General features: G+C 34.3%; 19 protein-coding genes and 3 pseudogenes across 38 annotated transcripts; 14 read left to right on the top strand and 8 right to left on the bottom strand.

Moving 5' to 3' along the window:
- Window positions 1-4,012: 4,012 nt before the first annotated feature.
- Window positions 4,013-9,194, bottom strand: DGD2 (digalactosyl diacylglycerol deficient 2). Of its 2 annotated transcripts, none has more exons than XM_088219675.1 (5): window positions 8,989-9,194; window positions 8,096-8,452; window positions 7,426-7,692; window positions 5,597-5,946; window positions 4,013-4,790 (listed from the first exon to the last, which is right to left on the bottom strand). In XM_088219675.1, the coding sequence occupies exons 2-5, from the start codon at window positions 8,375-8,377 to the stop codon at window positions 4,289-4,291; spliced, it is 1,401 nt and encodes a 466-aa protein (XP_088075801.1). In that variant the 5' UTR covers window positions 8,378-8,452; window positions 8,989-9,194; the 3' UTR covers window positions 4,013-4,288. The 2 variants fall into 2 exon arrangements, with proteins under 2 accessions (XP_088075801.1, XP_088075802.1); XM_088219676.1 differs by having other exon boundaries at window positions 8,096-8,402.
- Window positions 9,195-12,602: 3,408 nt separating this feature from the next.
- Window positions 12,603-14,370, bottom strand: LOC110819507 ((+)-neomenthol dehydrogenase-like). Its single transcript, XM_022048733.2, has 5 exons — window positions 14,214-14,370; window positions 13,862-14,108; window positions 13,682-13,750; window positions 13,295-13,474; window positions 12,603-13,103 (listed from the first exon to the last, which is right to left on the bottom strand). Exons 1-5 carry the CDS (start codon window positions 14,234-14,236, stop codon window positions 12,726-12,728), a joined length of 897 nt encoding a protein of 298 aa, XP_021904425.2. The 5' UTR covers window positions 14,237-14,370; the 3' UTR covers window positions 12,603-12,725.
- Window positions 14,371-24,460: 10,090 nt separating this feature from the next.
- On the bottom strand, window positions 24,461-30,161 carry LOC110824928 ((+)-neomenthol dehydrogenase-like; annotated as a pseudogene).
- Window positions 30,162-36,737: 6,576 nt separating this feature from the next.
- LOC110811180 (short-chain dehydrogenase/reductase 1-like) lies at window positions 36,738-38,906 on the bottom strand. The gene is made up of 5 exons (XM_022037597.2): window positions 38,772-38,906; window positions 38,398-38,641; window positions 38,241-38,321; window positions 37,939-38,118; window positions 36,738-37,334 (listed from the first exon to the last, which is right to left on the bottom strand). Exons 1-5 carry the CDS (start codon window positions 38,807-38,809, stop codon window positions 36,957-36,959), a joined length of 921 nt encoding a protein of 306 aa, XP_021893289.2. The 5' UTR covers window positions 38,810-38,906; the 3' UTR covers window positions 36,738-36,956.
- A 41,252-nt stretch (window positions 38,907-80,158) lies between these two features.
- On the top strand, window positions 80,159-81,761 carry LOC110825460 (uncharacterized). Its single transcript, XM_022055918.2, has 3 exons — window positions 80,159-80,570; window positions 80,667-80,743; window positions 81,054-81,761. Exons 1-3 carry the CDS (start codon window positions 80,159-80,161, stop codon window positions 81,759-81,761), a joined length of 1,197 nt encoding a protein of 398 aa, XP_021911610.1.
- Window positions 81,762-82,635: 874 nt separating this feature from the next.
- Window positions 82,636-86,252, top strand: LOC110825459 (uncharacterized). Its single transcript, XM_088220010.1, has 6 exons — window positions 82,636-82,888; window positions 83,031-83,180; window positions 83,290-83,383; window positions 83,641-83,739; window positions 84,340-84,701; window positions 85,854-86,252. The coding sequence occupies exons 1-5, from the start codon at window positions 82,665-82,667 to the stop codon at window positions 84,355-84,357; spliced, it is 585 nt and encodes a 194-aa protein (XP_088076136.1). The 5' UTR covers window positions 82,636-82,664; the 3' UTR covers window positions 84,358-84,701; window positions 85,854-86,252.
- On the top strand, window positions 84,436-93,123 carry LOC110818637 (flap endonuclease GEN-like 1; annotated as a pseudogene). The gene is made up of 8 exons (XR_015819083.1): window positions 84,436-84,597; window positions 85,854-86,024; window positions 91,132-91,314; window positions 91,430-91,610; window positions 91,671-91,684; window positions 91,770-91,905; window positions 92,447-92,769; window positions 92,909-93,123. The product of XR_015819083.1 is annotated as a flap endonuclease GEN-like 1 (transcript).
- Window positions 93,124-120,675: 27,552 nt separating this feature from the next.
- On the top strand, window positions 120,676-142,555 carry LOC110809605 (ribosomal RNA small subunit methyltransferase, chloroplastic-like). Of its 4 annotated transcripts, none has more exons than XR_015819001.1 (11): window positions 120,676-120,937; window positions 121,081-121,230; window positions 121,378-121,431; window positions 121,684-121,782; window positions 123,424-123,519; window positions 126,851-126,935; window positions 127,280-127,332; window positions 127,695-127,778; window positions 128,068-128,178; window positions 128,591-128,706; window positions 142,452-142,555. XR_015819001.1 is itself a non-coding variant. In XM_088219510.1 (10 exons), exons 1-10 carry the CDS (start codon window positions 120,704-120,706, stop codon window positions 128,654-128,656), a joined length of 1,032 nt encoding a protein of 343 aa, XP_088075636.1. In that variant the 5' UTR covers window positions 120,676-120,703; the 3' UTR covers window positions 128,657-128,900. The 4 variants fall into 4 exon arrangements, 1 of the variants encoding a protein (XP_088075636.1); XR_015819000.1 differs by lacking the exon at window positions 142,452-142,555 and adding an exon at window positions 131,077-131,212; XR_015818998.1 differs by lacking the exon at window positions 142,452-142,555 and adding an exon at window positions 129,003-129,878.
- On the bottom strand, window positions 128,806-129,557 carry LOC110819436 (AP2-like ethylene-responsive transcription factor SNZ). The gene has a single exon (XM_022048620.2). The coding sequence runs from the start codon at window positions 129,555-129,557 to the stop codon at window positions 128,979-128,981; it is 579 nt and encodes a 192-aa protein (XP_021904312.1). The 3' UTR covers window positions 128,806-128,978.
- On the bottom strand, window positions 131,034-134,435 carry LOC110819567 (Protein kinase superfamily protein). Of its 2 annotated transcripts, XM_088219511.1 has the most exons (9): window positions 134,199-134,434; window positions 133,464-133,617; window positions 133,255-133,345; window positions 132,869-132,943; window positions 132,703-132,791; window positions 132,425-132,543; window positions 131,969-132,109; window positions 131,508-131,584; window positions 131,034-131,286 (listed from the first exon to the last, which is right to left on the bottom strand). In XM_088219511.1, exons 1-9 carry the CDS (start codon window positions 134,293-134,295, stop codon window positions 131,140-131,142), a joined length of 990 nt encoding a protein of 329 aa, XP_088075637.1. In that variant the 5' UTR covers window positions 134,296-134,434; the 3' UTR covers window positions 131,034-131,139. The 2 variants fall into 2 exon arrangements, with proteins under 2 accessions (XP_088075637.1, XP_088075638.1); XM_088219512.1 differs by lacking the exon at window positions 131,969-132,109 and having other exon boundaries at window positions 134,199-134,435.
- On the top strand, window positions 135,201-135,679 carry LOC148253703 (putative xyloglucan endotransglucosylase/hydrolase protein 32). Its single transcript, XM_088219855.1, has 2 exons — window positions 135,201-135,336; window positions 135,456-135,679. Exons 1-2 carry the CDS (start codon window positions 135,201-135,203, stop codon window positions 135,677-135,679), a joined length of 360 nt encoding a protein of 119 aa, XP_088075981.1.
- A 1,959-nt stretch (window positions 142,556-144,514) lies between the features above and the next one.
- Window positions 144,515-147,343, top strand: LOC110819484 (putative RING-H2 finger protein ATL12). The gene is made up of 3 exons (XM_022048699.2): window positions 144,515-145,058; window positions 146,125-146,222; window positions 146,671-147,343. Exons 1-3 carry the CDS (start codon window positions 144,900-144,902, stop codon window positions 147,017-147,019), a joined length of 606 nt encoding a protein of 201 aa, XP_021904391.1. The 5' UTR covers window positions 144,515-144,899; the 3' UTR covers window positions 147,020-147,343.
- A 2,273-nt stretch (window positions 147,344-149,616) lies between these two features.
- Window positions 149,617-150,963, top strand: LOC110819566 (uncharacterized). Its single transcript, XM_022048809.2, has one exon. The coding sequence runs from the start codon at window positions 149,638-149,640 to the stop codon at window positions 150,643-150,645; it is 1,008 nt and encodes a 335-aa protein (XP_021904501.2). The 5' UTR covers window positions 149,617-149,637; the 3' UTR covers window positions 150,646-150,963.
- Window positions 150,964-154,086: 3,123 nt separating this feature from the next.
- LOC110819459 (uncharacterized) lies at window positions 154,087-157,770 on the top strand. 9 transcript variants are annotated; one of them, XM_022048666.2, is made up of 5 exons: window positions 154,087-154,247; window positions 154,528-154,761; window positions 155,026-155,064; window positions 155,234-155,378; window positions 155,883-157,770. In XM_022048666.2, the coding sequence occupies exon 5, from the start codon at window positions 155,924-155,926 to the stop codon at window positions 157,607-157,609; it is 1,686 nt and encodes a 561-aa protein (XP_021904358.2). In that variant the 5' UTR covers window positions 154,087-154,247; window positions 154,528-154,761; window positions 155,026-155,064; window positions 155,234-155,378; window positions 155,883-155,923; the 3' UTR covers window positions 157,610-157,770. The 9 variants fall into 9 exon arrangements, with proteins under 9 accessions (XP_021904358.2, XP_021904354.2, XP_021904355.2 ...); XM_022048662.2 differs by having other exon boundaries at window positions 154,977-155,064; XM_022048663.2 differs by having other exon boundaries at window positions 154,977-155,064; window positions 155,863-157,770.
- Window positions 157,771-159,201: 1,431 nt separating this feature from the next.
- On the top strand, window positions 159,202-162,262 carry PEX11C (peroxin 11c). The gene is made up of 8 exons (XM_022048831.2): window positions 159,202-159,382; window positions 160,350-160,554; window positions 160,849-160,923; window positions 161,017-161,091; window positions 161,196-161,276; window positions 161,396-161,470; window positions 161,580-161,753; window positions 162,011-162,262. The coding sequence occupies exons 2-8, from the start codon at window positions 160,363-160,365 to the stop codon at window positions 162,044-162,046; spliced, it is 708 nt and encodes a 235-aa protein (XP_021904523.1). The 5' UTR covers window positions 159,202-159,382; window positions 160,350-160,362; the 3' UTR covers window positions 162,047-162,262.
- A 915-nt stretch (window positions 162,263-163,177) lies between these two features.
- On the bottom strand, window positions 163,178-167,562 carry LOC110819605 (F-box family protein). 2 transcript variants are annotated; one of them, XM_022048855.1, is made up of 6 exons: window positions 167,391-167,562; window positions 166,585-166,760; window positions 165,339-165,755; window positions 165,088-165,251; window positions 164,534-164,652; window positions 163,178-163,741 (listed from the first exon to the last, which is right to left on the bottom strand). In XM_022048855.1, exons 2-6 carry the CDS (start codon window positions 166,718-166,720, stop codon window positions 163,636-163,638), a joined length of 942 nt encoding a protein of 313 aa, XP_021904547.1. In that variant the 5' UTR covers window positions 166,721-166,760; window positions 167,391-167,562; the 3' UTR covers window positions 163,178-163,635. The 2 variants fall into 2 exon arrangements, with proteins under 2 accessions (XP_021904547.1, XP_021904548.1); XM_022048856.2 differs by having other exon boundaries at window positions 166,585-166,757; window positions 167,391-167,531.
- A 5,841-nt stretch (window positions 167,563-173,403) lies between these two features.
- Window positions 173,404-174,927, top strand: LOC148253702 (uncharacterized). Its single transcript, XM_088219854.1, has 2 exons — window positions 173,404-173,595; window positions 174,490-174,927. The coding sequence occupies exons 1-2, from the start codon at window positions 173,404-173,406 to the stop codon at window positions 174,925-174,927; spliced, it is 630 nt and encodes a 209-aa protein (XP_088075980.1).
- Window positions 174,928-179,118: 4,191 nt separating this feature from the next.
- LOC110825357 (uncharacterized) lies at window positions 179,119-189,460 on the top strand. Its single transcript, XM_088219666.1, has 3 exons — window positions 179,119-179,256; window positions 179,427-179,657; window positions 189,146-189,460. The coding sequence occupies exons 2-3, from the start codon at window positions 179,475-179,477 to the stop codon at window positions 189,218-189,220; spliced, it is 258 nt and encodes an 85-aa protein (XP_088075792.1). The 5' UTR covers window positions 179,119-179,256; window positions 179,427-179,474; the 3' UTR covers window positions 189,221-189,460.
- Window positions 189,461-190,545: 1,085 nt separating this feature from the next.
- LOC110819506 (ALBINO3-like protein 2, chloroplastic) lies at window positions 190,546-220,690 on the bottom strand. Of its 2 annotated transcripts, XM_088220222.1 has the most exons (15): window positions 220,410-220,690; window positions 219,348-219,840; window positions 218,696-218,802; window positions 217,623-217,750; window positions 210,258-210,329; window positions 202,379-202,480; window positions 200,532-200,591; window positions 200,278-200,343; window positions 197,638-197,685; window positions 196,458-196,634; window positions 196,312-196,367; window positions 196,101-196,218; window positions 194,737-194,826; window positions 191,302-191,411; window positions 190,546-190,961 (listed from the first exon to the last, which is right to left on the bottom strand). In XM_088220222.1, exons 2-15 carry the CDS (start codon window positions 219,749-219,751, stop codon window positions 190,805-190,807), a joined length of 1,695 nt encoding a protein of 564 aa, XP_088076348.1. In that variant the 5' UTR covers window positions 219,752-219,840; window positions 220,410-220,690; the 3' UTR covers window positions 190,546-190,804. The 2 variants fall into 2 exon arrangements, with proteins under 2 accessions (XP_088076348.1, XP_088076349.1); XM_088220223.1 differs by lacking the exon at window positions 210,258-210,329.
- A 10,106-nt stretch (window positions 220,691-230,796) lies between these two features.
- Window positions 230,797-240,766, top strand: NAD-ME2 (NAD-dependent malic enzyme 2). Of its 2 annotated transcripts, XM_022048622.2 has the most exons (19): window positions 230,798-231,388; window positions 231,810-231,906; window positions 232,837-232,955; window positions 233,042-233,209; window positions 233,970-234,098; window positions 234,448-234,508; window positions 234,649-234,752; window positions 234,838-234,921; window positions 235,027-235,133; window positions 235,270-235,372; window positions 235,738-235,845; window positions 235,985-236,050; window positions 236,473-236,545; window positions 236,670-236,756; window positions 236,936-236,990; window positions 237,083-237,154; window positions 237,949-238,011; window positions 239,460-239,574; window positions 240,249-240,766. In XM_022048622.2, the coding sequence occupies exons 1-19, from the start codon at window positions 231,260-231,262 to the stop codon at window positions 240,318-240,320; spliced, it is 1,812 nt and encodes a 603-aa protein (XP_021904314.2). In that variant the 5' UTR covers window positions 230,798-231,259; the 3' UTR covers window positions 240,321-240,766. The 2 variants fall into 2 exon arrangements, with proteins under 2 accessions (XP_021904315.2, XP_021904314.2); XM_022048623.2 differs by lacking the exon at window positions 231,810-231,906 and having other exon boundaries at window positions 230,797-231,388.
- On the top strand, window positions 240,657-243,332 carry LOC110819565 ((+)-neomenthol dehydrogenase-like; annotated as a pseudogene). Its single transcript, XR_015819082.1, has 5 exons — window positions 240,657-240,695; window positions 241,856-242,132; window positions 242,285-242,348; window positions 242,679-242,803; window positions 242,973-243,332. The product of XR_015819082.1 is annotated as a (+)-neomenthol dehydrogenase-like (transcript).
- A 22,599-nt stretch (window positions 243,333-265,931) lies between these two features.
- LOC110807697 ((+)-neomenthol dehydrogenase-like) lies at window positions 265,932-268,082 on the top strand. 2 transcript variants are annotated; one of them, XM_088221142.1, is made up of 5 exons: window positions 265,932-266,103; window positions 266,204-266,450; window positions 266,822-266,890; window positions 267,106-267,285; window positions 267,564-268,082. In XM_088221142.1, the coding sequence occupies exons 1-5, from the start codon at window positions 266,081-266,083 to the stop codon at window positions 267,969-267,971; spliced, it is 927 nt and encodes a 308-aa protein (XP_088077268.1). In that variant the 5' UTR covers window positions 265,932-266,080; the 3' UTR covers window positions 267,972-268,082. The 2 variants fall into 2 exon arrangements, with proteins under 2 accessions (XP_088077268.1, XP_088077269.1); XM_088221143.1 differs by having other exon boundaries at window positions 265,939-266,103; window positions 267,594-268,082.
- The last annotated feature ends 20,276 nt before the right edge of the window (window positions 268,083-288,358 follow it).

Raw genomic sequence — 288,358 nt, 5'->3', positions numbered from 1 at the left:
TGCACATCGGGCATTTTACCAATGCCTACAAGAGAAATTCAGCGTTGTTTAGTTTCTAGAGAACTGTTTTTAATTTTCAATTTCTAAATCCATATATGGTTTTTTACAAAAAGGTAGTAAACTAAAAATACGATTTGGAGAATGATAGTAAAAATATGACATGGTTCACAAAAAAATTTTTGTTCTTTTCAATCTCATGCTATATTTTCCAAATCTTGTTTCCATTTTTTATAAACTACTTGATGTTTGGTACAAAACAAAATGTCAATTTGAAAAATAAAAGACTTCGATAAGTAAACATGATTCTTCTTTGAATAAACAACGAAACAGGATCTTGGCATTTCAAACAGCAAATCTTTCTAGCGCACATATCAAAGTTTTGTTGATTTAAGCCAGAGCAAGAATTTAAAGTCACTCTCACTTAAAAGTCATGCCCCCAAATACATTACTACCAAAGGTTAACAAGATGCAAGATGCAAATCACAATTAAAAGCATATAACGGAAATTGTCGGGGTAAGATGGTCTATAAAGAGAATCGAATCAGCTATATCAGTTTGCTACCAAACATTAATTAAGGGCAAGAGATCAAATTTCCTAGATCAATCTGCCAACAAAATACTAAATCTATTAGGTAGATATTAAATTAATGTAGGCAAAGATCTGAGAGAAGTGACTCCTCCACATGTATCCCATCTTTGACGAAAGAAACCTAAAGAAAACAAATAGGCCGATAAACAAAGAATATGTGCTTAATTACCGTAAGTTTTGACCCGTCTGGCTGGCGTTCAGTGACCAATTCCCAGCGCTCAGGGATTGGAGCTGATTTCTTTCGACCTGCCATACCAGACAATGGTAATTTTCTTCACTGCGGCGAAGATGTTTAGACCTAGGTTTTGTTAATAACAAACGTGTATAAAGGAAATGCATAAAGAAAACAACGCCCCTATGGCCACGTGTTCGAATAACCACCAAATGTCACAATTATATACCTTAAACGTGCCAAAAAGGTTGACGAATTCATTCCTCCTACCTCAAAGTATTTTTTTATATATATTTTAATTTTTCTGAGACAATGGTAGAGTAGAGAAATAATTTTTTTTTAAAACAAGTATAATTTGGCAAGATGATAGAGGCAGCTCAGCTTTCCCATGAGTAGCTCATTAGCCTTCCCAGAGAAAATTACTGAGTACAGTTTAATTTAAATCCTTATTATGATGGACTATACAAGCAAATATGGGAAATTGTTAAATTGAAGGGCAAGAACAAAGAACCAAACTGGAAAACCCAAACTAATTCACCCACAAAAATATTTAAGACTACCATTTAATACTATTATTTATTTCAGGCAATATCAACTCTTTTAGGCATTGTCATCCTCTTATTACGCCTTCTTAGAACAATATACCTGACATTCTCTTCTTTGGAGAGAAGAGAATAGGCAGGATAAATTGACAATTTTTCTTTTCTTTTTTCAATCATATAATTGACCTTCAAAGAAATGCAAATCCTTAACTCAATTGGTAGTGACCCCTTTGGCTATAGGGAACTACGACACTCATTCGCAGAGTTAATCAATTAAACCAGATATGCTTTTAAATTAAATTAGTCATTCCCTAACAGTCAAGAGAACTTGTCAGCTAATCAGTCATCTTGATGTTCCTGGAGACTGGCACACAGAAGAAACAGAACACGAAAGCCCATCCACAAATAAACACTGACACATATGTAATCATAAGGGTCTTTTTCTTTTGAGTAGAGAACAAAGAAGTTTATAAAGGCCGGGTACAAGTTATAATGAGAAACCTTTTGCACAGACATAATATGCCATTTACAAAAAGGTAATAGACCTAAAGACATAGAAGCCACACTACATTGAACTCTTTGAAATGTATAATCATTCACCCATCTGTCCAGATTGTATATTATTGAAAGCCATTTCGAATATTAAAAAATTGCTTATGGTAAGTGATACATTTATCAGTTTATCAAAGTAGTGATTCTTATCATAAAATCCAACTTTTTTGTCCAATTGATCCATTATCACTTCCTTGGACCAAAAATCATAAAGCCTAGTCGAAAGATTGAAAGATAAATACCTTCTTCCCGGGAATTTAGTGCCAAAAAACATGCTACTCAAGAATGCTTGTCAGTGGAAACTCCCCGTGCCTCAATAGGCCAACTGCTGTAACTAAATTGTAAGACACAAACATATGAGATATCATGAAATATTTCCGCATATCGACCAACCTACCTCACCTACCAACCAAATGACGGCTTATTATACCTCTATTTTCATTCTAGATAGCATAAGAGAAATAATAAGAAACTCATTCAAGATCAATTAGGGCATTTCTCTATAGTTAATCATTTTCAATGTTCTTGTCAGGATTCTCTATAGAGGAGGCCCAAAAAATAAAACCGGTTCCATAATCTCGACTTGTTCTTTGTGCATCCATAGAATATATAGTTCTTCCATTCCACAATGTCCTATAAAGGTTTCCATGGATGCTAAAAAGATAAAACAAATTAAGTTTTTATTAAAATAATCTGTCTGATAAATTTTTATGAAACAAAGCACCAAACATAAAGGAACTATAATAAAAATGATTTGTTGTAGGATCATTATTTTTTAACCTTTTGCTAGTTTGGTGAAAAGGCACTTCTTTAAACATCTTGTCTCTAGCTTGAAAACACGATGCCTTCATTATCTAGGAGCCTTTGCTTCTTCTAATTTCAGTATGTAAGTTAATCTAAGCATATTATAGTGCAAACCAGTAAGACTCATTGAATTCTTCATGTTGCTAATAAAAAAGTGTATCGGAAGTACAAACTTGGGGAAAACTTTGGCGATTAGAAACTAAAATCCTTTAATATTTCATATACTGGTAGCTTGCATATCCTATCAATCAAAAACAACAACATAACACTATTTCCAGAAAATTGTACTGGAACATAAATGAAATTCCATTTCGTACCAGATTCTTGTTTTAACTCCAATAATTAGTACACGAGAAAATATTATCAATTACAGTGCCAAACCCAATAGTGCCATTTTTAGGAAATAGCAAGTAACGAATCAAAAAGAAAGAAACTACAGCATAAATAGAGACATGATTATCCTAAATAGGTTTTTATGCCAATAAATAAACTAAATAAAACAAATATGGATGTCAACAGTAAAATTCGGGACTCTATAAACCCTAGCATATTCGGTATCCAGCCACACAATAACTTGTTTAAAGATCTAAAGCAACAGGGAAAGAACTCAAGGGGAACACAGGGAAGAAATTCCAGCTTATATCTCAAATATATGCAAATGAAGACAGGAACTACGACGTCTTTCAATCTAGGCAGATATCTCTTTGACCAATCGTCAGCGATGGAAACAGTAATAAGCAGAGAAAAAATAATAATAGAACCAATTTTCCTTTCCACCGTTTTCTCGGCAACCAAACTAAGAAGTGAGACTGTGAGAGAGGTAGAGCTCAGAAACGCCGGGGGTTCATTTCTCGTCGATCGGTGGATGATTGAAGGCTTGCAGAAGTAGCTACGAGTAAATATTTATAAAATTTAACACGGAAACCGGCAGAGAGAGAGAGAGTAATTAAGTTCCATTTTTTTTGGATTTTGGTGTTTTCTTAATCGGCTGACGGATGAACAGATGACAATTTGGTTGCATTACTAATAATAGAAATGGATAATATATAAATAGTAACAAATAATTATAATGTCTTGGGCGCCGCAGAATTTTTTAAGATTATATTATTATTATTTCCTGTCATAAAAATATTCTTTATCAATTAATAATTACATTGAATTTTTTAAAATTATTGACAGACCAGTAGTACATAACACATCATAAATAAAATACCAATTGAAATAAAAACCGTACCTTCGTTTCAAATTGAGTATATTTATTATCATTTTTTAATAAATAAAAATATAAATTTTAATTTTATAATTGCAAAATTGAAGATATAAATAGAAATTTAATTATGCATCAAATGGATATAATATGAATAATTTTCGTATATCAAATAACTAACTTTTAACACTTAATGTAAATGGAATATGTTTAAACGAAATGCAAAATCTTTTATTTATTTACATTTGTTTAAACACCATTTCTCCCATTTTCACTTCCTTTTTTTTCAGCCTTCTTCCCAATGTACAACTGGGAGATGTTTCCACGAATTATTTCAGATTTGAAACACCAGTTTTTATCATCAAAGGCAACCTCAGGATCTATAGGAAGTATTCTCACAGTAAATACATGGATCGATTTCTTTACAACCGTCTCTTTGAAGAGGCAGCCAACCCGAGCTCCTTACACTGCTCTTCGTCTGGTTGCAAGCTCCTTGGAATTGCACCAAATAATCTTCTTGATGTCTCAAATCCTGAAGCCACATAATGCATGTATGCTGATGCATTTTCCAAATTCTTTCTCAGGTTCAACGAAGAAGATGCAAAGTTATCCGAAGGACTCTTTTCCTGTTTCCTTGCAAATGCTTGGTCCAGATCACTAGCCCTTAGAAATCGCTCTGTGGCGGATTCCCATGAGAGCTCATGCCTCTGGGCATCACTCAGTTGAGCCGGCAATTCATTGAGTGCCGTGAGTGTGGCTCTAACGAATCCATTCCCATCATTGTATGTTCGACAATTTGGGAACTGCTTGAAGAAGTCATTTGAGGGATGGTTGGCACATACGACGATTTTACCCATTGCCAATGCTTCCGCAGTTGTAGTGCAAACCACATCTGTAGTGCTAGGATTCAGGAACACTTTATAACTGAAATATGCAAAAAAAGGAGAATGATTTGATTTGAAATCTAAGGGCTTAGCAAAGTTCAAGGAATCCAGAAAGACTTGTCAACAAATAAGCCAATCTTTTACCGTACTGTCCAATTCGAGCAGAATATCAATAAAGAGGCACACTTTTGTTAGAAGAGAACCAGCTAAAGTGTATGCAGTATGCCTGAACAATACTAAAGGTATCATCTCACAGAGAGGCATATCCACCACGCCTTTTACCCGTCCATAAATTATTAAATGATGGATAAGAGCTCATTAGATGAAAATAGTTTCTAGTTTTTTATTTTCTCAAGTTTATATCTAGTTTATAAATAAAATCTGAAAGTAATTAACAATGAGAACCATGACAACTATAATGATTTTAAGTCTGAAAATTTTAAAATGTTACTTTCATTTATACTTGATTACTTCATAAACATATCATTTATATATATTTTCACGAACAAATATATGCATAAGCACATTCAGATATAAGAACTGAAAACTACATTAAGTTTCATGTACCAAATAATTCCTAGTGTTGCAGGTACTAATATCTAGCAGTTCCTATAATTATTTCATAAATAGTGGTCAAGGAATCCTAGCACATCCTCTTCTACCTAAACCCCAAATCCTCACCCCTCAAGAAGTAAAAAAAAAATTCAAACTAGTGCATGGTGTGGTTCAGTGAAACTTTCACTCAATATTCATTCTTGCTAAAATCAACAATCAAGATTATGTCACAAAGTCTTGCTGGGGAAAATTAATATCATAAGAATATATAGATTGTAGTATGGTGCTTACTCGTGGAATATAGGGTCAGCATGATCTCTACCAGGGTAAACTCTAACCACGATTTCCAACTTTTTAGCAGCCTCCTTAACTTGATCTGAGTCCTCCCCAGTACCATATAAATCCACCTCAAGCCAACCTAGGTCCTTTTGGTGATCACGAAAAAGTTTAAGAAGCTCTTTGTAGCCTTTGCTCCACACCATTTTCCCAATGTAGTACGCACCTTTAGTGAACGGTTGGCTCCCCTGTTTTTGTTGTTCTAACTTTTTCTCACCAATCTCAAGAAACCTAGGATTGACTCCATGAACATTACAGATAATTGATCTAGGATAATCCTGGGTGGCAGCAGATAACCTGATTACCTGCAATTATGTCACAAATATAATCTTTTCCACAACTGATTCTCCTATATCGATGACAGAAAAAAAATGTAAGAACAAGCAAATTTATTATTCTACATGACAATTATGGTTCCTGTTTTGACTTTCTCAACTACGTCTAAAACACTATTGTTGGAGTAACGCTGTAATGGGGACATCTGAAAATTTCCATATCCCTTTCAAGGGCATAAAGACCAATAAATCCATTAGTTTAAACTCAAAACTGATCAATTTCACTTTTGTATACAATGACTCTTTCAAAGAGGATATGTAAGCTTCTAGTGCCATTACAGCAACCTTCACCAGAACATACTTTTTCTTAAAAAATATTTCAAATAATGCAAGTGGATAGCTACAAATTTTTTTTCTGATTGTTCCAAATTTAATGGAACTACAATACCAAAACCTTCTATGATAGACTACCACTTTCAAGCAACATGATTAATATTTCGTAAGAGATCCCCTGGATCTTAATTGTCCACTGTTTCTATAGTTTTCATTGACTGCATGTTTTTAGTATTTGAAAAAGACAAAATATTCATATTATGGAACCAAGAAATGCCATGAAGACCATTTAAAATGTGAGGGAACTAACAGATTCATTAATTGATGGACACACTTCCATCAATTGATATAACACACCCATGAAAAGTCATCTCCAAACTATTCACAGTTTCTCCATGTATTATTACCTGCCTATGCAGATCTTTATGATGTTAGCATCTGATCAAGGGTACAGCCACCACATGATACACAATGTTTGACAGACATTTTCTTCTTACATCTCAAATAAATTTCTAGCACTTAGGAAGCTTATCATTGAGAAAAGAAAGTAGTAACATCTATCTAAAACGTATATTTTTAATGGGTCCAAATCTTCATCACAAGAAAGAGGGTGTCATAGCATGTGAATACCCCCAGCAAGCACTTCATCAGAAGATTACACTCTCAAAAGAAAAATAGTAAGTGCTCGAGTTGATAAAGGATAAAAAAAACTATCTTTTGATGAAAAGCCAGTAAAAGAAGAAATATTAAGATAGTAGCAATGGGTGTAGGCCAGATAGTAGGCCCCTACTTGCCTTGCATGTTCTAGGACTATCATGATAAAGCTTGTTAGTCTAAAACCTGTTTCAGACACTTCATTACTAACTAAAAGTCATGACATGCTGACAACAAATTGCCACATACCCGTCTATACAACCAATGCATTCCCCAATTCATGAGTAAGTTTATTATGCCATGCCCTTCAAGGGATACGCTTGAACATGCCGTGGATATGCGAAATATAGTTAATTTATCTATATCAATCTGAGATACGGTGCCACGACTCCAGCATTAACTACTCAATGCAACAAATGCATGTAACATTGTGCAGAGGAAATATTGAACTTCATAAAAATAAGGAAATTGAGAATTGTAAACTAGAAAACTATTTCGGAAAGGTAATTAGATGAACCATACCTTGTGGCAATAGATACCGACAACCCAATTATTTACATATTTAAGAAGAAATGCTTGTAATTTCCCATTTTTCTCCCTCCTCACGTACTCCAAGTAATTTGTGTGTACAATTCCTATAACAAGGCAGAATTTCTCCTTCCATTGCTTTCCATGATGGAACCATGTAAGATGCTCAGGCTCTTCAAGGACAGCAACATCCGCCTGTTCATCTGGAACGACATCTGAAATATCCCCTACAGGGAGAATGCTTCTTTTGTCTACAGCAAACTGCATGATTAGTGAATCCATGAATGAACATCAAACGTAGCTCTCAGAAGCAAGGATTCTGAGGCAGCACTACAACAAATGATGCACAAATGAAGATAGCATAGCCTAAATTGCAGTCAGGTTGACTTGAATGAAAATTCTAACACTGAAAATTAGAAATATTTCACCAAAAAAAATACATGAATTAACCTATATTTGATAATCAGAGTATGATAAATTTTGTAAATATAGTGTAAAAAATTGTTTTTGTCAAACTGCTCTTGAATCAAAAAACGGAAACTCCGAGAAACAACAAAACTTTTGTTTATACTTTTGGATGAAATTAACAATCTCCAGGTACAAGCAAGAGTTTTTTTATGAGCAAATTCAAGAGGGCTTATCTAGCAAGTCACATCCATATTACCTTTCCAGGATAAAAAGATATACTGAAATTTGAACGAAAAGAAATCCTCTCCTCAAGCCACTGACGCACGTAAGCCTCCTGCTCTGAAGGTGAACTGAAGGTTATGTCGTTGGGATAAACTAGTTTCTGATGTTTAAGAGATAACCAAGGAATCACCAAAGTGACCATTCTTTCTCCATCTTTTGCAAGAAAGGCAGCACGAAATAGAGGATTGACAGCGGTTCCGGTCATCCATGGAAGACTAGCAGTGGTAAAAATTGCAATATGCTGATTTTCCTCCATTTGCTCATCAGTTTCAAGCACTAAACTGACAATGTATGAACAACTTTAAACAGTATGTCGAACAGATACCATCAACTGCATTACAAATTAAGACGTGTTCCATATGGTTCAAAACAGTATAAATACCAACATGACTCAACATCAAAACTTGTATCCAGATAACGCATGAATCAACATCAAAACTTCTACCCAGATAATCAATGAAATAGCCTATAAATATCTGTAAAAATAATTATACCCAAACTAAGGGGAAACACGCCTAGGACTAAAAATCCTGAAATAGTAAAATTAGTATATTGAAATGCTACAGCCTTAGATCCTGCTGCTGCAAGATTGCTTTACGATTGAACCCTTCTCCATTTTCTTGCCTGAAGCCTTTCATTACTGAATCTCAAGTTTGAGTGCAATGTTTTCTTAGGGAAAAGGATATTAACTAAAATTGTCTATTCGTTAGCTGTTCTGTAAAGCAAAGTCGAGCCTAGACCAAAAATTCCCTCAATCATCCCCTTCAACGCTAAGAATACCATGGATTAACCGAATTAAGTAATGTAAAAGAGAAAAAGTTTCAAAGTCCAGCGAAGCCGTAGATAATTTAACCGGAAATATTTTACCTCTAATTTCCTGTTTCTCCAGAAAACGTCATATAAAAATCTCTGTAGCTTCAAGGAGCTGGAAAGAGTGAGAAATTTGAATGGTGTTTGGGAAATGGAAAGATGCGATTGCCAGCATGAATCTGGTCCCCGGCAAAGTTGGTTTTTCACGCTTCCCTGCAACTTGGGGCGCAGGAGTATTTTGATTTTTGCGGTTGAAAACAATTACGACGTCGTATCGTCAACTTATTGATGATAATTAAAAAAACATTAAATATATATATATATATATACGTATATGAGAAAGTGTTTACCTCTAACTTGCCCATCACTGAAGAAACATTAACAGTCCTGGGTGAACTTGATAATTCAAGCAGAGGAATAAACGCTTCACACATTTTCTTTGCACCACAATAGTTTGTTTGAATACAGTCTTCCGCTAATTCATAAGTGTGATCAACAATTACTTCTTCAAAATTAATTTTTGACAATTCCTGCGTTTGTATACGTATAAGCATTTTCATTTAGAAATCTGTAACTGTGAATATTTCATTAAAACACTCAGGCTATATGTGTGTATGTGTGTGTGTATATATATATATATATTTTCTATTTTAACACAACATACTTTTAGATCAAACACAGATCACCTCTACTAACTAAGATTGATATGGTATACATTTTATATCATAAACATTTACATACACACGTATATATATACACAGATGATGACTACGCACCTTGCCAAGTGCTGCAGCTCTTAGAAATTCACCATCCACCAGGGCTGCAGCAATCCCTGCATTGTTCACATACAAGTTCAACCACATCCCATTCCATCATTTCTGCAATTTGTTATGTAAGTTTTCATTTTTCCTCATATAATCTACCCTAAGAAAATAAAAAATAAAAAAATACGATATTTTATTTATTATATAAAATAAAATAAAAGGATATATATATATATATATATATATATATACGTATACCAAGATGTCAAGCTTTCCAAACTGGGTTCGGACAGAATCGGCAAGAGAAAAAAATACTAGTTTGATCAGTGACATCAAGTGCATCATGAAAAACCATGTTATCAGAAAGACCACTCTTGCAGTCAAAATAACTGTAATTCCATTTGATGCTAATTGTTTACAGATCTCGAATCCAATTCCTTTATTTCCTCCTGTAACCACTGTATATCTGATCCAAGAAGAAATAGCGTATTAAGTTTTATTAATACTCTGAGAAGAGTGATAAACAGTTTTAGAAACTAAAAAAAGATTAAGCAAGAGTTTACTTGTTTGTTGTCTCTACAGCCATGGATGACGGAGAAGATACAGGAAATTAGGAGAATGTATTGTTACGTAAGATGAAACTGAACAAGATGAAAGCAAATAAGGAGAGAAGGTTTGGAAGGAGATTATATACGAACAAGAAGAATACATAAAATTTGAACCATAAAAATAAATAGTAATAAAAATTAAAGATCATGTGAATCATGAAAGATTAGATCATAAAGATCAAAATTATTTTATAGGAAATATTTATATATAATTAAACAGACACCAAGTGTACCAAGACAGAGAAAATTACACAAAGCAGGCCCGGCAGCTGAAAAACATCCCTTTAGATTAATATTAGTGTAGTGTTCACGCGGCCATGTGATCGTTATAATTTGATTAACTACATGTTTTGAACGGTGAAGTACCTTAAAACTCTTGTATAATTTGAATTTTTTTAGATAAGCTTATTTAGTGTTGTTTGGCTGTTAGCTTTTGAATATCAAAAATATTTTCAGTCCAGACGAAAATCTGTTTTTGATAAGCCTAAACATAGATGGTAAAAATATTAAATTTTGAAAAATGGTTTCAGCTGTTGATTTTTTTATTTATTTTTTTCATCAAAATTACTTCAATTAATTTAAAAAATTATACATACTCATTACTTTCACTTTGTTAAATTATATCATTGTTGTTCATAGTCACTAGTTATTGTCAGTCGTCCTCTGTACCCAACTAGGTGGGCTGTTAGTCAGTCGTCTTTTATCTAAAGTTCGTTGCTAGCTAGCTAGCAACTGACCACCGCCATCTGCTGCGACAAACTATCAATTGGTGGTCCTTCCTGGCCGATCGTCCTCCACCACCAGTCATCCTTTGTTGCTAGCCAAATGTCATTGACTTCCCTCCATCTGCAGCTACCTGCCCTCCAGGGACCACTACACATCGTCCACCATTCAACAGTCATTGCATGCTATAGGCCCCTCCGTCGCGGCCCTCTTCCACTTGCCAATCACCTGACCACCTATTACCTGCCTTCCATCGTCCTTTGCCCACCTTCCTTTGTGCTTTGCAACCCACCGCCCACCATTTGGAGTTCGCCACACATCACTCGTCCTTTACTATCTGTCAGTCACCCTTTACTACCTACCTGTGTTGCCTACTAATCGACCTAATTATTTACCATCTGCCCCTCGTCATCCCTGAGCACCTTCCACCATCTCTTCTCCCTGTCGCCTGCCTGCCAATCACTATTTGCCGTTTGCCATTCCCCACATGCTACTATTTGCCACCCGCAAATCACCTGTGTCTACCCCCAGCGGCCTTTCACTGTGAACTCTCGTCAGCTGCCACCTCCTAATAGGTAGTTGTTATCGATGTTAGAAATTTAAACACTATAATTATTATAAAAATAATAATATAAATTAAAGTATGAGCAAGCGACTCAATAGGTAATAGTTTTAAGAAAATCCATCAAAATTGTCCGTATACTTTTGTGCTTGTGCGGACGCATCTTCGAGTTCAAGTCAAAAGGGAGAAAAGATACCAAATTGTCGCGTCCATATTTTGAGTTATTTTTATATTTGAATATTATTTTAAAAAATGAAAAGTTGATGGCTGCAGCTTTCTGGTTTTATTTTTAAATATTTAAATATATATATATATATAATAGATTAATTCAAGATTAAATTTTTTTAGTAATTTTCATATATATTTAAACTATTATTACAATTTGATATCATCAATTTCATGAATTAAGATGAAGATTTAAATGAATCATTTTTTTGTTAAATATTTAGCATTTTTATATTTCCATATGAGACTGTGAATTCAAATTAGATTATATTTTATATATGTTTTATTATTATTAAATTATATTATTATTAATTATGTTATTATTAAAATATATAATTTATGTTAAAAAATATAAATATAAATATATGACATGATTATGAAAAAGGCGAATTTGATTAGCAAATAAGTATATTATCTATCTGAATTTAATTTTTATTAATAATACTTTAAAAATAAAATTCTAAATTCAATAACTATTTCTTATAAAATAAGAAAATTTCTTTTTTTTTTTAAATTTCTTGGAAATTAATATTGTTGTTTAGCGTTAAGAATTGAAAAAAAAAAAAAATTCTAAAAAGCAATTGTTACAAGCATTTTCTTTTCATGTTATAAGGTTAGCTTTGGTTTCTTCACTTTCTTGTCATGTATTTTTGTGTTAATAAAGAGTTTCTTAATTTTCAAAGAAAAAGTAGATAATGTAAAAAACAAAATCAGTAGATTTATGATGAAAGTAATTATGCTATAATTGCTAATTTACCATTGGCATTACAAGAAGACAATGAACTTAAATTATAAAATCAAATATTCTAAGACAAATTTTATTGATTATTACGTAATAATAAATAAATAAATAACACATACATCGCATTCTAGTTCATTGTGTAAGAAATTCTTGATTAAATTACTAATAAATTAAAATGATGACTCTTCTTTACGAATGAAAAAGAGACCAGAAGGACCACCATCAGACAATAATGCTAGTTTTACAGGACTTTCGGCGCCTTCTTTCGGAGATAAGATGCCGATATTATTACTAATATCTGTTTTGACAAATCCAGGACAAACACTATTAACACAAAATGACGGATATTTCTTTGATAAAATCCTCGTATATGCATTCATTGTTACTTTTGACATTATATATGGAGCAGAAAAAGAAGGCCAACCTTTAAATTTTAACGATTCTTCTTTAAAATCTTTTAGAAACGCATTCAATACTTCATCAATTCTTTCTTCTATAAGATTTTCTGCATCACTTAACATTTCTTTTGCCCATTTATTTGATAGATTCTGCAAGAAAATTATAAACAAAAAAGAAAACTACCAAAAATTAATGGTTGAATTCTATATAGAAAAAAGTAAAGTTTATGTGAAAACAATATTTGCATCAATTACTTGATTATATATATATGTATATTGAAAGAGATTATATATGTAGTTAGGGTTGAGTAAAATCAAGAAAGGTTGAAGAAAGTGTTTACCTCTAACTTGCCTATCGTTGAAGAAACATTAACAATTCTGGGTGAATTTGATAATTCAAGCAGAGGAATAAATGCTTCACACATTCTCTTTGCACCGTAATAGTTTGTTTGAATACATTCTTCCGTTAATTCATAAGTATAAACAGCCCTTACTTCTCCAAAATTAATTTCTGAGAATTCCTGCAACAATCAGAATATATATATATATATATATATATGTATGAGCATTTGTAATTGTAAATATTTCATCAAAACACTTAGGCTATATGTAGATATCTAGGTGATGGGCACTAACTATGAATAAAATGATATATATTTTACATCATAAGCACTTATCTATATATATATATATATAGATATATACCCAAATAGATAATGACTACGCACCTTGCCAAGCGTTGCAGCTCTTAGAGATTCACCATCCACCAGGGCTCCAGCAATCCCTGCATTATTCACCTACAGGTTCAACCGCATTCCATTCCATCATTTCTGCAATTTCGTATATAAGTTTTCACAAACAAGATAATCCACAAAGATGTCAAGCTAACATAATATGTATATATATACCAAGATGTCAAGCTTTCTAAACTGGGTTCGGACAAAATCGGCAAGAGAGGAAATAGTAGTTTGATCAGTGACATCAAGTGGATGAAAAACTATATTATCAGAGAGACCGCATTCTTTCAATTTCTCCACAGCTTGGAGTCCCTTCTTCTCGTCTCTTGCAGTCAAAATCACTGTAATTCCATTTGATGCTAATTGTTTACAGATCTCAAATCCAATTCCTTTATTTCCTCCTGTAACAACTGCATATCTGATCCAGTAAGAAGAAACAACAATGACGTGTTAAGCTTTATTAATGCTCTAAGCGGAGTGATAAACAGTTTCGGAAAGTAAAGATAATTCAGCAAGAGTTTACTTCTTTGTTGTCTCTGCAGCCATGGACGACGAAGAAGATATAGGAAATTAGGAGAATGTATTATTATGCAATAGGAAACTGAATAAGGAGAAACTAAATAAGGAGGGAAGGTTTAGAAGGAGATGATATAAGAAAAAGAATACAGATAACTTATATATATAAGTTAAAAAAATGGATTGAAAATAATACATAAACAACAATCTAATAAATTATGAGAAAGGATATTTAACTAAAAAATATATATCAGACAAAATAACACATAAAATTATTTCATACAAAATATTTATATATCTATATAAAACTAACATATTTATATATAAAATTAAATAGACCCAAAAGTATACCAAGACAAATAAAACCACGTCGAGCATCACAAGAAAAAACGGAGAAAAAAATACACGAAGCAGGCCCAGCAACCAAAAAAAAAAAAAAACAAAAAAGGAAAGAAGGCATCGCCGGCACATGTTAGTGTATTATCAAACTATTCATTCATTATAATTTAAAATAATTGTCCGGCTAACTATATATTGTGGATGATGAACTCCCTTGAAACTCTTGTACATGTAACACTCAACATTTTATTTATTTTTATTTTTATTTTTTTATATAAATATAATGATTATTTAATTAAATTGAATTTAATTTAATGTATTTTAATTTGATTTAATAAAAATAATAATAAAAAGGGTGAAAAAAATAATTAAGGATTTAATTGAAAACAATTTTGGTCAAAATGGATAAAGATTTGGGTTCTGGGGGTATTTTTGAAAGAAAAATAAGAAATCGGAGGTCAAAACGTAATTTAGAAAAGTTACGTCACGTCAGCAGCCCCGACCAACCAGGACGTGTCAGGTGGCAGAGGTGCTGACGCAGGAGGCCACGCGGGGGGAGCCACGTGGGCGATCCGCGTGCGCGCGATCGAACGGTTGAGATCCGTTTCCGCGCGCACGGACGACCCAGATCGAAAACCCGCACGGATGGCCCAGATTGCAATGCGTACGGATGATTCAGATTGAATTGCACACGGACAGCCCAGATTGAATCGCGATAAACGACCCAGATTCATTCCCTATTTAATCGCGATCGGACGGTACAAATCAAAAGCATGGATGGTCTAGATCAAAAGCGGATGGGTATAAATAACCCCATCCGCACCCAAACTCTAACCCTAGCCGCCAGAGCCCCTCGCCGGAGAAGACAACCCAGCCGCCGGGGAGCCGACTGCTGCCACCTGCTGCCGTACCAAAGAGCCCCACCACAGGTGAGTTTTGGTTTTCTACGTTTTTTTGGCCCATCGAGTGCCCTAAGTGTTTTTTCTCGTAGGAACCAATGCAAATTTGGTTGAATTCGGTTGAAAACGATCGAAAACAGCCAATCCGAGGTGGGTCGCTGCCGTAGGCAGCGGTGCCGTCACCGGAGCACGGGGGAGCTGCCATGCCGAATTTTTGAAATTGGCTGAGTAGGCCCTGAGGCTGATTTTTGGGTTTATTTGGGACACTTGTAGGTACCGTAAGCGCGTTTAAGTTCCTGAAGAAAAATTCACGGAACCCAGGGACTGCCCGTAGGCGCAGTAACCATCTAGTTTTCGGCGTCGAATCAAGTAAGGACCCCTTACCCTATTTTCTATCATGGAATTAAAGTTCAAATAAATAATAATACGGTCCTTTGTATAAATTAAATAGATGTGCTTGATTAATTACGGATTGCTAATGGAGCCCAAATCAGAAATTATTTTCTATCGATTTCTGTTGATTTATTTTACAGTGTAAAAGGATGATGTTATTGGGTTTATATATTGTATGGTTTAAATGCATGTATTACTGCCTTACTTAACCATTGTTTGATTTTGAGAATCTATGATATGATTGCATTGTCGGATGCATGTTTACTTGTTTATGTATTTATGTTTGATTGGTAATGGAGACTAAGAAAAAACAGAAAAGAAGTGTGATATGATAAATGGATAAGATGACAATCTCACTAGATATCTTGAGAGATGGTAGACAGACCGATTTCATAGGGAACCCTACCGTGAATGTTGTTTCATACCGAACGAGGTATGAGGACGACCCACTTCACCCATACCCAACAGGATATTGAGATTTAATGTCTTTGTGCTCATACCAGACAGGGTATGAGATCGGTTATGTAATTAAGACTGTTAAGAAAAATGGTTCACATGTAGCGGAGACATCCCTATGGATTTCAATGGATACTAGTAGACTGGTGAAACGAGAAACAGTGATGATTAGTTATTGTTAATGAATATGAATTTATGATATGTTCAATGTTACTGACTATGCATGAAATTGTGATCTGTATGATATTATTGCTTCTATAATTTGTTTCCATAAAATCCCCAATGGTAAGAAAAAGGGTAAATAGTTTTATTTTAAATAAATATATTGGTTTAAATCTACTGCTCCATTGGTTATTTTGATTTTCTACCAACCTTTGCTTCTGTGACGGTGATATAGTGTGATGTCCTTACTGGGCTAGTGTAGCTTATTTCTTATTTAACCATTTCAGATCAGGAGGACCTGGTTCCCGAGCCCGATCCACAAGAAAATTGCGAGTAGATGCTAGATGCTTTATAGTTTCCTTTATTTTTCTCATTTCTAGTATTTCTTTCATAGAACTTATTCTGTGATGTTTGTTTAGTACTTTTAAGTTATTGCGTAAGGGATGTTAACCTTAACTTTTTATTTCACTTCCGCACTCAAATTATTATATGTATTTCCTTTTGAATTTCCGGAACCGTTACAGTTGGTATTAGAGCCGCGTTCCTCGGACTGATCCCTTACACAATAATACTTAGAGAAACACTAAACAATGAATTATCACTCAACCTTTTCTTGTGAAATGCAGGTACAGGGAGATGAGAAGAGGAAGACCCCCACTAAACTGAGCAGCCCGTGATGGTTCGCTTAGGGAAGACGTGGATAGGATATTTGAGATGTTAGAGAGACTCATTGTGGCCTAGCAAGGCTAAGAGGAGATGAGGGAACTACTTGACCCTCCCCCGCTGCCACAGGTTGAGCCACCACTACAGCGAGAGGATCTTGAGCCACCTTAGTATGACCCTGTTCTTCCACAGTACCACCCGGCACCGCTACAGTATAATCCGGTGCCCCCATCGTATCAACAAGTACCACCATAGGGCCCCTCAATCTACCATCAGCCTGGCCCAGTCTTTTTTTCACGGGACCCAGTTCCTCCCACGATTGACTACATAGAGAGGTACAAGAGACTAGACCCATCCATTTTTATTGGGGGATCCTCTTTTGAAGATGCTGAGTTCTGGTTGACAGAGATAGAGAAGGCCTTCAAGACCTTGGGGGTGACTTTTGAGCAAAAGGTCATCCTTGCTACCTACATGCTAGTGGGAGAAGCAGATCGCTGGTGGAAACTCAAGCAGACCACCTTGCCCGTTCCAGTTACTTGGGAACAGTTCCTAGTAGCCTTTCATGCAGAGTACTTCCCAAAGCATCTCCGACATCTGAAGGAGATGGAGTTCGTCTACTTTGTCCAGGGGAACATGAATGTGTCAGAATATGCTCGTAGGTTCCTGGAGTTGGGTCGATACTCCCCTGAGACGCTGTTGGATGAGGGCAGGAAGGCTAGGAGATTCGAGTGGGGCCTCCACCTAGAGATCAGACTGCATTTGTTCGTGCTGGAGCTCAAGACCTATTCAGCCGTTCTGGCCAAGGCACAATTGGTGGAGAGGAGCTTCCACACCCTCCATCAGGCAGCAGGGAACACCAGACCCTCAGCTCCACCCCGCAGACCAGCACCTACTGTGTCTGTCCAACAGAACAAGAGGCCTAGGTCGGTGATCCAGGCTCCCCCTCAGACTCCAGTGGTAGGATGTGGTAAGATTTGTCAGCATTGCGGTAGGGATTACGGGGATCGAACCTACTACTGCCTCAACAACACCTGTCGCATATGTGGTAGTGCCCAACATTATGTAAGAGAGTGCCCAAGGAACTAGAATCAGGGCAGACCTCCTATTCAGGATAGAGCTTACAACTTCACTCAGCAGGATGCCGAAGCCGATCCAGACGTGGTACAGAGTACGTACACTATCTGTAACCATCTTGTTCATGTTTTGATTGACACTGGTGCATCACATTCATTTGTTTCACCTGTTTTTGCATCAAAATTTAATGTATTACCTCATAAACTTGATTCAATATTATCTGTATCTACTGCTGGGAGTATAACAATATTGGGAGAAGTTGTCTACAAGGCTTGTGCCATAGAGATAACAAATAGGAAACTGAGTGTAGACCTAATAGAATTAGACACGGAGGATTTTAATATAATTTTAGGGATGAATTGGCTAGCAGCATATCACGCCACCGTAGATTATTTTAGCAAGAAAGTTGTATTCAATCATCCTAATGAGGAGTCATTTACAAATTACTAAAATTATTTAGTACTTATTTCTTGACGGCAAATTTTCGTATTTGTTGAGTACCTTAACTTTACTGTTTTCTCTAGTTAGGCAAACCTAAGAAAGAGAATTGTGTTCAAAAGATTCCAGTAGTCTGAGACTTTCCAAATGTATTTCTGGATGAACTACCCAGACTGCCAGTGGACAGGAAAGTCGAGTTCACCATAGATCTACAGCCAGACACCTAGCCTATTTCCGTTGCTCCTTACCGCATGAGCTGTGTTGAAATAGAGGAGCTGAGGAAACAGATTACTGAATTACAAGACTGTGGTTTTATCAGACATAGTATGTCCCCTTGGAGTGCCGGAGTCACTTTTGTCAGAAAGGAAGATGGAACGTTGAGACTATGTATTGATTATAGAGGATTGAACTGGATCACAATCAAGAACAAGTATCCCCTTCCCAAGATTGATGACCTCTTCGATCAATTGTAGGGTGCGCATGTCTTCTCCAAAATAGACTTGTGATCAGGTTACCATCAGGTGAAAATAAGGACAGAAGACATCCCCAAGATGACTTTTTGAACCGGGTACGGACACTATGAGTTCCTGGTCATGCCATTTGGGCTAACCAATGCCCCAACCATCTTCATGGATTTGATGAACAGGGTCTTCAGACAATTCTTAGATCAATTTGTTATCATGTTCATCGATGACATTCTGGTCTATTCAAAAAGTAGAGAGGAACATGCTTACCATCTAGATCAAGTTTTGCAGGTTCTCAGAAGAAAGAAACTGTATGCAAAGTTGAGTAAGTGTGGATTTTGGCTTGAGCAGACCACCTTCCTAGGACACATCATATCAAAGGATGGAGTATCAGTGAATCCTGAAAAGGTTGAAGTGGTGCTTGGCTGGGAGACATTGACATTAGTTAAAGAAATCTGTAGCTTTCTGGGAATGGCGGGCTATTAGTGCAGGTTTGTTGAAGGATTTTCTAGTCTAACTCCTCCCCTAACCCGACTCACAAAGAAGAATGCCAAGTTTGAGTGGAATGAGCACTGTGAAAGAAGTTTTTCAGAACTAAAGAAGCGGCTGACTACTGCACCTGTGCTGGCCTTACCGAGTGGATCGGGGGGATATACAGTTTACAGTGATGCCTCATATCTAGGCCTGGGTTGTGTTCTAATATAGCATGGGAAGGTCATAGCCTATGGGTCTAGACAGTTAAAGAGTCATGAGAAAAATTATCCCACCCATGACTTAGAGCTTGCTGCAATCATACACGCCTTGAAGACTTGGCGCCATTATTTATATGGAGAGACCTTTCAGATCTATATCGATCACAAGAGTTTGAAACACATATTCACTCAAAAGGATCTCAACATGCATTAGAGAAAGTGGATAGAACTTCTTAAAGACTATGATTGTGACATCTTGTACCATCCGGATAAGGGCAACGTGGTAGCCGATGCACTTAGCAGAAAAGGTGCAGGTATATATTAGCCAATTTGATGGTTTTAGAATGCAGGCAAATTGTGGCCACACAACAGGTTCGACTTCAGGACTTGAGGAGAGTCACATGTTTGGGTCATCTGACCGTCCAGCTTGAGTTAATCTAAAGAATAAGAAAAACTCAGTCAGCTGATCCCGCCTTAGTAGCCCTCAAGAACGATGCAGAACAGGGAGTTAACTCAGAATTTCGAGTATCCGCCAATGGGTTACTCCGATTCCAGGACAGGGTGTGTGTTGCAGGTGACAGTGAGTTAAAGAGAGACATCATGACAGAGGCGCATACCTCAAAATTTTCCAGGCATCCCGGAAGCACTAAAATGTACCAAAGTATGCGACTCCAGTTTCGGTAGAACGGGATGAAAAGAGACATAGCTGACTTTGTATCTAAATACTTGGTATGTCAGCAAGTCAAGGTAGAACATCAGCGCTCAAGTGGGTTATTTCAACCATTACCGATCCCAGAGTAGAAGTAAGAACATATTACCATAGACTTTGTGATAGGGTTACCTAAGGTACGCTCAGGACATGATGTCATCTGGGTAATTGTTGACCGACTTACCAAGTCTTCCCACTTCTTGGCCATCAGGATGACTGATCCATTGGACAAATTAGCAAGAATGTATATCCAAAAAATAGTCAGATTGCATGGAGTCCCAGTGACAGTGGTGTCCAACAGGGACCCCAAGTTCACTTCTCGATTTTAGAGTAGCTTTCAGTAAGCTATGAGAACGAAGTTGTCCCTCAGTACTGCCTTCCACCCTCAAACTGATGGACAGTCAGAAAGGACAATCCGTACACTTAAGGATATGCTCTGAGCTTGTGTTCTTGATTCCGGGGGCCATTTGGACGACCATCTACCTCTGATAGAGTTCGCCTACAACAACAGCTACCAAGCGAGTATTGGCATGGTTCCGTGTGAGGCATTATATGGGCGCCCATGCAGATTGCCGATTTGTTAAGAAGAAGTGGGCGATAGAAAATTGTTCGGCCCGGAGTTGGTAGAGGAGATTACATCCAAAATAGTTAAGATCAAGAAGAACATTCAGATGGTTCAGAGCAGGCAGAAGAGTTATGCGGACACCCGAAGGAGAAATTTAGCGTTTGAGGAACGCGACCGGGTATTCCTTAAGGTCACTTCTTTCAAGAAAATCAGTAGATTCGGTAAGAGAGGAAAATTGAATCTCCGATTGATTAGACCATTAGAAGTCTTATACAGGATTGGTACCGCCGTCTACAGACTAGCACTACCTTCAGAACTTTCTAAGGTCCACAATATGTTTCATGTGTCCATTTTACACAAGTACAACTCGGACCCCTCTCGTGTCTTGGCCCACGAACCTCTTGGCCCATAAAGTTAATGATTATTAAACCTTAATTTACCATAATGGAGAAAAATGTGAGAGATTCTTTCATTGGATTGGTGTTTGAAATATCATTCTTTTCACTACGCCTTCTGACGGTTCCTGGGTTTCTTGAATTTTTTTTATAAAAATAAAAAATACAGGTCACTTATCCAAAAATACCCCAAAAAGGTCAAAATACGTGTTTTTGAACTTTTTCGGCTGATTTAAGATTCTGACATGGTGGCGCCGCCATGCTTCGATGTCGGCTCCGGCACCCACGGCGGTGGTTCCTTTTGGCCTTACTGTTTTCGGCCGATTTAGACCGATTGACCGGTTTTACATGGAAATCTACAAAAAATAAAGTTAGGGAGCCTATATCGGCCTGAAAAGGAGCAAACCGAGAATCTACTAGCGGATAGGTCTCTCGGTGTGGTGGCTCCGTCGTTCCTCCTTTGCAATAAGGGTTTTTCTTCAGCTAACCTACACCATAAAAAAATGAGGAACATGATGGTCAAAAAATCGAAAAAAATAAAAAACAGGAAGGAGGTCATCAGAGAGGTTTTCAGGTTGTGGCTGCGGCAGCTTAGCCGAGCTTTGCTCATATTTTTCGGCTCATCCGTTGTCCTTTTTGTTATGATAGGGTGTGGGGAGGTTCAGAATTCGATTTTGAGCGGAAGCAGAAAAATTCTACCTTTTTTGGCGTCGGTAGTACTTCTGTGCGACAGCGACGGTATCCCTCTAGCGGTTGAGCTTCCCTCTGACCGCCCTTCTTCTTCTTCTCTAATCAGGAGTATTGGCTAGGGTTTTGAGAGTCGGCTGAAGAGAGGTTACTTCCCCTAATCTTGGCCGTTTACTCGTGTCGACATAGAGTAAGGAGGGTCGTCCGATTCGAAGCCCATTTAAGCCTTCCGTATCCAAATGTGAGCCGTCCATCGCGATCAAATCTACTAGTCCGATCGCGTCTGAAGAGGAAATGAATCTGAGTTGTCTGTGCATGCGGGATGTGATTTAAGCCATTGGATCGCCCAGGCACGCGGATTGCCTACGTGGCTCCCGTATGGAGTCGGTACCAGTGTGTCTGTCACGTGGCGTGTTCTAACTCGTCGTTGCTACTGAAGTGACCGTTCCACGTGGTCTGTGTTCTTTTATTTACGATTTGACCCCTTATTTTAAATTTCTCTTTCAAATACACTCTTTTTTTTTTTATAGTTTTACCTTGTTTTTTCAAAATAAATTTCAATCTCATCCCAAATCTATATTTCTTCAAAATTAACAAAAATTATAAAATAATTAAAAAAATTAAATCGTTTTGATTTATTATTTTGTCGATATTAAATTATCCTGAGTCAAATTTTTTAGTTCGGGTATTACAAACTAACTTACCATCTCCTCAGTTTCCTCACAAGCGAGTGGCCTACTTCTACATGGATCATCATTCCCGTGCCTTAAGCTAAAGTCAATAGTTTGTTATAAAGACTTATTTAAAAGATTTTAAAAAGTACATTATTATATTGAACTTATTTAAAAAATATTAGCTTATTTAAAAAATAAAAGTTGTAACGAACTTCTAATATATTCTGTCAATCAGAATGTATAAATAGTCTAATAATATTTTAAATTTTGGTGTCTGTTCTACTAATGAGTACATTATTATCCATATAAACATTTGTCTATCAGTATTAAATGCTTTGTTAGCTATAAAGACTTTATTTAAAAGTTTTTTAAAGTAGAGATTTTGTTTCAAGACCAAATTATTACAATGGTCAATATGAGCATTGTGAAAAAGTAGAAAATTTTTGAAGTATATATTTCTTTTTTTAGTACATATTCATATATTTCAAAAATTAAGAAGTAATTTTGCATATTAATAACAACACAACTAGTAATACAATAAACTTTTATCAAGTACACAGAAATTATACCGTCCAACTTAAACACACACTTTCGAATAGATGTATGAAAGTACACCTAGTCGGCAACATTAAAGATGATTAGTACAGATATTATTAGTTAACCTAGATCAAGAATGTTGATAGATATAGATCCATGCATTATCCGTTGAGCTTAGCTTCGAATAAAAAGTGTGTCTACTCTAACATTTTAAAGAAGCTAGAAGGACGTCCATGAGATTGTAAATTCAAATTAGATTATATTTTATATATGTTTCATTATTATTAAATTATATTATTATTAATTATGTTATTATTAATTATGTTATTATTAAAATATATAATTTATGTTAAAAAATAAGTATATTATCTATCTGAATTTAACTTTTATTAATAATACTTTAAAAATAAAATTTTAGATTCAATAACTATTTCTTATAAAATAAGAAAATTTCTTTTTTTTTTTAAATTTCTTGGAAATTAATATTGTTGTTTTAGCGTTAAGAATTGAAAAAAAAAAAATTCTAAAAAGCAATTGTTACAAGCATTTTCTTTTCATGTTGTAAGGTTAGCTTTGGTTTCTTCACTTTCTTGTCATGTATTATTGTGTTAATAAAGAGTTTCTTAATTTTCAAAGAAAAAGTAGATAATGTAAAAAACAAAATCAGTAGATTTATGATGAAAGTAATTATGCTATAATTGTTAATTTATCATTGGCATTACAAGAATACAATGACCTTAAATTATAAAATAAAAAATTCTAAGACAAATTTCGTTGATTATTACATAATAATAATAAAAAAGATATACAAATTTAGACACACGTCGCATTTAAATTTATTATGTAAGAAATACTTAATTAAATTACTACTGATTTTGATTACTAATAAATCAAAATCAGTAGATTTATGATGAAAGTAATTATGCTATAATTGTTAATTTATCATTGGCATTACAAGAATACAATGACCTTAAATTATAAAATAAAAAATTCTAAGACAAATTTCGTTGATTATTACATAATAATAATAAAAAAGATATACAAATTTAGACACACGTCGCATTTAAATTTATTATGTAAGAAATACTTAATTAAATTACTAATAAATTAAAATGATGACTCTTTTTTACGAATGAAAAAGAGACCAGAAGGACCATACCATCAGACAATAATGCTAGTTTTACAAGACTTTCGGCGCCTTCTTCCGGATATAAGATGCCGATATTATTACTAATATTTGTTTTGACAAATTCAGGACAAACAGTATTAACACAAAATGACGGATATTTCTTTGATAGAATCCTCGTATATGCATTCATTGTTACTTTTGACATTATATATGGAGAAGAAAAAGAAGGCCGACCTTTAGATTTTAACGATTCTTCTTTAAAATCTTTTAGAAACGCATTCAATACTTCATCAATTTTTTCTTCTGTAAGATTTTCTGCGTCACTTAACATTTCTTTTGCCCATTTATTTGATAGATTCTGCAAGGAAATTATAAACAAAAAAGAAAACTGCCAAAAATTAATGGTTGAATTCTATATAGAAAAAAGTAAAGTTTATATGAAAACAATATTTGCATCAATTACTTGATTATATATATATATATATGTATATTGAAAGAGATAATATATGTACTTAGGGTTGAGTAAAATCGTGAAAGATATATATATATATATATATATATATATATATATATATATATATATAAGGAAGGTTGAAGAATGGGTTTACCTCTAACTTGTCTATCATTGAAGAAACATTAACAATCCCGGGTGAATTTGATAATTCAAGCAGAGGAATAAATGCTTCACACATTCTCTTTGCACCGTAATAGTTTGTTTGAGAACATTCTTCCGCTAATTCATAAGTATAATCAGCATTACTTCTTCAAAATTAATTTCTGACAATTCATGCAACAATCAGAATATATATATATATGTATGTATAAGAATTTGCGTTTAGCAAATGGTAATTGTAAATATTTCATCAAAACACTTAGGCATTTATGTATATATATTTTCCATTTTAACATAAGTTACCTCAGATCGAACTTAGATCACCTCTATTTAGATCGGTGGCAGTAATTAAGAATAATATGATATATATTTTAGATCATAAACATTTACATATATGTACATATGTATACATATACATACATGCATATTTTATGTATACAGATGATGACTACGCACCTTGCCAAGTGCTGCAGCTCTTAGAGATTCATTGTCCACTAGGGCTCCGGAAATCCCTGCATTATTCACCTACAAGTTCAACCACATCCCATTCCATCATTTCTGCAATTGTGTATGTAAGTTTTCATTCTTCCTCATATAATCCATGAAATAGCCCAAAATTTTATAGAATAGAAATGTTAACTAGAAGCAATTGAGAATTTAGGGTTTATATTTCTTGAACAATAAATTAAGATGCGTAATAAAATGACGAGAATGTCCCTTAAAAGAAATTAAAATAATAGAAATAGAAATGTAATTAAAATTTTATAGGGTCAAACTCCGTAGGACAACTTTGATGAGATGCGGGAGGCAACATTTAGACGCTAAGTTTTTTACTGTTCAGAATTCGGATTTTGATATGAAATTGTTAAATAAAGAGAATAAGCTACATTACCCCAGTAAAAATATCAATACTTAACAACTGATGCAGAAAACCAAAGGTTGGTAAAAATAACAAAACAACCAATGAAACCATTTTTCTTTTTAGGTAAATTCATTTAATTTTAAAAACGTAGTTCATACTCACATTTTGGGTTTTCAAATACTACTTATGAAGACAATATTCAAAATAATAATTTATTATATATTTGAAGGAACAATAATAATCAAACTTTACTTTTTTACTTATTTACCGGCACCTCTGGGGGTCCATAGAAATTCTCCCTACACGTAAACCCAATATGTAACACCCAACCCTTATTTTTTTTTTATTAATTATTATTGTATGAATATAATTATTACTTTCATTTAAGGGGATTCGACATTTGAAGGGAAGTATGTAATTTTATATTGAATTTAATTTAGTTTAATTTATTTTAATAAAATAATAATAATAATAATAAAAGGAGTAAAAATTATTTTCAATTAAATTCCGAAAACAGCCAACCCGAGACGGATTGCCACCGCGAGCGGCGGCGCCATCACCGGAGCACGGCAGAGCCGCCGTGCCGGAATTCTAAAATTGGCCGAGTAAGGCCCTGAGTATGATTTTTAGGTTATTTGGGGCATGTGTAGGTACCGTAAGCGCATTTGAGTTCTCGAGAAAAAATTTAGGGAACCCAGGGACCGCCCGTAGGCGCAGTGCAATCTAGTTTTCGACGTCAAATCAAGCAAGGACCCCTAATCCTATTTCCTATCATGGAATTGAAGCTTGAATAAATGATAATACTATATTTTGTGCAAATTAAATAGATATGCATAATTAATTATGGTTGCTAATGGAGCCCGAACCAGACATTGTTATCTGTCGATTCCTATTTGATTTATTTTACAGTTTAAATGCATTATGGTATCTGATTTATCTATTATATGGTTTTAAATGCATGTATCACTGCTTACTTCACTACTGTTTGATATTGGGAATTTAAGATATGATTGCTTTATTGGATGCACGTTACTTGTTTATGTATACATGTTTGAGTTAGTAACGGAGACTAAAGATAAATAGGAATGGGATGTGATTTGATAAATGGATAAGATGACAACCTCACTAGATATCTTGGGAGATGGTGGACGGACCGGGTTCATAGAGAACCCTACCGTGAATGTTGTCTCATACCGGACGGGGTATGGAGACTTGGTCATTTGGTGCTCATACCAGACGGGGTATGGAGACTTGGTCATTTGGTACTCATACCAGATGGGGTATGAGGATGGTCCGCTTCACCTTCATACCGGATGGAGTATTGAGATTTATTATTTTGGCGCTCATACCGGACGGGGTATGGGGACGGTCTTAGAATTAAGATTGTTAAGAGAAATGGTTCACGTGCGGCGGGGACCCCTATGGATCACCATGGATACTAGTAGGCTGGTAAAAATGAGAAACGGTGATAATAAATTATTGTTAATGAATACGGATTTTTGATGTGTTTTATGTTACTGATTATGCATGAAATTGTGATCTGTATGATGTTATTATCTTTATAGGTTGTTTTCACAGGTTTTCCAATGGTAAGAAAAAGGGTAAGTTGTTTTATTTTAAATAATTGTATTGGTTTAAAATTTGTGCTCCATTGGTTGTTTTCGGTTTTCTACAAACATTTGCTTCTATGATAGTGATATAGTGTGATGTCCTTACTGGATTAGTGTAGCTCATTCCTTATTTAACCATTTCAGATCAGGAGGACCTGGTTCCCGAGCCTGATCCACAAGAAGACGGTGAGTAGATGCTAGATACTTTATAGTTTCCTTTATTTTTCTCATTTCTCGTATTTCTTTTAGAGAACTCATTCCGTGATATTGTTTAGTACTTTTAAGTTATTGTGTGAGGGATGTTAACCTTAATCTTTTATTTTGCTTCCGCACTCATATTATTATATGTGTTTCCTTTTGAATTTACGGGGTAGTTACACAATATCCAATCTATCAATTTATCGGTCAGTAATGGGCACTAAATGTACCACCGCCTTAATATTCCATCCAATATGAGGGTGAACAAATACTTTCCAACCCCTTCCAGTATGAGACTTCTCAGTCGTCCACGGTAGGATTTGCCATATCTACTGAGTCTGTACATCCTTTCCTATGATATCCAATAAGCCTTTTACATGCATGTTCACATCATCAATTAGCCATCAATTACACACAACCATTTCATTCCATATTTACAGAACAATAGAGCGACAATTAGACAAACAGTATAAATTAATACTTTAACAACTAAGAAAAACGTGATCAAAACATTTATTTCAAACTAATCAATAGATAGGGTTAAGCGGTTAAGTAAATTAATAATCGAGAAGGAAAATAAACCTATGAATTAAAGTGCATGCGGTAAGCAAACAATAATAGTCTTGCAATAAATGAAACAATTTCATACTGATCAGTTAATGGTTCCACTGATGACTTGTATTTAATTAATTATGGGTTTTTAATATTCACAAATTACACTATCATTATTTATTAAACTTTAATAAACTGTAACAAGATAAAAGGGCGAGATATTCTTATCCTGGATCGGTGTTTAAAACACTGCCTTTTTTACTGCACTTCCCGGTGGTTCTCGGATTTCTTGAATTTTTATGCGAAAACTGAAAATATGCATCACATATTTCAAAATACCGAAAAAAAGCCAGAAATAAGGGTTTTAAAATTTTTCAGCCGGTTTAGGATTCCGGCAACGCAGCACTGCCGTACTCTGGCGCTGGCTTTGCCGCCTACAGCAGTGTTTCCTCTTAATTTGGTTGGTTTCGACCAGTTTCGTGCAAAAACCTGTAAAATTCGAGGTTAGGTGGCTTTTGTTGGCTGGAAAAAAGGAAAAACTGAAGCTTAGTAGTAGGGTAGTTTTCTGGTGCGATGGCTTCACTGTTCCTCTCTCCCGGCTGGGGATTTTCTTTGGTCGTCTTGCACAGAAAATTGTTAAGAATTCAATGGTCAAAAAATGAAAGACAACGAAAAAGGGGATCGGACTCACTGAAGCAGTGTTGGGTCGTGGGTGTGGCGGCTCGGTCGAGCTCCACTCTCATTTTCGACTTCCTTTTTTGCTTTTCAGCGTTGATATGGGTGTGGGGATGCTTAGAATTGAATTTCAAAGTGAAATGGAAAAAAAAACTCACCTTCCCAATGTCGGCAGCAGCTCCGGTACGGTGGTGACGGTGGTCGGTTCTCCTTCTAGCTGCCCTTCTTCTTTTTCTCCGGCAGGGTTAGATGTGGCTAGGGTTAGGGTTTTTGGGAAGCGAGGTTTAAATACCCTCTATGCATTGATTTGGGTCATCCGTACAGAGATACATGGAGTGTCGAGAATCGTTCGATTGCGCCTGAAAGAGAAATTAATCTGAACCGTCTGATTCATGACATGCGAGCCGTCCGATTGAGCCTATTCGGAGAATCGATCTCGACCGTCCACGTGCACGAGAGGAGATCTGGGCCGTCAGATCCGTTGGGATGCAGATCACCTATGTGTCTGCCACGCGGCCCACGGCGATTGGCTGCACTACTGACGTGGTGGTCCACGTGGCCTTTTTTATGCTATTTTGACTTTTGCCATAGTTTTTTAGATTTTTTTCAAATAAGTTTTTTCTTATTTCTACTTTGTTTTTTATTTTTGAAAATATTTTCAAATATTGGGAGGTCTAATTTCCGGAATCATGTGTTACAATCCACCATAAGAAAATAATCTATCATTAGAAAATAAAAAAAAAATCCGATATTTTATTTATTATATAAAATAAAATAAAAGGATATATACATATACACACACAAAGATGTCAAGCTCTCCAAACTGGGTTTGGACAAAATCAGCAGATAAGAAATAGTAGTTTGATTAGTGACATCAAGTGTGTGAAAAACTATATTATCATGGGACACATTCTTTCAATTTCTCCATAGCTTGGAGTCTCTTCTTCTCGTCTCTTGCAGTCAAAATGACTGTAATTCCATTTGATGCTAATTGTTTACAGATCTCAAATCCAATTCCTTTATTTCCTCATGTAACCACTGCAGATCCAAGAAGAAACAACAACAATGGCGTACTAACCTTTATTAATGCTCTGAGAAGAGTGATTAACAGTTTCGGAAAGTAAAGATAATTAAGCAAGAGTTTACTTCTTTGTTGTCTCTGCAGCCATGGATGACGACGAAGATATAAGAAACTAGGAGACTGTATTATTATGTAACAGGAAGCTGAAGAAGAAGAAACTAAATAAGGAGGGAAGGTTTGGAAGGAGATTATATAGGATCAAGAACAGATAATTTGAACCATAAAAATAAATAATAACAAAAATTAAAAATTAAGATTAAGTTTATAAGTTTTTTAAAAATTAGTGAGTAATTTATTTAATTTAGAGTATTTTTATTTTATTTACAAACTATAAATAAAGATGCCTGTGATAAAAAGTTTTTGTACATTTATATGTTAAAAAATAAATTGAAAATGATATATAAACAAGAATGTAATAAATTATAATAAACGATATTTAGCTAAAAGTACATATAAAAGAAAAATTATTTTATTTAAAGTATTTTTATATGTTTATATAAAACTAACATATTTATATATAAAATTAAATAGAGCATTCCGGACAAAGCACAAGAGAAAATACATTTTTGACTAATAATTAATACTCGGGTATCGCTTTTCACCCCTTAGAAAGGCACATATTAGTGTATTATCAAACAATAATTTAGATTAAAATTTTCGTTTTTCAATTAACTTTTTTAATTACATATATACACAAATCTAGATATATATACACAGGTGTTATATATTGTAAAGATCCAAAATTCGGAAATTAATAAAATAAAAATTGAGTTTTTCATTTCTATTAATTATGCAATTAAAACCATAAACATCGAATAATCATAAGAAATTAATTAAACCAAGAAAAATTAGTGTAAGGGTAAAAACTTAAAACACCTTAAAGAATAAGGAGAAATGGTAATTAGGAAGGAATGGGATGAAAAAAGATTTTCAATTTTGCAGTAAAATTGTAAATACCATAAGTTGAGACACCTTAGCATCTGAGGTGTTTCAGAGGACCAATCAGACAATGCCATGCATCACCATCATGTTAGTACGTGTTGGCTGATAACGATCGGATCAGATTGTGCCATGTAAGTCGAACAGATCGAACGATCCTAGTTTAAATCTCAATTCTCGTACACATGAATGACTCAGATGCATTCTCTCATTAGGTGCGATTGGACAGATGAGATCAATCACGATGAATAGCAAAGATTCATCCACGCAATTAGCCTAAATAGGCAACGATCAAATAGCTCTTTTTGCTTTATTTTGACGCGAATGGACGGCCCAGATCGACGCAAGATAAGTATAAAAATATCGTATCCCAATGAAACCTTAACCCTATCTGCACCTGCCCTTACTGGAGAAGAAGGACCAGCCATCGGGGAAAGAGACCGACCCCCGGCTGCTGCCGCACTGGAGCCACCGTAGACTACCAAAAAAGTAAAATTCTTCCATACCCATTCAAAACTTGATTCTGAGTCTCCCTGTGGTCATATAAGAGCAAAAGAGACGACGGGTGAGTTAGAAACTGCGGGTAAAGCCCGGCAGAGCCACCACGACCGAAACCCTAAAACCTCTCCCATGAGCCCCTTCCCATTTCTCATTTCACGTGATTTTTTGACCATTGTGTTCATCATCATTTTCTATGCAGGTTAGCCAAAGAAGAAACCCTAGCCGTGAAAGAGAACTAGTGGAGCTGTCGCATATGGAGAACCCCCCATCGATAGGTTCAGTTTTTTGTGATTTTTTTGGCCAACCGAGGTTTTCTAACATATTTTTTCACAGGAATACGTATAAAACCAGACAAAACTGACAAAAAATTGGTTAAAACTGGTCAGACTAAGGTGAAATGCCGCTGTGGGTGGCTGAGTCAGCACTAGAGCACGGTGGCGTCGCCGTGCCGAAACTCTAAAATTAGCCAGAAAGGGGTTTTCGACACCGATTTGGAACTTTAGAGTATTTTTAGTTTCATGACAAGTATTTTAAATTTATGCAGGAAAATTTAGGAAGCTCAGGACCCGTTAGGAGGCGTAGTAAATAGCGCGACATCTTAAGACACCAACCGCAGTAAAGATCTCTCACCCTATTCTCATTTATGGTAAATTGAGGATTAATAATCGATAATTATATTTTTTGTGAAAAATTAGAAAAATTCTAAAAATATTATAGGCGACTAGTAGAGACAGAACTGGTTAGTTCACATTTATCTCAATTTCTTATTTATTTTCCTGTACTGTTTATATTTTCTTACTATTATATTGTGTATAATTGAATTGATGGTTTTTATGATCTCATCGATTATTTGGTTATTTGGTTCCTCTAGCATTGTTAATTTGGTATTCTGATTATTTGATTATTCGGTCATACTAAGCTGTATCGCTTGTTTAAGTGCCATTTGAATTAATCTGTGAATATAAAATGAGATATTGGTATGCTTTAGTGGTTGCTTGGATGATGAGAATCTAAATAAATGAAAGCTTACTAGGCATCGTGGGAAAGGATGAACGGACCGGGTATGTAGAGAATCTTACCGTGGATATTATCTTAGTCGGACGAGATTGAGAAGTCCCATACCAGATGAATTTTAGGAGATATAGTTCACTCTCATATCGAACGGGGTATCGAGACAATAGTATTTTTGGCGCTCTTTACCAGACGGGGTATGTGAATGATCGAGTTAATTGTCAAATCATGATACTAGGTTTACGAGTAGAGGGATATCCCTATGGACTCCCAAGGGTCCTAGTAAGTAGGATAAAAAGGAAGGATTACTGATTTTATGCATGAAATTAAAATGTCATTTGGTTAATTTTCTTTATAAGTTGATTTTAGAAAAAAATCGTAACGGTAAGTATCGAATAAAAAGTTTTAAAATTAAATGTAGTTACTTAAAGCAATGGTTCAATTAGTTATTTTCTTATTTTTACCAACCTTCGATTTTTCGTATCAGTTAATTAGTATGATATTCTTAATAGCTTAGTGTAACTCACCATTTCATCAATCATTTTAGATTAAGAAAACTAAGATCTATATCTCGATCAGTAAGAGAGTTGTGAGTAATCTACCTATCGAACTCCCTTAGTGAATGTTGCCCTAGAATACTCATTTATTCATTTTTTTTAATTATCTTTTGTCTTTTATAAACCACGTAGAAGGGACATTCCTGTAACCCTATTGGAGAATTTAATTTATTGTGTATTAAATGTAAATCTTAACATTATTATTCACTTCCGCACTTAAATTATAAATTAATTTTCTTTAGTGTTTCAGGCTCTTATACATTTGAAGCCTATTATATGCACAAATGTAGCTATTAATATGACCACTTTTTATATTTACATAGGGTTTTTTTTTATCTATTTGAAGAATGGAGAGAAAAATATTTCCTACTGATTCTTGTTGGATAGAACAAAAGACATAAAAGAAGAAAAAAAAAGGAGGAATAAGATGTGAGATTAGTATAAAAACATTAACGTTGAAATGATTAAATACACTATTATAGTTAACACAGTTGCAAGATTTTCATTTTAACTAAGAATAAAGTGCAGAAAATGAGAGAAAGTTTAGTGTATGGAGAGAATGGAAATGGGAAAAGTGAGAGAAAGTTTTGAAAGGAATAAAGAAAGAGAAAAGGAATTATTCAATATTTATGCCTTTTATTTTTGAATAATTTAAATAATTTTTTTAAATATAATATTGTATATTACGTATCACATGACAACTATTTATGTATATTTTAACGAGTTTTAAATAGTAATTGGTTGTAAAGACTTATTTAAAAAATTTAAAAATACATTATCAATATATATAGAGTTAATATATTTACTTATTTAAACAACGTAAATTATAACAAACTTCTAATATATTTTGTCCTTTTGAATATATAGATACTTCGAGAACCGTTTAGAACTCTGATGTTCATATAATATCCGGACCATAAATAAAATAAAAAGGGATATGTAAATAAATAATTAAATTAGGATTTAAGGTCTAAATGAAAGAAATATTAAAAATTAAGGTTTTTTTTTTAATTAATTTCAAGGACCTAAATAAAAACAGGTAAGAAAAATGTGGGTAAAAACATAATTAAATAGAAGTGAAAGGGGGCAAAAAGAAATCAGGAGATGGACAGTCTTGATCGAATCGTCTGAGGGATCTAACGGCTGGGATTCTATTTAGATTAAACGGTCTATATCGAGCCTTACAAGATCCAACGGCCTAGGGAGAGGGGTATATAAGGAAAAATTTATGGTTTCTTCTTCATTTTGAAAGGAGAATATGAAAATGAGAGAAAAAGGGAGTTAACTACTCGAGTGAGAGGGAGGAGGCCGGAGAAAAGGAAAGGAGAGAAGGAGCGTGCGTAGCCGAGTGAGAGAGTAAGGGGAAGAGCCGAGAACAGCTGCCACAAGGGAATAAAAGAAGAAAAAATAGCAGATGCGAGAGTGTCGTGGAAGTCGGATCCGAAAAGAAGGGGAAGAAAGGGAAATCGAACTGAGGAGCACCGTGTGATGGAAGAATTTGAAACAAAATAAGGTAAATCTTGTCATTTTCATCCTTTGCATCTACTTTTCCTTCAATCCCTTTTTCTATTTCGCACTAACCAGTATGTAGGTGTGAAATCCATCATTTAAACTTCGATGCAAATAAGGGGAGTTGCGGGGAACTGAGAAGACCATCCGGAGTTAAACGCGAGCCCAAATCGCACCATACCAATGTAGATAAGCCTTTTTTGTGATTGTTTTGGCTATAAGGGATGAGGGCAGGCGGTTGGTGTCGAGCTGGCTGTGCGAGCTCAGCCTAGTCACTCGCCCACTCAGAAACTGAGAAGTCTTCCTCGGGTATGGGAACTCAATACACCTAGGTTTGGGAATACAGACTATTGGGGAGTAGATTGCTCACCCTTACGTGGTGAGCCGAGCATCCTATCGAGTTGTCATTGGAAACCGTGATTTCAGTCGAATTTAGCCTATGTTTAATATTTAAATAACATTAATTAATTTGTGTCGTGTGTGTACCAGGAAATAGGACGTTCGAGCAGATCTAGAAAGGTTGTTATGCAAAGGAGTTGTAAGTATTTTCGATTATGAAACTATATTAGGATTTTTAAATTTATGCATGTATATTATTAATTTTGTGTATATTTTAAACGTAGAACATATACTAACCCAATTTTTGATGAAGAACGGAACCCAAACCTATGACGAATGAACCCTAACTTGTTTAAATTTTATGAGGAGATGGAGACCAGAAAAATCAAGGACTAAGGAATATCTGAATTGATGATAAAATATAAAATTTAAATTTAATAGAAATCACCAATAAAGCAGAAGGTTGAGAAAAAGAAAAGAAAATAACGAAAAAACTGAATAAAAATAGAAGAAAAATATGTATGGTTATGAAACGATTAATTTAAGTAAAGTTTAAGAGAAAAATGGAATAAGAGATAAGTAAATAAGAATTTAGAAAAGAGAGTATGTGAGTGAATATGGTATGGACTTTAAATACCTTCTCGATTAGTTTAAATCGAGGAGGGGAGTGTGCGGGTGTAGTTGAAGTTCAGCGGACATGGTGAACTTGCACGAGGATAGAGTTTGAAACTTAATCCAGACTTGGATAAGTATTTGTGAGTGTGGGTCACCTAACAAATGTAACTGTTGTGACCATTATGAGATTTTGTGTGTGTGTTATCCATACGATGGGGGGGGATCCATTTCACCTCTCCACGATGACGACATAAACAACATCACACGATGAAATCTAAAATATAACCTTTCGAGTGCATATATGTTCTTTTGAGTGTATGTTGTTATACTTCAAAATTGCAAATAATATTCAAGTGTATATATATTTTTTCGAGTGTATGTGGTTATACTTCAAGGTTACAAATGATATTCGAGTGTATATTTATTCTTTCGAGTGTATGTAGTAATACTTTGAGGTTATAAATAATATTCGAGTGTAATTGAGGAATTCGATTGGAAAAATATAAAATTAGAATGTTCGAACAATTGTATTTAATAAGTAATTTCTGGTTTAGAAAATGATAAAAACTGCAAATAAATTTTGCATTGAAAATATTAGTATTGCATTTGTCCTATATTATGTGTTCTTGTATGAGATCTTATCTGGGTTTGGAAGAACATAAATACTTATTGAGTTGATAAAACTCATTAAATTTTACCATGATATTTTTTAGAGGAGAAAAAAGAGCCAGAATCGTTGTCGGACGAGTAGAACTTGTGAAAATGTTCATATTCATGTATATTTTGTGCATATTAAAGAAATTTTCGTTTTGTTTTATTAAACTCTAAATTTTAATCTCATGTCCTGTATATATAACTACTGTATATATCGCATGAGATGTTAGGTTGTATGTAAAGAGCTATGCATATATTTATTTTGTGAGCCCATTGTATGAAAATAACATGAGTAAGATTGCGCCTCATATCGAATTTAGAGTATTACAGTCAACTTGATTAGTGGGCACATTATTTCCACATAGACATCTATCTAGTAGTATTAGATAAGTTATTTATTATAGAAACTTTATTCATAAAGTTTTCAAAATATAAGTTTTGATTCAATAGAAATTACTGAAATAATCAATATATACATTTTGAGACCGTACAAAATTTTTAAATTTTTTAATATAAATTCATATATTTTAATAGTAATATTTTATATCAATAACAACATACTAATAATATAATAATTTTTTAAAAAACATACATATAAGATGACTAATTCAACTCAAGTGCACACTCCCATAAAAATATACAAAAATATAAATTATTCGGTAAAATTAAAGATAATTAGAATAGATATTACTAAATAACTTAAATTAAGAAGGTTGATAGATGGAGATCCATGATGATCCATTAAGCTTAGCTCCAAATCAAAAGCATGTCTGCTCTAACTTCTTAAAGAAGCAGCCAGAAGGACTTCCACTTGGCAGCAGAGCCAACCTCACGGCAAACTCAGCTCCTTCAGCAGCCGTTAACGAGGCAAGTCCGCCATTTATGTCGGTCTTGACGAAACCAGGACTAACAGAATTTACGCAAATGCTTGTATATTGTTTGGCAAGAATCCTTGTGTAGGCGTTCATGGCTGCTTTTGACAGCTGATAAGCAGAACGTGGCCACCCATTGGCTTCTAGCTTGTCTTCTTTGCAATCTCTTAAGAACTCATTTATTAAATTATCCATTTTCTCCATTGTAATCTCCTCAACATCGTCACAACCAAACACTGCTTTAACTCTTTCACTTTCTATGTTCTGAAATTGCAATTTAATCATTAATTGATGTACTTATAACCAGCTTTTTTGTAGATAATTAATATTTTGGTAAAAATATAATTAATATTTTACTTTAACTTTTTTGTATTTTTAGATATATATGCCTTCTTGTCATATTTTTAAAAATAACAGTTTAGTCTTTTTATTATTTCACAGTTATAAATTTTTTTAAAAAAATTTACTGTTAAGTAGATTGGCAACGGCAGTTTTGTTATTTTTATATTTTTTCATTATATTAGTTAAAATAATTAGTTTATTTTATGTTTTTTAAATAACATTTACTATTAAGTAATATTTAATATTTATAATGTGAATCGACAACAACAAATTAATAGGTATTTCAGTAAATGAAGATGGCATTGTTACCTTTTAAATTTGATTACTTAATTTTTAATAAAATTTTAAAATAAAGTCAAATCTAGCTACCAACTTATATACACTCTAATGATACTCAAATGACTCTAACCTTGAGTTTTTACATAATAATTATAAATTATTTAAAAAATAGTTAAAATATACCCGAACTTGCAAAACTTTTTAAGTACATATGTAGTGCAGTTTACTACATATATATAAAAGATACCTGCAATAATCCCAACAAAGATGAAACATTGACAATGTTTGCAGATTGAGATAAGCAGAGGAGGGGAAGAAGAGCTTCAGTGGTCCTTTTGGTACCATAGTAGTTGGTTTTCAGGCACGCTTCTTCCAGTTCATAACTCCGGATAGCCATTTTACTCCAATCCACATGCTTCCCAGCCGGCTTCATTTACGTATAATATACATCACCAACCAATTAAACTACTTTCTTAAAAATGAAACACATACCTACTAGCTAGACATATCATATACATACACACACACAAGCACCCACACATAACTCACCCATCCGCCGCCGGCAGCTTCACTAGCTTTTGCCAGCGCATTGTAGTCTAAACTGATTCCACTGATCCCTGCATTGTTCACCTGCAAAATAAAGGATATTTTTCATGTTATATATATGTGTAGGTATGTATATATATATATATATGTATGTATGTACCAAGATATCAAGTTTTCCAAACTGGGTTTTGATGAAAAGAGCGAGAGAAGCTATGCTGGAGGGATCAGTGACATCAAGCTGGTGAAAAGTAATATCATTATCATGGTCTGATCTGATTTTGTCAACAGCTTCAAGGCCCTTCTTCTCATCTCTGGAGGTTAGAACCACGGTTATCCCTTTAGAAGCCAACTGTTTACATATCTCAAAACCAATGCCCTTGTTTCCTCCTGTCACCACTGCATGCCTGCACCAAATCACACATATATAACTATATCATCTATATACATATATATGTGTGTCTGTATATATATACATATAGATGTTATACGTATGGCCTATCGAAATTTTTTTTTATGTAATTAGATATTCAGTACCTTTTGGTTGAAAGGTTATTCTTAGATGCTTGCTCCATTTTGCTTGCCTTAGGGGGAATCTAGTGAGTAGTGTTGGAGAATTTAGGAAACTAAAAAAGAACAGAGGAGAACGTATTTCACAGTTTGCTGCCTGTTTGGATGAAGAAATCGAGGAATTAGATGGAACATATATAGGGCTTCAATGTTGGCTAGATCAAAATATTTATGACAATATTTAAGTTTAAAGAATTTAATGTGTCTATTTATGAAGTATGGATCATCGGTTCACTGTTTGTGAAATAATAATAAAATATTTTAAAAATATTTAATATATATATTTTTAACTAATCATGTTGGCTGTCATTTAATAATATTTTTATGTTTTAACTAACTCCTCTAACACATAATAAATACTATTCATAATTTTTGAAATGAAAATATATTTTTAATTTTAAAAAATAATAATCTGCATATAATGTGTATAAAGATACGTTTTTTTAAAAAATAAAACGTTATTTTTAAGATAAAATGAGGTATCATTTAACACTTAACCTTCTCCAACATACATGAAACTCAAAATATATGAGTTGAAAGATTAGATTGCGCTTATAATATTTGAGCTGAAAGATTAGATTGCTCTTATAAGTATAAGATATTATCATGGATATCATTTGTCTTTCTAATCAAAACATTTGCCATTTGTTTACAATTTTTAGATATATATGTATCTATATTATAATAAAGTGATGTTATTATATATATTAACTACATTCATTAAAATTTTTAGTATGTTTATATCTTACAAAAATTATCTTATTATTTTGAAATCTTGTTAAACAGAATTATTTTATTGTATGTTGGGGGATATAAGTGTTATGCTCACGATCTAATTCTTCATGTAATATATTGAATACATTATTATCATTTGGCAAATTATTTTAATATATGATAATAGTATTTTTATTATTATATCTATTATTTTATCGTTTAATTTATGTGATAAAGTTTGTAACGATCCCGGAAATCCAAAAGGAAATATATAATAATTTAAGTGCGGAAGCGAAATAAAAAGTTAAGGTTTACATTTCTTACACAATAATTTAAAAATATTAAACAGTATTACGAAATTAATCTCTGAAAGAAATACGAGAAATAAGAAAAATAATAGAAAATAGAAAATATCTAGCATCTACTCGCAATCTTCTTACGAATCGAGCTCTGGAATCAGGTTCTCTTGATATGAAATGATTAAATAAATGGTGAACTATATTAGCTCAGTAAGGATATTACACTATATCATCGGCACAGAAGTAAGGTTGGTATAAAATCAAAACAATTACTAGAGCACTAAATTTAACAAATTCATTTATCAATCATAAAATTATTTACCGTTCACTTACCATAGTGAAATTTATAAAAACAACTTATAGAGATAATAATACCATATAAATCATAACTTCATGAATAATTAGCAATATAGAACATATCATAAATTCATATCCATTAACAATAAACCAAATCATAACTGTTTCTCACTTCACCAGTCTATTAGTATCCATGAAAATTCGTAGGGGTGTCCACGCTACACGTGAACCCTTTCTCTTAACAATCTCAATTACAGGGTTGTCCCTATACTCCGTCCGGTATGAGCACTAAGATATTAAACTTCAATACCCCGTCTGGTATAAGGGTGAAGCGGGTCGTCCCCATACCCCGTCCGGTATGAGCGCCAAATTACTAAGTTTTCATACCCCGTCCGGTATGAGACAACGTTCACGGTAGGATTTTCTATGTACTCGATCCGTCCACTATCTCCTAGAATATCTAGTAAGGCTACCGTTCCATCTATTTATTTAATCACATCACCTTCCTGTTTTCCTTTAGTCTCCATTACCAAATCAAACATAATTATATAAACAAATAAACATGTATCAGGTAAGGCAGCAATACATGCATTTAAACCATAAAATAGATAAATCAGATACTATCATGCTTTTAGACTGTAAAATAAACCAACAGAAAACAATGTCCGGCTCGGGCTCCATTAGCAATTCGTAATTAATTATGCACATCTATTTAATTTGTACAAAATACAGTATTATTATTTATTTAAACTTTAATTTTATGATAGAAAATAGGGTGATGGGTCCTTACTTGATTTGACGTTGAAGAGCTAAACGATTTACTGCGTTTATGATCGGTTCCTGAGTTTCTTGAATTTTTCTCCGGGAACTGAAACGTGCTTATAGTATCTACAAATGTTCCAAATAAACCCAAAATCAGTCCCAGGATCCAGTCGACCAATTTTGAAAATCCGACACGTGGCTCCGCCGTGCTCCGGCGACAACACCGTCGCCCGCAGAGGTGGTATGCCTCGGATCTGCCATTTTCGACCGTTTTTGGCCGAATTTAGCTAATTTTGCATCGATTCTTGTGAATAAATACGTTAAAGAGTCTCAATTGGCCGAAAAAATATAAAAAGTCGAAACTCACTGGCGACGGATCTCTCCGGTACGACGACTCCTCCGGCTCACGTTGCGGGTTGGTGTTTCGCTTCGATCAACTTGTAGACAAGCAAACGGTGATCACAACGGTGAAAAAATTATGCCAAACGGGAATCGGAAAGGGCCTCACTGGAGGCAGTTTGTGAAATTCTCCGCAACGGCAGTGTCGGGCTTCATCGGTGTTTTCTGGCCAATTGGCCACTCTTTTCACTCTGATTTGGCCATGAGTAAACCTAAAATTGAATTTCGTGCAAAAAAAAAAGTTTTTACCTTTTTTGGCGGTCAGCTCCCCGGCATCTGGGTCGTCTTCTTTGGCGAGGGATTCTGACGACTAGGGTTAGGGTTTGATGCAAATGGAGGTTATTAATACCTATCTGCTTTTGATATGGGCTGTCCATCGCAATTCACTCTGGACCATCCAATCGCTTTTAATCTGGTCGTCTGATTGCGTTTGGGAGGGAGCGCATCCAAATTGTCCGTGTGCGCAGGAACGAACCCAGCCGTTCGATCGTGCGCACGCGGATCGCCTACTAGGCCCTCCCGCGTCAGCACCTCTGCCACTTGGTACGTCTTGGTTGGTCGAGGTTGCTGACTGGGCATCTGAAGTGACAAATTTTTTTTAAATTACGTTTTGACCACCAGTTCTGATTTTTCTTTCAAAAATACCTTCAGAACCCAAATTTTCACCAATTTTTCCAAAATTATTTATAATTTAATGCTCCATCAATTTTACTCCATTTTTACATTAAATTAAAATAAAATAAAGTACAATAAAATAAAATAAATAAAAAATTATATTTATTAATAATAATAAAAGATTTTGGTGGGTGTTAGAAAGTTCTTGATTAAATTTGTAGATTTTACATCAAGATGAGAATCTTGATAATGAGAGTAAAATTTTTTATGATTTAATTTAAAATATTTTTAGTCATTGGATCATCAAAACAGAACATTAATAATCTGGTAAAACTAATATATATGTGATAGTCTCTATAAGATAAAGATTAGTTGATCTCATTAACTAAATCACATATATAGATGATGCATATGAAGATATGATCGTTGAATCGACTCAATTGAAAATTTCTAATGATTAATATTATCTTAAACTATCAATAGAATATTCTTTTATTTTGATGAGATATAAGAATTTCTTTAAACCTGAAATCATCATGGTAATTGATAAGTCATTTATTATACTTTGATTCTAAACATGTATAGTCATAAAACTGCAGTTGAAAGAATATGATTAAATATTTGTAGAATTAATGATTGATCAAGACAGAATCTGTCAACTTTGATAATAAGTTTAAATTTTATGTTATTATTTATTATAATGACTAAATTAAGACATGACCATGACATTTGAATTAAAAAAAAAAAATTTTTATGTCATTCATTAATAAATTATAATTGACATGGAATATAATTAGTTATCTATTGAGATTTGATAGTTAAACCATATTTTAGGGTTAACCTAGAGCAATAATGACAGAAAAAATATTACATCTTTTTTTAGCAGGTTCTTAAGAATAATTGTACATTTTATGTTATCCGTCGTTGAGGAATGTTGTTAAACACCAACTTTAATTAGTAAATTAGTTTGACTAATTTGCTACCAATTTAGTATTGAACCTATGAGCTCGTACACTAATGAGTGTTCTAACTTTTACTAAATAGATTAATTATTTTAATTATTTAAGAATTAAATTAAAAAATTTAATTTAATCAAATAAATAAATTTTTTAGTTTAAATATAATATTATTATATTTTTTACTAGCACAAATTATATAATTAATATTGGAGATAAATTAAATTTTTTTATTTTTAAAATAAAAAATTAATATTTATGTTTTTGGGTTATTATATTATTAGTGTAATAATATAATATGTGTGATTATTATAATAATTAAAATTATTATAAAATTTAATTTGAAATTAAATTAATTTATAAAATTATTTTATTAAATAATAATAATTAAAATAGGAAAACATATATATATATATGAGATATATATATAAATATTTGGGTGCTAAAAAGAAAAAAAAAAGAAGTAGATGAGTTCAAATATATTTAAACGTCTATAGAAAAAGTCCAAGGAATTTCACCACCCATGCCACCTATATATATATATATATATATGATATAAAAATGTTGAGAGGTGAGCTGAAAAAATTAGCCGCACAAAAAAAAAAAAGAGAGTTTTTCTATTAAATTTTTTTTAACATATTTATTATTCAATTTATTTGTGTATTTTGTTGATCAAAGAGTTAAATAATCAAAATTGATTTTGGTATAGATACGCATAAAATGTTCATGTTTTCGAATATTTTTAATTTAAAAACACGCTATCAAATATGTTTTAGATTTAATTTTTAATATATAATATAATTTTTAAGCGTAAATAAATTAGATTAGATTATTTTTTTATCTTTCACTGCCCGTTATGTAAATATTACAATCCTGAATTGTATTGGAAATTAGCTTATTATGTTCATATGATTCTTAATCTCTCTCTCTCAATATATATATATATATCACTATTTTTCTTTTTTGGCTTGTTTTCTACTTTTGATTTTAGTTTCTCCATTCCTAGTGCTCCATCCCTCTTTTAGATCTAAATAGTAATTAGACATCCAATTAACTGTATGGTGAATATTTTCATTCTTCTATATATAAAGATGTGGATTCAAGTTGTAGGCTATGCATTTTGTATAGAGATTCAAGTTCTGAATTATGTGTATCGTATATTATTATTAAAATACTGTGTTTTGATAAGTTATATTATTACTAATATGCATGGATATTTGATAAATAAAATATTAAATTTTTATTTAAAAATAATTATTAAAGGCACTCCGTGGAGTCTCCTTCTCTCCCCCTCAACTGTTTGTGTCTTCCTTAATTTACTTGTTTAATCTCCCAACTACACCATCCATCAACTCATTAAATGTGAAAAAATAAATATAAATCCCAAAGAAGTTTGTAGATAGTTAAATAAAAGAAGCACGTGAAGAAATAATATTAATGTATTGGATAGAGTTTGCAGATGGCAAAAGTTAAAAATATTAATGTCTTGGATGAAATGAGGTGTTATGCAAAACTAATTTATTGCAATAAATAATAATATCTCAAAATTTTGTCACTATGTAATTAAGATATATTATTATAGTCCGTATTATTATATTATTTCTACTTTTTATTTCAAATATAAAAAAAAAAAAACATATCATAAGACATATCTAGATATTTTTTGCATATATTGTTGAAATTTTTCTAGATGAAGAAAACCTAAATTTTCATTGATACCGAATTTAAATTCTTTAAAAATAATATACTATAATTTAAAAGATAAATATTAACTAAATCTTTTAAAAGATAAATTCTCATTAATAATATGATATTTAAAAAATAAAAATATTTTAAATCTAGTTAAAAATAAATTATATTTGAATTCAAACTAATAAATAAAATAAATTATAATTTATATATTAATCTTCAATACTCTCATTTAATGCAAAAATTATAATCACTAAATTTATTTTATTGAAACACTTTTTTCTAATATTTCTTGTTTAATTTTTATATTTTGAACCACTTCTCTTCAATTGTTAATGCACTTCTCACCAATCTCCGATTATTGATACACTTATTAATTTTTAATTATTTGATGTACTTCTCATCAAAATTCTTTAGAGCACTTCTCTTAAATTTTTAAAAGAGAAATTCTTCTTCTTCAGCAACATTTGCTTGCTCACTCTTTAACTTGTAATTTTTTTCATATATGTCACATCCCATAAATAAAAAAATTATATATATGTTTGTATTTTCACTGCCCATAATTGATAATTTTTTCTTGTAAAAATTGAAGGTAAATCTAATTGAAAAATGTTTGAGGTCATATTTGATGTATAGAACTCATTTATTGTTTCTCTATATGTAATATCTGGTCCTCAATGGAAAGTTTGTGTAAATAAGTAAATAAATAAAAGAATTTTAATTTTGTGATAAAATAATTTAAATTAGAACTTAGGGTATAAATGAAAGAATTTTGGAAAAAATGGGGTCAAATAATAAATTAGGAAATGGAGGGTCATGATCGCACAGTCTGAGAGATCTGATGGCTTTAAATTGCATCCAATTGAACGACCCAGTTCTAATCTTGCAAGATCGGGTGACTAGGAAAATTAACATTTAAAGGAGCAAATTAGGGTTCCTCATTCAGCAAAGTGAGAGCCGAAAATGAGAGAAGAAGAGAGCTGAGTTTGAGCGGGTGAGAGAGGAGGCCGAATTAAGTGAGGGTCGAGCTAAGAGGGAGAAGAGAACATCGCAAGAGAGAGAGACGAGAAAGAAAACCAGAAGGAGAGAAGGAAACGCGATCGAAGAGGAAGAAGGAGGTTTCATGGAGGCAGAAGACTGGAGGAAAGAAATAAAAAAGGGAGTTGCGACTGAGAAACGCCGCGTTGCTGGCGAATTCTAAAGTTGTGTTGGACGCGATGCTAATGTTCAGAAAATATGTGAGTTTTCATCCTTTTCCACTTCGCTGAGTTCCCCTTTTTGTTTCTCACTCGAGCAAATATGCAGGTGTGAAGCCGAGTCATTCAAACTATTGCAGCAAGTGAGGAGTTTCCTCTTGGGGAATCGGGAAAATCATTTTCCAGAGGCAAGGAATCGAAACCCAAAACAATTCGGGTATTCACGGCACCCAACCCGAATCTAGTAATCATATTTTCCTTTTCTATCAAGGTTTTCAATGAGAGCATGTGTTGACACATGTGTGCGTGTGTGTGATGAATCCAAAAGGTAGAACGCTCACGTCGACGTAGTTCGGTGGTTCGGTGGGTATCGGAGAATCTAGTTGTGCGTCAGGATTTTTGGCTATTAAGCGAACCTAGAAGACGATATGTGTGAAGGAATTTGGTAAGTATTTCCTCATTCCAAACACGGTTTAAGATTTTACGGGTTATTGCATGTGTATTCTAAATTTTTATGTGTGTTTGAGTCCAGTATATAACAGTCCAGAACTTAAAAGGAAATAAAGACATGAATTGAATTCAGAAGCAAAATAATAGAGTTAGGATTTATATTTCTTACACAATAGCTACAGAAATGTCCATTCTAAAAGAATAAACGAAAATCAATGAAATAAACGAAAAGTAAACAACTGAGCATCTTAGGACGACCTTCACTAGCTTTTGAAGGAGTTCAGGTAGTGAACTATTCACAACCCTCTTGTTGATCAGGATGTGGGTTTGGTTCTCTTGATTTGAAGTAGTTAATGAAAGGGTAAGTTACGCTAGCCCAGCAAGAATATCACATTACTCACCGATACAGAAACTAAAGGTTGGTAAAAATCATAAAAATAACTAATGAAACTCTTGATTTAAGTAAATTCATTTATTATAAGAAAAACCATTTATTGCATATATTTAACGTTGCGAAATTTTCAAAATCGATCTGTAGAGACAGTAACTCAAATAAATTCCAATCTTATATTCAAGTGAGCAAGAATAGTAACTTTTCTTCTTTATTTATCTATTAGTATCTCTAGGGGCCCATAGGGATGTCCCACTATGCGTGAACCATTATTAAACATTGTCAACTAACTGGCCGTCCCCATACCCCGTCTGTTATTAGCACTAAGAATACCATCCCTCAATACCCTGCTCGGTGTAAGGGTGAAACAGGCCATCCCCATACCCCGTCCGGTATGAGTTTCAAAAATACCAATCCTCGATATCCCGTCCAGTATGAGGCGACGTTCACGGTAGGGTTTCCTATGTACCCGTACCAATTCTAGTATATTATCATGCATTTAAAGCTATAAAATTAAATAATCAGTTAAATAGGACAAACAATAATAAATAACCAATTCTGACTCCATTAGTAACCCGTAATTAATTCTCAAAGTTTTCTAAATTATGTAAAATACTGTATTATTGATAATTAAAATTCAATTCTATAACAGGGAATAAGGTGAAGGATTCTTACTCGAATCGGTGTACGAAACACTGAACTTTTTACTACGCCTACTGGCAGTCTCCGAATTTTCTGAATTTTTATACGTAGATTAAAACATGCTTCACGTACCTAAAAATACCCTAAAATATCTAAAATCGGTGTTAAAAATCCTTTTTGGCCAATTTCAGAATTCTGGCATGGCGGCATCGTCGTGCTCTAGTGGAGGCACCGGCGCCCGCAACCGCGGTTTTGCCTTGGCCTGGCTGTTTTTGGCCAGTTTTTCTCGACTTTATACCCATCCTTGCGAGAAAACAAGTTAGGGAACCTTGGTTGACCCAAAAAAGTAAAAAAAAATAGAAACCTATCAGTGGCATGATTTTTCGGTGCGGTGACTCCATTGGCTCACCTTCACGGCTGGACGTTTTTTTTTTATCAGCCTGTAGAAAACAGAACTATGAACACAATTATAGAAAAATTGTACGAAACAGGAAACAAGAAGGGGCTCATCATAGGCATTTTCAGGTTTTGCCTGCGGTTTTCGGCTCATATGTCGTTCTTTTACTCTGATTTGGCTATGAAGGTGTTTGGAATCAAATTCCGAGTGAACAAAAGAATTTGTACCTTTTTTTGGCGGTCGACTCCCTTCTCCGACGACTGGTTCTTTTTTTTCGGTAGGAGATTAGTAGCTAGCGTTTAGGTTCGTTGTGATGCAAGATATTTATATCCGTCTCCCTTAAATCTAAACCATTAATCGCGTTTGATCTCGACCGTTCGATCACATTTAAAGAAGAAATGAATCTGAACCATTTATCGCGATTTGGTCTCGACCATACGATCTCATTTAAAGAGAAATTGAATTTAGACAGTTCATCGTATTAAGTCACGACTGTTTTATCGCGCCTGAGGAGGGAACGGATTCGAACCGTTCATGTGCGCGGGAACGTTTTTGGGTCGTCCATACGATCGCGGGTACGCGGATTGCCAGTGTGGCCTCCCGCGTGAGACCAAGTCAGCGTGCCTTATCACGCGGTGCACTCCGGCTCGTCAGGGCTGCTGACTGGGCGGTACTACGTAGCACAATTTTTTTAATTGCGTTTTGACCCCCAATTTTTAATTTTTCTTTCAAAAACACAATCTAAACTCAAATTTTCACTCATTTTTCCTAAAATTATTTTTAATTTCATCATCAACATATTTTTTCCTAATTTTACATAAATAAAAATTTATAAATTTTAAAATCATATTTTTATATATATTTTTTAATTTTTTAAAATTAATTCCGACCTAAATTTTGTTACCGAATATTTGAACTCTCTCCCCCTTAAGAGAATTTGGTCCTTCAAATTTATCTCTCTCTCACTCAACCCAATAGTTGGGAATATTGGACTCTGAAGTCTAATTCTAGCTCTCATGTGGTCTCTCTCTATGTGTGATTCTGCCATAGGATCGTAACAAAGGAAATTTTTCGATTGCGGAGTACTCTACTCTTTCAGTCCACAATACCCACTGATACCTCCTCATAGGACAGATCTTCCTGGAGTGAAAGGGGCTCATGGGCTAAGATGTGAGAGGAGTCCGGTTTGTACTTGAGTAGCATGGACATATGAAATACATTATGGACCCTGAATAGTTCTGGAGGTAGTGTCAGTCTGTAGGCGGCGGTACCAATTCTGTCTAAGATGTCAAATGGCCCAATAAACTAGGGATTTAGTTTCTCTCTCTTACTAAATCTACTGATTCCCTTGAAAGGAATGTACTTAAGGAACACTCGATCACCTTTCTTAAATCCCAAATCCCTCATCTGAGTGTCTGCATAACTCTTCTGTCTGCTCTGAGTTATCTGGATGTTCTTCTTGATCTTAACTATTTTGGCTGTAGTTTTCTCCATAAGATCTGGGCCGAACAATTTTCTATCACCAACCTTTTCTCAAAAAATCGGTGATCTACATGAGCGGCCATATAATGTATCGTACAGAACCATACGGATACTTGTTTGGTAGCTGTTATTGTAGGCGAACTCTATTAAGGATAAATGATCATCCCAATGACCCCCGAACTTAAAAACACAAGCTCGAAACATATCCTCCAGTGTGTGGATATATATTCTTGCTAGCTTATCCAAGGGATCGGTCATCTTGATGGCCAAGAAGTGGAAAGACTTAGTGGGTCGGTCAACAATTACCCAAATGACATCATGTCCTGAGTGTGCACTAGGCAATCCTATCACAAAATCTATTATGATGTGTTCTCACTTCTACTCCGGAATTGGTAATGGCTGAAGTAGTCCGCCTGGGTGTTGATGCTCTACCTTGACTTGTTGACACACCAGACACTTGGAAACAAAGTCGGTTACCTCTCTTTTCATCCCGTTCTACCAAAATTGGGGTCACATACTTTGATACATTTTAGTACTTCTATGATGTATGACAAACTTTGAGCTATGAGCCTTTATTATGATGTCTCTTTTTAGCTCACTGTCACATGGAACACACACCTTGTCCTGAAATCTGAGCAACCCATCAACAAAGACTCAAAATTTTGAATTTACTTCCTATTCTGCATCTTTCTTGAGGGCTGCTAGGGTGGAATCGGCGGATTGGACTTCCTTTATTCTCTGGATCAACTCAGGTTGAATAATTAGGTGGGCCAAGCATGTAACTCTCTTCAGGTTCTGAGGTCGTACCTGTTGTGCGACCCCTATTACCCTGCATTCTGAAACCATTAGGTGAGCTAATATACCTGCATTTTTTTTACTAAGTGCGTCGGCTACCACGTTTTCCTTATCCGAGTAATACAAGATGTTGCAATCGTAGTCCTTAAAGAGTTCTATCCATCGTCTCTGACGCATGTTGAGATCCTTTTGAGTGAATATGTGTTTCAATTTCTTATAACCGGTATAGATCTTAAAATTCTCCCCATACAAGTAATGGCGTCAAGTCTTCAAGGCGTGGATAATCGCGGCAAGTTCTAAGTCATGGGTGGGGTATTTTTTCTCATGACTCTTCAACTGCCTAAACCCATAGGCTATGACCTTCCCGTGCTGCATCAGAACATAACCCAACCCCAGGTAGGAGACATCACTATAAACTATATATCCACATGTCCTGCTTGGCAATACCAACACAGGTGCAATAGTCAACCCCTTCTTTAGTTCTGAAAAGTTCCTTTCACAGTTCTCGTTCCACTTAAACTTAACATTTTTCTTTGTGAGTCGAGTCAAAGGAGCAGTTATGCTAGAAAATCCTTCGACAAACCTACGGTAATAACCTGCTATCCCTAGAAAAGTACGAATCTCCTTGAATAAGGTCAATTTTTCTCAGCTGAGAACTGCCTCAACTTTTTTTGGCTTCATTGACACTCCATCCTTTGATATAATGTGCCCTAGTAAGGTAGTCTGCTCGAACCAGAAGCTATACTTACTCAACTTTGCATACAACTTCTTTTCTCTGAGAACCTACAAAACCCAAGTCATATGACAAGTGTGTTCCTTTATGCTTTTTGAATAGATCAGGATATCATCGATAAATACGATGATGAACTGATTCAGGAATTATCTAAAAACAATGTTCATCAAATATATGAAGATGGCTGGTGTGTTGGTTAGTCTAAATGGCATGACCAGGAACTCATAGTATCCGTACCTGGTTCAAAAAACTATTTTGGAAATGTCTTCTGCCTTGATCTTTACCTGATGGTAACCTAAATGCATGTCTATTTTAAAGAAGACTTGGGCACCCTGCAACTGATCTGAAAGATCATCGATCTTGGAGAGGGGGTACTTATTTTTGATAGACCCTGTTCAGTCTTCTGTAGTCAATACATAACCTTAATGTCCCATCTCCTTTTCTTGCAAATGTGACTCCAACACCCCAAGGGGACACACTATATCAGATGAATCAATTATCATGTAATTTATTGATCTATTTTATCAGCTCTTCCATCTCAACACGACTCATACGGCAAGGGATAACCGAAATAGGCTGGGTGCTTGGCTGAAGATCTATGGTGAATTTAACTTCTCTGTCCATTGGCAGTCAGGATAGTTTATCTGGGAATACATCTAGAAAGTCTCGGACTACTGAAATCTCTCGAATACAATTTTATTTCTTAGGTTTATCTAGTTAGAGAAAACAGCAGAGCTAAAACACTTAGTAATAAAAAAATTGACATGAGAGAATAATGTTTAAAGAGTTTCATTAATATGTAAATGACTCTTCCTTAGGAGGATTAAATAGAAGTTTCTTGTGAAAATAATCTACGGTGGTGTGATATATTGCTAGCCAGTTCATTCATAGGATTACATCAAAGTCCTCCGTGTCAATCTCTATTAGGTCCACACTCAATTTTTAATCGGCTATATCTATGATACAGGCTCTGTATATAACCTCTCCTAGTAGTGTCCTACTCCCAAGAGTAAACACAAATAACACAGAATCAAGTCTTTCAGGTGAAACATTCAAGTTTGATGTAAAAACATGTGAAGCAAATGAATGTGAGACACTAATATCAATCACAACATGTGCAAGATAATTAGAGATAGTGTACGTACGTTGTATCACATTTAGGTTGGCTTCTACATCTTACTGAATGAGGTTGCAAGCCCTGTCCTGGATAGGAGGTCTGGTTTGGTTCTTATTCCTCAGGCACTCTCTCGCGTAATGTTGGGCACTCACACATATACGGCAAGTATTGTTGAGGTGATAGTAGGGTCAGTCCCCATGATCCTTGCCATAGTGTTGGCAAGTCCTACTGTGTCATGTTGCCAAAATCTGAGGAGGAGCCTAAGTCATTGGCGTCGGTCTCTTGTTTTGCTGAACATGTACAGTGGGTGCTAGTCTATGGTATGAAACCAAGTGCCTGAGGTTCCCTACTGCTGGAGGAAAAATGCGAAGGTTCCTCTCCACTAGTTATGCCTTGGCCAGAACGGCTAAGTACTGACTTCGAACACATACAACTATTGTCTAATCTTAGGATGGAGGCCCCATTCGAACTTCCTTACCTTTCTGCCTTCATCCATCTTGCTCTCAGGGGAATATCGGTCTAACTTTAAGAACTTTTGGGCATATTATGACATAGTCATATCACCCTAGACCAGGTGTACAAGCTCCATTTTCTTCATATGTCGGAGATGCTCTAGAAGGTACTCTGCATTGAAGGCAATCAAGAACTGTTCCTAAGTGATTGGAACGAGTAGGGTGGCCTGCTTGAGTTACCACCAGTGGCCTGCCTCTCCCACCAGTATATAGATGGCAAGTATGACTATCTGTTCAGAAATCACATCAAAAGTCGTGAAGGCCTTCTCTGTCTCAGCTAACCAGTACTCAACTTCTTCTAAGGAGGATGCCCTGCAAAAGTAGATGAGTTTAGTATTTTATATCTCTCAATTTAGCCTGAGTCCATCATGGGAGGAACTAGGTCCTGTGGAAGAGGGACTGGATTATGCTGGGGATAGACCGGATGGCCCTGTGGTGGTACTGGATGATACGGTGGAGGCACCAAATTGTATTGTGGTGGTGTTAGGTGATGCGGTTGGGGCACTGAGCCATACTGTGGCGGTGCCGGATGGTACTATGGAGGAGCAGGGTCGTATCGAGGTGGCTCAGGATCCTCCTATTACAAGGGTGGCTCAAACTGTGGCAGTAGGGAGGGTCATGTAGCTCCCTCCTTTCCTCTTGGGCTTACTGAGCAGTGATAAGTCTCTCCAGTATTTCAAATATTCGGTCAACATCCTCTCGAAACGAACCCTCCCGGGCTACTCGGTTTAGTGGGGGTCTCCTCTCCTCATCTATCTGTATCTGCATTTCGCAAGAAATAGTTGAGTGATAATTCATTGTTTTTGGTGTTTTCTAAGGTTTTTGTATAAAGAATAGTTACGAGGAACCCGGTTATGATACCAACTATAACAGCCCAGAACTTAAAAGAAAATAAAGACATAAATTGAATGCAGAAACAGAATAATAAAGTTAAGATTTACATTCCTTACATAATAATTTAAAATACCCAATAAGATTACGAGAATGTCCCTTATAAAATAACAAACTAAAATTAACGAAATAAACGAAAAGTAAACAATTGAGCATTTTCGAACGACCTTCACTAGCTTTTAAAGGAGTCCGGGTGGTGAACTATTCACAACCCTCTTGGTGATCGAGATATGGGTCTTGGTCATCTTGATATGAAATAGTTAATAAAAGGGTGAGGTACACTATCCCAATAAGAATATCATACTACTCACCGATACAGAAATTGAAGGTTGGTAAAAATTATAAAAACATCCAATGGAGGTCTTAATTTAAGTAAATTCATTTATCATAAAGAAAATCATTTATTACATATATTTATAGTTGCGAGATTTCTAAAATCGACCTATAGAGACAATAACTCAAATAACATTCCAATCTTATATTCAAGTAAGCAAAAACAGTAATTTTCCCTCTTTATTGTCCGATATGAGCGTCAAGAATACCATCCCTCAATACCCCATCTGATATGAGGTTGAAACGGGCTATGTCGATACTGCAATAACCAACATTTATTTTCATTTTTATTTTTATTTTTTTAAATATAGTTGTTTATTTATTTAATTTAATTTAATAAAGAAAGGGGTAAAAATTTGTTAAGGATTAAATTGAAAAAATTTTTGGAAAAAAGGGTGAAAATTTGGGTTCTAGGGGTATTTTTGAAAGAAAAATCAGAAACTGGAGGTTAGAACGTAATTTAGAATAATTACGCTACGTGAGACGCCCGGTCAGCAGCCCCGACCAACCAGGATGCGCCAAGTGGAAGAGGCGCTGATGCGGGAGGCCACACAGGGAGGAGCCACGTGGGCCATCCCTGTGCACGATCGAACGGCTGAGGTCCATTCCCGCGCACATGGATGGCCCAGATTGAATCACACACAGACGGCCTAGATTGAATCACGATGAACGGTCTAGATTCATTCCCTATTTAATTGCGATCAGACGGTTCAGATCAAAAGTGATGGACGACCCAGATCAAAAGTAGATGGGGTTATTCTGCACCCAAACCCTAACCCTAGCCACCAGAACCTCTTGCCAGAGAAGACAACCCAGCTGCCGGGGAGTCGACCGCCGCCACCCACCACTGCCTCGGAACCTTTTTCGACCGCCAAAAAAGGTAAAAATTTCCTCTTTTGCACAAAATTCAATTTTAAACCCATTCATGGCCAAATTGGAGTGAAAGATTTGGCCAATTGGCTGAAAAATACAAATGAAGCTCGGCGCCACCGCTGCGGGAAATTTCACAAACTTCCTCAGATAAGGCCCTTCTTGATTTCCATTTCGTGTAAATTTTTCAATGTTGATATCACCGTTTTTCACTCTACAGGTTTACCAAAACGAAACACCCAGCCGCAGCGTGAGCCGGAGGATCCACCGCGCCGGAGAGCCCTGTTGCCGGTGAATTTCAGTTTTTCGTATCTTTTTCAGCCCACCGAGGCCGTTTAGCGTGTGTGCTCACAGGAATCGACATAAAATCGACCGAATTCAGCTAAAAACAACCAAAAACAGTCGACCCAAGGCGGACCACCGCCGTGCCAACTTTCTGAAATTGGCCAAGTAGGCTCTGGGACTGATTTTTGGGTTATTTTGGACATTTGTAAGTACCGTAAGCGCGTTTCAGTTCCTAAAAAAAGATTTAGGGAACCTAAGGATCGCCTGTATATGCAGTAAATCATTTAGCTTTTCAGCGTCAAATTAAGTAAGGATACCTCACCCTATTTCCTATCATAGATTTGAAGTTCGAATAAATAATAATACGGTCTTTTGTACAAATTAAATAGATGTGTATAATTAATTATAGATTGCTAATGGAGCCCGAATCGGACATTGTTCTCTGTTGATTCCTGTTGATTGATTTTGTAGTCTAAAAGCATGATGGTCTCTAATTTATCTATTTTATAGTTTAAATGCATGTATGATTGCCTTACTTGACCACTGTTTGATTTTGGGATCTAAGATATGATTGTATTACTGGATGCATGTTAATTTGTTTATGTAATTATGTTTGATTTGGTAACGGAGACTAAGGAAAAACAAGAAAAGGATGTGATCTAATAAACAGATAAGATGATAGTCTCACTAGATATCTTGGGAGATAGTGGACGGACCAGGTTCAGGGGGAGCCCTACCGTGAATGTTGTCTCATACCGGACGGGGTATGAAGACTTGGTCATTTAGCACTCATACCAGACAGGGTATGGGGACGGCTCGCTTCAACTTCATACTGAATGGGGTATTGAGGTTTAATGTCTTGGCGCTAATGCCGAATGAGGTATGGGGACGACTTAAGGGAAAGGGTTCACGTGTAGCAGGGATACCCCTATGGATCCCCATGGATACTAGTAGGCTGGTGAAACGAGAGACGATTATGATTTAGTTTATTGTTAATGAATGTGAATTTATTATATGTTTTATGTTACTGATCATGCATGAAGTTATGATCTGTATGATATTATTGCTTCTATAATTTATTTTCATAAATTCCCCAAAGGTAAGTGAAGGGTAAATGATTTTATTTTTAATAAATATATTGGTTTAAATTTAGTACTCCATTAGTTGTTTTAATTTTCTACCAACCTTCGCTTTTGTGTTGGTGATATAGTGTGATGTCCTTACTGGACTAGTGTAGCTCATCCTTTATTTAACCATTTCAGATCAAGAGAACCTGGTTCCCGAGCCTGATCCGCAAGAAGATTGCAAGTAGATGTTAGATACTTTATATTTTCTTTTATTTTTCTCATTTCTTGTGTTTCTTTCAGAGAATTCATTCCGTGATGTTTGTTTAGTACTTTTAAGTTTTTGTGTAAGGGATGTAATCCTTAACCTTTTATTTTACTTCCGCACTTAAATTATTATATATTTCCTTTTGAATTTTTGGGATCATTACATATATCCCGTCTGATATGAGTGCTAAAAATAACAATCATCGATACAACGTCCAGTATGAGGGTCGGTTCATGGTAGAGTTCCCTATTTATCCGGTCTGTCCATCATCTCTCAGGATATCCAGTAAAGCTACCATTCATTCATTCACTTAACCAATCAATTTTTCGTTTATATTTAATTTTTAGTTTCACAATTTAATTGTAAATCAATGCAAGACAAACAATACATGCATCAAGGAAACACAACTGAATCATTTTACTAATTTCAATATATTATCATAAATTTATAGCTGTAAAATCAAACAATCGGTTAAACATGACAAACAATAATAAATAACTGATTCTGCCTCCATCAATAACCTATAATTAATTCTCAAAATTTTTTAAATTATGCAAAATACCATATTATTGATATTAAACTTCAATTCCATAATAAGGAATAAAGTGAGGGATTCTTACCTGAATCGATATCCGAAATACTAAATTTTTTATTGCACCTACTGACGGTCCCAAGGTTTTCTGAATTTTTTTGCGGAGATTAAAGCACGCTTTACGTACCTAAAAATACCCCAAAAAATTTAAAATCGAAGTTAAAAACCTTTTTTTGGCCAATTTTGAAATTTCAACACAGCGGCATCGCCGTGCTCCAGTGATGGTACCATTGCTCGCGGTGGTATTTTGGCCAGTTTCAACCAGTTTTATATTAATTCCTGTGAGAAAATGCGTTAGGGGGTCTTGGTTAGCCGAAAAAGTCAAAAAATAAAAACCTACCAGCGGCAGAATTTTTCAGCGCGGCGGCTTCGCCGGCTCACCTTCACGGCTGGGAGTTTTTCTTCGGTCAACTTGTAGAAAACAGAACGGTGAACATAATGGTAGAAAAATTGCATGAAACGGAAAATGGAAAGGGGCTTATCAGAGACATTTTTGGGTTTTGCCTGTCGCGGCGTCGCCAGGCTTTCCCCGTGATTTTCGGCTTATCCACTGTTTTTTTCTCGATTTGGCCATGGGAGTGTTCGAAATCAAATTCCAAGCGGATAAGAGAATTTTTACCTTTTTTGGCAGTCGGAGGTAACTTTGGCGCGGCGGGGGGTGGTAGTCGGCTCCCTTCTCCGGCGATTGGTTCTCCTTCTCTGACGGAAGGCTGATGGCTAGGGTTTGGGTTCGAATTGATCCAAGATATTTATACCCGTCTCTCTTAAATCTAGGTCGTTCATTACGTTTAATCTCGACCATCAGATCGTGTTTAAAGAGAAAATGAATCTGAACTATTCATTACAATTTGATCTTGGCCATATGATCGTATTTAAAGAAGGAATAAGGGTTACGATCAAAAGGAAGCTATAAACCGTTAGAAAGATAAGTTTTTTCTTAAATTTTGATGTTCAGTTTCTCTTTGATATTTAAGATTAGTTTTTGAGTATCATGTTCGATATTTTTGAGTCAAAGAAGTGACCAAAAATTATCTTGAAACTCTCTCAAATTTTTTAGAGGAAAAAATCATAAATAAAGCCGGAAGTCTACTACAATTAAGACTACGACTGCTAAGGATCTAAGATAAGTGGATCTTATGAATTCATAGCCTACGTAGTTTCGAAGTATTTTACATAGTTTCAGTATAAAAATGTGCACGTGTTTAATTTATTTTCTACATTTGCTAAGTAAGTATTTGTTAAAGTGTTACTTCGATATAAGTGTTATTTCGTTTTGTGTTTTAGAAATGTAAATTTGATATGTGTGCATCACTCATTACGAAAATGAGTTATTCTGAAAACACTTGCATTATGCTAGGCTTTAATCTGGCTGTACATAACTGTTTCATATTCGGGTGTATTGGTGAAGTAATAATTGTGTACCCATACATAACCATTATGTGTTCGGGTGTATGGAAAAACAGTCTGATCTGCGTGCCCTAACCGTTTCGTATTCGGATGATAGTAGTGTTTCAAGGTACTCTTGTATGCCATTCTGTGTTCGGGTACATGAGAAACTAGTGATAAGTATCTGTGCCTACACATAATGTATGGTAACTGATTGATCCTTCATAATAGTGATGAAGTATATAACATGAATCTATTTTTTGGTTTGTGCTTTTGTTTTCTTATTCGTATATATTTTGAAAAGATTATATGATATATGTTCTGTTGTATGAAAAGAAACTATATATTGCATTACTATGTTATGATTTCATAATATTGCTTATTGAGATATTTTATCTCACCCCCTATCACCCTTCAGATACTGAAGATACCGCTGCAAAGTGAGTGATGATACGGAAAAAATTTCTAAAGTCTAGACTCTGATATTAAAGTTATTATTTCGTACTTTTGTTTAGTAATATAAGTAAAAAAATTTAGAGTCTCGTACATATATTTATGTTTTATATTTAAGAGAAGTAACACTTTTACGACTCTTTTATTAATAATAAAGTTAAATTATTTTATTTAACTCGACTCTATATAATTTAAAAGAGTATGCTCTGATCATTACCTTATAAGACGGGATGTGGTCCGTGACACGTTTAATCTGAATCGAGGAGGGTAGGGTGCGTGTGTGATTGAAGTTCAGCGAGTATGGTGAACCAGCATATAGATAGAGTTTGAAACTTAGTTCAGACGTAGATAGCTATTTGTGAGTGTGAGTCACCTAGTAAAGATAACTGTTGTGGCCAATGTGAGATTGTGTATCTTATCCATGCAATGGGAGGATCTTTTTCATCTCTCCTCGATGACGACATAAATGGTATCGCGCAATGAAACCTTAAAGATGACATTCCAAGTGTATATATGTTACATGTTCTTTCGAATGTAGGTGGCGATACTTCGAGACTATAAATGATATTCGAGTGTAATTGAGAAATTCGATTAGAAATATGCGAATTTAGAATATCAGAAACAATTGTGTTTAATAAGTAAATTCTGGTTCAGAAAATTATGAACATTATAAATAAATTTTATATTAAAAATATTACTATTGTATTTGTCACATATTGTGTGTTTTTCTATGATATCTGATATTAATTTTGGAATAATGGGAATACTTACTGAGTTGGTTAAACTCATTAAATTTTAGTCTGATATTTTTCAGATGAGGAAGAAAAGTCAGAACTATTGTCGGACAAGTAGAACTTGTGAAAGTATTCTAGTTCATGTATATTTTGTTCATATTCTAGAAATTTATCTTTTGTTTTATTAAACTCTATATTTTAACCTCATGTTCTATATATATAAAGATTGTATATATCATATGAGATATTAGATTTTATGTTAAACCTTTGAACTGTATATATGCATGTTTTGTGGGCTCATTCTATAAAGAATAGTACGAGTAGATTTGTACCTCATTATTAGGTTTGGGGCGTTACACTATATACATATTTTTTTCTCACAGACTTGTGACCAAGAAAACTCTGATACCACTTGTTGAGATTTTTCTAAGTGAAAAAAATATAAATTTTCATTGACTTCACTTAATCCAAAATTAATAACTTCAAATTTTTTTAAATTAGCTTACAACGAATTTAAATTTTCTAAAAAGAATCTACTATAATTTAAAAGATAAATTCTCACTAATAACCTGATATTTAAAAGATAAATATGTTTCAAATCTAATTAAAGATAAATTCTATTTGAATTCAAACTAATAAATAAAATAAATTAAAATTTTTCCATTAATCTTCAGCATGTTGGGATAAATTTTCATTGATTTCACTTACTCTTAAGATACATAATATAATAAGGGATCATAAATTGTGGCATTTTATTTTTATTTTTATGAAATTTAAATAAATAACTATTATATACTTTATAGTTAATTAAAAATAAAAATTCAGTTTTATATTTAAAAAACTTAATTGATAATTACTATATATTATTACATCAATTTTATTTTTATGTTTAAAAATTATTTAATATATAATTCATAATCAATTAAAAATTAATCAAAATATAAATAAGTAATTATATATATTATCACATTAATTTTATATTACAAAATAAAAATTTAACATATAGTATTTTTTGGTTATATATATATATATAGATTAATTTTGAAGATTTGTTTTCTCAATAAGTTTTTCTCATGTATTTAAATTATTCTCTTTTCGGAAAATATGTCTTAAGGAAAGAATATTTTACAATTCATGATCAGTAAATGGTATTAACTGTATAAATTTTAAAAATAAAATAGAATTGAATTTGAAATATATTCATATTGAATAATTAATATCAGAACTATAAACAGAAGTGTACATGAATCCATAACGGAAGAAATATACACGTCCTACGATAGATCTTCCAAATCAATACGTTGATTATTTTGAGTTTTCACACTTTCTTTTTTGATGATGAGATGACATAATAGAAAAATCTTAAACGTATAATTTGGGGACCATAACCGTCTATTTATATCCTTAACTTTTTGTTATTTCTAATTTTAGTCGTTATAAAATCATAATTATATTTTTGGTCTATGCATATAAAATAAAACTTTAACTTTAATTTGATGCATTAAGGCTCAAAATATGTTTAACTGTATTAGATTACTTAAACATATTTAATTAAATTTGATAGTCTTTTATGCACAATAAACTCATATATAAACTCACACGCTTGATTAAAAAATCCAACAATCTCCTACTTAAATTATATGTGTCACTTTATAATTATGCATTAACAACTTTGTGAATACTTAGAATTTTACTATCAATACCTGAATATATCCCTAAACTATCATGTTCATCAATCATATCAACATATGATTAAAGTGATTTTTGCTACAACTGTCTCTAAACCCATCAATGGTCACGCATATTAATACAATCGAATGATATAGATAATAAACCTACGTAAACAGACCCAATCATATCAATATAGATCACTTAAACTGGTTTAATTAAATTTGATAATTTTTTATGTATAATAAACTCACAAATAAGCTCACATGGTTGATTAAAAAATCCAACACTAACTTCATATCATCTAATATCCTAATTTAACATGTTAAGATGAAGATTAAAGATCTAACAATTCTTTGAATGAATTGTTGATACTTTTAAACATCTATATGAAACTAATTATTGATTCGAATTGTATTACGTGCTCTATGTATATCTTTTAAACATCTATATAAAATCAGGAATTCAAAATAAATTTATTTGATTATTACATAGTAAAGAAAGAAAACAAAAATTTAGACACATGTCGATTCCAGTTCATTTTTTAAAAAATGCTTGATTAAGTTACTAATAAATTAAAATGGTGATATTTATTTGCGAATGAAAAAGAAATCAGAAGGACTATCATTAGGTAATAATACTAATTTTATAGGATTTTTGGCACTTTCTTGTCAGTATTGTAATTAATAGACAGTTTGACAAATTAAAAAGACAAACATTATTAATGTAAAATGATGGGTATTTTTTTGATAGAATTCTCGTAAATGCATTCATCGTTGCTTTCAATATTATATATGTAGCCGAAAAAGAAGGCCAAACTTTGGATTTTGATTATCCTTCTTTAAAATTTTTAAATACTCATTCAATATTTCATCAATTTTTTCTTCTGTAAGATTTTCTGCATCACTTAAGACTTTTTTTGCCCATCATTAAATTGGTATGCTAAAGACATAAATTATGAACTTAAAAAATAGTTTGCAGAAAATATTCAAATCTATTCCATCTATCTCATTTTCCTTACTTTACTTTTCCTTTTAAGCTTCATTGTTCCAATAGCACTCACCACCTTCATCCAAAATTCTCAGTTCCTAAAAACTCATCTTCTAAAAATTAAAAGAAAAAGTTGTAAAACTAAATAATTTCTTAGAAGATTTTTTAGATTAAGAAGACTAAAAGGTCAAGTTTTTGTTACTTATAATTTTAAAAAATATATTGCAGCGTGATAAACTTTTAACATATCTCAACATAATTATTTCTTACTTTTCAAAGTAAATGCCTAATAAGTTCTTCCGCAAAAAGATTAAATTCAAAAGTAATTTTATTTGATGTGAGTCATTTTGTACTATAATGACAACCATAAAACTAATAAAACCAATGTTCATAAGTATGTTATATAAATTAAGTAAAATATCCAATAAGTATAATAAAATCATGTCCCAAATAGCTATGAATTCTTTATTTAAGAAATCAAATTTTAACTAGCCACAATTCTTTGTTTACTTTAAATAGTTTATGATTCTTTATTTGAGTTTCATAAGTTATAGTATAAAATAAGACTTACATTTTTTATAACCTGCATAAAATAATCAACCCTATGTATTTATTCTCCTCTTACATTATAATTGTTCTTCAATAATAAGTTAGTTCTCTTGATTTATGCAAGGAAGAAGTATCTTAGAAAGTTGGTTACCATCTTTATGTATTTTATATTGTTATCATTATCGACTTATGTTTTTATATTATACTATACTTTGAGTAGGATGTTAAAAGGTATTTCAAAAATTTTACTAACAGTTAGATTTTGTTTCTAAGGTTAATTACTAACAAAACTTTATATATTAGTATCATTTGATACATTCTGCTAAGAAATTATAAACCAAAAATAATTACTAAAAGTTAATGCTTATATTCTACATAGAAAAAGCTAAGTTTATATTTAAAAAAATACTAGCATCAATTAGTCGATCATATATATATATATACATACATATAAATATATATATATATTGAAAGAGATTATATTTATAGTTAGGCTTGGAGTAAGATCATGAAAGATATATATGATAAAGGGTTGAAGAAAGTGTTTACCTCTAGCTTGCCCATCGTTGAAGAAACATTAACAATTCTGAGTGAATTTGATAATTTAAGCAGAGGAATAAACGCTTCAAACATTCTCTTTGCACCATAATAGTTTGTTTGAAGACATTCTTCCGCTAATTCATAAGTATAATCAGCAAATACTTCTTCAAAATTAATTTCTGACAATTCCTGCATACATGTACATATAAATATTTCAGAACAACACAGATGAATACATATGTATTTTAACGTAAATTACCAAATAGAGCTCGAACCCAGATCACCTCTACAGAAGTGACCAACAAATATATATATCCTAAATCTTAGATATATAACGACTACACACCTTTACTATTAATGCAGCTCTTAAAGTTGCATCATCCACCAAGGCTCCAAGAATCCCTGCATTATTCACCTACACGTTCAACCACATACTAAGCCATCATTTCTGCAATTTCATACTATAAATTTTCACAAATCTGAATTTAGAGGGAATCCCATCTTGAAATATGTAATTGTATTTTAAATACAGTTACAAAACCGTACCTCGTTGTTTAATATTTATTCAAGAACAAAAAAAATTAAACTTTTTTTTTTTAAAAAAAATTACATCAGATTTTAACTCGTTATGATTACTTCAACTAAAAGAATTTAACCGTTATAAAATATTTTTTTTTTTGTTCAGAAATGCAATACACTCACTAAAATTTATTCCAATTTACTCACCACATTTATGAAGTATTTTTTTTCATCCAGAAACATAATACACTCACTGAAATTTATTCCAATTTGCTCACCATATTACCATCAATATATTAGTGAACTAAGTTTTTTATCGCACTAAATTAAGTATTATATATATCAATAACCGCTAATGTAATAGCTCAAACTTTCATATAGAATCCTGACTGTATGCTCACAATATTATGATAAAATAATCAATAGAAATACTTCGCAAAAGATATTAAAATAATAAAAGTAGGTCTCTTGCATACTTAGCTCAAAATATTCAATATCCATGAGACATATGTAACACCCAAATTATATTTTTTTGTATTATTTTTATTTTTATTTTTTTGTATTTGAATTTTTTAGATTTTAATTTAATGAAAATAAAAATAATAATAATGATAAAATTGGGTAAAATTATTATTTGGATTTAATTGAAATTGATTTTGGAAAAAATGGGTGAAAATTTGGATTATGGGGATGTTTTTGAAAAGAAAATCGGAAACCAGAGGTCAAAACGCAATTTGGAAAAGTTGTGCCATGTCAACAGCCCGGTCAACAGCCCTGGCCAACTAGCACACGCCGCGTGGCAAGGAAACGCTGACACGGGACGGGCCACGTAGGCGATCCGCGTGCACGCGATCAGAAGGTCCAGATCCGTTCCCGTGCGATCGGACGGCCCAGATCAAAAATGCGCACGGACGGCCCAGATTTCACGTGTACGGACGGCCTAGATTCAATCAGGCACGGACGGTCCAGATTTAATCCCAAATAAATCGCGATCGGACGGTCCAGATTTAATCTTGATGGATGGTTGAGATTAAAAGGCAAAAGGTATAAATAACCCCACCCACACCTGACCACAAAACCCTAGCCGCCAGTGCCTAGCCGGAGAAGAAGAACTAGACGCTGGAGGAGCCAACCGCCGCCACCCGCCGCCGCACCTGAGAATTTTCCGACCGCCAATTCGAGGTAAATTTTCTCCCCCAGGCTCATTTTTCGATGCTGAATCCGTCTATGGCCAAACCGGAGCCAAACCATCAGCCAATCGGCCGAAAAACCCCGCCGAAGTCCAGCGTCGCCGCGGCGGCTTCCCTCTGTTTTTGCCTCCAATGAGGCCCTTCCCGGTCTATGTTTGATGCAATTTTTATACTACTGTGATTATCGTTCTTTTCTCTACAGGTTGACCGGAGCAAAACATTAAAATGCGACTCACGCCGGAGAAGCCGCTGCACCCGAGAGCACCGCCGCTGGTAAGTCTCGATTTTTTGTGATTTTTTGGCCCACCGAGGGCCCTAGGGTTGTTTTAGTGCAGGGACCAATGCAAGTTTGACCGAATTCGGCCGAAAATTGCCGAAAACGGCCAACCCGAGGCGGATCGCCGTGCCGAAATTTTGATATTGGCCGAAAGGGGCTCTAGGTCTGATTTGAAATTTTTTGGAACACGTGCTGGTATCGGTAGTGCGTTTCAGTTTTCTGACGAAAAATTCAGAGAAATTAGGGACAGCCCGTAGGCGCACTGTAGAGCCGATTTCAGACTCCGAAACAAATAAGGAGCCCTCACCCTATTTCCTATCACGGTATTAAAGCTTAATAAATAATTAAACGGTATTTTAAGACTTTATAGATGTATAATTGATTGAAGTTGCCAATGGAGCCCGAATCTGGTATATTGTTGGTCAGTTGTTGTTTGATTTATTTTTCAGTATTAAATGCAGTATGATATTGGATGTATTTATTTTATGGTCTCGTATGCATGAATCATGGTTTCTTTTATTGTGGTTTGTATTACGGTGAACCCGATACTGTGTTGTCTTGCTTGGTGTCAATTACTGATTTACATGTTGTGTATGATTGAATGATTGAGACCAAGGAAAAGGGAAAAAAGGTTGTAACGGCCCCAGAAATTTAAAATGAAATATGTGTATTAAAAATGTCCAATGCGGAAGCGAGGTCAAATTTTCGATTAACATCCCTTACACTAAAACCAAAAACGTGCTCAAAATATAAAAGATCAAACTGACTAAAAGAGAAATTCGAAAGTAAAAGCTATGAATATGACTATGGAGTCTTTAGGCATCCCCTTCGTCGTCTTCCTGCAGAACGGGCTCGGGAACAATGTCTTCCTGATTTGAAATGATTAAATAAGGAATGAACTACACTAGGCCAGTAAAGACATCACGATATCTCACCGTCACGGAGGTAAAGGTGGGTAGAAAACATAAAAAGACCAATGGAGCATGATTTACAACAAGTCCTTTTATTAATAATAAAACCTTTACCATCCACTTACCTCGGTGAAATTCATAAAATAATATACGAAAGCAATAACATTATCATCATCATGAAATCATATAAACTGTATAACATAATACTTATCACGTCTTTTGTAATTCAATCATTACACAACATATTTTTCCTCATTTACCAGCCTACTAGTATCCATTGGGATCCATAGGGGTCCCGCTACCCGTTAACCCTTAACACTTGTAATCATATTCCAGGGTCGTCCCCATACCCCGTCCGGTATGGGCACCAAAACACATAAGGTCCCCATACCCCGTCTGGTATGAGAGACCACAATCCCGGTAGGGTTCCCTACGGACCCGGTCCGTCCACCATCTCCCAGGATATCTAGTCAGGCTGACCACATTATACAATTATCAATCTACATAATCTTTCATTCTCCTTTTCCTCAGTCAGCATCATCAATTCACGTACAAACAAGCAAAACAGTAATTTATGCCAAACAAGACAACATACAGCATCAGTTTCTCAGTCACTCAATCCATAATCAATAAAACAGTAAAATATGCACACGAAACTATGAAATGAAAACATCAAACCTCATACTGCATTTAAAACTGTAAAATAGGCCAAATAACAGTTAACCGACAAACACACTAGACTCGGGCTCCATTAGCGACCTTAAGCAATTTTACACATTCGTTGATTCAAGAAATACCGTTTTATCATTATTGAACTTTAATACCATGATAGGAAATAGGGTGAAGGGTCCTTACTCGTTTCGGGGTCCGAATACAGCTTCACAGTGCGCCTACAGGCTGTCCCTAATTTTCCCTGAATTTTTCCCGGAGAACTGAAACGCACTACTGGTACCTGCACGTGTTCCAAAAAATCCCAAATTAGGCCCAGGGCCTCTTTCGGCCAATATCGCAATTCCGGCACGGCGGTTGTGAAAATTTGGATTCTGGGGGTGTTTTTGAAAAGAAAATCGAAAACCGGAGGTCAAAACACAATTTGAAAAAGTTGTGCCACGTCAGTAGCCACGTCAGCAGCCCGGTCAGCAGCCGCGGCCAACTAGGATACGTCACGTAGCAAGGAAACGCTGGACCCCTCTCCCTATTTTCTATCACGGTATTAAAGCTTAATAAATAATTAAACGGCATTTTGAGACTTTATAGATGTATAATTGATTGAAGTTGCCAATGGAGCCCGAATCTGGTACATTGTTGGTCAGTTGTTGTTTGATCCATTTTTCAGTATTAAATACAATATGATATTGGATGTATTTATTTTATGGTCTCGTATGCATGAATCATGGTTTCTTTTATTGTGGTTTGTATTACGGTGAGCCCGATACTGTGTTATCTTACTTGGTGTCAATTACTGATTTACATGTTGTGTATGATTGAATGATTGAGACCAAGGAAAAGGGCAAAAAGGTTATGTGAATTAATAAGTGGATAATGTGGACAGCCTGACTAGATATCCTGGGAGATGGTGGACGGACCAGGTCCGTAGGGAACCCTACCAGGAACATGGTCTCTCATACCGGACGGGGTGTGGAGACCTTATGTGTTTTGGCGCCCATACCGGACGGGGTATGGGGACGACTCGTTTCACCCTCATAACGGACGGGGTATTGAGGTTTATGATTTTGGTACCCATACCGGACGGGGTATGGGGACGGCCCTGGAATCAAGTTATTAATGTTAATGGTTCACGTATAGCGGGGACACCCTATGAATCCCAATGGATACTAGTAGGCTGGTAAAAGAGGAAATTTATTGTCTGATTATTGAAGTGCAAAAGTAGGACATGTGTTCTGTTACAAAGTGTATATGATTTTATGATGATTATCATGTTATTGTTTTCATATGTTATTTTCATGAATCTCACCGAGGTAAGTGGACAGTAAAGGTTTTTATGTTAATAAATGAGTTTGTTATAACTTATGCTCCATTGGTCATTTTTGTTTTCTACCGACCTTTACTTCTGTGGCAGTGAGATAGTGTGATGTCTTTACTGAGCTAGTGTAGCTCATTCCTTACTTAACCATTTCAGATCAGGAAGACGTGGTCCCCGAGCCCGTTCCGCAAGAAGACGGCGAGTTAGACGCCTAAAGACTTTATAGTTCTAATTATAGTTTTTATTTCGAGTATCTCTTTTAATTAGCTTATTCTTTCATGTTTTGAGTTCGTTTTTTGTTATTGTGTAAGGGATGTTAATTAAAATTTTTATTACGCTTCCGCATTTGAGATTTTTAATACATACATCTTCATTTTAATTCTAGGGCCGCTACACATATCTAAACTCTAAAATAAATACTTATTACAAACAAAATAATTAACAGTAAGTACTGTTCGAATTAAAATCAAAATTAACGATCTCCTATTAAGTCTTTCACTATTTAGGAGTAGAATTTTGAATATTCTAATATAAAAAAATGAATAATAAATAGGGTGAGCTTAATATGCTCGATAAACGTGTATGTACCAACAAATAATAGAGTAATCTATCCAAATTAGTAGAAAACATAACACTACCAAATGATGCAAAACACTTTTCTCTTTAATTCAGAAAATACGTGGTATCTATACCCTAATTCATTCACCAAATCTTCTAAATCAGTTTATTTATTAAATATTTAGAATTTATTATTTCAGTATCATAATTCAGGGTATAAAAAGTTCAATAAATAATATAATTCAGTATTCAGTATCACAATTTAAGCAATAAGTAGTTCAGTAGATATTAATTCAGTATTTCAGTATCGTAAATTTTACTCATGGCTTTCTATTCATTCATATTGGTTTATATCTTATTAAAAATAATTTTATCACGCGATGCTATTTTTGCTGGTATCAACGAGAGCAGTAAAGATCCCCTTTACTATGTGAATACATCACAATTCAGTTTATAGTTCACAGTTTGCAATACACGGTATATAGTTCACAATTCACAATACTTATCGTTTCGTCACATCTGACTAAAGTTGTATCCACTGGTAGGATTCACCACAGTCACACACCAAAAAGCTACACACACACCCACCCTTGGTGATACTGGTTAAATGGATTTTTACACGTATTTTAATATTTATTTATTTATTTTAACTTACTAATAAATTTTTTAATTTTATTATTTAATATTTTCTATACCTGTAACACACATATTGTAACTATTCATCATCCTAAACTCTTCTACATATTTTTAATATATTCACAATTACATAGCAACCAATATATATACGAATTCAATTACAAAACATAACAGAACAATTCATCAGCAATTTTAGAAATAAGAATAATAAAATTTAATTAGAATTCTGCACCTATTAATAATTATGAATTATTAAACGTCATAGTTTTAGTATCTTAGATAGATTAAATTATATTTGTAAGCACTTATGCACTTATTTGACTTCACCTAAATCTCTTTCGTAAAATTATCCCCAAGATACAAGATCAACTTGTTACAGTGATATCTGTATCAGGGCAGAAGTGAATTGAGTCTCTCATAATTTCAAACACATGTGTCTAGACTTATTCTTAATTCTAAACTGGATAAACAATTCATTGCATTTAAATTAATATGATTAATTAACCTTTAATCTAAATCGATAAACCATTAGGATTTTTGAACTCACCTACCCAAACTGGATTCCTAGGACTCAATGTGTGCAACCACTGGAAGTCCATGTGCCGCCACTGGACTGCCACGTGCTGCCATCGCTCGCTGTCGCTTGCCGCTACTCACCGTTGTGGATTGGCTAGAATTCACTGCAGAACGCTTCGCACTCTCAGATCCAACGCAAATCTAGTGGTATCACTCTGAAGCACTCTCAGGAATGCAAAGTCGCACTTGGCCGCCACTGCGAATTTTTTCTTCTCCGATCCCACTGTCGTGCGCAGCACCAACTTCTCCTTCTCCTTTTCTTCCTCTCCCTTCTCTCAGCTGTCGATTGGTGGTAACTGCAGCCTCTCTCTCTCACTCTTTTTCTTCTCTCTCTCTCTTCTCTCTCTCTCTCTCTCTCTCTCTCTCTCTCTCTCTCTCTCCTTGCATTGATCTCCTTCTCTCTATTCGTGCATCTCACTTTTTTTATAGGAGGAAGCGAGAGGAGTCATGCACGACCCTTCTTCCTCGGCATGCAGGTTTCCTCTTCTTCTTTTTTAGCTGGTGGCAGAGGCATACATGCCTCTGTCTCTTCATCTTCCTCGACTAGAGGTAAACACTCCTCTGGTCTTTTTTTTTAATTCTTTTTCAAAACAGCATTATTTTGGACTTTTCCAAAACGATGTCATTTTGACCCTCTAATTTTTTTTCCTTTCTTTTTTTTTCTAGATTATTATATTCTCTCTCCTTTAAAAAAATTTGGTCCCCTAAATTTATTTTATAACATTACATAATGTTAATTTAGATTACAATATGTTAAATAGATTGGACATTTGGTTGAGGATCAATGTCAAATTTTACTTCTCGATCTACGGGAAATCCAAATAAATTATCAAGAAAGACATCTAGGAATTCTTTGACAACTGGAATCTCATGGACATCAATTCCTTGACTTGTCTGACCTCACATGTATTAAAATGTTAAATTACATTTCATAAATCAAAATTAACAAATGGTTTTCTTAATGCACAGATAATAGAAAGGAAGAAAAAGAATGTTTATTAATAGAAAAAGTACATTTCATTAGGAATATTGAATATAAGTTTCTTGCTGTAACAATCCACATTAATGTGATAGGCTGCTAATTAATCCATCCCTAATATTACGTCAAAATTCCTAATATCTAATAATATTAAGTGTACCTCAAATTCTTTATCTGCAACTTCTGTAATGCATGATTTGTAGACTATATTGGTCACCATATTACCATTTGTGGGGGTATACACTACTAAAGTAAAATCAAGAGACATAGAAACAACACTTAAATATTATATAAATGCATATGAAATAAAAGAAGGGGTAGATCCAGGGTCAATTAAAACATGTGCTACGTACTTACAGATAAAATGCGTACTTTGAATCACATCGGGAGCAGCTTCAGCATCTTTATCTATGATGGCATAAACTCGGCCTAGAACTATTGGTTTGGCTTGCGGCTGAGGCTGGAGGCAATCACGGACCTAATGATTGGTACTTTCGCATATGAAACAAGCATTATTGAGTCAGTAACACAGGATATCTCCATGATTTTTGCCACAATGAATATAGCTTTGACCTTATCTAGCCGGTAGAGTATATAGTGGGGCAGGATGAGCTACTTTAGGTCTCTTATTCTAGTGGTCTTGACCTGGAACTGACTTTTCATAAGATATTAGAGGCTTGGATCTATCTATTATCTGTATGGAGCTCTAAATAGTATTTTCAATGAGTTGTGCCTTGACAAGAACCTGTTGATAGGTACAGAGCTCAAGTACTATTAGTAAGTTCTTAATCTATGGACGGAGATCCCACTGAAACCTTCAGGCTCTCTTTTCTTCATTAAACATGCTCTCGGTATACTAACAACTAAGCTCCGTGAATCTTTTGGCATAATCAACAACTGAGAGATTCTTTTAGGTGAGCTGGACAAACTCTATCTCTCTCTAATGACGAATGTGCTAAGGGAAATATTCAGCGTTGAACACCTCTAAGTATTTTTGCTAAGTGATGGGTGTAGGCATGGTAGTCTGCTTAACTTTTCACTAATGTTTTGCCTCTCCCTCAAGCATGTAGGTGGCAACGATAACCTTCTGCTCACTGCTTACCTCTAGAACTCTAAAAGTCTTTTCAGTTACCTTTAACCACTTCTCAGCCTCATCGAAAGTACATGCTCCTACAAATGGAATTATATTCAGCCTCTTGTACCTCTTAATATAACCTAGATCCATCGTTAGTGGAGTTGGGTCTTGTTGAGGTGGAGGTGGAGTATCTAGCAAGTTTCCCCTTTGCAGGGGAGGATCAGAAAGGTCCATCCTTTCTTCTCTATGCTGCTAATCAACAATGAGCCTCTCTAGTAAGTTGTACATCAACATTTTTCCGTAAAGATTCCACCTAAGAATATTTATTCATAGGATGTCTTCCTCATCTCATTTTCGTTTTCCTACATCACCAAACAAAATTTTATAGTTTATTCTTTTAATGTTATATTATTAACTATAGTGTTATCTTAAACCTCATGAGCAAATGATGGTTATGAGGAACGTGAGCTCCGATATCAATTGTAACAACCCAAACTCCTTAACAAAACTTAATTCCAGGGTCATCCCCATACCCCGTCCGGTATGAGGGCCAAAACAATAAACCTCAATACCCCGTCCGGTATGAGGGTGAAGCGGGTCGTCCCTATACCCCGTCCGGTATGGGCACCAAAAGACCAGGTCTCCATACCCCGTCCGGTATGAGACAACGTTCACGGTAGGGTTCCCTATGAACCCGGTCCGTCCACCATCTCCCAGGATATCTAGTGAAGCTGTCATCTTATCCATTTATTAAATCCCATCCCATTCCTATTTGTCCTTAGTCTCCGTTACCAACTCAAACATGAATACATAAACAAGTAACGTGCATCCAACAAAATAAGCATATCTTAAATTTTCAAAATCAACCAGTAGTGAAGTAAGCAGTGATACATGAATTCAAAACCATAAAATAAATAAATCAGATACCATAATGCATTTAAACTGTAAAATAAATCAAACAGGAATTGATAGAGAAATATATCCTGTTCGGGCTCCATTAGCAACCGTAATTAATTATGCATATCTATTTAATTTGTACAAAATACAGTATTATTATTTATTCAGACTTCAATTCCATGATAGGAAATAGAGTGAGGGGTCCTTACTTGATTTGATGCCGAAAACTAGATTGTCGCTGCCTACGGGCAGACCCTGGGTTCCCTGAATATTTTTTCGGGAACTGAAACGCGCTTACGGTACCTACATATATCCCAAATAACCCAAAAATCAGACCCAGGGCCTACTCGGCCAATTTCAAAATTCCGGCACGGCAGCTCCGCCGTGCTCCAGTGACGGCACCGCCGCTCGCGACTGCGATTCGCCTCGGGTTGGCTGTTTTCGGTAGAATTCAGCCAAACTTGCATCGGTTCCTGTGAAAAAACACACTTAGGACCCTCGGTGGGCTGAAAAAATGTGAAAATCCGAAACTCACCTTCCGTGGGGCTCTCCGGTGTGGCAGCTCCTCTGGCTCACGTCGCGGTTGGGTATTTTTCTCCGGTCAACCTGTAGAGGAGGAAACGGTGATCACAACGGCGAAAAAATACATCGAACGGGAATCGAGAAGGGGCTCATCGGAGGTAAAAACCAAGACACCTCGCGGCGGCGACGCTGAGCTTCGGCGGCGTTTTTTGGCCAATTGGCCGGTGCTTTCACTTCGATTTGGCCATAGGTGGGTTTAGAATCAAATTCTAAGCAGAAGGTAGAATATTTACCTCGTTTGGCGGCCAAAAATTGATGTGGTACAGCGACGAGTGGCGGTGGTCGGTTCCGCGGCGGCTGGGCTGTCTTCTCCGGCGAGGGGCTTTGGCGGCTAGGGTTTGGGTTTGGGTGCGGATGAGGTTATTTATACCCATCCGCTTTTGATCTGAGCTTTCCATCGCTTTTAATATGGACTGTCCGATCGTAATTAAATAAGAAATGAATCTGGACCGTTCATCGCGATTCAATCTGGACTGTTCGTGCGCGATTCAATCTGGGTCGTCCGTGCGCAATGCAATCTGGGTCGTCCGTGCGCGTGGGAACGGATCTCAGCCGTTCGATTGCGCGCACGCGGATCGCCCATGTGGCTCCCTCCCGCGTCAGTGTCTCTGCCACCTGGCACATCCTGGTTGGCCGGGGTTGCTGACCGGGCAGCTGACGTAGCACAACATTTTTAAATTGTATTTTGACCCCCGATTTCCAATTTTTCTTTCAAAAATACCCTCAAAATCCAAATTTTCACCCATTTTCTCCAAAATTATTTTCAATTAGATCTCTAAATAATTTTTACTCATTTTTATTATTATTATTGTTATTATTTTCATTAAATTAAATTAAATAAATTAAAAATATAATATAATAATAATAAAAATGAAAAGAATTTTTTTTGTGGTGTTACACAATCGGACAATTCAGATCAAATCACGATAAACGGTCCATATTCACTTCCTATTTAAGTGCGATCAGACGGTACAGATCAAACACCGATGGATGGCCCAAATTAAAAGGAGACGGATATAAATAACTCTCTTTACACCAAACTCTAACCCTAGCCGCCAGACCCCTTTCCCTCCCGCCCCCCAAACCGGAGAAGAAAGCCAATCACCAGGAAGGGAATCGACCGCTACCTGCCGCCGTGCCAAAGTTGTCTCCGACCACCAAAAGAGGTAAAAAATTTCTTGTTCGCTAAAAATTCAATTTTGAACACCCCCATAGCCAAATCGAAGCAAAAGTATTGGCGAATGAGCCGAAAACCGCAGTTAAAGCCCGGCACCGTCGTCGCAAAAAAGTAAAAATCACCTCCGATGAGGCCCTTCCCAATTCCCGTTTCATGTAATTTTTTCACCATTGTAATCACCGTTCTTTTTTCTACAGGTTGACCGAAGCAAAACACCCAACCACGAAGGTAAGCTGGCGGAACCACCACACCGGAGAACCTTGCCGTTGATAAGCTTCAATTTTTCGATTTTTTCTGGCCAACCGAGGCCTCTTAACATGTTTTCTCACAAAGATTGGTACAAAATCGACTGAAATCGGCCAAAAAAGCTGAAAACAACCAACCCAAGACAAACCACCGCCGTGGACAGCGATGCCGTCGTCGGAACACAGTAGAGCCGTTGTGCCAGAATTTCAGAATTGGCCAAAAAGGATTTCTAATACTGAATTTGGATTTTTTGGGGTATTTCTAAGTACTTAAAACACGTTTTAATCTTTAAAAGAAAATTTAGGGAACTTGGGGACCGCCAGTAGGTACAATTAAAAACTTAGCGTTCGGACACCAATTCCAGTAAGAATCTCTCACCTTATTATCTGTTATGGAATTGAAGTTTAATTTTAAATAATATGGTATTTTGTGAAACTTAAAAAATATTCGTAATTAATTACAGGTTACTAATAGAGATAGAGCCAGAACTGGTTACTTATTACTGTTTGTTATGTTTAACTGATTGTCTGATTTTACAGTTTTTGAATGCATGATAATACACTAGAATTGGTATGATGATGTGATTGTGTTTCCTTGATGCATGTATTGTTTGTTTTATGTTATTACGATTAAATTGGAAAACTAAAAATTAAAGATAAACATGAAATTATTTGATTAAGTGGATGAATGAACGACAACATTACTGGATATCCTAGGAGATGGTGGACGGACCGTGTACATAAAAAAACTCTACCGTGAACGTTACCTCATACCGGACGGGTATCGAGGATTGGTAATTTGGCACTCATACCGAACGGAGTATGGGGACAGCCTGTTATTTGAAAATATTGAATAAAGGTTCACGTGTAGTGGGAATATCCTTATGGACCCCCATGGATACCAGTAGGCTGATAAAAGAGAGGTTAGTTTTGGAAATCTCGCTACGGTAAATATACGGTAAATAATTTTATTTATGATAAACAAATTTATTTAAATTAAGAGTTTTATTAGTTGTTTTTATGATTTCTACCAAACTTCATTTCTGTATTGGTGAATAGCGTGAGATTCTTACTGTGTTAGTGTAACTCATCCTTTCATTAACCATTTCAGATTAAGAGAACCAAGATCCAGAGCCCGATCCACAAGAGGGTTGCAAGTAGGATACTTGGTTCTTTATTTTTCATTTATTTCTTTAATATCTCGTTATTTTTTTAAAATTGTCATTCTTGTAACCCTATTGGGTAATTCGAATTATTGTGTAATGAATTATTTGCTAGGCTTGCAATCCTATTTTCTCACTTCTCTATGTTGTATGTTGACTGCCTACTATTCCCTTTTCTTCTTATTTGTTCATCTTGTTCCTTTTCTCCTCTCTATGTTCTCTGTTATGTTAAATGTACGCTATTTTGAGAAAAAATTGTTTTAAGATGATGATATGGCAATTATTGTTTCTTTTGACTAATTATTTATTTCCATCCTTTGAACATCCTTCTCTTTCAGTTTTAATTATAATCCATTAGTGTTTGTTATGCACTCTTGTGAATGGTATTCAAAACTATATTGCTTTTTATAGTTGGCTCTTTACATTTGGCGTGCGTGAAAATCTCATGTCAGCAGGAACTATTTGAATGCTACCATATTCTAGATATTGAAGTTGGTCTTGGGCTGAAGAGGAAACATTTGATAGCCATCTCACTTTTGGTTGGAAATGACCATGACCTACATGGGGTGCAAGGAAGTGGGCTTGATTCAGCTCTTCAGTTTGTCCAAAATGTTAGTGAAGAGGATATATTGGATAGGTGTGCCTCTAAGCTGGATTCAGAGGTTAGTTCTTTTTTTTTGTGTAATAGTTTTCAATATGGATCTTGGGTGAATATAGTTACAACTTCTCTTAGAAAAGGAAAATTCTATGCAGATTATGTGAAATAGGCCAGGGCATTACACCAATAGGCTAGGGCCTACTTAAGTCTTTAAATGATGTCAAGCACGGTTCAGAAGAGAGCTTGCAAAATGCAAGATCTTCTCATTGTTCCTTTTGTGGGCATCCTGGCAACAAGAGAGTACATTTCAAGTTTTCTTGTGAATATTGTGGTCTTGGTATTGACGGTTGTATATAATAGAATTCTGCAGGGATATTAATCCATTATTTCTGTTTTTCTGGACAAATATGCATATGCATATGGGTTGTTTTTGTTGGATTTCTATACAGGCATTTGTTTGGTGTTCATTTAAGATTTTGGTTATTTCTTTATATGATAATAAATATTTGTTTTAGACACAGTAAAAGATGGCTGCTGTATATCATGGAAAAAGCACATAAATTTTAGTTGTTTCTTTGTATGATATCACTATTTTTGTTTAGATGGAGCAACTGATGCCGATTCTGTATTGTATATTTTTATATAATTTAGTAATTTGTGTAGATTGTATCCAGTTCAGTCTGTGTCTAACGTACAGATGTACGCAGGTAGATTTTATCAAACTCAATTTGTGTACTAAGCTGGGTATGGAAAGACTTCATAATGTCAAATCCACCCGTTTTAATCCACTTTTTCTTTTTATTAATTTTAACATGACTTGAACTGAACTTATACTTTAATAAAAAAAATCTTAATAGATTAGTTTGATTGAATTAAATTAAGTGAATTTGAGGACAATATCTTATTCCTAGTGTACAAATATATTGAGTTATAATACCCACAGTTTTATCACATGCCATATTTGCAGCTTACAGCTGGTAAAATTAATTTTACCTTTTTTATTTGACGTACCAAAAATTACTGTGTGAGACTATCAAATTAAAAATAAGTCATCGTCTAAAAGTCATGTCACCATTGATAATCACTCACTTAAAAATAAAAGTTTGATAAACTTAAATTTTATTCTTATATTTATAATAATTAAAATCAATCAATTGACAGCTGCATTTATATATCAACTAATTTTTATTTATAACCATTAAAAGAATAAATTGATAATTACATTTATATATCAATGAATAAATTACCTCCTTTAACCATACATAACAATTATTGAAGAAGGTGATTATTTAATTTAGGGAATTCTCTTATTATTAAGTTTATTTTCTATATAACAAATTTGAATGATTTATTACTTATTTTCTATTATTATTGCCTTATATTTTTTATAATATTCTGTCAGAGGGTTGTTATTATTATAATGAGTCACTAATTAAAAAATAGTAAAACTTCATATTACTTACTCTATCATATGTAAACACCATAATTTATACTATAATTAGTATGTATATATATATATGTTATATAGTAAAAATGAAATTAACCTGTGAGGGAAAAAAAAAGAAGAATCAAATAACAAGATACTGCAAATTATGACCATTCATATGTAATTTAAATGGAATAATAGTATATAATTGGTATCCTATATACATATATGGTTGTGCTAGCTTGCTGGTTACCTTTACAAATCAAACATTTATCTACATTTTTTGAAATGAATATTGATATAGGAAATGAAAATTTAATTAAAATCCTTATCTAGTAAGTAAAAGTGAAAAATAAAATAAAATACATGACAAGGATTTTGTTTTGCTGACTTTTTGGGAAGCCATTCAATGCACTCAAACCTCTCATTTGCCAAAACTGAAAATAATAATCCTTAAATGGCAACTTAATTAAAACAAAATCATGTTATTAAGATTTTACATCCTCTAAATAGGGTAACTTATTATTAATCATGTTAATTATGGAATTCATTTATGAAATTTTCAAGAGAGTAAACTTTTTACCAAAATTGTTGACCAATGACATTTTTTTTTCTTTGACCTGCATTTCTATCTGAGTATATCTCAAATACTCTCTTCCACCAATTTTTTTTATAAATACCAAATCCAATCCCTCTCTACTATTCCATCAATGACCTGCTAGCAATAATTTTTCCTCAGCAATTTTTGTGGTAAAGAAACGTACTTTCATATGTTCATTTCAAGTTCTTTTAATCTCTCCTCATGTGTTTTTTTTTTAATTAATTATACTAATTCTTTTATATGTATGTATTTATATGTATATATACTTACATATATCTACATATTTTTTTTCAGTTTAAGAGTCATATACAGTACATCATGAACCGATTCATGGCCGTTACTCCATATTCAAGTGAATATAATGGGATGAAAGTTGATAATATCAATGTTTTGTTATTGGATAATGATCCTGTATGTCTCTCAGTTGTCGCAAGAATGATGCATGAAGGTGGATATAAAGGTATATATATGTATTTATATATGTATATATTAAAGAATTTCAATAGATCTATATTTTTAGTTATGTATACATATTTTACTAATGCTTAATAATATACTTAAGTGTCACTAAATGATAGATGTAGATTAAAGTTGAAAGCATAATTTTCAAATATCGTTTAAAGCTATATTATTAATAATGAACATTAATACATAAGTTAATTTTTAGTTATACTAAATTTTTTATACATATATATGGGGAGTAATCTTTTGATTTTTATATTCTCACGTGTTTACTGATAGTTTAAATTTTTTTATATATACATATGAGAGTAATTTTTTAATCTTTATATTTTTACTTGTTTGTGGACATTTTAAAATTTTCTATGTATACAGATGAGAATAATCTTTTGATCTTTGTATTCTCGTTCGTTTGTTGACATTTTAAAATTTTTTTATCTATACACATGGAAGTAATCTTTTAATCTTTATATTGCTACGTATTTTTTAATATTTTAAAAATTTGTTATCAATATAAATAGGAATAATCTTTTGATAGTAGTTCATACATATAAATTGTTATGTTCTGTTGTATCGTGTTTAAATAAATAAAATGTTAAATTAAAATAATCTCCCAAACTAGTGATATACAATGAATTTGATAACTAATGATCTGAACTATCATTTATAGCATGTCCATTATCTATATAATGCAAGCACAATGAAATCAGACCATGTACATTTATGTGATTAACATATACAGAAAACACAATCACACTTCACATCTTAAGAAATGCATAGGCAAGACAAACACTATTTACCATTCAAGGTCAGCATAAGATTAGGTTATCTAATCTAAAATAAAATAAATAAAGACTCATAATTAATATAATATGTAGTATGTATGAGTAAAAAGTTACATACCCGGAAAAGGTAAGTGACAAGCATGAAATTAATAATATGTCTTTTTGCATTTTCTTGTCCTGTTTGTATCTATTATAAATATATGATTATATTTATAATGTTATCTTATATTTATTATTAATTATATTGCATTTTAAATATTACTTTAAATTATATTTTGTTTTCATTTAACAATTAGGATTTTCTTAATTAAGTTTTAATTGTTTTGATTAACATTAAAATTAAGAAAATTAAGTCTTGAGTAATGAGATGATGAGTTGCAGTGATCACTGCAAGACGAGCTGCTGATGCATTCTGGATATTGCGGGAGAGAGAAAGCCGACTGGATCTTGTTCTCGCAGACGCCCAGCTGCCCGACATGGACAAATATCAATTTCTTGAAACTATGGCTCGGGTTTCTCAACTCCCAGTTATTAGTCAGTATATATAGCCTTTGATTCATCTTCACACACCCACATATATACCATTATATACATACATCTATATATTTTAATTTCTTGATCATAAATAAATATATGTATATATAGTGATGTCAACGGACCCAGATGAGAATGGCATATTGGGGAGCCTGGACAATGGGGCAGAATTTCACCTGGTGAAGCCACTTACATATGACGATGTAAGAATCCTTTGGCAATTTTCTGTCCTGAGGAAAATAGAGCTCAATAGGTTGCCTTCCTCTTCTTCCTCTTCTGAAAATGGAATGAGCAGCTCTGCCGCTGAATCTCTCGATATTTTCAATAGCATCAGTCTTGAATCTGATGATGACGAGGAGTCTGATGCTAATCAAAGTGGCTCCAAAAGGAAACAGCTTGAAAACTCCTCCAGCAGAAACTCAGATGATAACTCTGATTCATCCATTGTCAAGAAGAACAGGATTGTCTGGACTGATAAGCTGCACAACAAATTCGTGCACGCCGTTGATTTTCTTGGTGCAGAAGGTTAGTACCCACTTCACGTAATTTCTTCATGTATTAATACATATATACATATATGTCTGTCAATTTCCGCCATTGACATTGCTTTCGTAATTGCAGAAGCTTTTTCGAAGAATATTCTTCAGCACATGAACGCACCTGGGTTGAGAAAGGAAGACATTTCAAGCCATTTACAGGTTTTTAATTAAGTCTCATCATATACCTATATGTTTCAAGCCAATTATATATAATAGTAGTATAACACATTCTTAAATATTCTTGAAATTTTTTCTCTTTAGTATAAATCCGTATATATATATATATATATATATATATATGTATGTATCTGAAAATTAAATATACGCATAGACACACCGCACCCATTTATATCACATGGCCTTTCAAAAAACATATACATATATATTATATGGTGCAAATATATCGACTATGTTTGAAAATGGAACAAGATGAAAAGTTGTAGTCTCACCCAATGTGGGCTTGTACCAGTTTTCTTCAAATCCGATCAACATGGGTGGAGGAGGCATTTATCAATTTCCCGGCTCGCAGAAAGGGATTGCGGTAACTTTCCATCCCGAAATCAATAACATCTTCACAGAGCATAACGTCAGTCCGGCGAACTTGGAGGCTACTACCTCCGTCGGCCAGCTCTTTGGAGCACCAGCTACAAATTTTGATGTCCGTCACTTTTCAAACATGATATCTGGTCATGCTGCTGCTCCTCTCAACTATGGCTATGCGTTGGAGAGTACGGGAAGTGATTATGACAAGAATAAGATTATGATTTACGATAATAATAATAACAATAATAGTACTGGTAGTAATTTGCAGCCTATGAAGGAGAAAGACATGGTCATCGGAGAAACCAGTTATAATAATAATAACATTGGGACCATTAGTGGAGGTTATTATTTGGATGATCAGTTGATTGATGAGTCAACTGACTGGCGAGCATTGCTTGAGAGTGTCATGGGAGAAGAACTAACCCCTGTGCCTCAGCCTCAGCCTGTGGAAGAACAAGTTGCAGCTCAGCCGGCGCCGGCTCCCCAGATTGCTCAGCCCGCAGCGGCGGAAGTGACACCACAGCCATCAAACTTTCAGTATGGGGCGGATGGGTATGGAGGAATTGAGGATCTGTTCAACATGCTGAACGTCACAAGCAATTTCTTCGATTATGATTTCAGTGATATCTTTTAGATTATCTGCAACTTTACAGTTCAAGCGTGAAGATGATGATGATGGTGGTCGGATGGTTGAGATTTATCCATACAGACAGTTATTTGAATTTGCATGTTCGTTTGTGTTTTTAAGTTATTAAGAACTTGTTTTTATCAGTCAGCTTCCAATAATGAGCCCGTTGAGGTGTGACGGGTTGAAACTTTGTTTGGTTTGTTCGAGTTGTATTTGCTTATGTTTATGAACTATTTGCTTGGAAATTTTAAGGTCTTGTTTTTATATAATCTTTTAATATTTTGTGTTATCAAATTTAATATCTGCTTACTGGGGGGTGTGTGTCAGTGTGTGTGTGTGTATATATATATATATGTGTATATAGGCACATGTATATGCGTGATCATTCTCACACTATAAAACGTTTTTGTTTTTTCAAAAAATTCTGTTGGAAAATTAAATTTTTAATTAAAAATGCATGGTAGAATGAATAAGAATTTACATTTATATTAATAAATTTTTAAGTTTATTTTTAATTTTATCAAATTAGTTAAAGTTTAATTAAGAATATAAATTTATTGTTACATATGTATATTATTATTTTATATTTATTATTAAATATTGTATTTAAGTATTAATTTATTTTATCAATTATTATTTAATTGAATTATCAATATCATTATCTGTTCAAATTGCATTATATTTTTATTTAAAATTAATTTTTATTTAATTATTATATATGTATTATCTATTTAATAAATATATTTGAAATTAATGAACTCATTTAAAAGTTTATAGAAGATTCGCCTCTGAAATGAAAAGTATCGGGAGGATTGTCATAAAAATTAGAGATATGGTAGGGGTAATTTCGGAAATTAAAAGTATCAAATAAAACATTTCCGTCTGTTTCTTGTTGCATTTACCACAAACATGACCACTGCAACACCCACACTCTTCCAATCTCTCCCGCCAATTCCACCTCCTACAAATCCGCATACCAGCCATCACCGACCTCCACTACCGGCACTTAGTCAAGTTACCGGAGGGAGAAGACGGAAGTCGTTTCCGTTTGCTCTAGAAGCCAAGATGATTATCACGCCACTATCAAGGCCCTCAATTCCAGAGGTCGCTTTCCGAGAAAATCTCTCAGCCAGGTCCTTCTCATTTCTTTTTCGTTTCCTTGTTTGGTTTCCTGGAAAATAGATTTGGAATAATTCGGACTTTATTAGCTTAGCCTCGTTCGTTGGGGATAATAGTCAAACACTAAGCATGTGTCTGGTTTCGTGTGTTTTTCAGCATTACATGTCGAATTCTGAAATTAACGAGCAGCTTTCTCTTGCGGCTAATGTTAAGCAAGGGATCTGGTGTTAGACATTGGACCTGGAACTGGATCTCTGACCAACGTCCTTATAAATGCTGGTGCTATCGTCCTTGCAATCGAAAAAGGTTGGTTTTATACCGAGGATATCGTCACATATTTTTGTACTTAACAGAATTCTTTCTAGCTAGAGATTATGTATTGTTTTTCTTGTTCTATTCTGGTGTTATTCGGTAGCTACAGAATTATGCACTCTTTGAGTTATGTGCTACGGGATCCACACATGGCTGACCTTGTGAGAGAAAGGTTTGCAGGCATAGACCAGTTCAAGGTATATTTTGTGTTTTTGGTTTGAAATTGCTTTTTGCTATGCTACTCAAGAAATTGCTTGAGCGATAGTTATTACTCAAAAGTTGGATGTGCTGAAACAACCGGTTCCTGGAAGAGAAGAAAAAAGTATTCAAAACCATGAAATATGGCTGGACAAACCTAGAATCTAATTTTGTAGCCATTTACATTTTATCTTTTCCAGATTCTCCTGTTCATTTTGTTTTTTCTTAATGTCCGTTCTCTTGTTACTAATTGTAGGTTTTGCAGGTGGACTTCGCTAAGTGTCACATTCACTCCCACATGATCTCATTGTTGGAAAGTAGAAAGTCTTTAGCTGCAAACTCAAGCCATGCAAAAGTGAGAACTTGACTTCCTTGATGTTATCTATTTTTTTCCTTTATCTTCCTGAATGTGACTAGCGGTTTTGGCCAAGAAGGGGAAACCAAAGGAGCAAGAATTTTTGAAACAATCGAAGATGGTTAATTTGGTTTTAATGGTCCCATGGTCAGTGGTGCTAAGTGCATGCTGTTTTCATATATGTTGACTACAAACCTGAATATGTGCTCAACCTAACTCAATTTTAGATGCAATGCCTTGAGTAACGGATTGCAGTATATGAAAATATTAACTAATTATAATCATGGAGTTGGTTGGTTGAAGCATTTTGTAACCATTTGATGAATGCAAGTTCGAGGGCGTACCATTTACTATATCTGTAACTCGATAAGGTTCTTTTTGTATTTGTATAGTTCAAGTCTAGGTTAACCAACTAGATTGGTATTAAGGCATACGTAAACATCTTTTAAGTGCAATTCCGTGTCGCAATTATTAACCCGAGTTCAACTTTCATACTACCTCTTTTGTCATTAATCCTGAAAATAAATTTTAGTAAATGAGATGCAAATCTAACAAGGTTATTTCATGCTTTCTTGGGATAAATATAACCTTCCTTTGCAGGAACAGCAGTTGTCTTAGCTTTTAGTTACATTGTTGAAAAAACCAGTTGGAGTGGAGAAGTAATATTCTTTTTATACATGACAGTGAGCTAATTCCATGGGGCCATTTGGTTCATTAATGCTTGTAACATTAAAAGACAGCATTCAAGTACAAATACGTGCATTTTGTTCTAAAAACCCAGCCTTTTCGAAGGAGGATGGAAAATGTGACAAAAGTTGGCTTTCAAGATATTTATATCTTGGCATTAAGAAACTGGGGGTATTAAGGCCCTTCCTTACTTGCAAATTGCCTCCACCACACCTCATCGTCAATTGATTCAGATATCTGAGTGCCACAGGAACATCTTTACTCTACTGTGACAGGTATGGCATTGCCCTCTCTTTCTCTGTCCTACTCCTTGCTTTTACTCTCTTTTCTCTGTTCATCCGTTTGCCTTGTGGGGTCGTATCCCTGTACCTTTTTAAGTTACCTAGTTGGTTGTGTAACTTAAAACAGCTGATGCTAGGGTATTAATTTAGTCTGTTTGAGTTACTTATGATTTTCAAATGAATTCTTGAAAGGATTAGATTAATACACACGAGGCGCTTTTTATATGCATATGAATAACACCCTTATTTTTTTTGTAAAGTTATGTTTATTAATGCTGCATTAGGATGATTATGAGAGTTGTCTTTTCTTTATTTGTGCTTTCATTATGACTCTCTATTCTTTATTTGTGCTTGACATTACTGTTTGTGGTTTGCATTTCCGAACCATGGAGTTATAATTATAACAGTCTTACCTTATAATTTTGCTCTGTTTAGGGATGTTGTTACTAATTTCCAAGCAATTGTGACTATTATGGTATGGTTTATTTCCTTAGGCTATGTTAACCAAATCATAACCATGCTAATGGAGGAAATGATAACTGACTTGAGTTTGATATGGTTGAGTGGCATAACCAACTTATCTTCTTCCTGAATATATCTATGTATATGTATGTATACTGGATTCTTATTGTCTCACTGAAAAAAACATTGTGTTAGTGCTTCTACTGGAAGAACTTCATATCAATGTTAGTTTCTTCTCCCATCAAGCAAAAAGAGAAAATTTTTTTGGATAATGACTATCTACTTTAAAAGAAAGAACTGGTATAAAATCTTGATAGTCAAGAGGTGTAGGTGATTGACTGTGTAAAGATTTGGTCATTTGATATTACTCAGTGTTCCTTGTTTGCCTTGCAGACTTTAAAGGTTTATTATCTTTTTAAACTTCTGTTTTTGGGGCTTTTTTCCTTTTAATGGTTCCATTTGTAATCTTAGGAAAGGATTGCTTATTTTGGTTGAAGGGTTTATGCTGTATTAAAATACTTTCCTTATCCTTGCTAGCATTTAGGAGTCCATGCGAAATAGTTCTTATCCTGCTCTTTTTCAATTATCTTTTTAATCTAATAAAGAAATACTTTCATTCACTTTTTATTTTTCCCATTTTTGTTGAAGTCCTTATTCATTTAGTGACTATTAAAAGTTTTATAGGAACTACTTGAACTACTTGGGATGCCTGTCCTGAAAGCAAAAGGGGAGGCCGAAGCGCTGTGTGCACAGTTAAATAATGATGGTCTTGTTGATGCTTGCTTTACATTTAATACTGATGCATTCCTCTTCTGAGCTGAATGTGCCATAAAATCCATCAGGCCCAATTCAAAAGCAAGACGTAATCTGTTACTTATTTCTATAAACTTGAACAATTCTTTTCTTCCTTTTTTTTTTTTTGCTTTGATGTACACATTCGTCCAAATTATTGCATTTTCTTCCATGAATATGAACATGAAAACTAATACAGCATCAACTGAAACTGAGATGATTTATTTGCTGTTAGTCAGTACTATTATGGATTCATACATGATTATAGTTATGGATATTGATGTTATGCCATTAGTCTTGCTAATGCAATATGTGAAGATGTTAAAATGGGAGAAATATAGTGATTTGAGAAATATTTTTCAATTATTATGATATCTTAATGAATGTAGATGGGTAAATTTTTTTCTTTTTTATTTTCTATCATAATTAGTTGGTACAAAAAACCTAATTTGTAGAGTTTTACATTTATATTTCTCTTTTTAATTTTGGAAGTAAATGACTACACAATTAATAGTAATAACTCCTTAAAAATTACGACAATAAATTCTAAAGATATGCAGTAATAACTTTTAAAATATGCAGTAATAAATTATAAATATATGCAATAATAATTTTAGAGATATGCAGTCAACTTCTTATTTTTTTCATATATTTCTACATACCCCTTAAGTTGGTGCATATATATTGATCATGCTCAATTTGTCAATGAAGGATTCAAACTTTGGTCTGAAATGTCTCTTAGTAAAAATATTAGTTGTTTGTTGTTTAGAAGTCACAAACAGCATACGAATAACTTCATTCTCCAGTTTTTCTTTAATAAAATATTTATCAATTTCAATGTGTTTTGTACGATCATATTAAACTGGGTTGTGTGAAATGCTTATAACTTATTTGTTGTCACAAAATAGTCTTATAGGTGCTTCTGCATCTAATCTTAGTTCTTTAACCTCACAAACTCTATTTTTCATAACTCTATACCCAGCTTATGTACTACTTCTAATGACCACACTTTACTTCTTAGTTCGCCAAGTGACTAGATTTCCACATAAGAATGTACAATAGCAAGAAATGTATCATCTATCTAAAAGTAAAATTGCCCAGTCTGCATCTGTAAAGACTTCTATACTCTTTTTATTACTTTTCTTGAACAACAACTCCCTTCTCAGTGTACTTTTTAAATATTTGAGAATCTTATATACAGCTTGCACATGTTCCTCATAAGGTGAGTGCTTATACTGACTCATGACACTAACCACAAAGGCGATATCAGGTCTCGTATGGGACAAATAAATGAGTTCTCCTACAAGATGTTGATATTTACATTTATCAACTAGAACTCCATTAGGAGCATCTCCCAACTTCTGATTAGGATCCATAGGTGTATCACTTGATTTGTAACCACTCATGCTCGTCACCTGTAATATGTCAAAAACATACTTTTTTTTTTTACACAGAAATTTTCATATTTGACCTTGCAATTTCTATATCCAAGAACTAGTGCAAATACCCCAAATCCTCAATTTCAAATTCTGAGGCAAGATGTTTCTTCAACCTATAGATCTCATCATCATCGTTCTCGGTAAATATTACATCATTCCATCACCAGTGTGTTTCACAAACATTGTATGATTAGATTGTTCTTGATTATACCCTTCTTTTTTAACAAACCTCATAAATCTCTCGAACCAAGCTCAAGAAGACTACATTAGTTCATATAATGATTTCTTCAGTTTATAAATTTTTCCTCTAAATTTTTCTTCAGAGTCAAGTGGTACATCCATATAGACTTTCTCTTCTAACTCTCTATTGAGAAATGCATTTTTTATATCCAATTGAAACAGTGGTCACTATAAATTCACAGCTATAGAGATTAACATTTGAATAGTATTCAATTTGGCAACAGGAACAAATGTCTCCTGATAATCAACTTCATATGTTTGCGTAAATTCTTTTGCTATTAACCTTGCTTTATAACGTTCTAAAGATCCATCTGAGTTGAACTTTATAATGAAAACCCACTTGCACACAACAAGCAATTTTCCTTTAGACAAATCAATCATTTCTCACGTACCATTCTTCTCTAGAGCTTTCATTTCTTCACGGACAAGCTTCTTCTATTAAGGAACCTTTAGTGTTTTCTACATAGATTTAGGTATATTCACACTTAACAATTGTGAGACAACAGTATATAAAGAAAATGATAAGTTCTCATAAGATAAAAAATTTGATAAAGGGTGTTGAGTACATGATCAGATTTTTTTTTAAGAGCAATAGGGAAGTCTAGAGGGTCATAATGCACTTATTGAATTAGAAAAAACTCAGACTTTATAGATATAGAGATTGTATCTAATTCTTCAGATCTTGATATCGAATCAGATTCTTGGTTTTGATGAGACATGGCTGTATTTTTCTTATTTCGAATTGAGTTTCTTTTAGTGTAAGTTTTTCCGAACAATATCTTATAATTGAGGCATGCGTAATCCATTTCTTTAGTGTCTTTTTTGTGTTCAGGCACTAAGGTGGACCACTTGTTTTCCCTATCTAGAATGTTAAGATTAAAAGTTCTACTTTCATTATTAGTATAAACATCAAAACTTTTTTCAATCTTTTCCTTTTCAAACACCGAGTCTTCATTTCCTTCCCCCTCTTGAAGAGGAGGACTAAAAAGATTTGGGATTCGAAGAATATAACATCCATTGTGACAAAATATTTTTTTCTGCTAGCATCAAAACATTTGTACCACTTTGTGTGGGAGAATATAGTAAAAATATATATTTTATCGTTTGTGGATATAACTTATCTCTATTATGATTATGTATATGAATGAATGCAACACATTCAAAAACCCTTAACGCTAAATCTAAGGTTAATCGAGACATTGGAAAGAAATTTTTGAAAACTGTCAGAGGGGTCTGAAACTTTAAAACTCTTGACGACATCTTATTGATCAGATATGTGGCAATAAGAATTGCTTCCCCAATAAATATTTAGGTATATTAATGGTAAACATCAAAAACCTAACTACTTCTAAAATGTATTTATCATATATTTTGCAATAAGAATTGCTTCCCCAATAAGTATTTAGGTATATTAATGGTAAACATCAAAGACCTAACAACTTCTAAAATGTACTTATTTTTTCTTTCTGCTATCTCATTTTGTTGAGAAGTGTCATTGCAAGAGTTATGATGAACAATTTTTTTTTTAATAACTTAAAATTTTATTAAAATATTTCTTTCTAATCACTCCGAACTACTCAATTTTTGTTTGAAATTGGGTTTCAGCTATACTATAAAAATTTTTGAAAACATGTTTTACTTCAAATTTTTCTTTAAGTAGATAAACTCAATTTTGGATGTGTATGATCATCAATAAATGTTATAAACTATTTTTTTCCGAAGTTGGTTAGTGTCTTGGAAGATCTCCACACTTAACTACAAATAAGAGAAAAATGCATAGATGGTTTATATGGTTGAGTAGGAAAAGATGCACGATGGTGTTTAGCTAATTAACAAATGTCACATTGAAATGATGATAAATCTTTATTATAAAATAAGTTTGGGAACAAATATTTTAAATATTGAAAGTTAGGGTGACCTAACTTATGGTGTCATACCATTATTTCATTACTACTAGAATTAAAGCATGGTCCAAAACTTGAGGATTTCGGTTGCTGACATAAAGAATTCCCGTCATCAAAGTAATAGAGACCTACATGTTCCGTAGTATTGCCAATCATCATCCCTGTATCCAGATCTTGAAATTTATAAAAGTTTGAAAGGCATTTAGCACAACACCTTAAGTTCCGAGTTATTTTACTAACAGACAAAATATTACAAGAAAAATTTTGAACGTGAAGGATATCATGAAGAACAAGAGTATTAAAGATGACAATTGACTCTTTCCAAGCAATTGCTGAAAGTGAGGTATCGACGATCTTAATTTTTTGATTGTCTACACAAAAACTATAAAAAGAAAATTATTTAGAACAATATGTCATATGATCTGTGGTACCTGAATCTATTATCCAAGAACAAATGGGAATAGTTGACACATTAAAGACAATATATTGAAGATGGTTACCTTTTTGGGATAAGGAACAAGAGAAAGGTACAAGATTAGAGAATTGTATGGACTGAAAAAATTTATACAATTGTTTTAACTATTCCTTACTGAATGAAGGTATTGAATCAGCAGTTTTTGTGTTCCCATTCTGCTCAGTGGGGGAGTGGAAGGCTTTTTTGGAACTGATGTTGCCTATCCTCATTGTTCTAGGCATGGTAGTTTGTGCATCACAAGGAAAAAAGAACTAGACATAAAAGAGAAGGAAGAAATGTATTTAAGCTAGGCCAGCTAAGCCATGACTCTGATACCATGAATGCATATAGAAAAAAGAAGATTTTTTCTTCTTCATTTTCTGTTATAATCAGTTGGTACAAAAAACTGAACTTATAGAGTTTTACTTTTCTATTTCTCTTCTTAATTTTAAGAGCAAATGATTACACGATCAATAATAATAATTTCTTAAAATTTACAGCAACAAATCCTAAAGATATACTGTAATAATTCCTAAAAATATGCAATAATAAATTGTAAAGATATGCCGTAATAATTTTAAAGATATGCGTCAACTTCTGATTCTTTTCGTATATTTCTATACTTAGTATTTTTAAATTCTTTATATTATTTAGGAATACTAGTTATATTTAGAAATTTATTATTTTATCTTTTTTAGTTTTATATTTTAATTATCAGTTGCAATTAGTGCTACATAAAGGCCCTTACCTAGAGAATAGGACCCAAAATAAATTGAGAATTATTTACTAGGCTTGTAATCCTGTTTTCTCTTCTCCTAGATTGTATGTTGACTGCCTGCTATTCCCCTTTCTTCTTACTTCTTCACCTTGTTCCTCGTCTCCTCTCTATGTTCTATCTTTTGTTAAGTGTACAATACTTTTGAGACCAAATTGTTATTAACATGATGATATGACAATTATTGTTGTTTTTTGACTAATCGTTTATTTCCATCATTTGAACATCCTTCTCTTGCAGTTTTAATTATAAACCATTGATCGATTTTTATGCACTGTTGTGAATGGTATTCAAAACCCCATTGCTTGTTATGGTTGGCTCTTTACATTTGGCAAGCGTGAGAATCTCATGTCCGCAGGAACCATTTGAATGCTACCATATGCTGGATATTGAAGTTGGTCTAGGGCTGAAGAGGAAACATTTGATAGCTATCTCACTTTTGGTTGGAAATGACCATGACCTACATGGGGTGCAATGAATTGGGCTTTGACACAGCTCTTCAGTTTGTCGAAAATTTTAGTGAAGAGGAGATATTGGATAGGTCTGCCTCTAAGCTGGATTTAAATGTCAGATTTTTTTTTTTTTCGTGTAATAGTTTTCAATATGGATCTTGGGTGAATATAGTTACAACTTCTCTTAAAAAAAATTCTATGCAGATTATGTGAAATAGGCCAGGGCATTACACCAGTAGGCCAGGGCTAATTAAGTCTTTAAATGATGTCGAGCACAGTTCAGAAGAGAGCTTGCACTATGCAAGATCTTCTCAATGTTCCTTTTGTGGGCATCCTGGCAACAAGAAAGCACATTTCAAGTTTCCTTGTGAATATTTTGGTCCTGGTATTGACGGTTGTATATAGAATTCGGCAGGGTTTAAATGTACGTGTCCCCTTTGAAAAGGTAACTTTTTCTTTGTTATTTTGGATTTTATAGTATGTTGATTTTTGGGTTTTCTGCTTCCCTACTTCAAAAAACTACAGTTATCTATTTTAATAGCAGTCTCTAGAAGAAAAGGAGCAAAATAAACATGGTAACTGCTGGATTAAAGTTTGTAACAAGATTACTGCAGAACCATGCTTTCCTAATAACCAGATTATTGAGCTCTACTTGTGTGGCAATAATGGAAAAAATACTGGTATGCTGGTTCAGTTTCTTAAGTGCCATCGATTTTAATAGGTCGATTTGAGCTTTTTATAGATTTTTATTTTGCTAGGTCTTTGCAGTGTGTTAAATTGAACATTTTATGATCAACCCAATTGGTTTCAGTTTTTCCCTTCTTCCTATTCTCTTGTTAGTGGTTCCTGCTTCCTTTTTTCATTTTCCTTTTGGGATTAATCCACTATTTCTTTTTTTTGGAGAATATGCAATGCATATGGGCTGTTTTTCTAGGATTTCTATACAGGCATTTGTTTGTGTTCATTTAAGATTCTGGTTATTTTTTTTTGTATGATAATAAATATTTGTCTTGGACACGGTAAAAGATGGCTACCGTATATCATGGAAAAGCACATAATTTTTGGTTGTTTCTTTGTATGATATAAATATTTTTGTTTGGATGGAGCAACTGATGCCCATTCTGTATTGTGGGCTAGCATGGGAAGCTCATCAGTTTCTGGTTATTATTCCTTTGTATGACGCAAATATTTATTTATTATTTTACTTATTTATATATGCAGCAACTGATGGCAATTCTATATCTTGGGGAAGCCCAAAAACTGAAATGCTGGTCGGTTTCTTGGCTTATCACCAGCTCTGGGAGCCATCTTATATTCGTCAGAGAATGCTTCCTATGTTGTCCACTATATATTTAAGAGAAATATGGCTAGAAATCCAATGAAGACCTTGTTATATGGGCAATCTGGCTTTTATTCTATCCACTGCAGAAAGATTCGGTATGGGCATCAATTTTTTGTGGTCAAATGGCAGAAAGCTACGCCCCTGTCAAGTAATGTCGTCAACACATTGCCAGTTAAGCTGCGGCCTACCAATGCTAGTTTTGGTAGTTCATTACTTCATCTTGAGAGTTCTTCAACATGCTTTATTCATTATTGATTATGTCTTACGAAAAGATATACAGAAAGAGAATACCCTTGAACAAGTTGCTTGATTATTTCTTTGTCCTTGAAATTTGGCTGCAGGAACTGGAATAATCAAAAAGAAGAAAGAATCCAAGCTTGAGATATGAAGAGTCTGTCAAAAAATCAGAATCACCAAATTCCGAAGGTATCCAACTGAATATTACCGAATTTTACCGCTCAACAAAAGTACAAGTTCAGACAAAATTAGGAGAAGGTACAAACAAGAATGCTGATTCTGGTGGCAGTACATTGAATGAGAAGAGGAAGACATCAAACTATAACCTCTCTAAGGCCACAAGACAGTCGCCTTTTGTTGGAATGGGACATGGGAGACTGATTTTGGATAGCTCAGGGAAAATGCTACTCAAGATGTGAAGTTGTGTTTTATAAATGGGATTTAGTAATTGGGTAGAAATTTTGACTTGGGAAGATGTTAGTTGAATGAAATTTGGTAATTAGATAGAAACATGAACTAATTGGAATTAGTATATTTTATGACCTTGTACAATTTAGGGTTTGCCTCTGGCCTGTCCTGAAAGAATCATACCTACATATTTAACTTATAAAAATACATTAAATATCACTTGATTCGTTATGGTTCTATAAAGATAAATGATTTTCAAACTCTCTACTTTACTAGAAAGATAAAAAGATTAGAACCGGTTTAAAATACAGAGAGATTAGAATCAAGATTTATAAAATCACTTATGGTGATGGCAAGTTTATGCCAATGGCAGAATGGGTAGCTAAAGGTTGGCTGCAATGAAGATGAAGTTAGAAATTTATAAACCAGAAAAATAAGTCAAATAATTAAAAATAAGTTTGAGTTCAAAAAATTTATAACTTATAAAATTTGTTAGGGCTAAAAATGACACAAATTTAAAGTGAAAAATATCAAACAAGGTGTACATTTTTAAATGATTTGGTAATTTGTATAAATTGTATGTAACTCAATTTGTGTTTACCGTACATATGCAAGCAGATAGGTTTTATCAAACTCAATTTGTGTGTAACAATATTGAAAATTTTAAAGAAAATAAATTATAAATTTAGTGCGTAAGCGAAATAAATAATTAGAGTTTACATTCTTTACACAATAACTGAAAGTACTAAATAGGGCTTACAAGAATAATCATTCTAAAAGAACAATTAATAATCAAAAAAATAAATTAAAAGTAAACGACTGAACGTTCTATTCGCAATTCTCTTGTGGTTTGAGCTCTAAATTCTGGTTCTCTTGATCTGAAATGGTTAATGAAAGTTACACTAATCCAGTAAAAATATCACACTACTCACCGATACATAAATAAAGGTTGATAAAAATCATAAAAATAACTAATTGAACTCTTAATTAAGCAAAATCATTTATCACAAATAAAACAATTTACCATCAATAAAACGATTTACCATCTATTTACCGTAGCGAGATTTAAAAAAAATAACGTATAGAGACAATAACAGAATAATATTATAATTTCATATGCAATCGGTTGAAAAAACAATTTTCTCTTTTATCAATTTACTAGTATCCATGGGGGTCCATAAGAATTTCCCCACAACGCGTGAATCATTTCCTTTAACATTTCCAATTAATGGGCCGTCCCCATACCCCGTTCAGTATGAGCGCCAAATTACTAAATCTCGATACCTCATCCGGTATGAGGATAAAACGGGTCGTTCTCATACTCCGTCCAATATGAGTGCAAAATTACCAAATCTCGGTACCCCGTCCGGTATGAAGCAACGTTCACGGTAGGGTTCTCTGTGTACCTGGTCCGTCCACCATCTCCCAAGATATCTAATACGACTGTTGTTTCATCCATTCACTTAATCAAACAGTTTTTCGACTTCCTTTAATTTTCAGTTTCTCAATTCAACCATAATCACATAAAACAAGTAATACATACATTCAAACTATAAGATCAATCAATCAAATATTATCATGCATTCAAACTGTAAAATAAATCAACAGAATCAACAGTAAATAATTTCTGATTCTGGTTCTATTAGTGACCTATAATTAATTATAGATATTTATTAAATTGTCCAAAATACCGTATTATTATTAATTAGACTTCAATTCCATAACAGAGAATAAAGTGAGGGATTCTTACTCAAATTGATACCCGAAATACTAAACTTGTTGGCTGCGTCTACCGGCAGTCCCCAGGTTCCTTAAATTTTTTTTCAATGATTAAAACGCTCTTCAAGTATCTAGAAATATCCTAAAAAATCCAAAATCAGTGTTAGGACCCCTTTTTGGCCAATTCCGGAATTCCGGCACGGCGGCTCTACCATGCTCCGGCGACGGCACCGCCGCTCGCGGCAGCAGTTTGCCTCGGGTCGGCTGATTTCGACTGTTTTTGGTCGAATTCGGCCAGTTTTGTATCAATTCCTACGAGAAAACATGTTTAGGGCCTCGGTTGGCCGAAAAAATCAAAAAAATTGAAACTCACCGGCAGCGGGGTTCTCCGGTACGACAACTCCGCCAACTCACCTTTGCGGTTGGGTGTTTTACTTCAATCAACCTATAGAGAAGGAAACAGAGATTATAATGGTGGAAGAATTACGCAAAACAGGAATCCAAAAGGGCACCATCGGAGGCTTTTTTGTATTTTTTCGCGGTGACGCCACGGGGCTTTACTCGCTGTTTTCGGCCAATCCGGCGGTCCTTTTGCTCTGATTTAGCTATAGGGGTATTTAAAATCGAATTTTGAGTAAATGAGAATTTTTTTTACTTCTTTTGATGGTCGGAAGTGGCTCTAGCGCGGCACCGGTGGCGATCGGCTTCCTTCCCGGCGGCTAGGGTTAGGGTTTGGTGTGAAAATGGTTATTTATATCCGTCTTCTTTTAATCTGAATCATCCAACGCGTTTAATCTGTATCTTCAGATCGCGATTAAATAGGGAGTGAATATGGATCGTTTATAGCCATTTAATCTGAACCGTCCGATCGCGTTTAAATAGAAAGTGAATCTGGACTGTCCGTGCATGCAGGAACGAATCTGGATCGTCCGATCGCGGGCACGCGGATCACCAGCGTGGCACCACACCAGCGTCTCTTGCCACGCAGCGTGCTCCGATTCGTCAAGGCTGCTGAATGGGCGTCCTACATGGCATAATTTCTTTAAATTATATTTTGACCACCGGTTTCTAATTTTTCTTTCAAAAACATCCGCAGAACCCAAATTTTCATCTCTTTTTTTCAAAATTAATTTTAATTTCATCATACAATTAATTTTCTTCATTTTTTGATTAAAATAAAATTCAAAAAAAAAACTAAATAAAAATATATTTATATATTAATTTTAATTATATTAAAATTAATTAATTTAGGGTATTCCATTGTGTGCTAAGTCGGGTGTAGAAAGAATTTATAATAACAAACCCGTTTCAACCCACTTGTCCTTTTTATTAATATAAACATGACTTGAACTGAATTTATACTTTGATAAATAAATTATAATAGATTATTTTTAACGAATTAAATTAAGTGAATTTGAGGACAATATCTTATTCTTATTATATAAATGTATTGAGGTATAATTGCCTAATATTTTGCATTTTTATTAATATACATTTATTTTCTCCTAAAAGAATATATAATTATTAATTGCATTTCAAATTTATTAAAATTTATTTTATTAATTATTAATTTACATAATTTTTTTAATTTTTAATAAATTAATCTTGGATTTTGAAGGATATTCTAACGAGATCCTATATCCATGTGTATATTAGATTTTCTTCCTATCTAAAAACAGATAAATTATTATGCAATTTCAAAATTAAATAAAATGTGATGTAAATATACTCTATACTTACCTTAGCTTCTAGAAACAACTATCTTCACCTAGCCGTAGTTTTGCCCCATTCTTATCCATAATTTTATCACATGCCATATTTGCAGTTTACAGCTGGTAAAATTAATTTTATCATTTTTTATTTGACCTACCAAAAATTACTGTGTGAGACTATCAAATTAAAAATAAATCATTGTCTAAAAGTCATGTCATCATTGATAATCGCTTACTGAAAAATAAAAGTTTGATAAAATAATTAATAAATCTTAAATTTTATTTTTATATTTATAACAATTAAATTGATTCAATTGACAGTTACATTTATATATTAATAATTTTTATTTACAACAATTAAAGGAATAAATTTACATATTAATGAATAAATTACCTCCTTTAACCGTACATAACAATAATTGAAGAAGGTAATTATTTAATTTAGGAAATTCTCTAATTAAATTTATTTTCTATATAATAAAATTAAACAATTTATTACTTATTTTTTATTATTATAATGTTATATTTTTTACTATATTCCGTGATAATAAAGGCTATTATTACAGTGAACACTAACTAAAATAGTAAAATTTCATATTACTATCATTTGTAAACACCATAGTTTATACTATAATTAGTATGTATATTTTATTTAGTAAAAATAAAATTAAACTGTGAGAAAAAAAAAAAAAAAAGGAGAAAAAGAAGACACTGCAAATGATAACCATTCATATGTGATTTAAATGGAATATTAATATATAATTGATATCCTATATACATATATGGTTTGTGCTAGCTTGCTTGTTAGCTTTACAAATCATACATTTATCTACATTTTTGGCTAAGTTCCTAAATTTTTTAAATGGCAACTTAATTAAAACAAAATCATGTGATTAAGATTTTTCATCTTTTAAATAGGATAACTTATTATTAATCATGTTAGTTACATAATTCATTTATGAAGTTTTCAAGAAGGTAAACTTTTACCAACATTATTGACCAATGATAATTTTTTTTCTTTAACTTGTATTTCTACCGAATATATCTAAAATACCATCTTCCACTAAATTTTTCTATAAATACTAGGTGCAATCCCTCTCCGCTATTCCATCAATGACTCTCTAACAAAAATGTTTCTTCAGTAATTTTTATGGTAGAAAAATTTATTTTCATCTATTCATTTTAAGTTCTTTTAATCTTCCATTTTGTATTTTTTTTAATTAATTGTACTAACTCTTTTATATGTGTGTATTTATACGTATATATATTTGTACATGTATGTACACTTTTTTTTAGTTTAAAGATCATATACAGGTACATCATGAATCGAGCCGTTGCTCCATATTTAAATGAACAAAATGGGATGAAAGTTAACAATTTTAACGTTTTGTTATTGGATGACGATCCTGTATGTCTCTCAGTTGTCTCAAAAATGATGCGTGAAAGTGGATATAAAGGTATACATTATTTATATATGTATATGTTACAAAGTTTTTAAGTAGATCTGTATTCTTAGTTATATATACATATTTTACTCATACTTAATAGTATATTTAAGTATCACTACGTGATAGATATAAATTAAAGTTGAAAATATAATTTTTGGATCTCGTTCAAAATTATATTATCAATAAGAAACATTAAAACATTAGTATTAATAAGTTAATTTCTAGTTATATTAAAAATTTCTATACATACATATGAAGTAATCTTTTGATCTTTATATTCTCACATATTTATCGATATTTTAAAATTTTCGACATATATATAGGAGTAATCTTTTGATCTTTATATCCTTATGTATCTGTGAATATTTTAAAATTTTCTATTTATCTATATATAAATAATCTTTTGATCTTTATATTTTTATTTGTATTCCTACATATTTTTTAATATTTTAAAAAAATATATCTATAAAAACGAAAGTAATCTTTTGATAATAAATCATACAAATAAATTGTTATATTAATTGTATTGTACTTAAATAAATAAAATAACATATTGAAATAATCTTCGAATGAGTAATATGCAATGAATTTGATACATTAATAATCTGAACTACTATTTATAGCACATTCATGATATATATAATTCAAGCACAATGAAATAAGATCGTGTACATTTATATAATTAACATAAACAAAAAAAGTAACCATATCTTTGCAACTTACATCTTAAGAAATTCATAAGCAAGGCAAACATATTTTACAATTAAAGATGAGCATAGGATTAGGTTACCTGTAAATTTGTCTAATTTATAATAAATAAAGACCTGTAATTAATAAAATATGTGAGTAAAAAATTATATACAAAAAATAATTGAATGTGAATTATTTATTTAATGTTATATCTTTTTGTATTTTTCTTGTCGTGCCCTTCTTTATTATAAATATTTAGTTATATTTATAATGTAATTTTATATTTATTATTAGTTATATTGCGTTTTAAATATTACTTTAAATTATATATTATTTATATCTAATACTTGGAATTTTCTTAATGAAGTTTTAATTGTTTTGATTAACATTAAAATCAAGAAAATTAACTCTGAGTACTGAGATGATGAGTTGCAGTGATCACTGCAAGACGAGCTACTGATGCTTTCTTCATATTGCGGGAGAGAGAACACCTTCTGGACCTTGTTCTCGCAGATGATCAGTTGGCCGACATGGACAAATATCAATTTCTTGAAACTATGACTCGCGTTTCTCAACTTCCAGTTATTGGTCAGTATATAGCCTTCAATTCATCTTAACACAACCCACATCTATACCAATGTATACATACATACATACACGTTTGTTTCCTGATCATAAATAAATATATGTATGTATAGTGATGTCAACGGACCAAGATGAGAATGGCATGTTGGGGAGCCTGCAATGTGGGGCAGAATTTCATCTGGTGAAGCCAATTACATGGAATGATGTAAAAAACCTTTGGCAATTTTCTGTCCTGAGGAAAATAGGGCTCAGTCGATCGGCTTCCTCTTCTTCTTCTTCTGATCAAGGAGTGAGCAGCTCTGCCGCTGAATCTCTCCATATTTTCAATAGCATCAATCTTGAATCTAATGATGATGAGGAGTATGATGCTAACCATAGCAGCTCCAAAAGGAAACAGCCTGAAAACTCCTCCAGCAGAAGCTCAGATGATAACTCTGATTCATCCATCGTCAAGAAGAACAGGATTATCTGGACTGATGAGCTGCACAACAAATTCGTGCACGCCGTTGATTTTCTCGGCGCACAAGGTTAGTACTCACTTCACGCAATTTCTTCATATATAAATACACATACGTATACATATGTATGTCAATCTCCGCCATTGACATTGCTTTCGTAATTGCGGAAGCTTTTCCGAAGAATATTCTTCAGCAAATGAACGTACCTGGGTTGAGAAAGGAACACATTTCAAGCCATTTGCAGGTTTGTAATTAAGTCTCATCATGTATATATATATATATATATGTTTCAAGCTAATTATAAATAATATTAGTAGAACATGTTCTTGAATATTCTTGAAATTATTTTACTTAAGTATAAATCCGTATATATACATATATATCTGAAAATTAAATATACGTATAGACACACTGCACCCATATATATTATATGGCCTTTCAAAAAACGTATACATATATATTTATGGTGCAGAAATATCGACTGTCTTTGAAGAGGCAACAAGCTGAAAGGTTGTATTTCTCACCCAATCTGGGCTTGTACCAGTTTTCTTCAAATCCGATCAACATGGGTAGAGGAGGCATTTATCAATTTCCCGGCCCGCAGAAAGGAATTGCACTAACTTTCCATCCCGATATCAATTACATCTTCAAAGAGCAGAACGTCAATCCTGCGAACTTGCAGGCTGCTACCTCCGTCGGCCGGCTCTTTGGAGCACCAGCTGCAAATTTTGATGTCCGTCAACTTCCAAGTTCATCACGTGCTGCAGCTAACTTTCCTCAAATGTCTTCTGTCACTCAAACCCTGGTCAACTTTTCAGACCTGATATCTGGTCCTGTTGCTGCTTCTCTCAATTATGGCTATGCGTTGGAGAATATGGGAAGTGACCATAACAAGAATAAGAATATGAATTATGATAGTAATAATAAAAATAGTAGTACTGGTAGTAATTTGCTGCCTATGAAGGAGAAGGGTCTGGTCATCGGAGAAACCAGTTATAATAATAACAACAACTGGACGATCAGTGGAGGTGATTATTTGGATTATCAGTTGATTGATGAGTCAACTGACTGGCGATTATTGCTTGAGAGTTTCACGGGAGAAGAACTAACCCATGTGCCTCAGCCACAGCCCGTGCAAGAACAAGTTGCAGCTCAACCGGCGCCAGCTCTCCAGATGCTCCACCCTGAGCCGACGCCACAAATTGCTCAGCCGGCAGCGGCGGAAGCGGCACCACAGCAGTCAAACTTTGAGTATGATATGTTTGGGGCAGATGGGTATGGAGGAGTCGATGGTCTGTTCAACATGCTGACAGTCACAAGCTCTGGATTTCAATGATTTCCTGTAGATGATCTGCAAGTTTCCAGTTAAGGCGGACAGATGATGACGATGATGGTCGGATGTTTGTATGACTTTTTCAATTATTAAGAACTTGTTTTTATCAATCAGCTTCCAATAATGAGCTCGTTGAGGTGTGACGGGCTGAAACTTTATTTGGTTTGTTTGAGTTGTATTTTGCTTATGTTTATGAGAACCCGCGTAAGTGCATGACTAATATTTGGTTTGTTTGAACTATTTGCTTAAAAATTTTAAGTTCTTGTTCTTATATAATCTTTTAATATTTCTTGTTAGAAGAGTTTATATTTGTTTATTCGTGTATATATATGTATGTATCAGTTATGTCTTATTCATCGTTCTGGAGTGAAGCCAGATATTTTTTATTCTAAACTTGTCAAATTCTGATATATGTAAGTCCTATCTTAGGACTTCAAAATGCAGTGCCTTCATTTCCTATAACCAACCCTTGTCTAACTTCTTTTAATCCTTAACCTTATGAAATCTATGTTTCATGTATCTAGTAGTGTCCTAGAAACAGTATTTTCTGATACTATCTGTAACCTCTTACACTTTTAATTTAAATATTCTATACGTCTCTTGTTGTAAATAATTCATAAGATAAGATGAGGCACTATATTTTCGGAACTTTCCATCACTTGAATCATTTGCCTACACTATCTTCAATTGATTCCTCCATCCCTGCAAAATCTAGTCTTTAACCTCATATTTCAAATTAAAATTTTTAATTAAAAAATGCATATTGAAATGAGTTTTATTACATGTATTATTAATAAATTTTTAATTTTATTTTTAATTCTATTCAAATTAATTAAATTTTAATTAAAAAAATATTTTATTGTTATATACTTACATTGTTATTTTATTAAGTATTATATTTAAATATTATTTTAAATCATATTTTATTTTATCAACTACTACTGAGTTGAATAGTTAAGTGAATTGTTAAGTACTGCAAGTTTCAAGTTCAGACATGCAAAGGTGAGAAGAACATATGTTTAAAAATGTTATCAGTATAAAATCTGAAGAACGAGACGAATGCAGGCGTAAGATGAAAAGGGAGATGAAGATTTGTTTTGTAGCAACGAACTAAATATGTAAGTATCTATAATTAAATATATTTTTACGTACAATTAAAAAATTCTTCTCCTTCTACAGTTAATAAATTACGTTTTTAATTTTTAAAATTTTATTATATTTAAAAATAATTAAAAATCAAAATATTTTTTTTCATACCTTGAATGTCATATAAGATTTAATGTAAAAATTTATTTAATACAGAAATAATTGTAATATACACTTGAGGAAAAAAAAATATAAAATAAATAAATAAAATTGAAGTTTGGATGTAAATGAAATGAATTTTTAAAATTAGAAACTTTTAATTAATTTAAGGAACCTAAATGAAAGTGGGTAAGAAAAAACATAGCAAAAACATAAATAAGGAGAAGTAGAAGGAGGCAAAGGAAATTAGGAGAATTGACGATCCAGATTGGACCGCTTAGGAGATCGGATTGAGGAGAGTTAAAAGGGAATGGACAATCCAGATCGAATCATAAAGATCCAACTGCTGAGAGAACAGGTATAATAAGGAAAAGATTAGAGTTTTCTCTTTATTTTGAAGAGTAACCGAAAAAGAGAGAGGGAGAAAAGAGAGGAGCAATCAAGAAGGGAAGGAAAAAGAGAGGGTCGTGCGGGAAAGTCGAGAGGAAGAAAGAAGGAGAGGGAAGGAAGAGGGAAGCTGGAAAGAGGAAGGGAAAGGAGAGAAAAATGAGGAAGGAGAAGAAAAGAGAGAAGGGGCCAAGTGGAAAAAAGAAGGAAAGCCGAAAATGACGCACAAGGGGAGAGGAGAGAGAGAGAATTGCGGAGGAGGAAGAAGAAAGAATCACAATCGAGGAACACCGTGTGACTGCGGAATCCGAAAAGAAATACGATAAGTTTCATCCTTTTCTTCTTTATTTTTTAAAAAATTCGTTTTCCTATTTCACACTAACTAGCATGTAGGTGTGAAACCGGGATCCAAACTGATGTCGAATCTCCCCACGCCAGAAAGGTAAAGCTTTTTCGTATTTTTTGTGGTTGTTGAACGGTTTCCTCGGGAATGGGAAAGCTGACCTATGCAGGAAGCCAAAGGGTCTTCCCCGAACGTGGAAACCCGATCCACCATTATGGATTCTGATTCACCGTTCGGAAAGCTAAAAAATCTTTCTCGAAAAATAAAAATCTGATTTGTCATCCAGGAAGCTGAAAAGTTTTTCTCGAAAAATGAAGATTCGATTTGCCGAACGGGGAGCCGAAAGGTTTTTCGGGTATAGATCCCGATAGATTCGGGTATTGCGTTGGAAGGTCATTGGAACCCGTGATTTGATTAAATTAATTTTTAGTATTTCGAAGTATTTTAATTAATTATGTTGTGTTTACAGGAAAATTTGGACATTCAAGCATATTCGAAAAGATGCGTAGAAGAGTAGGTATTTCTAAATCTCAACCGGGTTTGAATTTTAAAAAGTGCATTCATTTCATTAAATTATAAATTTTAAAATTTGAACGGACATTGTGTAATACCCTTAATTAATTTTAATGTAATTAAAATTAATGTATAAATATAATTTTTTAGATTTTAAATTTTTATTCAATGTAAAAATGAAGAAAATTAATTGGAGGATGAAATTAAACACAATTTTGGAAAAAAAGATGTGAAAATTTAGATTCTGCGGGTGTTTTTGAAAGAAAAATCAGAAACTGGACATCAAAATATAATTTAGAAAAATTGTGCCACGTATGACGCTCAGTCAGTAGCCCCAACGAACCAGAGTGCACCACGTGGCAAGGAACGCTGACGCGGTGCAATGCGGGAGGCTACGCTGGCGATCCGCGTACCCGCGATCAGACAGCCCAGATTTGTTCCCACATGCACGAACGGTCTAGATCCATTCTCTCCTCAGACGTGATCAGACGATCACGATTAAACACTATGAACGGTCCAAATTCACTTCCTATTTAAACGCGATCGGACGATTCAGATCAAATCGTGATGAACGGTCTAGATTCACTTCCTATTTAAACACGATCGGACGGTTCAGATCAAATGCGATGGACGATCCAGATTAAAAAGAGACGGATATAAATAACTTTTTTCACACCAAACCCTAATCCCCGCCCCCCCACCAGAGAAAAAAGCCAGTTGCCGGAAAGGGACTCGACCACCGCCTACCATCGTGTCGGAGCTGCCTCTGACCGTCAAAAGAGGTAAAAAAAATTTCGTTCGCTCGAAATTTAATTTTAAACACCCTTATAGTCAAATCAGAGCAAAAGGACCGATGGATGAGCCAAAAACTGCAGATAAAGCCCGACAGTGCCACCGCAGGAAAAAGCAAAAATTTCCTCTGATGAGGCCCTTTACGATTCCTATTTCATGTAATTTTTTCATTATTGTAATCACTGTTCCTTTTTCTACAGGTTGACCGAAGCAAAACACCTAACTACGAAGGTGAGCCGACGGAGCCGCCGCATCGGAGAACCCCGCTGCCGGTAAGCTTCAATTTTTTGATTTTTTTGGGCCAACCGATGCCCCTTAATATGTTTTCTTACAGGGATTGGTACAAAATTGGCTGAAACCGACCAAAAATGGCCGAAAATAGCCAACCCAAGGCAAACCGCCGCCGTGGGCGGCGGTGGCATCGCCGTGCCAGAACTTTAAAATTGGACAAAAAGGGTTTCTAACACTGATTTTAGATTTTTGGGGGTATTTCTAGGTACTTGAAGAGCATTTTAATCCCTAAAGAAAAATTTAGAAAACCTGAGGACTGCTAGTAGGCGCAGTCAAAAACTTAGCATTCGGACACCAATTTGAGTAAGAATCCTTCACCTTATTCCCTGTTATGGAATTGAAGTTTAATTTTAAATAATATGGTATTTTGTGAAACTTAAAAAATATTACTAATTAATTACATGTTACTAATAGAACCGGAACCGGTTACTTATTACTATTTGCTATATTTAACTGATTGCTTGATTTTATATTTTTTGAATGCATGATAATACACTAAAATTGGTATAATGATGTGATTGTGTTTTCTTGATGCATGTATTGCTTGTTTTATGTTATTACGATTAAATTGGAAAACTAAAAATTAAAGATAAACGTGAAATTGTTTGATTAAGTGGATAGATGAACAGTAGCCTTACTGGATATCTTGGAAGATGATGGACGGACCAGATACATAGGGAACCCTACCGTGAACGTTATCTCATACCGGACGGAGTAGCGAGAATTGGTAATTTGGCGCTCATACCGGATGAGGTATGGGGACAACCCGTTTTACCCTCATACCGGATGGGGGTATGGGGTCGGCCCGTTATTTGAAAATATTGAATAAAGATTCACGTGTAGTGAGGATATCCCTACAGACCTCCATGGATATCAGTAAGCTAATAAAAGAGAAAGGTTATTGTTCTGACTGATTGCATATGAGATTATGGTATTGTTTATATTCTTGACTCTATAGGTTGGTTTTGGAAATTTCGCTACAGTAAGTATGCGGTAAATGATTTTATTTATGATAAACGAATTTATTTAAATTAAGAACTCCATTATTTATTTTTATGATTTTTACCAACCTTAATTTATGTGTCGGTGAATAGCGTGATATTCTTACTAGGTTAGTGTAGTTCATCCTTTCATTAACTATTTTAGATCAAGAGGGTCAAGGTCCAGACTCCGATCCACAAGAGGGTTGCGAATAGGATGCTCAGTTATTTATTTTCCATTTATCTATTTGATTTCTTGTTATTTCTTTTAAAATGGTCATTCGCATAGCCCTATTGGGTAATCTTAATTATTATGTAAGAAGTGTAAACTTTAACTATTTATTTCGCTTCCGCACTAAATTTATAATTTATAATTTATCTCTTTTCGAATTCACAAGCTGTTACAGTTTGTATCATAGCTATGTTCCTCGAAACCATTCCTTACACAAAAACCTTATGAAACACCAAAAACAATAAATTACTACTTAACCATTTTTTGTGAAATACAAGTACAAATAGATGAGGAGAGGAAGACCCCCACTAAATCGAGCAGCCCAGGAAGGTTCGTTTCGAGAGGATGTTGACCAACTATTTGAAATACTGGAGAGACTCATCGCTGCCCAGCAGCTCGAGAGGAAAGGAGGGAGCTACTTGACCCTCATCCACTGCCACAGTTTGAGCCACCCCTGCAGCGAGAGGATCCTGAGCCACCCCGGTACGACCCTGCTCCTCCACAGTACCATCCGGAACCACCACAGTATGGTTCGGTACCCCAACCACATCACTCAGCACCACCACAGTATAGCCCGATACCCCAACTGCATCACCCAACATCACCATAGTATAATTCAGTGCCTCTACTGTATTATTCAGTTCACCACAAGGCCATCCGATCTCTCCCTAGCAACATCTGCCCCTCATTCCATGGGACTCAGTTTCACCCATGATGGACCTGATAGAGATTGACATGAGGGACCCTGATGTATTTTTAAGAATGAACTAATTAACGACGTATCATGCCACCGTGGATTGTTTTCATAAGAAAAAATCATATTTAAGCCTCTTAACAAAGAGTCATTTACAAGCTAATAAAAGTTTCAAATATTATTCTCTCCAAATAAATTCCTTAGTATATAGCACTTTAACTCGATTATTTCTCTACAATATATAAACTTAAGAAAGAAATTTGTATTCAAGATATCCCGGTAGTCCGAGACTTTCTTGATATATTTCTTGATGAACTTCTCGAACCATTAATGGATAGGGGAGTTAAGTTCACCATAGACCTTCAGTCTGGCATGCAGCCTATCTAAGTTTTTCCTTACCGAAAAAGTCATGTAGAAATAAAAGAGTTGAGGAAATAGACCAAGAAACTACAAGACAGTAGGTTCATCCGACACAGTGTTTCTCCTTGGAGTGCTGAAGTCCCATTTACAAGGAATGGGAGATGGGACATTAAGGTTATGTATTGACTACAAGGAACTGAACAGGATCACGATCATGAACAAGTACCCCTTCCAGGATCGATGACCTTTTTTATTAGTTATAGGGTGCCTAGATCTTTTCCAAAATTGATCTGCATTTAAATTACCATCAGGCAAAGATCAAGGCAGAAGACATTTCCAAAACAGTCTTTTGAACCAAATACGGACACTATGAGTTATTGGTCATGTCATTTGGATTAACCAATAAATCAGCCATCTTCATAGATTTGATGAACAGGATTTTTAGACAATTCCTGAATCAGTTCGTCATTGTATTCATCGATGATATCCGAGTCTATTCAAAAAGTAAAGAAGAACACGTTCACCATCTGACTTAGGTTTTGCAGATTCTCAGAGAAAAATAATTGTATACAAAGTTGAGTAAGTGTGGGTTCTGTCTCGAGCAGACTACCATTCTAGGGTACATCATATCAAATGATAGAGTATTAGTGAACCCCTAAAAGGTTGAGGCAATGCTCGGCTGGAAAAAATTGACCTCGGTCAAGGAGATCTGTAGCTTTCTAGGGATGACAAGTTATTACCGCAGGTTTGTGGAAGGATTTTCTAGCCTAACTACTCCTCTAACTCGGCTCACAAAGAAGAATGTCAAGTTTGAGTGGAACGAGAACTGTGAAAGGAGTTTTTCAGAATTAAAGAAATGGTTGACTATTGCACTTATGTTGACCTAGTCGAGTGGGTCGGGTGGATATACAGTTTATAGTGATGCCTCATAGCTAGAGTTAAGTTATGTTCTGATGCATTATGGGAAGGTCATAGTCTATGGGTCTAGGCAGTTGAAGAGTGAGAAAAACTACTCCATCCATGACTTAAAACTTGCTGCAATTAATTAAGTCTTGAAGACTTAACGCCATTACTTGTATGGAGAGACCTTCCAGATCTATACCGACCATAAGAGATTAAAATATATATTCACTCAAAATGATCTCAACATGCGTCAGAGAAGATGGATAGAACTACTCAAGGACTATGATTGCAACATCTTATATCACCTGGGTAAAGGCAATGCGGTAGCCGATACACTCAGTAAAAAAAGTACAGGTATATTAGCTCACTTGATCATTTCAGAATACAGGGTAATAGGGGTCACATAACAGGTACGACTTCAGGACCTGAAGAGAGTCACGTACTTGACCCACCTGACTGTTCAACCTGAGTTAATCTAGAGAATAAAGGAAGCTCAGTTTACCGATTCCACCCTAACAGCCCTCAAGAAAGATGCAGAACATGAAGTTAATTTAGAATTTTGAGTCTATGCCAATGGGTTGCTTAGATTTTAGGACAGGGTATGTATTACAGGTGACAGTGAGTTGATAAGGAACATCATGACAAAGGCCCATAGCTCAAAGTTTATCATACATCTTGGAAGTACTAAGATGTATCAAAGTATGCAACCTTGATTTTGGTAGAACATGATGAAAAGAGATGTGGTCGACTTTGTTTTTAAGTGTTTGATATATCAGCAGGTCAAGACAACGCCTAGGTGGGCTACTTCAGTCATTACCAATTCCGGAGTGAAAGTATGAACATATCACGATAGATTTCATGATAGGATTGTCTAAGGCATGTTCAGGATATGATGCCATCTGGGTAATTGTTAACCGGCTCACCAAGTCTTCCCACTTCTTAGCCATCAGGATGACCGACCCATTGGACAAGCTAGCAATAATGTTTATCTGGGAGATTGTTAGGTTACATGGAGTGCTAGTGATAGTAGTGTCCGACAGGGATCCCAGGTTCACTTTTCAGTTCTACTCTATTTTTCAGCAAGCCATGAGAACGAAACTGTCCCTTAATATTGCATTCCACCCTCAGACCGATGGACAGTCAGAAAGGACGATCCACATACTTGAAGATATGCTCCGAGCTTATGTTCTTGACTTCGGGGGGCCATTGGGATGATCATTTATCCCTGATAGAGTTTGTTTACAACAACAGCTACAAAACAAGTATTGGTACGGCTCCGTATGAGGCGTTGTATAGTCACCCATGCAGATCACTAATATATTGGAAAGAAGTGGGTGATAGAAAACTATTTGGCCTAGATCTCATAGAGGAGACTACAACTAAAATAGTTAAGATCAGGAAGAACATTCAGATGGCTCAGAGCAAGCAAAAGAGTTATGCAGATACGTGAAGGAGAGATTTGGAATTTGAGAAGGGTGATTGGGTATTCCTTAAGTTCACTCTTTCAAAGGAATCAATAGGTTTGGCAAGAGGGGGAAACTAAATCTCCAGTTCATTTGGCCATTTGAAATCTTAGACAGAATTGGCATCGCCGCCTACAAACTGGCACTGTCTCCAAAACTATCTAGGGGCCATAATGTATTCCATGTGTCCATGTTACGCAAGTATAACCCGGACCCCTCTCATGTCCTGGCCCACGAACTCTTTTTACTCTAAGAGGATCTGTTCTATGAGAAAGTACTGGTCGATATTGTAGACCGAAAGAGCAAAGTACTCCGCAACCGTAAAATTCTATTTGTTAAGGTCCTATAGTAGAATTACACACCGAAAGAGGGCACATAAAAACTAGAATCAGACTTCAAAGCTCAATATCCCCGACTGTTTGATTGAGTGAGAGAGATACAAATTTGAAGAACCAAATTTCTTTTAAGGGGAGAGAGTTGTAATACCCCTAATTAATTTTAATGTAATCAAAATTAATGTATAAATATAATTTTTTAGTTTTTGAATTTTTATTTGATGTAAAAGTGAAAAAAATTAATTGGAGGATGAAATTGAAAAAAGTTTTGGAAAAAATGGGTGAAAATTTTAGTTTTGGGGGTTTTTTTAAAAGAAAAATCGAAAACTGGAGTCAAAATATAATTTTAAAAAATTGTACAACGTAGGACGCCCAGTCAGTAGCTCCAAAGAATCATAGCGCACCACGTGGTAAGGCACGCTGATGCGGTGCCACGCGGGAGGCCATGTTGGCGATCCGCATGCTCGCGATCGGACGGTCCGAATTTATTCCCACGCGAATGGACGGTCCAGATCCATTCTCTCTTCAGATACGGCCGGACAGTCACGATTAAACGCGATGAATGGTTCAGATCCACTTCTTATTTAAACGCGATCGGACGATACAGATCAAATCGTGATGAACGGTCCTGATTCACTTCCTATTTAAGCGCGATCACAGATCAAACGCGATGGACAGTCCAAATTAAAAGGAGACGGATATAAATAACTCTCTTCACACCAAACTTTAACCCTAGCCGCCAGACCCCTCCCCCCCCCCCCCCCCCCGCCCCGCTGGAGAAGAAAGCCAGTCACCGGAAAGGGAATCGACCACCGCTTGACGCCGTGCCAGAGATATCTCCGACCACCAGAAGAGGTAAAAAAATTTTCGTTTGCTCAAAATTCAATTTTGAACACCCCTATGGCCAAATCGAAGCAAAAAGATCGACGGATGAGTCAAAAACTACGATTAAAGTCCGGCAACGCTGCAATAGAAAAAAGTAAAAACCACCTCCGATGAGGCCCTTTCCGATTCCCGTTTCGTGTAATTTTTTCACCATTGTAATCACCGTCCCTTTTTCTACAGGTTGACCGAAACAAAACACCCAACCACGAAGGTAAGCTGGCGGAGCCACCGCACCAGAGAACCCTGCCGCTGGTAAGCTTCAGTTTTTCAATTTTTTCCAGCTAACCGAGGCCTCTTAACGTGTTTTCTCGCAGGGATGGTACAAAATCGACTGAAATCGACCAAAAAGGCCAAAAATAGCCAACTCAAGGCAAACAACCGCCGCGAGCAACAGTGCTGTCGTCGGAGCACGGCGGAGCCGTTGTGCCAGAATTTTAGAATTGGCCAAAAAGGGTTTCTAACACTGATTTTAGATTTTTTGGGGTATTTTTAGGTACTTAAAGCGCATTTTAATCTTTAAAAGAAAATTCAGGGAACCCGAAGACCACTAGTAGACACAATTAAAAACTTAGCATTCAGACACCAATTCCAGTAAGAATCCCTCACCTTATTCTCTGTTATAGAATTGAAGTTTAATTTTAAATAATATATATTTTGTGAAACTTAAAAAATATTTGTAATTAATTACAGGTTACTAATGGAGTTAGAGCCAAAACTGGTTACTTATTACTGTTTGTTATGTTTAACTGATTGCCTGATTTTACAGTTTTTGAATGCATGATAATACACTGGAATTGGTATGATGATATGATTGTGTTTCCTTGATGCATGTATTGCTTGTTTTATGTGATTACGATTAAATTGGGAAACTAAAAATTAAAGATAAATATAAAATTATTGGATTAAGTGGATGAATGAACAACAGCATTACTAGATATCATAGAAGATGGTGGACGGACCGAGTACATAAAAAACTCTACCGTGAACATTGCCTCATACCGGATGGGTATCAAGGATTGGAAATTTGGCGCTCATATCGAACGGAGTATGGGGACGGCCTGTTATTTGAAAATGTTTAATAAAAGTTCACGTATAGTGGAAATATTCTTATGGACCCCTATGGATACCAGTAGGCTGATAAAAGAGATGTTGGTTTTGGAAATCTCGCTACGGTAAATATACGGTAAATAATTTTATTTATGATAAACGAATTTATTTAAATTAAGAGCTTTATTAGTTGTTTTTATGATTTTTACCAAACTTCATTTCTATGTTGGTGAATAGCATGATACTCTTACTGTGTTAGTGTAACTCATCCTTTCATTAACTATTTCAGATTAAGAGAACCAAGATTCAGAGTATGATTTACAAGAGGGTTACAAGTAGGATACCCAGTTGTTTATTTTTTATTTATTTCTTTAATTTCTCGTTATTTTTTTAAAATGATCATTCTCGTAACCCTATTGAGTAATCTGAATTATTATGTAATGAATGTAAACCTTAACTATTTATTTCACTTTCGCACTAAATTTATAATTTATCTCCTTTCGAGTTCACGAGGCCGTTACACATTGACTCAAATCTCGATGAAAAATAGAATCCAAATTATGATCAGTAAGCCTACACAATTGGAACCTTATGAGGAGATGAAATCAAAAAAACTGATCCAATGGACTGAGAGTTATTTAGACTGATGAAATCTGAAATTAAAATGAAAATTTCTCAATTAAAGAAAAATTAAAATAAATAAATAAAATAAAAATATAAAAATAAAAAGGAAAATAAATAATTGAGGTTAAGAAATGATCATTTAAAGAAACTGTGAATTTTGAAATGAGAGGGTATGAGTGAATAGGGTAGAGACCCCAAATACCTTCTAGTTTAGTCTGAATCGATGAGGGGAATATGTGTGTGTGGCTGAAGTTCAGCAGACATGGTGAACCTGCACATGGATAGAGTCTAATACCTAATCCAGACGTGGATAGACATTCGTGTGAGTATGGTCCACCTAGCAAATGTACCTGTTGTGGTCATTATGTAATTTGTGTGTGTTATCCATGTAATGGGAGGATCCATTTCGTCTTTCCTCGATGATGACATAAATGGCATCACGTGATGAAACCATAGCAATAACCATTTGAGTGTATTTGTAATCTTTTTTGTATGTACGATTATGTTTTGAGATTATAAACGATATTCGAGTGTATCTATGATTTTTTTTGTGTGTGATTATGTTTCGAAATAATAATTGATATTCGAATGCATTTATGACTTTCGAGAGTATGAGAATATACATTTAAAATTTATATATGATATTCGAGAGAATTCATCAGATCGATCAGGAATATGTGAAATAGTAAAAATAAAAACATGAATTTGTACTGAAATATTTTTATTGTTTTTGTTTCTTACTGTGTATTTTGCATGAAATTTTATCAATGTTGAAAGAACGAGAATATTTATTGAGTTGGTGAAGCTCATTAAATTTCACTCTGATATTTTTCAGAAAAAAATGAAGAGCCAGCTTCACTACCAGACGAGTAGAACCTATAAAAGAGTCCTTATTTTTGTATATTTTGTGCATATTCGAAAATTTTTATTTTGTTCTATTAAACTCTAAATTATTACCTCATGTTTTGTATATATAGTTACTGTACATATCACATGGATGCTATATTGTATTATATTTTTTATCCATGCATGTATATAATTTATGAGTCCACTGCATGAAATAGCTTGAGAAGGAATTGCGTCTCATATCGAGTATCAGAGCGTGACAATAATAATATATTTAACTCCCTGTTAAATATTAGTAACAATTATTTCTAATAAAAATAATAAAAGTAGTATAAATACAAATTAAATATATTTAAAAATTGTACAATTATAAAAATCAGGCAGAAAGAGACAAAAAAGATATGAAGAGAGCTGTAAGATGATGATGAATAATTACCTTCACCCATTTTCTTCACATCCAAACACACAATAACGAAAATGATTCAAGTCCTAGAATCTCATAATCTCTTGCATCGCATGCAAAAGTGACTCCCAAGTCCGTGATGACATTACAGGCGACCTCGTTTGCTAGCACTGTAGCTTCTCATAGGCTTTTGACAACTTCCAAGTTCAGCTCTAAATCGATGGTAGATGAGGAATCTAGATCCGCCATGGCTCTATAAAGAGAAAAGATTTTCGAACTCTTTGCTTAACTAAAAAAATAAAAAGATTAGAACTGGTTCCAAATGTGAAGAGATTAGAATCAAGATCTATAACATCACTGATGGTGATGACAAGTTTATGCCAATGGTGAAGATTGTAGTTAGGGATGGCTGCGATGAAGATAGAGTTTGGAATTTATAAATAAGAAAAATTGAAAACAAGTTTATAGTTTAAACTATTATAAACTTATTAAAATTCGTTAGGGCTAAAAATTTACACAAATTTAAAGTAAAAAAATCAAACAACGTGTATGTTTTGATATGATTTAATAATTTGTATAGATTGTATTCTAGCTCAATTTGAGTTTCACCGTACAAATGCAAGCAGATCAAGTACGGACAGATTTTATAATACCAAATTTGAAATCATTTAACCATTTTCTCTTTTTTCTATCAATCCAAACATGACTTAAAGTTTATGAAAACTATTTTATTAATCAGTTACATAGTTCTTTTTAATTTTAAATAAATTAATCTTGGATTTTGAAGGACATTCTAAAGAGATCCTATATCCATGTGTATATTAGATTTTCTTCCTATCTAACAACAAATAAAATCAGTATGCAAATCCAAAATTAAATAAATATGTGATATAAACATACTCTAGGCCATAGAAATAACTGCCTTCACCTAATCACAGTTTTTGCTCCATTCTTACCCACAGTTTTATTACATGCTATTTTTGCAGTTTACAGCTGGTAAAATTAATTTTACCTACTTTATTTTACTTACCAAAAGTTACTGTGCGAGACTATCTCAGCAGATTAATGTGGTAACTTATCAAATTAAAAATAAATAATCCAAAAATGTCACCATTTGATAATCACTCATTTAAAAATAAAATTTAATAAATATAATTAATAAATTTAAATTTTATTTATCATATTTGTAATAACTAAAATGAATCAATTGACAAGTGCATTTATATATTAATGAATTAATTACCTCTTTTAACTATAAATAACAATAATTAAAGGTGGTGATTATTTAATTTAAGAATTTATTTTCTATATAACAAAATCGAACCATCTATTACTCATTTTCTATTAGTATTGTGTCATATTTCTGACTATATTTCATCATAATTAGAGTTATTATTATAATTAATATTAATTAAAATAATAAAATTACCTATTACTCGTTAGCTTATATATATATATATAAACACATAGTTTATATTATAATTAGTAAAAAATAAAATTAACCCATGTGATGAAAAAGATGATAAATAATTTAATTAACGTTGGGCAAATTATAACCATTCATATGTAATTTAAATGGAATATTAATATATAATCACACATATGGTTATGCTAGATTGCTGGTTAACTTTACAAGTCAAACATTTATCTACAATTTTGGTTAAGTTCCTTATTTACTTTTTTTTTTTTTTTTCCATTTTCTGAATCAAAATCTGCAAATTTTAATCACTTTAGGAAATGAAAAGTTTATTGAAATCCTTATCTACTCAGTAAAAAGTTTTTTTTTTAAAAAAAAGAAAATAAAATCCATGACAAGGATTTTGTTATTCACTGCATTCAAACCTCTCATTTTCCAAAAGTAAAAATAATAATCCTTAAATGGCAAATTAATTATAAAAAAATCATGTGATTAAGATTTTGCATCTCCTAAATTGGTTAACTCATTATTAATCACATTAGTTATAGAATTCCTTTATGAAATTTTCAAGAGGGTTAACCTATTACCAAAATTGTTGACCAATTATTTGTCTTCTTTGACTTGTATTTTTATCAAGTATATCTCAAATATATAACATTTGAATTTACCAAAATACCCTCTTCTACCAAATTTTTTCTATAAATTCCAGGGGCAATCCCCCTCTACTACTCACATCAGTAACCTTCCAGCAATAACTTCTTCTCACTGATTTCTGTGGTAAAGAAATTTACTTTCATTTTAAGTTATTTTAATCTCTTTTTTTTTAGTTAATTATACTAATTATTTTATATGTATGTGTCTATATGTACATATGTACACTTTTTTTTAGTTTAAGGGTCATACACAATATATCATGAAGCGGTTCAGAGCCGTTGCTCCATATTCAAGCGAACGGAATGGGATGAAAGTTGACAATATTAACATTTTGCTATTGGATGACGACCCTGTATGCCTCTCAATTCTCTCAAGAATGATGCGTGAGAGTGGATATAAAGGTATATATATATTTATATGTGTATATATTACAGAGTTTCAATATATATATATATATATATATTCTTAATTATATACATGTTTTATTCATTATTAGTAGTAGATTTAAGTGTCACTAAGTGATAGATATAAATTAAAATTGAAAACGTAATTTTTGGATATCTTTTAAAGTTATATTCTTAATAATAAATATTAAAACATAAATTTTAATAAGTCAACTTTTAGTTATATTAAAATTTTCTATAAATACATATGAGAGTAATCTTTTGATTTTTATATTTTTACTTATTGACGTTTTAAAATTTTTTATACATACATATAGGAGTAATCTGTTGATCTTTATATTCTCTCACGTTTGCGGATATTTTAAAAATTTTTATTTATACGTATAAGGATAATCTTTTAATTTTTATATTCTCATTTGTTTGGCGATGTTTTAAAATTTTTTATCTATATATGAGTAATCTTTTGATTTTTATATTCTTATGTATTTTGTAATATTTTTAAAATTTTTCATCTATACAAATGGGAGTAATTTTTTAATCTTTATATTTCCATGTGTTTATCAACATTTCAAAAAATTTCTATCTTTATACATGGAAGTATTATTTTAATTTTTATATTTTGATATGTTAATACGATCAAGCCTTTGATACTTTAAAAAAAAATTAAAAACCCTAATGAAAATTTTCAATATATATAATAATATTTAATGGAAATGTTTCAACAAAACTTTTTAATATTTATATAGATGTATTAAATTATGTGTTAAATCAAAAATTAATTTACTTTACCAACAAATCTCTACTTAGATAATTAATATGTTCATATCTCTATATATCTCTATAAGAGTTTATTAGTTGGAGTAGGGTTGACATTCTTACATATATATAATAAAAAATTGTATTACAATAAATGTATTCACATAAACTAATTACATAAAGTATATATATTTTTATTAAAAAATTAATTTATATTACAAAGATTAAAAAAAACTAATGTATACTAAAATTAACAATAGATCATACAAATAAATTGTTATGTTAATTATATTGTGTTTAAATAAATGAAATAACAAATTAAAATAATCCGCAAACTAATGATATAAAATGAATTTGATACATTAAGGGTATGGAACTACCATTTATCACACATTCATTATCTATATAATCCGAGCACATTGAAATAAAATCGTGTACATTTATGTAATTAAGATAAACAGAAAATGCAATCACATTTTTGCACACTTCGCATCTTTAAGAAATGCATAGGCAAAGCAAACATTAATTACCATTAAAGATAGGTATAGGGCCAGCTTACCTGTAAATTTGTTTAATTTATGATAAATAAAGACTCGTGAAACAGAAAAGTGCTGAGCATAGATTTAATAATATATTTTTTTTGTATTTTTTTTGTCGTGTCTCTGTCTATTATAAATATATAGTTATATGTATAATGTGGTCTTATATTTACTACTAATTATATTGCATTTTAAATATTACTTTAAATTATATATTGTTTGTATCTAACACTTAGGATTTTTTTAATTAAGTATTAATTGTTTTGATTAGCATTAAAATCAAGAAAATTAAGTCTGAATACTGAGATGATGAGTTGCAGTGATCACTACAAGACGAGCTACTGATGCTTTCTTCATATTGCGGGAGAGAGAACACCTTCTGGACCTTGTTCTCGCAGATGCCCATTTGGTCGACATGGACAAATATCAATTTCTTGAAACTATGGCTCGCGTTTCTCATCTTCCAGTTGTTGGTCAGTATATGCCTTTGATTCATCTTTACACACCAACGTATATACCACATGTATATATACATATATGTTTGTTTCTTGATCATAAGTAAATATATGTATATATAGTGATGTCAACGGACCAAGATGAGAATGGCATGTTGGGGAGCCTGCAGTGTGGGGCAGAATTTCATCTGGTGAAGCCAATTACATGGAATGATGTAAAAAGCCTTTGGCAATTTTCTATCCTGAGAAAAATAGAGCTCAGTCGGTCAGCTTCCTCTTCTTCTTCTTCTTCTTCTTCTTCTTCTTCTTCTTCTTCTGATCAAGGAGTGAGCAGCTCTGCCGCTGAATCGCTCCATATTTTCAATAGCATCAGTCTTGAATTAGATGATGACGAGGAGTCTGATGCTAACCATAGTGGCTCCAAAAGGAAACAGCCTGAAAACTCCTCCAGCAGGAGCTCAGATGATAACTCTGATTCATCCATCGTCAAGAAGAACAGGTTTGTTTGGACTAATGAGCTGCACAACAAATTCGTGCACGTCGTTGATTCTCTCGGCATAGAAGGTTAGTTCCCACTTCACGTAATTTCTTCATGTATAAATACATATATATGTGTGTGTGTGTGTGTGTGTGTGTGTCAATTTCCACCATTGACATTGCTTTTGTAATTGCAGAAGCTTTTCCGAAGAATATTCTTCACCACATGAACGTACCTGGGTTAAGAAAGGAACACATTTCAAGCCATTTACAGGTTTGTAATTAATCATATACATATATGTTTCAAGCCAATTATATATAATATTAGCAGAACACGTTCTTGAATATTCTATAAATTATTTTACTTTTAGTATAAATTCATATATATATATACACACATATATATCTGAAAATTTAAATATACGTATAAACACACACCACCCATACATATTATATGGTCTTTGTAAAAATATATATATATTATATGCTGCAGAAATATCGACTATCTTTGAAAAGGGAACAAGTTGAAAGGTTGTATTTCTCAGCCAATCTGGGCTTGTGCCAGTTTTCTTCAAATCCGATCAACATGGGTGGAAGAGGCATTTATCAATTACTCGGCTCCCAGAAAGGAAAGGCACCATCTTTCCAACCCGAAATCAATAACATCTTCAAAGAGCATAACGTCAATCGGTCGAACTTGCAGGCTGCTGCCTCCGTCGGCGTGCCCTTTGGAGCTCCAGCCGCAAATTTTGATGTCTGTCAACTTCCAAGTTCATCACGTGCAGCAGCTAACTTTCCTCAAATGTCTTCTGTCACTCAAAACCTGGTCAACTTTTCAGACCTGATATCTGGTCCTGTTGCTGCTCCTCTCAACTATGGCTATGCGTTCGAGAATATGGAAAGGGACTATAACAAGTATAAGAATATGATTTATGATAGTAATAATAACAATAGTAGTACTGGTAGTAATTTGCAGCCTATGAAGGAGAAAGGTCTGGTCATCGGAGAAACCAGTTATAATAATAACAACAATTGGACGATCAGTGGAGGTGATTATTTGGATTATCAGTTGATCGATGAGTCAACTGACTGGCGAGCATTGCTTCAAAGTATCATGGAAGAAGAACTAACCCCTGTGCCTCAGCCACAGCCTGTGCAAGAAAAAGTTGCAGCTCAGCCGGGGCCGGCTCCCCAGATGCTCCACCCTGAGTCGACTCCACAGATTACTCAGCCGGCAGCGGCGGCAGTGGCATCACAGCAGTCAAACTTTGAGTATGATATGTTTGGGGCAGATAGGTATGGAGGAGTTGATGGTCTGTTCAACATGCTGACAGTCACAAACAATTTCTTCGATCAGGATTTCAATGATCTCCTGTAGATGATCTGCAAGTTTCCAGTTCAGGCCAGCATATGATGACAATGGTGGTCGAATGTTTGTTTCCTTTTTCAATTATTAAGAACTTGTTTTTATCAATCAGCTTCCAATAATGAGCCCGTTGAGGTGTGACGGGCTGAAACTTCATTTAGTTTGTTTGAGTTGTATTTGCTTATGTTTATGAACTATATGCTTGAAAATTTTAAGATCTTGTTTTTAAATAATCTTTTAATATTTTGTCATCAAATTTGTTATCTGCTTATTGGTGTGTGTGTGTGTACATATATATATATATATGTTTATGTATATATGCACATGATGATCATTCTCACACTATGAAAGGTTTTTGTTTTTTAAAAAATTCTTTTGAAAAATTAAATTTTTTTAATTAAAAAACACATACCGAAATATGTATTATCAATAAATTTTAAATTTATTTTTAATTATATTCAAATCATTTTAATTTTCATTAAAAATATATTGGATTGTTATATATTTATATTATTATTTTATAATTATCATTAAATATTATTTTAAATTGTATTATATTTTATTAATTACTATTTAATTAAATAATCAATATGTCTATTCATTTACAAAAGATTATGCTTGAATTGTGTCATATTTTTATGTGGTTTTTAGTTGGAATTAATTTTTATATAATTAGTGTATGTGTATTTTTTATATTAAATCATGCTATATTTTTATATATATTTTTATTTAGAAGTAATTTTTATATAATTAATGTATATGTATCATTTAATTAATAAATATATAAATTTATTTTAAAAAATTATATTTTATTTTGATTAGTATTTATGATTTTTTAATAAAATTTTATTTAATTATTTAAATATTTCATAAGATTTTTTAAAAAAAAAAAAGAGTAAATAAAATAGATAACGGATAAACTTATTTTACTTGTTTAACAGGTGACGGATAAAAAAGTTTCAATGTCCATGGGATCTTCCACAACTAACTGACAGGAACACGATACTCATTTAAGAGTTTCTAGAATTATCTGGAGGATTGTCATAAAAAATGTAGTTATGGTAGGGGTAATTTCGGAAATTAAAAGTATCAAATAAAACATTTCCGTCTGTTTCTTGTTGCATTTACCACAAACATGACCACTGCAACACCCACACTCTTCCAATCTCTCCCGCCAATTCCACCTCCTACAACTCCGCGAATCAGCCATCACCGACCTCCACCACCGGCGCTCAGTCAAGTCACCGGACGGAGAAGACCGACGTCGTTTCCGTTTCGGATTGTCTGCTCTAGAAGCCAAGATGATTATCACGCCACTCTCAAGGCCCTCAATTCCAGAGGTCGCTTTCCGAGAAAATCTCTCGGCCAGGTTCCTTCTCATTTCTTTTTCGTTTCCTTGTTTGGTTCCCTGGAAAGTAGATTTGGAATAATTCGGACTGTATTAGCTTAGCCTCGTTCGTTGGGGATAATAGTCGAACACTAAGCATGTGTCTGGTTTCGTGTGTTTTTCAGCATTACATGTTGAATTCTGAAATTAATGAGCAGCTTTCTCTTGCGGCTAATGTTAAGCAAGGGGATGTGGTATTAGAGATTGGACCTGGAACTGGATCTCTGACCAACGTACTTATAAATGCTGGCGCTGTCGTCCTTGCAATCGAAAAGGTTGGTTTAATTCAAAGGATATCATCACATATTTTTGTACTTCAGGAAAATTCTTGCTAGCTAGAGAATATGTATTGTTTTTCTTGTGTCATTCTTGTTTTATTCGGCAGCTACAGAATCATGCACTCTTCTTGTTTTGTCCTACAGGATCCACACATGGCTGACCTTGTGAGAGAAAGGTTTGCAGGGGACCAGTTCAAGGTATATTTTGTGTTTTTAGTTTGAAATTGCTTTTGCTACGTGAACCAAGAGATTGTTTGAGCAATGGTTATTACTCAGAAGTTGGATGTGTTGAAATAACCAGTTCCGGGGGAAAAAAAGGTATTCAAAACCAGGAAATCTGGCTGGACAAACTTAGAATCTAATTTTGTAGCTATTTAAATTTTATCCTTTCCAGATTCTCATGTTCATTTTGTTTTTGCTTAATGTCTGTTCTCCTGTTAGTAATTGTAGGTTTTGCAAGAGGACTTCACTAAGTGTCACATTCACTCCCACATGATCTCATTGTTGGAAAGTAGAAAGTCTTTAGCTGCAAACTCAAGCTTTGCAAAGGTGAGAACATGACTTCCTGTTATCTATTTTCTTTCCCATATCTTCCTGAATGCTGAATGTGACTAGTGGTTTTTGCCAAGAAGAGGAAACCAAAGAAGAAGGAATTTTTGAAACAATGGAAGATGGTTAATTTATTTTAATCCTGGTACCATGGTCACTGGTGCTAAGTGCATGCTGGCTTCATATATGTTGACATGGCTTTAACCAACCTGAATGTTTGCTCGACCTAACTTGATTTTAGACGCAATACCTTGAGTAACAGATTGCAGTACATGAAAATAACTAATTATAATTATGGATTTGGTTGGTTGAAACATTTTTAACCATTTGAAGAATGCAAGTTCGAGGGCTCACCTTTTACTATATCTGTAACTATAGAGTTCCTTTTTTCTTTGTATAGTTGGTGTCTAGGTTAATTAACTAGTTTGGAATTGAGGCATACTTAATATCTTTTAAGTGCAATTTTGTGTCAAAATTATTGATAGTAATTAAAACCATGCCCCATGAACTCGGGTTCAACTTTCATACTACCTTTTTCGTTATTAATCCTGAAAATAAATTGTGATAAATGAGATGCAAATCTAACAAGGTTATTTCATGCTTTCTTTGAGATAAATTTAACCTTCCTTTGCAGGAATAGCAGTTTTCTTAACTTTTAGTTACGTTGTTGAAAAAACTAGTTGGAATGGAGAAGTAATATTCTTTTTATACATGATAGTGACCTAATTCCACGGGGCCATCTGGTTCACTAATGCTGGTAACATTAAAAGACAGCATCCAAGTAATTGTTTTTTACATGGTTGAACAAATAGAGAAATTACTTTGGCATGAGCTGGTGGGTAGATTTGCCTTGTATGCTGGAAATCTTAGCTATTTTGTTGGAAAATATAACACATTGCGACAGAACTATTTCAAGTGTTTTACTGTAGGCCATAAACGTCAATGGATTTCTGGTAACCTTTTAAGGTTATGCAGCAAACTAAACATGGTAATACAATATACCAGCCTTAAGGAAACCTGGTATCGTAATCTGAGATTCCTGTTTATCAAATTTCAAAAACAAAAAAAGCCAATGTTATGTTTTGGCTATTACTACTGATTGCCTAAGTGTCTAATTTCCTGGTGAAAAAGATTTACATCCTCATGTAGTGTTAATTTTGAAGAATTGTAATTTTTCCCATTAGGATAATGATAGTTCCAGAAACTAAGCAGCTGTGAAGTGGTCAACCAACACATCCCATATCCCTTGTTTTCCGTCTGCCCATTATCTCCCACTATCCCATTTTCTTTTTAATTGCCTTAGAAGTAGGAAATAGCAGTTAGTATTTTCTGTATTTAAAGCATGAACAATTAATGAAAAAGAAGATGAAGTTTATTCCAGAAAACCAGCGGTAATATTCTCACCCAAAGCAGAAAAACTCATTTGATTTCATTCTTGCTGTGACTGAGACCTATCAGATAATTCTGTTACTTTTGACGAATCCTATAGTGCTATTATGTTTGAACTATTTTTATTGATTCAATAAATGTCTCATTTCCAGGTGATAAGATTTACATCCTTCTGCAGTGCTACTTTTGAAGAATTATAATTTTTCCCATCAGGTTATTCTGCATTTAGCATCACAAATAACTTATTTGCAGGTTGTTTCGAACATACCCTTCAATATTAGCACAGAGATTGTCAAGCAACTTCTTCCAATGGGCGACATCTTTTCAGAAGTTGTTCTTTTACTCCAGGTTAGTATTTGTGTAACAGCCCCGGAAAATATTAAAAAGAAATGAGTATTTAAATATATCGAATGCGGAAGCGAGATCAAAATTTCAGTTAACATCCCTTACACGAAAAACTAAAAACGTACTTAAAATATAAAAGGTTAAACTAACTAAGAAAGAAAACTCGAAAATAAACTATGCGTATGACTACAGAGTCTCTAGGCATCCCCTTCGTCGTCCTCCTGCGGAACGGGCTCGGGAACCATGTTTTCCTGATCTGAAATGGTTAATTAAGGAGTGAGCTACACTAGCCCAGTAAGAACATCACGATATCTCACCGTCACGGAGATAAAGGTGGGTAGAAAAACACAAAAAGACCAATGGAGCATAATTTACAACAAACTCGTTTATTAACATGAAAACCTTTACCATCCACTTACCTTGGTGGAATTTATGAAAACAATATGAGAAAAACAATAACATTATCATAATCATTGAATAATCTAAGCTGTAAAACATAACACTTATCACGCCTCTTGTAATTCAATCATTGTACAACATATCTTTTTTTCTCATTTACCAGCCTACTAGTATCCGTGGGGGTCCATAGGGGTTCCGCTACCCGTTAACCTTTAACATTCATAATCAGTTTCCAGGGCCGTCCCCATACCCCGTCCGGTATGGGCGCCAAAACCATGAACCTCAATACCCCGTCCGGTATGAGGGTGAAACGGGCCGTCCCCATACCCCGTCCGGTATGGGCGCCAAAACCATAAACCTCAATACCCCGTCCGGTATGAGGGTGAAACGGGCCGTCCCCATACCCCGTCCGGTATGGGCGCCAAAACCATAAGATCTCCATACCCCGTCCGGCATGTGAGACCACAATCCCGGTAGGGTTCCCTACGGACCTGGTCCGTCCACCATCTCCCAGGATATCTAGTCAGGCTGACCCCCATAATACAATTATCAGTCTACACAATCTTTCATTTTCCTTTTCCTCAATCAGCATCATCAATTCACATTTAAACAAGCAAATCGTAATTCATACCAAACAGACAACATACAGTATCAGTTTTTCAGTCATTCAACCCATAATTAATAAAAACGTAGTACATGCACACAAATCTGTAAAATGAACACATCAAACCTCATTTTGCATTTAAAGCTGTAAACAGACCAAATAACAGTAAATCATCAATCACACTAGACTCGGGCTCCATTAGCCACCTTAAGCAATTTCACACATTCGTTAATTCAAGAAATACCGTTTTATCATTTTGAACTTTAATACCGTGATAGGAAATAGGGTGAGGGGTCCTTACTTGTTTTCGAGATCCGAATACGATTCACAGTGCGCCTGCAGGCCGTCCCTAATTTTTCTTGAATTTTTTTCCCGGAAAACTGAAACACACTAAGAGTACCTGCACGTGTTCCAAAAAAAATCCAAATTAGGCCCAGGGCCTCTTTCGGCCCAAATCGCAACTCCGGCACGGCGGCTCCGCCGTGCTCCGGCGACGGCGCCGCCGCTGGCGGCGGCGAGTCGCCTCGGGTTGGCTGTTTTCGGCCGTTTTCGGCCGAATTCGGCCACGCTCGCATTGGTCCTTGTCAGAAAACAACCCTAGGGCCCTCGGGGGGGCCAAAAAATCACGGAAAAACGGAGCTTACCGGCGGCGGCGCTCTCGGGTGCAGCGACTCTCCGGCGAGGTTCGTGTTTTGGTGATTTGGCTTCGGTCAACCTGTAGAGAAAAGAATGGTGATCACGGTGATATAAAAATTGCATCGAACGGAGGCCGGGAAGGGCCTCGTCGGAGGCAAAAACCGAGAGGGGGCGCGGCGGCGCCGCTGGGCTTCGGCCGCGTATTCCGGCCGTTTGGCCGGGATTTCGGCTTCGATTTGGCCATAGGAGGAATCAGTGGGGAAAAACGAGTCGGGGGTATGAAATTTACCTCGATCGGCGGTCGGAAATTTCCCCGGTGCGGCGGCGAGTGGCGGCGGGTGGCGGCGGTCGGCCTCTGGTTCGTCTTCTCCGGCGAGCGGCTGGCGGCTAGGGTTTGTGGTCTGGTGTGGGGGTTCTATTTATAACCCCTTGCCTTTTGATCACAGCCGTTCGTTTCGTTTTAATCTGGGCCGTTCGTTTTTGATTGAATCTGGGCCGTCCGTGCGTTTGAATCTGGACCGTCCGATCGCGCGATTGATCTGGACCGTCGGATCGCACCCACGCGGATCGCCAACGTGGCTCCTTTTGGAGTGACGCGATCTTGCCACGTGGCAGGCCCCGGTTGGCCGGGACTGCTGACCGGGCCTGCTGACGTGGCTGCTGACGTGGCCCCCCCCCCCCCTTTTTTTTTTTTTTTTTTTTTTTTTCCTCCTCCTTTCCGGGTGCTACAATTTGCACCCTTCTAATGCACTTTTTTCTAATTATATTTCACTATATCTCCTTTTTTTTCAACTTCCATATAAGAGTTCATTCTATATATTATCAGTTGAATGATCCATAAACGTAGAATAAAAGTATTACTCCAACTTTTGCTTTACCCTTCACTATAGTTGAATAAAAATTAGTAAAGGAATGGTAGAAATTAAAAAAATATATTTTTCTTGTTTAGATAATTATTTTTCAAAAAAAAAATCTTGTTTAGATAACTAAAAAGGGGAATGTAAAAGAAAGAAAATAACTGTTATAATATTTTGTTTACTTTAACTGTAATAGGGAAAGAAAACAAAATGTAAAATTATGGAAAATTTGTAATTAATTTCCGTTTAGCTTTTTCCCATTCTCTCCTTTATCTTCCCATTCAGGGAATGAGAAATTGAGGTTTTTAAAGAAAGGGAGGATTTTCACTATCCCCTGCTTTCCTTGCCATTTTTCATTTATAATTGCAACAAGTGAAAGAATGGATCGCATCTGGTTATCCTCCTTTTTTTCCCTCTCATTCTCCATAATCCAGACATAAGATTAATTTATAATATTGTTCTCTCATAGGCCCTTATCTTGATTGTATATAAACTATAAAGGTCAACTATGAAATATATTGATTGTGAAAAAAGAAAGATGAGTGCATTTTTTTAATTACACTGAATAATGAGATTAAGATAGAAAGATTAGTCCAAATACTCAACATGATAGAAGTCTGTTTAGGTGGATTAAATGTTATATGAACTTAAAGCAGAAGCTAGAAATCACCAAACTCTGGCTAATCAAGTTGGTTGAATTTATCAGTAAGATGATAAAGTTCGAAAATGATGTATACACGATACAAAGTCTCTGACTTCATTGATACCATCAAATCAGTGTGATTAATAGGAGACTAGCTACTTATTCATTATAATTGTTATATTTAAACAATATCAGGATGAGACAGCAGTGCGCTTGGTAGAACCATCTTTGCGGACATCTGAGTACCGACCCATCAATATTTTCGTCAACTTTTATTCAGGTAGCTCTGCATTTTGTTGACTTGCTTGTTTATGGCTGGTGACCCATTTGGAAAAGAAAATTAGACTTTGTCTAATTTACGACCTCCTCTATTAGTGTATCTTCTTTTTTTCTTTGGAAAAGAAAAATAGATGTTTTCTAATTATTTCAAATTGATACATTACTTGTGTTTAAAAACTTAAATATTTTAATTGAGTGAATCTACAGCTTGTTTGTTAATTTAGATTAGATAAAACAATCCCCAGATACATCTAAGTGGGATTACAGTCCTCTTTAGTGTTTTTCTACTTCTCCATGAAACTCTTTATGACTTGAAGTTTTACGCTTTTTAATTCTCTTTTCCAGAGCCAGAATACAAATTCAAAGTTCCAAGGACAAATTTTTTTCCTCAGCCTAATGTAAGTCATTAAATTCAATATAAATAAGGTTTTGTGCTTTATCATATGGTGGCGTTGTGTTTCTTTAAAAGGACCTAGGAACATTATCAAACTCCTTTACCGGAAACTTGGTCATAAAGTGCACCCTAAATTTCCTGGAAATATTCAAATCTTTTCTACTCTTTATTGTGGAATTATGTGGCTACTGCAATTATCTGGAGATGCTTCAGGTTTTAGAACCTGGGTTGAACATTGCAGATTCTTATAATAGTCATCTTTCAGAAGATTGTTGATTGATGATGTGCTCAATATATGTAGTTTGAAATGACAATTACCTTGGTGATCTTTCTTCAATGGAACCTGAACTGTTTCTGCTTCTGTAGGTTGATGCAGCTGTTGTTACGTTTAAGCTGAAGCAGGCTAGAGAATATCCTCCTGTTTCATCCACCAAAAGTTTCTTCTCAATGGTTATTTCAATTTCCATTTAACCAACTATTTTACCCTTTTGTTAATATGGATCTTTATCAGGAAAGCAAGATTCTGCATTCATGTAGATTTCTCTTTGTTAATATTTCATTTTGATGTTAGGTTTATCAGAAAAGTTAAAAACAAAATTTACTCCAATTATAGAGGATAGAAACTGTGATGCCTGGTATACCAATTAAGTACCTTCTTTTAGGTCATGTTGGGAGCATATTCAGAAATATTTTTAAGTTATTTTCATTTCATAACAAGGCTTTGTTGTTTACAATACAGGTGAATTCTGCATTCAATGGAAAACGTAAGATGTTGCGGAAATCCTTGCAGCACATATGCACATCCCTAGAGATTGAAAGCGCTCTTGGAATTGCTGGTCTTCCAGCTACTGTGAGTATATCTGAAGCAGACATAACTTCTTTGTTTCTCTTGCTATCCTCTCTCCATTCTATCCGAGGCTATGTTTGGAATAGATTTAGAAATCTTTTAGAATTTGTTTATAAAATCAAATAATGTATTTAATTTCAAATTTCAATTCAAAATAATACTAAATTTTACTTTAAATTAGAAGAATTTGTTTTAAATTTTACAAAAATATATAAAATTTATAAGATATGATTTCAATTTTACATAAAAATTTTATAAAATATTAATCTGTGACATTTTTAAAATAAAATTTATATATTCTTATAGCTGAATAAAATATATATTTACAGTAAATGTTATAAATTTCTGATCTTGTTCTAAACATAGATATACTGTAAACTTTCCAGTATCCCTAATGTCTGTTATCCTCATGCAGTCAAGACCGGAGGAGCTTACCTTGGATGATTTTGTGAAATTGCATAATATAATCGTCGACGTATAGCATGTCCAGACCCCTCTTATGAGGATACATTGACTGCAAATATCCAAGAGGTAGGCGGATAAACATATAGCATCTTCAGCTTGATTAAACTTTGAAATGATTAGATTATATGATGTGATATGAATTTGTAGTGCAACCTAAAGAATCCATTAGCATGAATACTTCAATCCTGTTTAATATAATGAGTATACAAACATAATAGATACATCCGGAAGAAAAAAAAAATTCTAGCAAATTAGCAGTACGAGAACAGCCATAATACTCTGTTACAGACTCTGCGCTGTATTTTCTTTTGGTTTTTGTAACATTGCCCTCTGGTTCTTCATCCATGAAAATGTTGGAGAAGATCGAGAGCCCGCGACCTGCGGACATACGGATCAAATACCTCAGCGCCCCTGACAAACCCATCATAAAATACCCTCCTCTCCTCCGCCACGGCGGCCGAAGACGGCGAGAGGCGGCGTTTAGTCCTCTTGTTCTTGATGAAGCAATCCCGCATCCTTTCCTCCACGCTGTCAATCATGGGCTTCGAAGCTGAATTCTCCTCAGCGTCAGCTTCCACTTGGTTATCCTCATCGTCATCGCCCATCTGCATTGGCTCGCTACCGTTGGAAGCGGTGGTGGAGGAGAGCGAGTTCCCGCCGACGGCGCACGATTGGAGAGGAAGAGGAGGGAAAGGAGTGGTGGTGGAGGAGGAGGAGAGGAAGGAGGATAATTGGAGATGAGCTTGGTGGAGGGATGAATAGATATGGAGAAGGCGAGTCGGATCAGTGGCGGTAGGGAGTTGTTTGGCCATGAGTGTTGCTTGTTCTAGTGAAACAACAAGCTCTGTCAATGGCGGCGACGGTGGGGGCGGCTGCGGCTGTGGCTGCGGCGGTTCTGTCACGTGACTTATGTTCATGTTTTTTTTTTAAAGAAAAAGTTTTTTGGAGATTCTCTGTGGGTGTGTTGTGGTGTTGATGTTTTAACCGATGGTCAGAAATGAAAGTGAAAGTGTTTGGGGGGTGCGAGGAGTTGGATGAGTGAGAACAGACATCCAAAGGCCGGAACCTAAGCTGATTCCCCTAGGCCCCAGTCCTGAGTCATTATGTTGCTTTTCTAGAAGTTTCCATCTCTCTAAGAATACAAATAGTAAATAAATTACATAAATAAATATCTAAAAGACAAACATGGTAATAATGTAATAATTTCAGTATTATCGCAACATTTTTCTGAATTTTAATATTTTTATGCAAATTGATTGACTTTTTTTTTTTAGTTAAAACGGTCAGTTTCATGGGGTTATAATAAGATAACCAGATTTTTTTAGTAAAGGCTACGTTAACCAGATTCATCTTCCTCACCAGTTGAATAATATTTTGAATAATTAAATAAATTAATTAAAAATTAACAACAAAAACAAAGGTTCCCTCTCATTCTCTCCATTTCAAATTGATAATAAAATTTACCACTCTTTCTGATACAAATTTCAAAAATCCTTTTTCATTTTATTTCTTTCTCCGCAGCGAATATAAACAATTTTTTATTTTTTATCTTGTAATTGGAAATTACACAGTTTGGGTCCAAATAATAAGTATTGGTCAGAATGTCGACTTGTTTTCTACATATAAATATTTTTAAATTTTAATGTTATTGTATAAAATTTATTCTTATAATTTTATATTTAATCATATAAAATAATTATGCATACATACCTATTATTGGATTTATGAAAAAAATAATAGTCTATTTAACTTGATAATTCGTATCAAACATTAAATAATATCACTTTTAAAAACTATGAACATTTAATCATATTTAGATATTTATCTTACAGTGTCAAAGACTTACCATAATATAAGAATGCAAAATAAAATATTATCTTTAAGATAAATATGTTAAATACTTTTTTCAAGTTGATATTTATGAAAATTAATTTTAGTAATACAAAGCTCAAAAAATAATTGTTTTCATTAGATGATTTATATTTGCCTTAAAATCCTGATTTATGAATCTCTTAGTTAGATCCGAGTAAGAAAAGAGAATTAAACTATTTCTTTAAAAGAATGATAAATGTTAATTTTTTGTATGTTTTATTGTAATTTTATAATTCAAAATATTTGTTCTTATTTAATCCCTTTAAACTCCATATCCCAAATAACAATTGAATCTACAACTCAATATGTGTTTATTTAATTGTAAATTAACATACATGCACATTAGTAATAAACACTTCTATAGAAACATGCATTACTCACAATTTTAGTTTCAGTACTTCACATACATTTTTTTAAAAAGTTGGAGATAGACCAGTCATAACTTGTTCTATGTGTACTATATGTTTCTGGCGTGGTTACTTCATATATTACTGATAGGAAAAGTCCGATAATAGAGATGATGAATAACAAGCTTGATGGATAAACTGAGGTATTATAATGCAGAATATCACTCTACATTAGAGAGAAGAGGTCAGAATATCACTCTACATTGGACTCATGAGATGCCTACACTTTCAACATTTGTAGATAATCATTTATTATTGACATGGCAGATGAGCGGTAACCAGAACCAAAGAGATTGTAATGATTCAAGTAATGATATAACATGTACAGATCTCTTCTCTTCTCAAACCCTGCTTGTTTGGGAATCAACTGCAAAACAAATGATAACAAATGAAATATATGGTTGATTTCACTTCAAGTTTTAGTTTTATGAAATATGAATAAAACAAAATGTAAATAACATAAAGATTTGAATGAGAATAATATTATAATCAGTTCCATGGTTAATTCAAATTATTCCTTTTAGTGATTGGAAATACAAACCTAATGTGTAAATTTGATGAATAAGTGGAGTTATGAAATGATGGTACCTCAAAGTATGAGCTGTAAAAGGATGCTCCAAAACCAGCACACCATGACATTCCAAATTCGGCCTCATGATGACCATCTATAAAGATAAATAATCAGTAAACAGAACACTTCCAGTTCTTTAAATTTTCATGCTTCTCATGAACACGGTAGGAACATTTACAAGTATAGCTATTTATATGTTGTTAGTTGTAATTCTTCCAAAGTTTAAGATTCTTCTCTTTGAGGACTAAATGATGTTCGGTAGCCAAATATAACTATCCTTGGCCACCTGAAGGTCCAAGGGCGGTTCTATACTTGGTAGAAGTAATAGCTGTCAAACTTGCTAATCCAATTCGACTTCTCTTCAACTGCCCCTATCCTGCCCTTGTCAAATTTATATCTAATGAACTTTTCACTAACTAAATATTCTTTGAACTGCTTTATGTTATATTTCTAGAGCAATATTCAAATACAAACTTACAGTAACATGCAGGGTCAAGGATAACAGGCTCGCCATTCTTGTCAGAACTTATATTCCCACTCCATAAGTCACCATGTAGCAAGCATGGTTCTATGACAACATTCTCAAAGAGAGGTGCCATGTTCTTTATCAATCTTTGCCCTGTTCATAGAGTTTAAATAAGTATTACTAGAAATACATTTGTTTGACCCTTTTCCTGGTAAATGCCACAATTACACGATAGAAGGATATCACGGGTTTTGATTTACAACCAGATACACTTTCTTAAGATGATGACCTATCAACACCCGTTGATGCAAGAAGTGTGAAAGCTCCATGCAAAACTTCATCACACAGAACAAGCTTAAGTTCATCAATAATCGAGTTACCATATTCCTCCTTTTCTTTTTTCTGGCAAACTTACTTAAGTCTCTCATATATATGGAGGAGTCACAGAGTTAATGAGCAAGGAGAAACCTTTTTCATAAATGGAAGAATCTCCATATTGGTCTAGCGCCAACTTTAGCTGGTAACCCAATCTATGCTCTCCATAGAACTGAATCCAATCCGAGGACCAGGTATTGATCTGTGGTGTACTACAAAGGCAATATACATGACTTTGTTGGAACTCAATTGCAGGAAATAGGATCTACTATGAGGTGATTAGCAAGGGCAAGAAACATTCCAAAAGGGATTTTGAGGGGAGAGTAGGAACGAGGCAAAGATATGTAAGAACTATAATGGCCGCACACTACCTGCCAATGGTGTTATTGACATAAAAACCAAAGCCCTTTTCTGATTTCCCAGCTTTATGCATCTCGGCTAGCTTCCTCCCCAAACTAGGCTGAAGAGTAATGACCAATTAAGAAATTCATAGGCAAGTTGGTCAGATCAATCAATTAAAAATCATGTACCCCTCACCTGGGTGCCTCTAGATGCGCCAAATTCTATAAATTCCATAATGATGTATGATCCACCAGTTGGCAAGGGTCCAACCTAAATGCTTGAAAAGAAGTTAGACTTAGGTTTAGCAGTGATAAGGACAATGAAAACACAAGCTAGAACAAGATAACTCTTAACTGAAAAGCATGCGTGTTTCAGAAAGTGTCTCCAAGGCTTCATGCATCACTAATTTTCTAACATCTGATAGTAATTTAATTATCTGTATAGTGCTCAGATAACTATAATATTAGATGATTAGTACATGATGTTACTATCAAATGCTATACAATTAACATGGAGTCATCATCCCCAAAGCACAAAAGAAACTACAGAATTGTCCACAGAAAAGGGGTGAAATTCCTTACCTTCAATGGTTTTGGTACACGGATTGTTCCTGTATCATACATTGCACTAAGACCAAGAGCCTCAGCCTCAAACATTGATGGTCCAATGCCCCTATCAAGTGGAGTATTAAGATGGTTTGAGCTTTTTCCCGGAGACAATTAAGAATTTATTGAATGAAAATCAAAAACAACAGCCAACACAATAACAAACATCACACATGACATTATACCTGTTAGTTTTCACGAAGAAAGAGCCAGCATCAGTATCATAACGACTAGCTAGGTTAATGCAGCCACCACCAACGGGACTAATTTTGGTAATTTTGGTTGCCTTTCCCTCTGATAGAATCCATTCTCGAACAGGATCATCACTCAGTGCCGCCACTATCAGGTTTTTGAAACCACAGGCAGAATAACAATGCGGAGCTCAACAAAATTGTTGAAACCAGATATTGTAAAAGCTCAAAGTATTATACTCAAATAACCCAAGATTAGCGTTTCTACTCATGCACTAACAAGAACATTGAATAAATTGTGATAGTCTCTAAAAATCCTTTAATTAAATCCACTAAGGCATGACTATTCAAAACAAAAAGCAATCAATAGTTGTTCTTCCATGGTAGTCACTGAGAGCACAAAGATGTTAATAACTAAGAACTTGATAACGAAATCTTCCATGGCGCACCATGAAAAATGAACTTCGTATCCTTTTATCAAACAGATAATGACTACTCCCTCAATCTGCATGGAGATTGAGTTAATCGTACTCCATTTTCATGGAAAACGAAAATTTGGATTCCAGAGTAGAGATAAATCACATATACAGCTACAATATGATCGGAGAAAACAATCGAACGACCAATGGTGTTCTTTCAGAAGTTGAAAGAACCAAATGCTGGTTCTGTAATAACTGGATTGTTTCCGGGAAAAGATAAAAACCAGAAGAAATGAAGACGAAAACTTACTAGCTAATGGTCTGCGTTTGGCGAAGTAGAATTGAGGAATACGAGGCCGAGAAGGGAAGTGACAACCTGCAGAGATGACTCCCACGTGTGCCACCATTATCCGATCTCCCTTAATTTTTTTTCTCGAATCTCTAAGGAACGAGCTCTCTCTGTGGCTCGTTCTTGTTGGGCGAGTTGCCACTGGCTCAGCTTTTGAATGAGCAAGGGGTTGACACGTTTGGGCTCTGTTTGGGACGAGTTGCTCAATGTCCTAATGACAGATAAGTTTATGCTCCGCGTCAATTTAACTAGTTCTGGTATTAGTTTGGGCCGTGTAAGGCCTACTTTTGTAGTAATAATTTTTTAAATTTTATATATTAAATAGTATGTACTTATTTACTAAATATATACGGAAATATATGCTTGTGGAATATAAGAATAAGCAAATATTATTTTTTAAAAATAGTAAAAGATTTTTTTTTTCAAAATTCATACTTATTTTTAATTAGTTTTTAAATAAACAAACATTTTTTTTTGTTTAAAGACTTATGTATAAAAATACTTAAATATTTAAAAAAATTTATCTACTTTATTAAATATTAAATTAACATCAGACAATTTAAGTGAATTAAATAAAAAAATTATTTTTAACACATACTAAATTAATCCTTCAAATTAGTATAGTAGATATTTCTTAAAAAAAAAAATAGCTTTCTTAATATAATATTTTAACACGAACAAAAAGTAATTAATAAATTTCTGTATATTTCTGACTGTGAAAGAAGAAAAGAAAAATGCGTATATATCGTGTCAACTCTCAAAATTTGACCAAACAAAATCAGTCTCCGCTCATTCACTGCAACTCCAACAGCAGCAATGGCGGATACGGTACTCTACCACCAGACCCAACCCATCAACTAAATCGCCATAGACTACACCCCAGAGGCCTGCACCCATTGTCCCAACTCCAACTCCATCACCCTCCCTTACGATCACCCCGGTGGATCCCGATAGCACTCCACCATGAGGTTCCTCTACGGCACTTTCAGCTCCCTCATCCAATGTCTCAAGGGCAACACCAGCGGCCTCAACTTCAACCTCTACCTCTCATCCCTCGAAGGCCACCAATCGCGAGACGAGATTGACTTTGAATTCCTCGGCAAAGACAAAACCATCGTCCAAACCAATTATTTTACTACAGGTCGTTCGTCCGTCATTTCATCTGCAATCATTTCATAATTTGTATGGTTTATGAATTTAGGGTTTGTTGTATTGCAGGAATCGAGAACAAGGAGGAGATTCATGATCATGAGTTCTACTTCTCCGATGGGTTTCACCAGTACGTGATCAAGTGGATTCCAGAATTGATCGAGTGGTTGATCGACGGGAGATCTGTAAGGAGAGTGGAGAGGAAGCCGAGGGAGAGGTTCCCAGAGAAGCCGATGTATTTGTATGTGTCGATCTGTAATACGTGCAACATCGTCCGCCCTTTCCCTAGGTAACTAGCAAGTCTTTCACATAGAGATTTTCATCAGCAAATAACCAATAAAAGTATATCAATATCTTATATCACATTCACATATCAATTAAACTACATTCATACTGATGACATATAATCAAAATAATAAGATAAGTTGATAAGACCATTGAACTACAAACTAAGAATATGTAATATATGAAATTCATGTAAGTAAAAAAACACAGAAAAATAAACAAGAAATCAAGATAATTGTGAACTAACCAATTCTATCTTCACTAGTAACTTGTAATTATTTTTAAGATTTTTTATTTTTTTATAAAAATATAAAATTATACATCGTTAAGTCACAATTTACTATAACAGAGAATATGGTGAGGGATCCTTACCTAGATATGTGTTTCGAGACGTCGTATTGTCTAACACGCCTCTTAATAGGTACCGAATTTCTTGAATTTTTTTTGTGAAATTCAAAACACTCGTCACATACCTAAAAATACTCCAAAAATCTAAAATTGGTATCTAAAACTCTTTTTGGCCAAATTTGGGATTCCAGCAAGGCGCTGCCACCGTGCTTCGGCGCTGGCTCCTTCGCCTGCTGCAGTAGTCCGCCTCGGCTAGGCCGATTTTGGCCAACTTTACACGTATCCCTGTGGAAAAACACGTTAGGGGGCCTCAATTGGACGAAAAATTACCAAAAACATCAAACCTACCGGCGGGGGGTCACTAGGTGCAGTGGCTCTGTCAATCCTCCTTTGTGGCTGGGGTTTCTTCTTCAGCTAACCTGCACAGAAAATGACGATGAACACAATGATCGAATAATTACGTGAAACGGGAATCAGAAAAGGGCTCATCGGAGGGACTTTGGAGTTTTGGCCACGGCAGCTCCGTAAGGCTTTGCCCATGATTTTTAACTCACCCGCTGTACTCTTGCTCTGATTTGACCACAAGGATACTCGGAATCAAATTTCAAGCAGGTAGGGAGAATTTTTAACTTTTTTTACAACCGGCAGTGGCTCTGGTGCGGCGACGGTCAGTCTCCTTCTCCGGTGTTTGGTTTTTCTTCTCCGACGAGAGCTGGTGGCTAGGGTTTGGGTTCTCATGCAACGTGAAGTATTTATACCCAGCCCGCATTGATCTGTACCATCTATCGCGATTGATTTCGTCTGTCTGATCACACCTAAGGAGGAAACAAATCTGGACTATCCATCGTGATTGATCTCGGCTGTCCGATCGCGCCTAAGGGAGAAACAAATTCGGGTCATCTACACACGCGGCATCGATCCTAGGTTGTCCGATCGCAGGGCATGCAGATCGCCCATGTGGCCTCCTGCGTGGCACCGACATCAGCGTGTCTTATCATGCGGCATGCTTTAGTTCATCGGGGCCATTGATTGGGTGGTTCTATATAGCTGAACTTTTTTTATTTGCACTTTAACCCTCCTGTTTCTAATTTTTCTTTCAAAAATACCATCCGAATTCAAATTTTAACCCATTTCTTCCAAAATTGTTATCAATTACATCCCTAACCTATTTTTTTCAATTAATTAATAAAATTAAGTTTAAATTGATTTAAAAATAATTTTTATTTATTTTTTAATACTAAAATTTGATCTTCGGTTCGAGCATTACACTCTTTCCCCTTAAAAAGAAATTTGGTCCCTCAAATTTCTCACTCTATTACTAATCAAATAGTTAGAGATACTGGACTCTGAAGTCTGATTCTAGCTCCCACGTGACCTCTTTCTCTGTGTGATTCTACCATAGGATCTTGACGAAAGAAATTTCCTTATTGTGGAGTAATATGCTTTTTCGGCCTACAATGTCCACTGGTACCTCCTCATAGAATAGATCTTCTTGTAATGACGGGAGCACGTGGGACAAGATATGTAAGGGGTCCGAGTTGTACTTGCGTAGCATGGACACATGAAATACATTATGAACCTTGGATAGCTCTAGAGGTAGTATCAGTCTGTAAGTGGTCGTACCAATCATGTCTAAGATCTCAAATGCCCCAATGAATTGGGGATTTAATCTCCTCCTTTTGCCAAACTTACTAATTCTCTTTAAAGGGATGACCTTGAGGAATACTCAATCACATTTCTCAAATTTCAAATCCCTCCTCCGAGTGTCCGCATAACTCTTCTGCCTGCTCTGAGCTGTCTGGATGTTTTTCTTGATCTTAATTATCTTAGCTGTAGTCTCCACCACAAAATCTGGACCAAACAATTTTCTATCACCCACATCTTCCCAATAGATAGGCGACCATACAATGCCTCGTACGGAACTATGTCAATGCTTGCTTGTTAGCTGTTATTGTAGGCGAACTCTATCAAAAGTAAGTGATCATCCCAATGACTCCCGAAATCTAGAACACAAGCTCATAGTATATCCTCTAGTGTACAAATCATCCTCTCTGATTATCCATCAGTTTGATAGTGGAATGTGGTACTAAAGGATAGTTTCGTTCCTATAGTTTGATAAAAATTAGACAAAAACTGATAAGTGAATTTGGGATCTCTGTCGAATACCACTGTCATTGGAACTCCATATAGACTGACTATCTCCCGGATATATGTTCTTGCTAGCTTGTCCAAAGGATCGGTTTTCTTAATAGGCAAGAAGTGAGAGGACTTGATGAGTCGATCGACAATCACCCAGATAGTATCATGCCTCGTGCGTGCCTTAGGCAATCCTATCACGAAGTCCATTGTGATATGCTTCTACTTTTATTTCCACACCGGGATCGGTAATGGCTGAAGTAACTTGTCTAGTTGTTGATGCTCAGCCTTAACCTGCTGACATACCAGACACTTAGAGACAAAGTCGGGTATCTATCTTTTCATCCTGCTCCACCAAAACTGAGATCACATACTTTAATATATTTTAGTACTTTCAGGATGTATGGCGAACTTGGAGTTGTGAGCCTCTATTATAATATCCCTTTTTTAGTTCAATGTCGTCTGAAACACACATCTTGTCCTGAAACTTGAGCAATCCATCGGCAGATATTTGAAATTCTTGGTGTACTACCTTTCTGCATCTTTCTTGAGAGTGGCTATGGTGGAATCGATTAATTGGACTTCTTTATTCTTTGGATCAATTCGAGTTAGACAATCAGGTGGGCCAAGTATGTAACTCTCTTCAATTCCTAAAGTCGTATCTATTGTGCGGCCCTTGTTATCCTGCATTCAGAAATTATTAGGTGAACTAACATACTTGCACTTTTTCTGCTGAGTGCGTCAACTACTACGTTGTCCTTACCCGGATGATATAAGATGTTACAATCATAATCTTTGAGGAGCTCTATCCAACATCTCTGACGCATGTTCAGATTCTTTTGAATGAATATGTGTTTCAAGCTCTTATAGTCAGTAAAAATCTCAAAAGTCTCCTCATACAAGTAGTGGCATCTGGTCTTCAAGCCGTGGATAATGGCGATAAGTTTTAAGTCACGGGTAAGGTAATTTTTCTGATGACTCTTCAACTGCTTGGACCCATAAGTTATGACATTGCCATGCTGCATCAAAACACAACCCAACCCCAAGTAGAAGGCATGATTGTAAACTGTATATCTACATGTCTCACTCGATAAGGCCAACACGGGTGTAGTAGTCAACCACTTCTTGAGTATTGTAAAACTCCTTTCGTAGTTCTCGTTCTATTCAAATTTAACGTTCTTCTTTGTGAGTCAAGTCAAAGAAGTGGTTAGGCTGTAAAATCCTTCTACAAACATGCGGTAATAATCTGTCATTCTCAAAAACCTATGAATCTCCTTGATTAAGGTCAATTTCTCCCATCCAAGTAGTGTTTTAACTTTTTCGGGGTTCACTGATACTCCATCTCTTGATATGATGTATCATAGAAAGGTAGTCTGTTTGAGACAAAACCCACACTTGCTCAATTTTACATACAATTTTTTCTCCATGAGAACCTGCAAAATCTAAGTCAGCTGGTGAACGTATTCCTCTCTACTCTTTGAATAGATCAAGATATCATCGATAAACACAATGACGAACTGATTCAGGAATTATCTGAAAATTATGTTCATCAAGTCCATAAAAATGATTGGTGCATTGGTTAGTCCAAATGGTATTAACAGAAACTCATAATATCTGTACCTGGTTCTAAAAGTTGTCTTGGAAATGTTTTCTGCCTTGATCTTTACCTGATGGTAAACCGAACACAAATCTATTTTAGAGAAAATCTGGGCACCCTACAACTGGTCAAAAAGGTCATCAATTCTGGGGAGATGGTACTTATTCTTGATTATGACTTTGTTCAATCCATTGTAGTCAATACACAATCGTAATACTCCATCTCCTTTCTTTGCAAATGCGACTCCAGCACCCCAAGAAGATACATTATGTCGAATAAACTCACTGTCCTATAATTTATTAATCTGTTTTCTCAGTTCTTCTATCTCGATACGGCTCATGTAGTAAGGGGTCACCGAGATAGGCTGGGTGTCAAGCTGAAGATCCATGGTGAACTCAACTTTTCTGTCCACCGATAGTCCGGGTAGTTTGTCAGAAAATACATCTGATAAGTCTTGAACTACCGGAATCTCTTGAATATAATTTTTTTTCTTAGGTTTGTCTAATGTAGGGAAGACGACCGAATTAAAATACTATGTAATGAGAAAATTACTATGAGAAAATAACATTTAAAATTTTCATTAACTTGTAAATGACTCTTCATTAAAAAGGTTGAATACAAGTTTTTTGTAGAAATAATCTACGGTGGTGTGGTACACCGCTAACCAGTTCATTTTTAGGATTTCATTAAAATTCTATGTGTCAATCTCTATCAGGTCCACACTCAATTCCTATCTACTATATATATTATACAAGCTTTATATATAACCTCCCCTAGTAGTGTTCGACTCCCAGGAATATACATAAATAATACAGAATCAAGTCTTTTCGGTGATACATTTAAGTTTTGTGTAAAAGTATGTCAGACAAATGAATGTAAAACACAAATATCAATTAAAACATATGCAAGGTGATCACAAATAGTGTAGTACCATGTATCATGTCCAGGTTAGCTTCAGCATCCTACTAAGTGAGGTTGTAAGCTCTGGTCTAGATAGGAGGTCTGATTTGGTTCTAATTTCGCTTGCACTTTCTAACGTAGTGTTGGGTACTCCCACATATGCGACAAATACTATTGAGATGATAGTAGGGTCGGTCCCCATGATCTTTGTCATAGTGCTGAGTAAGTCCTACTGTGTTCTATTACCGGAGCCTGAGTCACTGACTTAGGCCTCTTATTCTATTGAACCAGTGCAGTGGGTGCTAGTCTGCAGTATGAACTGGGGGTTTAGGATTCTCCACTACTTGAGGAAATATGCGAAGGTTCCTTTCCACTAGCTGTGTCTTGGCCAGAATGACTGAGTAGGTATTGAGCTCAAATACGTACATCTATTATCTAATCTCAGGGCGAAGGGCCCAATCGAACTTCCTTGTCTTTCTGCCTTCATCCATCATGCTCTTAGAGGAATATCGGTCCAACTCTAGGAACCTTCGGGCATACTCCAACACAATCATATCATCCTGGACCAGATGTGCAAACTCCATTTCCTTCAAATATCGAATGTGCTCTAGGAGATACTCTGCATTGAATGCCATCAAGAACTGTTCTCAACTGACTGGAACGGGCAGGGTGGCCTGCTTGAACTGCCACCAGCGGCCTACCTCTCTCACAAGCATGTAGGTGACAAGTACAATCTTATGTTCGGGAACCACCGCAAGAGTCGCGAAGACCTTCTCTGTCTCAGCTAATTAATACTCGGTCTCTTCAAAAGAGGATGCCCCTACAAAGGTAAATAGGTTTAGTCTTTTGTACCTTTCAATGTAACATGAGTCCATCATGGGTTGAACTGAGTTCCGTAGAAAATGAATTGGATTGTGCTGGGAAGGGACCGAATGACCCTGTAGTGGTGCCGAATGATATGGTAGAGGTAACGGTTGTACTATGGCAGTACCAGATGATGCCATAGAGGCACCAAATTATACTGTAGTGATGCTGGATGGTACGGTGGAGCAGTAGGGTTATACTGGGGTGGCTTCGGATCTTTTTGCTACAAGGGTGGGTCAAATTGTGGCAGTGGGGGAGGGTCAAGCAACTCCCTCCTTTCCTCCCGGGTCTACTGGGCAGAGATGAATTTCTCCAGCATCTTAAAGAATCGGTCAACATTTTCTCAAAGTGAGCTATCCCGGGTTGCTCGGTTTAGTGGGGGTCTTCCTCTTTTCATTTTCTTGTACCTACATTTCACAAAGAATGGTTGAGTGATAGTTTGTATTTTGTATTTTTAAGTTTTTGTGTAATGAATAGTTCTGAGGAACACGGCTCTGATACCAACTGTAAAAGCCTAGAACTTAAATAGAAATGAATTCGTCAAATTAAGTTTAAATTGATTTAAAAATATTTTTTATTTATTTTTTGATACTAAAATTTGATCCCAAGCTAAATTCTGGGTTCGGGTATTACACTGTATATGCCTTCAAAGATAAAAGTCGTAATGACTTTACGAAGTATGACACGAAAATATGAACATTTTATGATTTCTTTAATTTTTTCTATTATCTGGCATAATGTATGTTTATCTGATTATATTAACGTACTGTTTTCCTAATAAATAAATTATTTTCACAATATAAAATAGGTTTACGAAGTAGTCAAATAGTATGTATTTATGTTAGAAGAATTCACCTTTAAAACCTTACGATGTTATTTAAATATTATTTTATTTACTGAACATATAAAACTCACTCTTTCCATTACCCCCCCAGATGAGAAAGAAAATGAGAAACCGCAAGCTGACCCACCCATTAAAGTCTATGAGGATTCCGTGGATCCATAAAATTTGAGTGCATGATTATTCCCGCATTCTGATAAGTCCAATTGCATAGTGAAAGAAGTGACATTCTTTTGCAATTTGACATTATATTTTGTAATCACTTCTGCCCTCAGTTATATGTATAAAATTAGAATTTATATATATTTATAAGAGATTTTCTATTAATTTGTTCCGCTGCATAAATTTTATCATGCATTCGTTATTCTGATTCTGTATCTAACAGTCATTTGTCTTAATTAACATTTGAATGTCACAACATATACGAGATAAACAATTCGATCTGAATTCATATTCTCATAAAGAAAAATAAAAAGATAATAGGTGGCATTGGATGAATCCATACTTATTAGTAACATGACTAAAAATAAATGGGTGACAATAAGTATTGTTATTTTATCAATTCAATATTGATTTGTATTGTTGTAAATAATTTTATCAATTATTTCTAGAGAGAAAAAGCAATTTTGTCAATTCAAATTATTTCCAAGTGTTTCCACTTCTAGAGTGGATCTTGAAAGACATTTATATATAAATGGAAGTGATAAAGAGATGGTTATTTAACAAAAACAGCATAATGAAGCCAAGTGTTAGAGGATTAAAATTACAATGATTTCCTAAAAGAGTTTTCATGTCAAAAGATTAAATGATTATTTTTCAAGCACTTTGAGTCCACTAATGCTCTCTTTTCTTTTTAATTTGAAGTGAATCCATGACTTGTAAGTCACTAATGCACCTTACCCATAATTTCTTGTAACATAGTCTTTTCACCCACTAATAACTCCTTTGTTATGGGAAAGAAGTCAATTTAGAAGGCAATACATTATAAGATATTACCCAATTTTTCCATTTTAAAAAGATTGAGCACTACAACCATACATAATGACTCAAACATTATTTTAGAAAATAAAAAATAAAAAAAAATCAACCTATTAAAAGTAAAACAAAGTACATTATTTCTGACGCTTGCAAGTACTTTTTCCTTAGTTGTTGAACTAAAGGCATCACAATAAAAGAAATTCACTTTGCTTTATATTGTTTGTTAGTCAATTGTTCATTACCCACCATAAAAAAATAATGAACATGTAATTACATTAATCGAAACAAAAGTTAAAGGGGTACAATACCAATGTTTTAATCAGATATCTTCATTTTATCTAAAATTTTTGGATATATGTATATGAGTTATGCTCTTATTGTACGAGATCATATTTTATTTAAATGGTTAATTAAATTATTTATATTTTATTGAGATTATAGCAATAACTTTACTTAAAAATTAATTACTATTAAAATCAAATATTTTACATTAACCTAAATAATTATCCATTTAATTTTTATATTTTTTTTATTATTGATATTAAAAAATTACATCATTTATATGACACTAGCATTTAAAATTTTATTTTAAAAAAAATATTATCTAACGATATTTTCTTATTAACTAAATTAATCATCTCATAAAAAATATTTAATTAAATTATTTTAATAAATATTATACTCAATTTTGCACACTAAACTTAATATCTATTATAAGAATACATTATTACATAAAAAGTGATTAAAGACTAATTATATTATTTTAAATAATGTTGGACTTAATCATATCACATTAAAATTAAATTTTTTTGAATTGATTAAACTTGTATTTCCTTAGACCAAATTATTTGATTTAGTATTATAATTTCGTATTAGGGACAAATTTTATGATCTCAACCAAAATTAAATTTATAGCTTTTGTAAATTAACATGAACCATCAAAAGTTAATTCTCTTTGAATCATTGGATCATAGAATACCTTTTAGGCTCTTACCGAAAAGCAATAAGTTTGGTGTTAAAAGACCAAAATACCCTCCGATTCTCTTCGTCTAAAAAAGTAAACAATAATGTTAGACTTTTCAACAATTAAGGAATCCTAATCCTCTGTTTTTGTTTATTTCCTCTCTGGCTTTCTCTCCGTATCTTCTTCCTCCTTTTTTTTCTTTTTTACCGTTGAAGATTTTTGCCGCCAACAATGACTACCGCCTATCATCAACCTCTCTAGGTCCTTTGTTACTGTGGACCCCAGAAGATGCAAATCCCAAACAACAAGAAAACGGGGCCGTTTTTCTTTTCTTCCGCAACCCCTTTTCTTCCTATCTCCATCATCTATCCGTTTATGGCCCCCCATATTTCCTTTGTATTATCAACTTTGAGACCACCCAAACCGATTGGGATTCCATATGGGTAGTTTTTTTTATTCCCATTGAATAATTTGTCATTTCCTCAAGAATTCTCTTCTGGGTACTCGGTTTGTTCCGCTCGTCTTCTTGTTTTCTGTGCTTTTTTTAATCTTCTTTTTGGGTTGCGTTTTTGCGAGTATTGTTTGGAAATCGGGTTGGAGATGTTCGGTTCGGGGATGAACTTAATCACAACCGTGATTGGGTTTGGTATGAGCGCTACTTTTATTGTGTTTGTTTGCACGAGAATCATCTGTGGAAGGATTCGAGGGGTGGAGTCAAGGCCGATGTTCGAGACTGACTCCAGGATTGATCTTGAGCAGGTGCTGTGATTTCTCCGCCTCACCTTCCTTCTTTATATTAACAAGAAACAGCTTCCTTTTGGCGGTACTATAAAATTTATGGGTATTTGGCAATACCTACACATATGCATATATTTATATATATATATACATATATTTATATATACATACATACATATATATACTTGTCCTTGTAGTGGTTAATTCTCAGTTCTGCTCCTTAGACTTGTGGGTGAGAATCAGATTGTATATCTAAGGAATTTCTAGTTCCATATTAACAAATTTGACAATGAGTTTCTATTATCTAAATTGTGCTAATGACATTCTACAGTAATTTGGATAATTATATGTGCTCCTCAACTTCAAATAGTAGTAATCATAAATATGACAAACTAAATATATTTGTCAGCTTTATTTCAATATGTATATACATATATATATATATATATGTATGTATGTCGGCGTAAAACAAATAGGTATACATTCTTTGAGAATAGACTAGGACAATGAGAGGAGAAAAACTGTAGTTTCTTGTAATTTAAGAAATTGAAAGGTGCACCAGTTTTAAATGGGAGAGGGTTTTTTACAGTTCTTTATGTAGTGAATATTTTACAGTTAGTAGGTTAACTGGATCAAACCAAGTTGTTTTGTAGTTTTGTAGTGTTATTTTCCTTTAATTTTTGCACAAATCCCTTACACAGCGGAAAGGAAATTACCCCTTAAATTTGTTTTGTCTGATAGTTTTTACTTTTACAATTGAGCTTTGGTTTTGATTTTTACTAGTTTTACTTACCACCTACATCTACTGTCTTGACAATCTTAGAAGAGCTTACAAGATTGAACTTGTATATGTTTAACTATGTAGAAATTGAACCTTAATTTACAAGCCAGTCTTTGCGTGGATGTTTAGTTCATCATTCCCTCTGTAGGAGTTTGTGGATCTGACTGGGGTTATGCATTCCTGTGTATCTTTAGGATGAGGCTATTATGATGAGTGTGTATGTATCACTTAATTAAATGTATATATTATATATATTTCAATATGAGCTTTAATTTGGGGATTTTACAACTGTTGATTTACTGGCAGGCAGAGCAAAGAATCAGTGGTCTGGAGCCAGTTCTGGTTGCTGCAATTCCAACTATGAGGTTTAACCGTGAGGCATCCAGTTCTATAGAAGATGCACAGTAAGTACAGCCATTAAACCCATGCTTTAAGTCATTAGTGAACTGCAGTGATAACATATTATTAGCCTTGCCATTTCTTGTACCGTTTCATTACGGAGCAAAATGCTTTGGTTCTATTTGAGCTGATCGGTTTTCTAACAATGATTTTGCAATTATACTGTTCCAATTAAACCAGCATATGAACTCAAGACATAGAACTCTGATAGTTCATGAAATAACTCAGCATGATTAACTATTTCAAAGCTTGAACTGATACGAGATGTTGATATCAATTCTAATTTGTACTCACCTATACATTTTTAGCAATGAAATATATAATAATACAATAAAAACATAACCAGACTTCAAGCAAAACCAAATGAATGACTTGTATAACAATATAGATATTAGTCTTTTAAAATATTAGATAATATTGAACATGGGCGTTTCACTTGTTTTCTTGGTGCAGATGTTCAATATGTTTGGGTGAATATCAAGAGAAAGATGTGCTGCGAATCATGCCCAAATGCGGCCACAACTTTCACCTCTGTTGCATCGATACATGGTTACGAAAACACTCTACCTGTCCGGTCTGTAGATTCCCATTACAGGACTCGATCGAGATCACAAAACATGTTAGACAAGCAACATTCAACATGTCACAATCTATTGATGCTCCCAACAGTTCTCCAACTGAGCATTCTCGCCAGTGGCTGCTCCCAGGGCTTGAGCGTTCGTTAGGGAGTGCAGACAACCGAGGACATCTCAGTTCTGATGTCGAGAACTCCGGTAGTGTTGAGCTGGAAATAAGGCACTGATGAATGAAGAGACTAATTGGGTTGGTTGGTCTGCCGATGGGAAATTCTTATAAATGCTTCTGCTTGTCCCAAGCAACAATCTTCTTCATACAGGAGCAGAGTTTGGAGTTTTACAAAGGGGAGTGCACAATATGTTATTTGAAATTTTGTAAATTTGTATATATAAAGATCTTGAAAATCACTTGGAGCATTTGTTGGATATAGAGCTTATTTTAAATTGTTGTCACAGAATTACTGAGCTTAATTTCTAGATGCTCATCCATTTTATACCCTTTATAGAAAGAGCTGGAAATACTGAACCATCAAAACATTATTTATTGTTGATGTTTCGATGTCATTAAGCTAATTTAAAATTGCATAAGACTATCAGGATATAGCCGCATATTTATTAAAGATAATGTATCAAAAAAACTTTCATATTATTGGAAAAAAAAAAAATTGGTACAGTGAGAGAGAAAAACACAAGAAAATTGAAAAGAAAAATCGCTTAAATATTACACATTTTAGTTCAGAAGATTCCGATGAAATTCTCTTTAATGATATTCAATAATTTCATAGGAATGTGTTGTATGTGGTGTAGAATAGAAGACTAGTTAAAAGCTTAATTTGTCAAATAGTTCGCACACCAATTTCTTTCACCGTAGATATATTGTATTTTCACAGTTCAATTTTTCATGAACCAAATTTTGATAATCAAGACAAGATTAAAAAAATTTTAAATTAATTATTACAATATTTTTAAATTCAAATATAATTTAAATTTTTAATAAATGTCAGCCTAATAATAATATATTTATATGGATATTAAAATTTAGAAATGTTACTAATATGATAGCCATGTGGCTGCCGCATGCATTGACAACTTTTTTTCTTTTTTTAAAAAAAAAATTATTTTATTTTATCTATTTTTAAATAAATATAATATTATAAAATCAACTAGACAACATAAATCATAATATATATCTTCAATTATAGATTTACAATATTAATATTTTTATTTTTAAAAATTAGGCATATTTATATGTAAATACGTTGATTAAAAAGGTAAAAGAACTTAAAATATTTTTGTAATGGTATTATTGATTCAAATTAATTTGTTATTCCAAAATTGCAAGTCAACATATTGATACCGTCGAGGCATGGGTGTTTAAATTCGCTACCCAACATCAATTACCTGACAACCGCTTCCTATGTTGCAATGCAAATTTACAGTTCTTGAATTATAATAAATATGAGAGATATTTATTTAACTATACATAAATTTTTATATATTAAATTATTACAGACAGACAAAATTAAATGAGAATAAAATAAATTTGAGCTGAAAACTATAAGTTATTTGATAATTATTAAATTATATAACCAGTTAAGATTCTCTACAATCAACTAGTATATTTAAAAAAAAAAATTATTAAGTTAATTTTAATTTAAAAATATTTTTAAAAAATTAAAAAATACCACGTTATATATCTCACTCTTCTTTCTGTATATAAATAGATTGAATTTCTAAATAAAGTCTTGGTAATTAATTCATAAGATGGAGTAATTTATTTTAAATCTCATCGAAGTTTATGATATTTAATGTTTAAAATGCATCGTTTTAATTTTGTATTAATTTGAAATAATTAAAAAAATTATTTAATTATTCCCAAATATAGTGTAAACATATGGTGAAATTTAAAAAATTATTTATACCGAGTCTTTAGTGAATTTGGTGGGCACGTGCCAAGTGTCATTCCGTACGTGTCTTATCCACAAAAATCAGTTGCTAAAATCCAAACTTCACACTTCCAATCCCGAAGGAATGAAGGGTTGGGGAATCTATGGCCGTGTACTTTGATGACTCAGGTCCTAATCCAAGGGCCCAAATTAACACTAATTTAATTTTCTAATCATAATCAAACAAAATTAAGTGTAATTAATGCTCATTTTTAATACAAGGGCAATTCGGTCATTCAAATAAAAACAGCACAAAGGACATGACGGGCCCCGCCAATCATTCTCTCTCCAAAGCGCTACCGTCAAACGGTAGCCCCCCGCAAAGCCAACGTCGCTACGTAATTAAACTAATCATTCCCGCCGGATTTTAAAATTCGGATCCAACGTTCCAAATCCCTCATTCATTTACAAGCTGCCAAAACCTGACCGCCTTCGCGCTGTCGGCTTCTCTCTGTAATCTTCCTTCCTTAATCCTTAACCCACCCTTCTGCCTCGGCTTAATTAAGCCGTAATTAGAAGCTTTATACGATAACTTAATGAGTCTAAGCCAAAGATTGAGACAAGCCGAGGCAAGTTCCAAGCCGCCGTTTAATGTAATCATCAACTCAAAAAAATCCATTTAGCATTTTAAAAAAATCTAAATAGGAAACAAACAAACTAATCACTTTACAAGTGAATATTTCATTTTAATTATTGCATTGAATTATTATACTTTTATTATTAATTTACTAAGAATTTAAATTAATAATAAAAATCTAATACCATATGCCAATCAGCTAAATGGGGTTTTTTTTAGTTTTAAATCAATATATAGCCGATGTATATTATAATTTCTCCTGAATATTTTAGTCAGAATCACGTTACGTGTATATATACAGAATGCCAGATTAGTATTCTTTATGCCACATGCAATCAAATACCAACAATTCTCTCCAACTACAAACACACCTACATGCATACATTATAAACAAATATATATACCTCTCAAACTCTGTATACGGATACATTTAGTTTTTGTTTGTAATATAACTATGGCACGACTCGATCAAACAAAGGAAGCCACTGCAGCTAACACCACCACTACTACCACTACGACGTCGTCTGATAAACGTGCAAAGAAGCCAATAATGACCGGGGCAGCAGCTCGGAGATTCGTCGGAGTCAGGCAAAGGCCATCTGGGAGATGGGTGGCAGAGATCAAGGACTCCACTCAACGAGTCCGGCTCTGGCTTGGCACATACGACACACCAGAAGAAGCAGCCAGGGCTTACGACGAAGCTGCTCGAGCCTTGCGAGGGGAAAATGCTCGCACCAACTTTGCACCTGTCAACCAGTCTACCTCATCAGCATCCAACGGCAGCTTGGTGATGTCGTCCGGATCCGACTGTCGACACGGGCTTAGCTTCTCTTCGTTGAGAGCTAGACTGAGTAAGAACCTGCAGAACATCATGGCGAGGAGTACAGAAAGCAAGACGACGAAGAGTCGAGTCAGTGACCACTTTACTTTCGCGAGTATTTTCCATTTCAGAGGGTACCAGAACCAGAGCCCTCGGCCAGTTGATGTAAAGGGGATGGAAAAGGTTGTGCAGCCGAGCATCATCGTGCCGCATGCTGGTGGAGAGCCGCAGGAGTTGTGTTCTTGGGACAGTTCGGATAGTAGCAACGAATGCATCGGGTTAAGGCAACATGGGTTTGATTCAGAGGGATCGGATATAGGGGAATTGAATACTCTGGTGGGTGACCATCATCATCACCATAATCATTTTCATCATCATGAATGTATGATGGGTTGGATGGTTGGGGCAGAGATAATGAGTGAGAAGTATGTGGAAGGTTCGAGGAGTAAGAGATTTAAGGTTTCATCTTCTGTTGTAGTGCCTCCGACCTTCAGTGGCTCTCCGTTTTAGTTGAGACAGAACATGGACATGCATGGAGCTTTTGATTTGCTTTCCTGTTTTGTTTTCATGGCGAAGGGGGTTGGAAAGTACTGATTGAGGTCCAGAAAATTTAGAGCTGAGAAAATTGCAGAGGTACGAATGGGAATGTTTCTTGTTTGGATGGTGGGAAAGAAGATTGTAATTTAGTTCTTGAATGAAACTAAGGACAGATCTAGAAAGAGAAAGAATGTTATAATACTGAAAATGGCAACTTGCATGAAACCAAAGCACACGTGATAGTATTGTGTCTCATGGAAAATATTGTCAAGCTTAATTGCAACGCATATAATCACTTGTTATAAATATTATTATAAACTATTATTATTATTTTTTTTCATTTGATGGCAGATATCTCTATTTCTTTTCAGTAGTGATGTTGGATGGAATTGTGAGCTATGTATATTTTATATTTGAAAGAAAATTGTTTTACGTATAATTATTTTTTTTAAAAAATTATATTATGATTAATGTATAAATGAGAAATAAATAAGGAAAAACATGAATTTATTCTTTGAAAAATTTTATGTATAAGTAAACAACAATTACATACAACTTCCAATTAACCAAAACGCTTATAAAAAAATCATAATTACAAAGACCATGAATATACACACACACACAGAGTCAACCACGAGTACACTTATATGTATGTATGAAAACAAATTTGGATTTATGGTAATTGAGTGGTAGAATAGCTTTCACGTCATTATGTGAGTTATGACGTTGTAATATTTTAAAATCTAAGTTTAAGTTATCCTAATCTTTTACCTCAAACATGAGTGAAAAAATTGGTAAATATTAAAAATAAAACAGTAAATATATAAGCAAAAAAAGTTACTTTTACCTGAAAGTAACCTAGACAATAACATGTGCTAAAATTGTTATTGTTAAATCTATCAAATTACTAATCATTATTTTCTTAAGTAATTGTACATATATTTTTTTAATATTTGGATCGAGTGATGCTCATTTGAATGTATATATCAGTAGATGTATAACTTTAATTTTTTTTAAAAAAAAACAAAATTATCTTATAACTGCTATTCAAATATTGTCCCTGTAATCATTAAGGAATGAATGGTCTTACTTCGGCAAAAGGTTTAAAACTTTTTGATGGGCTTGGGTCAGTCAATTGACCCGAATTACACAATGTCTCAGGATTTCGACCCAATTGATTATTCACGTACACGTGTCATCACATTATTTAATGGTGTATAAATAAATTTGAAATAATAACTTTTACCTGATCTGACCCACTAATGGTCGTGTGGAGCCCACCTTGTCTACAAAAGATTTGGGGCCCCAATTCTTTCTCACCACATGAACGGTGTCCGAGTCAAACCACATGTTTTTTTTTTTTTTAAACGGTTACCCTTTTTTTTTTTTTTTTATCATTATCCTAAAGAGATTATATTGGAATTGGAATTGGAATTGTCAAATTTTAATTTAAATTAAATACATAATTTTGAATTGAAATGATTTACTTTGTAAATTATGCTTTATATTGCCATTAATTGCAAAAATACATAATCTAAATTCAATATTTATATAATTTATTAGGAATAGATTGTTCTTTTGATTTAACGTTTGTTATATTTATATTAATGATATTATTTTTTTATTATGTAGAATTAAAATTTGAAATATGTTAATAACCACAATATCTTTTGAATGTTTATAAAAACAATTTATAGACGAAAAATATATATACTTTTTCTTTAAAAAAAAAAAAAAAAAGAACCACATGTTTTCTTCATGAAAATTCAATTCAATAATTTTATTATTGAATTAGTTGATAGGATGTCTGGAACAAAATAATTAACCCAAATAGTATAAAGTAATAGTTGATTACATTATCATTAATTATCTTCTACTTTATTTTTTAATTAATTCATTGCAATTCGAGCAATCCTGTACATACATTACTACTTTTTTATTATTTAGATATATTAATACTTTTACTTATTTATATTTTAAATTATTTTGTACAATTATTAAATTAAAATTTCAAAATTTTGAATTCCAATCACAAATTACAACTCAATTATTCTGGATTTAACACTGTCAAATCCTCATTAAATTTCAATTATGATTTCATACTTTATAACTCCCTTAAGTCAACCTCGTTTTAGTCAACTCGATCAATCTAATAAACTTCCCCAATTTTACGGTCTAGATTCCATCCCCGCATGCCCCAGTTTTGACTTGCGTAAACTATGCAATCAAAATCTCCATAAATAATTCTTTTAAAAATTAAATATTTATATATTATTTTCCTTCTTGTCAAAGCATAAATGTAGCAGCCGACAGACAAGCGCGTGACGTTTGGAGCCAAAAAGAACTCCCCCCCACCACGCGTCTTGGTAAAGGGTGCTCTCGTTTTTATGCTGATTAAATTAATTAATTAATTAATTAACAATTAACGGGTGCTCTGGTTTTTATGCTGTTTGAATTAATTAACGATTTTTAATATATACTTTATTAATAGTACTGTATTTTAATTTTATTTTTGTTGAAAAATCAATATTAAATAAGTAATTAAAGTGAATAATATTAATTAATGTATGAAATTATATGAAATGAGTTTTGAATTTGTAGCCCCCACCACAAGAGCATAATTGAGTGCAACGTTTAGAAGATGAAATGTACCTGACTTTTTTGATTGGTAACAAATCGATAATTATGCTTTGGAGGTTTGTTATTATTACTAATATTTATTTTTTGTAATTGTGACTGAATATTAAACACATGAAAGAAAACTGATGGGAAAAAGTACGTGGAGATTTTTCAAGACTCACTTTAATCATTTCGATAAACACGTGTACTTATGTTTTTAGTATTTTTTTTAAATTAATTTTTAGGAGACATATTATAATATATAATAATCAAATTTCAATTATTAAGAAGTAAGCTTGTGATTAATTATTAAATTAAGTATTATGGTTCTGAATAACGAATGACAAATGATGATGATATGTAATTCAAAATTTGAATCTCGAGCCGTTAATTTAATGGGTTGCCTCAAAACTGACAAGTGCATTCTTTCATATATATTTCAATTATGGCAGCATTCTCAATATTATTTTATTTTTAAATAATAAATAAATTATTTTCAATATACTTATTTAAAATTTTAAATTAGAAACATTTAATATTAATTCATTTTTATGAGTCCCTTGTTGACACGTGCGACAGACTGTAACAACCGAATCGTACGGGTACGCCGGTTTCGGCTTCATGCGTGGCAAAGTGCCACGTCGGTATCTTGAAAACGTAAAAATCCGAAAAAGCACATTCAAATTTCATCCAATCCTAACGGTCGAAAGGTCTGTACGGACTGTAATCACAGCCGTAGGATCCTCAATCATGCTCGACGTTTAAGCACCTCTGTCTGAAACGAAACATAGAAGAAGCCACCTTTCTCTTTCTACATCCCCCTCTCTCTCCTAAGACCCCACTACACTGTAAAATAATGTTTCTACTGAGAAAGAATCCAAGCGACAAGAGAAGAGAGACCTGACACATCGCTTCCTACGCGAGAGAGAGAGAGAGAGAGAGAGAGGTTGAAGAAGGTTTGATTTTTGAATTTGTTTCACATCGTGATTGTTTCTGTTAAGAGCTATGTACATACACAGTTTTTTATCTGTCTTGTTCACTCCATGTTTTGAAAAATTTGAGCTGTTTTTTTCTTTTGGGAAACTGGGTCTGATACTTCTTCAGAGTTGAAGATTCTTTTGTTTGTTTTTAGGAATTTTCGACCGTTTAACCTTTCGTTTGGGTAGTAGGAAGCAAGAACAGCTTCTGGGTATTTCTGATTATAAAAAAATTGCTTCTGGTTTGCTTATTTCTCAGAGCAAGAAGCCTGAAGAAGCTGTAACCGATATCTGCTTTTGGACGGATAAGGATTTGGTTTACACAGAGAGACTAAGAAGGAGATTTGAAGGCAAAGTTATTGTTGTCTGGCGATCCTTAGAAGCATTTCTGATTCTGGGTTGCAATTGAAAGGGAGAGAGTTTTGAAGATTAAGCTAGAGCCGGTTGCTTTCTGGGGCAAAAGAGACAAGTTTCAAGTTTGGGAAACTTAAAGGTTTGTCTTTGAAGTGATGTCTATGGCTTGCTTTCTTTTTAGCCCTAACCAAAAAGGGCAAAAAATTTCTCCTTTATTTAAAAAAAAAAAATCGAAACTTTTATCTTTTCTTCTTCATTTCTAATTGGGTTTCTTTTAGTTCTTTCATACGGGCATCATTGAATTGATGTAGATTAATGCTCTGCTCATGGAGGTTTCCTTTGCTGTCTATACAGAAATTTTGCAGAGACATTTAAACAGTTTCTTGGTTGTCATTTACTGCAGAAGTACGTTGAGCCAAGCAAAATCAATGAAATTTTTTAGGTATATTTTTGGAAGTTATTGGTTTGAAGTTTATTATACTGTTGCATCGAGTACTGGTTGATTTCATTAAAGAGTTTAAATATATATGTTTGTGTGGCCAAGTTGTTGATAGCGACCCCCATCTTCTCTTCAAAGGAAAGTCTCTCACTTTCTTTCTCTCTCGAACCAGCTAGCTCTATTTATGGGGATATAATCGGCATTTACAGCTAAGATTCCACCTTACTTGGCTACTTCCCTCCTCAAATCTTGACCGTTGGATGTAGATCAAGATCAAGTTACCAGAACCTCATCTCACAATTCTTGATAGTTGAAAAGTAAAGTTCCCTGATTTTTGTTCTTTTCTTGTTTTCCTCTCCAATATACAGTGTTACTACTTTTCTTTCACATGAACTGAAAAAGGGTTATTTTGGTAATTCAAGTTAATTTCACCTTCTTAGCCGTCGGTAACTCATTTCATTTTCATCAACGTTGTTTCAAAGTTTTGTGTCGTCATGATTGCTTCTTTTTATTTTTTCTTTAAAAAATATGTTCCATGGTAGCATTTAATGATAGCTTGAGAAAGCAAAAGGAAATGACTCGTGGGAACATCATAAGGCAGTTCAATTTTGTTGGTAGGATCTTGTTTTCAGTAAACAAGCTTCTTGTGATCCTAAAAGATTCTCGAAACGACTGATGTTGACCTATTTGTTTCTTTGTTTTTGTTATTGTTTATGATTGTAACTGCTCCGCTGCTTTGATAGTTTTATATGCCGACTTCTTTTCCTTTCACAGTTGTTCTAATTTTGGGTATCTCATAAGGTTTCTTCTCCAAAATACAGCTGATACAACGGAAGTATCGGTTTGATCCTTACCTGAGATCATGGTGGAAGATACTGGAAAGAAAGTTCTGATTGATAATAACCAGTCGGCAGATGATTGGCTGTTGCAAACACAAGAGCTTGTCCCGGTTGCGTTGGAGAAGGCTAGGGAGGTTAAGGGTTTTCCAGGTAGGTGGAAGATGATCATATTGAAATTGGAGCAGATCCCTTCACGTTTGTCGGACTTGTCTAGCCATCCTTGCTTTTCCAAAAATGCACTTTGCAAGGAGCAATTGCAGGCAGTGTCAAAGACGCTGAATGAAGCAATTGAATTGGCAGATTTATGTGTGAAGGAGAAGTATGAAGGGAAGCTTAGAATGCAGAGTGATCTTGATGCTTTATCTGGGAAATTGGATTTGAACTTGCGAGATTGTGGGCTTTTGATTAAGACTGGAGTGCTTGGTGAGGTTACTTTGCCTAAATCTATTCCTGGTTCCTCAATCGAACCGGAGGTTACAATGCATAGCAATCTCAGGGAATTGCTTGCCCGTCTTCAGATCGGGCATTTGGAGGCGAAGCATAGAGCCCTTGACAGTCTTGTTGAAGTCATGAAAGAGGATGAGAAGAATGTTTTGGCTGTTTTGGGAAGGAGCAATGTTGCTGCTTTAGTTCAGTTGTTAACGGCAACATCCCCTCGTATCCGGGAAAAGACTGTGACTGTAATCTGCTCTCTTGCAGAGTCTGGAAGTTGTGAGCATTGGCTTGTTTCCGAAGGTGTTTTACCTCCATTAATAAGGCTTGTTGAGTCTGGTAGCATGGTGGGTAAAGAGAAAGCTACAATTTCACTTCAGAGATTATCAATGTCATCTGAAACAGCCAGGGCAATTGTCGGTCATGGTGGTGTTCGGCCATTGATTGAGATCTGCAGAACAGGTGACTCTGTTTCACAGGCTGCTGCTGCAAGTACTTTGATGAACATATCTTCTGTCCCCGAGGTTCGACAAACTCTGGCTGAAGAGGGTATTGTAAAGGTTATGGTCAACCTACTTGACTGTGGAATTTTGTTGGGATCTAAAGAATATGCAGCAGAATGCTTGCAGAATCTTACTGCCACTAATGAAAACTTACGGAGGTCTGTCATTTCGGAAGGTGGGATACGAAGCCTATTGGCATACCTCGATGGTCCTTTACCCCAAGAATCTGCAGTTGGGGCATTAAGAAATTTGGTCAGTTCAGCTTCTATGGAAGATTTAATTTCTCTTGGATTCCTTCCTAGGTTGGTTCATGTTCTGAAATCCGGATCACTTGGTGCTCAACAAGCTGCTGCGTCATCCATCTGCCGGGTTTGCAGCTCAACTGAAATGAAAAAACTTGTGGGTGAAGCCGGATGCATTCCTCTTCTCATCAAACTGCTGGAGGCTAAACCAAACAGTGTAAGAGAAGTGGCCAGCCAAGCGCTTGTAAGTTTATTGACACTTTCTCAGAATTGCAGAGAAGTTAAAAGGAATGACAAAACCGTACCAAATCTTGTCCAGTTGCTTGACCCAAGTCCACAAAATACTGCAAAGAAATATGCAGTTTCCTGCCTTGCGTATATCTCTTCCAGCAAGAAATGTAAGAAACTGATGATTTCATACGGAGCAATCGGATACCTCAAGAAGCTCACAGAAATGGACATCCCTGGTGCTAAAAAACTGCTCGAGCGACTGGAAAGAGGAAAATTAAGAAGTTTGTTCAGCCGGAAATAGAGTAGTAACTTAAGGCTTTTTGTATAATAATTTCCCTTCGACTAATCCCTCCAAAAACTCATCCGGGCATGATAACTGTTTCATTGTCTGTGTGAAACATTAGTGTACTAGTAAGTAAGTGATGGGAAATCAATGTTTATTTATAAGTTAATTTTCTCTTATATATCTCCACATCTTTTCTTCATTTAAAGTTTTTTCCACTTTGTTTTGCAAATGCAGGTTTCTTGGTTCTCTAACTCTTCTTATATCACATTTTTTTGTCCTTCTCAGCAACCAAACAAAAAAGAAGTATTTTGTATATATATATATATATATATATATATATATATCTGTTGTGCTGTCAAAGAACTAGTGACATCATTGCTGATATTTTTGGTTATGATTTTAAGGGGTAGGTTTTTGAATGGAAACAAAATTAAGTATCAAATCAGAGAGCTCCAATATGCGCATATCTATTAACAAACCTTATTGGACAGCGACAACCACTGAACCATTTTAACCAAACACACTCACCAACCAAAACCCACCATCCTTCCTTCCTGCTCCGATCTCTCACATAATGTCATGTGACATGAGTTACATGATTATTGTATTTTAAAAATATATATAAAATCTATTTTATTTACAGTTTAAAATGGTTTTAAGAAAATATGAATTTAATATCTCTAATTAGGACTCTTAATTACTTTATAGTATTTAGAAATTAATTACTTCATAAAACACAACATTTTTAAAATCTTCTAATTCTATGATTGTTTTTCTCACTCTCTATTGTTAATTAATTTGTGTGATTTTATAAATAACATGCATCTATATATAAAATAAAAATGTAAAAATATTTTCATATAAAAGACAATATCACAAATGAATTAATATTTTGCCTAATTGTAATTAAGTATATAATTTAAATTTTATACGAATTAATGTGGTCTTTAAGAAGTCAATTTTAATTCACTAAATTTTAATTTTAATTTTAATTTGAGCATATAAGTTTAGTTTTATATGAATTAATTAATATGGTCTTTTCAATTGGTTCATTCAAATATTAAGTTTTAATTGAGCATATTAATTAATTTAGCAATCAATGATCAAATTGTCATCAAGATAATATGATCATTACATGTTTAATTATTTATTTTAACACATAAATTAACTGAAAAAATTAGTTAAAAATTTACTCATAGCAATTAAAATATTTGAAAAGAGTAAAAATTGACGTTGGGTATTTTTTATAAGACTGGGCTCGGGCAACTTGTGATGGGCTGCCGGAGTAATATCCAACGCCGCCCATTTCTTGGAATGCGTGATAAGAGCCTGCACACCCCATCATTCAAAAAGTCATAAGGCGCAACAGAATCAGAGTGTTACGTTCAGGTACTTTCACTCTCACCGTAATAGATCCTTGGTAGATCACCACCGCTTGATTATACTACCCGTCAACTAAATCAACGGCGAAGATTATCCAATAGTCAATTTCGGGTTATTTTGAAGAGAAATTTCGGGGCTTTTCATCTCCGTTTTGTTTGTTTGTTTGGGAAGGAGATGACCAAACAAGCCCTTATCAAGAGTCTATCTCTCATTTTGTAGCAGAAAAGGAAAAAGACGCAACGTAGCTGACGCTTGACACAGCCAGCCAGGCTCCTCAATCTCTCAATCCCCCTCCTTTTCTTTTCCTTAAATTCCCAATTAGGTTTCTTTCAATTTTTGCCTTTTCGGAGAGAGAAAGTTGGGAGATCGTGAATTTCAAGACCAAATTTCTGGGCACTCTTTTCGGTACTCTCTGTCTCTTTCTTTCAAAATCTCTCTCCATACTTATTGAATTGAACATACTTCGTTTTTTGATTGGTTATTACTACTTGAATGGAGCGTAGAACAGGTTCTCTGTGTTGTTGAAAGAAAATCATTTCTTCTTCTTGTTGATTTGCTTTTAGTCTATATATCTTGTTTGTTTCCAGGAATTTATAGGTAGAGTTTGATTTCACTTTGCTGTGTACTCCATTTTGGGTTTTTAAGATTTGATAGTTGTTCTTATACTGATTGCTTTTCGCGGTGGTATGTTTGGTTTCTGGGAGAACTTCTAAATTTTTAGCTGTTTTGCAAGAATTGGAGGAGTTTGTTTCAGGTGGATAGAAATCTTAAACCTGATGATAGCTACTCTATGTATCTCCTGAAAGAACCTAATAATTTGGTTGTGAGAATTATTTGTTAGTATCACCTTCAAACGAGAATCCGTAGGTTTTCTTAGATTGGATTAAAGGGTTTATGATGTATATGTAGTATAAATGGTCACTTTACTACTACTGACGACTGGTTTTTCTAATACTGTTTAATGGTCTATGACTATGTTTTGGGGTATTTGGCAATCTGTGGATTAATTTTTATCTTTCTTGGATGCTCATGTTAGTACCATTACAACTCATGATGGATGTTTCTGTTAATATTGGTTTATGGTATTTAACTTTGTTTTTTGGTAGTTTGTCAGGCCAGTTGTAGACTTTGAACTTCGCCACAAATTCTAGTTGTTTTTCAAACATACCATGAAATCAGTTTCGTAACTTTTTCAATTCAATAACAGTTAGTTCTGTCAAATTTGTATGGTACTATCACAAAGTAGAAGCTTATAATCTTTTGCCATCATTGTTGTTGGTCATCGGATGTGTGTTTCTTCTTCTCTTGATGACTCCTTTTGACCTTTTTCTCCTCCATGTCTTGGAATTATAATAAGATCTTGACTTATCAGGTCTCAGAAAAGAATGAGTTCATTAGATGCAACTAGAGCAGAACTTGCTCTTGTTGTTTTATATTTGAATAAGGCTGAAGCCAGGGACAAGATATGCAGGGCTATACAATATGGTTCAAAATTCTTAAGTAATGGAGAGGCTGGTACAGCACAGAATGTTGACAAGTCAACTAGCCTGGCTAGGAAGGTGTTCCGACTTTTTAAGGTCAGTTGGAGTATATTATGCGACATAAGTTTTCCTGATATGACTCTTTCACCTAGCGCATGTTCTACCCTCTTAACCACAGGACTGAGTAGCATCTGTATTTGTGCACTGTTTGATTAATTGATTACTGAAAGTAAGATACAAAATATAGAACGGCCGGAAATGCTAGCCTTTGCAACATTTCTTATAAACTAAAACACTTAATCTGTGAAAGGAAACTGATCCTTTTTTGAGCTTTTTTGGTTCTGTTTTCTTATTATCATGCTTATGTGACTCCTGTTATCAAATTTGCAGTTTGTCAATGATTTACATGCTCTTATTAGCCCAGTTCCTAAAGGCACTCCCCTTCCTCTTGTGTTGCTTGGAAAGGTATAAACTGGATAGAAGAAATGTTATTTTGTCTGAGATTCTATTGGGGAGAAATATTAATATTCTTTTTTCTTGGTAACTACTTAATTTCAGTCCAAGAATGCACTTTTGTCAACTTTCTTATTCCTCGATCAAATTGTCTGGCTTGGCAGAACAGGTATCTATAAGGTGAGGGTAAATATTTATTTTAGTGTTTTATTTCCTATATTCTTCAGCCTTCATGGGATATTTTGAGAAATATTAGCAGGAATTGAAATTGTTATTTCTTGTAGAATAAAGAACGGGCAGAACTAATTGGGAGAATGTCACTTTTCTGCTGGATGGGTTCTTCAATCTGTACTACCTTGGTTGAGGTTTGTTGCACTCCTTTGTTCTAGCAGTTGGCTACTTGGTTGCTGTCTAGATTCTTTTCACTACAAAATCCTTCTGGTTGCCGATAGGTATGATATGTTCTGTTAATTTTTCTAATCAGATTGGAGAGCTTGGAAGGCTTTCTTCATCAATTAAGAAATTAGAAAAGGATCTTAAAAATAGTGACAAGAGTCAGGTACCTTTTCTGTTTATTTTCTTAATGCATTTACAATTACATTGTTTATTTATGTGTTTTTAATTTTTTCCCATGTTGCCATCTTTTTAATGGGTATCTACGCCTGTAGAATGAGCAATACCGTGCTAAACTTCAAAAGTCAAATGAAAGGTCTTTAGCCTTGATTAAGGCGGGTATGGACATAGTGGTAGCAGTTGGCCTGCTTCAATTGGCTCCTAAGAAGGTTACTCCCCGAGTTACAGGGGCATTTGGATTCGTCAGTTCTCTGATCTCATGTTATCAGGTATCTAGTTCCATCTTCTATGCTTATTGACTTTCCATTCCTTTGGGACAAATAGGAGTTACAGAAGAAATACATGTTATCATTAGCATGCAAAATTTGTGAGAATCTTTAGAATGCTTGTGATTTTGGTTGGATTTGGATATTCTTGTTCAGAATATCTGTGGCTGATCCGTTGATTGGTTTCCTTCTTTTTCTTGGACGGATCCATTTTGCCATTCAAACTTTTGCTTATGAAGTCTCTGATATCTGTGATGCAGTTGCTTCCAGCACCAGCAAAGTCGAAGGCATCCTGAGGAGAGAAGCCCTTTTTGCTCAACAAGCTTCCTTGTCATTTAAATAATGAGTTTGAAGCTTTTTAACTTAAAATCCATGTTGGTGTAAGCTTCTGAGCAACTTACTATCTCGTTTTGGGTAACCTTGAAGTCTCTCCCTCCTACATAGGGCTTTATTGTCATAGTTGATTCTGAACATTTCAAACAGTAATAATATGTCATTATTTGTTATTGTTATCACTATTAGTATTATTTAAAAATGATTAGTCAGCTCTCTAATATACACATACATTGAACAAAGTGATCATCCAGTTACTTATATGGAGTAATTGAGACTAGAATATAGTGGGTTGTTTATGATTTATCACCAGCTATAGTCACTGAGAAAATCTATACATTGACGATTGAATTGAAATTCGTTAAATTCGGTTGAAAAGTAAGCTTAAAACAAGGAAAATGAAATCTTGAATGCATTGGATTTATATTCACCTACACGACAAGGCTTTCCGGCTAAGAACTTGGTTGAGTGTTTGACTGTGTGACTTGCGTTATCCAAAGTGCTTTGCTCTGGTTTCATTTTTTCTCAAAGTTCTAATTTAAAAAATATGTAATATATGTTTTTGAATTTGATCTAATATGATATATTTATATATAATTGATCTGTAGCGAAAAGCTTGCTTGTACTGAGAGAAAGGAGAGATTGGAAGCACGAATTACATACCCCACTTGTTAGGGATGAAGCCTAGAGTTGTATGATAACCAGAATGTTAGCAAGAATACATAATTAACATATTGAAGTTTCTTTATAATTTCCTTTGGTTGAAAAGAAAAAAGAAATGGATTATTTGCTTGTATTGAGTTATTGTTGTTAAGAATATTTTACCTGATATGTATATACATGTGTTAAAATATATTTTAATTAAAATTAAATTTTAAATAAAAATATCTTAATTAATAATTATTTAAAAGAAAACCCAAATATTTTATAAATTCATCTTTATAAAATTTTTAAAGATATGTTAAATTAAAATAATTTTAAAATTTAAAAAGTAATTTTGTTCCAACAGTATATTCTAAATAATCAGCCTCCAGATGAGTAAAGAATGAATACATAATTAATAAAAAATAACCATAGAAAATTTAAGAGATGAATTTGGAAGTATTGCTAAAACTATTTTATTCCAATAGCATGTCAAAGTTATACAATCACTGCAAGAAAACAGCAAAACCAAGCGCAAAGATTTTCAACACTCTTGTTTAGAGTGGACAAGCCATAGCTCGAGGGCCCTTATGGCAGTTCATTGCGTTCCAAGCCCTGGGAGAACAGAACATGAGCAAAGCAGGACATGATTCCCCTGCAAGACAGATAATATCACAATAACTCTTCATCCATGTCTTTATCTAGCTCATACTCATCACAAAAGCTCTTCATCCATGTTTTCATCCAATTCATAATCATCTTCTTCTTCATCCTCGTCCTCATCTTCATCCCATCCATATGCTGCAACATCCAGATCCATCACATTTCCGCACAGCAAATTCACAAAATGCCCCAAAGTCTCTAACATGCCTTTGCCAATACATTCTAGACATTTCATTTGGGTGGTCCATCACATTTCATTCAGAGCCTTCAGAACGAACTTCTGGGAGGGCGCAATGATTTCAAGACCAAATGCTCCTGATAATGATCGTCCTATAACTTTTACATGCGATACACTGCAGTTGCAACAAATAAAGCACATTAAACTAAGAAACAAAATACATAATTGGACAATATTCACACAAGAAGGTAATTGATATTCTCTAAGACAAGTTATTTCTTTCTTTATTATTGTATGAACCAAGTTACTGTAGTTGTCATGTACCTTGTAATGAAAAAAAATGAAGGCCAATAATAAGACATTTCTGTAAAGGATAAATTCTCATTGCATTTCAAACGTTGATTCCTGACTCTTTCCTAGATTTCATTTTTTATTGAAAAAATCAGACTTCTTCCCCCTTCTTCAAATTAACAAAGAAAGGCAGTGAGATCCACTGTACTGATTGGCTGACAAAGTCTACCCTTCATGCCACCTCGAAGTCTATCCATACAGTCAACCAGACATGGCCACAACATTGTCAACAAATATTATTTTTCTAAATGTAATCTTTAGAACCCAACTTCTGGGTTTAAACCCAAATTACCTCCTTAGAAGTTAATTACAGGATTATGTATCATCCACAGCCTAAAGGTCATAACAAGGGGATCAGTGTGAATAATATTTCAATTCTCAACCTATTTTCCCAGAACAAGGAAAAAAGATCAAGCAATAAATTACATGTGGAGGTATTCGTAATTACTGATCATATAACAGTTGTATGAAGAAAAATATTATTCATCGTTCTATCCATTCACCAATATAGGAAGTTCCATGAGCATCAATTTAAATGGCAATCCATAAGAACATACTGATATCAAGAAAAGTAGAATAAGGTGATTGGCAAAAAAGTGAAGAGAAAGGTGCTAACCATATGTAGAACAAGCAATCTATTTCCTGTCTCTGGAACCTGCCCAGCAACTCAATCTGCAAATATCTGCCAATACAAAGAACAGGTTCTGGAAGCTCGAACTTCTGCAGGCAATTTTCCTGTTCACAAAAATCATTTTGGGGGTCAAATCTCAGGAGGTCTACACTATCTTTAGGGGTGGAAAAGCCTTCTAATAGATTCTCAAGCAAAACAATTAAGAAGATTGAAGATTGCAAATCATATGAAGTGTAGTAAAAAGCATACAGGAGTTGTTTGTTCACAAATTTGAGTTTATAATCAGGAAAAGTTTTAGGAAATAGCCTTGAGGATCTTTAGGTGAATCACAAGCCCAAACAAGTTTTTCAACGTAGTGTAATTAAGCAAACAATAAGGTCATCAATTTAGTCGGAATAGCCCATAATCATTCACTTCTCAGTCCAGAATTGCTGTCCACAAGAGTTAAATTGGTTAAATCTATCTCCAATAACACCAGTCAAATCTCTATAAAAAATAATAAAAACAAAAATACCAATCAGAAAGGCAGTGGAACTCACATGAGTCATCGGAAACTCTGGTGAAGTGTAAGTCCATACCAACTTCTCATCAAATGAGCTCTGGCCTGACTCATTGATGGAATCATTCACAGTAGACTTAGAGTGACCCATCCGAAATCGGACAAATTTTGCCGAATAGATTGGCAAACCTTCCTGAAAGAATGCTGGCCAAAACATTTATTTTTAACAAAATAGAACTAATAGAATAAGAGAAATAAAGGAGAATTCAACAACGAAAATTCAATATTAACCTTGGAAAGGCTTTATGTTGATTTCGGTAATGACACACAAATCAGAAACCAATTTATACAGTAGTGTCTCAGGCACTGCAGGATTACTTTGCCCTTTACTGGACCAGTAAGAAGCACGATCACCAATTATATCTCTTGGTTCCAGAGTATGATGGATTCTTTCCTCTGGATAATTATCTGTGCTAGAAGCAACTATTGCCTCTGAAATGCACTCTCTGAGAGGAAATGATGCACATCCTTGAGCTAAAAAGGCATATACTCTATGCTCTGTCTCCAAAGTTTCCCATTCCATATAATTGCTGGATCCAGCTTCAGTGGACCTTTTAATACTATCGCTAGATTCAGTGACATGGTCAACTCTAGACAATTGGGGAAACATGCTCAAGCACAGATGCTTACTGAGTCCATTTGCAATCACTGTAAAACATATGTAACCCCGTCAATATCTTTCAACAACAAGCAAATGTTTTCGCCGTATGAAGGACAATTCACTTGTGTCATTAAATATTGATGAACCATGTTACAGATAATGAGTGCAAGTAGCAAATAATAACGGGAAATTAACAGGTAGATAAACTAAGATGTCTGAGGTAGCAAAAAGACAATCTTCCTAGAAGGGAGGGGTGAGAGGAGATGACTAGGGCAAATTAATTTCTCCCAAAAAAGGAGGAAATAACAATATTTTCAAACAATTTTTAGAATATCCCAAGATCATATATGGGAGTTCCCATCAACCAAATGCACTCATGCTTAGAGCAAGGAAACAAACTATTGCGAGGAGAAAAAAGTTTTTTTCTTTTTTTTTTTTTTTAAAGTGAAAGTTCATCACGGTAAATTGGATTTATATCAGATAAGCCAATAGCAGCAGCCTGCAGCGGGGGAAATTGACTGAAATTAGTTGAAAAGGGCATCAATTAAATGGGCACTCTGCTGGAAACTCTCCTAAACCTCCTATGTCAAATTTTTCACTAAAGATATGAAGCTTCACTAGGGAAAAAAATCCAGGTTATATGTAACTTGCAATATAGAGGAACCATGAAGTGTTGCATCAGATACATAGAAACTCAATAAAAAACAGTACCAAGCTCTGGGTGGTTTCAACAATTCCATCAAGAATAAATTCTAAATGCTTAAAAATGTCAAGTGCGTGATCCTTTAACCATAGGCCAATAGACAAAAACATAATTGGAGTTCCCTGTAAAGTTGTCCAGACCATATATCAAAACACAAACACTAATCAGCTCACCAAAATGTCGCCACGAACGAGAGACAGAACTGGCACGGACAATATCAGATGGATCTTCCAAACACATTAGAATCTTTAACGACATGTCATACTCAAGGGTATTCACAAAATCCACACCGGATTCCATCTTAAGCATAGGAAAGGAAACCTAGCAGTCCTTGGAACCTCCACGCCTACTGAAACAAAAAAATTCCCGGTAAACTACATGATATTAGATCCAAATGCATATAACACCCAATAAACAAAGAACATTAACAAATCAAACAATAACTCAGGCTACTAAGGACCTACAAAAGAGGCATCCTCCACTCCCATGACAAGAAACCTCAATTTGTTCCAATACACTTCACTTTTACTCTCCAGAACAAAATAACGATCGAATGGATAAGACATGCAAGGCTCCTCAATCAAAACTTTCTATCTCTAATATAAGAATCATGATCATGGTAGTACTTAAAAATTACCTGTAAATTTCCACTACTCATTAACATTCTCCAAGGGGAAAAATCTAATGAGACAATTCCAAATGAAGAAAAGGGCACATGGAAATTCCATTAATAAATGAAAAAAATTCATAAAGAATCTCTATATATCACCAGAAATATATCATACAAATTCTCCATGGTTCAGAATTACGACAAAAAAAAAGATCTCTCCATTTGAAGAAATTGACCAGAAACATCGAAAGAATGAGACCCAGAAAATTTGGGGAATATAAAATGAACAGGAAAAATCTCACAAATAGAGTGGATAGGGAAAAGATGAACAACAACAAACAAAATGCAGAAAAAGTAGAAACTTTTCACCTTTCCTGGCAAATGAAAGTGAAAAAACTAAATATCTCGCAGAAACACAAGCGCCGAACAGAAACTTGTTGAGAGGAAGTGCCGATTTTTAGAGAGTCGTGGATGAAATCGCAGAAGACGAAGAGAAAGGGGGCCTAAAAGGTGAACTGAGAAAATGAAATTTGCCGGGTTCAGAAATACGAAAATATAATATAAATAAAAATATTTTTTTAATAGATAAAAATATTTGATCTTATTTTGTAATTAATTAAAAATCCTTTTTCAAACAAATCTAATTTTTCTAAAAAAATTCGATCAAAAAATCTAAAAATTTAAAAATAATTAAAAAATTACAAGAAAAAATTTTGATTTCCTATCTAAAACCCAACAAAAATTTCATACAAAATAAATTGATTATTACTAGGACTCAAAAATTTATGAGATTAAAATTTTAAACTTAAAAAAATGCAATGAAAAATTGGATAGCCTACATAAATCCTCAATAAAATCTCTTCAATATTGTAGTCTAGAAAAATTTTACACAATAAACATATTATTATTAGCACTTGATTTTAAATACAAACAAAAAATCGAAAGAAAAGAAATTTGATGGCCTACCAAAACCCACACAAAAAATTTATTTAATAATGATATTTTACAATAAGCACTTTATTAGGGCTCAAATTTCTATTAAAGTTAGTACATTAAAAGAAATATAAAAGTTAGAAATATTTAAGGATAGTAAAAAAGTATTTAGATAAATTAAAAAATAAAATAATTATCAACCATCGATAACCATAATTATTGTCAAAAATGATATTTGACTACTATACATGGTAATCTGTAATTATTTATCAAGAAATTACATCAGTTACATAGGTAACTACCTATATGGGTAATTATCTAAGTTGTACAAAACTCATATTAATATAATTTTGTGATTTTTCTTTTCACATTACAAAACTTATTTAAAATTTTTAATTTTAATATTTAAATATTCTTAATTACTAGATTGACCATCAATATAATTTTTCTCGAAAACACATGAAATTACTTGTTTATTATGAAATATAAGATCTAATTCCTACACCTAATGATAAGTTATTATTTATAATAAAAAAAAAACTATACTGATTACATGTAACTACCTATTTTTTATAAATATCAACCATAATTTGTGGTTATTCTTCATGATCTATATTTATTTTAATATTCAAATACTTTAAAACTCTAATTAATTATTATATAATTTTTTTAATAGATATATGAAGTTACTTGTTTACTATTAACTTTTAAAAAAATAGAGAACGATCAAAATAAAACATGAATATTGGTTGATTACCCAATGCCAACATATATCAACTGTCATTTTCTATAGATTGACCATATAAACTTCTAAAAAAAAATTATTAACATTATTTTGATGATGTAACTAAGAATCTAGTTATGGACAATTTGGCCATAAAACTTCAATGCCATAATGGTTAAAAATTCCTTAACTTGGGGCTATGTTAGTATACCAAAAGTTATGTAATATCTTCTCCTCTCCTTTACATTAGCATAGTGTGTCATTGTTTTTTTTTCCTTATTAGGCAAAAAACATATATAAAATATTAGAAAGATTTACTAATAATAGAAAATTATTTATCATTATAAACAATTGAAAAATAAAATAATTATCAACGATTAATAATCACAATTACTATAAAAAAATGACATTTGACTAATGCATATGATAATGTATAATTATTTGTTAAAAAGTTACATCATTTACATGGATAATTTGTGGTTCCTTTTTTCTAATTACAAAACTTATTCAAAATTATTATTTTTTATTTTAATATTTAAATATTTTTTTACTACTCGATTGACCATCACTATGACTTCTTTAAAAACCACATGAGATTACTTGTTTAGTATTAACTAAGAGATCTAATTCTTATATCTAACGACAAGTTATTATTCATTCAAAAATTATACCAATTACACGAAACTAGCTATACTTTATAAATGTCAACCATAATTTATGGTTCCTCTTCATGATATATATTTGTTTTAATAATTAAATATTCTCGAATACTTAATTGACTATTAAATAATATTTAATGAAGAATTATGTGATTATAAGATTGCTGGGCAGAGCCATCGGATACCAGCTCTTGCTTAGCCGCCTCGGAAGCCTTTGGTGTCCAACTGGAACATTCCAACTGGTGGACCTAAAAAGCAACTACTACTTAGTTAAATTCAGTGACCCTAATGACTTCACACATACCCTCACCGAGGGTCCCTGGGTTATCTATGGACACTATTTAACAGTTTAACCATAGGCTTCGTCCTTCTCTATTGATGATGATAGGATTACATCGGTGATCGCTTGGGTGCGTTTCCCTAGTTACCGATCCAATACTATCATAAAAATGTGCTTCAGACGATTGCTAAAGTTATCATAACAGTGGTGTGCATCGACTACAATATAGAAGCCTCTGAAAAGGGGAAGTTTACTTGCCTAACTATAGCCATTGACCTTACAAAACTACTAATCTCAAAGATTTTGATTGAAGGACATTTACGGAGGGTTGAATATGAAAGCCCACTGACTATTTGTTTTGATTGTGGTTACCACAACCACCTCTGATAACAATACCCCAAATTGGCCAGGTTGGAACTTGTGGAGGGATGAGGAGGGATAAACGGGAATAACAAGAAATCCTCGCTGTCGGTGATACTAGAAGAGGAATTCAGCCCCTGGATGCATGTGATCCATTGGGAAAGAAAAATTAATAAAAAGGTAACATTTATGCAAAAAAAAAAAAAAAAATCTCACGGTCAAAGGAAGAAACGACTATGGGTCAAGGTTTGATTTGATTGCGGGAATTGGGAAAACTAATCTGAAAACTAATGGTTTGATTTCATACTTGAATGTGACGAATTTAAAGGACATGGATTCGGGCGTGAAAAGGAGAGAGGATAAACATACAAATATAAAAAAACAGAATAAGGAATAAACTGGATCTTTCACTGGTGGGTCAAAGATTCCAAATAGAAACCCGCACAACAACAAAAAAAGCTCTCCCAGACTGGGCCAAAATAGTGGGCTGAAGGATAGGAATGACCTGTATCAAAACCAGGCCAACCAAGAAGCAGTCCAACTGAGTTACTGATACTAACTTGGGCCTTCCAATAAGTTACTGCCCAACAGCTACTATCTAGCAAATTAACACCCTGTTCGACTAACATTGACACTCTACTATCTGGATAGAGGAACGGGTCAAGCACAACAACAAAATCTATTAGGCAGCCACTGCGCGTTTTGATGCGACACCTTCAAGGAATAGATCCAAGAAGCCATCCAGATCCCTCAACCAATGGCTCCCCAAAATTAAGGTGAACAAAGCCTCCTGATGAGACCTCAAATTGAAGAAGCACCGTGCGAAGACAAAGATGGCCTCAAAGCTTACGACCGAATCCTTACTAGAGGGAACCCAAACCTAGAATGAGGATGACAGAGAAGTCGAATTGATCGACATTGTTATGAATAACGCCGTTTGAGCATGTCACGCGTTGCTCTCCGTATGCCACATTTTGGTTAGTTACTCTACAGTTTCGACATCCTCTCCCTAACCTTAATGTTTATGGATCTTAAACTATTCACATAGAATTACCAAGGTGCTACTAGTCCCCATTTTGAACGGGTTTTTTAGTCCTTTGCTAAGCAGCATAACCCATCAATTACGACCCTTGTGGAGCCCTATATCGTTGGGGAGAAAGCTGATAGATTACTCACAAACTGAGTTTCGATTCTTCTCACCGTGTGGAGGCTCATGGTTTCTCTAAAATGACCCCATACGTGTTGAGATCCTAGTGAACAATAGTTAATTCATCCATACTAAAATCCTATAGAATGATAGAGAGTCGAGTATTTTGTTCATTGCAGTCTATGGGAGTCTCCAAGGGTAGAAACGTTGTTACCTATGGACTCGTCTTAATCAATTTAATAGGAACATTAATGGGTCATGGTTACTTGCCGGGGATTTCAATACTATTTTGGATAGTTCAGATAAAAGAGGTGGCGCTACAAGAGGTAATAAATTATCATTTGTTTACCTAATTTATATACAATAACTCCCTTTCCCAAGTTGATTATGCGGGACCGAACTTCACCTGGAGGAGAGGCACCCTTTTACAACACCTTAACAGGGCCATCGTTAATCAATCCTGGCTTAAGTCCTAGCTTAATGTCTTCCTTAATACCTTGGTATAATATCTTCCTAAACTCCAGTCTGATCATACACCCCTTCTTATTAATACTAAGGCTGGCCATCAGCAATGTTGAAAACCCCAACTTTTTTGGTTTCTAGTGGCCTAGCACACCCACCCGAGCTTCTCTAACCTTGTCCAACATAGCTGGAATGGTGGTACTTCTTTCCATACCACCCTTGAACTTTTCAAGACATGCTAAAGGTTGGAATAATACTGTCTTTGGTCACATTTGTAAAAAAAAAACGACACTTGATGGCTTGTAGCTCCGACATCCAACAGACTTTGAAACATTCTCAATCTGAGTATCTTCTCAGGTTAAAGGTGTCCATCCCTAAAGAGTTTGAGGATATTTTAATGCAAGAAGAATTGTATTGATACAAAAATCAATGGGTGAATTTTTTTCTTTTGGGGATAAGAATATGGCCTACTTCCACACATGTACCATGGCTCACCATAGGCGAAATAAGATTGTTATGCTCGAAGATAATATGAGTAAATGGATTTTCGATGATGAACAACTTAGCAGATAGCTGCAAGTTTCTTTAATGACCTTTACTCCGAATAATGCAAAAAGGTCAGGTTTTTAAAGTATATGGTAGATTCTCGGCTCTCACCCCGAACATGTTCAACATCTTGAGTACCCTTATCACCAGAGACGACATTCGCGCTACACTTTTTGACATGAAGCCTCTCAAGGCCCTAGGTCCAAATGGCCTTCATGTGGCCTTCTTTTAATACCATTGGGATGTTGTGGGGTATTCAGTGTGCGAGATGGTTAGGAAAGCCTTTCAGGGGAGGAGCTGGAGAAAGACATCAATAGAACTTTAACTACTTTAATTCCCAAAGTGGCCAGATCTATGAATATTAGTAAATTCTACCTCATTAGCCTACTTAAAATTTGTATAAAATCATCACTAAGGTAATGCATTACTAACAAGCTTAAAAGTATAATGTCAAGTTTAATCAACGATACTCAAGTGAGTTTCGTGAAGGGACAGAATATCTTAGACAATATTATTATAGCCTAAGACGTTGTTCATTTGATGAAGCGCAAAAAAGGTATGGAAGGTTGGATGACTATCAAAGTGGATCTTAAAAAAACTTATAATAGACTTAGCTGAGACTTCATTAAAGATATTCTTTGGGATGCTGGTTTCGCACAGCCTTATCAAAACTGTTATGTACTGTATCAGCTCTTGCTTCATGTAGATCATGTAGAATAAGGAGCTTACTAATGAGTTTACCACTTCGAGAGGCATTCGCCAAGGGGATCCCCTCTCTCCTTACATCTTTGTCTTATAAATTAAGCGCTTCTCCCATTACATTGACCATTTGGTTAACCAAGATAAATGATAACCCATATCTCTAAGTAAGAGATGCCCTTAAGTTATCACACATTTTTTTCACTAACGACTTGATCCTCTTTAGCAAGACTTCGGATAATTAGGTATAGCTCATTAAGAAGGTGCTTAAGGACTTCTGTGATAGCTCTAAACATAAAATCAGCACTATGAAGACCTGAGTCTTCTTCTCTCACAATGTGGTCGCCATTGAGGCCAGCAGAATTAGTGCACACATTGGGTTTCAAGTCTCCCAGAATCTTGGCATGTATTTGGGCGTCCCCCTTATCCCTGGTAGAATTACCACGGATACTTACAGGTATATTTTGGAGAAAGTGGGGGACACGTTTTCTAGTTGGAAAGCTAGTAGCCTTTTTATGGCTGGTTGATTAACTTTGGCCAAATCGGTCATCACAGTCATCCCCACTGATGCTATGCAGACCGTTGTCCTCCCCAACTCTCTCTGCGATCAAATTGATTGGATGGTGCGTGACTTTATTTGGGGTTCCTTGAATGATGCAAAGAACCTGAGCCTGGTTAACCGAAATAAGATGTGTCACCCCACCACCCATGGGAATGAAGATGTTCTAGGTCTCAGAGACCTCAACAAAGCCTTTCTCATGAAGGTGGGCTTTGTCATTATTACCAAACCACATCTTCTTTGGGTTAGAATCTTGCATCACAAGTACAAGTGGGACCGTCGGTGCTGGAATTCTACTAACCTAAGCACATGTTCCCGTATGTAGAGGAAACTTAATAGTTTTGGGATGAATTGAGAAATGGTGTGGCTTGGCATATTGATGATGGTTCTAGGGTGAGATTTTGGGAGGATTACTGGTTAGGGAGCCTCAGACCTTTATATCTCCTTGCATTTCAACTTATTGATGATACCGACAGGTCCAAAAGAGTTAAGGATTTTATGAGTCTGACTGACCAGTGGGATTAGAGTCTTTTATAGAATATGCTTTCGGGTAGTGTTCTCCTTCACCTAGTTGCTGTCAGGACCTGCAGGACGATATGGGGGCTGATGCTCCTTATTGGGGCCTTTCATCTGATGGTAATATTTTCATTAAATCTACTTATAATATTCTCACTGATTTTTCTTCTCTTTTACAAATAACAGATGGAGCTTAAGGTGGAAATGGTCCGGTGCTAAATGTATTCGTCACTTTCTCTGGCTAGTCTTACAAAAAGGCTTGCTCACGAATGATGAACGGGTTTGTAGGCATATGGCGGATGATCCTGTGTGCAGTGTCTACAACCTTAGTGTCAAAGATCTCAACCATGTCTTGAGAAAGTGTCACTAAGTAAAGTGTCTTTGGCTGGAGATTATCCTAGAGACGGTTGGCCACAATTTCTTAAGTACCTAGTTCGATGACTGACTTGAGGCTAACTTGTAGAACAAATATAATTAGTGCTCGTCCTTCAGTGACTGAAAGACTGTGTTTGACATCACGTGTTGGTTACTCTGAAAACAACGAAATAATTTTGTGTTCGGTGGTAACCCGTCTAACTTGGAGGAGTTGAAGCAAGAGGTCTTCAGAATTCTTGAGTACACTTTTCAAGCCTCCACCATTAAGTATATCATTTTTGGCTGTCATCCCCGAAAGGATAAAAATCTCATTAGTTGGACTCTGTCGCCTCTGAACTGGATCAAGATTAACACAGATGGGGCACTTTGTGAGAGCACCGACATGGCTTGTGAGGGTGGTATCGGTAAAGACGTTAATGGCTGGTGGCTTGGGGGTCACTTCCGAAACATTGACACCTCCTCCATCCTTCAAGCTGAGCTTTGGGGGACTCTAGATGGATTAGAGTTGGCTTGGAACCTAAGTATGCGTAATGTTATCTTGGAGATGAATAGTGCACTTGCGGTCCAAATCCTGAATAAAGTTCTCAACAAAAAACTGATTACTACCAATGTTAACTCCAACATGATTCTGGCTATCAAGACGTAGCTGCTGAAAGATTGACATGTCAAGATACAACTTGTCTATTGTGAGAAAAACTGTTGTGTTGATTTTTTTGGCGAACCTGACATTCTCCTGATCCTCTAGCTCCTACTACCTATAGCACCCTCTTGCAGAGATCCTGAATATCATGATAGAGGACCTTACTAGGGTCTCCTGGCCTAAAATATATAATCGTTAGGCTTTTTCCTTGCTATTTGTGCGCGTTTGCGCTTCTCTCATTCTTTTGTAACAAAAAAAAAAACTAGAAACATACGAAGTTCTTTATTTACTATTGATTTTAAGAAACAAAGAATGATTAAAATAAAAATATGACTATTGGTTGATCACCCATTGACCAACATATATTAACTGTTAGTTTCTATCTATCGACTATGAATAACTATCCACTAAATATCAATCTTCTATCCATATATTCTCAGTTGTTATTATTTAAATTTCTAAAAAAATATATTAACATTATTTTGATAATATAACTGATAATCTTGTTGTGGACAATTTAGCCATAGAACTTCAATACTATAGTTGCTAAAAATTCCTTCCTTGGGGGCTAGTTTAGTATACAAAAAATTCTATAATATCTTGCTCTCTCCTTTGCTTCATCATAGTGTCATTCTTTTTTATTTGGCAGAAAATATACAAAAAGTTAAAAAAAATTGATAATAGTAAAAAATTATTTATCATTGTAGATAATTGAAAAATAAAATAATCATCAACAATTAATAATCCCAATTACTGACTCCTACACATGATAAATATATAATTATTTATTAAGAAGTTACATAACTTACATGGGTAATTACCTACTTGAATAATTATCTAAGTTGTATACAGCTCAGGCTACCATAATTGGTGGTTCTTTTTCACTAATACAAAACTTATTCGAAATTATTTTTTTATTTTAATATTTAAACATTTTTTATTACTATATTAACCATCTCTACAACCTCTCTCCAAAACACATGAGATCGTTTGTTTATTGTTAAATAGGAGATCTAATTTCTATACCTAACGATAGTTATTATTCATTAAAAAACTATATTAGTTACATGAAACTAGCTATATTGTATAAATATCAATCATATCAAGTTCCTCTTTATGATATATATTTGTTTTAATATTTAAACACTCTATAGCGCTAATTAACTATTAAATAACATTTTTCAAAAACATTTGGAGTCATTTGTTTACTATTAATTTTAATAAAACAGGGAATGATCAAAATAAAAACATGACTATTGGTTGATCACCTATCAACCAATATATATCAACTGTTAGTTTCTATTTGTTGACCATCAGTCACCATCCACTAATCATCAACCTTTTATCTATATATTCTCAGTTGTTATCATTTAAACTTCTAAAAATGAACTATTAATATTATTTTGATAATATAACTGAGAATCTAATTATAGATAATTTGACCATAAAACTTCAATATCATGGTGGCTAAAAATTCCTTAACTACGGCTGTGCTAACATATGAAGAGTTTTATGATATCTTGCCCTCTCCTTTGCTCTATCATAGTATCATTATTTTTTTTTTCTTATTAGGCTGAAAAGATATATAAAAATTAGAAAAATTTAATAATAGTAAAAAAATTATTTATCATTATAGACAATCGAAAAATAAAATAATTATCAACAATCAATAACCAATTATTGTAAAAAAGAATATTTAACTATTACGTATGATAATATATAATTATTTATTAAAAAGTTAGATCACTTCCATGAATAATTATCTACATGGATAATTACCTAAACTTTATATAGCTCAGACTACCATAATTTTTGGTTCATTTTTTCTAATTACAAAACTTATTAAAACTTATTTTTTACCTTAATATTCAAACATTTTTTTATTACTAGATTGACTAACATTATAACTTATCTCGACAACACATGAGATTGTTTGTTTGTTATTAAATAGGAGATATAATTCTAATGATAAGTTACTATTATTTATTAACAAACTGTACAAACATGAAACTAGCTATATTCTATAAATGTCAACCATAACTTGTGGTTCCTCTTCATGATATATGTTTGTTTAATACTTAAATACTCTCGAGCGCTAGTTGATTATTAAATAACAATTTTCAAAAACATATGAAATCACTTGTTTACTATTAATTTTAAGAAAATGGAGAATGATCAAAATGAAAAACATGACTACTGGTTGATCATCTATTAACCAAAATATATCAGCTGTCAATTTTTGTCTATCGACCATCAATCTTCTATCAACATATTTTCAGCTATTATCATTTGAACTTCTCAAAAAGCTACTAACATTATTTTGATAATGTAAGTGAGAATTTGGTCATGAACAATCTGGCCATAAAATTCTAATATCAGAGTGGCTAAAAATTTATTAACCAGTGGTTATGTTAGTATATAGAAAGTTATATCATATCCGATTACCCACTCCTTTGCTTTATCAAAGTGCCATTCTCTTTTTTTTTTTTTTTGCCTTTTTTCTTTTCAAACCTTTCTCGTTCTTTTCTTTGTCATTTCGAAAGGCCAAATAAGACAAAACAACACTTAGAATGGTGTCTTTTTGGTGCTTTAGATGGATGAGCTAAGTAAATTGAAATGGTTATGCCAAAGTTGGGTATGTGGTGGGTTTGGCTACGTGGGCTGAGATTTGGACTTTTTTTTTTTTAAATAAGGCTAAGATTTAGACTGAAAAATTATTAGATTAATAGAACGAGTTTTATTGAGTCTTGGTTCTCATGAGTTGGTAATTGAGATTAGTTAAAAGGGTTGGAGTAGAAGGAAATAAAATTGAATTCGAGGAAAAAATTAAAAATGATTAGGGTAAGAAATATAAGTTTTAAAAAAATATTAATTAACATATGAATTAATTATAATAATAATAGTAGCAGTAATAATATTTATGTTAATAAATTTACTTTTATATTCTCAAGATTAATTTAAATTAAAGTAAAATTAATTTGATGAGATTAGAATATCATAAATTACATATTTAATGCATAATTGAATCAACTTTATGTATACCTTTTAATTTCCAATTATGAATTTATATTAACATTTGCGGAGAAAGTAATTAAAATGATAAAACTGAATTGAATATAAAATCAAATTGTAATTAGGTGGAGCGTGGGGCTTAGGGCATAGTGAGATTTTAGTGGGATGACTAGATGGAGATACGTGCTTTGTGTCATCAATTTTTGAATATTTACAAAGTTGCATTTGACAGAAACGTTGCAATAAATAATTATGTAATAGGATAAGATAATAACGAGAATTTATGAATTGTATCGAGTCTAAATTTAAATAGTCAGGAAATTTCTGAGTATTTGAAACTTTTTAGAGAAGCTATCATTGTTAAGAAGGGGCAGTAGTCGACAAGTGATAGACTATGTTGAAAATTAAATATTTTGGATATTTTCTTAATGAAATTTATTATAATTGTCTTCAAATGGGTGAGCAAGAGGAGGTGAATTTTCCTACAAAACTGATTTAGAAAGTAAAAACAACATCAAGGATAACTTTTTTTCATATGGGAGGTCATCTGGGGGTGTATTCTAACTTCGGACAACCTCATTAAGTGATAAATAATTCTAGTAAATGACTACTGCTAGTGTATAAGAAAAGCTAAGTTCTACAATCACATTCTTTTAAGTGCTTGTTTGCTAATCGACTATGGTGTTTAGCTCATTGTCATTTTGGTTTATATTTGTCATTATTAAATATGTGAAAAATAAGTTATGTGCTTGAACTAGTATTTATGAAAATAAAAGATTGAGACTGATTTCGCCAGTTACATTTTGGATGATTTAGAATAGAGGAATAAAAAGATATTCAAGGATACTGAATCTAATTTTAATAATTTCACGATATGTGATTTCATACTTTGAATTTTTTTATCAAGAATCATCTATTGTATTATATTATAAATATTGGAAACCTCATAGATATTTTAATTGACTTATAAATATTGGATACGAATTGTACTCTTTTGGTGTCAATGGATATAAGTATATGTTTGAGAGAAAGTTCAACTTGCAACAATTATTTAGATTTAAAATTAGAATTTCTTATTTTTAGCATGACACCTTTTTTTTTTATAATATTTACGATTAGAATTGGAAAGTCCAACTTAATTTTTTAAAGCTTTCACCGTCCATACCAACAATTTTTTTGTTGAGAGTAGAAAGACAAAACAAGCCCTCAATGTTCCAAATTATGACAAATAGCTCTCCCCCACTCTTCCAATTCTAACGCAAACGACGCACCTGAACCGGATCTTCCTCTTCCACCAATCCCCAAGTTCTAGAGAGTACTCAGGTGAACATTTTTTGGCAACTAGATTCTTCCTTTCTCAATCCAATATACTGCAATTGTTCATACATTTATCTTGTATATATGCAAATGCATCCATATATGTTTATATATGCTTCTAATCGACTGATTAGGGTTTTGTATATGCGCCTCATTTTTCGTTCTACTCCTTGCAGTTGAAGTTAAGGATTCGTTACATCAATCGATCGATCAATTGAGAAGTCATGGGAGGAGCAGATCATGGACACGGAGGAGAGGGAGCCCATGCGGACTTTAGGAGCAAGGTGTGGAGCATGTCGGGTGGACCGTACTGCAGGCCCAAGCACTGGCGTCGCAACACTGCCATCGCCATGGCCGGGATTATCCTAATCTGTATTCCCGTCGCCATGAAGTCTGCCGAGCTCGAGGTCTTCTTACACTTTTCCCTCTTTACTTTCCTTTTTTCAGTTCCACGCAGAATGTTGGATAGGAAAGAAAAGAAATGATACTAACAATCCAATAAGACAGAGGTCTTATTTTCGTTAGTGGAGCATGGCGGCTGGCGTTTAGAAGGACGATAGTACTGTAATGCTATTCTATAAGGGCTAGGATTAGCATTATTATTCAAGTTTTGAATTGATTGATTGCGTTTTCAGAGGAAAATGATTGACAACATATCAGGCAGAGTGGGTATTGGTAGACTAGCTGCAACTATGAATAAACTCATTTGTCAGTGGTCAATTTATCTAGACGCAAGCCATCTGAGCAATGAATCAGTCACAACCTATTCTCCGGAATTTATGAAATGTGGCTTGCATAAGTGTAAATTTGGTCACATGGTCATACATGCTTTTCTTTCCCTGCAATTTAGAAGTCTCACTGTGAATTTATCCTGCAGTTTTCATTCTGAGAATTTTAAAGGTTTTACATGCAAGAGAAGTCATGAGTTAGTACCAGTTTAGTCTATATTTGATGCCTTTTTTTGCTAGAAGCATTAGTATAATGCTTGCATGTTCGATTCACGTAGTGAAAATATCTCTTTTCAACTGTACAACCCTAAAAGAACTTGTCCTGAACCTACTCAAGCAGCCTTTTAGTAACATTACTAGGCATATAGTGTGGGGCATGAAATAGATGAGATGGCTAGAACGGATTCTTTTGATCAAAGTAAGTCTAGCCCCTTTAAGAGGTAGCTTCTCCTCTATCCAGAAAGCCTCTTCTCAAGCTTGGCTATCATGGGGTCCCAAATACCCTTGTCCTTTCATTTTGTTCTAGATTGAGTATCAACTTCTGTTTGAATATTTATTTCGCACGTTTGAGTTGTCTGAAAAGAAAGTGCAGATGTTTTTTTCTTTTGAGTGTGACTTGCAAGAATTTATTACTGTTGAAATAGAGTTACAACGATCCCCAAATCTTAGAAGTGTGATGAATCCTGCACATTTCCACCACAACAATGAGGAACTAGCTTGTGAAGAGATACAACAATGAAAATTGTAAGATAAAAGGGCCAAGGATCTTTACTTCAACTATGCGGTGTTGTTCATACGTGGTTACCACAACAATTCTATTTTGGTTGGAAGTCTGTCTTTTTTTTTTTAAATAAAAGAGAAATATTATTATGGACAATAATATTAAGGGAGTACCGCCCATATATAAAATAGATTTACATATGAGTCAAATGATCGATGACCATTCTAATATCATTCCAGCCTTTCATTTCATGTCCCAGTAATATGGAACTAAAAGTATTAATTCATTTATTTCTAATTTTTACAAAGTCAGCTTCTATATTCTCAAAAAGTCTCCTATTTCTTTTCTTCCACACAATCCAAAAATTGGTTGTCTATTCTTTTTGCATATACCCGACCAAGCCCATAACTCATTGCCAACAGCATCCGCACTAACCCAATTTTACCCCAACATCCCATAGACCACAGTCCAAATATTGTAAACAACTAGGCAATTGAGTAAGAGATGATTGCATGATTTCCCAGCACATTTGCATAAATAGCATCTGTTAATCAAAACGTTGTCTTTCCTTTTCAACATATCAATAGTAAGGATACTTGCTCTAGCAGCTTCCCAAGTAAAAAAAAAAGAAATTCTGGGAGGAGCTTTTGATTTCCAAATCTGCTTATAAGGTGCTGACAGCAAATCACCATCCTCTTTATTGCTAAGAAATTGTAATATGACTTCACCGGGAAGCCCTTATGCTTGTCAAGTTTCCAAATCCTGCTGTCCCCATTTTCCATCAGCTTAATGTTGGTCAAACAACTCAACAGATTGCAATATTCTTCCACTTCTCAGTCTTTCAAGTGTCTTTTAACCCTCACTAATTTTCTTGAGTAATGGAGAAATGTTTGGAAACTTGTCCTTCAGTCTACCCTCACCCAACCGTTCATCCTGCCAAAAAAGAAACCCCCTCCCATTCCCAATCTGCCACCCGACACACTTCAAAAATCCACTGCCCCCCACTAATTTTCTTCCAAGGACTCCTCCCATGTGGTTTATATTTTCCCCTCCCCCCATCCGTTTCCCAATTCCCCCATCTCGCCTCCACCACCACCCGCCAAAGTTTTCCGTCCTCATATCCAAAACTCCACAGCCATTCGCCTTGAAGTGCATAATTCATCTTCGCAATAGATCTAAGGCCTAGACCTCCCTCCACTAAAGGCTTCTTTACCTTATTCCATCTCACCAAATGATGCCTCCTATTCCCCTCATCATCACCCCAAATGAAATTACATTGGATCCTTTCAAGTTTAGTCGCAACATTCGCTAGAATAGTTAATATAGAGAGGTAATAAATTGACAAATTTGACAATGTGCTCTTTATCAAAATAAGCCTCCCCCTTTTAGATAAAAAATTCCTCTTCTAGGCCGCTAACCTCTTCTCCAACATCTCAACAATGGGTTCCCAAATACTAGCATCTTTGTATTTAGCACCAAGTGGAAGCCCAAGATATTTTATTGGCAGTGAGTTAACCTTGTATCCCAGAACCTCCGCCAAATCCAATTATCCCTCCTATCACCAATTCTAACCATTTCCATTTTTTTTTATGTTGATTCTCAAACAGGACACCAACTCGAAACTTAAAAGAATACATCTCAAATGCAGCAGAGAGGACAAATCAGGTTCACAAAAGATAAGGGCGTCATCCGCAAAGAAAAGATGGGAAACCTTCACCATGGAGTCCTCCATACCCACTGAAATACCTCTAACAAGATTAAGTTCACCAGCCCTATCAGTCAATCTACTAAAAGATTCCATGATTGTTAGGAATAAGAGAGATGACAACGGGTCCCCTTGTCTAAGGCCACTAGATGCTTTAAAAAAAGACGAAGGCTCACCATTCACCAAAACCACAAAAGAAGTTGTTGAGATGCAAGTCATAATCCATTTCCTCCATATCTCCCCAAAACCAAGTCTTTTGAGCATATAACAAAATCCCAACAAACATGATCATAAGCCTTCTCCATGTCAATTTTACAAATGATACTCTCTTTTTTCTTCCCCAATATATCATCAACAACTTCATTAGCCACCATAACCGCATCAAGAATTGTCATCCCACAACAAAAGCATGTCATCCCACAACAAAAGCATTCTGATTCTCACCAAGCACCTTAGACATTCTTCTAGCCAACACTTTAGCAATCAACTTGTAAAGGCTACCCACAAGACTAATCGGCCTGAAATCCTTGATGTCATTGGCCCCGACTATTTTTGGGATAATCACTAAGAAAGTAGAATTTATGGACTGAACAAAAGAACCCGATCTATGGAAGTCCCGAATCACAACCGTCACCTCAACCTTAATCACCTCTCAAAACTCCTGATAGAATCTCGTGTGAAAACCATCAGGACCTTGAGTCTTTTCCCCTTTACATTCTTTCAAGCAAACTAACACCTCCTCTTCCATAAAAGGAACCTCCAAATTGACTCTGCTTGCAGCACTAATCTGCTTAAAGAAAAGATCATCCAGATGAGGCCTTTGCCAACCATCTTCCCTATAAAGATTCTGAAAATAAGCCCTGGATCTCTGTCTCAACTCCCCATTACCTCGAACCCTCTCCCCATGGATACACATCTCCTCAATATAGTTATTTTTCTTTCTGTAATTAGCCAAGCAATGAAAATATTTAGTGTTTCTATCACCCTCTTTAAGTCAGTTCTCCCTCGCCTTTTGTCTCCAAGATATAGCTTTGAGAGACATGTTGGAAGCTTAGTGAAGCTTCAACTTACCTCTTTTCTCTTTCCCAATATCATCCAGCATCCCTGCCATATCCATATAATCCAATGCAGCAAGCTCCTCAAGGTTCTCCTTAATCATCATGTCGGTCTTGCTAACCTTATCTTTGGCCCAAAGTTTAATCTCATTTTTCACAGCTTTTAATTTGGAGGCAAAAATATAGCTGGCCGTATCATTAACCTTCCTAGACTTCCACACATCCTCCACCAAATTTCTTAACTCTTCTGATCCAATCTATTTATTATCCAATCTGAACAGCCTCGAACCCCATATGATGCCATCTAGAGTAAGACAAAGGGGGAAATGATTGGAAACAGGCCGCTGCAACACCTTCTGGCTAAACCCTGCAAGCTGCATAAGTAAGGTGTTAGAGATAAAAAATCGGTCGATTCTCGACCAAGTTGGGGTATCCCTTTCATTAGACCATGTCCTACTCCCAACCAGCGGCAAATCAATCAATTCCAATTTATTCACCCACACTCCCTAAACTCTTCTATTTCCCCCTGATTTGTGTTTTCCCCGATCTCTCCCTATTATGCAACACCATGTTAAAATCTCCTCCCACCACCCATCTCCTCCCCATCTATTTTTACACTGATGAAGTTGACTCCACAGCCAGTCCTTTTCTTCTCTAGTTCCTCTACAGTACATCCCAGAAAACGCCCAAGGCTCCCTACCACCCCCCTGCTCAAATAAACAAGTCAGGGAAACTCTACCTATTTCAGTCTCCTTACAATTAAGTTTATCCCTGACCCACATAATTACCACACCCCCAGCTGCACCAACAGTCGGAAGAAACTCCCACTTCACCTTTCTATTATGCCAAAGATCATTAATAATAACCTGGTTGACCTCCTCCATTTTTGTTTCCTGAAGGCACACCACATCTGGTTTCCATCTGCATATACACCCTTTAATTACTCCCCTTTTCTTCTTGTCATTCAGACCCCTCACATTCTAGGAGATAGTTTTTCCAATCATGGATTAGAATCTTTAGACAGAACCCTCTCCCCCTTCCCATCACTCTTTTTTCCTTCATAATTAACTAAGCATTGAAGTCTTTTTAGATCTCTGCTTTCCCCCATCCCCTGCTTCTTTTTACTTTTTTTCACAGATGCCTTGCATTTTCCTTCCTCAACATACCTCATTTCAATCTCCTCTATCAAACTGAGAACTCTATCCTCCAAACCAAGAAAAGAAACCCCAAATAATTTACTGACCTTTTGGAAGTTCCTCTGAACCCACTTAAAGTACTCGTTTTGCCTGCACCAGATTCGGTCACTAGTATCATTGAGGATACCGCACTGATGAATTGGCATCACGTTCAAGACCTCTTCGGGTGGTCATCCATAATCACTATATCATACAAATTCCTTTCAATCTTCTCGTTCACTTCATCCTTCGAAACCTCTGTTTCCCTCTCTGCAAACTTCCTTTCCGTTTCCCATTGATGAATTTCCCTTCAAAAGGTCTGTCTTATTACCGGTTTCGCTCTCCTCCACACTTTCTTCGGCCTTTTCCGACTTCATTTCTCCTTCATCAATGGAGATCATCACCTTCCGAGCCCTAACTTCCACCATCTTATTTTGGTTTTCCTTAGATGTGGAAATGGGGTTTACTTTCGGGGGAATCGGGGATTTAATTTTTGGAGACCTAGTTTTTTTTGTCTCTAAAATTGAACCCTTTTCTGCCCCAGTTTCCTGCTAGGGACGGCTTGGTCCACCCATTTACCCTTTTCAACCCATAAAAGCCTCCTTTTCCCTTTCAACCCAAAAACATTAACTGGCTTAGGCCCATTTCTCACATTCCTAATAGGATCATCCTGCCAAACATCCCTCATGTGATCACCTCCGATTCTATTTTCAATTTTCAAATTGACCCGACCCACTCCAGAAAGATCTGACCTCCCCTCCTTCCTTACCCGGTTCTCCCCCTGCTCAGACCGAGCCAGGACATTAGTGAACAAAGCACCATATCGCTTTACCATTTTCGCCTCAACCACGTTCTTATAGTCCCAACATCTAAACACATTAACCAGCTGCTCCATTACTATAACTGCATCACTCTTCGAAACAAGGCTTTTCTTCATTACCCACTCAGGAGGGACCAACGTCACTCCAACCACCTCATGAAGAGCCTCCATCATTTGCCACCACCCCTCCGCCTTCTCTCCGTCAGGAATAAACACCCTATTTCCATCTCCCATAGCATCCACTTTCCTTTCCGTAAGCACCAAAAACTTGCCATTTCTATTTCTGTTAAGCATCATCAAGAGAGTTCTCCAACTATTCCTCCGGCTCTTCCACGCACCATCTTTCTTGCCCCATCTGAACTTCCTGAAGCGCTGCAGTAGCCAATCGATGTCTTCCTTCTGGTAGAAAATAGATTTCCGGAACCCCCTTCCATTCTCATAAACCCTAATACCTCTGGCTTTAGCTACCACATCAAATATCTTCCTCTCGACTGTCAAAAATCGTCGCAGACCGATGAACATGGCCTTATTGCAAAAACGTTGCCTATGTGCAATGAATCGCACACAGACAACTGGAATAGAGCTGGAAAAATATGGCGATTAGAACAGCGGCGGATGTCGATCGCAACTATTGCATGGAGAAGATCAACGGGGGTTTGAAGAGAGAGAGAGAGAGAGAGAGAGAGAGAAGATCGTCGCAGACTGACGACCATGTTAGATCCCAAAAAAAATTAAATATATATATATTATATATACATATATATATGGCTGGAAGCATGGGTGCTCGACTCTTTAGAACCGTTGCTTCACAGACCTGACTGTTCATCTTCTTCCTCCATGTGATGCGACTGATGGGATGAAAAGACTCCTCTGAATGGCAGCTTCTGGTGCATGACAATGATCAACAGTTCGAAACAATGTTTCATGTATTGTTTCATATCTATAAATATGAGATTGTAAATCAAAATCATCATTTAATCTTTTAGAAATGAATCTCAAATAAATTTATCTTTTGTTTATCCTGATCTCTATCTCTCTCTTCTCTCTCTATGTATATTTCTCTGTCTAACAGCTTCTTTCTCTCTCTCTACAGCCTATTTCTCTCTTTAAAACCAGTCTCTCTCTCTTGAAAATATTCTGTCTTTCTCATTTCAGTATTCTCTCTCTTTCTCTCTCAAACTCTCTTCTTTTCTCTTCCCCGACTTCATCTCTCTCTCCTCGACACCCTCTCTTCTTTCTTTCCAAATATCTTCTTTTTTTGTCCGAAATTCCCATTCTGCTCACATTATTTCTTTGATTCTAAATTCTGCCTTACTCTTTTAATTATGTCAAAATTACCTCAAATATTTAAATTTTCATTTCAGTCCTTACTATTTTTTAATTTTCATATTATCCCAAATTACTTGAATTTAATATTTTTCCAAGATCCAGACTTGGTGAAATAAAAATCAAAGCCAGGTCCTGACAGTCGACGACGATTAGGCTAGAGTTTTCGAATCAGAGGAATGATTACTGGAATGAGGCATAAGAGGCCAAAATTTTCATCCACACAAGAGCGAACACTCAAACCTCTCAAACAATGTAGATCAATGGCTTCTTGGAAGGGTTTTTGTGATTATCTTGATCTATTTAAGTAATACACATAATTTTTTTGCATATGGATAAAGCAAGGTGTCTAAACCTTGATTGATGGTAAGGTGGCATTTTGGGTGATCGTGAGTAATGTGGCGGTTTTTAGGAGTTTGTAGAAAGTTCTACATGCCATTGGATAATGGTTTCATTTACTTTTACTTTTTTTATTTATTCATTAATTGGTTTTGGAACAGTGCTAAGAAGTCAATTGGTTGAGAACATTAGGAGCATTACATGAGATTTTAATTTGATGAAGATGCTAGGCAATTTTCTGCTGCTTTGGCAGCAGTGATAGGGAGGCAGATACGACTATTTGCCAAGTAGTATGTTTATTTCAAGGATCTGTGAGCATTTCACCCAGGTCTTATGATCATAAAATTACCTTGGAATCTGGGATTGCACCAGTTGTAGCATGTCCATGTGCTATTCTCATCTTCGAAATGATGAAATGGGAAACTATGCTTTGAAATGCTCGAGAAAGGCATTACTCATCCCAATCAATCTCCATTTTCTTCCTTGAAGAAAAAACAAATCTCTTGACTTTGCATGGAGCTCAAAGAGATTGTCATCCCATACAATTAGAATTAATCTCATGGTTGAATAGTTAAAAAGAGAATCAAACTTGAACATGTTTTCTATGAGTCAAAGCATCAGATTCCTCTTCTAGGACAATGTCGAAAGACTTATTCCCGATCACTATTAATTTCCAAGGGGAGAGGAGAGGCATGAAGGCTGATCCATGAAAAAGTGCATAAAGAAAAGAATAGAGAGAGAATCAGAGAGAAAATGCTGTTTCCTAACTCCTTGGGTTTTTGCTTGCGAAAGTTATGCGTTGCTGTTTTAACAATCATCAAATTGCATCTTTTCTTTAATCAATATTAATGAAGACTCTTTTTTGTCTTTTTACGATCTTTATTTAATTGAATTGAATATCTTTTACCCACCAAAGAGCCCTTGCATCCCTCATTATATCATTCTCTTCTTTCTTCCCTGCTTAGACACAACACGTTGCTCACCCACCTCTGCCATTGGCATTTTTCCCCCTTCTCTCCCACTTGAAACTCTTGCTTTATTGACTGAGGTAACAACTAGGTAGACAGAAGATGAAGGAAAAATGGGTTGAAAGTTGGGAAAAATGAGCTGCAATTGAGGAAAAAGTTGCTATTTTAATTTCGAGAGGAACAGGGGAGACAGGAGAATTTTGTTTTTTTGACCTCTAGAAGAAGAGTGGGTATTTTCAGAAATATACTGTTGACTGATCTCTTGATGATTTTATCAAATGAGGAGGCAATAACAATTTAGAGCTAATCAATTTTGGGATCGGTAGTTTGTGGTATCTTCTTTGCTTGTTTGCCTTTTGATCTGAGTACATTTTATCTACATCTACCCTTTAATTTTTTCTTGTATTTGCTTTTTGTGGTGAATAAGGGAACTAGGGGGTTGGGGTTTGCTGGTAGAGTTGAAGGGAATGATAATTGATTTGTTTAACTTCTTTAGCATTAAAGGTTGGTTTTAGGTTAATGGGTTAGATAACTGTTTACATAAAAAAATATGACAACATTAGCATTTATAATTCTATTAACTTTAAGCATTCATTATCCAGAAGGTGTAATTTGATAAATGATCAAAATATTAAGACTTATTGTCATAAGTAAAAGTCCGGGGGTGTTAATTGATATAGACTCCAAAGTACGAGGTGTTTTCTTTTTTTTTTTTCCGACATTTTATGTATAAAATTATCATGTCAAGAGTTAGAGAGAATTTTGTCAGAGCACAAATCTTTTGGTAGAAGCTTTTTGTGTAGGAAGCAGATTTGACATACTCTATGCGTGTTTAGATGTCGAAATGAGCTTTTGAAATAGAGATATCGGGTGCATCTCACATGTTTGCCCCTTGAAATGCATGTGTTACCGGAGCGAAAGAGAATATGCTGTTTCCCCAACTAAAACTATTGGAGTGAATGCAACGATGGATTTGCGTAGTTTGGACGATCTTTTGTACATTAGTGTATATGTGGCTATGTTCAATTACTAAAGTATTATTGTGTTGTGTGATGCAGCAAAGGCCTCATCACCCAGTCCGACCAATTCCTTCACAGCTCTGGTGCAAGAATTTTGGCACAAAGGACTATTAAGGCTGTCCTGGCTCACCAATAAAAAGTCCTGTGCAGCGATTGAATCCCAGTGTTCTGCTTTTTGAGTATGTCTGTTCAATGCGAGAATGTGAGCAGTATTTCAGGAGTATATTTCGGTGATGTTTTCTATAATTTACTTTGAAACTCAAACAAATGGAGATAGCAAAATTGCTTTATGTTAATAATTTGGGGGCGTGCTGTTTGCTGTCTAAAAGAAAATGTTGGAAGTGGAATTTTTTATATTGATCCTGTTCATGTTTCATTTTTTGCTATTATGTACTTTTAAGATTGGACTTAGTTAAGACTGAATTGATGGGGAAAGAAATGAACGAGGAATAAACCGAGGATTTATAAAACGAAAGCATGTATCATGATACAGTGTCAAAAGAAACAAAAAAAGAAACAAACCATTTATTTATTTACTTTTTACTTTTCTTCTCATCGGATTATGGATTTACAGAAACCGGCGGTTGTAAGGTTTGAATTTAACTGTCCTGTATAAGAAGTTATCAGTGGGAAGGTCCTGCTGATCACAATACCTTGGTTTTGAATAATTTCAAATTTGAATATTTTTAATTTTAGAAAAGCTATAATATATGTTATCAATATAATATATTTACAAAATATATGCGTTTATTGGTATATTTAGTATAATGTATAAATATATGCTTTATATTTTATCTGACTAGGAAACTAATATTATCATTATTTTTTAAAAATTAATGTCATTGAAATTAATCTGGCAATGTATCTACATCTAAAATTAAAAGAGAATATAGAATAGATTTAACTTAAAAGAACATATTTTGAACAAATTTAAATATTTATTTCATTTAAAATTCAGAATTTTGTTCAACTCAGAGAATTCAAAATAAATTGTTTATGAGTAGAAAATAAATATCTAAATTTTTTTTTAGCATTTTTAAATTTATTCTAATTACATACCATAGAGGTTAGTACAAATCAACTTAAAGACTATCCCACGAATGAGAGCAACTTGATAGACTCCTTTAGCACAAGGTGCAACTTGTGCCAAATCGTTTTAGTTGGATACCTCTTTTCACTATTTCCCTCCGATATGCCTCCATTATCATATTCAAATCACACATTAGTTTCTCTTTAGTGGCAGGAAGTCTGTGATTGCCTCTGCTAGACAAGATATCACGGGTCATTTTATTACGTCCAAACTAGATTCAGCTGCAATTGAGTTTGGGAGAAGTACTTCTACCTGACCTGCACAATAAGTAATGTACCCTTTGGATAAAGGAATCATCAAAAGCTATAGTAGATAGATAACCAGTTTCTCCTGAACAAAAATAGATGAATAGTTGAAACATGGGTTTGTATAAAAACCAATATACAAAATTTTTCTTTGCACCAACATGTTTATAATCAACTTCAAATGACCAACTTGGCGCCAATTGTCATTCTGGCTGTAGACTCAATAGTATTTAACTACTTTATTGCTCAGTAGAGCCTCAAAGGTGTTTCTCGTGCCGGTATTATGCAATTAGCTCAAGTTATAATTTCAATAAGATAAATTATATCATCTAGTGAAATGCAATTCAATGACTTTAAAACTCATCAGTAGTCTGCTCTCCTGCTGCTCACAAGATCACTGACAATACTGTTATTGTCATTTTTACACTGTTCGAGTAACTCATTGTAAGCGGGATCAAAAGCAGCAGCCAAACGCAAATACTTCACTGCCTCGTCCTTGCAACCTTCATTGTATAGAGCACTGAAAACAGAATGGCAGATTCTTAGAATCCGCATTTAATAATAACTAAGCTTGGCTTTTGGTTAATTTCTTATTTACTTTTTGTTTAGTTTCTAATTTTAGTTTTTATACGAGTCTTAATATGCATAACTATCACATAACTTTTGAATTTCGACTAACACTGAACTGCCTTGAATTCTTTAATGCAGGAAATTCATTTTCCCCAGGAATGATGGATTATATGTTATTTAAACATGTATTAAAACTAAATGAGAAATAGAGCCAGTAGCTAACATAAACTAAATGAGAATTAAAACCAAACAACTGTGTAACAGTAATCATTGCTGATGTTGATTCATACCTAGCCAGCAATATCAATCCATCATAATAATGGGCTTTGCTCTTGGGTTCATGTGGCTCTTTCAAATTTCCAATTCTTCGCAGGTGTGCAAGTCCTTCTGCAATCTTCCCCTGAATTTTTTATAAGGAAAGCAACAAAGAATGAAAATGCATGTAACGAAAATCTGTTCATCTTGCTCACAGTACACAGACAACCCTATCAACTTGCAGTCAAGAAATAGAGAAAGGAGAGTGTAGCAAGAGGCTAATAGAAGGACTAAAACAAGGGGAGCAATGATGGTTTGTCAAGCTATTTAGCTGCTTGGTCCCTGCTATTTTGATTTGCGAATAAAAATCAGACTAGCTCCATCTCCATGGATAAATAAAAGAGGTGATGTTTGTGCACTTGACTGGGGAATAATAAAACAACAAACAACAATAGTTTTAGGTTATGTCTGGAACAAATCGAGAAATCTTCTAAAATCCATTACGAGTTCTCAAGTAATTTTAACTCTGATTGGATGGAATATTATTAGAGGATAACAATAAAATTTGACCTTAGATAAAAACTCTACACGGAATCATAATATATACCAGATATATGAAATCAGAATGCACTTTTCAAATTCTATGTGATATTCTATATGATGTCAACTTTTATCATTTTCTAGTTGAAGTGTGAATTTGCAAACAAATTCCGTAAGAATTTTAGATTCTATTGGATATATGAAAATATTTTCTATTTTTCATTTTCTAAAAATTGATATACATTTCATTTACAATATATCAATATTCCACTGATATATATAACTGAGGGTATATTGTTGGTGAGGGCGTGGGAGAAGTGACTCATTTATTCTTCACTGACGATATATTGTTGTCTGTGAACTGGTTGACAGACTTGTACTTACCATCAGTTGTGTTCTTTTGAGCTTCCAATTAGTATCCGGTCTTAAAATTAATCTAGCAAAGTCTGAACTACTGAGAATGGATGATGGAAGAGGTTCTAGTAGTTTGGCTAGCTAGTAGCTTGGCTAGCATTTCAGGATATAAATGTGTTAACTTTCCTAACAAATAGCTAAGGGCAAAGTATAAGGAGATCTCAATTTTTGACCCTATGGTTGTGAGATTTGAACAATGGTTGCATTAGTGGAAGAGAAATTTACTAAGGATGGTAGACTTACCTATTAAAAGCACCATTGCCAATATCCTTATTGCTGAATGTCTTTGATGACGATGCTTGTAAGTGTAGCCAACAAATTGGAAACTATTTAACACAGATTTTTATGACGTGACTCAGATAGAGAAGGAAGTAGAACCTTGAGGCTCCGGATGTAGTTAAACAGCCGGTCCAATGTGGGTTGGGGGGAGGCTTTGGGTTGATGTTAGGGTTCTTCAAGGGGAAGTGCTATAGAGGTTTATGAAGGAGCAGGACAAACTTTTATAAGAGAGTGATTTGCACCAAATTCAGCACGGAGGGAAGATAATGGTTCACGAGTTTCCTGTATAGGCCTCATGGCACTGGAATGTGGAAGAAAATTTATATGGGGAGAGAAGAGTCCCAGAATTGTATTAAGTGGAGGGTGGGATCAAGTGAAAAGGCTAGTTTGTGGCATGATGAGTGGCTGGATTGCAGGGTGCATGGTTCTTCGAGGAATGGTCTCAGTCACGAGTTTCCTGTTTGGATTGTAGGGTGCATGGCATGTTGAGTGGCTAGATTGCGGGGTGCATTCCCAGATCTATGCTATTGCTCGACACAAGAGGCCTCAGTTGAGCATTTTTTCGTGTTTCTTCAAGACATCTTGCGTGGTTCGTGGAGGTCACAAGGAATCTTAATGACTGGAATATCAATGAGTATGAGACTTTTCTTCTTGCCCTCTCCAGATGTATTCCTAATGGGCTAAGGATAACCCCATTTGGAGGCTCAATGCTAGGAGATTTTCTTCATTAAATCCTTCTATTACTACTTCGCCAAGAGAGAGGAAATGTGCACTGATTTCCCTTTTAAGCAGAATTGAGAAGTTAAAGCTTCGCTCAAAGTGGCTTTTTTTACTTAGAGAGGCAGTTAGAGAATGCAATTCACCTTTGACAAGTTGATTAGGAGGAGCAAAATTTTGGTTAATGGTTGCTGCTTTTTGTGCAAGAGAGATGCAGAATTGCATAATTATATCCTCTTGTGATGTCTGTTCGTTTATAGATTGTGGACTCTTGCTTATATTCTCCTGGGTAATAATTGCGTGATGACTAGTATACTGAGGGATGAGATTTGGCATGGAAGGGGATCAGTAAAGTGCAGAACCTTCCAAGTTTTATTCCCTAGATTACTTCTGGGCGGATTGAAAAGAAAGAAATGGAAGAGCTTTTGAGGACATAGAAGCTAATTTGGTAGTCTTAATAATACATGGTTTCAACCCCTAGTTTTTTTTATTAAGGGTGGTAATTCTCTTTATTCTTGTGAGGAACTTAGGGACCTGATTGATATTTTCCTAGATATGTAAATACCTTTATATACGAGTTTGCATCCCCTTGGTGTCTATGAATAGATATTATTTTTATTTAAAAAAAAAAAGAGGTTAAGATATCCCCCACAGAAATTAAAAAGAGAAAGATGGCACACAAAATACATTAGGGCAATAGGTTCGAACTCGAGATGTTACACAAACTCGGGCAAGGCAGCATGTCCACCATCAATGTTATGACTTTTCCATTCTACGTCTCCAGTTACCAAATTTCTTTTCAGTTCAAACCCTAAATTAAGTACTTCCCTTCCTAAAATTTGATTTCTTACAAAACTGAGAAAACAAAAATCAAACAACATATAAACATACAACTGTATCTATAAATAAATAATTTGATGAAAAGAGGCAGAACTTTGGTCAACCGGTGTTTCCTCTGCAAATGCAATGCTGAGAGCTGTAACCATATCCTTTTATGGTGCCCTTTCTCTACAAACTTATGGTCCATCATTTACAGCTTGATGGGTATAAATTGGGCAATGGCAGGTTCTATTTATAATGAGCTTTGGCATGGGAAGGTTTATTATCTTATAACAAAGCTGCTTGCCTTATTCCCCTTACTATTTTTTGAATTTTATGGAAAGAGAAAAACAATCGTACTTTTGAAAATATAGAAGATACTCTTGTAAATATTAGAGATAGATGGTATCTTATTTTGCCTCCATACTTTTGGATCGTAATTTATTATCCTTAGAAGGTATTAGGTTAGTTGTTGATATGCTCATTAATATGTAAAATCTTTTTGTAAATGGACGGTACCCCCTTAATACCTTTTTATTACTATTCTAACTTTTATTCAAAAAAAAAAATCTATAAATAAATAAAATAAAAGATGCGGAAGGAGTGCAACAAAAGCAAAGGTCTAAGGTTACTTCACAAAATCTATATGTCCATGCCTGTTCTTCTTAAGCTTAGAAATGAAAAGTAAAAGTAGGCTTCACCTGCTTATATAAGGCAACACCAGCCCATTGAGATGCCTGAATTAAAAGATCCACATCTTCAACTTCAGCCGGATGGCCAAAAAGGAATAGCTGGAAACAGCTCAGAGAACAATTTCTACTTAGTAACAAAACAAAACCATGAAGAATCACTGTCGTAAAAGGGACTACAAGAGTAACAAAGATAGAAACGTAAGATGACAGAAATGAAGAAGTCCTAAGTAGGAGAAAAGGGAGCTTGAACTCAATACCTAGGTAGAATTAACCACAAAAAAATAAGGCTAGAGATCTCAAATATCAACAATCAATCAACATCTGCATAGTATTGTATAAGAATCATAATAGTCTAAATAACAATGGAGCTATAGTATCCTAGGTAGGCACCAGACATAATCAAAATAGGAAAACTTAAGTTACCCTAGAAAATCCACTAAAATAAAAAATTAGATTGATTAATTAAAAAAATAATATAGTAAACTCGAGCTTACAATATTAATAGTAAGGATTACCTTTTTAATTGTTAGATATTGATATTTAAAGGGATAGTTTTTTCAAAATTTATAATCTAATGGTTAAAACAGTAATACTTACCTTTGTTGTTATAAGCACAAGTTTACATTAGTATTAACTACTTATTAAAGAGTTTATAATAGAGAATAACTAAATATGATCCCACTAAGTAGAAAATAATAACTCATATCATAATAATCCCATACATATTAGTTCCTAAATATGCTAAATAGCATGAATAATAAATAAATATTATATTATATAAATATCTTTTAATGTTGAAACATGTCATTTTAGAATCTTTTTGTTCTGCATCACTTATATTTTGGTGCATAAAAAGAATTCAGAGGATAAGATGATATATAGACTCATAAGATCATTAAACAACTTATCCTGCCTTCTTCCATCAGAAATCAAATTCAGTACCAGAAGAAATGCTAATCTACATGAAAGCCCTATCCTTACCTTCAAAATGAGTATTAAGGTCCACTTTTTTAGGTGAACATATTTTTAGCAATTTTCATAAAACGATGTAATACTCTGAAACTAGTGATATAAAGTACCTTGCAGGCGTAAATTAAGCTGGGAAGAGAAATGGTGGGATTTGTGGTGCCGCCACATCAATCCAAAAGCTTGAAATAAACACCATTTAGGCATAAGGTTGGATAAAGAAATATTAAGTACTTTTTTTCAGTTGTCTTCTACTATTAAGTTAAATATCCTATTTTTTATGCTCCCCATAGCTTTGGCAATCATCACAAAACCATGTTCTTGTGATAATGCAGCAAACATACTCTAGATCAAAATAGGCTGAAGACTTGGTGGCAAACAATGAGAAGTTACTAATCTTGACAAACCTTGGAAATAGCACGCTCCAAACATTCAGCAGCCTCTGCCAGTAGTCCTTGCTGGAAAAGAGTCTGTCCCATTATGACCATAGCTCTTACGCATCCAGGATCTTTGTCAAGAGCCAATCTGAACATAAATGTTGATTATTTAGTATAACAGTCATGGATAAAGCTCTTGTCTATAAGAAAATACTTATTTGAGAAATTTTAGAAAAGTTACTGTAGCAAAGGAATTGCTCTTTCTTTGTCCCCTTTTGATAAGTGTATCACTGAGAGCTGTCAACAAGACCAACTATGATGAACTCAATAAACAGAATGCATGCTTAACAAACAAGACAAGTATCCAATTGCTGCTTAGCAACTTACACCAAGCAGTTCTTTAGGGCTTAGGTCTTTTACAGGAATCCTGCGCCCCTTTGAGGGTGAACCTGAAGATCTTATTTCAGCTGTAACCACTTCTTCAGACTTCGCAGCTGCTCTTGGAGTACTATTAATTGGTAAGCCCAATTTTGCACGTACAGCAGGGTGTTTGAGAGATAATTGCTACAAAGTTAGATACCATCATGCGAGACAATGAGATGATATTTATATTTGAAGCATTTGAAAATCCTCAAGGACAAGTCTCCTTAACTAAAGTAAAAAAGTTGAAAAAATAAATAAATAACCTAACTGATATTTTCAAATTGATAACAATAAAATGGAACAGAGTAACCTTTTATTTGATTCAAAAGGTAAAACCTATTACGACTTTCATCATGAGAAAGCCCTACCCTAATGTTTATTTACTTGATTTAACTCATCATGAGAATATTTTTCTTTCAAAATTTCAATAGAGGATTTTTTCCTAACTGGGGCAAATTTGAGTCTCCTACCTATTGTTTTGCATAACTTTAGGTTCTTAACACTCAAACATTTTCTTCACTGCCAACGTACATTACAAGGGACATTTTGGTTAATGGATATATTAAGTATATTAATTCACTTGGTGGAGATTTCTATCAATGACTTATGAGATGAACAGCAGTTGGAATTCAAATGCTTCATGGGCAAGTAAAGAGTAATTTCTTGTAATGGATTCTCACCTATTTGATTATGATCTCAAAAGTTCATGTTGGAGTCAAGTTTTTTTAAGAGCGGGAGAATGATGTGGGACCATCTCATCTAGCATAGTTCTCACTATCATAGGAGCACTAAGAGAACTACTATATTTTCATATATTTTCTTTTGTTATTATATTTGGTTAATATTTTATTTCTTTTTTTTTTAATTTCTTATTTAGTTATTTTGTCATTACTTTCCTATTTAAAGATTCTAAACATATTAGGCTATATCGACATTTTATAAATAAATTCAACATTATTTTTGGACTTCTTATAATGAACCTTAGCAATACTCTTGTTTGAGTGCTCAACAACCCTGTGATTGTGATAACCTAGTCATTGTGATTATGAAACTTAAGTTATCCTTGGATTGGCAGCCAACCAAAATATAGCCATTCAAACATCCAATATAGAGGTATGAGTTTTTTCAAAGAAAAAGAATCAACCTGTATGCAACTCAATGAACTGTTTGTAATCCAGTAGACAAGACTTCCCTGCGAAAAAAAATCCAATAGAAATCTCAAGATTCCAAACAAGGAGAAACTAAGAGGAACTTTGTTGTCAAATTAAACAAAAAACTTTCGGCACAAAGGAAACAAAGGAGCAATTTGGAAAAAAGATCATTAACATGTAGATAAGAGGAAGATACTAAAAATTTCACCATAGATCTTAATGACTTTCAACAATACTTCTTCTTTTCCTATCAATAGAGAGAAAATAAAGGATAATAAATCTCATTCAATTTTGAGTTGCATAAATTACCAAAATAACTGTATGTTATCTAAATTCAAGCCCATTTAACTAAGCTTCTACCCCGTGCTTCTGCTATCAACTAACAAAAAGCTTCTAGACCAGATGCCAATAAATCCACATCAAAATAAGTGTATGTTATCCACTTTAGTTTCTTGTAACAGAACATATCAAAGTCCCATTAATTTGACGCCTCTTTAATCATAGTTCTCTCGGCAATATTGTTGATACCTCTAACATTCCAAGAGATTAATTTATTAATCGATGTTAATAGGTACAATTGCCAATTGTTAGTTGGAACTCTTCTCTTCAATCTCATTGGAATTGGTTCCCAGATCTATTTTCTCCTTACAAGTGTTACATGGAACTCATCAAGTTACAAGCCATTTGGAAAAGGGAACACCCCAAGATTGGTTTCATTGATTTATGGCCTTTTAGGGACATATTCTAAAAACCAATACCCTTAAGAAGAGAGCTAAAGTTAAATGGCCATTTTTATCAAAGGAACTAAGAACAATTTCGTAAATTTGCCTCTTCGATGCACATGAACTAGTAGATTTGGTAGATATCTATGTCTTAGAACTGAATTGAACATAGTGCTACTTGTAAATAAATCCAAGAATTGTATTTTAGGGATCATATGCTTAGTACTGGAGGCCAGCGTGTAGAGGGTTAAGACATTTTGAATTGCAATTAGCTCTATCCTCATACCATTTTACACAAACAACGGTAGCCTCCCCCCCCTCAAAAAAAAAAAAAAGAAAAAAAGAAATAGGAGGACAAAGTCTACTTGAGCTTGTCTTTCCTATAAGAAGTATAGGCCAAACCTTTCTAAACTTTGATAAGACCTGACAATTGAACCTAATGAAAAATCAAACTATCACTATATTTATTCTTTTTTCTACTTCTTCCAAGTGCAGGATAGCCCCAGGGGGTTGCAGGTTTTTTCCTACCAATTGGAGTCATCCCTTCACCACCTCCATGAGGATGGTCTATAGTGTTTATAACTACTTTCTTTACTACAGGACACTTACCTAACTAACATTTAGATGCAGCTCTACAAAATTTTTCTGGTTCACCCCAACATTCGCCACTTGTCCAACTGTTGTTGAGCAGTTTTTGGACATCAAATAGACATCTCCAGAAGATCTCTAGATATCACAATTCAGTTTCTAGCAAAGCTTTTTTCATCTTTTTCAATCAACATTCCTCTTCTACATACATGTTCTTTATCACTTCTTTTATACAGAAGAACATCCTCTCTAGGCTTAGTGTCTTTATTTGGACAGTAGTTGATCAATGCTAATAATTTGCTTTTAATATATCAGCCAAATATAGCTACTTCTCCAATAATTGTGCAATGTGCTCTCAAGCTTTAGAGGCAGATAGCCATTTGCTTCTTTAATGTAAGAAAAAAGGAAGAAACATTATTAGAGAGAAAAAAAAAGGCAAAAAAAAAAAAAAAAACAGAGATCAAGAAATCCTTAAGCCAACAAAAGGAACGAAAAATGAAAAATAACACAAAATTAAAACAAAGCCGCAGCCAGTCCTTTTGAAAATATCTGAAGAATCCATGACACTTGGCCCAGAAAGAAGCAAAGAAAACCATTTCATTCCAATTAAAAACGAAGAGAAACAGCAATCCTTGCAAAATCTAGCATTACACTTCAACAACACCCATAAACCAATGAAGAAAGCTCATCTTGGAAGTATCATAGCTTCTTTCTTAGTCCCACTCCCCTGAGAGATGAAGGGGATAACTATTTGTTTTTGCATCTAGAGGTCGCTATACAGCTATCAAATAAGCTTTCTACATTCTTTTGGGAAGTTTGTCGCGATGTGTTTCTCTCTCACTATATAAGGGGTTGTTTGAAGAATAATAAGCATAAAATGTTATGGAGGGGTCCCTTTTTTGCTGGTTGTTTTTTTTTTTTGTAATTGGAGCCAAAAGTCAAGATCTCCAAACAAGTCAATTTTACAGATTTTATTTGGGCTAGGATGATTTGCATAGTCTTTTATGCACAAAAATCAAGAGACTATTCTATATGACATCTGCCCCCTTTATTAATTCTACGTTTTTTTGTTTTTTTTCCTTGGTTGTTAGGAGGATTTGAGTATCTTCTTTTTTCCATACAAAAAATGTTGACATAATGATAACATACAACTCATTGAATATTGTTTCTGTATAAGAAGATAAATGAATTCCAATGAGAATCTCAACCCATTATTTGAAATCATTCCCGGAATGATTCTTAGTGGGAAAATTATCTAGTATGAAATAATGTAAATTAACTATGAAATTGGAGATGGGTGTGTTGGGTAGAATATTAAATAACCTGAGGAATACAGTAGCAAATGAAGATTAAAGGTAGTGTCAGAAGATCCAGATAGAATTTGTAGTACTGCAAAAAGGAAGATAATTCCAGTTACTAGAGAGAAATATGATACTATGCCAAACACAAAAGGGGAGACAAAAACTGCAGGAGGAAACAAAAACAAAAAAGTGTGCAACATCTTTACCAGTCAATGTCAATGAAACATAGTCAAGCCAATCAAAGAACTCGAACCAAATGTAAAAACAAGTACTAACCTTTGCTAATAAGCCAAAGAGACCAGTATCTTTCGGAATTGAAGATGTCCTAAAAGAAATCTGAATACAAATGCTCAAGTCAGCAGATCGATTAAATTTGAATTAGATGTCAAATACCCATTGAAAGTGAGATATGTTTAGCTAAGTTTTTAGTTGAAACACAAATTACTTCTGCAGCCAATAACTACTATGCAGAGAATTAATAGTATCACAGACATCAAATTTTAATATTACACATGTCAAATGAAATATGAGAATATTATAAAACATAAAAAGAAGATATGAAAGGGTGAGAGAGAGATTGGTGTTGATTAACAATTTTTTTCTAATTTTTAGTTTTTTAAAATTCAAAGAAAGCTATTTTGTAAAGCATCTAAAATTTGTCTACCATTTCAAGTTTCTTATGTTAGGAAATAGATAGAAACTAGACTTTTGAAACACATGCAAAACATTAGGTACCAAATTGTAACAATAAAAAAATTTGACGACCAAACTGTAATAAGTGCTAAATTTTGGGGACTAATTTAGTAAATTGCTATAATATAATTGAAACTAGCAATAGAAATGTGGGTGATGAAGGAACATTTAGTTAGTGAGTTAGAAATAAAGGAGTTAAGAAGGCAAAAGTATTTTCTAGATATTGAGGTAGCTCATTCCAAATAGAGGATCTTCATTTCCTAATAGAAATATTTTGCTGATCTCCTAAAACAAAAGGAAGACTAGCTAATAAGCTGGCTACAATTACTACAGATCCTAACATAAACTCGGTAAAGCTAGTGAAGTGCTTACTGTTGAGAGATGTACCAACATCTAGTTGAGAAACTCATTTATTTATCGAATACAAGAATAGATATAGCATATTCAATCAATGTGATAAGTTAGTTTATGCATGAACCCCATGGAAGTACAATTGCATGCAGCTTATATAATCCTGGACTATTTGAAAGGAAGCCCAGGAAAAGGGATTCTCTTGAAAAGAAGTGATAAATTAGTACTTGAAGCATATATTGATGCTGATTATGTAGGTTAACTACTTGATAAAAGGTCTACTTTGGGGTATTGTACAATTTTGGACGGTAATCTAGTAACATGGAGGAATAAGATGCAGAATGTTGTGGCTAGATCGAGCACAGAAGCAGAATTCTTATCTACGGCGCTACGGACTTTGAGTTGCTATGGTTAAAAATTGTTCTTGATGAATTGAAGATAAGACAGAGGTCCAATGAGGTTGTACTGCAGTAATAAATCAGCAATACATATCGTACATAATTCAGCACAACACAATCAGACAAAACTTATTGAGGTTGATAAACATTTTATGTTCCAACTGGAGGTCAGCTTGTATATGCTTTACAAAAGGACTAAGTAACACAAGTGTTACGGAGTACTGTTGGCAGTAGGAAAGATAGATCCATATTCACCAACTTGAAAGGAAATGTGGAGAAAGAAATTGTTGTCAGCTACATGTGGAAAAAGTAACTGTTGAAAAGCTGCATATTCAACCTAATTAGCACAAAATCTTTATTTTCCTTATTTGACGAAAATCTGTAGATTTCTTAGATCAATGGGATTCCATATTCAGGCATGTCTTAGGAAAGTCATGTTCTCCTTTTAAAATATACATGCTGTAAAAATAACTTGAATGTTGTTCATAATAAACAGAAATCTTTTCTCTCTATTTTACTCAATAATAATCAAAAGCATAATATAAAATGGCAACATAAACAGTCTACAGACTCAAAGAAATCTTTGTTTAAGTTTCTAATGCTACAAACGGTTTTAGGGGGGAGGGGAAGGAGAGTCGGAGATTTACACTTATTCTAAGAAAAGGATAGACAATCAAATACCTGAACATTAGTGTAATGCAAACAAGCAATCATCAGTGGAAAGATAGGCCCTAAAACACCATGAGGAAATTCTGTCAAATTCTGGAACCATAAAGCACCGCCCTGTAATTAATAATACAGAAATTTCAGGTTTGACTAAACTCCTCCGAGAAATTCCAAATGCAAATAAAAAGAAGAAAAATAATAATAAGAACACATCATATTGCCAAACATGTGCAACATATTAAACACCATAACATCACATTCAAACCAATCGGAACTGGAGTATTGAATAGAAGCCAGTAAATTTCCATCCCTCACTAATAACATTAGCTCAAAGCATTAAAAGTAATTAAAAATGACTCCTTTTATTATTTCTCAAATGTTTCCTTTTAAGATTATAAATGTGGTACTGTTATTCCCAATGAGTTTCACCAAAAATAAATAAATAAAAATATTTGAACCTACACTGAGAAAAGTAATAGAACAGTTGACATCATTACAAGCAAAACAAAAATCTGCATCAATGCGATCATCACATACAAAACACTTACCACCAATTTCTTAACATTCTAATTGTCAGAACTGGCCTTAGGTTAACTAACAAAAGTTGAGATTGGTATGGTTAAAAATACATCAGCATTCAAAAAAGACTGAAATTTTTTTGAGAAGTAGAGTCTCTCTCTCTCTCTCTCTCTCTCTCTCTCTCTCTCTCTCTCTCTCTCTCTCTCTCTCTCTCTCTCTCTCTTCCAGTTATTGAAAAAAAAAAGAAGACTCCTTAAGATGCAGTATGTCTGAACGTTAAAGTATCTCTGCAAATGGGCATATCAATGCAAACACTGAAATAATAATAATGACAATTGCTAAACTAGTTCTCAAAGTTTAGTACTTATTACAACTTGATCCATAATATTTTTCTTCTTGCAATTTGGGTTCTGACACTTTGCGCATGTTTCAGAAGCTCAGTTTCCATCCAAATAATAACAGAAAAAACTGAAAATGCTAATATTTTTCGCATTAAAATTTGGTTTTTGATATTTTGCACATGTTTTAAACACCCAGTTTCTGTCCAAATAATAACAGGAAAGGCTGAAAATGCTATGGCCATATTTGGAAACTTCAAAAAAATAGTTTAACACAGAAAATTTGACTAAGATACATTAATTTTGAATTTTAAAGTAATTAAAAAAGTGAAAAACTAAAAACAAAGGAAACTTTTGCAGTAATGTTCATGCATCGAAGAATCTGAAAATTGGAAAAAATGGAAAGTAAATTTTATGAAAATTAGGATTTTTCAGGGCTTAGGTCTAGAATTGTAGTCGCAAATCATGCAATCAATATCTCTAGATACTAAAGAAGGAAATAACAACTAATTAAGTGATATTCTCTCTTCCTTAAAATTAGAAATTGATCCTAATTGAATTCCACTAATCTTAGCATTTAATCGTAATCTCGTATTTTCATAATCTGAATCCCATTAATCTAGACGCTTAATCATAATCTCATATTTCCACACTCCCATTCAAGTTGGGTGGTAGATGTCTAACAGTCCCAACTTGCTCTTCATATTCTCGTAACTTGCTTTTGGAAGTGCTTTTGTCAAAATATCTGTTGTTTGGCGGCAAGATGGGGTATACATAAGTCTGATTGTTCCTCCTTCAATCTTTTCTTTGATGAGGTGGTAGTCTATCTTCACATATTTCGTTTGGTCGTGTTGAATAGGATTCTTTCCAATACTTATGGCAGCCTTATTATCATATAAAATTGTCGTAGTGGATTTAATGTAATTCCAAGTTTTTTGAGTATTCTTTGGAGCCATATTCCTTCACATATTACATGAGCCATTGCCCTGAATTCTACCTCTGCACTACTTCTTGCCACTACGAACTGCTTTTTGCTTCTCGAAGTTACCAAGTTCCCCCACATAAGAACAATATACGGTAGTTGATCTTCGATCAGTTAAGGATCTTGCCCAATCCGCATCAGTGAATACCTTAACTTCCCTATTTAAGATTTTCTTAAAGTAAAGTGCTCTACCCGAACTTTTGTTGAGATATTGTAAAATTCTGTATAAAGCCTTCATGTGTCTCTCAGTTGGATTGTTCATATAGCGACTTACCATGCTAACAGAGAAACCAATATCAGGTCTTGTGTGAGTTAAGTAGATCAACTTTCTCACTAATCTTTGATACTTGTCTTTATCAGTTGGAAAACTTTCAGTATCTTCATTAATCTTACCCATAGGGTCCATAAGCGTGTCTATTGGCTTACATCCTAGCATTCCAGTTTCTTGGAGCAGATCAAGGACATATTTCCTTTGTGTGACCACAATTCCCTATTTGGTTCGGCCAACTTTCGTGTCGAGAAAGTATATGAATTGTCTAAGGTCTTTGTTTTCAAATTCTCTTACTAGCAGTTTCTTGAGACTCTCTATCCCTTCTTCATCGTTTTCTGTTATTATAATATGATCAACATAAACATTGAATAAAGCTAATTTACCTTCCTCGAAATGCTTTATAAACAGTGTACGATCTGCTTGGCATTGGGTGAATCCATGCTTTTTTACAATTCTAATTAGTCGATCAAACCTGACCCTAGGTGACTGTTTTAGGCTGCATAGAGACTTTTTCAACTTGCACACTTTTCTTGCATTTTCTAGTGTTTCCATGCCCAGTGAAATTTTCATGTAGACTTCCTCTTCTAGTTCTCTGTTTAGGAATGCATTTTCGACATCGGTGTAGATTCCAATACAAGTTTACTGGCACTGATAATAACAGTCTGATGGAGTTGAGTTTTGTTACTGATGCAAATGTTTCTCCATAATCAATCCAATATGATTGAGTGAACTCCTTAGCTAGTAGTCATGCCTTGTACCTGTTTATGCTTCCATCCGGATAATGTTTTACGGTGAATATCCATTTGCATCCTTGTTGGTCTCTTATCCTTTGACAGTTCTAAGAATTCCCATGTCTCATTTTTTTTCCAAGGCTTGTACTTCTTCCTTGATAGTAGATTTCCGTTCAGGTTGTTGAAGTGCTTCTTGGATGTTGGATGGGATACGATCATCTTCGAGGGAAGTAATGAATGCCTGAAAATTTTGCGAAAATTTTTCATAATACACATGATTGCTGATTGGATGCATAGTGCAAGATCTTACCCATTTTCTTAAAGTAATAGGTTGATAAAGATCATCCGAGTCATTACTGGAGTCTAGATTATGAATCATGTTATCTTGTTGTGAGTCCAAGTTGCTTGAATCTCGGTCTAATTCTCAGTTTTGCTCAGGTGGTGTGTTGTCCTCTTGCTCCTTTTGAGGAGGTTTTTTGGCATTTTCTTTATATTTTCTCCTTGAATAGACCATTACCTCTTTAGTGTCTTTTATAGCTGATTCGGCAGTGATAGGATGGAAATTGTTTTTTAGGATTTTCAAAGATAGGAAGAGTAGTAGTTGTTTGTGGAGGCAGGGATAAGCTCGAAGGAGAGGTGGTGTTGGTTTCGGCTTCCCAAAAATAGAATTCATCGGTGGACTAGTTCTCCCCTTGAATTGCTTTTTTGAGATAGAAGAGTTGATTTTCGAAGAAGGTGACATCCATGGAGGCGTAAAATTTCTTAGTTGTAGGAGAGTAGCATTTGTATCCATTTTGGTTTGATAAGTAACCTAAAAAGATGCATTTGGAAGCTTTTGGATCGAGTTTACTACGTTGGGACTTATGGATGCAAACAAATGCAATACACCCGAATACCTTAACTGAGATAGATGAGATCATTCGAATAGATTGGACATATAGTGAGAAAGACTTGAGATGGAGTTTTGAATTTGAGGATTCTGGAGGCATTTGGCTGATCAAATAAGTAGTTGTAAGTACTGCTTCACCTCAAAATTGTTTTGGTACGTTTGAAGCTATCACGAGTAACCTTACCACTTCCATTAAATGTTTATTTTTCCTTTCTGCAACTCCATTTCGCTATGGAGTATCAATGCATGAGCTTTGATGTATGATACTATTTTCAAACAAATATGACCCGAGCATGTGGTGATGGTATTCTCTAGCATTGTCTATTCGAAAGACTTGAATTTTTGCCTGGAATTGCGTCTGAACCATCTTATTAAAATTTTCAAATATTTCCTTTACTTCTGATTTTTCCTTCATGAAGAATACTCAAGTCACTCATGTATGGTCATCAACAAAGGTGACAAACCACCTAAAACCGACAATGTTGTTGATTTTGGAGGCTCCCCAAACATCACTGTATACCAAAGAAAATGAATTAGATAATTTGTAAGGTTGAATGAAATACGAATTGCAAGTGTATTTGGACAACTAACATATTTCGCATTGAAATTTTCTAGAACTATTATTGAACAATGATGGATATAATTTTTCAGGATATAAGAAGTTTGGGTGGCCTAATTGATAGTGTCATAACATAACAGTACTATCTGGTTGGGTGCTAAAGCTGTCAACTAAACAAACAGTCTTTATTGGTAGTTTTTGAATCTCCTCAGCTCTCAACAGATAAAGTCCAGCACACACTTCAGCATTGCAAATCATCTTCCCAGAATTCAAGTCTTGAAATTCACATATGTGTGAAAGAAATTTAGTAACAGTTAAGATCATGCGTTAATCTTCTTATAGACAACAAGTTGCAATCCAATTTCGGTATATAGAGTACAGAGTGAAGGGTAATATCCTTGGAAATAATAATAGAGCTTGTATCAACTACCCTTTAAAGGGTTCCATCAACAATTCGAACAGAGGAATTACTACGGAAGGGTGTATATTCATGACAAACCATGAGGTTTCCAATCATGTGGTTTGACGCTCTAGAATCCCCTATCCATGTAATGTGATTTTCCTATCTAATGTTGAGGACATGAGAAAAAATACCTTTCTGGGCTACATATGCAGTACCACTGGTTGCTCCGGACGATTGCAGAATCTATTGGAACATTTTCTGCAGTGCTTCTAGTTGTTCTTTGCTAAATGGACGAGAATTTGTGCCTACTGCAGTACCACTTGAGCTGTGCTAGGTTTGTCTTCTTCGGCTATAGTGGTGTAGTCTCGATCTCCTCAGTTTTGCTATGATTGAGAAAGTTTCCAATCGGGAGGTTTACCGTGTAGATACCAACAAGTCTCCTTTGTATGTCCAGGTTTCTTGCAATGGTCACACCATGGACGATTCTTCTTAATTTGATTGTTGTTATTGTTGAAATGAGTTCCTTGTGCAGTCAGAGTTGAGTTCTCAAAATTTTTTGAAGAGTTTTATATTCTCAACATGACTTTTTGTCTGCTTTTTTCTCTGCGAATTTCAGAAAACACTTCTCTAACACTAGGTAATGACTTAATGCTTGAAATTCTTTTACGTACCTTATCCAGATTCTTATTAAGGCCAAGTAAGAATTTGTAGATACGTTCCTTTTCAATGATCTTCTTGTACAAGAGTTGATCTTCGAGACACGTCCACACCACTTCTTCATAAACATCAAGTTGTTGCCAATACCTTGTAAGGATGTTGAAATATTTAGTAACAGTTGAATCTCCTTGCCAAAGGTCATGGAGAATGTTCTTGATTTCGAATCACAGATGTATTGTCGATGTTGGAGTAGGTCTCTCCGGCTGCATCCCATATCTCCTTTGTCATGCCATAATACATAAAATTTTCTCCTATGTCATTGATCATAAAATTAATTAACCAAGATATCACCATACTATTTTCAAGTTTCCAGGTTCGGTGTCCTAGATTATCTTCTTTCGGCTGAGCAACGACTCCCATAAGGTACTCTTATTTGCCTTTACCACAGATGAATAACCGGATAGGCTGTGCCCATTGAATAAAATTCTAACCATTGAGTTTATGACCAATTATGATAAGAATGATGCCTTCTGTGATGTTAATACTGCCAGAGTGGACTGCTTCAGGTTTGGAGGTTACCTCCGGGATTGAACCTTCCGTTCTACTTGCCATGAATGAGAGAAAATTTCTTCCCTTCCTCTTTTTTTTTCCCAGTAGTTAAGATCTACAACTCTCATACCATGTAAAAATATTATTTATTTTTTGTGTAAATTTTGGATACAGAATGAAGGTATATATACAAGTTGAATTCTTATCATGCAGTTAATATCTCTAGATACTATAGAAGGAAACAACAACTAATTAAGAGATATTCTCTCTTACTTAAAATTATAAATTGATCCTAATTAAATCCCAATAATCTCGGCATTTAATCGTAATCTCATATTTTCATAATCTCATATTTTCATAATCTGAATCCCACTAATCTTGGCACTTAATCATAATCTCATATTTCCATAAATTCAATTAAAAGAATGGTCCATCAGCTTTTTAACTTTGATTGAAAATTGAAAATAAGAATGGCCTAAATCACAAGGCTCATGTTGAAGACAAGCCAAGCCAATTTCTCTTCTACACCAACAACTATGCCAATATCAAAACCCCAAATGGGAGATGACCCAAACAACATGCTTAAGGGATTGTTCTTTCTTCCCTTCGGCTTGTAAGGAGAAATAGAGCCTCCAAGCAGGAAAAGGAAAAAGAAATGGCAACAAAGATGACAGTGATATAACTACAATTTAGACACCACAATTGAAAAGGTTCAGAAATAGAGCAATGGCGGTGGCATGGAGCACAACAATCTCGAGTGATTATGATTTCGATGCGTGAGTTGATGATGATGATGGTGACGACATAAGAGCTGAAAGAAAAAGGCAAGTGGAGGTTGTGTGATATTTTCAAATTATACCTAGAGGTTAGCATCACAAATCAACTTGTCCTAGAATATTTGGTTGTGTAACTTTTGTCCACATACATCAACATCAATGAGAAAAATGAATTCTCAAATATGTTTTTGTAAGATACTCCTCAACCCAAAAGGGTTACAAATATTATCATCTCCACTAAAAATTTTTTTCTATGGATGTTACATTTGTTGAAATTAAGTCGTACAGTCAACTTTATCTTCAGGGAAAGACCATACCAGAGGATAACGACCAAGACCAATTTGTTCTTGACATAACCTTACCATCATCACCACCAGAAAACGACCATTCTCCATTACCTCAAAACTCAGAAGATGACCCTCTACCACCACCTCAAAACCCAAAAAATGATCCATCTTGAGCGGAAATATTGGAAGGTGTAACTATATATGTATGTAATCTAGTTTTAGGGTTTCCTTTGCTTATATCCAAAGCATATGTATAGTATCCAACTACTCAACAATAAAACATAACATTCTATTCTCCGAACAAGATTGCATCATCCGTGAATTGGAGGTAGGAGACCTCTGCTATTGCCAACCAAAAAGCAAATTGGTTGTTACACAAAAAAGAGCATCCGTTGAACTCTTTTTTTTTTGTTTTTTCCATGAGAAATATGTGCAATTTGTACTGATGGCAGGAATACTTAACTAACATTCTTCATACACTAACACTTTTGTCTCACTTATATATTTCCCATAATTATAATTAAGGAAGTACTCCTTTTGCAGCTCCCATCATTCTAAACCTTGGCAAGGAACAAATCTATCGGTATAAAGGTCTAAAATATTGCTGGAGGAAGCACATGCACTAATCACTGATCTTCCATACTGCAGCTGTACCCACTGCACAGCCTGTACAATGTGTTTTAAGTTTTAATTTGTAGCAGGTTTCAAGAAGAAAAAGTCCAAATCTATCACAATGAACCTAACAGTGAAAGCAATACAAGAACATCTATTTTGGAACATGTGTGGCTCTCCGCTCTTATGAGGCCTTCAACTATAATCACATACAACAATACTCAGACGTTAAGAAATAAAACCATAAACATCGTATATATCTTTCCTAGATTAAAAAAATACCTACATGTTCATGTAAGAACCTGTCTACTACAGCCTTACATTATCAAATCCAGGATGATGATCCAATGACATTCTCCGTATACTAGTCATCCACAATAGAAAGCATGGAACCTACAAGTGTGAAACCAAGCCATCATTAATAAGTTTCAAATCTTTAGAAAAATGAAAAAGTATAGTATTAGACTTCCAAAGGTTTTCTATCACAGAGTAAAAGAAAAATACTTTTCTATCCAATAACTTATTCATGCATGCAAATCTGCACATACCCAATTATACAGACAATCATATGCATATACATAGTTCATTTTCTGAACTTTTTGCGGCTCCTTTTTAATGAAAAAACTATATTATAAAAGAGGAAAAATGCACAGCCCTGGAAGATATGAAATCCTCCTAGCCAAAAATAAAAATTAAGGAACAGAAAACAAAGATAAGAACTCCCACCCAAGAGGCGCATCAAGAGGCATTCTTGTTTTATGGAAGAAGGGTCTTTTAAATGTGAGGAGGTAATGTCGGGAGAGTGTCCTATCTCATGCATGTTTGAAGACCATAGAAGTGGAAGGAAATGGATGTTTACTGGTGTCTACAACAGAGATGAAGGAAGAGTGAGAGGTTTCTTGTGGAAAGACCTAAAAGACTGTAAACAAAAATGGGACTTTCCATAGATTGTGAGAGGTGATTTTAATATGATCTTGAACAGATATGAAAAATCTGGTGAACATTTTTTGAGAATTTGCGCTGATAAATTCAAAAAGACTCTTGATAGACTTGATTTAATGAATTTTCCTATTACAGGAGGTAAATAGATTTGCTCTAACCAGAAACTCAACCTAGTGTGTTAAAGAATTGACAGGTTATTGGCATCCGTTCTTGCCAACTATAAGCAATGAGTATTTGCCAAAAGTTTTTGCAACACACAATATCTGACAACTTTCCTATCTGTCTTGTATCCAGTGGAATCGAGTGTGTCCATGTTCATTTAGATTCAATGATAAATTGTTGAAAGCTAATGGTTTCTGCAATAAGATCAATGAATGGTGGAGAAAAGCATCGGTGTTTAGTAAATCTAACTTTAAAAATTGCTCAAAAGATGAAAGCAACAAAAACCGCAATCAAGATGTGGTGCAAGGAGGAGCATAGTGATGGTATGTATTACGCAATCTTTATTTCAAGATATTGAGACAATTAATAGGATGAATGACGAGGATGCTTTGTCTACTAAAGATTTGGCTCGTAAGGAATCCTTGAAGCTTAAATTGGCTAACAGATTGCAAATTAAAGAAATATCATGAGGACAAATATCGAAAGTTAGTTGGATTAAGGAGGGAGATAAAAACATCAAATTCTTTCATAGTATAGCAAATTATCATAGGAGGACCAACTATGCGGAAGAGCTTGAGATTGATGGCCGAGTGGTGACGGGTAACGAGAGATTGAGGCAAGGGGTTAGGGAGTTCTTCTGTAGGTTGTACAATGAGGAGTTTAGTTGAAGACCTAAGTTCGACGATATCAATTTTAGAACCCTGAATGAGATTAGTCATATCTCGGTTAAAAGATAGTTTACTAAAGAGAAGTTTTTTTTTTTAAATAAATAAAGAGGCGATCTTTGAGGAACTCACACATTGTAGTAAGGATACAACCCTACTCCCAATAGCTTTAATATAGGTTTTATACAAAAATTCTGACAATATAATGAAACAAGATATTCTAGAAATGATCAAGGAATTGCATGTAGCAAAATCCTTTGTTAGAACCTTAAATTCCTCTGACTATTCTGTGGATTTTTTGAAAAGAGAGAAATATGAGAGCTTTTAAAGGGGTGGAAAGCGATATTGTTAAAATTAAAGATTGTCAGTATCATTATTTTGGTTATATTTTTTTGAGGATACGACATGTATAGGGTGCAAGATTTAGGACATGTCATAGATAGTATTACTGAAATGTAAATAATTTTTGTAAATAGATTGTACCCCCTTGGTACTTTAGCAATACTATATTGTTTATACTTTTTACTTTAAAAAAAAAACCCTTAAAGTCTTCTTTCTTAATGCTAATTGCTAAGATGGAGGAGATAGCTAATATCAAGAATTTTAGACCTATTAACTTAGCTTGGAGCATCTACAAGCTCATCATGAAGGTGTTAACCAAAAGAATGACTAAGATGATAGATAAAGTGGTAGGCGAGTGTCAACATATTTTTGTGGAAAGAAGGTATATTATGAATGTGGCACTGGTGGCTAATAAGGTTGTAGATAATTTGATATTTCCGAATAGAGAAGGAATCCTTTGCAAACTTGATATAGAGAAAGTAAATAACACGTTATTTGGAGATTTATTGAATACATGCTAAAGAGAATGGGCTTTGAAGATAAAATGGTGTAAGTGGATTAACTCCTGTATTACTACAACATCTTTTCTGGTCATGGTGAATGAGAGTCCATCTTCTTTTTTCAAGTCCTCCAGAGGTCTCACACAAGAGGATCCATTATCTCCATTATTTTCTATTGTTGTCATGGAAGTTTTGAATAAATTGTTAGGAGCCAGGGAACTAGAGCTGTTTACAGGACTAAAAGTGGACGTGGGTGAACATATATAGGAGGTAACTCACTTATTTTTTACTGATGACACTTTAGTGCTTTATGAACCAAGTGAAGGAACTCTACTCAATCTTAGATGTACTCTGTTATACTTCCAAGTGGTTTTAACCTCAATATCAACTTAACTACGTCCGAATTGGTGAGATTGAGTGGTGGGAGGAATGCTACTAGATTGGCAGAAGACTTGGAATGCAAAAGGGTGAAATTGTCGATTAAATACCAGGGCATGCCCCTGGGGGCTAATTACAAAAATATAAGGATGTGGACCTACTTGTGGCAAAGTTAAACAGGATGTTGGCGAAGTAGAAAAGAAATTTTATGTATAAAGGTAGGTCATTCACACTTATTAAAAGGACATTGGCCAACTTTCCCACTTATTACATGTTTCTTTTGACAATCCCAATGAGTATTGCTAAGACATTAGAATCAATTCAATGTAAATTCTTTCTGAAGATATGAGAAAATAGACTTGGAATAAAATTAAAAACCAATGCATCAGAGTCGGTTAGGGTTAAGATCTTTTATAGAGATAAACTCGGCGTTGTAGGGTACGTCGCTTTGGCAGTTCATAAAAGAAAACAACATTGCATGGCCGAGGGTAATAGAAGTGAAGTTTGGTACGTGGATAGAGGATGGTATTCTAGAATATTGTCAAGACCACATGGGAAGGGAATATGAGAATGAATAAATTTCAAAAATGCATCAGGTAGAGGGTTGGTAATGGAGAAAGAATCAGTTTTTGGATGAACTCTTCCTTAGAGGGGGAGCACCTAAAGATCAATTTTTCCCGCTTTTTGTTATCACATGATACAAGTATATCTCAGTCTATGAGTCTTTTAGAGACATTTGGGGAGGGGGGGCGGAAGAAAGGGCATAGTGAAGGTAAATAAAAACCACAATGATTAGAATTTTTTTTTGAAATACTCAATTATCAGAAAATTAATGAGTATGAGTTCGTTCTCATATCACTATATTTAGCTTCTTTGAACGTGAGCAATGACCAACTATCCTGAAGCCTCAACTCTACAGGGCTATTCACAATTAAATCTTTCTATAACTACATGGTCAAAAATGATTCCATAAAGACCAACTTTTCTTTTCGGCAAATCTAAAGTATGAATACTCCTTCCAGCGTTGTTTTCTTTGCTTGGGAGGCACGGGGAGGGGAGGGGAGGGAGGGGGGTATATTCTCACTATTGACATGTTAATGAGATGATAAAAAATTATAGTGAATGGTTGTTTTCTATGGAGGAGGAGGGAGGAATCTTCTAATCACATCTTGCTTTGATGCCAACTTGCATACAACTTATGGACCATCACGTATGGGTTTCTAGATATTAGTTGGGCAACGACAAGTACTATAAGGGATGAGATTTAGGCCTAAAACGATATTAATGGTGGGAAGAAACATTTGGATGTAATTCTTCTTAATATATTTTGGATGGTATGGGAAGAAAGGAACAAGAAAGCTTTTGAAAGAGTGGAAGACTGTTTCAATAAGGATAGAGATAGATGGCTCCAGAACTTGGAATTTTGGAGACCTTATTAACATCTTAATGGACTTGTAAATATTTTTGTATAGCACCCTCTTGGTGCTTCTAATTAATGATATATATCATACTTTTTATTTCAAAAAAAAAAAAAGAAATAATGATTGAATGGAATAAGAATTCAATGGGAATGAATAAGGTTATAATATAATTATGATTACATTATTAAGGTTAAACACAAAAATTAATATTACATTGTTTAAATGACACATGATTAAAATACCCATACCATACTTATTATATCAAGAATAATATATATTTCAATTGATCCTATGCTCCCCCAATTTTGTATCTGTACCACATCATCCTGTGCAACAAAGCCATCGTCAACAAACTACCTTGCACACTAGGTGTTCCCTAATAACATCCCAACTTCGACATGAGAGAAACATAGAAAAATCATTTGGACTAGGAGCTTTTTCTCTTAACCATAAGAGCTTCTTAGATCTCCTCCAGTGAGAATGGTCTCTCCAACCAAAGAGTTTCACGAGTGTCAATTTTGTCAAACTCAATCCCACCAAGATTAGGTTCTAGGTTCCCTCTTCTAGATACAACTTTTGATAGGATCCCTTGATTGCTTACCTTAGGTAATTCCCTTGTTCATATTCCACTCCACTCATTACTACCTTGGACAATAAATTAGTTTAGTAACAAAAATCTGTCATTTTGTGGAAAACCTTAGTGCTTTTGTCCCCTTTCTTCACCAGGATTCTTAATCTCTGCCCACGAGAATATATAACATATTTTCAAGTTCAAAGTTGGTTTTCTACCTTCTAACTCTTTAAATCTCTAATAAACCTCAAGGAATTTCCTTCTTGTCAAGAGCCGCAATCTTGAAAGTCGGAAAATGTTTCAAGGCAGCATCATTGCAAGGATCCTAGAGCTCTAATGCTTGACTTGAGACTCTACACGAGATATTTTCTTGGCAACTTTAAAACTAGCAAAACTGTCATGTTAGACTCTTCCCACTATGATCGAACCAAACATCAAAAACTTTCCACCTTGAACCATTTGTTTCCAAACCGATACGAAATAGGCCTCCAAATAACACCAGTCAATTAAAAGCAACCAGGATGATTATCCAAAGCCACCCTAGAAAAAACTTTCTAAAAGAGATATGGAGCCATGTCCTCAAATCAGGGAAAAACAAGAACCTATCAATACGAGATAAAGATGTGTTGTCTCTCATGTTAGATCACATTAATTGACCGTTATAAAGAGGGAGATCAATAAGGTTAGATGTTACTAAACCTTTAACTTTGGTTGTGCAAACTTTGAAGGTTGATTTGAAGAACCTTTTGAAATGAGAAAGAACCATGTTGAAGTCTCCTCCAATAACCCATGGGAGGTTTTCGTACCATACAAATATATCTTTGCACCATCCCATTTGTTATAGATTCAAGAAAAGACCAATTGCTAGAGAAACTATACTTCGAAACTCACATGAAATGCAAATAAGATCAACCTTCCTACTATAGAATTAAAAACCCCCTTGATGTCCCTATTACTAGAAGTATTTCAAAACAAAATGTCCCTATTGCTAGAAGATTAAACCACTCTACCTCTCGACATGCGAAACATTTTTTTATAGGCCCTTCATCAATGACCTCACGTTTAATTTCCTAAATGCTAATAACCTTACCAGCCCAATCAACCTTATACCTTTTTTTCTTCTGTCATAAAGATCCTCACTTTCCACAAGATGATCCTAATTATGATTCAAAAACATAAGATACAATAATTTCTCTTTGTCCCGCCTCCTGAATGGGCTCCTCTTCCAATTCTCTTGTACATGGAACATATCATTATTGTCTTACTCCTATTACTTTTTAAAAAAATAAAAAATAAAAATATGAAGTATATTAACAAGCACCAACAAGTGCCAATCTGCATACAAAAAAATTACATATCTATCAAAATGTCATCAAGGTCCCTAAAATCCTCTATTGAATACCACAGATGGCCCAAAATAATAAAATTGAGGATGTGGAACCATCTATTCCTAATCCTATTAAAGTTTCAAAAGTTCTTATATTCCTCTCCTTCCATAATACCCAGAAAATGGTCAATAAAATAAGATTAAAGCATTTCTCTCACCGACTTCTGCTCTTCCATGTCCGGATTTAATCTCTAACTGGTGCAACCATCACCCAGCTAATATCCAATAAACCATAAATCATCGACCATAATTTGTATGCTATTGGACATCACAAAAGAACATGATTACAAGTTTTTACAGCTCCTTTACACAAGTAGCACTCATTCACCATAATCATTTCCCTTCTCATCAATTTATCAATCGTCAGAATGTAACATCTATTGGCATTCCAAGCAAAGAAAGCCACCTGAGGGGCGCGTTAGCCTTCCATATTTGCTTAAAAGGAAACTTATTGTCTCCATTTTATTGCTTAATCAAATGCTTGTAAAAGGATTTGACTGTAAAAGTTCCAGATTTAGTAAGACTCCATATGGGTTGATTGTCACTACCATCCGAGACAATGGAAGATAAGGGACATAGGAGATTCTCATCTTCATTGGTCTACCAATTATTGAGGTTTCTCTGTACATCTACTTGCCACTCCTCAGCTCTTCATTCAATATCTCTGAAAGATTCACTTCCCAGAATTTCATTCTATTGAGTTATGGCGAAAAACTGTGGATACTGATCTCTTACGACTCCACCTTTCAACCACTAGTCTTGCCAAAAACTAATTTGATCACCCTTTCTAGCCTTCCAATTGATACAAGACTGATATCTGGCTCTACCCATGCAAATCTTTTTCCATAAACCTTTCCCCTGTGATTTTGTTGACATTTTGCTGCCATTACATAGAACTTACATCACATTAACAAAAGGGCCACACAAGAGTGTTACATTGACTAAGGCACCTAAATGTGTTCAGTATTGCAACAGCCACTCTCACATTATAACCAACTTCGTTGCAAATGATTAGAATATAACATGAACTGACCTGAAAACAACTTCTGTTCCCTTCCAGAGACAGTAACATGCAGCAACCACTGTACCTATATAAGCTGTATAGCATATTCTTGATTTTTAAAAATCCTAATATTTGTATTTATCCAATATAATGCGTGTAAACTTCTAGTTTTCTATTTGATAATATTTCCATCTCCACTAATAACAGGCTTGCGATTGCCTACATCTTGCATGCCACACAAAAAAATTTACCATGCCGAACTAATTAGAAGTGTTGGAAAAGAGGTCATTGCCACAGAATAGACCAGAGCATCACCTGGATGGAGAAATATGCAACAAACCATAAAAATGACGGACACCCAATTGCTCGCCTTTCTTTCCGAAAAAGAGAAAGTTGTTCAATATAACTCCTTCCTGATTGAGGTGGTGGCAATGGAGGAGGCACTAAAAAGAAAAATAGATTAACATCCAAAAAGAAAAAAACAAATCCCATGCAATCATACCATGAAAACAACAAAAACCTTCCTATTGAATTGATGTAAATGTGGTTGTAGAAGTTAATTTAACAGTCTATAAAAACATCTGTCCGTCCCAAAGTGTACAATATCGAAACCAAAGCATCAGCAACAAAAGTACTCTTAATTGTGATGGTCAAGTAGCAGTTGTGATATGCTATCTCAATTGTATCTCATTTTGTAGGATGCAAAAGCTATTCTAGCCAATAGAACATTCTCATTTTTCTCCAAAACTAGTGAGGAAATGTGCACTTTGAATTAGATTACATCTGTTTATAATTTTTATATTTTCTCATAAAGGTAGGACAATTTGGTGTGGGTCAAGGTGAGGAATTTAGGCTCCCTTTGGTACATAAATAAAAAAGTTATCTAGTTTTCGTTTTCCCAACTTATGTATTCTATTCACAAAGTCATAGAAGTTAAACAATGAAGAGATCATGATGAAAACAATGAAAAAACTAAAAGATATTAAAATGTCGTTTTAGTCTAGTCTAGAAAACTATTTTGTTTGCTTTTATTATTCCTCAAATTTGTAAGTACAACATACTTCTATGAACAAAAACATGCATAACCACATATAAATTTAGAAAAAAAAATTATAAATATTTTCACATACCAAATGAAGCCTTAACTCCCCAAGCAAGGAAAGGCATAAAAACTTTAATTCCCAAATCAACTAAAGAACGAATACCACAAATTGATAATAATTGGCAGGACAAAGCTAGGGTGGAGAAACTCAACCCATATCCACGCCATTGTCATGGTAAGCATGATAAGTAAGTAGCTAAGAACAACTTCCAGAGAAAGAAAACAAAATCCAATTACAATAGCATAAATAAACATTAAAAAAATTAATAGGATAAGATACACTTACATTTAGGAAACAATTCTGAAATTCGTTTCAATTTCTGAAGTTGCAATATAAGCATGGGCAGCAATGCAATTCTGAGAGCCACAGTGGATGAAGCTATAACAATCCACCTGGTAAGTATAAAAGCTTTAAAAGAACCACGGAACTTTCATAATCAACAAGGCATATAAACAATCTCCTTTTGTTTCTATTAGATAGTTAAAGAAATAAGATTTTTTTAAAAAGGCAATTCTTGATGCATAGCCTATAAACCACAAAGCATTACTTGCTAGAAAAGAATAAGTAAGCTAATGTGAATGCATATTGCCACAAATATCAACTAACCAAAAAAATTAATCCTCTTTGCATCTATCATCTATACTTTCATCAAGCAGTGAACAATGAAAAGGTGTAAACAAGCATGTCAAGATCAACAACAATGTTGTAGTATCATCAAAAACAGATGGGAGTGTAGATGTTGATCCAGATTATTCAGGACCCTGTTTGTTGAATCCAGAGATAAGCGTTCCAGAAAAAATGCAACAAACTCGGGAAATAAGTAATTTCAGGCTACGTTTGGTCCATTAAGCTAATTTTGTGGATTAGATATATGATATATAATAAATTCAAATAAATGATATTGGGAGACAATCAACCAAAGTAAGAGACAACTAACCAAGGCAAACCAGTGAGCCCATGGTAACCATCAAGCAACGAAATCAGCATGTAAATGGGCAAAACCGACTCTTCACCGCTAGCATTTGCAATTGCGTCACTAACCTCCGCAAACCCTACATTACCAGAATCCAAGTGGGGAATGGAGACAGCAGCTGAGTCATCACCATTACAAAGTCGCGTAAACTCAGAGCCATCTTCAGATTGAACCGAAAAAAAGCGGGAAAGAGAGAAGTAAAAGGGCTGAAGAGAATCAAGGGACGGGGGCAAGCGATGTTGATATGGTGATGAGAGAAGGTGAGAGTTAGAGAGGGCAAGAGATTGAGGCACTGGAGAGAAAGCGGAGACAGAAGATAGATGACGAGAACGACGGAGGAATGAGAGTAAAATCCTGGAGGTTGCCATTAGCGAAACATCAAAGGTTCAGGTACCATGGAATCTGATGCAATTTAACCTTTTGCAGTAGGCAATCCAGTTAGTGAGCCAACACTTCCCTGTTAACAATCCATTTAATAGCTCATAAGAAACATTAGCATCATATAACATGCAATCTTAGATAGAACGAAAATAGGGCATCAGCTTCTTTGTTTTATAAAGAGAAAACAGAATCTGTGAAGAGCCGAATAAACCTAAATCTTTGAAGCACATGAAGAGAATTATCATTGCATCATGTTTCACTTTTATTGGATTCAATTATTAGCCAATGTTTGTTGATTGGGGTGTCATTTACTGATCTTACTGGAGCGGATTAGGGCTAAATCATTTCTGTGAGCGAAAATCTGGGCCAAAATAGAACAAAATTAAAAGGCATCAAACATCCCCTCTTGGTCTAGGTTGATTAATTTCATCCCAATTTTTCCTCTATTCTCCTTCCACTTGGAACCGAGAAAGTTACACAAAAGAATAAATAAATAAACTTCCCAGCTCTAAGTTCTCTCTTTTTGTTCTGTTAATCTGCCTCCACACCCAGGAACCTTAGCCACTCCCCTTCTTCACTGAAAACTCCCCATGATTCTCGCTATTTTCAGACCCAAAGGAAACCAAGATAAACAACTATACCTACCACTCTCAAAATCCGTTCCCAAGCTCCCTAGAACATCCAATCTCCAAACTCCCTCCTCTCTGCCGCTGCTCTCTCTTCGACGCTTCTCTGCTTTCAGCTATTTATCGGGTCAACAATCCGTCCGACTTCCTTAGTTTGGCTTGCCACCGACACCTCTGCTCTTTCCTTTTCTCGGATTCAGTCTTCCACTTCTTTCTGCCTCGCATTCTATGATTTCCACTCTCGGCTTTTCTCTTTCTGTTTGCTTTCACTGCCTACTCTCCTAATTTCTTTACGATGATCACTGCCACAGACACCTCCTAATTTTTTAACCGAGGAAAAACGACACCGTATTTTTCGTTTCTGAGGTTTCACTGGGTTTTGCTCTTCGGCCCAGATTTTTAACAAGTGGGCTTAGACTGATCTGGGCTTGGAAATGCTAGTGCCGAAATCTGGTGTTGTGCTTACTATGAATTATGAATGAGAAGAACAGCGACCGTAACTTGGTGAATTTTAGAGAGGAGGAAACTTCAAAAATCATGGAGGATTGTTCTAGATATTAGGGTCATATTTAGAAGAAATTCAAAACTTTGTGTAGATTTTAATTGTAAATCTGCACTTACCAATAAGTCTCACACTAATTATGAATTTATTCTTTTTTATGATAATTATGAATTTATTTTTTACATAACTATAAATCATACACCTTATACATTATTTAATTATGTATAAATTAATATTTTCTTAAATAATAACATATAAAGTGATACAATTTTTTAAGTAATTGTAAAATATTTTTAAAATATATATATAGGCATAAACATAATATACTATGAATGTTGGATTCATCACTATTTGTTATATACCCTCTTTCAATCTTTAATTTTTTTATTATTTATTAGTGATTCAAGAATCATTGTATTTATATTGAGAAAAAAAGTTATAATTGTTTACAAAGTGCTGAAAGTTTGACTATTTTCAAAATCTTATTGAATATTATCATCTACATTTTATGTACATATGCATATATAGGTAGACACGTTAAGATAGTGTTTGGTCAGCCTTAATCTACAAATATATAAATCATAAACTTTATAATAATATATAAGATAGTATGTATTTTTTTTTTCTAAAAATAAATTGTTGAGCTATTTTAGTAATACAAATTTATTAGTTGTATTAGTATGTTTAACAAATTTATTTTTTTAATAAATATGTAATCAAGAAAAAAAATTATAATTTATTTACTTTTAATAAATACAATAAACTAAAATAAAAGGTAGGTTTTTAATAAAAAATTTCATTTATATAAAATAAGAAAAAATATTAACAAACTTTAGTATATTTTATTTTGATGCTTGATTATTTAATTTGATATTAATAACATAATTGTGATAACTTGAAAATACCTCATAATTAATTAAATATATTTAATATATTTAATTTAGCTTTACATGTGTTTGACAATATATAATAAAGTTAAGGATATAGTTTAAAGTCAAACGAAAAAAAAAAATAGATAAGGATGAAGGAACTAGAATAAGCATGAAGATGCATGAAAAAATGTAGAAATCTTTTAAATGAAGTGATATGATGAAAAGTAGTAACTATTAAATAAAATAACATAATAAAAAATAATAACTTTTAGATAAAGTAATATGTACAAATTGGTAACATTTTATATAAAGTGACATGTAAAAAGATTTTTTAGATAAAACAACATGTGAAAAGTTGTAACATTTTAGATTAAGTATCATGTAAAAAGACCTTTTAGATAAAACGACATGTGAATAGTTATAATCTTTTAAGGAAGTAAAATGATGAAATGTGACAACTTTTATATGAAATAGTAAGACGGAATGGTGGCAACATTTCCCTCATGACTCTTCACTCCTATAAATAAGATAAAAGAAGGGAGGAAGAGACATCCCAGATGAAAAAAAATAAGTGAAAAAGATAAAGGTAAATGAAGAAAATGAAGGATGAAGTGTGTGATTTTTTAGAGTATTTTGAAGTTTTAGATAAAACCTTAGGGAAACTCTACTAAATTTATGAGAGCAGAAAAAGAAGAAGAGAATAGGAATAAGGCTCACAATAAAAGGGCTAAGTTTTTTCTTAAGTTTTGAAATTCGGTTTCTTTTTTAGTTTTGAGATTAGTTTTTGAGTATTGGGTTAGATATTTTTGAGTCAAGAAAGTAACAAAAAATCAACCCGAAACTCTACCGAATTTTTTAGAGAACAAAGTCATAAATAAAGTCAGAACTCTGTCGAAATTAAGACTACGACTGCTAAGGACCTAAGGTAAGCGGATATTATGGATTCATAACCTACGTAGTTTTGAAGTATTTTATGTATTTTCAGTATAAAAATGTGCACGTGTTTTATTTGTGTTTCATATTTGCTAAGTAAGTATTTGTTAAAATTTTATTTCGATATAAGTATTATTTCACTTTGTATTTTCAAAATGTAATTTTAATATGTGTACATCACTCATTATAGAAAAAAAGTTATTTCAAAAGTACCTACATTATGGTAAGCTTCAATCTGGTCATACATTACCATTTCGTGTTCGGATGTATTAGTGAAAGGATAAGTGTGTACCTATACATAACCATTCCATGTTCGGGTGTGTGGGGAAAGAGTCTAATATGTGTGCCCTAACCGTTACGTGTTCAATGAGTAGCAGTATTTCAAGGTACTCATATATGTCGTTTCGTGTTCGGGTACATAGAAAACCAGTGATAAGTATATGTGCCTACGCATAATGTATGATAACTAATTGATCTTCCATAATAGTGATGAAGTATACAACATGAATATATTTTCTGATTTGTGCTTTCATCTTCTAGTTCGTATCTGTTTTAGAAAGATTATATGATATATATTTTGTTATGTGTAAAGAAACTATATATTGCATGTATTATGTTGTGATTTCATAATACTGTTTATTGAGATATTTTATATTACCCCCTATCACCCTCCAGATACTGAAGTTACTGCTGCTGAGTGAGCAGTGATATAGAAAAAAAATTTTGAAGTCTACACTCTGATATTAAAGTTACTGTTTCGTACTTTTGTTTAGTAATGTAAATAAAAAAATTTAGAGCCTCGTACATATGTATTATGTTTTATATTTAATGGGTGTAATGCTTATGTGACTCTTTTATTATTAATAAAGTTAAATTTTTTTACTTAATCGAGTCTATATGACTTAAAAGAGTATACTCCGGTCATTACCCTATAAGACGAGATGTAGTATGTGACAAATGGTATCAGAGCACAGTTCTAGGACATCCCTTAAATACGAGACTTAGGGTTACATAAGACTTAGATAAAATTATGAAACATAGGAAAATGTCTCTAAATTTGAATTTCATGAATGTAGGAAATGACAAGGATATCAAGAGAGTAGACACATCGAGTTTCGAAAGACCAGATCGAGTAGAGTCTAGAAAGACTCATGCGTATAGTCGAAGGTTTGGCTATGGCGGTAAGTCAACACGCAGCACATAGCCAAAGTGCTACTAACATTAATAATACTAGTACCAGTAACACCCAGCCAATGGTGAAAAATAATATAAAGCTTATTGAAAGATTTAAGAGGATGAACCCACCATCATTTACGGAAGCAACCAACCCAATATTAGCCGAACAGTGGATCATGGAGTTGGAGAAGATATTTGATGTTCTCAGCCCCACTTCAGAGCAAAAGGTACAATTAACCACATTCATGTTCAAGGGAGCTGCAGAACACTAATGGTGCCTAAAGAAGGGATAGTTGAGGACATCGATCCTTTGGAAAGTATTTAGAGCAACATTCTACGAGAAATATTTTCCTGACTTTGTTCAAGAACAAAAGCAAATGGAGTTCCTAAAATTAAAGTAAGGGAATATAAAGGTGGCAGAATATGTAGAAAAATTTACACAGCTAGCTCGGTTCGTGCCCAACTTAGTAGCATATGGAAGCTGAACGGCCAAGAAGTTTCAAAGAGGTCTGCATAAAGAGATATGGGATAAAATCTTCGTTTCGAAAATTAATGACTATCAAGAAGCACTGGAACGAGCCCAGATTACAGAAGAGGCTACAAGTCCAGTCTCACAACAGATCTAGCAGGTTTGACCATTCATACCAAACAATAAAAAGAAGGTTTATGAGCCATAATAACTCGATAAAAGGCAGAAGACATATCTCATAGTCCTAGCACAAAAGCTAGAGTAAATATGCCCTCATTGTAGAAAGAACCATGGTAACAGACCCTGTTACAAGTTGACAAATGGATGTTTCAGATGTGGTAGTACTCAACATCGGATCAAAGAGTGTCTTATCAACAAAGAGCAGACCAGAAAAACAACTCAAGAAAGAGTAAATGCCATTACAGAGTGAGATGTTCAATCCTTTCAGTATGTAATCCAACTCTCTAATACCTTGACTAAAGTTTTAATAGACCCAGGATCTACACACTTTTTTGCATAACATGAGTTTGCTTAGCATCTGAACATTGAACAATTACCTTTAGATTATGTGTTAGTAGTCTTTACCCCGACCAATAAGGACTTGACCACTAGTATAGTCTGTCGAGCACGTATTATAGAGATTACCAACAGAGAGCAATCAGTAGATCTCATACTCCTAGAAATACATGATTTTGATGTCATACTATGAATGGATTGGTTGGTAGTGTACCATGCCAATATAGATTGTCATGGAAAGAAGGTTAATTTTAATATTCCCAATGATAAGGCATTTAAATTTAAAGGGATTAGAGAGCCTCAACATTCATGTTTCGTATCTTGCATTCAAGCTCAATGATTACTTGAGAAGGGATGTGCAGGGTATTTGGCTTACGTAGTAGAGAATAAAAGTAGAAAAGTCAATCTACAACAAATATCAGTGATAAAGGAATTTTCTGATATTTTTTTCAGAAGATCTTCTAGGTTTATCTACAGACCGGGAGATTGAGTTCTTCATTGACCTAATTCTTAGTACGAGTCCTATCTCTAAGACTCTGTATCGAATGATAAAAGTTAAATTAGAGGAACTCAAGAAACAATTGTAAGAATTATTGAATAAGTATTTCATCAGACCAAGTGTATCACCATGGGGAGATCCAATACTATTTGTGAAGAAGAATGATGGTACCGTGCAACTCTGTATCGACTATAGGCAACTAAACCAAGTTACCATAAAAAAATAAGTATCCATTGCCTCGTATCGATGATTTATTCAAACAACTTCAAGGAGCCCAAGTATTTTCAAAGATTGATCTATATTCTTGATATCATCAACTAAAAATTAAAAAGAGGATGTTCTTAAGACTGGCTTCAGGATCAGGTACGACCATCACGAATTCATAGTCATGTCTTTTAGTATAATAAATGCTCCTATAACATTTATGAATTTGATGAATAAAGTCTTCTAGCCATTCTTGGATAAGTTTGTCATCGTCTTCATTGATGATATACAGGTTTATTCACAGAGCGAAGCTGAATATGCAGAGCATTTGACAATAGTGCTTGGAATACTTTGGAAAGGGAAGTTGTATACCAAGTTTAAAAAGTGTGAATTTTGGTTGAAGGAGGTTGTCTTCCTCGGACATAGAGTTTCAAAGGACGAAATATCAGTAAATCTAGTTAAAGTAGAAACAGTAGTAAACTAGAAAAAATCTATAACGGTAATTGAAGTCTGAAGTTTCCTCGGTCTAGTTGGATATTACAGAAAGTTTATTGAAATTTTTTTAAAAATTGCTACTCCATTAACTCAGCTAACTAAAAAAGATACAAAGTTTGAGTAGAATGATAAGTGTGAATAAAATTTTCAAGAACTGAAGAAGTGATTGACAACAGTTCCAGTATTGACTATTCCTAACGGTACTGGTGGATTTTCTATCTATAGTGATGCTTTAAAGCAATGATTGGAATGTGTACTAATGCAATACGAAAAAGTGATAGCTTATGAATCTAGACAATTAAAGAATCATGAGCAGAATTATCTTATCCATGACTTAGAACTAGCCGCTATAATTTTTACCTTAAATATCTAGCGTTATTATCTATATAGTGAAAGTTTCGAGATTCGCACAGATCATAAAAGGTTGAAGTATTTGTTCTTGTAAAAAGAACTTAAGATCCTATACCATCCAAGAAAAGACAATATGGTTACAGATACACTAAGTAGGAAGAGTACTTGCACTCTTGCCTATATAATGGCCTCAGAGTGGAGACTCATAAAGGAGTTACAGAAATTGAATCTGAATGCCGACATAAGAGATCAGGAGAATACCTAGCTAATATAAAAGTGCAACCTATTTTGATGCAGAAAATTAGAAAAGCTCAGTGGTCTGTTCTTATCTTAAAGTCAATTATAGAAGATGTTAGTAAGGAACTTAGGCTAGAATTCAGACTATCGGAAGATGAAGTATTGAGGTTTAAAAACAGAGTATGTGTACCGAATAATAATAGTCTAAAAAATGAGATATTAGAAAGAGTGCACTGCTCTAGATTTGTTATGCACCCTGACAATACTAAGATATATTAGAACTTGATGACCAAATATCGATGGAGTGGGATGAAGAAGGACATAACATAGTTCGTCTCTAAATGTCTGATATGCCAACAAGTGAAAACTGAACGTTAGAGACCAATAGGACTACTTCAACCCTTGCCGGTAGCAAAGTAAAAGTGGGAATATATTATATGGATTTCGTGGTGGGTCTACCTGAAACAAGATCCCAACATGATGCTATTTGAGTTATCGTTGATAGATTAACCAAATTTGCTCATTTTTTGGCTATCAGAGTAAATGACCCACTAGATAAGTTGGTCAGGCTCTATATCAAGAAGATTATGAGATTGCATAGAATTCCAATCACAATCGTCTCTGATCGAGATTTCTAGTTTACTTCAAGATTTTGGACCAGTCTACAAAATGCTATGGGGATTAAACTATCCTTTAGTACAATTTTCCATCATCAAACAGATGGTTAATCAGAACAGACAATCTAAACTCTAGAAGATATGTTACGAGCATGTGTCATTGAGTTATGAGGTAACTAGGATGACTATTTACCTCTGATTGAGTTTGTATATAGTAATAATAATCCAACATTCAAATGGCACCCTATGAGACTTTATATAGAAGACCCTACAGATCACCTATTTGTTAGGAAGAAGTTGGAGAACGAAAACTGGCTGGATCTGATTAGTGGAAGAAACAACAGAAAAAGTAAAATTAATCAAGAAATATTTTCTGACAACTCAAAATAGGCAGAAAAGTTATGCCGACAATCGAAGAAGAGATTTAGAATTTGAAGTAGGAGACTATATATTTATGAAAATTTCACCAATTGAAGAGATTATGAGATTTGGGAAGAAAAGAAAACTCAATCCTTGATTTATTGGACCTTTTGAGATAATGGATAGAATGGGAGCTGTCATCTACCGTTTAACATTGCCACCAGAGTTAGCCAACATACGCAATGTCTTTCATGTGTCGATGTTGAAGAAATATCACCCAGATCCATCGTATGTACTCAGATATGAACCCCTTGCACTTCAAGATAATCTATCATATATTTGAGCTTTTTGTACAGATAGTGGATAACAAAGAAAGGATATTATGATCCAATGTAATCTCTTTAGTAAAGGTACTATGGCAGCACCATTCGACTGAAAAAGCCACATGAGAGCCAGAAGAAGAAATGAAAGCCAAATACCCACATTTATTTATGATTATTAGTAAGTCCAATTTGGAGGACGAAATTTCTTTTTAAGGGAGAGAAGATGTGATAGCTTAAAAATATTTCTGAGTTAATTTCTTATATTTGATATATTTAATTTAGCTTTGCATATGTTTAAAAATATATAATAAGGTTAAAGACATAGTTTAGAGTTAAACAAAAAAATGATGGATAAAGATGAAGGAGTTAGAATAAGCGTGAAGATGCGTAAGAAAAGGTGAGAATCTTTTAAATGAAGTGGTATAATGAAAAGTGGTAACTATTAGATAAAATGATATAACAAAAAATGATAACTTTTAGATGAAGTGACATATAAAAAGTTGTAACTTTTTAGATGAATTGATATGTGAAAAAGTCTTTTAAATAAAACGGCATGTGAAAAGTGATAACCTTTTAAATAAAGTACTATGTAAAAAGACATTTTAGATAAAACGGTATGTGAATAGTGGTAACCTTTTAAGTGAAGTAGCATGATGAAATGTGACAACTTTTAGATGAAATAGTAAGACAAAATGGTGATAACCTTTCTCTTGTGGCTCCCCATTCCTATAATAGGGGATAAAAGAAGGGAGGAAAAGACATTCCAGATGAAAGAAAAATAGTGAAAAACATAGAGGTAAAGAAAGAAAAAAAAAGTACGAAATGTGTGATTTTTGAAAGTATTTTGAAATTTTAAATAAAATTTTGGAGAAATTCTACTAAATTTGTGAGAGCAGAGAAAGAAGAATATAAAAGAAATAAAGCTCACGATCAAAATAGGTAAGCTTTTTCTTAAGTTTTGAAGTTTGGTTTCTCTTTGATTTTTGGGATTAATTTTTAAATATTGTGTAAGATATTTTTGAGTCAAGAAGGTGACCAAAAATCATCTCGAAACTCTGCTGAATATTTTAGAAAATAAAATCATAAATAAAGCCAGAACTTTATCGGAATTAAGACTACGACTGCTAAAAATGTGTACATGTTTTATTTGTCTTCCGTATTTGTTAAGTAAATATTTATTAAAGTTTTACTTCGATACAAGTATTATTTCACTTTATATTTTTGAAATGTGATTTTGATATGTGTATATCACTCATTATAAAAAAAAGTTATTCTGAAAGCACTTGCATTATGCTAGACTTCAATCTGGCTGTACATAATCGTTCCATGTTTGAGTGTATTGACAAAGTGATAAGTGTGTATCCATACATAATTATTCCATGTTCGGGTATATAAGGAAAGAGTCTGATCTACTGCCCTAATCGTTATGTGTTCGGGGTTAGTAGTGTTTCAAGGTACTATGTATGTCGTTTCATGTTCGGATATATGGAGAATCAATGATAAGCATTTGTACCTACATATAATATATGATAACTGATTGATCTTCCATAATAGTGATGAAGTATACAATATGAATATGTTTTCTAATTTGTGTTTTCGTTTTCTGATTCATATATGTTTTAGAAATATTATATGATATATATTTTTTTTTTTGTAAAGAAATTATATATTACATGTATTATGCTGTGATTTCATAATATTGCTTATTGAGATATTTTATCTCACTCCCTTATTACTCTCAAGATATTGAAGATATCGCTGCAGAGTGAGCGGTGATATGGAGAAATTTTTTGAAGTCTATACTCTGATATTAATGTTACTATTTTGTACTTTTATTTAGTAATGTAAATAAGAAAATTTAAAGTCTTATACATATATGTTATGTTTAATATTTAAGGAATGTAACGTTTTTACAACTTTTTTTTATTATTAATAAATTTAAGTTATTTTACTTAATTCGAGTTTATATGACTTAAGAAAGTATTATAAAGAAATATACTCCGGTCATTACCATATAAGACGGGATGTGGTATGTGACAATAATAATTAATCAACATGTATTTTTTGATAAAAATAAAATAATAAATAATACATTTATTAAAGGGTAATTTGATATTTAAGGTATACGTTAATATAAAAGATGATATGAGATTATAATTTATTAAGGATATAAGTTAGAGTTTTATAAAATGTTAAGGATAATTCTGTCTTTTAATTTAATCAATAACAACTATTTTTCAAAATTTTATAAATGATCTAAAATACAATTTGAAAGTTAATCATTTTAAAAAAATATTATAGTAATAAAATAATTTACTTATAAACTATTCATTGTACCAAAACACCTGAAAAATAACATTATTATAATACTTTCCTAAATAATATATTTCTAAAACTTACATATGATAAGGAAAAAAAAAGACAAATTAAATCAAGCACATTCTAGATTTACATTAAAAAAAGGAGGCAGACAAACTAACCTTTCCAATCTCTTCGAGTTTTATTAAATGCACATATTTTGATAAGTTACATAATAAATAATTACGTGATTTAACAAATGATAACTTGCCCACATACATGATTTCACGTGCTGTTAAAGTTTTCTTTGAGAGGTAATTACCATTAAAAATAATTAGGCTTAATATTCTCTCATAAACTGAACTAAATCAAAATTAATTATTTTAAAGTATCATTAATTAGATTGTAACCAATTAATCATCCCCAAAATTAACAATGTGATTGTTCCTGGATCGCCTTCCTCAGTAAATACTAGCCGCGCGGTGGCCCACAACACGTTTGATTGTTCCTGAAATATATTCCGTACTATACTCTCATCTGCCCGAATTTCCTCCGGGCAGCTCACTCGTCTCTTCTACAGTTTCACAGGCCAATCGTCACCGCCCGCGCTCGGACATTTGGCACATTCTCTTCTTGCCCGGAAATCCGCGGCAAATCAAACACGCTCATTCGACTCGTCCCGAGCACCTGACGTCCCTTCTAAGTGCTCTGAACAGCTTCACTGTCTGTATTTTCACCGACACGATCACAGACCGAAAAGGAAGGAAAGAAAGAATCAAAAGTGAAAGTCATCGTAGTGGAAAGTCATAAATGCTTGATACTATAAATTGAGTCAGGGAGATACGACTATTCTTGCCAGTAGTCACTATCTCATTTCATTATAATCCAAACGTTGAGGTGTTCAACGCTGATTAGGGACGATAAAGAAGTGGATTAATAGTCCGTTGAATCTGTCATTTTACAAATTCAGCTCTTGTTTTGGTTAAACTTTCTGGATCTTGAAATCTAGGGCGCAGAATGTGGAGTCTTGCGAGACGCGCGGCCTCCAAGTTGGCCCGATCCAGGCGCTTCTCGACGGCGATTCCTGGTCCTTGTATCGTTCACAAGCGTGGTGCTGATATCCTTCATGATCCCTGGTTCAACAAAGTTGGTTTCTCTCACTTTGACTTACTCTTCTCTTCTTAGTGAACTTTTCTGCTATTTTTTTAGTGGGATTTTGTTGTATTTGGAATTGATTTTCTGTGTGATTCTCTGGTTAATGCTTATGTGAAGTTTTAATTTCCAAGAATCCTTGTCTCTGTGAGCATGTGGTATCTTTCCCATTATGCGGGAAAGTTGCTTAAATGGTCCGTTTTCCTTAGAGTGTGTTCACGAGGTATTTGGTTGCAGTCGTCAATATTTACACAACTTTTAATATAATTAGTCGTCTTGATACTCTGTGAAATTGAAAGATTGAGCTTACGATTGCCTGTGTCTGAAAAGGATAAGGTTCTGTATTCGAACCTGTGCTGCCAATGAATAGTTCATTAGGAGCTAAGTCTTTTCCCATCTGCACTGTTGAGAGCAGGATACTGGCTTTCCACTGACTGAGAGAGACAGGCTAGGACTTCGTGGTCTTCTTCCACCTCGAGTAATATCGTTTGAACAACAATATGATCGATTTAGTAAGTTCAATACCTGTCCTATCTGGCATGTTATTGTTTGCATTTCATTTGAGTACTGATATTATTGGTGTGGCACTTATGCAATTAGCCTAGGAAATGTGTCACTGTGTGTGATTTATGCCTTTCTTTAAAAAATCTGTGCTAATTGTATTCATCTCTTAAGTCTTTGGCTTTTTTTGATGTAAACCACCCAGATAACATTATGTGTATGCATATATGGTTTGACATTAAGGATAAATTCTTGGTTGATTACATTACTAGTGCAAGCAAATTATAAATTACGTTGATTACACATGCAAACACATGCTTAATATTGCTTACATACATGCTCAAACTAAAGGTCAATTATGCTAACAGATTAATGTACCAATGCAAATGAATTAGTAAATAAGGTTGATTACACACTTTTTCTTTTCTTTTTTATGGTGAAAGAAAAAATATAATTATTTACAAGCAACAAGGGAGTGCAACCTGTATACAAAATTTACATATTGAGCAAAATATCTGTAAGGTCCCCAAAATACTCTCTAGAATAAGTTGATTATACATGTTTCAGGGTTGGTAAAAACAAATTAGTAAATATGAATTTTCTTGTATTAACATGCAATGTGTCTTTTGTCTAAAATACATGTAGGCTTGCAGTTGCTTGTTATTCTATTTTATTCTCTCTCTATTCCTCTCGTGGCTTTGGAATTTCTAGGATACTGAAATGCTGCATATCTTATTTTTTGAAATAATGAAATACTGTATATCTTTTTTTTTTTGAAAGAAAAAGTTAGAGAAATACTGTATATCTTAGGATCTATTTGTCTAATTTATCCCCAAAAGTTTTTTAGTTAGTCTGCCCATATAAAGATTTGACCTTGTTTAATATCAACAGTTCTATATTTGATGTGTTTTTGAAGATTTCCTTTTTTTTTTAACTTTCAGTGGAATCGTATCGATCACTAGAAAAAAACACTCAAGGCCAGCCAGATAATGTTGTGGCATTAGCAAAATGGAGAATTTTAAATAGATTGCATGACCGGAATGAGACTTTATATTACCGGGTAAGTTTGATGTGTTTTTCCAGGTTGTAAATGTAGGAGTTCAGAAATTTGCTGCTATAAACAGTAATAAACTGCATTCCCTGCAGGTCCTTATTGACAACATCAAAGACTTTGCTCCTATAATTTACACTCCTACAGTTGGTTTAGTTTGTCAGAATTATTCAGGCCTATTTAGACGTCCACGCGGTATGTATTTCAGTGCAAAAGACAAAGGAGAGATGATGTCTATGATATATAATTGGCCAGCTCAGGAGGTAATATATGAATCTTTTAAAGGTGCTGGACAACATATATTGTTCTTTCATTTCTGCAACTCCTTGAAAGCTACAAATAACTGATGATCTTAATATGCTTCTGCATGATCAGTGGTAAACTTTTTGAATTCTTGGAACCTAAGTTAGTAATGAAAGGATTTAGTTTAGAAGAGGGAGCAAGATGCTAAATTAATAATCCCTATTTTGTTTTCATGTTTTCTATGAATATTATACTTTACACTTTTTATCTAAAAAAAAAAAACAAATTTTGTTTTCATGTTTTACAGAAAAATGTATTGGAAATCCTTATTTCTCTTATATGGTTATGTCCGTTTGGAATAATATCTTTAATAGCAAAGTTTTACTGAATCCTGACCTTTAATGTTTTGCAATATGACTATTCATTGAAATCATTTGGTTTATAATGATCTTGAAAACTCGTGTATTTTATTACCTTATGAGATACTTGGGTAAGGTATCCTTGACTGCAGTGTTGGACCAAGAAATGGCCTAGCTACCATACCTTTAATTTTGCTAATTAGTTACAATTTTATTGATGACTTTGTGGAGGTTAATTAAAGCATTTGATTCTTTCACGTATAATTTTTCCAAATCAATTTCTATGAATGATCTTTTCATTTACATTTTCAAAACAGTATCTGAGTGTATGTAACAATTGGCACTTTTTCGAGCTTATGGAAATCTATTATGTTTTTTTCATATCAATGTCTTCTCTACTATTTTTTTTCTTTTCATGCAGGTTGACATGATAGTCATAACAGATGGAAGTCGTATTCTTGGTCTAGGTGACCTTGGAGTTCAGGGAATTGGAATTCCTATTGGAAAACTTGATATGTATGTTGCTGCAGCTGGTATCAACCCACAGAGGGTATGAGTTATCTTCTCTCCGTATTTCTTTCTCGTGTGTGCGTCAGTTGTGGCAGGTGGTTGGAAGCTGACACTTGAGCCTCATTCTTTTCTTTATCTAAATTTTTATACAAACATTACCATGATCAACATCGTTATGTGTTGTGAAAATGGTTCACTTAGTGCCCTTATTTCTCAACTTTTATGTGCGTTATGGACATGGCCACTATTCTTTTTCTTTTGAGTAATTTTAAAGACATAAATATTCATAAACCAGCTGACATATTGTCTTCATGATTTCTGAAAGTGTTTTGTTCGGACATTGGATTTTCATGCTTCAGTTAATTATCAAGTTTTTCCATGTGTGACAGATACTACCAGTAATGCTTGATGTTGGTACAAACAATCAGAAGCTACTGCAGGACCATCTCTGTCAGTAAAATTCATACATCAGTATTTGGTCTCGCATTTTGTTGTCTTCATGCAGAAACTGGACCAAATAAAATGCTTTCATCCCTCTTCTTATAAGAAATTTCAGTGTAGTTACCTTTTTCTTTTCTCTGCACTTGCAGATTTAGGACTCAGACAACCTAGGTTGGAAGGAGAAGAATATCTGAAGATTATTGATGAATTTATGGAAGCTGTTTCCAAACGGTGGCCAAAGGCTATTATACAGGTTTATTTCTTCCTGAAGTATTGGTTTTCTTGTTATGCTTTATTCTATACTACAGCTAACTCGATGATTGTGCTAAACTTATCAGTTCGAGGATTTCCAAATGAAGTGGGCTTTTGAAACTCTGCAACGATATCGGAAAAGGTTTTCCATGTTTAATGATGATATACAGGTGCGTGTTTGATTTAAAATCCTTCTACTCTATATCATCCTCAAAAACAGGTAATGAGTTGGCTAGTGCTGTGGTACGAGAATGATTATGCTTTATCTCTTACAGGGAACTGCTGGCGTTGCACTGGCAGGATTACTTGGAACTGTAAGAGCACAAGGTCGACCTTTGTCTGACTTTGTGAACCAAAAGATAGTTGTGGTGGGAGCTGGGAGGTACTTTAAAATTATGTTTGTTCTAACTATCCACATTTTTCTAAGGGAGAGAAAACTTATTTTACCTTCATGTACTCATATTTTTCAGCTTTATCTTTGATCTTATTCTCTTTTCTTTTATGTTTCTCGTTTTCAGTGCTGGGCTTGGTGTTCTTAAGATGGCTGTACAGGCTGTCTCAAAAATGTCAGGGAGCAGCGGGACAGCTGCAACGAAAAATTTTTTCCTAATTGATAAAGATGTGTGGTTCTGGCCTTTCTTATCTACTGTTCCTGCTTATATCTGTTCAAAGTGCATATGTGGATTCTTTCAAATAATGAACTTCTAACCTTCCAATGATTATGCAGATTATATTTTCAAGAATTATCTTTGGCTTTATGGCCTGATCTTCTCTCTTCATTTGTTTCCTTCTATTTCGCACAATATAGTAATAGTTAGAAATGCATGGGCCTGTTCATGAACATGAACTATTCATTTTGCTACATATGAATGCTACAAAAAATTTATGTTTGCATCTCTACCAAAAACTTATTCCTGCTTGTGTCATAGGATCATCTGTGAAAGTTTTGCTTTTCATTAGTTTGAAAACAATTTAATTGCGTGCAGGGTCTCATCACAAAGGAGAGGAAGAACCTTGATCCAGCGGCAGCACCATTTGCTAAAGATCCAAGTGAGATTACTGGACTTAGGGAAGGAGCTAGTCTAGTTGAAGTGGTAAGATTTATAATGTGCGGTTGGCAACCACTATTAATTCAGGCTTCTCTTGCATGGAAATCACCATATTTTGCTGCAATTGTCCAATTCGCATTGAATATTGAAACATCCTAAACTTCTAAGCATGAATGATGATCAGGTTAAAATGGTCAAGCCCCACGTTCTTCTTGGGTTGTCTGGAGTTGGTGGCATCTTCAATGAGGAGGTAGATCCTTATTAATCATATCTCTTCCTTTCTATAATTTTTTACCTCCTCCTCATGTTAATTAAACTTTTGAATGTACCTAAAAATGTCTCTGAAAATCTTGATTGCTGTCTGCAACTGCATTACTTTCTTTTTAATGTGATTCAAGGGCTTTATAGCACATAATACTTTAGAAACATGTATTTCGTATGAATCTGAGCTGAGCTGTGTGTTTCTCTGGCATATGTTTCATTAATTTCTTTTATACTTTAGAGATGACTTTAATCTTTTCCTAAACACTTGGAAAATATTATAAATCATTTATACTGTAATCACATCCATAAACATATGTATGGATTGCTTCTCTTCTCAATTCGGATGTGACAGTATAGCGTTCATGTTTTGATGTGTTACTAAACAAGTGTCAGTTGCCATATTAACAGGTTCTTAAAGCCATGAGCGAATCTGATTCAACTAAACCTGCCATTTTTGCCATGTCAAATCCCACCATGAATGGTTTGTATCTGCTAACTCTGTTTATCTCAAAAAAAAAAAATCTATCTGCTAACTCTGTCAATTGTCCATCTTCATTGCTTCTACATGTCATCTGTTAACATTTTCTTTGTGTTTCACTGAGCAGCTGAATGCACTGCAGAGGAGGCTTTTAAGCATGCTGGAGAAGATATTGTTTTTGCAAGTGGAAGCCCTTTCAAAAATGTTGATCTGGGTTTGTTTCTTTCCTATTGACTTCATTTCATGAGAGGCACAATACATTTAAAGTAGACTGCTTTTCTTTTCCTTAATAATGGAGCTGTTGCAAGCTACATCGAGATATGCATATTCAATAATTTGTTCTTTCTGATGTCTGACTACTACACACTTCAACTATCATTTGCATGCTGGCAGGCAATGGTAAAGTAGGCCATGTAAATCAAGCAAATAACATGTACCTCTTTCCTGGGTTGGTGCTTTTGTCTTGTTGGTTCTTATTTTTGTCATTTGGGAAACTCTGCTTGAAAATGTTTGACACATTATTTATTCCTTGTGATTCAGAATTGGCTTAGGAGCTCTTCTCTCGGGTGCTCGTATTATAACAGATGGAATGCTGCAAGCCGCTGCTGAATGGTAAAAGAAAAAAAAAACAAAAATTTATCCACATGCTGTTTTGGCCTAAGATTGCTGCATTTATATACTAGCTTACCAGAATTCACATAGAAGAAAGCCTTCATAAAATAGTAATGCCAGGGTTTTATAACTTCCATCTAATTTTTCGATCAATGTGTCGTTCTGATCTTTGTGCAGCATAATAAGCTGATTTTGTAGATTGTTAAGGTTTCTTAGAAATAAAATAATATATGATAATAGAGATGACAAATAGTTTTCTGTGACTGATCATCTCAAAATCTTAAATCTGATGTGAATCAACTAAACTTTATTGTTTGTACCATAGGTTATACATACTCCTGCATGTGCAAGTTCATTAGGCTGAAAGTTCAGGCATAGCATGGGTCCACTATTTGCTGAAATCTAATCATTTTGATGAAAAGAAAAACAATCATGATGTAAACTTTTTCCTCTAGCTTCTATATCTGTAAATAATTGAATTAGGTAACTGATAATTGAGTTTAAGCTGATAGAAAATGAACTTAACTTTATTATTTATATATTCTAATGGATATTCTTTAGAAATTTGTAAATGGCAAATTTCTAGATTTAGTAGGTTTTGTATTGTATTGCATTGCTTAAGCACATATGGAATTCCATTATAGGGCAAAATCAAATGGTTGTTAATAACATAATGTATACAGTTATAAGTTGCAAACTTGAGTTCTTAAAGTTCTATCATGAATTATTGACATTTTCGATTTGAGGGTATATCTTGTCACAAAACACAAGTGCTGACATAACGTTTTGTACAGTCTTGCTTCTTACATGACAAATGAAGAAATCCAGCAGGGGATCCTCTATCCTTCTATCAACAGGTAATAATCTGTGCTTTTCCTATCCCTTTTACTTTTATTTTGGTGAGGGGATAGCCCTTCTATAATTTGAAGTATTCAGACCCAAACTTTTCCACTCACCCACAGTTTTGAGAGCACGAACTATTGCCGCCTAGGTTATTCACTCCTTTCACTTGTCTTCTGCAACATTTGCCCTATTATTTCTTCCAAGAACTAATTGCAAACCTAGTGACTATTTTATAGCAGTTTAGTCATTGAGATAGTTTTCTGCTTTCATTCACACCCAAATCTTTGGAGAAACTTTCCTTCTCTTTTGCAACTTAGTTGAGGCCCTGTGATACAGTTGCATCTACTGCTATATCCTAGTAGACCTATGGCAATACCTAAGACAAGAAAGGGAAGCAAGGGAAGGGAACAAGGGAGAGGAAGAGGGAAGGAAAGAGTACAGGAGATAGAATAAGAGAGAAGAAAACTCAATTCTCATACAACTTCAACATTTATAGCTGACAACTGATATAATTTCTGACAGTCATAAACAATTATCTATTATTTCAGTTAGAACTATTCTACCGTTAAATTTGTTAGGATTCCTCATATCAGACCCTCCCCTGTTTGAAATACCCTTAAGAACTCAATTCTCATACAATTTCAACATTAAAGCTGACAAATTTCTGACAGTCATAAACAGTTGTCTGTTATTTCAGTTACAACTATTCTACCCTTCAATTTGTTAGAATTCCTCTGTCAGACCCTCCCATGTTTGAAACACCCTTGTTATCAAGGGTGAGTATGTCTAGATAACTTTGGTGGAGGTCGTTGAGATACTTCTGTCTAGCGTCATCAGATGAGGTGACTGATTATTGAATCAACAGTTATGTAGGAGTATGCCCTCTTCTAACCATTTGAAGATCTGGGTTAGCGATTGGGACTGGCTGATAAGTTAAGTTAGCTAGTGCCAGGGTATGCTGTCGATCAGGATTCAGACACAATTTGAGCTGAGAAAGGTGAAACACAGGATATATAGCAGCTCAAGGAGGGAGGTCCAATCAATAATCCGAGGGCACAATTTTTTGGAATGACCCAAGGGTAAAATTTTTTAGAACAATCCAAGGTAAAATTTTTGAGAATAACCCAAGGGTACAATATTGATTTAATTCCAATAAGTGGCATAGCAGGTAGGAGATTGGTTTGAAGTATAATTCAAAACAATTCAAATTAAGAAATTACAATTCCACCAGTACCTTTTATTTGATGAATTCAATATTTCATGTCTCAAAAGATTGGTTCGGAATAAGAAGAAGAGATTGTCCTAAACTAATTGAGACATGACTAAGGGGGAATACATCAGGATGTAAAATGTGTAATTAGTGCAACCATACAGGTGGTTTTGCTGTTTTGTTTGTCAGATATGAAAAAAAATGTCTAATCTTACAGACTCCACTTAGTTTAATGATATTTGTATTACACAGTATTCGACATATAACAGCAGAGGTTGGAGCTGCTGTTGTGCAAGCAGCTGTTGCAGAAGAAGTGGCAGAAGGGCACAGTGAAGTTGCACCCAGAGAGCTTGAGCACATGTCAAAGGTTAGTTGAAGTCAACCTCTTGTTTTAGAGCAGACTCGCTGAAGTATTTATGGTACTATTATTGCCACTGATCATGTCAATTCAAGTCTCATGATACTAGGGCTATATCTGAAACAAATATTGAAATTTTGTGGAGTTCATTTGCATATTCAAACTCAATTTAATCAGAAAATAATAAAATTCCTATATAAAATAATAAAGTTAACCCTAATTAGAATCCTATATAAAATTACAATTATAAATTTATATTTTACATGAGTTGATGAAATTTTAAGTACATTATTTAGGTTCTATTTGACATTTGATATACGATCAACTTTTATTGTCGTTTAATAAAAAAAAATGTGAATTCATAAACAAATTTTTAAAAATTTTTACTTTTGTTCCAAGATAGGATAAAAAAAATTTATTACTCTTTGCATTCAGATTTCAGAATGACTTCATTTAATCAACTATGTTCAAATAAACTACATTAAACGGCAGAGTTATTATTAGACCTTAAATAGCTTATGGAGGATATTAAATAATGGTATGTCAACATTTCCCTAACCAGCAGGGTGAACACCACCATGTCAACGACTCAGTTGTCGACAGTCAATGAAACGTTTATGCATATTTACTTTTAGAAGCAGTTGCCTTATTTTTCTGAATTCATCCACGTTGTTGAATTGCAGGAGGAGACAGTAGAATACGTGACAAGCAATATGTGGTACCCTGTTTACAGTCCCCTTGTCCACGAGAAGTAATTGACCCCCAGTCTTATGTTGCTTTCCTAAATTGATTACTTCACCAGCTTTGGAAAGCAGCATTGAAGTGTGGGGACGCCAAATAAGTAATTGATCCCCATAATTTATTTATTATGCAGGAATTTTTTCTAATTTGATAATGTATAAATTTTCTTCTTCTTCTTCATTATACTCTAGAGATAAATATGCAAATTAACCAGCCGATTCTTCTGGTTGGCTACGCTGGGCTGGGTAAGATATTTTGGTTGGAATTGGCAAATCGTGTCTAGCTATTCCTGGAAATGAAAAGGATAGGGGATAAAAAGGAGAAATTGATAAACAGTACTGGGAGTTTAGATGCAGGAGGATTCACGAATTGTTTTGGGGTCAAAAGATGTTCGAATTCCTAGTGGAACAGATCTATACCAGAATATTCTTGATATAAAGTTAAAATAATTTCTCATGTACTTATATTGATTATAAATAATTTCTGTATTATGGAATGTGCTATAATTTAGTCTTAATTTTTTGGGTCATAATTTAATTCTCAGTTTACAAAATTGTTTCAAAATGTAATTTTGTACAAAATATTTTATAATAAGTGATTTAGAAAGTACAAGGAGTTTTCTATTTAAGATTGGTAATTGAAAAAGAAGTTAGGAAAAGGGCAAATTTCTTTTTCTCCATTGATGTTTTTTATTACTTATATAATTTTCAAACATCATTAAAATAAAAAATAAAAGAAAATAGAAGAATTTTTATCATACAATTTTATAATTGTATAAAAATTATTATTCATGAACTGAAATAATAAGTTTTTCCTAAATTTTTTAACTGTATTTCCACCTCAAATTTTGGTTTATCGACAGTAAAGATCCTTTAATAGTTTTCTTAGGAAAAAGATTCTTTTGTTGTAATTATTTGTAGGCTTGTTTTTTTAATTAAAATAATTAAGTCTTTATATTTTTATTATTTGATATATACACTTGAATAGCATTTATTAATGCACACACATGTACGTTGATATTTTTATTTATAGTTTATAAACAAAGTAATATACCCCAAAACAAATAAATTATTCACTAGTTTATAAAAAATTTAATAGACTTTACCCTCATGTAAATTAAAAAGTTAGGAACAAATTAAATTACCCATTAAAAAATAAATAAAAATAAAAATAAAAATAATTAAATTCTTATGAATAAATTGGATACTACCCTTCAATAAATACTAGTACTGGAATATCTTTGGTGAATGCTGACGACACGTTGCCTCACTTCATTATTTATTTTTTGCGGTTCATATTTTTTGTATTCTTATTCTTGTCTCTTCTCCTTCCAAAACTTTCCTCCTATTTATTTTCCTTGCGTGCTTCTGCACTTAATTCACTTTTCATTGACAAAAGCAATATAATATACTGTACTTTCTCGTATCTTAAAATAAGGAACGTCTTTCACTGTCATCCATGGCTGCAGAGACAACGAAGAAGTAAACCCTTAATTATGTTCAGTTTCAGATACTGTTTATGACCTTCTCAAAGCATTAATAAAACTTAGTACGTCATTATTGTTGTTTCTTCTTGGATTAGATATGCAATTGTTACAGGGGGAAATAAAGGAATTGGATTTGAGATCTGTAAACAATTAGCATCAAATGGAAATACCGTGATTTTGACTGCAAGAGACGACAAGAAGCGACTCCAAGCTGTGGAGAAATTGAAAGAATGCGGACTCTCTGATAACACAGTTTTTCACACACTTAATGTCAATGATCAAACTACTATTTCTTCTCGTCCATTTTGTCCAAACCCAATTTGGAAAGCTTGACATCTTGGTAGATATATATATATATACACATTATATTATTCTATATATTAAATAAATTATCGTGTATTTTTTTTTTTTATTGTAGATTACATGAGGAAAATTGAAAACTTATATACGAAACTGCAGAAATGATCTATTGGAATGTGGTCGAACTCGTAGGTGAATAATGCAGGGATTGCTGGAGCCCTGATGGATGGTGAAAGTCTAAGAGCTGCAGTACTTGGTAAGTTGCGTAGTCATTATCTACACACACACACACACACACACACACATATATATATTTAAGTGTTTATGGTATAAAAAATATAGAACATATTTATGTTACCTACGTAGAGGTGATCTATATTAGATCTAAAGTAATTTATGTTAAAATGAAAAATATATATATACATATAGCCTGAGTGTTTTGGTGAAATATTTACAGTTTCCATATGCTAAGTGCAAGTGTTTATACATACATATATATATATATATATATATATATAATTGTCGCAGGAACCATCAGAAATTAATGATGAAGAAATAATTATTGATTACATTTATGAATTAGCAGAAGAATGTATTCAAACAAACTATTATTATGGTGCAAAGAGAATGTGTGAAGCATTTATTCCTCTGCTTGAATTATCAAATTCACCCAGAATCGTTAATGTTTCTTCAATGGTAGGCAAGTTAGAGGTAAGACACTTTCTCCAACCCTTTCTCTATATATCTTTCATGGTCTTACTCCATCACTAACTACATATATAATCTCTTTCAATATATATATATATATATATATATATGATCAACTAGTTGATGCTAATATGTTTTACATATAAACTTACTTTTTTCTATTCCGTTGCAGAATGTATCAAATGAATGGATGAAAGAAGTGTTAAGTGATGCAGAAAATCTTACCAAAGAAAAAATTGACAAAGTACTGAATGACTATCTAAAGGATTTTAAAGAAAAATCATTAAAATCCAAAGATTGGCATTCTTTTGTTGCAGCGTCTATGAATGCATATACGAGAATTTTGTCAAAAGAATATTCATCGTTTTGTTTTAATAATACATGTTCTGAATATAGCAGGATAAATATTACCTATAATATTGACATTTTATTTCCGGAAGAAGGTACCGAAAGTTCTATAAAATTGACATTGTTGCTTAATGATAGCTCTTCAAGTCTCTTTTTCGATCGTAACAAAGAGTCATCATTTTAATTTATTAATAATTTGATAAAGTATTTTCTGAAAAAATAAATTAGAATTGATGAGTGTTTAAATTTGTGTTTTCTTTCTTTCTTATAAAATAATCAAATAAAATTTTAAATTCTCGATTTTACTATTTAAGATCTTTGTCTTCTTATAATGCTAATGATAAATTAATAATATAGTATAATTGTACAAAGAAATTGTTCAGTTGTGAAATAAACAAGTTATCAAATAAAATAATATTGGATAGTTTTATTACCTCATACATTTTTTTTTCATAATTAAAAGTATTTCCTGATCATTTTTTTCACTCAGAAACTAAATCTAATACATCTCAAATTTTATTTTTCTGAGTGTTAGTAATAAAAATTAAACTCAAATAATTAGGTAGATAATATACTTAATCACCAAATGGATTGACCATTCTTGATAATCATGTCAGACCTTTATACTACCAATAATTGATAATACTAAAGCTTACCATCCAAGCGACATACAGGACACATAGTTTAATTTGAATTGATAACTAATCTCACATAAGATATGTGAAAATATCAATCATTCATCTAAAAAAAATTTAATCTTTAATCTTCATCTTAATCTGTGAAATTAGGATATTTGATGATATCAAATTAGTACCACTATATGATCTTGGAATGTAAAAATTTTTATCTTTAAGATATATTATTCGAGATAAAAAATAGTTTAGATATATGTGTAAAAAAATTATGTCAATTTAAACGACCGACCAAGTCAAGAAAAGAATATACTATCAAAGAGTCCAAAATTTCAAAAAAAATTCGAGAACAACACATGAAAAAATCTCTCAAATCCGTGAGAGATTCTCCCCACTCAAGAGAGATTTTTCTCTCAATGAGAAAAATTTCCTTTTCTTCTCAATATCTCTCAAATGGTAAAAATAAAACCAAGATAAAAAAATTACAAGAATATATCAAGGGAGAAATAAAGATATTTTCAATAAATTAAGAAATTTTCAAGAGATGTTCTTTAAATTAAGAAATCTTAAAAAGATTTTTTTTTAATTTAAAATATCCTCACTATTTAAGAAGTTTCCTCAAAGGATAACATATATATCATATTATGGTTAGAATATTCTTAATTATAATTTTATTTCTATTTTAGTTTTGATTTATTTTTCTATGTACGATTTTTACAATTAATTAAGTGATTTATTTTTTTATATTTCATACGATCTATAAATATAAATAGATTTTTAATTTATGAATGTAATTATTCAAGTTTAATTATAATAAAATTATAAAATTTTAATTTTTGGTGTTAAGTGAGATTGTGAGTTTTTGATCACATTGTTGATTCTAAGTTTTGTATCAAACAAGAAATCCCAAAACCATTTTTATCATATATATATATATATATATATATATATGAACATAATAAAACCAAAAATTACTTCATGTTAATTTTTTGTTTTTCAAAATAATATTTCTAAATGTAAAAATACTAATATGATAATGTCTATAATTATTTATTTATATTTTTAATGTAAAAATAAAATTTAATTTTTAGTTGATTATAAATTATATGCTACAAAGGGGATAGAGCACATGAAATGGAGAAACTAAAATCAAAAGTAGAAAACTAACCAAAAAAATAAAAACACACACACACACACACACACACACCACACGGTGAGAGAGAGATTAAGAATGATATGGATATAATAAGATAATTTTTAGGGTAAACGTTATAAATTTAAAGATAATTTCATAAAATATTAATATATTAAAATTTTAAATAAATTTAAATAATAAATATAATAACATGACTTTATTATAATACAAATAAACATATATTTAAAAATTATAAACAGATTGCCCATATTTTGATTAGAGAGACAATAATGTACTCAATAATATCTTACACTCATATTTGAGCTTGATCTACACTATGAAACTTAAGTTTTAAATTATAGCGCATTTTATCTAAAAATATACATTTTTTTTCTTAAAAGCTTCTTTTTTTTAAAAATATATATGTATATTATATGCAGTTATATAATTTTTTAAAATTAAAATATATTTTTATTTCAGAAATCATAAATAGTATTTATTATATGTTAGAGGAGTTAGTTAAAACATGCAAATATTATTAAATGACAGTGAATATGATTAGTTAAAAATATATATATATATATTAAATATTCTAAAAGTATTTTTTTATTATTTAATGAAAAATTGAAGGATCTTTATAAAATTTAGGAAAATCTTGTTATTTTAGTTCGTGAATTCTATTTTTTATACAATTATAAAAATTTTTTGATAAAAATTAATTGATTGTATCAATGAATTCAATTTACCAAATTAGTTAAAACAAACAAAAAAAAAAAAAAAAAAGAATCTTGGACGGCAAAGATATGTCCTTATCTTAAATTGGAAATACAAAAACACTTGGACAATGTTTATGGGAAATTTATTTATAGTTAGATATTATTTTAATTTAAAAAATAAATTTAACAAAATGTGAAACTTACTTTTAATTTTATTTAAAAAATAAAAAGAAATTATACTAATTTAAAAAAATAAAACAGTCATTAGATGAAAATCTTATATGAATTTATTTATTTATTTTCAAAATTTGATGTAAATTTTTATTAATTTTTAGTTCAATAAATATAATTTATAAGTAAATCTAATGTAAAATTTAAATTAATTTCAGATATAACTTTAATTTTTAGCAAATTTATACTAAACTATGTTATATAAATAAAGTAAAACCACATAGGAGTGATCGTTTTACTGAAATATATGATAGTATAATTTTATTAATGAAATAAAAATTTTCATTTTGTAAGTATCTTAATGACTTAATTTATTAATGCGTAAGAGATTATGCAATGATCAAATTAAGTTTGAAGCTAATGAATCGTGGCATATTTGGACAAAATAAATTTTTTAAAATAATTAAAATAAATTAAATAGTCGAACTTCACCTTTGTTTTTTAATTTCAGAAGAAAAAATCTCCTAAGTTTATTTTCATATAATGCAAATGATACTGAAAGATTGAGTTTGGCTCTTCTATCGAGTGGAAGTGTAAAGGACCAGAACTTAAAAAGTAATAAGATCATAAATTAAATGCGAAAGTGAAATAATAGAGTTTAAGATTTACATTCCTTACACAATAATTTATAATACCCAGTAGGGTTACAAGAATGACAATTCTAAAAGAAACAAACGAAAATTAAAGAAATAAACAAAAAGTAATATACTGAGCATTCTATGACGACCTTCACTATCTTTTGAAGGGAGTTCGGGTGGTAACTATTCACAACTCTCTTGTTGATCGAGATCTGAATTTTGGTCATCTTGATCTGAAATAATTAATGAAAGGATGAACTACACTAACTCAGTAAGAATATCACACTATTCACCGATACAGAAACTGAAGATTGGTAAAAATCATAAAAAAATAACTAATGTAACTCTTGATTTAAGTAAATTCATTTATCATAAGGAAAAATCATTTATTGCATATATTTACTGTTGCGCGATTTCTAAAATCGACTTATACAGATATAATAATTCAAATAACGTTCTAATCTCATTTTCAAGTGAGCAACAACAACCACTTTCCCTTTTTATTTGCATACTGGTATCATTGGGAGCCCATAAAGATGTCCCACTACACGTGAACCAATATTTAACATTGTCAACTAACCGGCCGTTCTAGATCCCGTCCGGTATGAGCGCCAAAACTATCATCCCTCAATACTCTGTCCAGTATGAGGGTGAATCGGACCGTCTCCATACCCCGTATGGTATGAGTGCCAAAAATACTATTTCTCGATACCTCATTCAGTATGAGGCAATGTTCATGGTAGGATTTTCTATGTACCCGATCCGTCCACCATCTTTCAGGATATCTAGTAAGGCTGCCTGTAACGGCCCCGAAAATTTAAAATGAAATGTATATTAAAAATATCAAATGCGGAAGTGAAGTCAAAATTTCGATTAACATCCCTTACACTAAAACCAAAAACGTGCTCACAAAATATAAAAGATCAAACTACCTAAAGGAGAAACTTGAAAGTAAAAGCTACGAATATGACTATGGAGTCTTTAGGCGTCCCCTTCGTCGTTCTCCTGCGGAACGGGCTCGGGAACAATTTCTTCCTGATCTGAAATGATTAAATAAAGAATGAGTTACACTAGCCCAGTAAGGACATCACGATATCTCACTGTCACAGAGGTAAAGGTGGGTAGAAAACACAAAAAGACCAATGGAGCATAATTTACAACAAATTCTTTTGTCAATAATAAATCCTTTACCATCCACTTACCTCGGTGAAATTCATAAAACAGTATACGAAAGCAATAACATTATCATCATCGTGAAATCATATATAAACTGTATAACATAATACTTATCACGCCTTTTGTAATTCAAACATTACACAACATATTTTTCTCTTTTACCAGCCCACTAGTATCCATGGGGATCCATAGGGGTCCCGCTACCCGTTAACCCTTAACACTTGAAATCAGATTTCAGGGCCGTCCCCATACCCCGTCCGGTATGGGCGCCAAAACTATAAACCTCATTACCCCGTCCAGTATGAGGGTGAAACGGGCCGTCCCCATACCCCGTCCGGTATGGGCGCCAAAACACATAAGATCTCCATACCCCGTCCGGTATGGGAGACCACAATCCCGGTAGGGTTCCCTACGGACCCGGTCCGTCCACCATCTCCCAGGATATCTAGTCAGGCTGACCACATTATACAATTACCCATTTACATAATCTTTCATTCTCTTTTCCCTCAGTCAGCATTATCAATCCACATACAAACAAGCAAAATGGTAATTTATGCCAAACAGACAACATACAGCATCAATATCCCAGTCATTCAATTCATAATCAGTAAAACAGTAAAATATGCACACGAAACTATAAAATGAAAACATCAAACCTCATACTGCATTTAAAACTGTAAAACAGACAAATAACAGTTAACCGACAAACACACTAGACTCGGGCTCCATTAGCGACCTTAAGCAATTTCACACATTCGTTGATTCATGAAATACCATTTTATCATTTATTGAACTTTAATACCGTGATAGGAAATAGGGTGAGGGGTCCTTACTCGTTTCGGGGTCCGAACACGGCTTCACAGTGCGCCTACAGGCTGTCCATAATTTTCCCTGAATTTTTTCTGGGGAACTGAAACGCACTACTGGTACATGCACATGTTCCAAAAAATCGCAAATTAGGCCTAGGGCCCCTTTTTGGCCAATATTGCAATTCCGGCACGGCGGCTCCACCGTGCTCCGGCGATGGCGCCGTCGCTTGAGGCGGCGATTCCCCTCGGTTTGGCCGTTCTCGGCCGTTTTTGGCCGAATTTGGCCACACTTGCATTGGTCCTTGCGATAAAACAACCCTAGGGCCCTCGGGGGGCCAAAAAATTATGGAAAACCGAAGCTTACCGGCAGCGGCGCTCTCGGGTGCGACGGCTCTCCGGTGAGGTTCGTGTTTTGGTGATTCGGCTCCGATCAACCTGTAGAGAAAAGACTGTTGATCACAGTGATATAAAAATTGCATCAAACGGAGGCCGGGAAGGGCCTCATCGGAGGCAAAAACCGAGAAGGGGCGCGGCGGTGCCGCTGGGTTTCGGCCGTGTTTTCCGGCCGTTTGGCCGGGATTTTGGCTCCGATTTGGCCACAGGAGAAATCAGCGTGAAAAAACGAGTCAGGGGTATGAAATTTACCTCGATCGGCGGTCAGAAATCTCCCTGGTGCGGCGGCGGGTGGCGGCGGCCGGCGTCTCCAGCGTCTGGTTCGTCTTCTCCGGTGAGGGCAGGCGGCTAGGGTTTTTGTGGTCAGGTGTGGGGGTTCTATTTATACCCTTTTGCCTTTTGATCTCAGCCGTCCATTTTGTTTTAATCTAGGCCATCCGTGCGATTGCATCTAGACCGTCCGTACGCACGCTTGATCTGGGCCGTCCGATCGCGCGTAAGCGGATCGCCAACGTGGCCCGTCCCCGGTTGACGTGGTTTTGCCACGTGGCAGGTCCTGGTTGGTCGGGACTGCTGACTGGGTCTGCTGACGTGGCTGCTGACGTGGCTCCTTTTTTTTTTTTCTTCTTCAAATTCCCGGCCGTTACACTGCCATTCATTAATTCACATAACCAATAAATTTTTCGTTTACAGTTAATTTTTAGTTTTACAATTGAACTATAAATCAACGCTAGACAAATAATACATGCATCAAGAAAATATAACTGAATCATTTTACTAATTTAAGTATATTATAATGCATTTAAAGTTGTAAAATCAAATAAACGGTTAAACATGACAAACAATAATAAATAATCAGTTCTGCTTCCATTAGTAACCTATAATTGATTCTCAAAATTTTTTAAATTACACAAAATACCGTAGTATTGATGATTAAACTTCAATTCCATAATAGGAAATAAGGTGAGGGATTTTTAACCGAATTGGTGTTTGAAACAATGAACTTTCAGCTATGCCTACTGGCGATCTCCGGATTTCCTACAGAGATTAAAACACGCTTCATGTACCTAAAAATGCCTCAAAAAATCTAAAATCGGTGTTAAAAATCTTTTTTTAACCAATTTTAAAATTCTGGCACAGTGGCACCGTCGTGCTCCAGTGATGGCAGCGCCATCTGCAGCGGCGATTTGCCTTGGCCTGGCTGTTTTTGATCAATTTTGGCAAGTTTCGACCGATTTTATATCCATCCATACGAGAAGACACGTTAGGGGGCCTCGGTTGGCAAAAAAAAATCAAAAAAATAAAAACCTACCAACGGCGAGATTTTTTAGTGCGACGGCTCCATCGGCTCACCTTCACGCCTGGACATTTTCTTCAGTCAACCTGTAGAAAACAAAATGGTGAATACAATGGTGAAAAAATCGCACGAAACGGGAAACATGAAGGGGCTCATTGGAAGTGATTTTGACTTTTGCCCGTAGCGGCGCTGTCAGGCTGTACCCGCAGTTTTTGGCTCATCCACAGTTCTTTTGGTTCCGATTTGGTCATGGAGGGTGTTCAGAATCAAATTTCAAACGAATAAGAGAATTTTTACCTTTTTTGGTGGTCGGAGGGGGCTCTGGCACGGCGGCGGGTGGTGGTTGGCTCATTTCTTCGGCGACTGGCTCTTCTTATCCAGTGGGAGGCTTGCGGCTAGGGTTTGGGTTCGGTGTGATGCGAGATATTTATATCCATCTCTCTTAAATTTAAACCATTCATCATATTTGATCTTGACCGTCCGATCGCGTTTAAAAAGAAAATAAATTTAGACCGTTCATCGCGATTTGATCTCGATCGTATGATCGCGTTAGATGAGGGTGTAATAACTTTAATTAATTTTAATATGTTAAAATTAATGTATAAATATAATTTTTTAAATTTTTGAATTTTTATTTAATGTATAAAATTTATTTTTAATTTTATAAATTATTATTTAATGTAAAATTAGGAAAAAATAGGTGGAGGATGAAATTAAAAATAATTTTGGGAGAAAGGGGTACAAATTTGGGTTTTAAGGGTATTTTTAAAAGAAAAATCAGAAACTGAGGGTCAAAACATAATTTAAAAAAATTGTGCCACGTAGGACGCTTACTCAGCAGTCTCGACGAATCGGAACACGCCGCGTGGCAAGGTGTGCTGACACGGTGCCATGTGGGAGGTCACGCTAGCGATACGCGTGCCTGCAATCGGACGGTCTGGATTTGTTCCTGCGCGCATGGACGGTCTGGATCTGTTCGCTCCTCAGACGGTCACGATTAAATACGATCGATGGTCCAGATGCACTTTCTATTTAAATGCGATCGGATGGTCCAGATCAAATCGCGATGAACGGTCTAAATTCACTTTCTATTTAAACGCGATCGGACGGTCCAGATCGAACACGATGGATGACCTAAATTAAAATAGAACGGATATAAATACCTATCTTCACACCAAACCCTAACCCTAGCCTCCAGACCCCCTGTCGGAGAAGAAGAGCCAACTGCCGGGAAGGGAGCCATTCGCCGCCCCCCGCCGCGTCGGAGCCACTTTCGACCGCCAAAAAAGGTAAAATTGTTTCCATTTGCTCGAAATTCAATGTTGAACACTTCCATGGCCAAATCGGAGCAAAAAGACTGGTGGATGAGCTGAAAATCACGGGTAAAGTCTGACAACACTGCAGCGGGAAAAAGCAAAAATCGCCTCCGATGAGGCCCTTCTCGATTCTCATTTTGTGTAATTTTTTTACCATTGTAATTATCATTCCTTTCTCTATAGGTTAACCGAAGCAAAATACCCAACCGCAAAGGTGAGCCGACAGAGCCGCCGTACAGGAGAACTCCACCGTCGGTAAGCTTCAGTTTTTCGACTTTTTTCGACCAACCAAGGTCCCTTAACGTATTTTATCACAAGGATTGGTACAAAACTGGCGAATTTGGCCGAAAATAGTCGATCCGAGGAAAATCGCCATTGCGGGTGGGGTGTCATCGCCGAAGCATGGCAGAGCCACTGTGGCAGAATTTTGAAATTGGCCAAAAAGTGTTCTTAACACTGATTTGGATTTTGGGGGGTATTTTTAGGTACTTAAGCACATTTTAATTTCCGAAAAAAAAATTTAGGGAACCCAGGGACCGCCAGTAAACGCAGTCAAAAGTTAGCATTTTGGATATTAATTTGAGTAAGAATCCCTCACCTTATTCCCTGTTATGGAATTGAAGTTTAATTTTAAATAATATGGTATTTTGTGAAACTTAAAAAATATTCATAATTAATTACAGGTTACTAATGGAGCCGGAACCGGTTATTTATTGATGTTTGCTATGTTTAACTGATTGTCTGATTTTATAGTTTTTTGAATGCATAATATTATGCTGGAATTTGTATGATGATGCGATTATGTTTTCTTTGATGCATGTATTGCTTGTTTAATGTGATTATGGTTAAATTGAGAAACTGAAAATTAAAAGTAAATGAAAAATTATTTGACTAAGAAAATAGATGAACAGTTGCCTCACTAGATATCCTGAGAGATGGTGCACAGATCGGGTACATAGGGAACCCTACCGTGAACATTGCCTTATATTAGACGTAGTATCGAGAATTGGTAATTTAGCGCTCATATCGGACAGGGTATGAGGATGACCCGTTTCACCCTCATACAGGACGGGGTATTGAGGGATGGTACCTTTTGACGCTCATATCAGAAGGGGTATGAGGACGGCCCGTTATTTAAAAATGTTGATTAGGTTCATTTATAGTGGGGATATCCTTATGGACCCCAATGGATACTAGTAGGCTGATAAAAGAGAAAAGTTATTGTTCCAACTGATTGCATATGAGATTATGGTATTGTTTATGTTCTTGACTCTATAGGTTAGTTTTGAAAATCTCGTTACGGTAAGCATGCGTTAAATGATTTTATTATGATAAACGCATTTTACTTAAATTAAGAGCTCCATTATTTATTTTTATAATTTCTACCAACCTTTATTTTTGTGTCGGTGAGTAGCGTGACATTCTTACTGAGTTAGTGTAGCTTACTCCTTTATTAATCATTTCAGATCAAGAAGACCAAGATCCAGAGTGCGATTCACAAGAGGGTTGCGAGTATGATGTTCAGTTTGTTTACTTTTCATTTATTTCTTTGATTATTAGTTGTTTTTTTAGAAGAGTCATTCTCATAACCCTATTAGGTATCATAAATTATTGTATAAGAAATGTAAACCCAAATTTATTATTTCTCTTCTGCGTTCAATTCATAATTTATTTCCTTTCTATTTCACGGGCTGTTACAGAGGGAACGAATCCGGACTGTCCACGAGCGTGGGAACACTTTCGGGCTGTCCGATCGCAGACACGCAGATTATTAACGTAGCCTCCTGTGTGGCACCGAGTCAGCGTGCCTTGCCACTTGACGCGCTCCGGTTTGTTGGGGTTGTTGAATGGGCGGTCCTACATGGTATAATTTTCCTTAATTGTATTTTGACCTCATAATTTTTGATATTTCTATAAAAAACACCATATGAACCCAAATTTTCACCATTTTTTCAATTTTTTTTTTCAATTTCATCCTCAACCTATTTTTTCTAAATTTTACATTAAATAAAATTTATAAATTTAAAAATTATATTTTTATACATTTTTTTAAACTTTAAAATTAATCCCAGGCCAAATTCTGGGTCTGAGTATTATAACTTTTCCCTCCTTGAAACAAATTTGGTCCCTCAAATTTGTCTCATTCTCACTCAATCAAAAAGTTGGAAATACTGGGCTCTGAAGTCTGATTCTAACTCCTATGCGGCCTCTTTCTGTGTGTGATTCTGCCATAGGACCTTAACGAAGAAAATTTCTCAGTTACGGAGTACTCTCCTCTTTCAGTCCACAATACCCATTGGTACCTCCTCATAGGACAGATCCTCCTTGAGTGAAAGAGGCTTGTGGGCCAAGATGTGAGAGGAGTCCGGATTGTACTTATATAACATGAACACATGAAATACATTATGGACCCTGAATAGTTCTGGAGGTAGTGCCAGTCTATAGGTGGTGGTATCAATTTTGTCTAAGATTTTAAATGGCCCGATAAATAGGAGATTTAGTTTCTCCCTCTTACCAAACTTACTGATTTCCTTAAAAGGAGTGATCTTAAGGAACACTCGATCACCTTTCTCATATTTCAAATCCCTCCTCCGTGTGTCCGCATAACTCTTCTGCTTGCTCTGAGCCGTCTGTATGTTCTTCTTGATCTTAATTATTTTGACTGTAGTCTCCTCCACAAGATCTGGACCGAATAATTTTCTATCACCTACCTCTTTCCAACAGATCGGTGATCTACATGGACGACCATATAACGTATCGTACGGAGCCATGCCGATACTTGCTTGGTAACTGTTATTATAGACGAACTCTATTAAGGTTAATTGATCATCTCAATAGCCCTCGAAGTCAAGAACACAAACTCGGAACATATCATCCTTTTTGATTGTTTATCGATATGAGAGTGGAATGCAGTACTAAGGAACAGTTTTATTCCCATAGCTTGCTGAAAACTACACTAAAACTAAGAAGTGAACCTGGGGTCCCTGTCAAATACTACTGTCACTGACACTCTATGTAACCTGACTATCTCCCGGTTATACATTCTTGTTAGTTTATCCAAGGAGTCGATCATCTTGATGGCCATGAAGTGGGAAGACTTGGTGAGCTGGTCAATAATTACCCAAATGACATCATGTCCCGAGCGTGCCCTAGGTAATCTTGTCACGAAATCTATTGTGATGTGTTCCCACTTCTACTCCAGAATTGGTAATGGCTGAAGTAGCCTGTCTGGGCGTTGATACTCTGCCTTGACTTGCTGACACACTAGGCACTTGGAAATAAAATTGGCCACCTCTCTTTTCATCCCGTTCTACCAAAATCGGGGTTGCATACTTTGATATATTTTAGTACTTCCAGGATGCATGACAAACTTTGAGCTATGAGCTTTTGTCATGATGTCCATTTTCAGCTTACTGTCACATGGAACACACACCCTATTCTGAAATCTAAGCAACCCATCGGTAGAGACTCGAAATTCTGAATTTATTATTCTGCATCTTTCTTAAGGGCTGTTAGGGTGGAATCAGTGGATTTGGCTTTCTTTATTCTCTGGGTTAACTCAGGTTGAACAATCAAGTGAGCCAAATATGTAACTCTCTTCAGGTCCTGAAGTCATACGTTTTGTGCGACCCCTATTACCCTGCTTTTTGAAACCATTAGGTGAGCTAACATGCCTATATTTTTTCGGCTGAGTTCGTCGGCTACCACGTTGTCCTTACTCGAGTGATATAAAATGTTGCAATCGTAGTCATTGAGGAGTTCGATCTATCGTCTTTGACGCATGTTGAGATTATTTTGAATGAATATGTGTTTCAAGTTCTTATGGTTGCTATAGATATGAAAAGTCTCCCCATACAAGTAATGGCACCAAATCTTTAAAGCGTGGATTATAGCGACAAGTTCTAAGTCGTGGGTGGGATAATTTTTCTTATGACTCTTCAACTGCCTAGACCCATAGGTTATGACCTTCCCATGCTACATCAGAATACAACCCAGCCCCAAGTAGGAGACATCACTATAAATTGTGTATCCACCTGGCCCACTCGGCAAGATCGATACAAGTGCAGTAGTCAACTATTTCTTTAGTTCTGAAAAACTCCTTTCACAGTCCTCATTCCGCTCAAACTTGACATTCTTTGTGAGCTGAGTCAAAGGAGTAGCTAGGCTAGAAAATCCTTCTACAAACCTACAGTAATAATCTGTCATCCCCAGAAAGCTACGAATCTCCTTAACCGAGGTCAATTTCTCCTAATCAAGCACTGCATCAATTTTTTCGGGGTTCATTGATACTCCATCCCTTGATATGATGTGCCATAAGAAGGTAGTTTGCTCGAGCCAGAACCCACACTTAGTCAATTTTGCATGCAACTTCTTTTCTTTGATAACCTACAAAACCTGAGTCAGATTGTGAGCGTATTCCTTTCTACTTTTTGAATAGAACAGGATATTATTGATAAATATAATGACGAACTGTTCTAGAAATTGTCTGAAAATCCTGTTCATTAAATACATAAAGATGGCTGGTGCATTGGTTAGTCCAAATGACATGACTAGGAACTCATAGTATCCGTACCTAGTTTAGAAAGCTGTTTTGGGAATATCTTCTGTCTTGATCTTTATTAGACGCTAACCTGAACGATGTCTATTTTTGAGAAGGCCTGAGCACCCTGCAACTGATCAAAAAGGTCATTGATTATGGGGAGGGGGTACTTATTCTTGATCGTGACCTTGTTCAGTCCCCTATAGTCAATATATAACCTTAACGTCCCATATCTTTTCTTTGCAAATATGACTCCAGCACCCCAATGAGAAATACTGTGTCGGATGAACTCACTGTCTTGCACTTTCTTGATCTATTTCCTCAACTCTTCTATCTTAACATGACCATGCAATAAGGGAAAACTAAGATATGCTGTGTGCTAGGCTTAAGGTCTATGGTGACTCAACTTCCTTGTCCACTGGTAGTCTGAAAAGTTCATCAGGAACACATTCGGGAAGTCTCGGACTACTAAGATCTCTTGAATATAAATTTCTTTTTTAGGTTTGCTTAGTTAGAGAAAACAACCGAGTTAAAGTGCTATGTAATAAGGAAATTGTTATGAGGGAATAACATTCAAAATTTTTATTAGGTTGTAAATAACTCTTCGTTAGGAGGCTTAAATACAATTTTTTTTCGTGAAAATAATCCACGATGGGGTTATATATTGCTAACTAGTTAATGTTTGGAAATATATTAGGGTCCCCCATGTCAATCTATATCAGGTCCATCATGGGTGAAACCGAGTCTCATGGAAGAGGGGCCAGATGTTGCTGGGAAGGAACCAGATGGCCCTATAACGGTACTGGATGATAGGTGGGGGCTCTGAATTGTATTATGATGGTGTCGGATGATACGACGGAGGAACAGGGTTGCATCGAGGTGACGTTAGATCCTCTCGTTGTAGGAGTGGCTCATATTGTGGAAGTGGTGGAGGGTCAGATAGTTTCCTCATCTCTTCCTTGGCCTATTGGGCAGAGATAAGTCTCTCAGAAATCTCGAAGAGCTGATTGATGTCCTCTTAAAGCGACCTGTCTCGGGCTGCCTTGTTAAGAAAGGTACCTAATCTCCTCATGTCTTTGTACTTATTTTTCACAAGAAAGGGTTGGATGATAGTTTGTATTCAGTGTTTTTAAGTCTTATGTAATGAATGGTTCCGAGGAACGCGACTCTGATACCAACTGTAGATATCCGAAACTTAAAAGGAAATAAAGTCATGAATTAAATGTGAAAGTGAAACAATAGAGTTTAGGATTTACATTTCTTACTCAATAATTTAGAATGTCCAATAAGGTTACGGGAATGACCTTTCTAAAAGAACAAATAAAATAAAAAAAATGAATAAAAAGCAATATGTTGAGCATTTTAGGACGACCTTCACTAGCTTTTAAAGGAAGTTCAGGTGGTGAACTATTCACAACCCTCTTGTTGATCAAGATCTGGGTCTTGTTCCTCTTGATCTGAAATAGTTAATGAAAGGGTGGGTCTACCCCACTAAGAATATCACACTACTCACCGATATAGAAGCTAAATGTTGGTAAAAATAATAAAAATAACAAATGAAGCTCTTGATTTAAGTAAATTTATTTATCATAACAAAATCATTTATTGCATATATTTATAGTTTGCGAGATTTTCAAAATCGATCTCTAGAGACAATAACCCAATTAACATTTTAATCTTATATTCGAGTGAGCAAGAACAGTAACTTTCCCTCTTTATTTGCCTACTGGTATACCTGGGAGCATATAGGGAGCCATACTGTGAACGTTGCCTCATACCAGACGGGGTATCGAGAATTGGTATTTTTGGTGTTCATACTGGACAGAGTATGGGGACGACCCGATTCACTATCATACCGGACGGGGTATTGAGAGATTGTATTTTTGGCACTCATACCGGATGGGGTATGTGGACGGCCGATTAATATACAATGTTGAATAATGGTTCACGCATAGTGGGATATCCTTATGAGCCCCTAGGGATACTAATAGACAAATAAAGAGGAAAAGTTACTGTTCTTACTCACTTGAATATAAGATTATAATGTTATTGTCTCTATAGGTTGATTTTGGAAATCTCGCAAATGATAAATATATATAATAAATAGTTTTCTTTATGATAAATGAATTTACTTAAATCAAAAGCTCCATTGGTTGTTTTTATGATTTTTATAAATCTTCAGTTTCTGTATCGGTGAGTAGTGTGATATTCTTACTGGGCTAGTATAGTTCACCCTTTTATTAACTATTTCAGATCAAGAGGAACAAGACCCAGATCTCGATCAATAAGAGGGTTGTGAATAATTCACCACCTAAATTCCTTTCAAAAACTAGTGAAGGTCGTCCTAGAATGCTCAGCATATTGCCTTTTATTCATTTCCTTGATTTTGTTTGTTCTTTTAGAAGGATCGTTCCCGTAGCTCTATTGGGCATTTTTCTTAGGTCAACCTGTAAAAAACAGAATGGTGCATACAATAGTGAAAAAATTACACGAAACGAGAAACGGGAAGGGGCTCATCGCACTTCCACTCTGCAATTGGTAATGGCTGAAGTAGCCCATCTGGGCGTTGATGCCCTGCCTTAACTTGTTGACACACCAGATACTTGGAAACAAAGTTGGTCCCCTCTCTTTTCATTCCGTTCCACCAAAATCAGGATCGCATACTTTGATACATCTTAGTGCTTCCGAGATGCATGACAATTGAGGTATGAGTCTCTGTCATGATGTCCCTTTTCAGCTCACTATCACATAGAACATACATCCTGTCTTAAAATCTGAGCAACCCATTGGCAGAGACTTGAAATTCTTAATTTACTCCATGTTCTGTATATTTCCTGAGGGCTACCAGGGTAGAATCGGCGGATTGAGCTTTCTTTATTCTCTAGATCAACTCAGGTTGAATAGTCAGGTAGTCCAAACATGTAACTCTCTTCAGGTCCTGAAGTCGTACATGTTGTGCAACCCCTATTACTCTGCATTCTAAAATCATTAAGTGAGCTAATATACTTGCACTTTTTCTGCTGAGTGCGTCGGCTACCACGTTGCCCTTGTCCGGGTGATACAAGATATTATAATCGTAGTCCTTGAGGAGTTTTATCCATCGTCTCTGACGCATGTTGAGATCCTTTTGAGTGAATATGTATTTCAAGCTCTTATGGTCGGTATATATATGAAAAGTCTCCCCATACAAGTAATGACACTAAGTCTTCAAGGTGTGGATAATCACGACAAGTTTTAAGTCATGGATGGGGTAGTCTTTTTCATGACTTTTTAATTGCCTGGACCCATAGGCTATGACCTTCCTATGCTGTATCAGAACACAACCCAACACCAGGTAGGAGGCATTACTATAAACTGTATATCCACTTATTCTGCTCGGCAAGGCCAACACAGGTGCAGTAGTCAATCGTTTCTTTAATGCTATGAGCGATGGGGATATACAGTTTATAGTGATACCTCCTACCTAGGGTTGAGTTGTGTTCTGATGTAGCATGACAAGGTTATAGCCTATGGGTCCAAGCAGTTGAAGAGTCATGAAAAGAATTACCCCACCTACGACTTAGAACTTGCTATCATTATCCATGCTTTGAAGACCTGAAACCATTACTTGTATGATGAGACTTTTGAGATTTATATTGACTATAAGAGCTTGAAGCACATATTCACTCAGAAGGATCTCAACATGCATAAGAGGCATTGTATAGAGCTTCTAGAGGACTACGATTATAATATTTTATATCACCTGGATAAGTGCAATGTGGTAGCTGACACACTCAATAGAAAAAGTGCAGGTATATTAACTCACATAATTGTTTCTAAATGCAGGGTAATAGGGACTACACAACAGATATGACTTCAAGACTTGAAGAGAGTTGCATGCTTGGCTTACCTGACTGTCCAACCCGAATTGATCAAGAAGATAAAAGAAGCTCAATCCACCGATTCCACCTTAGCAGCTCTTAGGAAGGATGTAGAATAGGGAGTAAATTTAGAATTTTGAGTATCAGCCGATGGCTTGCTCAGATTTCAGGACATGGTGTGTGTTACAAGTGATAGTGAACTGAAAAGGGACACTATGACAGACACTTATAACTCAAAATTTGCAATGTATATCGAAAGTACTAAAATATATCAAAATATGCAACCTCTTTTGGTAGAGCGGGATGAAAAGAGAGGTAGCCGACTTTGTTTCCAAGTGTCTAGTATGTCAACAGGTTAAGGTAGAGAATTAATGCCCATGCAGGTTGCTTCAGCCATTATCGATCCCAAAAGTGAAAATGGGAACATATCACAATAGATTTCGTGACAGGGTTGCCTAAGTCACCTCGTAAAATTCCCACTTGGTAATTTATTTTATGTTTATTTAATTAAAATTTTGAGAAAAAATGTATTAGGAATGAGATTGAAAATAATTTTGGAAAAAAAGATGAAAATTTGGGTTCGATGGGTGTTTTTGAAAGAAAAATTAGAAATAGGAGGTTAAAATATAAAAAAAATTCAGCCATGTAGGACGACCCAGTCTGCAGTCCCGACGAACTAGAGCACGCCACGTGTGAAGACAAGCTGACGTCGGTGCCATGTTGGACGCCACGTGGGCGATCCACGTGTTCAATGATCAGACGGCTCCGAATCGATCCCACATGCGTGGACGGCTCAAATTTGTTCCCTTCTTAGGCGCGATCAGACAGATTAGATCAATCGCAATGAATGATCTAGATTTATTTTCTCTTTAGGCATGATCGGACGGACGAGATCAATCACAATAAACGGTTCAGATCGACATGAGATGGGTATAAATACTTCGCATTGCATGGGAACCCAAACCCTAGCCGTCAGCCTCCTCCGGAGAAGAAGAACCAAGCGACTGCCAACTGTAGACTGCCGACTGCCGATCGCCACCACACTAGAGCCACATTCTGTCGCAAAAAAAAGGTAAAAATTCCTCTTACCCCCTCGAAATTCAATTATAAGCATTCATGTGGCCAAAATTAGAGCAAGAGGGATGGGAGATGAGTTGAAAACCCTGGGCAAAGTCCGATGGAGCTGTCGTAGTCAAAACTAAAAAATTTCTCCGATGAGTCCCTCCCGCTTTTTGTTTGACACAATTTTTCAGTCATTGTATTCACCATCCTTTTATGTGCAGGTTAGCTAAAGAAAGAATTCCAGCTGCAAAGGAGGGTCGGCGGAGTCGCAGCACCTAGAGGAGATACACTATGTCAGATGAACACATTATCCTACAATTCTTCGATCTGTTTTCTTAGCTCTTCTATCTCTACCTGACTTATGTGGTAAGGAGCAATTGAGATGGGCTGTGTGCCAGACTGAAATCTATGGTAAATTCAACTTTCCTATCCACTGGCAGTCTGGGTAGTTCATCAGGAAACACATCCGAAAATTCTCGGACCACATGAATCTATTGAATGTAATTTTTTTTTTAGCTTTATCCTGTATCATGTCCGGGTGTGCTTCAGCATCCTATGGGGTGAGGGGGTAAGCTCTACCCTAAAAAAGAGGTCTAGCCTGATTCTAATTTCGTGGGCACTCTCTTGCGTAGTGTTGGACACTTCTACACATGCGGTAGGTATTGTTGAGGTGATATGAAGATCGGTCTCAATGATCATTTCTACAGTGCTGGCAAGTCCTATCGTGTCCCACTGCTGGAGCCTGAGAAAGGGCTTGAGTCACAAGCTTAGGTCTCTTATTCTACTGCATTGATGCAATAGGTGCTGGTATGGGGTGTGGAACAGAGGGTTCGGAATTGCCCAGTGTTGAAGGGAAGATACGAAGGTTCCTCTCTACTAGTTGTGCCTTGACCAGAACTAGTGAGTAGGTGCTGAGCTTGAACACATACAGCTGTTTCTTGATCTCAGGACGGAGGCCTCACTTAAACTTCTTTGCCTTTTTGCCTTCATCCATCATACTCTTAGGGGAATACTGGCCCAACTTTAGGAACTTTCGAGTATACTCTAACACTATTTTATCGCCTTGGACCAAGTGTGCAAACTCTATTTTCTTCAAATGCTGTAGGTGCTTTAGAAGGTATTCTGCATTGATGGTTATCAGGAACTGTTCCCAAGTGACTGGAACAAGCAGGGTGACTTACTTCAACTGCCTCTAGCGACTTGCCTCACCAATGTGCATGTAGGTGGTAAGTACAACTTTTTGTTCAGGAACCACTTCAAGAGTTGCGAAAACCTTCTCTGTCTCTGCTAACCAATACTCGATATCTTCGATGAAGGATATCCCCTACAAAAGTAGATGAGTTTAGTCTCTTATACCTCTCAATATAGCCTGGGTCTATCATGGGTGGAACTAGGTCCCGTGGAAGAGGTACTAGATTATGCTAGGTAGGGGCCAGGTGTCCCTGTGGTGGACCTGGTTATATGGTGGGGGCACTAGATTGTATTGTGGAGGTGCCAGATGATATGGTAGAGGAGCAGGACTGTATCGGGGTGGCACCAGATCTTCTTGTTGTAGGGGTGGCTCAAACTGTGGCAGGAATGAAGGGTCAGACAACTCCATCCTTTCTTCCTGGGCCTACTGGGTGGACATAAGTTTCTCTAACATCTCAAAGAGTCGATCGACATCATCTCGAAGCAACCCATCCCGAGTTACTCGATTTAGTGGAGGTCTTCCTATCCTCATATCCGTGTACATGCATTTTATAAGAGAGGGTTAAGTGTCGAGTTGTATTCTATTATTTTTAAATCTCTGTGTAAGGAATGGTTCCAATGAATCTGGCTCTAATACCAACTATAGAGGCCCAAAACTTAAGAAAAAAGATATATATTAAAATAGCAGAAACAAATAATAATTAGATTTTATATTCCATACACAATAATTTGGGATGCCTAATAGGGTTACAAAAATATTCTTTTTTTATAAGAGTTCAACTAACAGAACAAAAATGAAACTAAAATCCTATGGGGTTAATCTCCACTGAAAACTTTGATGAGGTTTGGGAGGTAATATTTACTCGCAATCTTCATGCTGTTCAAGATCTGAATTTTTTTTCTTTTTGATCTAAAATGGTTAAATAAGGAAATGAACTACATTAGCTTAGTAAGAATATCACACTAATCACTAACACGGAAAATCAGAGGTTGATAAAAATTATAAAATGACTAATGAAGCCATTTGCTTTCTTAAATAAATTCATTTAACATAAAAAAATGTTATTTTCATACTCATCTTTAGGAGTTTTCAAAATCGACCTATAAGACAAATAACTCGAATAACATCATGTTATATATATACAAGTGGGCAAGGACATCAAACTTTCATTTTTACCTGCTTACTGGGTACCCTAGGAAGGGGTTGATGGACTCGGTACATAAAGAACCCTACTGTCGGTATTACCTCAGTCGGATGGAGCTAAGAAGTCCCATACTAAAAGGGTTTGAGAGATATGGTTCACTCTCATATTGGACGAGGTATCAAGACAATGGTGTTTGACACCCATTACTAGACGAGGTATGGAGACTACCAGTTAATTGACAAATTGATAGTAGGTTCATGCGAAAGGAGACATCTCTATGAACTCCCAAAGGTACCAGTAAGCACGTAAACAAAAAAGTTTGTTGTTCTTGCTCAATTGTATATAAAATCATGATGTTATTCGAGTTATTATCCTTATAGGTCGATTTTGAAAACTTTTAAAGGTGAGTATAAAAATAATATTTTTTATGTTAAATAAATTTATTTAAGAAAACAAATGGCTCCATTAATTGTTTTATAATTTTTACCAACATTCGGTGTTCCGTGTCAGTGATTAGTGTAATATTCTTACTGAGCTAGTGTAGTTCATCCCCCTATTTAATCATTTTAGATTAAGAAAATCAAGATTTAGATCCTGAACAGTGGGAAGGTTGCGAGTAAATGTTATTTCCCAGACCCCATCAAAGTTGCTAGTGGAGGTTAACCCCTTAGATTTTTAGCTTTATTTCTATTATGTTATTTTAATTTTTATAAAAAAAGAACATTCATGTAGTCTTATTGGACATCCCAAATTACTGTGTAAGCAATGTAAATCTTAATTATTATTTGCTTACATTATTTTAATATATATCCATTTCCTTAAGGTTTCATGCATCTACAGTTTTGTTTGATTTTTTTATGTAAATACGTCATTTTTGTATAAATATATATTATATATATATATATACTTTTGCCTTATGTATATTTTTAATCAAAATGCCTTATCATAACTTTTTAGATTGTTAAATTTCTAATCAATTTTGAAATTTTATTTATATGTTTTTTATCCCACGCATGTATTAATATTCATTTATTGTTTATACACAAAGCAAAAACTCCAAACCAAATAGATTATTCATTAGTTTTTCAAAAACTTATTGACTTTACCTGTTGAAGATGGGAGGAAGAGTATAGAGAGATAAATAAGAAGACTCAAGTTTTTTGTGTGTGGTTGTTTAAAAAAAACTTCAAGTACATAACTATTTATAAATAATATTGCAACTATTAAAATTAATTCGAAATACCAGCAAACATAATAAATGTAATTTATGACCTACAATTATTAACAAACTAATTAATTGTATTCTTAATTTACAAATTAATTCTAACACTCCTCTTTAATTTGCAAATCTCCTTTTCAATTCAATATTAGCACGTAGATTTTAAAAGACTTTAAACGTGAGAGGTTTGATAAAAATGTCCGCAACTTGATCTTGAATCTTGATGTACTTAAGCTTCACTTCTTTTTTAGCAACATAATCCCTAATGAAATGATATCTTCTATCTATGTGCTTGCTTCGTTCATGAAATATTGGGTTCTTGGCTAGTACTTGTGTGGACTTATTATTAATTAAAGTTTCAGTAATTTCGTCTTGTGTCAAATGAAGTTCCTTCAACAATCTTTTAAGCCATATGATACAACAAGTACAAAAGGTTGTTGCCACATATTCAGACACATAAGTTGATAGTGTACAACTAGTTTTGTATTCTTTATGGACGATTATGCAATTACATGGAGTTTTAAGAAGCAAACCATTATTACACTATTAACTTATGAGTCGGAATATGTGACAACAACTTCTTGTGCATGTCATGTCATATGACTTAGAAGATTGTTGAAGAAACTTCATTTGATACAAGATGAAACTACTGAAACTTTTATTGATAATAAGTTCGCAAAAGCATTAGCCACAAATCCAGTATTTCATGGACGAAGCAAACGTATAGATGCAAGTTAGGTTAAGCCATGCATGTGAAACTATGAAGTAATTCAAACTGCGAGACTGTAGATGACTCATCAAATCAGTTATAGTTTGTCTGATGATATTTGCTCATTGGATAACTATAGTAATTCTAGAATCAATACGTGCAACAAATTCTGACTTCTAGAAGGAATGCATTTATTAGATAAAAGGTCAATGCGAGTTTTACCTGCTATTTTGATACACTTTATTGGAGATGAGAGAAAAATGCTAGAGAAACAAATAAGAAGACTAAAGGTTTTTTTTGTGTGATTGTTTTAAAAAAATTTCAAGTACATGACTATTTATAAATATTATTACAATTACTAAAATTAATTCTAACTACCAATAAATTTAATTTGTGATCCATTACTACTAACAAACTAAGAAATATATAGAAATTTTAATTTATGAAGTATAACCACAAACAAACTTATTAGTTATATTCTTAATTTGTAAATTAATTCTAATATTACCTTCATATATACTTAAAAAGTTGGAACAAATTAAATTATCCATTAAAAAGACAATGAAAAATATAACATTGATTTGTAAAAATTATTAAATTCTTATGAACAAATTAGATACTACCCTTAAATAAGAACTAATACTGGAATGTCTTTGCTGAATGCTGATCACATGTTGGCTATTCATTTTATGATATTATTTTTTGTCGGTCACATAAGTTTTTTTACTTTTATTATTCATTTTTAATGGTTCATATAATTTGAATTCTTATCCTTATCTTTTCTCCTTCCAAAATTTTCCTCATTTATTTTCTTCACACATAATTCTAGTTCTTGCACTTAATTCACTTTTATTTAACAAAGGCAATATAAAATATTATACTTTCTTATATTTTAGAGTGAAGAACATCTTTCATCTTCATCCATGGATGCAGAAATAATAAAGAAGTAAGCTCTTAATTATTTTAGTTTATGAAACTGTTCATCATGCTTTTCAGAGTAGTAATAAGGCTTAGTACGCTATTATTGTTGTTTCTTCTTGGATCAGATATGCAGTTGTTACAGGAGGAAATAAAGGAATTGGACTCGAGATCTGTAAACAATTAGCATCAAATGGAATTACAGTCATTTTGACTGCAAGAGACGAGAAGAAGGGACTCCAAGCTGTGGAGAAATTGAAAGACTGCGGTCTCTCTGATAACATAGTTTTTCATACGCTTGATGTCACTGATCAAACTAGTATTTCTTCTCTTGCAGATTTTGTCCAAAACCAATTTGGAAAGCTTGACATCTTGGTAATATATGTATATATATTATTTTATATACTAAATATATTATTGGTTTTTTTTTTATTTTTTTAAATGGTAGATTAGACTTTCATCATTCAGCTTCTATAATTTATCTTTTTTTGTTTTTTTCTAGGAAAGTTAGCGTCTTTTAAAAAATTAGTCAGAGAGATTGATCACTAGTAATAGAACCAAATAAAAATAGAGAAAAAAGTTGTAATTTATTTTATTTTTAAATAAATAAGTAATATAACTATTTTAAAATATATATTTTGATATGAGATTTCTCCTACATTCAGAAAGATTTGGTGGATTATCTCATTTGTGAACACATACGAAATTGCGGAAATGACCCAAATGAGATGTCATTGAACTTGTAGGTGAATAATGCAGGGATTGCCGGAGCCCTGATCGATGGTGAAACTCTAAGAGCTGCAGGACTTGGTAAGGTGCGTAGTCATCATCTATATACATATATATGTAAGTGTTTATGATATGAATATATCTAATAGAGGGGATCTTTGTTGGATCTAAAAGTAATTTATGTTAAAATGGAAAATATATGTATGCATATATGCTGAGTGTTTTGATGAAATATTTACAATTGCCATTTGCTAAATGCAAATGCTTATATATATATATATATATATTCTGATTGTTGCAGGAATGGTCAGAAATTAATTTTGAAGAAGTAATTATTGATTACACTTACGAATTAGCGGAAGAATGTATTCAAACAAACTATTATGGTGCGAAGAGAATGTGTGAAGCATTTATTCCTCTACTTGAATTATCAAATTCACCCAGAATTGTTAATGTTTCTTCAATGATGGGCAAGTTACAGGTAAAACACTTTCTTCAACCCTTTCTCTATATATCTTTCATGTAAAACACTTTCTTCAATCCTTTCTCTACATATCTTTCACGTAAAACACTTTCTTCAACTGTTTCTCATATATTTCTTTCATGATCCTACTCAACCCTAGCTATATATATAAGCTCTTTAATAAATTATATATATATATATATATATGATTAACTAATTCATGCTTAGATGCTTAATATTTTTAATATGCAAAGTTACTTTTTTCTTTATAGAAAGTAGGCAATAATTTTTGGTAGTTTTCTTTTTGGTTGATAATGTCATTGCAGAACGTGTCAAATGAATGGGCAAAAGAAATGCTAAATGATGCAGAAAATCTTACCGAAGAAAAAATTGACCAAGTATTGAATGAGTATTTAAAAGATTTCAAAGAAGGATCATTAAAATCCAAAGGTTGGCCTTCTTTTATTGGTTCATATACAATGTCAAAAGTAGCTATGAATGCGCATACGAGAATTCAATCAAAAAAATATCATTCCTTTCGCATCAACGCTGTATGTCCTGGATTTGTTAGGACAGATATTGTCTATAATATCGGCATGTTATCTCCAGAAGAAGGTGCTGAAAGTCCTGTAAGATTGGCATTGTTACCCAATGATGGTCCTTCTGGTCTTTTTTTCAATTGCAAAGAAGAGACACCATTTTGATTAATCAATAATTAAATAAAGTATTTCATAGAAAATGAAGTAGAATTGGTATGTTTTAAAATTTGTTTTTCCTTTTTTTATTATATAATAATCAATTAAATTTATCTTGAATTCTTGAATTTCATATTTTAAGGTCATTATCTTCTTGGAATGCTGTTGATATATTAATCCTTTATAAAATACATAAGAAAGCAAAGCTAAAACTACAACTTGAGAAGAGAAGTATTAGTTTTCAAGTTAGTTTTATATTATTCAAGTAAAAAACAACTTTTCCTATTTTATAAAAAACATAGAGTTTAAAATAATTTAGAAAATTATAATAAGTAAATATGATAGCTTGAAAATACCTCCGAAGTAATTTTTTATATTTGATATATTTAATTTAGTCTTTATATATGTTTAGAAATATATATTAAGATTAAAGACACAATTTAAAATCAAATAGAAAAATAATGGATAAGGATGAAGGAGGTAGAATAAGCATGTAGATGCATTAAAAAATGTGGAAACTTTTAAATGAACTGATAAAATGAAAAATTGTAACTTTTAAATAAAATAACATAACGAAAAGTGACAACTTTTAGCAGTGAAAAATAGTAACTTTTAGATGAAATAACATCACATAAAGTGATAATTTTTAGATGAAATATCATATAAAAAGTTGTAACATTTTAAATGAAGTGACATGTGAATTTTTTTTTAAATAAAGTGACATGTGAAAAGTGATAACCTTTTAAATAAAGTGACATGTAAAAAATTTTTTTAAATAAAGTGGCGTGTGAAAAATGATAACCTTTTAGATGAAGTGACATAATAAAATGTGGTAACTTTAAGATGAAATGATATAACGGAATGGTGACAACTTTTCTCTTGTCGCTTCCCACTCCTATAAATAGGGAATGAAGGAGGAAGAGACATTCCGGATGAGAAAAAAATAACGAAAAGCATAAAGGTGACGGAAGAAGAGAGAGTACGGAATGTGTGATTTTTAAGAGTATTTTAAGATTTTAGATAAAAACTTTGAGAGAACTCTACTAAATTTATGAGAGTAGAAGAAGAGGAAAAGAAAAGGAAGAAGACTCACTATAAAAAAGAAATTATAAATTGTTAGAAAGATAAGCCTTTTCTTAAGTTTTGAAGTTCGATTTCTGCTTGATTTTTGGGATTAGTTTTTTAGTATTATGTTGGATATTTTTGAGTTAAGAAAATGACCAAAAATCATCCTAAAACTCTGCTGGAGTTTTGAGATGAAAGATGATAAATAAAATTGAAACTTTGCTAAAATTAAGATTACGACTACTAAGAATTTAAGGTAAGTGGATATTATGGATTCATAACCTATATAATTTTAAAGTATTTTACGTATTTTCAGTATAAAAATATATAAGTGTTTAATCTGTCTTTCGTATTTGATAAATAAATGTTTGTTCAAGTTTTACTTTGATATAAGTATTATTTCATTTTGTGTTTTCAAAATATGATTTTGATATGTGTGCATAACTCATTATGAAAAGAAGTTGTTTTGAAAATACTTGCATTATGTTGGCTTTAACGTGGCCATACATAACCATTTCATGTTCGGGTGTATTGACAAAGTGATAAGTATATACTTGTACATAATCGTTCTGTGTTCGGGTGTATGAGAAAACAGTTTGATCTGCGTGTCTTAACCGTATTCGGGGGTAGCCGTATTTTAAGGTATTCATGTATGTCATTCCGGGTTCGGGACATGGAGAACCAGTAATAACTATTTGTGATTACGCATAATGTATGATAACTGATTGATTCTCCATAATAGTGATTAAGTATACAACGAAACAATTGTAAATTTATTTTTTTGATTTGTGTATCCATCTTCTGATTCTTATCTATTTTAAAAAGATTATATTGTAACACTCGGGTCTGATATTTGGCTAAGAATAATTTTTTCCAACTTATAGAATATATATATAATTAAATTTTATTTTAATTTAATTTTTATTAGATTTTTGAGAAAAAAGCGAATTAGGGACGAAATTAAAAATAATTCTGAGAAAAATGAATAAAATTTAAATAAGGGGAGTGTTTTTTAAAAAAAATTGAAAACAAAGGGTGAAATCGCAGAAAAAAAAATATAACCACGTAGGACGACTATGTCAGTAGCCACAGCAAACTAGAACATACCGCGTGACGGAGACGCTAACATCGGCTCTACATAGGAGGCCACATAGGCAATCTGCGTGCCTGGGTGATCCAACAGTCAAGATTGCATCTCGTGCGCTCGGACGACTCAGATACATTTCGCCTTCAGGCGCGATCAAACAATCTGATTCAATCTGATTGTACGGTCCATATTCATTCCATGAATAAGAAAGATCCAACGGACGAGAGAGAGCTACTTGTCTCAGCACGGATGGTCTATATCGACTCAGGGAGAGTATTTAAACATTGTGTTTCAGGGAACCCTAACCCTAGTCGCACCAGTCCTCGCTGGAGAAGAAGAAGAAGGGTGACCAAAAAAGAAATCGACCGCCATCCCCGTCCGCACCGGAGCTATTGCTGACGCCAAAATAGGTAATTTTTCTTCTTTGTTGCTCGAAATTCGATCCTGAGTCTCCCAATGTCCATATCGGAGACAAAAGATTGATAAGTGAGCCGTAAATTGCAGGCAAAGCTTGACCGAGCCGCTGCAGCCAAAACCCAAAACCCTCTTCGATGATCCCCTTTCTGTTTTCCGTTTTGAGTTATTTTTTGACCACCATGTTCACCGTCCTTCTCTGGTGCAGGTTAACCGAAGAAGGACCCTAGTCGCGAAGAGAACTAGCGGAGCCACCGCATCCGGAGACACCCTGCCAATAAATTTTGATTTTTTTTGCATTTTCCGACCAACCGAGGCCTCATAACTCATTTTTCATAGGTTTACACGTAAAAACTAGGCGAAACCGACCTAAGATATTGTTGATATATTAATCCGTTATAAAATATTCAAGAAAATAAAGCTAAAACTACAAACTGAAAAGAGAGGTATTAGTTTCCAAGTTAATTTTATATTATTCAAGCGAAAAAGAATTTTTCCTATTTTATAAAAAAAATTAGGTTTTAAAATAATTTAGAAAATTGTAATAAGTAAATTTTATCACCCCATACCTTTTCTTTTTATGATAAAAGTATTGTGTGATTATTATTATTAATTTTTTCACACAAAACTGAATTGAATGCATTTTGAAGTTTATTTTTCAGAGTATTACTAATAAAAATTAAATTCAGATGGACAATTTACTTATTTTCCAAGCCAATTGAGCCTTCTTCATAATCATTGTAATATCCGGACCCTAAATAAAATAAAAGGGTATGCAAACAAACAATTAAATTGGGATTTAGGATCTAAATGAAAGGAATTTTAAAATTTAGGGAGTTTTTATTAATTTTAAAGACCTAAATGAAAACGGGTAAGAAAAAGGGGGTAAAAGCATAGTTAAATAGAAGTGGAAGTGGACAAAAAGAAATCAGGAGATGGACGGTCTTGATCGAAACGTCTAAGGGATCCAACAGCTGGGATTCTATTCAGGTTAAACGGCCCAGATCAAGCCTTGCAAGATCCAACGGCCAAGGAGGTGAGTATTTAAGGAAAAATTTAGGGTTTATTCTTCATTTTAAAAGGGAAAGCCGAAAATGAGAGAAAGAATGAGAGAGCTGATCGGGTGAGAGGAGGTCGAAGAAGAGGAAAAAGCGGAGGCAGGAGCGTTATGGAATCCGAAGCCAAAGGGAAGGGGAAGGAAGGGAAATCGAGCCGAGGAGAATTGTGTGATGACAAAGGGTCGATGGGTGAGTCAAAAACTGTAGGCAAAGCTCGACCGAGTCGCTGCAGCCGAAACCTAAAACCCTCTCCGATGACCCCTTTTCCATTTTTCATTTTGTGTGATTTTTTGACCATCATGTTCACCGTCCTTCTCTGGTGCTGGTTAGTCGAAGAAGGACCCCAGTCGCGAAGAAGTCCAACAGAGCTGTCACACCCAGAGACCTCCCTAATACGTTTCATTTTTTTACCTTTTTCGGCTAACCGAGGTCTCCTAACTCATTTTTTCATAGGTTTACGTGTAAAACCAGGTAAAATCGACCTAAATCGGTCAAAATAAGCCAAACCGATGCGAACTGATGTCGTGGACGACGGAGCTAGTGCTGGAGAACAAAGGCGCCACCATGTGGGAACCCTAAAAATCAGTTGAAAATGTTTTAAAATGCCTATTTTGGACTTTTGGGATAATTTTGAGTACGTGACAAGTGTTTTAATTTATGTAGAAAAAATTCAAGAAACCTAGGGACCGCTAGGAGGCGCAGTAGAAAGTGCAGTACTTCGGACACCGATCCAGAGTAAGAATTTCTCACCATTTTTCTTGTTACAGTAACTTAACAATTAATAATACTGTATTTTATGGAAATTAGAAAATTCTAAAAATAATTACAGGTCACTAATAAAGTCAAAATCGGCTGTTTATATTTGCTTTAGTTTACTGTTTATTTTCTCATGTACTATTTAAAATGTTTACTACTACATTGTGTGCATTAAATTGCTAGTTTCAATTGTTTTCTCGGTTATTTAGTTCACCTAACTGCATAGCGCTCATTTGTTGATTCGTTTTGTAATAAATGTCTTAATCGTGTTTTCTTGATGTACGTATCGTCTATTTGGATGACTTACTATTGATCTGTAAATATGAGATATTGCTGTGGTACTGGTAATTAGTTAATAGTGTGAATGTATGTATGAAAGACTTACTAGGTACTCTAGAAAATGGTAGACAGACCCAATAATAGGAAACCCTACTGTGGGTATTATCTCAGTCGGACGGACTTGAGAAGTCCCATACTGGAAGGGTTTAAGAGATATGATTCACTCCCATACCGGACGGAGTATTAAGACAATAGTGTTTGGCACTCATTACTTGACGGGATATAGGCACGACTAGTTAATTGACAAAATTTGGATAGTAGGTTCACGTATAGAGGGATATCCTTATGAACCCCTAGAAGTACTAGTAAGTAGGTAAAAAAAAATTTACTATTTTTGCTCACTTTTATGTAAAATCATAATGTTATTTGAGTTATTATCCTTATAGGTCGATTTTGAAAGCTCGTAATGGTAAGTACGGAATAAACGGTTTTATGTTAAATGAATTTATTTAAGAAAGCAAATGGCTTTATTAATTATTTTATAATTTTTACCAACTTAGATTTTCTGTGTCAGTGATTAGTGTAATATTCTTATTTGGTTAGTGTAGTTCATCTCTCTATTTAATCATTTCTGATAAAAAGGACTAAGATCCAGATCCTGAACAACAGGAGGGTTGCGAGTAAAGATTTCCTCCTGTACCCTATCAAAGTTTCCAGTGGAGGTTAACCCCATATGATTTTAGCTTCATTTATGTTCTGTTATTTTAACTCTCACCAAAAAATAATATTTCCGTAACTTTATTAGGCATCACAAATTACTTTGTAAGAAATATAAACCCTAATTATTATTTGCTTTTATTATTTTAATATATATAATTTTTCTTAAGGTTTTAGGCCTTTACATATATGATATATATTTTGTTGTGTGTAAAGAAACTATATATTGCATGTATTATATTGTGATTTCATAATATTGCTATTAGAATATTTTATCTTACCCCCTATCACCCTCTAAATATTGAAGATACTGTTGTAGAGTGAGTCATGATATAAAGAAAAATTTTGAAGTTAAACTATGATATTAAGGTTACTATTTCGTATTTTTATTTAGTAATGTAAGTAAAAAAATCTCGTACATATATTTATGTTTTACATTTAAGGAATGTACACTTCTGCGACTCTGTTATGATTAATAAAGTTAAGTTATTTTATTTAATTTGAGTATATGTGATTTAAGTAAATATGTTTCGATCATTACTCCATAAGACGGGGTATGGTCTGTGACATAAAATATTATTGATTATTAATCTGTTATAAAATATACAAGAAACTAAAGCTAAAACTACGACTTGAAAAGAGAAGTATTAGTTTTCAAGTCAGTTTTATATTACTCTAGTAAAAAAGATATTTTCTTAGTTTATAAAAAAAAAAAATTAGGTTTTAAAATAATTTAGAAAATTGTAACAAGTTGCATGCACAATTGTGAAATGAACAAGTTATCAAACAAAATAATATTGGATAATTTTATCACCTCCTACCTTTTCTTTCCATGATTAAAGGTATTGTCTGATTTTTTTTTTTTTAAAAGCTCAAAAACTAAATTCAATGCATTTCGAATTTTACTTTTCAAAGTGTTACTAATTAAAATTAAATACAGAGGGACAATTAGTTAGTAACCTATATATTTTTAAGAATACAAATAATAATACTATCAATAAAAAGACAACTAATAATGTTAAAATCTATTAATAAAGATACACACAAATCACATAGTCTGGTTAGAACCAATAATTAATCTTATATAAATGTGTGGAAGCACTTCAATATGATCTTCTTTCATTAATCACCCTGCAAGAGCTGAGAGTTTGTCGTGAGGTTGGCTTTGCTCTTGAGTATAAGTCCTTCTGATAATTTCTTTTAGAAGTAGGAGCGTATAGACTTTTGGCAAAAATTAGAATTAAGATGTAGTTTAATTAGACACAAAAGTCGTATAATTTTTTTAAAAATAATTTTAACTTTATTAAAAATTTACACTTTTAACTCTCAAAAATTATTTTCACTAGACACATTTTTATTTTTTTAAAACAATAATTATTGCTACTATATACCGAAATAACGTTTGATTCAGAATATTTTCAATGAATAATTATTTTAACAATATTTTTACAACTCAAGATATAAACTATAACCGTTCTAATCACTTAGTTTACATATCTACATTTTAATAATTCAATTAATTTATTTGAATTTTTTTTATATAAATAGGTCAGTTTTATATAAATACATATTTTACATAAATACTTTTGCCTCACGTATATTTTCAATCAAAATGCGTTATCATAACTTTTTAGACTGTTATTTGAGCATCAATTTGAAATAATTTTTTTTTTTAATCCCACCCATGCATCAATTTCTAATCAATATTTATTTATTGTTTGTAAACGAAGTAAACTACTCCAAACCAAATAGATTATTCAGAAGTTTTTCAAAAATTGATGGACGTTACCTTCACGTAAACTTAAAAAGTAGGAACAAATTAAATTACCCATTGAAAAATAATGAAAAAATATAACATTGATATGCTAAAATTATTAAATTCTTATGAACAAATTGGATACTACCCTTTAACAAGAATGCTGATGGGTCACATTTTTTTAATTTTATTATTTATTTTTGGTGGTTCATATTATTTGTATTCTTATTCTTGTCTCTTCTTCCAAAACTTTGCTCCTTATTTATTTTCCGCCTAAATAATTCTGGTTTCTGCACTTAATTCATTTTCCTTTAAGAAAAGCAATATAATAATACAGTACACTTAATTCACCGTCATCCATGGCTGTAGAGACAACAAAGAAGTAAGTTCTTGGTTAATTATCTTTAGTTTCCATCACTGTTTACCACTCTTCTCAGAGCATTAATAAAGATTAATGAACCACTTTTTCTTGTTGGATCAGATATGCAGTTATTACAGGAGGAAATAAAGGAATTGGATTCGAGATCTGTAAATAATTAGCATCAAATGGAATTACATTCATTTTGACTGCAAGAGACGAGAAGAAGGGACTCCAAGCTGTCAAGAAATTGAAAGATTGTGGTCTCTCTGATAACATAGTTTTTCATAGACTTGATGCCACTGATCAAACTAGTATTTCTTCTCTTGCCCATTTTGTCCAAACCCAGTTTGGAAAGCTTGATATCTTTATATATATATATATATATGTATATTACGGTAGACTACACTTTCATTATTCAGTTTCTATAATTTGATTTTTTGCGTTTTCTAGAAAAGTTTTTTTATGAAGTAATAAGAGAGTTTGAATAGTAAAATAATAGAGAAAAAGTTTTACTTACTAACACGGTTTAATAATTAAAACTTCTGTATTTTAATCAAAATTCACGAATTTAAATCTCATTTAAACTATAAAACTCAGTTATTTTGTGGGTATACTACACCTTATTGAGGATGTAAGACTCGATATTTTGTTGGCTATCATGTGTTAGCTATAACAACTTAAAAAAAAGAAAAGAAAAAAAAGAGGGGGTCAAAACGACGTTGTTTTGGAAAACTTCAAAACAACAACATGTTGGAAAAAAGTAAAAAAAAAAAGACTAGAGGTGTGTTTGCCTCTAGTCAGGGAAGATAAAGAGGCGAAGGCATGTATGCCTTTACCACCGGTCGAAAAAGAAGAAGAGGAGGCCTGCACGCTGAGGACGAAAGGCCGTGCAGGACTCTTCTTGCTTCTTTCTATAAAAAGGTGAGTTGTGCGAAGAGAGAGAAGGAGATCGGTGTAGGAAGAGAGAGAGAGAGAGAGAAAAAGAGAGAGAGAAAGAGAGAGAGAGAGAGGGAGAGAGAGAGAGAGAAAGAAAAAGAGAGAGAGAGAAAGAGAGAGAGATAAAAAAAAAAGAAAGGCTACATTTACCAATAATCAGCCGCCGGGAGAGGGGAGAGGAAGAAGAATAAGGAGAAGGAGAAGTTGGTGCTGCGTGATGGTAGAACCGGAGAAGAAGAAACCCAAGGTGGCAGCCAAGTGTGACTTTGCATTCCCAAGCGTGCTTAGGCATAACACTACCAGATCTATGCTGAATCTGAGGGCGCGAAGCATTCAGCGGTGAATTCTAGCCAATTCGCAGCGGCAAGCGGTGGTGATACGTGTGGAGGCGCACGGACTTCCAGTGGTTGTGAGTCTGAAGAACCTAGTTCGGATAGGTGAGTTCAAAAACCCTGATTGTTTACCATTTTAGATTTAAGGTTAATTAATCATATTTAATTTTAATGCAATAAATTGTTTATCTAGTTTAGAATTAGGAATAAGTATAGACACGGGTGTTTGAAATTATGAGAGACTTAATTCACTACTAACCTAATATGGATATCACTGTAACAAGTTAATCTTGTATTTCGGAAATAATTTCACGAAAGAGATTTAGGCAAAATAAGGTAAGTGCGTAAGCACTTGCAAATGTAGTTTAATATGTCTAAGATACTGAAATTATGACGTTTAATTAATAGGTGCAGAATTTCGATGAAATTTTATTATTAATTTTTGTATTCTTATTTACATTTATTTCTAAGATTACTGATTAATTGCTTTGCTAAGTTTTGTAATTGAATTCGTATATGTACTGGTTGCTATTCAATTGTGAGTATATTAAGGATATGTAGAAGTGTTTAGGGTGATGAATAGTTATAGTATGTGTGTTACACATATAAAAAATATTAAATAATATAATTAAGAAATTTATTAGTGAGTTCAAATAAATAAATAAATATTAAAAGACATGTAAAAACCTATTTAACTGGTATCATCGAGGGGTGAGTGCGTGTCTAGCCTTTTGGCATATGACTGTGGTGAACCCTACCCATAGATACGACTTTAGCTAGACGTGGCAAAATGATAAGTACTATGAACTGTGAACTATATACTGCATACTGCAAACTATGAACTGTAAACTGAACTGCAACGTATTCACATGGTGAAAAAGATCCTTACTACTCTCCTTGATACTGACGAAAGTGGCATCACATGGTAAAACTATTTTTAATAAGATATAAATTGATATGAATGAATAGAAAATCATGAGTAAAGTTCATGATACTGAAATACTGAGCTAATATCTACTGAACTACTTACTACTTAAATTGTGATACTGAATACTGAATTATATTATTTATTAAACTGTTTATGCCCTGAGTTATGATACTTAAATAATAAATTCTGAATGTTTACTAAATAAACTAATTTAGAAGATTTAGTGAACAAATTAGGGTGTAGATACCACATGTTTTCTGAATTAAAAAATATATATTTTGAATCCTCTTCGTCGGTAGTTTTATGTTTTCTACCAACTTGGATAGATTATCCTATTATTTGTTGGTACTTACATGTTTACTGAGCATAGTAAACTCAGCCTATTTATTATTCTTTTTTTTCAGATCAAAATATTTAGAATCTCGCTCCTAAATAGTGAGAGACTTACTAAAAGATTATTTAATTTTTATTTTACTTTGAACAATATTAATTATTTCATTTGTAGTAAGTATTTATTTTAAAGTTTAGACATATCTCATGGATATTGGATATTTTGAACTAACTATGCAAGAGATGTACTTTGTAACGGCCCTGGAAATTTAAATAGAATATATGTATTAAAAATATCAAATGAGGAAGCGTAATAAAAATTTTGATCAACATCCCTTACACAATAACCAAAACGTACTCAAAACATGAAGAAACAAACTAACTAAAAGAGATACTCGAAATAAAAACTATAAATATAACTATAAAGTCTTTAGGCGTCCCCTTCGCCGTCTTCCTGCGGAACGGGCTCGGGAACAACGTCTTCCTGATCTGAAATGGTTAAATAAGGGATGAACTACACTAGCCCAGTAAAGACATCACACTATCTCACCGCCACGGAAGTAAAGGTGGATAGAAAACAAAAATGACTAATGGAGCATAATTTATAACGAACTCGTTTATTAACATAAAAACTTTTACTGTTCACTTACCTTGGTGAGATCCATGAAAACAATATATGAAAATAATAACCTTATAATATCATAAAATCATACACACTTTATAACATTACACATATCATACCTTTACATTTCAATCATAAGAAAAAAGATTTCCTCTTTTACCAGCCTATTAGTATCCCTGGGGATCCATATGGGGTCATCGCTACACGTGAACCATTAACATTTACAACCTGATTCCAGGACCGTCCCCATACCCCATTCGGTATGGGTGCCAAAACCATGAACCTCAATACCCGTCCGATATGAGGGTGAAACGGGCCGTCCCCATACCCCGTCCAGTATGGGTGCCAAAACCATGAGTCTCAATACCCCGTCCGGTATGAGGGTGAAATGGGCCGTCCCCATACCCCGTCCGGTATGGGCGCCAAAACCATAAGGTCTCCATACCCCGTCCAGTATGAGAGACCACGTTCCTGGTAGGGTTCCCTACGGACCCGGTCCGTCCACCATATCCCAGGATATCTAGTCATACTGTCCACATTTTTTCACTTATCAATTCACATAACCTTTTTGCCTTTTTTTCCTTAATCTCAATCATCCAATCATACACAATATGTAAACTAGTAATTGACACCAAATAAGACAATACAGTACCGGGTTCACCATAATACAAACCATAATAAAAGAAACCATAGTTCATGTATACGAGACCATAACATAATTACATCAAACATCATGCTGCATTTAATACTAGAATTTAGACCAAATAATAACAGACCAACACTGTATTAGACTCGGACTCCATCGGCAACCTTAATCAATTATACATCTATAAAGTCACAAAGTACAATTTAATTATTTATTTAGCTTTAATACCGTGATAGAAAACAGGGTGATGGGTCCTTACCTGTTTCGGGGTCTGAATTCGACTTTACAATGTGCCTACAGGCTGTCCCTAATTTCTCTGAATTTTTTTTCTGGAAAACTGAAACGCACTACAGGTACCTGCACGTGTCCCAAAAAATCCCAAATTAGACCTAGGGCCCCTTTTGGCCAATATCAGAATTTTGGCTTGCGGCGGCGATTCACCTCGGGTTGGCCGTTTTCGACCGAATTCAGCCACACTTGCATCAGTCCCTGTGATAAAACAACCCTAGGGCCCTCGGTGGGCCAAAAAAATCACGAAAAACTGAAACTTACCGGCGGCGGTGCTCTCAGGTGCGGCGGCTTCTCCAGCGTGAGTCGCGTTTTGATGTTTGGCTCCGATCAACCTGTAGAGAAAAGAACGGTGATCACAGTGGTATAAAACTTGCATCGAACGGAGGCCGGGAAGGGCCTCATCGGAGGCAAAACAGAGAGGGAGGGCGGCGGCGCCGCTAGACTTCGGCTGGGTTTTTTGGCCGTTTGGCCGGTGGTTTGGCTCCGATTTGGCCATAGGCGGACTCAGCATCGAAAAACGAGCCAAGAAAAAAAAATTTACCTCAATCGGCGTCGAAAACTTCCCCGGTGCGGCGGCGGGTGGCGGCGGCCGGCTCCTCCGGCGTCTGGTTCTTCTTCTCCGGCGAGGCACTGACGGCTAGGGTTTTGTGGTTAGGTGTGGGTGGGGTTATTTATACCCTTTGCCTTTTAATCTCAACCGTCCATCAAGATTAAATCTGGACCGTTCGATCGCGATTTAATTGGGATTAAATCTGGGCCGTCCGTACGCGTGAATCTGGGCCGTCCGTGCGCGCGGGAACAGATCTGGACCGTCCGATCGCACGCACGCGGATCGCCCACGTGGTCCATCCCCTGGTCAGCATTTCCTTGCCACGCGGCGTGTCCTGGTTGGCCAGGGTTGCTGACCGGGCCGTTGACGTGGGTGCTGACGTGGCACAACTTTTCTAAATTACGTTTTGACCCCCAGTTTCTGATTTTCTTTTTAAAAATACCCCCAGAATCCAAATTTTCACCCATTTTTCTCAAAATCAATTTCAATTAAATCCAAATAATATTTTTACCTAATTTTATCATTATTATTATTTTTATTTTCATTAAATTAAATTAAATTAATTAAAAATCTAAAAAATTCAAATAAATAAAAATAAAAATAGTAAGATAAAAATTAAATTACTTGGGTGTTACATACTTTTATTATAATATTTGTTGTGCAATGTAGCGAGGACCCCTATGGATCCCCATAGATGCTAGTAGGCTGATAAAAAAGGACAATTGTTGTTTGATGATTTGAATATAAAAGTATGATATGTGCTATATTACAGATTATATATAAATTCATAATATTTATAATGTTATTGTTTCCATAGGTTATTTTTATAAATCTCACTGCGGTAAGTGGATGGTAAATGGTTTGACTATTGATAAATGAATTTGTTTAAAATTTGTGCTCCATTGGTTGTTTTTGGTTTTCTACTAACATTTGCTTCTGTGACGGTGATATAGTGTGATGTTCTTACTAGGATAGTGTAGTTTATTTCTTATTTAACTATTTCAGGTCAGGGGGACTTGATTCCCAAGCCCGATCCACAAGAAGACGGCGAGTAGATGCTAGATACTTTATAGTTTTCTTTATTTTTTCCATTTCTCATATTTCTTTTAGAGAATTATTCCGTGATATTTTTTAGTACTTTTAAGTTATTGTGTAAGGGATATTAATCTTAATCTTTTATTTATCTTCCGTACTTAGATTATTATATGTATTTTCTTTTGAATTTCTGGGGTCGTTACAGATCGTGTTTAAATAAAAAGTGGATCTAGACCATTCATCGCGTTTAATCATGACCGCCCAACCGTATCTAAGGAGGGAATGGATCCGGACCATCCATTCGCGTGAGAACAAATCTGGACCGTTTGATTGCATGCATTTGGATCGCCAACATGGCCTCCCGTGTGGCACCGCGTCAGCGTGCCTTGCAATGTGGTGCACTCTGATTCTTTGGAGCTACTGACTAGGCGTCCTATGTGGTACAATTTTTTTAAAATACATTTTGACCCTAGTTTTCGATTTTTTTTTTTCAAAAACACCCCCAAAACTAAAATTTTCACCCATTTTTTCTAAAATTGTTTTCAATTTCATCCTTCAATTAATTTTTTTCACTTTTACATTAAATAAAAATTCAAAAACTAAAAAATTATATTTATACATTAATGTTAATTACATTAAAATTAATTAGGGGTATTACAACTCTTCTCCCCTTAAAAGAAATTTGGTTCCTTAAATTTGTATATCTCTCACTCAATCAAACAGTCGGGGATATTGAGTTTTAAAGTCTGATTCGAGCTCCCATGTGCCCTCTTTTGGTGTGTGATTCTGCTATAGGAACTTAACAAATATAATTTTACGGTTGCGGAGTACTTTGCTCTTTCGATTTACAATATTGACCAGTACTTTCTCGTAGGACAGATCTTCTTAGAGTAAAAATGACTCGTGGGCCAGGACGTGAGAGGGGTCCGGGTTGTACTTGCGTAACATGGACACATGGAACACATTATGGACCCTGGATAGTTCTGGAGACAGTGCCAATTTGTAGGTGGCGATGCTAATTCTGTCTAAGATTCTAAATGGCCCAATGAACTGGGGATTTAGTTTTCCATTCTTACCAAACCTATTGATTCCTTTGAAATGAGTGAAATTAAGGAACACCCAATCATCCTTCTCAAATTCCAAATCCCTCATCCACGTATTCGTATAACTCTTCTACTTGCTCTGAGCCATCTGAATGTTCTTCCTGATCTTAACTATTTTAGCTGTAGTCTCCTCTATGAGATCTGGGCCAAACAGTTTTATATCACCAACTTCTTTCCAATATATCAGTGATCTGCATGGGCGGCCATACAATGCCTCGTATAGAGCCATGCTAATACTTGCTTAGTAGTTGTTGTTGTAAGCAAACTCTATCAGGGATAAATGATCATCTCAATGGCCCCTGAAGTCAAGAACACAAGCTCAGAGCATATCTTCAAGTATGTGGATCGTCCTTTCTGACTGTCCATCGGTTTGAGGGTGGAATGCAGTACTAAGGGACAGTTTCGTTCTCATGGCCTGCTGAAAACTAGACTAGAACTGAAAAGTGAACCTGGGATCCCTGTCAGACATTACTGTCACTAACACTCCATGTAACCTAATAATCTTCCGGATATACATTATTGCTAGCTTGTCCAATGGGTTGGTCATCCTGATGGCTAAGAAGTCGGAAGACTTGATAAGCCAATCAACAATTACCCATATGACATCATGTCCTGAGCGTGCTTTAAACAATCCTGTTATGAAATCTATTGTGATATGTTCCCACTTTCACTCTAGAATTGGTAATGACTGAAGTAGCCCGCCTAGGTGTTGATGTTTTTCCTTGACCTGCTGACATACCAAATACTTAAAAACAAAGTCGACCACATCTCTTTTCATCCCATTTCATCAAAATTAAGGTTGCATATTTTGATACATCTTAGTGCTTCAAGGAAGCATGACAAATTTTAAGATATGGGCCTCTGTCATGATATTCCTTTTTAACTCACTGTCACCTGTAACACACCCTGTCCTGAAATCTAAGCAACCATCAGCATAGACTCAAAATTTTAAATTAACTTCCTGTTCTGCTTCTTTCTTGAGGGCTACTAGGGTAGAATCGGTTGATTTAGCTTCCTTTATTCTCTAAATTAACTCAGGTTGAACGGTCAGGTGGGCCAAGTACGTGACTCTTTTCAGGTCCTGAAGTCGTATATGTTGTGTGACCCCTATTACCCTGTATTCTGAAACCATCAAGTGAGTTAATATACCTGTACTTTTTCTACTAAGTGTGTCGGCTACCACATTGCCTTTATCCAGGTGATATAAGATGTTGCAATCATAGTCCTTGAGGAGTTCTGTCCATATTCTCTTACGCATATTGAGATCCTTTTGAGTGAATATATGTTTCAATCTCTTATGGTCGGTATAGATCTGGAAGATCTCTCCATACAAGTAATGGCGCTAAGTCTTCAAGGCTTGAATAATTGCGACAAGTTTTATGTCATGGGTAGAGTAGTTTTTCTCATGACTCTTCAACTGCCTAGACCCATAGGCTATGACCTTCCCATGCTACATCAGAACACAATCCAACTCTAGGTAGGAGGCATCACTATAAACTGTATATCCACCCGACCCACTAGATAAGGCCAACACAAGTGCAATAGTCAACCATTTCTTTAGTTCTAAAAAACTCCTTTCACAGTCCTCATTTCACTCAAACTTGATATTCTTCTTTGTGAGCCGAGTTAGAGGAGCAGTTAGGCTAAAAAATCCTTCCACAAACCTGCGGTAACAACTTGTCATTCCCAGAAAGCTACGGATCTCCTTGACCAAGGTCAATTTTTTTAAGCCGAGCACTGCCTCAATCTTTTAGGGGTTCACTGACATTCTATCCTTTGATATGATGTGCCCTAGAAAAATAATTTGCTCGAGGCAGAACCGACACTTACTCAAATTTGTATACAATTTTTTTTTCTCTGAGAACCTGCAAAACCTGAGTCAGATGGTGAACGTGTTCTTCTTTGCTTTTTGAATAGAGCAGGATATCATCGATGAATACAATTATGAACTCATCCAAAAATTGTCTGAAAATCCTGTTCATCAAATCCATAAAGATGGCTGATTCGTTGGTTAGTCCAAATGATATGACCAATAACTCATAGTGTCTGTACTTAGTTCGAAAGACTGTTTTGGGAATGTCTTCTGCCTTGATCTTTACCTGATGGTAATCTGAATGCATATCAATTTTGGAGAAGACTTGGACACCTTACAACTGATAAAAAAAATCATCGATCCTGGAGGGGATACTTGTTCTTGATCGTGACTCTGTTCAGTCACCTGTAGTCAATACATAACCTTAATGTCCCATTTCTCCTTCATTGTAAATGGGACTCCAACACTCCAAGGAGAAACACGATGTCGGATGACCCTACTGTCCTGCAGTTTCTTGGTCTATTTTCTCAACTCTTCTATTTCTACATGACTTCTTTGGTAAGGAAAAACATAGATAGGCTGCGTGCCAGACTGATGGTTTACGGTGAACTTAACTCCCTTATCTACTAGTGGTCCAAGAAGTTCATCAAGAAATACATCCAAAAAGTCTCGGATTACCGGGATCTCTTGAATACAGATTTCTTCCTTAAGTTTGTATATTATAGAGAAACAATCAATTTAAAGTGCTATGTACTAAGGAATTTATTTGGAGAGAATAATATTCGAAACTTTTATTAGCTTGTAAATGACTATTTGTTAGGAGGTTTAAATACGAATTTTTTCTTATGAAAACAATCTACGGTGGCATGATACGTCGTTAACTAGTTCATTCTTAAAAATACATCAGGGTCCCTCCTGTCAATCTCTATCAGCTCCATCATGGGTGAAACTGAGTCCTGTGGAAAGGGGGCCAGATGTTGCTAGGGAGAGATCGGATGGCCCCGTGGTGGTACTGAATAATACAGTAGAGGCACTGGATTATACTGTGGTGGTGCTGGGTGATGCAGTTGGGGCATCGGGCTATACTGTGGTGGTGCCAGGTGATGTGGTTGGGGCACCGAGCCATACTGTGGTGGTTCCGGATGGTATTGTGGAGGAGCAAAGTTGTACCGAGGTGGCTCAAGATCCTCTCGTTGTAGGGGTGGCTCAAACTGTGGCAGTGGATGAAGGTCAGGTAGCTCCCTCATTTCCTCCCGAGCCTGCTTGGCAGGGATGAGTCTCTCCAGCATTTCAAATAGTCAGTCAACATCCTTTCGAAGCGAACCCTCCCGGGCTGCTCGATTTAGTTGGGTTCTTCATCTCCTCATCTATTTGTACTTGTATTTCACAAGAAATGGTTAAGTGGTAATCTATTGTTTTTGGTGTTTCATAAGGTTTTTGTGTAAGGAATGGTTCCGAGGAACATGGCTTTGATACCAACTGTAATAGCCCATGAACTCGAAAAGAGATAAAATATAAATTTAGTGCAGAAGCAAAATAAATAGTTAAGGTTTACACTTCTTACACAATAATTCAAATTACCTAATAGGGCTATGTGAATGATCATTTTAAAAGAAATAACGAGAAATCAAATAGATAAATAGAAAATAAACAACTGAGTATCCTATTCGTAACCCACTTGTGGATCGGGGTCTGGATCTTAGTACTCTTGATCTGAAATGGTTAATGAAAGGATGAGCTATACTAACCTAGTAAGAATATCACGCTATTCAACGACACAGAAATGAAGGTTCGTAGAAATCATAAAAATAAATAATAGAGCTCTTAATTTAAATAAATTCGTTTATCATAAATAAAATCATTTACCGCATACTTACTGTAACGAGATTTCCAAAACCAACTTATAGAGTCAAGAACATAAACAATATCATAATCTCATATGCAATCAGTCAGAACAGCAACCTTCTCTTTTATTAGTCTACTAATATCCATTGGGGTCTATAGGGATATCCCCACTACACATGAATCTTTATTCAACATTTTCAAATAACAGGCTGTCCCCATACCCCATCCGGTATGAGTGCCAAATTACCAATCCTCGATACTCCGTCCGGTATAAAACAACGTTCACGGTAGGGTTCCCTATATACCTGGTCCGTCCATTATCTTTCAGGATATCGAGTAAGACTGCCATTCATCTATCCACTTAATCAAATAATTTCACGTTTATCTTTAATTTTTAGTTTTCCAATTTAATCGTAATAACATAAAACAAGCAATATATGCATTAAGGAAACACAATCACATCATCATACCAATTCCAGTGTATTATCATGCATTCAAAAACTATCAAATCAAGCAATCAGTTAAACATAGCAAATAGTAATAAGTAACCGATTCCGGTTCCATTAGTAACCTGTAATTAATTATGAATTTTTTTTTTTAAGTTTCACAAAATACCATATTATTTAAAATTAAACTTCAATTCTATAACAAGGAATAAGGTGAGGGATTCTTACTCGAATTGGTGTCTGAACACTAAATTTTTAACTGGGCCTACTGGCGGTCCCCAAGTTCTCTATGTTTTTCTTTAGGGATTAAAATGCACTTCAAGTACCTAGTAATACCCCCAAAAATCTAAAATCAGTGTTAGAAACCCTTTTTGGCCAATTTTAAATTTCTGGCACAGCGATGCCACCGCCGCCCACAGCGGTGGTTTGCCTTGGGTTGGCTATTTTCGGTCATTTTTGGTCGGTTTCAGCCGATTTTGTAGCAATCTCTGCGAGAAAACATACTAAGGGCATCGGTTGGCGCAAGAAAATTAAAAAATCGAAGCTTACCGGCAGTGGGATTCTCCGGTGCAGCGGCTTCGCAGGCTCACATTCACAGTTGGGTCTTTTGCTTCGGTCAACCTGCATCGTCTCTTTTTAATCTGCATCGTCCATCAGGTTTGATCTGAACCGTCTGATCACGTTTAAATAGGAAGTGAATCTGGACCGTTCATCACAATTTGATCTGAACCGTCCGATCGCGTTTAAATAGGAAGTAAATTTGGACCGTTCATAGTGTTTAATCGTGATCGTCTGATCGCGTCTGAAGAGAGAACGGATCCAGACCGTTCGTGCACGTGGGAACAAATCTGGACTGTCCGATCGCGGGTATGCGGATCTCTAGCGTGGCCTCCCGCATTGCACTGCGTCAGCGTGCCTTGCCACATGGCGCGCTCTGCTTCGTCAAGGCTACTCACTGGGCGTCATACGTGGCACAATTTTTTTAAATTATATTTTAACCTCTATTTTTCGAATTTTCTTTCAAAAACACCCAAAGAATCCAAAATTTTACCTCTTTTTTCCAAAATTGTGTTTAATTTATTCTCCAATTAATTTTCTTCATTTTTACATCGAATAAAAACTTAAAAACTAAAAAATTATATTTATAAATTAATTTTAGTTATATTAAAATTAATTAAGGGTATTACACAATGTCTGTTCAAATTTTAAAATTTATAATTTAATGAAATGAATGCACTTTTTGATATTCGAACCCGGTTGAGATTTAGAAATACTTACTTTTCTATGCATTTTTCCGAATCTGCCTGAATGTCCAAATTTTTCTGTAAAGACAACATAATTAATTAAAATACTTTGAAATACTAAAAATTAATTTAATCAAATCACGGGTTCCAACGACCTCCCAACGCAATACCCGAATCTATCGGGATCCATACCCGAAAAACCTTTCGGCTCCCCATTCGGCGAATCGAATCTCCATTTTTCAAGAAAAACTTTTCAGCTTCCTGGATGACAAATCAGATTTTTGTTTTTCTAGAAAGACTTTTTAGCTTTCCGAACGGCGAATCAGAATCCATAATGGTGGATCGGGTTTCCACGTTCGGGGAAGACCCTTCGGCTTCCTGCATAGGTAAGCTTTCTCATTCCCGAGGAAACCGTTCAACAACCACAAAAAATACGAAAAAGCTTTACCTTTTTGGCGTGGGGCGATTCAACATCAGTTTGGATCCCAGTGGTTTCTCTCGGTCACCCTGCGGCTTCCTAGCTTGCTTTGAAGTTTGGACAACGGATTTCACACCTCCATGCTAGTTAGTGTGAAATAGGAAAATGAATTTTTCAAAAAATAGAGTCGAAAAGGATGAAAAGGACGAAACTTATCGTATTTCTTTTCAGATTCCGCAATCACACGGTGTTCCTCGATTGTGATTTCTTTTTTTCTTCTTTCTCCTTCGCAATTCTCTCTCTCATCTTCTCTTGTGCGCCATTCTCGACTTTCCTTCATTTTTTCGCTCGGCCCCTTCTCTTT

The sequence above is a fragment of the Carica papaya genome, chromosome 5, assembly GCF_054855325.1.
Source record: "Carica papaya isolate Zhongbai chromosome 5, ASM5485532v1, whole genome shotgun sequence".
Classification (NCBI taxonomy): domain Eukaryota; kingdom Viridiplantae; phylum Streptophyta; class Magnoliopsida; order Brassicales; family Caricaceae; genus Carica; species Carica papaya.
Note: the sequence above shows the minus strand (reverse complement) of the source record. Positions and strands in the feature narration are given on the sequence as shown.

Bases quoted from the DNA above. Each gene is read 5' to 3' on its own strand.
- LOC110825460 (XM_022055918.2), top strand. From the start codon at position 80,159: ATGTCAACGGACCCAGATGAGAATGGCATATTGGGGAGCCTGGACAAT. The intron at 80,571-80,666 runs GTTAGTACCCAC...TCGTAATTGCAG, and splicing joins TGATTTTCTTGGTGCAGAAG to AAGCTTTTTCGAAGAATATT. The intron at 80,744-81,053 runs GTTTTTAATTAA...GGCTTGTACCAG, and splicing joins ACATTTCAAGCCATTTACAG to TTTTCTTCAAATCCGATCAA.
- LOC110819567 (XM_088219511.1), bottom strand. From the start codon at position 134,295: ATGGTGGCACACGTGGGAGTCATCTCTGCAGGTTGTCACTTCCCTTCT. The intron at 133,346-133,463 runs GTATAATGTCAT...TCCACTTGATAG, and splicing joins TTCTTCGTGAAAACTAACAG to GGGCATTGGACCATCAATGT. The intron at 132,544-132,702 runs GTAGTGTGCGGC...TTGCCTTTGTAG, and splicing joins GTCAATAACACCATTGGCAG to TACACCACAGATCAATACCT.
- NAD-ME2 (XM_022048622.2), top strand. From the start codon at position 231,260: ATGTGGAGTCTTGCGAGACGCGCGGCCTCCAAGTTGGCCCGATCCAGG. The intron at 236,051-236,472 runs GTAGATCCTTAT...CCATATTAACAG, and splicing joins GTGGCATCTTCAATGAGGAG to GTTCTTAAAGCCATGAGCGA. The intron at 238,012-239,459 runs GTAATAATCTGT...TGTATTACACAG, and splicing joins CTCTATCCTTCTATCAACAG to TATTCGACATATAACAGCAG.
- LOC148253703 (XM_088219855.1), top strand. From the start codon at position 135,201: ATGAGGTTCCTCTACGGCACTTTCAGCTCCCTCATCCAATGTCTCAAG. The intron at 135,337-135,455 runs GCAAAGACAAAA...GTTGTATTGCAG, and splicing joins GATTGACTTTGAATTCCTCG to GAATCGAGAACAAGGAGGAG.
- LOC110819605 (XM_022048855.1), bottom strand. From the start codon at position 166,720: ATGCTTAAGATGGAATCCGGTGTGGATTTTGTGAATACCCTTGAGTAT. The intron at 165,252-165,338 runs GTTAATATTGAA...TGTTTTGGCCAG, and splicing joins CAACATAAAGCCTTTCCAAG to CATTCTTTCAGGAAGGTTTG. The intron at 164,653-165,087 runs GTGAGTTCCACT...TTTTGTGAACAG, and splicing joins CAGAGTTTCCGATGACTCAT to GAAAATTGCCTGCAGAAGTT.
- LOC110819459 (XM_022048668.2), top strand. From the start codon at position 155,924: ATGGTGGAAGATACTGGAAAGAAAGTTCTGATTGATAATAACCAGTCG.
- LOC148253702 (XM_088219854.1), top strand. From the start codon at position 173,404: ATGCAGACCGTTGTCCTCCCCAACTCTCTCTGCGATCAAATTGATTGG. The intron at 173,596-174,489 runs GTGGGCTTTGTC...TCTAACTTGGAG, and splicing joins ACAAAGCCTTTCTCATGAAG to GAGTTGAAGCAAGAGGTCTT.
- LOC110825357 (XM_088219666.1), top strand. From the start codon at position 179,475: ATGGGAGGAGCAGATCATGGACACGGAGGAGAGGGAGCCCATGCGGAC. The intron at 179,658-189,145 runs GTCTTCTTACAC...TGTGTGATGCAG, and splicing joins TGAAGTCTGCCGAGCTCGAG to CAAAGGCCTCATCACCCAGT.
- LOC110807697 (XM_088221142.1), top strand. From the start codon at position 266,081: ATGGATGCAGAAATAATAAAGAA. The intron at 266,451-266,821 runs GTAATATATGTA...TTGAACTTGTAG, and splicing joins TTGGAAAGCTTGACATCTTG to GTGAATAATGCAGGGATTGC. The intron at 266,891-267,105 runs GTGCGTAGTCAT...TGATTGTTGCAG, and splicing joins GAGCTGCAGGACTTGGTAAG to GAATGGTCAGAAATTAATTT.
- LOC110811180 (XM_022037597.2), bottom strand. From the start codon at position 38,809: ATGGAGCAAGCATCTAAGAATAACCTTTCAACCAAAAG. The intron at 38,642-38,771 runs GTACTGAATATC...GATTTGGTGCAG, and splicing joins AATAACCTTTCAACCAAAAG to GCATGCAGTGGTGACAGGAG. The intron at 38,322-38,397 runs GTACATACATAC...TTTATTTTGCAG, and splicing joins TTGGAAAACTTGATATCTTG to GTGAACAATGCAGGGATCAG.
- LOC110819506 (XM_088220222.1), bottom strand. From the start codon at position 219,751: ATGGCAACCTCCAGGATTTTACTCTCATTCCTCCGTCGTTCTCGTCAT. The intron at 196,635-197,637 runs GTTGATTCTTTT...CTAACTTTGTAG, and splicing joins GTTCATTGAGTTGCATACAG to CAATTATCTCTCAAACACCC. The intron at 196,219-196,311 runs GTAACTTTTCTA...ATTTATGTTCAG, and splicing joins AGAGCAATTCCTTTGCTACA to ATTGGCTCTTGACAAAGATC.
- PEX11C (XM_022048831.2), top strand. From the start codon at position 160,363: ATGAGTTCATTAGATGCAACTAGAGCAGAACTTGCTCTTGTTGTTTTA. The intron at 161,092-161,195 runs GTGAGGGTAAAT...TATTTCTTGTAG, and splicing joins GCAGAACAGGTATCTATAAG to AATAAAGAACGGGCAGAACT. The intron at 161,471-161,579 runs GTACCTTTTCTG...CTACGCCTGTAG, and splicing joins AAAATAGTGACAAGAGTCAG to AATGAGCAATACCGTGCTAA.
- LOC110819566 (XM_022048809.2), top strand. From the start codon at position 149,638: ATGCCACATGCAATCAAATACCAACAATTCTCTCCAACTACAAACACA.
- LOC110819484 (XM_022048699.2), top strand. From the start codon at position 144,900: ATGTTCGGTTCGGGGATGAACTTAATCACAACCGTGATTGGGTTTGGT. The intron at 145,059-146,124 runs GTGCTGTGATTT...ATTTACTGGCAG, and splicing joins CCAGGATTGATCTTGAGCAG to GCAGAGCAAAGAATCAGTGG. The intron at 146,223-146,670 runs GTAAGTACAGCC...TTCTTGGTGCAG, and splicing joins AGTTCTATAGAAGATGCACA to ATGTTCAATATGTTTGGGTG.
- LOC110825459 (XM_088220010.1), top strand. From the start codon at position 82,665: ATGACCACTGCAACACCCACACTCTTCCAATCTCTCCCGCCAATTCCA. The intron at 83,181-83,289 runs GTTGGTTTTATA...GTTATTCGGTAG, and splicing joins CGTCCTTGCAATCGAAAAAG to CTACAGAATTATGCACTCTT. The intron at 83,384-83,640 runs GTATATTTTGTG...TACTAATTGTAG, and splicing joins CAGGCATAGACCAGTTCAAG to GTTTTGCAGGTGGACTTCGC.
- DGD2 (XM_088219675.1), bottom strand. From the start codon at position 8,377: ATGGAGGAAAATCAGCATATTGCAATTTTTACCACTGCTAGTCTTCCA. The intron at 7,693-8,095 runs GTAATATGGATG...CTAATCATGCAG, and splicing joins TATCTTTTTATCCTGGAAAG to TTTGCTGTAGACAAAAGAAG. The intron at 4,791-5,596 runs GTAAGCACCATA...TGCATATTTCAG, and splicing joins GCTGACCCTATATTCCACGA to TTATAAAGTGTTCCTGAATC.
- LOC110819507 (XM_022048733.2), bottom strand. From the start codon at position 14,236: ATGGCTGCAGAGACAACAAAGAA. The intron at 14,109-14,213 runs GTAAACTCTTGC...TTACTGGATCAG, and splicing joins GCTGCAGAGACAACAAAGAA to ATATGCAGTTGTTACAGGAG. The intron at 13,104-13,294 runs GTAAACACTTTC...ATTTTCTTGCAG, and splicing joins CAACGATAGGCAAGTTAGAG to AATCTATCAAATAAATGGGC.
- LOC110809605 (XM_088219510.1), top strand. From the start codon at position 120,704: ATGACCACTGCAACACCCACACTCTTCCAATCTCTCCCGCCAATTCCA. The intron at 127,779-128,067 runs GTTATTTCAATT...TTTACAATACAG, and splicing joins CCAAAAGTTTCTTCTCAATG to GTGAATTCTGCATTCAATGG. The intron at 128,179-128,590 runs GTGAGTATATCT...ATCCTCATGCAG, and splicing joins TTGCTGGTCTTCCAGCTACT to TCAAGACCGGAGGAGCTTAC.
- LOC110819436 (XM_022048620.2), bottom strand. From the start codon at position 129,557: ATGAACATAAGTCACGTGACAGAACCGCCGCAGCCACAGCCGCAGCCG.